Source organism: Anguilla rostrata, chromosome 3 (assembly GCF_018555375.3).
Source record: "Anguilla rostrata isolate EN2019 chromosome 3, ASM1855537v3, whole genome shotgun sequence".
Taxonomy (NCBI): domain Eukaryota; kingdom Metazoa; phylum Chordata; class Actinopteri; order Anguilliformes; family Anguillidae; genus Anguilla; species Anguilla rostrata.
In genome coordinates this window covers 52460678-52716091 of record NC_057935.1, presented here as the reverse complement: position 1 = coordinate 52716091, position 255414 = coordinate 52460678, and the positions used below count along the sequence as shown (strand labels likewise).

The 255414-nt window shown below is 43.2% G+C and overlaps 4 protein-coding genes and 1 long non-coding RNA gene across 12 annotated transcripts; 2 read left to right on the top strand and 3 right to left on the bottom strand.

Annotated features, from left to right (window-relative positions):
- Positions 1 to 1687: 1687 nt before the first annotated feature.
- Positions 1688 to 5978, bottom strand: pin4 (protein (peptidylprolyl cis/trans isomerase) NIMA-interacting, 4 (parvulin)). Its single transcript, XM_064328174.1, has 4 exons — positions 5823 to 5978; positions 5337 to 5407; positions 4490 to 4609; positions 1688 to 2259 (listed from the first exon to the last, which is right to left on the bottom strand). Exons 1-4 carry the CDS (start codon positions 5857 to 5859, stop codon positions 2101 to 2103), a joined length of 387 nt encoding a protein of 128 aa, XP_064184244.1. The 5' UTR covers positions 5860 to 5978; the 3' UTR covers positions 1688 to 2100.
- On the top strand, positions 2203 to 4488 carry LOC135251108 (uncharacterized). Its single transcript, XR_010329081.1, has 2 exons — positions 2203 to 2309; positions 4060 to 4488. It is a non-coding gene; the product is annotated as an uncharacterized LOC135251108 (long non-coding RNA).
- Positions 5979 to 7103: 1125 nt separating the features above from the next.
- nek12 (NIMA-related kinase 12) lies at positions 7104 to 10254 on the top strand. Its single transcript, XM_064328172.1, has 4 exons — positions 7104 to 7259; positions 7620 to 8826; positions 8951 to 9151; positions 9602 to 10254. The coding sequence occupies exons 2-4, from the start codon at positions 7650 to 7652 to the stop codon at positions 9754 to 9756; spliced, it is 1533 nt and encodes a 510-aa protein (XP_064184242.1). The 5' UTR covers positions 7104 to 7259; positions 7620 to 7649; the 3' UTR covers positions 9757 to 10254.
- Positions 10255 to 40956: 30702 nt separating this feature from the next.
- On the bottom strand, positions 40957 to 196655 carry mid2 (midline 2). 8 transcript variants are annotated; one of them, XM_064328160.1, is made up of 12 exons: positions 196329 to 196655; positions 148765 to 148831; positions 92958 to 93709; positions 75573 to 75641; positions 73842 to 73937; positions 67485 to 67592; positions 63068 to 63216; positions 62509 to 62636; positions 62025 to 62168; positions 52840 to 53001; positions 47515 to 47722; positions 40957 to 45672 (listed from the first exon to the last, which is right to left on the bottom strand). In XM_064328160.1, the coding sequence occupies exons 3-12, from the start codon at positions 93651 to 93653 to the stop codon at positions 45270 to 45272; spliced, it is 2163 nt and encodes a 720-aa protein (XP_064184230.1). In that variant the 5' UTR covers positions 93654 to 93709; positions 148765 to 148831; positions 196329 to 196655; the 3' UTR covers positions 40957 to 45269. The 8 variants fall into 8 exon arrangements, with proteins under 8 accessions (XP_064184230.1, XP_064184233.1, XP_064184236.1 ...); XM_064328163.1 differs by having other exon boundaries at positions 92958 to 93669; XM_064328166.1 differs by lacking the exon at positions 75573 to 75641.
- Positions 196656 to 236632: 39977 nt separating this feature from the next.
- Positions 236633 to 244463, bottom strand: ercc6l (excision repair cross-complementation group 6-like). Its single transcript, XM_064328159.1, has 3 exons — positions 244277 to 244463; positions 241990 to 242031; positions 236633 to 240583 (listed from the first exon to the last, which is right to left on the bottom strand). Exons 1-3 carry the CDS (start codon positions 244339 to 244341, stop codon positions 236848 to 236850), a joined length of 3843 nt encoding a protein of 1280 aa, XP_064184229.1. The 5' UTR covers positions 244342 to 244463; the 3' UTR covers positions 236633 to 236847.
- Positions 244464 to 255414: the final 10951 nt, after the last annotated feature.

The following is a 255414-nucleotide window of genomic DNA, read 5'->3' as shown; positions in this document are numbered from 1 at the left end:
AGTGTCTTAACGTGCAATCCTGGTCATGACGTATGTTTATTTTTTGCTAAATCCAACTACAACACTGAACCCACTGGTAGCCTAAAATATTTAGAGCTGGGGGGTTATGTCCCAAAAGCCAACCCGAGTTCCAATAACCGGGGACAACAACGGGCAGTAACACAAATGTCACAAACAAAACAAGTCAAAATCTACATACAATAAATGATATAAGATTTATTACAAACAATAAGACAAAAAAAAAAAAAAAAAAACAGAACACATTACCATGCGTAGGCTAATGCGATGATTCAGGCAGAAAACAGACCAGAGCTAGGCTACTCTTCATCTAAAAGAAAGCACAGTTCTAAACCTCACTACTGGTGCAGAGTAAAAGGAGTGAGTCTTCCAGCAAACGTCTTCTTGCTCTGGGCTAACCATCTAAAAATGTGCTAAAAAAAGGAAACTGCCTGACCACCCGCAACATACAACAGAAAAGTACCAACACAAAACATACAGAAAACAAAACGTGGCATCAACAAATTGTAACACATAAAAAGGAATCTCTTCCCAAAGGAATCTCTCAAAAGCCCCCTTGAACTGAGGTTTCTTCAGGCTTTATCCAGTTGACTAAGGTGGACACAGGTCATCGTCAAGCACTCAAGCCCTAATTAGCACCACCTACAGGATTGAGACATGCACGCAGACTCAGAGCCAGGGAATGTAACGGGATACACAGAGGTGAACAATGAGGGGCAAGCAATTGATCATTTGTGCAATTAAGAGATGGGCGAAACACTGTACTTTATTCAATTAAGCATCTGCGCTTCAAGGAAGATAAAACAGTGGTAAACAATGCTTAATAATGTTATACGCACACACAAAGGCAGGATAGTGCTAACTATGTTTATTTCAAATGTTAAATAAAAAATATCAATAGTGCAGTTGACAAGTAGAACCTTCCAGAGTCATACTTAAAAGCATGAAATTGATTCACAATCTGTAGTAAAGATATAAAACAGCAAACCCTGCAATCCAGAATAAGCATCGGAGTATGATTGGTCCTCTGCAGCAAAAAATATTCGTGTTACAATGCTGCAGACCTTTAAATTTGCAGGCCTTTAATCATCCATAAGAGAGCAGTGTTTATGTGTTACTAATAGAACTAAATAACAGCGTACAATAAGGACCCAGAGCCATGAATTTAACAACCCATTTAAATGAAGACTGATCAAAGGAGTGCAGTACTATTTTGAGCTTTTCTCCTTAAAATCTAGCTGATCTCAATTGTTGGCTTTCTTTTAGTCTGAAGACTATTTTTAGTATATGTATTGCATTTCAGTTTAATGTTTAATAACTTCTTGATTTTTTCATTTATACTTGTTAGTTTTCATAAATATCCCATGCATTGCAGACCACCAAGGATAAAAGGACCATTTGAATTAAAAAATGAGGTAGAATGGAAACTAGCACAATTCCATCTCAGAAGCATGAGAAGTTTCTTCTTGCAGTATCAAAATTTCACCAACTGTGTCTGCTAGCTGCAGCACTTAATAGCTTGCAGTGATTGCTAATGGGATAGATGAAGGGATTAAATCAAATACTAATCAGTGTTGCCTTCCCTGCCTGTACCGGTGCTCAACTGTGCCAGCATATAAGTGACTAAAAATATTTTATTTTAACCGTAGCAAAAACAAGTCAGAAACAGTCATCGTCCGTGTTTTTATTTTCACAGGTCCTGAATTTTTACTTGGTTTACCACAGAAGTGCACAAAGCAAGGAGGAGAAAAGAAAACCAATACAAATCGCTAGGACTAGCAAATATTTCATGTCTTCATGGTCCCACACTGTCAATATACTGTCAATATAAGTCAGATAAGGTCCAACTGTGTCTTACAGTGCTTCGGAAATAAAATTACCAAACTGTAAAGAGACACTATCAGTCATTTGGTTTACCAATGAAATCATCTTCCATCCGTTCATCAAGGGATTGACTAAAAATCTGCAGAAAAAAATGGCATAACCTTTAACACTCAAGTAAGACCATCTCATAATAAAATAAAACAAAAAATGGTACAACAATCCAATCAAAGAATTCTCTGGGGTTGTCAGAAGCTCTAATCATTTTTTGCCCTCCACCATGATAATGTGATAGCCAAACTTTGTTTTGACAGGAGGGTCTGTGTATACAGGTTTGTCCATTGAGCTGACCGGCAGGGCAAAGGCTGCGTCCTGGAATGGTCCAACCATGGACCCTCTTGTCATCCAGCCGAGGTCACCCTGTCACAGAAACAAACAGACAAAAGGACTAAATCCAACCAGCTTTAAAGGTACAAATTAAGTGAATTTGTCCTCGATATTTAACCCTCCTATTATGTCTGGGGTCAATCTGACCCCATTCAATGTTTACTGTCTCTAAAAATATGATTACCATACTTTTTCAGCTAGATATTTCATGACTTTTCCTAACTTTATAGGGAAAACATGGCAAACATGAAATTAACTGAAAAAATTATTTTCATTGTCCTGTACACATGTTGTACGCATCAGTGTTGTTGGGATCATTTTGACCCCAAGCTTTATTGTTATATAAAACCATCATTTTGATCTTGTTTTTGTTGTGTTGGCTGAGGGCACTTTCACATTAATTTGTGTGTGTGTGTGTGTGTGTTTGTGAGTGTGAGAGTGTGTGTGAGAGAGAGAGAGAGAGCATGCGTGTGTGTGTGAGGAGAAAACATAGTTCCCACAAGATCTCTGATCATTCTCGCAATCGGGGGGCAAACTTATAATAAGGGCAGCACACACAGCCCTCGAAACCATTTCTCTTTGCATTTGTGCCTCAACTAAAGATTTTGAAAATGACCACCAGACAGGGGTGTATATTTTATGCCACTGAGGTTCTGTCACAGATCTTGGAGGGTGAAAGTGATTTAGATGAGGATATGTCTGAGACTGAGGATAATGTTGAGGAAGACCCTGATTATGTGGCATCCTCCTCTGATGATGAGAATGAAGCCTTTGAGATACGACATTCTTACCCTCCTGTTGTTTCTCAACCACCAATAAACCGTCCTGTCATCTCTCAACCACCAATAAACCCTCCTGTCATCTCTCAACCCCCAAGAAACCCCCTGTCATCTCACCAAGAACAAACATGTTCACTTCCAAAAATTGAAAACTACTATGATCCAGATCCCCAGTTGAAAGACAGGGTAGACTTAGTGCTGCTAATATCATCAAAATGGTTCCAGGCCCCACCAGATATGCTAGCAGTCATGTACAAGACAAAGCCTGCATTTGAACTCTTCATAACACCATCAATGCAAAAGGATATTCTTGAGATGACAAACTTAGAGGGGAGGCGTGTGTATGGTGACAATTGGAAAGAGCTGGATGTGACCCACTAGCAATCCTATATTGGGGACAATATAGGATTGCTACTGGGAGACATTTCATGTTTTCTCCCACATTATATGCTCTGATGACAGGGAAACAAGGCAGGGTCCACAGGAGCGTGACAAACTTGCACCTATCTCGTCTGAATGAAGAATTGATACCCACGGGTACCTAGTTGAGCTGTTATGTTCAGTTTTTATCAAAACTCAATTCTGATGACTAATTTACTTTTTATTGGTGTTTCTTCATTATTGAATAACTGTCACAAAGTGAAAACACACAAAGGTGTGTTTCTTTCCAAATGTTAGTTCTTATTTAATGAGCACTTAATACCAACATAAGCCCTGCAAACACCAAAACATACTTTGTTTTCCATTTTAGGTCAACGAATGAGATTGTAGTCATTTGCATATTTCGCAATAGTCATATAAGGAGAGGATGGGGGGAGTCATGTTTTATTTACTGGGCTATAAAGATGGTCAGTAGAAAGGCCTAAAGTAGCTGAGAGAGAAACTTGGGTAACACATTCAGTTACAATTGTTTTCTGCAGGTTTATATTGCTGGGGTCAAATTGACCCCAAACATAAAACTTGTTAGTTAATTTGAACATAATAGGAGGGTTAATCAAGGTGCAATGCCACATTTTTACAAAAACTGAAACCATCATGCAACTTTTGATTGCAGGAAGTCCCTTGGACCCAGCACATTCTCACAGCAGAGCAACTAGCTCCATCTAGTGGAAAACAGTGGGTACCGGCAGCAGTTTTTGAGGTTTGAATGGAAGGGCTAACTGATCACAAGGACAATAAAAGTAAACGGTATAGGTGATGACTTCTAGCCACTGACGGGCAGGATAGCTATTAATTATAGAATATCAACTGGGAATTAATGATTGAGAACTGTTCCAACAAAGGGGACTTGATCAACAATAGACTGGGCCTCTGGAAACTAGGCCATCAAACCCCCAAACTGATAGTCAGACTAATTGATTTAGGGAAGCCAGATACTGTCAGCTAATGATACAAAGGGATATGCTCAGTATGAGTGCATTTACAGGTTAAACTAAGATCCAAGAAAACAGTCTTTTCATAAACTCCCAATTTTACAAACTTACTCCTTGTCTGGCTTTATCTTCACTGTACTGTGATGCCACCTCACTGAACCGGACACCTGACTTGACTTTCTCCATTGCCTCCATACATTTTCCATGTTTTTCACAAAGGATATGTCGAACCTGAAAACAGATTACATGACATTAAAACAAACAAATTTTAGGATTGAATCCAAAGGTCTGACTTCTGATATACCACAGATATCAACACAACCATATTGTTTATGCTTCTAATTAAAATTACAATTAAAAAATAATAATTTTGCTTGAACTTGGTAAATTACTTGCATGGTCTACCAAGATAATTTATACTAACACAAATGTAGAAAATTTCTAAAAGAAACTTTCATGACATACAATTTTCAAGACCATTGAGCTATAGAAGAATGTCAGTAATATCAAATAATATGTCATTTTAAATGAACTGAGCAGAGTGTGGGGGCAGAAAATATTTAGCCTTTCACGGGAAAAGTTACATGGATTTTCTCACAGGAGAAAGTCACACCACTTCCCACATATATAATACGATATTGACACTGAACTTATTGACAGCCATGGACTCCAAAATGATGAGCATACATGAAAGGGGAACCCAATCACTTTATGTTTGTACACTAGAGGACTGTGCCACTGCGTCGCGTAAATAAGGACATTTTTCACATCAAATTTCATCAGCGCTGAACATATGTTTTGGCTTTTCCCACTGACCAGATGGTCTCTGCCACCTGCTCTTGTTCAGGTAAATACGCAAGCTGACTGACCATAGTGAGCTGGTGTCAGTAGGCTGATGGATAATACTGACACAAAAAACGTTTCTCATTACTGGAAAATTGGATTTTAGTTAAAACACCTTTACAGCGGTTCCTCCTTTCTCTTTCTTCTCTTTCTTATCGGTGTCACCACTTCCTGAAGCACCTCCGCCTGAAAAATAAAAGGTTCGAATGAAGGTTCGAAGGTAGAAAGTGCCCCATTCTAGCTAAGTTAATATACGAGCTATCTAGCAATTAGCCATATATCACCCTGGAACAAAGAGCTCGTTCTTAACTTTCTGTTAAAAATAAAGGTATCGCTACAGATACAACTTGAAATTAAGCTACGTACACATATAACGTGATATTTTTTAGCCAGCGTAGATATTGTAATATGGATTGTGAGTTAACTACGTCAGCTAGCAAGGCACCAACATCACGGGAATTCTGCTGATTTAGCTAGATTAATTGTTTGAAAAAGATAAATTGCCCGCACACTAACATTTCATAACTCCTATGGTATCATACGATGATTTCTCGCTCTTTGTCTCAAAAACAGTTCACTGATTTAGTCAGGGCGTATCTACCTTTGCCAGCCTTACCACCTTTTCCTTTTGGTGGCATTTTTGTTTTCTTATAAGGCCCAAAATTCACGTTTCAGTTAGATTCGACTTCACTGGAAAGTGGACCCATGTCAAGGGGTTTATCGTGAAGCCTGTTAAAATAATTTCGTGTTTGTATTTATTTGGCAAAATAACGAATGAATACGAAAACCTGAAAGAAAAAGAAGGGAAAATGCGTACTTAATGCGAAACTATATGTAATACATCTGACATATTTTGTATTTTCAACCTAACTAATATTGCCTCGGTTAGCTATATTTAGGTGAAGTAATGACGTCATTGTAAGTGTATAAGGACCTTGGTTGTCACTACATTGCAGATGCTATTCCTTAATAATGGTGCTAGTAGTACTAAATTGGCACCGTTTCTAGCGGATCGTGCCGCTTAGCTGAACTTATATTTTGCTGTATCATCTAATCACACAGAAAACAGTAATTCGCTAATCATATTTTTAAGGGGACCACAGCCGGCGTTTCTGCTTTGTATAAATTCCACGTTGGTATAGATGCGCTGGTGGGGAACCTGGAATCCACCAACTAGCTGTCGAAAGCTAACCCGAATAAATAAACCTCGTATTCCAATCCTGACTGCCCTGTCATTTTTTTTTCGAGTAAAAGTGTCTAATACAAATTATATTGCAATTTGTTAAATCTAACTAACTAACGATAGGTGTCCAAATAAATGACTGATTTCAAGACTGTCTTTCTGTCATTGTTGTACTAGTGGCAATGTCCAAATTATTTTGGTAGAGCTGTACTGTAGCTCCAAATATTACGTATAAGAAAATTAGCCAGGGTCACATGGTAACGGTTGGAAAGGGCAGGTAGTTCACATAAATTGAATTCTTTTTCTGGCTCTACACGTCAGTGAAATGAGGATAAACCGCCTTGGTAGTCTAATGCGGAAAAAACACGAAAACTGGCGGAGCTAGAGAGAAGGCTAATACAGTGAACATGTGTTAACGCCCGGAGGTTTTTTCTACTGTTTCTTTGACGGGACATGAGCACGAAAACGACAGCCAGCTACCCTGCCAAGCTAAGAGATTATAGGCTAGCTGGGCTAATTAGACAGCCTATGCTACGGAGTCATAGGTCTAGAGCAGACAAATTTTCTAACGTAATTAAAAATTTGGCAGCATTAGATAAACTACGTGATACTGAAAATGTACTAAAGCACTTTATTATCAACAGTGGGTACATTAGTTAGACTAACTAAGTTAGAGTACCGTCGGACTTTTCAACACAATAAATAAGAAAACTGGGCGGGACTGGCGGGAGAAGCTCAGGAGGCTGAGTCAAGCTCTGTAACCATGGAGACAAGGAAACCAAAATACAGACAATGGAAACATGAGCGACTAACAGGTGGACAGAGATAACGTTACTCGTAATAACACTGCATATCGTAAGTAGAAATTTAATTGTACTTGGCTTTCTAGTTAACTAACTTTTAACTGCAGCGATGCAAATGCCAGCATTTACCAAGTGAACATAGAAAGTTTGCTTACTAGCATGACTCATTAGCTAAACAGGAATAATAAAGTCAATGCGTTTGTTTGATGGCTAGTAGTAGCCAAGCTTTCGCTGAACAGCTTAGCTAGCTAGGGTCGGATTCATTTTTGTTTGAAGTTGTAGCTTCAGCTAACAGCAACACTGGTAATCAGATGAGAAAGGGGCTGTTCTCCACGTAGTAACATAGCTATATTAATTGCGACAGTAATTTCCAATAATGCATGTTTAATCATAATGCATGTTACTTTTGCAGTGATTTACAACATTTCCTGAAAAGTATGCAATGGATAAGTACGAGAACGTTCTTTCGATTGGCCGGGGATCAAGTTCAGTGGTGTTTCTGATGAAACACAACATATCAAAGAAACTATATGCGGTTAAAAGGATAGAGATTGTAAACTCTCGGAAAAGTAGAACCAAAGAGGCTGTGCTGCAAGAAGCCGAAATACTGAGGAAACTCAGGCATCCCCATGTTGTTGCATGCAACAATAATTTCTTCGATTCGAACGATGAATTCATCTACATTGTGATGGATTACTGTGATGGCGGGACCTTAGATGATCGAGTCAAAGAGAGAAAAGAGGAAGAATATTTTGAAGAACATATTGTCATGGCTTGGTTTGTACAGCTTGCCATGGCAGTGAATTTTATACATTCAGCAAAAATCCTTCATCGGGATATCAAGACCTCCAATGTCTTCCTAACAAAGAGAGGCGTGGTGAAACTAGGTGATTTTGGAATATCAAAAGTGATGAAGAACACATTAGACATGGCCAGCACTTGTGTTGGAACACCAAGCTATATGAGCCCAGAACTTTGTCAGGATGTCCCTTATAGTTCCAAATCTGACATCTGGGCTCTTGGATGCTTGCTGTTTGAAATATGCACCCTCAAACCACCATTTAATGCTAAGAACCTCATTAGTTTGTTTTACAAGATTGTCAAAGGGGAGTACGGCAAGATTCCTGAGGTGTACTCTGAAAACCTCTTCACTATGATTAAAAAGATGCTTTGCTTAACTCCAGAGGACAGACCCAGTGCTAGCTGCATCCTGAACATAGACTATGTGCTGGAGCACCTTGGACAGTTCATTAAGCACCAAGAGACCCAGCTAACAAAGTGCAGTTCTGTTGCCAGACATGGTCAGAGAAGCGACTGTGTCAGTTGTGATTCCCCAGCTGTGGAACACAAGAGTAAAGCTACAACCCAACCCAATGAATTTGTGAGATATGGCAAGAGCAGAGTGCATTCAGCCCCACCAAAACTGCAGGAGGAAGTGGAGGAGGAGTCTATCCTGAGGAGTGATGGGAGAGGGGAAGAGGGGAGTGTGGGCGAGCCCTCCGACTACTCCGAAGACTTTGAGGAACAAGACAGCTTGTCTTCCATTGAGGAGAACATTGTAGGAGAATCCATGGCTGTGGTGGGTGGGCACAGTGGGGAGATATCAGAAGAACTGGAAGGTAAGGCACATACCTTAAATAATGACAATAAAAAATAATGTACTCTCAATGTTGATCAATGCAAGAAAAGAAGAAACTCGGTGCATTTGACATTTAACCCTTAACCCATGACCCTTGCATACAGCTGTTCGTGATGAGGTGGACCTCAGTGAGTACCCAGATGACTTTGAAGATGCTGATGATGAGGACCTGGTAGAGGTGGTCTGCAATGCCAGGTGTGCCATGGAGCTGACAGCAGAGAATGATGCTTTTGAGGAGGAGCTACAGCAAGGAGAAGGGGGCAGGTTGTCTGAAACCATAAAGACCCTGCGAGAAAAATGTGTGGGTAAGTGTACCACAGAACTGAAGGGAGTAGAATCACCATCACATGTTTTTTGGAATTACAAATACAATAGTTTTGTTTGGTATAAGCAACTAATCTGATTTTCACACAAGATGAATTATTTTTTCAAATAGCACTGACATTTTGAGAAGTACGTAGTAGCAAATATACATCCATAAGACTAATATATGACTTGGAAGGCTGGGGATATTCTCATTATTATGCGCATGTAATATACACCAATTATCTGCTGAAAAATATTATCTGTGGTTTGTGGTTCCAGATCTAGCAGGATTTTATTATAATAGAGATTTATACATTAAAAAGTAGTACAAGTATCCAAATACTGTATAAAATTGGCCATTACAGTGTTCTGCTGATTGATAGAAACAAAGCAGATGTCAGATTATTCTGAGCTGTTTGTAATCATTTTAAATGTTACTGTGTTTACAGAGGATGTTGGAACCATGCTGTACGAGGAGATTAGCTCACATTTCCTTAAAGGTCTGACCCCAGACGACCTGCAGCCACACTTTAAACACAGGTTAGGGCCGGACCACCTAGAAACCTGCTACATCATATTCAACATGGACCAAGAGACATCATAGACAATCTGCCTTGACTATTCAGAGAGAAAAAGGAAATATATCCCAATAAGTATCATGGGGATTAATGGTATGGGGTTGATTTCTAATGCGTATTAATTTGTCGTTTTCAGTTATTTTGAAAACAGTCATAAGGACAGCTTTAATATTTAGTTGATGATTTGGGATTTGTAAATTATTCAAATACACGATGAAAGTATTCCAAAGGGCTTATTTTAGCTGTGTATAACAGTCCCAAAATAGACAACTAGACTGTTGAATTAAATGGTGCATCATATATCGTAAGATTGGCTTATTTTTTTAAGCTCAACTTTTCCTTTGTACTGAGAGAACTTGGAATACTGAGAGATTCTGAGATGTAGAAACCTGTTATAGAAACTTTGTGAAGTAATACATTTTTGTTTGTTTATAGATTGTCAGTAATTTATTTATTAGGTACTGTATGTTGGTTTGTGCATAAATAAACAATTTCAAGTGTACATGACTGCTGCACAGAGTACATTGGTTTGTAGTTTGTGATCACTGGCATCAATGGGTCGAGATAAAAAAGGTTTTTAAACCAAATTATTTGATATCGGGTGGAAGTGTAGTATAATGGACACTGCCGTTGTACCCTTGAGCTAGGTACTTAACCTGCATTGCTTCAGTATATAGCCTGCTGTATGAATGGATGCAATATAAATGAAATGTAAAGTTGTGTAAGTCGTTCTGGATAAGAACTGCTAAATGCCTGTAATGTAATATCACTGTTACAGTGATATACACTACGTGGCTAAAAGTATGTGGACACCTGACATCCAATAACTTATCCAAAATTGTGGGCATTAATATGGAGTTTGTCCACCCTTTGCTGCTATAACAACCTCCACTCTTCTGGGAAGGCTTTATAGTAGTTGGATGTTGGAGCATTTGTTTCCATTCAGCCAGAAGAGCATTAGTGAGGCCGGGCACTGATTGGGCAAATATGCCAGGCTTGCAGCTGGTTTTCCTATTGATCCCAAAGGTGTTGGATGGGGTTGAGGTCAGGACTCTGTTGCAGGCCAATCAAGTTCTTCCAGACGTTCAAGTTCTGTTCTCGACAAAACTAGTTCCCTGTGGACCTTGCTATGTGTTTGGGGCATTGTCATGCTGAAACAGGAAAGGGCCTTAGCACAGAATTGTGTACAATGTGACTATATGCTGTAGCATTAAGATTTGCCTTCACTGGAACTAAGGGACATAGCATGAACCATGAAAAATAGCCCCAGTTACATTACATTACAGGCATTTAGCAGACGCTCTTATCCAGAGCGACTTACACAACTTTTACTTAGCACTTTACATTGTATCCATTTATACAGCTGGATATATACTGAAGCAATGCAGGTTAAGTACCTTGCTCAAGGGTACAACGGCAGTGTCCTTACCCGGGATTCGAACCTGCGACTTGTCGGTTACAAGCGCAGTTCCTTACCCACTGCGCCACACTCCGTCCGACCCCAGTTCAAGGGTCGTCCAGATACGTTTGGTCATATAGTATGCTGTAGCTTTGGTTTGTTTCAAAGCATACAGTATGCCAACATGCAAACAAAACAATGGACACAGTGAAAAGGGGAGTGCCATCAACAGTGGTGATGGTTGCAAAGTTCACTTTAATCTTGTAAATTAGTGTCAAATTTGACCTTGTGATACATTGTAGCCTCTGATACGGAACCTGTGATACTGAGTTCAATTTCAAAACTATGGGATGTGGGGGGGGGACTGAGGACTGACGCTCAATAAGAGGAGAATCTGAGCCAAGATATTCATGTGTAGTGCTTACTGAGATGACTCCAAGACACTTCAAAAACATAGAAATTAGCGGGTTTATGTTAATTGTTAAGGAGGCTCCTGTTTGATAGCTGTTTTAAATGCTGCTTAAATGCTTTTTAATGGTACTGATGATAATTTTGGGGAATTGATTGTGTAAGCAAAATAATTGCACATGTGTCCAGTAGGTGGCGGTAGACAGCCATACAAATGAAAAGGTACTCAGGGACTATGATGACAACAGAAAGAGCTTTCTTAGTTCTCAGTGCACTTCTTTTTTGATTAAATTTTCATTCTGCTGCAAAATATTAGACTTCAGATTTTCTTTCGCACTTCCGAAAGAACTGGTTTAATCCATGCTTTTATATAATAGCATACACTTATAGACATATAGTATAACCTTTAGTCTGTTTGAAACAACATTCTGTGACGCAACACAAAATAACTCACTCATATCTGATGTCTGCTGCTGACAGTGTATTATGGGTATAGTATGTCCTGTTTGTATTTAGTATTTAGTCATTTTGTGGAGGTATCAAAGGCAAATATAATCGCAGCAGAAAGACAGGGACTGAAATTGTGCTTGACACGAGACATGTAGGACAGTTTATGCCACAAGAGGACATTTAAGAAGTTTGCCAAAGACTAGGTTCACATTATAACTGGGAGTGACAGGACAGTGTGGGTGCATACTGTGCTCCTCACTTTGGATTTATACATAGTGCTGTCTGCTGCCATTATTTATTTGCCATATATTTGCATCTGGGACGTTTGTACTGATGATAATTTACTGAGGTAATTAAGGTTACCATGGCCTACCTTGGAATCGAATCAAAGACCGTCAAACTACCACCATCAAGTCCGCGGTCCTGTCCGAGACTTGGCTCACCGTGACCCTCTGATGGATGATGCTCTTTACTGGAAATCAATTGACTTCAATCACCAACTTCAACAATCAGCGGACTGACCGCAACTCCATAAGTGTGGGTCAGGACACAAGTCCATGGAAAATGGTTGGTAGTAGTTCTTCGTAACCCCCTGGTCATTATAAACCGTGTGAGAATGCCATGCAGGATATAGGGAAGGGACTCAGACCCAAGTAGTCCCAAGCATCCACTTCGGACAGGTTTTGCAACGGATCATAAATAAAGGTCAGCTGTACATGCACATCGATATCATGAAATAGCACTGCTTATTAAATATGGAATATGCAGTGATCCATCCGAAGATTAACCACAGGAGCGGCTTTTGGGTGCTCTTTGTTCTAAGGCGTTTCATCTGGTAGCCCCCTTCATTCATAGCATAGCGCGATGCTGGTGCAGAGACTGCGTCATGGCATTCAGTGTGTTGGCATGGCTGATAAAAAAACAGACCTCCCTGGTGCCCATTTCAGAGCCCAAAGCAGAGACAGCAATGCAGTCACATAGTCAGGGACAGAACTGTAATCCTCTCCTTTGAAATGGGCTGCAATTAGAACGAAAACAAATGCAAACATCAGAAGTGCGTGAGCGCCCCCCCCCAAAAAAAACACTCTCACACTGGCGAGTTGTACCCACCATGGGTGGACTTAATTGCTGTTCCTGTAAGAGCTCTCTCCCTGCTGGGGGTCTGCAAAGACAGCAACAGGCCCAGGACCAGCTGCACCAAGTTGGGGGAGACAGTGACAGACGACCTTGATAACCCATAATAGAGCCTTAGCCCGGAGCCAATTACTCGTTTCACAGAGGCTCTTATGAAATAAAAAAAAGCTAAAGACTGGGGCCAGAACCAACTGGTGAATTGATGAAATTGTTCAATAAATTAAAGAAAGTCCCTCAAGTCCTCCATGTGTTGTCTGTAAGCCTCATAAAATGCCAGAAAAAAAAGATTTGATTTTGGCTTCTTCCCTCGTTTTATGTTTAGTGGAACGTGCGAGTGTGTTTAATTGAATTGGTTGAATCAATAGATGCCAAGGAGACACGCAACCAAAGCAAATGAATGGTACATTGTGTCTAGGAGAAAGAAAATACAGCAATGCATTTTAGAGAGATGTCTGGAAAGCAGAATTATACACAATGGGCTTTGGGGGTAAGGCTGAGTGGTAGACTGTATAATGATGGGATGAGTGAAACTCTCTGAGGTAGAAAGAAAGTGTCGGTGAGTGATATTAGGCAAGTTGGGCACGTGCTGCAGAACTGTGGAGCAGCATGGGTGTGATGGAGCAGACCACGGTTCACCCGGTAAGTGAGAGGCCCAGCCACTTGGGCATTCATGTGAAATGAGTGGAGTGGATGAATGCTGCCTGAGGCACACACACAAAGCCCCACAGAGAAAATATAAAAAATTTGCACTGCACTTGAACTTGTGTATGGGTGGGGTCCCTGGCACCGAGGAGAAGGTCTCTCCATGAAAAATTCAAAACGAATCCCACTGAACACATCTCTGCTCCTCCAGGTTATGGTTCCCCAGGGGAAAGGGTGAAAACATTAGCTGAAGACCTGGACAGACGAAGCCCTTTTAAAAATCTCAGAAAGCTTGATGCATGGTCCGGGCCTCTTTGTTTATTTATTCACAATGCACATTTTGATAAGAGGCAGGAGAGCCTGTTGTGTCGAATCCAGATCCCGCGACGGAGCCTGAAACTTGCATTCCTGCTGTTGTGGCTCTGTGTGTTTCGCTCTGATGCTGATCAATATTTCATCTGGAGGCAGAAAAATCACTCTGAGAGCAAGCAACTTGTTACTGTTGTGCTGAAAAAGGCATGCTCTTACTTTTTATGTGTTATTAATTAATCTCACTCTCTCTCTGTCTCTCTCTGTCTCTCTCTCTCTCTCCCCCTCACCCCCCCTCTCTTTCTCAGTCCACACCTGCTATATTCAATTAGGAAATATAATGTATAAAAAGGATGTCACCTCACTGTACTGTGCCCATAGTCCTTGTGGTAAATGGGTTTGCAGCTATTGGGTACTCCAAGTGGACTCTCATTCACACAAACACAATTCAGCAAAGGCCCTGGTGTCATGGAGCATATACCTAATGCGCACATTAACCCAACAGTTGAGCACAACCTGACAAAGGCTACAGAGGCATATGAGGTAATATTCATTGTATTGCTGGGAATAAATATGAGATTGTGTAAAATAGGAACAATGTGTCTATTTATTGCTAAATGGCTCCTGATAGAATCATTAAATCCAGTAACAAAAAACACCCTTGTGTGGGATTACAATAAGAAATAAATCAAATTTACCCAGGCTGTCTTCCTGTGCCATATATTCACCTGTATATTTCACAAGAACTCTTGGGATAGAGTATTAGATTACTGCCATAGTAAACATAAGACGATGACTTATGATGTATTAATTAGAGTGATCTTGAGAATAATATCACCAAACCGGATATAAAGGGGTACAGCGTATCATAAAAATACATGGCTTCCTTTCAGAAAATAAGAATAGATAATTAGAAATGTTTCGCTGTTTTGTATTTTCTGGTTGTATATTAGAATAAGAGTGTTTCTTAATGAAAAGTAAAACAAAAATAAATGGTTCTGAGGCATTTTCTCCACTGTCTACATGAACAAGCGTGATCTATATGGTAATGTAGGACATTGAACACACATAATTAACACTCACTTAAAAAAATAAAATAATAATAATAATTCAGTGCCCTGTCTCACAAGGATCCATGACTGCCCATCATCCATCTATATCAGGAGTAGACAACTCAGTCCTGTAGTTATATGTTTGAATGGAAAAAAACCAGGAACATTTCGGACACTCAAGGACCAGGGTTCCCTTCCCCTAGTTGATATTGATTTAGTTTGTTTCATTTGTTTTCTTGATTTAATGATAGCCTTCATAACAACTGGCTATCCACAGACTATTCGATAAAGCTGAAAGCTTCAAAGATAACAAGGGAATAACAAGGTATTGGATGCCTTTGCTGGCCCTAACCCGTCCCCTCACATGCAGGAAAACTGTGGTACAACTTTACACCCCTGCCTTGAACTGAAGACACAGGATTGCATAGCAAATGAAAGCAACACCACTCCAGTTTTTTTCAGGAGAATTTTCTTCATACATTACTGCAAGGTGAACACTCTGTGTTTTCAATATTCTCGGCTGTTCTAGCTTGTTCACACGTGGTCCTACTGGCCCTGACTGGAATCCATGCACTGCACAATTTGTCTCTAAATTTCAAACGCTCAGTACAACCTGAGCCTTCATACTATGTCTTTCAGTCACTGCAGATTTGAGGGAAAGCTTGTGTGTTAGCAGTGCGGTGCGACGTGCTGGGTCCCTAAGCCAGACTACACACAGAGCCCTGACAGGAGACTATAAATGCACATTGCTGAATAAATCATTTGGGCTGCTTCAGCCCAGTAATTGCTCCTCATTCATCTTTCCTCCCAGGCCAGGGAGTATGCAGCAGCACTCAGGACAGGAGTGCTACCGTGTGACACATAATTAAGCTCATTGTTGCCTGACTGAACCCAGCCCATTTGGAAGTCAACAGGAAAAGGGTCTTCATCAGCAGTTGGAAGTGTGTTTCCATTTTGTGTGGTCATGATCTGTGATTAGCAACACTGCATTCTTACCGCACCGTAGCAACAAGATGAAGAATGAGCCTCAGAAGAAAGGCACATTTCTATAGCCACAAGCTTAGAAGATTCCATGATTTCACAAGCGGATTCCATTATCTTTGTCTCTTTTTTAAAATTTCCCATTCCTGTCTTTAGTGCTTTTCATGATTGTTTGCCAGTTCTAGATGGCAACTATAATGCAGCCTGCTGTCAGTTGTAATAAATTGTTTGACAGTCTCTGTCAACAATCGTGATGCTGCTCACTCCTTCTCCTGTAGCTACGGTAACATTTTTAAAAAACTTAAACAAATAAAAACAAACACACAGTAACTCAATTTTAAAAATTATTTTAGCAATGAAATTTGAGCATGCTCTGTTTCTAACAATGTTCTGTTAAAGGCAAAAAAGCATGCGCTTTCCGTGATGGACAAAAGTCATTAAATGTACCAGCCTATCAATGCATTTACTTGTATTACTATCAGAAACTACCACTGATTTTTGCACTTGTTGTTTTCTGTACAGTTGTGCATTTTGTTTCAATCATTTCCTGTCGCTGCATGTGAATGCTATCAGCTAATTTAATAAATACAATTTTAATTTCTACATCTTTTTCAGTTAAGTTTAACAGCTTTGGCAATGACTGCTCCGTGACTTTAACAAGTATGCGGCAAACACCCTGCCTTAATTATTGCATGGCTACGTAAACTGTAGCCTACCATTTCATGTTTTGCTGGGGGAGTTGTGCATAGTAAAATGTCCAGTGTTAATTCAACCCTAACAGAGTACTTGTGGTCGCACTCTGGACCAGAGCAAGACCATATGTATGCTGTAAGAGTTCATTTAACACAGGACATTTTACTGTGTGTAATCCTTGTTGCAAAGATTCTCGTCGAGGCCTATACCTGTATCTCCGTCTTGCTTGCATTTATGCCTTCTCTTTGAAGGCGCATAAATTTTACGCAAAAATTGACCCTTGTTAATTGCGAGACCTTTAGTGTATCCAACGGAATATGATCAGCTACACTTAAAATATCTCTGCCTGTCATTTGCGTAATCTTCGCTTAAATGCATATGCATTAAGGAGAGAAGCGCACCTTGTGATGACTCACATAGATGATATGCATACCACGCTTCCAGTCCCGTGCGCCTGTTTGCTAGATAAGACACGTTTCTGGGGCAAAATGCATCATACCTGTGCCTGAAACTAGTCGCAAAAGGTTTAGTAAATCCAGCCCTTAATTTTTAATGCTCTTGGAGCAACCAAATAGCCAGTCTTTTGTGAATGAAAATCTCGGGGGATTTTGAAGGATTAGGAGATCTCATAAATAAGCAGTCAGAAGCCATAAAACCCCTTATAGGTTAAAAGCAACAGCTTGGATTCAACATGTTATTTTAATGGTAGCCAGTGAACAGATGCACACACTGGTATAATGGGGTCAATCAGGAGCATACCAACAATATTTTGCTTGGGAGTTTAAACATTACAGTTATCTAGACAAAGCAAAAACAAAGTGGTTTGAGGTAAAAAAAAAAAATTAAAAAATTTGGAAATATGTTTTGATTTACTTTCAAAGGAGAGAACTATGTCAATTGTAAAAGAAAGAAAGAAAAGCTCTGTCTGAGCTCTTTTATGTGGGTGCCTGCAATGCATGCAATTCTCGACGTGTTAATTACCAATCTTACAACATGTTCCAGTGCTTTATTCCAAAAACAGCATTAGAGAGAGGGGAATCAGGTCTGATTGAATATCTGTGCTTTGAAAGCTGTAAGCCTCAGTGGTTTTCTTGTACAAGCACTGCTTTTTGCAATAGGAAATGTGTTCTAATCTTAAAAGACTATTCATCATGTTCCATCTGGGAAAGGGGAGGTATCGACAAGACGTGCTCTGTTAGGAATTAACTTGTTAAATCAGGGCTGCTCAGCTGTGGTCTACAGGTTCACCTCTCTTCTCTCACCTCTCGGCTCTCTTCAATTACCAGTCAAATAGCACTTAATGCAGGGCCTTAAAACACTCACTCAAAGTGCACAGAGCACTCAAGTGTGCCTTACAGAATGGCAATCCATACCTCAAGCCACAAGACGAATTCATAACTATGCTATGAAGATTAATTTTAGCACACTACATTACTTCCATTAAGCTATATATCTTCCGTGGCCTTCGTGTTGGTAAGCATCCTGAGTGTTATCTGGGGGAAGTGCATTTCTTTTTAATAAGCAATGCTTCAGCTGTATGCTACTATATCTAACAATGTAGATGGTATATCAACGGATAAACAGATTGCATTGCAGCATTATTTTTCTTCATTAAAATGCCAATACATTTTGTATGAATAAGTAAAGTACATGTCACAGGAATAACATGAATCAGAATACATAAAGTAACTTTTGCCCAAGTAGGCATCGTGCTGATTCAGTGTCCTTTCTAAATCTCATCATGCAGTCAGTTGCATCTGTGGGAGACGTGCTGAAAAAGTCAACTTTCTCCCATTTTAAGTCGAGACTTACCTGACCTGTGGGGTCCTCACGTCTGCCTCAGTTAGATGCTAAGTGATTGTACAAAGGTGTCCACCACTCCCCAGTTTACAGTTCAGGCAACATCATCAGCAATACCATTCATTAATCAACATTTTGGGTTTCTTCCTAGTTTGGCTGAGGCATTCTGGCAGCTATTAAGCTATTAACAGCTCTGGTGTTACAGAATTTTAATGATGAAAAATACAGTGGCATGGACAAAATTTCAGGTGAAATGTATTATTTCAGTTATTCCTTCAGAAACGTATATAGGCTCTGATATACTGTTGCTAGCTAGTATGTACTGGGTTATGATATCCTAGCATGCTCAGCACCCATCTCTTCTTCTCAGAATGTTTCTGTCTGGATTAGGAAGCAAATGGCTGGCAACATCCAGCTCTGAATGTCTTGCAATGAATCTCAATATAGAGATCAAGGATACATAAGCCTCAGGAATATCAGGTCATCAGTGCACCACAAACTAATATAAAAAGGTTGTAAAAAAAAAACACAGCCAGCTGCACCCTACTCATATCAAGTTTAAATATTATATAAACACAGATATCCGTGAGGTTTTTCTGTTATACAGAATGAATGCAATATGATAAACATGACTCTGGAGCCAAAGGCAGTCTGTTCTATTCTCTCATTGAGACTCCTCAATAATTTATAGGCTGTCTACAGCTTCTCTTCTGGTGAAAGCAGTCTGCGGCTAGCGTGGCATTAGCAGTGTGAAGGAGAAGATAGTGGCAGCAGTCTGTACTTCTGCTCTGTTGCAATCCCAAGTAATAGCACAGGTCACAAGCCAGTTGTTTCCTTTTTACAGCCTCAAACACAAAAAAGCATTCCCCGTGAAAGAAAAAAGAGGAGGTCTATCAATTTACTAAATTATTTCAAATAACAGGGAAGACATGAACAGAATGTCCACTTGCCTCAACTCAAAAACAAGCCATGAGAATATCAAGTGAAGTTTTTTACTTCACTTTTTTTGGCTTTTGACCTGGCTACAGGCATCTGTAAAATGTAATGTCATCCTCAATATTGCCTGAAAGGGACAATGCACAATATATTGAATATTCAGAGAAATAACCTTGCTGCTTTGCAACTGAGTTAACTATAAGCATGCATAATCAGGCATCCCCAGTGAGTCTTAGTTTGGGCTTTAACATCATATGAAATTCAGATTCAGTCCGAAGAAGCCAGAATGGGAGTGCTAGTTTCCCTATGTAAAAAACATAAAATTAGTTTTATGTTGTTAGAATTAAATTAAGTACAACAAAATCTTTGAGGGTTGAGGGGCCAAATGTAAACTGATTAAATAAATTAATCTTGAGTAGTAACTGAAATAATCTCAATGAAACATGTAGATAGGTATTGGTATATTTTAATGCCTATTGTTGTGAGACATGCATTTTTGTGTATGTGCAACATGTTTGGCACTCAAGAGGACTAATATGGTGAAATGAACAGTATTCTCACCCTCAATATTCAACAATGAATCTTTTCAGCAGTTCATGGACCATTTTTACTTGAAACAAGGTGAGCGTAGTTCCTTCTCACAATGAACTCACAGGCCTAAAAAGTTTGTAATTACAGGAGAGCATTTCCCCACGAAGGCCATTAGAAAGCACCTTGAGGCAGCGTTGGACATAAATCTATTTCCTTCAGACATGAAGGAGACCTTGAGGTACGGACAAACCACCTGTCTTGCTTATTAAAGGGGGTAATGAAAATCACTGTTCCCTGCTGATAGGTGACAAAGGAGCCAGGAGAAATGGCCCGTGCCAATGAAGGTCAGGACGGTGCAGGCAGAATGTGTGTGTGTGTGTGTGTGTGTGCATCACCTCATGTTCTGCATCTTGTACAGGAACTTAAAGGAAAGTACTACATGTCATTCCCCATCTTCTAATTTGTGTGGTGAGGCTGGGAAAGAGCAGAGTGAGGACATACTCAAACTCAGAGAACATTCTGCAGAACGACAGTCATTATTGTCTTGTGAGCCAACAAAAGAGGTTTGTTCCTTAGGCAGAGACCTTAGGTGAATGGGGAGGGAACAGCTCTACCAGTGAACTGATTTTTTCTGTTGAAATCCAGCTCTTTTATTCACAAGAACAAATCACTGCACAGAAATATATTTTGATTCACATCTGCAATTGCAAGCTGTTTTGCACCTCCATGGTGAAAAAGAAAATTGTGATGTTCAGAAAACTCTGACATCCAGGGCTTAAATGTCAAAAGAAATGGCTGACTGAACAGAAACATAGTACCTAAGAGCAGCATAGCCTCCGCTCAGCAGTAATAAAATGGCAACAACTTTCTCAGCACAACATAGGAACAACATATACAGTGTGATATTTTAAGGAATCACAACATTATTTCTTCTGCATCTATACATCTGACTGAGCTACTTTCAAACCTGCTTAAGTGCATACTTAGTGACAGGACTGCCAATTGCAGTGAGTTGAGAAGAGAAATGGTATGCTCTGTCACCACTTAAATTTATTCTGCTGAGTTTTTTGTAGGAGTGGATGGCTGCCCCCCTGAGTCGGGATCTAAGTTTTTTCCTATTTTATTGAAGAAGTTTTTCCTTGCCATTGTCACCCTTGACTTGCTCTTGGGAGCCTGTTCCCAGAATGTGTAAAAACTGCTTTGAGACATTGATCCTTTGTGAAAAGTGCTATACAAAGTAGACTCAAGTGAAATGAAATGCAACATGCACGAATGCAGACAGGAGAGAAAGAGAAACAAGGGTGAGATGCGGCATTTTTGCGTCGCTACTCTTGTTTTTTCAGCATGCCCTGGGTTCAGCGATCGTGAGGGCATTGTGAACTCTGTGGTATTTGCTGGCAACCTTTCTGATCCACTCTGAATTCTCTGCGGAGCTCCTCGTAGGAGCAGCCTGACATTTGAAAGCAGTTATGGAGCTTCTCCCCCTGAAGGCTGTTGCTTGGATGGCAACATTTCTCCACTCTTCTCTTGAGCTGCAGTAAAACATCTTATTAACGCTGCGGCTCTGTGAGCAGATGTTTGTCATATGAACACGCGGGTTCACCATAGGATTAATTTTTTATAGATTAATAGGTCTGCATAGGTCGAGTGTACTCGCCACAGTAAATCCACAGGGGGCGTGGAGCAGATGCACCATTTTGGAACAGCAATCTTATTATTACCAGTGGACAACAATGATGGCAAAGGTGACCTAAATCAGAGTTTTGACCACACTGGCTTCCATTATCCTACAGCAGCCTCTCAACATCCTTGCTTTAATCAGTAATGGGATAATGAAGCTCTGTGTATCCAACAGTGGCTGGATCTCCCGTATGCTACAAATCCCTGACCTTTTAATGCCAATCAAATGGCTGCTGTCAATAGCAAGAGTAAAAGGGCTCTGCCCTCTTTGGGGCTTGTGAATCCTCAATCTCCCATCTCAAACTGTAATTCTTAACCTTAGCAGGTACAAAAGGAGGGCTCTTGTGTTTTTTCCTGTCGAGCAGGATATAGTCTGCCTTTCAATATGTAAATGGTGGGGAATATACTATTTGGGTCTGTCTTACAGGGCTTCAAGTGCAAAGGGATGACAGAGGCGGAGGAGCGGTGGATTTAATCAGAGTCTACACAAATCTTAGCACTCTAAAGAGATTATATGGAGCTTGGTGGCTGTCCTCAAAAGACATCCCAGTGGAGGTTGACAGTGCAAATTAGTGCGCACCTTTTCCCCTTCACATTTCTCAAGAAAAGACAGAACCAAAATGCTGTTAATGCAACAAGACACATGTATCTTTCAACCGGTAACACATAATGGTAAACTAAATTTTGCTGTTAACAACCCAGATACTGAAAACAGTATTTAGTGTTTATTACAATTCATAGTGTGTTGTGGATGTTTTTGCTCTATAGCACACTATTCACATTGGTGAAAATGTGGTAATTATGATACAAATTAAGGGAATGCCATGTAAAAGTGATTAGGACAAATGCGGTTATGATAATATACAAATGATAAATGCAGATTATATGTGTGAAAATATTAAAGGGTCATTTTACCAGAAAACCAAATTCATGCTTATGAAAAATCAAGATATCACATCAGCAATTTACCAAATGCTGATGTGATAGCATTGTCGACATCAGGGGCGACACAGCTCAGGAGGTAAGACCGATTGTCTGGCAGTTGGAGGGTTGCCGGTTCAAACCCCGCCCTGGGCATGTCGAAGTGTCCTTGAGCAAGACACCTAACCCCTAACCCCTAACTGCTCTGGCGAATGAGAGGCATCAATTGTAAAGCGCTTTGGATAAAAGTGCTATATAAATGCAGTCCATTTACCATTGTGACAACATTGTCTCCACCCTTCACACCAGCAAAGAGACACAGATTTGAATAGGTATTCTTTACCCTGTTTGCAGTAAATTTAAAGAGTTCACTGTAAGTTGTCATTGAAATGTGTTCAAGAGTATCCTAGATGTAAAGTTAATTACATTGCAATGAGAAGCATTTTGTACACGTGACAGACAGTCATCCATGATTCTCTTTTCTCAACTACCTGGTCTTCACCAAAGAAATACATTGTGGGAGATTGCAGTGTGAGTAAATTGAACAGGAGGGTGATAAAAATGTCTCACGAGTAACTTTATATGCTAAATTCTCTTGTAACCAGAAATAACTAGACCCCATTCACCATCTTTTTCTTCTTTTCAGGTATCCACCAGCCAGACAGCACAAGTACATGGTAGACAAACTTTTACAATTATTATTTTGACTATACATTTTACATGTCAAATAAATTTTCAGACTGGGCCAGCACGAACATTCCTGCACGCTGTTCTTCTCTCGCCTTCACCCGGCTCCAACCCAACTGTTCAACCTCCCTATGGAGTCGGCCAGCAGGTAAGCAAACGCACCCAGCATGCAGATTCATACACCATTTGATCAGTTTCTCACTGAATGAAATGAAATGTGTGCTCGCACCCCTCAGCATACAGTTACCAGGACACAGCGATCTCCTCCACACTGTGGTATCCTTGCAGGCTGCCCTTCCGAAATGGAAACCGTTGGTCACTGCCAGGGTAGAGAATCAACTGGGAAGCGTAGCCCCCATGCACAAGAGGCACACAGACAGGAAAAAGTAAAAAAAAAATTACACTAAAAAAAATGGACCCAATGCTATTCTGCTGGGCCCAACTAGATTCCAACTTGCGTAGGCGCCTGTAATTTCCACCACAGATCTGCCTCCATTCCAGTCTCTATGGGGTTTCCTTTTTGCCAGCTGGGTACAGACTTCCAAGCAGACAGGGAAAACAATGCCAGCTCAGCAGCTGCTATTAGACACCCGCAGTCCCACAATCGACAGCACCGTGCACTTTTCTCTCGTCCTGGGAGCTCCATTCCCTTTGAAGACTCTCAGAATCCGGTCCAGGTTTTTGGGACTGCCGTCTACCGCAGCTCTGGTCCGCTGACTTTGGTCCTTTTCCCCTCCCTGGTGGAACCTTGCTCCTCACTGCCTGTCCCATCTGGCTCAGCTCCAGATAAGCCATGTCATATTCCCATAGGGACACTCAACTCAACGCACTCATGATAAAGCCCAACCAAACATTGCTCCCGCATGACTGCAGCCGGATACATAAATGAAATGAAATGAACCTGCTCAACATGAGGAAACTCCTTACCCTGGAGATCTTCCCAGCTGCCAGTGCCCCACCCTTTTTGTTTGCTCCCATTTGTCCCACTAACAGACTCACTGTAGTTGTGGCCTGTTGCTGCAGTTTCAGACCCCGCCCACTATAATGGCTGCCAATCTACTTTCCCACATGTTCTGCAGCCCTTCTCCCCTGACAGAATCACTTCATAACGTTGCACCAAAAGGGAGTGTTTACTTTGTGCACAACAAAATTATGTTTTCCAGCTGAGATCCTCTTTGGCGGCCCAGCCATTCATGAAGGCAGCTTGATGTAAACAGAGCACCTATTATCTCAGCTCTCTCTTTTTAAGAACTTCTCCAAACTGCAGCCGCTCCCTGTACATCAGAAATATAGATTGTTCAAAAACAAGTCTGACTCCATATTTAATAGCAGGCGTACCAGTCTATGCCTTTTAGCCTTTCTCCATGCAGCAAGAACTCAGCCTTAACTAGCCTCTTCAGAGAGAGGTGAGAGCAGTCTCCTCACAGACTTCAAAGAAGAAAAGCCAGACGCACTGAAGAGGAACCTTGTTTAAAACATGGGGGCAGTTCAGGTCACGCCGACAAGACCTTACAATGGGTCAGTATGGAGGGGATTGTCGGGATCTGGAGCAGATGCTAGATGTACGTATGCCCTCTCGTTCCAGTAAAAGAGTTGTTGGCCTGATGGTCAACCCACTGATCTCACACACACAGCTCTCTCACCTCCTAACTCTCACCCGTGCTCAGAGTTTTTGGGGAGATAAAGAGGTAGAGGTATGTCACTTTCTGTCAGGACCTTTTCAGTGGAGCAATAAGCAGAGGGCCCTTTAGGAAAGGAGAAGTTTCAGACCTGCAGTAGAAAGTGCAGACATGACACTCCGGTGACCGAGGCTGACAGGTAGGCTTTGAATTCAGCAATAACTGAGGGAATGAAGGGATGACCAGGACCATGTTTTTATTTCCCCTCAGAGCTCCTTTTCGGGTGATATTATCCTGTAAAGGTAAATTATGTGAGCTTTCCTATGACATAAAGGCCATTGACCTCCAGAAGGACTTCATTCCAACCATGATTTACTGTGGGGCACGCATTATTTTTTTACATTTTAGGAATATGCTGGTGCTCTTATCCAGAGCAACTTACAATGTGCGCACTCATATACACATACATTCAGTGATGAATACTGCCAATGCAGCACAAAAGAAACAGCCCAAACAATCAAACTATAGCCAATGTGTAAAATTTAAAGTTTTTTCTCCAATAACAAAGTGCTAAAACTCACTGACAAAAAATAACCCACATGATTCATTCTTGTAATGTAATTGTGCCAGCTAGCAGAACTGTGGGCTCAACAGCTTGTGCCCCAAGCTGAACATAAATTTTACAGCTAAGCATGTATGGGAGGCCCCAACACACACAACACCAAGAGACAGGCTGTTGTCAGCACAGCTCCAGGAGCACACAGACACATACACACACAAATCAGCATTTTTCAAGCAAAATGATTCCAAGCAGCACCATTATGACTTTGACAGTTGAGCAAGTTGAACAAGTCATCAAACTATTTGATTAACCAGAGATATACTGAATGTTACCATGCATCGTGCACTACAGTATCATCTGCTGGCAGGCCCATATTGAAAAATGACCCACTGCTTTATTCTTACTGAACTGATTTATTGTTACACAGATAGAAATACACCTTAATATACATTTGCACATCCTTATATTAGGGCTATTATACAGCATTGTTCGGAAAATTCTATTTATAATGCACTTTTTACTGAGATACTGTTACAGAGATGCTTCACAGAAAAACTGGAAATAGGACAAATCAGTCAAACCCAAGCCTGAAGCCCCCATACCCCCCCCCCCCCCCAAAAAAAAGAAACCCAGCAGGGAAAAAACATACCTCACTGAAAAATGACTTATTTTTTGGTTAGTTTAAATTTGGAAACAAATAAGCTTACATTGATTTGTGCTTCAGAAGTACATGCTTGAACATTTGTTGCCATCATTACAATTCACAGAGATTGTATTTGACTGCTTGGAAACCACCACTGTAGTGACATATATTTACAGATATTGTCTGAATCCTTGAAAATATGTTTATTGATGATTCATATCGATCCCCGCTGAAGCCAATGCTGGAGAGTGTAATTCAGACCCAAGGGTATGGTTCCATAACTCAGCAATAAAGCATTTTTTTTTTCACTCCAAAGGTTCAGCCGAAACTTCTGAGCTTATCGTGCGGGCAAATCAGTGAAATCAGAACTGTGACCTTCATGGACAAGAAGAGGTGTTCAGCACTTGTGCCTCAAGCTCCGTTCCTCCAGAGAAACTTATTAAAACCAAAGTCATGGCAGGGTCAACACTTTAAGATTTGAGTCAATTCCTATCCCCCCCACTGTCCTCTGCACCAGTGCTGTCGTAAAAGACCTGTCAGGGTTTGGAGCTGGGTTTGACTTGCTCTCATAATGGACCAGGACAGTTCAGAGCCAAGTAACAGGACAAGGAGACACTGCAGAGCTGCAACTGTAAAAGGTCATCACTGAACACAAGATATGCCATCAGTGAAAACCACAATGCAATGATGTCAGGTATTTTTAATATGTGAGGAGTTAAGCACAATAATGTTTTCCATATGGCGTCTCCTACAAGACTTTGTTCATTATGACCAGAGGCAGAAGAGAAACTCATTTGGTAAATTCTTGCACAGCAAGGTATGATCACTACTTGATACATTCCCATATTCTCAAAATGAAAGAGGATGTTGCAGGAACATGAGAAGAACTGCTTAATTATGATTAAGGCAAATGTAGTTTTACACATGGCATTTGTAAACTGAAATATAAACAGGTGTGAAAGGTGTTCAATTGTTTTTTAAAATATTTCTAGGAAATTGGGACAATTTTATTGTATTATAGCAACCAGCATATCATAGGATAGTGATTTATTTCTTTTTTTATCAAACAGTGTTTAATAAATCTACAACTTGCTCCGGTACATATCCATTGAATAAGTGTTCCATACATAAAAAATATAAAAAGAAGACACGATGAAGGCACTGTTTCAATTAAATTCAACATAAATGTCTCACAATTAAATTAAATGAAAACTCACAATTGAATGAAATATTTTTTTAATTTTTTTTTTTTTTTTTACTTCAAGTGGTCACCAGAATTAATGAAAAAAGGTCACAAGGACAAATATTTATTTCATCTAGATAATTTTATCTTGAGAAAAGCTACTAAGCAGACATTTAACAATGCTGGAAAACTCTGAGGACAATAGCAAGGAGATTGAGAGATGCAAAATTTAGTTTAGGATATTTTTCCCATTTTGTTTGATAAAAATAAATGAATAATGAATGTGAATAACGACAAAGTAAAATAACAGGATTCAAACATGGTTGTAGAAACATTCTTTAACCGTCTTTGCTTTGTCCAGAGGCTTATAAATCAGTGACAGGATAGTGGTTATAATGTCATTCTCTAGCGGTTCGACTGAAGCAGCGGGGAATCAAACAAGCCCGTGGACAGCATCCGGGCGAACACATCGGCTGAGCCGCAGAAGCATTCTCAAACCCTGGGAGGGAGCGAGACAAATCGGAAATACATTGTCCGTCGTCAGAAACAAACACCACTTTCTCTTTGTGACAGGCCTGCCAACAGACTGGCTCAAATGAATTTCAATAAATCTTTCAGCACTTTCAAGGGGAAAATAAAGAACTTAGCATCACATGCTCGTCCATGCACTGCAAGCGCATTTATCTGAGTCACATTTTCATTGACTGGTGTCGAGAGAGCCATTGTTGGCTGGGTCTGTGCACATTTTAACATACATAAATATGTTATTGCTCTCATTGATTTTATGTTATTCAGAAAGAAAATTATTTTTCTTCCCTAAGACTCGCTGACCCATTGCATTGTTTATTGTTTCTTCAATGTTTCAGTCATGCATTAGATAGCTTAAACCTCACAGAAGGCTATCCTCTGTGATAAATTGATATTCTTCAGTTCCGATATCAGTCGAGTTCCAGACTATAAAAACACTTTGCTGCAAAACTTGCTATAATTCACCTGTAACCATTATAATACTGTTTATTTTTTCCCTTATATGCACAAACAAGTGGACCAGACCACATTTCATATAAGGATACAAGAACAGTCCGCAGCTGTTAACAATGAGCATGTTAAAAGTACCTAAAATAGTTATGATAATTAAATAATTAAGCAATTCAATAGACAGTTATCCAGACACAAGGTTCTCCACCCGGCTGTAAGGGTAACCATTCGTTTAAAAACAGTTTTAATGTTTTTTTCCTCTTTCCTCCCAAGTTTGTTAAAGTCCAGCCTTAGCTCATCAATGCAACCTCCACTATCAATTTGGGAGAGCAGAGAAAAGCATGTGCTCTTCTCCATAGCCCGCCACGTCACCTGTAATTCCTTATCACCCCACAGGTCGCAAGCTGGGTTGCACAGACATGAGTCGGAGGAAGACGCTTCATGTGGAACTCTGGATCAGCCAGCGGGGGCAGGGTTGGGATCCAATACCACAGCGTGAGGCCCATCCACGCATTAGAAAAGTGCCTTAACAGGATAAGCCACCCAGTGGCCCAAAGGGAAGCCTTTCTACAGAAATGCATCCTATAAGAAAACAGATGCACACCCAGCATGGTACACTATGGAGACAGATGTGTTTACTGTGTGCAGCTTCGTTGATTATGTTCAGGTCAGAGGACTTACATACTCACAATCTCAGTCTATCACTCTCTGTGACTTAAAACTGGCACAGACTGGTTTAGAGTCTGAGGGAAGGGCTAAAGGCTGTAAATATGGGACCTCTAGCAAATCTGTTTTAAGAAATAACATATTTTTTTATCAGTGAAACAGCAGAGTACTTTATCTCACTTTATTGATGTTCATTGCCTTGTCAGCTCAGGAAGTTTAATGGATGATTTAATAGTGCATGGTTTGGGACTAATACAAATATTTATTTATTTATTTATTTATTTATTTCATCGCCTTTCACTGAGGGACTGCATATAGAGGGACGAGCTGAATAATAAGACTTAATGGTATTTTTTAAAGGAACCCAGTACACAACATTTAAAAAAATAGTAATTTATTATTTCAATTACAGTTAACTTCAATAACTTTAATATATTTAAATAGAATGTAGTAATGAAGAATGCTTTTCAGCTCTGGATATACCCAGAGAAAAAATCTGCTTCTTACAATAGTATTTTCTTTCTCTCTTGAGAAATAAAGCAGATTCTTATTTTGAGATTAGTGAACTGTTTCTTCGACAAAATTTAAATTCAACATCAACACTGATGAAACAACTCTGCAATAACATTTTAGCCTTGCTTCACTTTTTACCCTGGTTCGTAGAGTCTTTTGTGAATTCTGAATCTGCCTTTGTAAATGGTGGAGCACACGTATGTTAATTTTATGTCCTATATCTTTTTCCCAAAGACCTAGGAAAATGGAATCAATCTATTCTTCGGTAAGATAATACATGAGATAATTCAGTGTCTTCCGGGAGGAAATGCTAACTAGGTCATGTTCTATATGACCAGTGACAAGGTGTGTAGATACAGCTGGTCCGCATTCTGAATGCCTTGCTGATGACAATGGGTACATGTGGCAAAGCTTGGTCTCTCGGTGCATTCTGTGCATTATTCAGAAGGTATTGATGGCAGTGACGTGACCGTAATTACAACAAGATGTACTTTATTGAACCACTGCCAGTTCGCCCAACATGTAGTCCTCAAACTATTAACATTCACTCACACGTGCATGTGCCAGACGGCTGTCAAACTCAATAAATCAATCACAGTTCTAATTGATAGAGGCTTTCAAGGTACATAATCAAGTTGGTTTGAGCTTTATTAGAGAAATAACACAAATACATAAATGCAAATATGATACAGGTCAGTTTGGTCAATCTAAATCAAATGTGTAATAACTGCTTTACCTAAAGCTACTGTTACCTTTCTCTCTTTTTGATGATTGCTTATTAGGCCCCATTTATACTTATTACATGGCACATATCAGATTTATCAACTAATTCAATATGTTTTGCATTTAATAACAGTAGTCTATATACAATAAATTGCATGTGGATTGAATTAGTCTAAATCCAATTTTAGTTGCATCTGGAAGTAGTCTGGGTCAAATTCTGTTGAAATTGAGATTGGTATTTGTGGGTATTGGTATTCTACAGCCACATTACATCCCATAATAGGCATGTGGGAGTTGCGAGACATCCCACCGTAGAGCTGGTTATCAAGTCAGATGGAATACTGAGCGCAACAACTAGGAGGAATGTAATCTAAATGCACGGAATTGGATATGGAACAAATTAAAATTTAAGAGTGAACAGATGACCATTTACATTGGAAATATAAAAATCTGGGTGTAAACAAATATACAAAAAGTGAAAATTATGAGGGTAGAACCAACAGAATGGAATGTTTCCTGCTCTTAATTAAAAATGATTCCCTTTTCTAAAACACGGTTTCTCTACAAATTGAGCACTACACACACAAGGTTGCATATACATTAAAGAAAAGCTGTCTTTTGTTCTCAGGAAATTCAACACTGTTCACAAATAAAAGCAAACCTCTCGTACAAAGAATCTGAAGATTCAGTAGAAACGTGATCAGAGACAACACACCATTTGTAACAGATTAAACATGGCTCAAATAACCTGTGCAGGACTTTCTTACAGTCCCTCAAGAAGAACGGTCATATAAAGACTGCCAGCAGGCTGTTCAGAATACAGATAATCTCCTCTTAGTCAGCCGCAATGCTTCGGTTTAATTATGTCCCTTGCACCTCTGTAAAGATACCGAGCAAACACCACCCAGGGAATGATTTTTTAATTATGAGGTGATTAAGAAGTACTGAGTTTCCTGGAGGGGGCCAAGTAGTCCGACCCAACAACGTGAAACAGCTTTCAACTGTCAGTCATGAATCCTCAAGTGAAAGAAAAAGCCATGAGCTCTGGCTGGTCATGTTGATGATTCTTCATGTCCCTCAAACATGATCCTATTTGACACAAACAGTGGAGGATGACCTGCTATGATTATCTACAGATCATCTGCCAAAATGATGGATGATATAAAGAAAATAAGAATGTCTGCTTATAAGAGCACATTATCAAATCTAGCACGGCGTGAAGCCTAGTATTGAACATAGCAGGGGTCAGTGGGTTCATTCGATTGCTTATTTTATCTCCTTGGTCCTTGCGCGACCCGGAAATCGATCGAGGTCCGCTGTTAAATGCTCCTTAGTGGGGCGAGGAGCGGGGAGGCTTCTGGAGGAGACTTCAGTGAGGATACAGCCTTTATTAAAGTTTTTTTCAGAACACGTGACAAATAAATGATCCATCTGTGGATCCACTTCTCCACATCTTCCACGACTGTAATTGATGTTGCTGCAAACTGACCCTTGGCTGAGCTAGGACATTCTATTGGCCTAATAAATGTTTCCTCAATTCCTCCATCCTCTCATCCTTGCATCTCTTCCTTGCGTCCTCTGTTTGGTTGAGTGAAAGAGTGAGGAAAGGAGGCAAGAACAGTTACAAGGATTCAAAATAAGCTATTGGAATGAACCCTTTGCTTCTACTATGAGACCTAGCAAACTATTCCATACTTTAAGTCTCTGACTGATTAATTACCTTCAGATGGCAGTGCAATATTTTTATTGAACTGAATGGTTTACCTCAGCCCTTGACCACGGAGTTAACAAAGCACATTTTGTTTCGGCACATCCGTCTTCAGTTCTCTGAAAGGAACATAGATCAGTGGGATATGCCAGGTCAGGCAATATTAGAGGTCACTGTTCTGTTCCCTGAAGTGTAAGATAGAGCAGGACTCAACTTCCCATTGCCTCCCTGTGATTCCCTGCTAGGTGTAGCCAGTCATACTCGGTTCAGGAGCTTCACACAGAAATGAGTGTGCACTCTAATTCAGGGAAGCTCAAGGCTTTGTATTCTCACCCGCATACAGATTAAGCCTGACCAAAGAGCGGAAGCTGCCTGTCACGTGCTGCAGAATGCACCACTGTGCTCAACAAAGTGATCAGGAAGAGTCGAGGGGGCCAAATGTCAAACAATGAATGCCTGTTATGAGAAATGTATACCTGCCACCACGAGCACCCCACCCCAAGTGACAGGGGGACTTCATCATTGGGATTTTATTAAGTTAAAATTCATATTGGGCAGATATGGATATTACAGAGAAAATGGAACATTGCTCTCAGCAACAATTTCTTGTCAGTGTCCGTAACATGTAATGCTAATCTGGAACAAATGCTGCTTTCTGACCCGGGAGGCTGAACGTTAGCAATGTTCATGGCATCTGGAGTTATATTTGGGGAAAAAAACCAAACTATGTGGATGGTGAAAAAGTGATTTACGTGGGATGCCCAGCTCAAGTGGACAGCTAATCACATTTATTGCCAAGATGTGATTAGCTGTCCACTTTCTCAGAATGACTGAGCTGACCAATCGAAATATAAAAAATTATATTTAAAAGTATTTTACATCTACCACAAATGACTTTACTTTGTGAGAGGCAAGGAGCTGCTGGACAGCCTTTGACTTGCTATTTCCTTCATACAACATTATATTCATGAGAATTGTAAGGATTAACATTTTATATCATAGATATTTTATATAATGATAACTTTTCTCACCATAAGAAATAGTTTGCAGGTTGTTCCAACCCTTTAACCCAGGGGAACCCTAACTGTGGGTCAAGACCCCCTAAGGAAATTTGGAAAAAAAATGAATTGTATCACCAATATAGTCAATATCGCCAATATAAATTGTTTTGTTAGACATGAGGTTTGCATGTGGGTAGGGTTTTGGGGGCCACGTAAATTTGTTAACATTCATTTGGGGTCACATCAGAAAAAAGTTTGGGAGCCCCTGCTTTAACCTTTCTAAAGTCAGAGAAATCTTCTCTATGTTTGCCCTTTTCCTGTGGCCCTGAAGCTCGATCAAGGTAGTTTTTAACAATCCATTTTGAGGTACTGCCACTTTAAATTAGGTAGGTATTTTAAAACTGTGACGTCATTTTACCAGACATCATTCATTTTAAGGGGCCAGACAAATAAGTGTGTCAATGGACAACCTACAGGCTGTTCACACAGACACATGACTAGAGGCAGAAATGCATTCACATGCTGAGTTTTACTAAGTCACTTTATCCTCCAGCACACACTAAGAATGTTTGTGCAGTAAAATCTTTAGCCTTCATTTAACTCCAACAGAGTTTATAAGAGTCCAGGAAGGATCAAATGTACTGTATCACAGTCTATTTAACACTGAACATTTTACTGTGCATGAGACTCTATCTCGAGTCATGAACGCAGGAGTAAGAACTCAAAATCCATTAGTGCCAGTAATGAATACAGTTACCTTACAGAGCTGTCATATCTTGGCATGATGTCTATGATGCACAACACACACACAGACACACACACGACTACACTGAAGGATTCAGGGAGTTAACACAGCCTACTTTTCTCCCACCAGTCCTGATTGGCTTTAAAAAAGAATAAAAGAAACCACCACAAAATATTTAAAAACAGGTTCATTAATATAAATAGAGTTCCGCTCTAGAGTTAGAACTTCAAAGGTAGCCTCAGATGTTGACTTGACGAGACTCTGCCTTGAAGCCCAAGAAGTGCGGTAACAACTGCATTCTGGTGCCCTGCTGTTTCAGCATTGTCCTGGAAAGAAAATCTGTGTGTGTGTGTGTGTGTGTGTGTACCTGTGCAAGTGTGTGTTTGTGTGTGTGTGTGTGTGTGGGCATGCATATATATTTGCACTTAAAATATATGTATTCATGTGTGTGTGTAGGCGTGTGTGCGTATCCATGTGCATGTATATGTGTACATGTGTTTGTGTTCGTGTGTGTGTGTGTGTGTGCACGTGCAGTCATCTATGTTTGTTTGACAGCCTCTTACTACAGGGCGCGAGCATTACTACATTTTTTTTCCAACCAACACCTTCAGTTCATCAATAATTCATTATTATACAACTGCTTTTGCTTCTTCTTAGCCCGAGCTCTGACTAAGTACAAGGAAACTTTGACATTACACAGGCAGGATTAATTGCTTATCGAGTGTCAGCTTACCCGGGTGACAGTCAGTTGTGTCCTGAAAAGCATTAGCCTGAAAAGCATTATTGAAACCAAAAACAAAGCACTGTGTCAGCACGGAGGTTTCCATATTAAGGAGATGAGCTTATAACCAGGTTTTAGGGTCAACTTCAGGGCAGTGCTGTTGAACCCTTAAGCAAAGAACTACATTTCATGGATGTCAGATTCATGGAAGCCAAACTGAATAATGCACTGTAAAAGGCTTCATAAGCTACATAACAACACAATCTTTACATAACTGAATTTATTTGCTGTAAGGTAATTCCTTATTGCAACTATGGAGGCATGGTTTAAGATACTGTTTCCTAATGTAGCTGGATACACACTAAATCAGTGGTCTCCAACCCTGGTCCTGGAGAGCTACAGGGTCTGCTGGTTTTTGTTTTCACCTTAAAATCAGCACCCAATTGAGACCCAAGAGACCAGGTGAGTTGAGTTAACTGTGTAATCAACTGCTCTAATTAATTCATGAAGAGCAGAGTCACTATGAAAACCAGCAAACCCTGTAGCTCTCCAGGACCAGGGTTGGAGACCACTGCACTAAAGCAATGCTGGTTTAGGATATTTGTTCCAAAATACAACAGCTGCTTCTTACCTAAGACTGAAAACCTGCAATTTTGTGATTTCAAGTACATTTCCCACCCTTGCATGTGACTGAGCCATTGACCACCGAGTCTCTGCTTCAGTCACATAGTTCACAAATAGACAATGCCCAGGACTTCACCATGTACAGCAGAGCTAGGCTTTATAAATAAGGTGCTGTAAATGGGAAATAATCAAAATTGCTTTGCCCACCCCAGGGGAGTGGAGAAATGGGAAAAAACAAAGCAAGCGCTGTAGAAAAGTGTTCCCAGCCAGCACAGAAGATTATCCCCCGGTGACATTCAGTTCTGAGAAACCCCAGGTTTTGGTGGCTCCTTGGGAATACGTTTTTTAGAGCTGAAAAGGAACACAAAGACAAAGTCTGCAGTCTGCAGGACTGGATGGAGGCAGTTGGGATATTCTTTCATCATCGCCCTCGCCCTCATTCTCAACATGAAGGCACTTACACAGGAAACCTTCTCCTCTCCTTTCCTGTATTCAATAATTTAAGTGTCAACACTTTTTGCGCTCAAGCTAATTATGCTGTTAATTAGTTGTGTTTGTTTCTTAACTAAACAATGACTTGAAGTCAGTCAAGGATTCTGCAAAATTAAGGAAAGCAAAAACTCATTAGCTAATATTTTTGGGTGTGCAAATTTGTTTTTGATCTTTGTTTTCACATAATTAAATATCAATGGTTTATGCATTTCTTTGTTATAATGCATTGAATTCCTAGCCCGAAGCAGGTCCACGTGACTGTAAACTGCATTAAAATAACTGTTTACAAAGGCCGACTGCTCGGAGGTGAACAAGTTTGAGTGTCCCTTGTGGTAAATTAAGCACAGCTTTGACTTCAAGAACCCTCATTGTTTTTCTCAGAAGTGTATTGGTCTCTCAGACTTGATCATGTCCAAGCTCCACTTTGCTGGGGAGATAAACCACAACAACTACTTGCCCAGGAGCCACGTTTGAGACTCCTAGACTCCCTCTAGTACTAATGTAAGTACCCTCTCTATATATTTTCTCTGTGAAAGACAAGGCAGGAGAATGGTGTTTGAGCTGTCACACGGCAATAGCAGATATTGCGTTTGTTCTCTGTCAGCCTTGCTAGCACCACAGCCTCTGGGTGGCTTTGAGGAGCTTCTTTTCTGGACAGTTTTGCTTAAAGAGTCAGGCTTTAATCTGTCAGCTCCTTGCTAATCCAGAAAGTTTTCCTTTCCTTACAGTTTTTTTCTTCGCCTAGTTTTGTAGCTGTGTGGATACATACCAATATTTCACTATGTTTTATCCAATTTTATGCACTGCTACAGCCATGACTCCATATCATAACAGCTCAGATGCAGAGAACCTGCCACAGCCATGTTTGAAAAGATATTTGCAACCAAGAATGAGTAATACATGGTTTGGGGTTGTACAGTATATCATTCGTGAAAACATAAATATACGCTGGAAAGGAAATAATTAGCACTTAGTACTATGTTCACTCTTCAATAATTTATAGCCAGTTCCTTGAGACATGAGATGAAGACCTAAGTGAAACATGTAAAACAGCATCCACAGAATGTTCTAGCAATTTCCCTCCAGGACTTTGTGTGGAAATGGATTTGAATTGGCAGGCAGAATATTCGCTGTGACCTCCACTGAAATTCTCTACTAAGTTAATCATTTTACACACTTTGATGACTTGCACTAGATTGTAGGTCAGATCTTATGATCAAGCTGTCCACCTCCACCAGACCATGACTCAGTTCAGCAGAGCCTCAGATACAGGCCAGTAAAGGTACATCAGTACTGCAGGACTTGGTTAGGCCCAGCCCTTGTGATTGCCCTCAACGGTGAAATACATCAGCGTCCAGCCGACAGCTGTTTGTTCCCAAACTTTGCTCAGGGACCGTAAATCACGAGTCCCTGCGCTCCACTAACAGTGACCGCTAACCTTGAATAGTCATGAACAGGCCTATAAAATATTTTGGCTCTGAATGATTGGGTGCTAAAGTCATTTCGCACAATGCGATTAGAAAAGGACCCAATCCCATTCCTACTGCTCACAGTTATTCCTGTCCGGCAACATTTGAACTCTTTAGGGTTCGGTAATCAAGATGAGACCTAGAGTGAGACAGCCCATTAGTTGGAGGGTCTCCGCTTTAGCTAACTGCACCTAACATCATGCTGAGCTGTACACATGAACCAGGAACACTCCTTTACTCTGCCACGCCCCATTTTCCCTGGTGAAAACACAGCCACACGTCCCCCGTGTGTGTGTCTCCCAGAGCAGACCTGGCCCATGGACACCTGGGGCCATGACGATGAGGCAAAAGGACGCGCTGTCTCACCATCTGTAATATCAGGAGGTAGGAAATGTTGGTGGACGTGATTCGGCAGAAACTGTTAAAAGACTTAAGATGGAGGCAATGCTGTGAAGAGCAGAGGTGCTGACAGACGCAAGAAGCACGTTATTCCAGAAGCAAGACTGATCTCTGGAAAGCTGCAGAGCTGAAGGATCTGCCGACTTGTATTAACTGACGACTGTATAATTTATTCATGGAGGTGAAGCACGGCTAAGGCTTATTTAAAACACTGCAAAGCTGTGCCTGATGAAATGACATCATGCTGGATTTATTAAAAGAAAAACAAATTCTTTCAACATTCAGGGACAATGGGCAACGAGCAAAATAAAACAAACCACAGCAAGAACAGAGGAAACAGGAACATACATCAGCTGGATTTGGGCCTCTCAAGTGCCAGAGCGAGAGAGGGAAGCTTATGGTTTTTTAAAATCCTGTATCATGGCAACCCTGATATATATGACCTAATAAACCAACCCCTCGAACAGAGAAAGAGACGAGCCCCCGGGCTGACCGATATCTATAAGTTTACTCATGCGTGGCCACAAACACCACGTGCATCTCAATGAGCCGCAGTGACCAGGGGAGACTCTGCTGGGATCTCTCTAAAATAGGTAGCCATCCCTCTCTGTCGGGCGGGACCGCGAGGACCAGGGGCTCCTGCTGAGGCTGGTGGCCCGCGTGATTGATTTCCCCTGCTGAGATTAATCTCCATAGAAGCCCGATGGGAAAATGATCTACTGCCAGTTTAGATCCTCATTTCCCAGGACTGCGCGTTTCATTTCCCCTCAGCCTGTGGGGGCTGGGCGGCAGGACCCTGCTCCTAATTCCTGTCACTTAAGGAAGGAAAAGTACACTTCCAGCGCTCCCACTGTTCCAGGAACCCCCCTGTTAATAATCCCCATATCCTCCTGGATGATGGATTTAGCGGACATTATTTGCTGATCGCCGTATTTTCTTTTTTTTCAGGGGCAGGTGTGAATCTAGTGACCCAGGAGAGAGGTAAAATAACTTTAGTGGAAGCCAAAATGAAATTCAGATGAGTTATCTTTTTCTTTAAAAAAAAAAAAAAGGACAGAAAGAGGGAAATAATATAATGCTGTGATTAAGAACCGTGAAATTTGAATCCTAACTCGGTGTCATCAGGTTGGCCCAGCTGTTGCAGGTGATGGAAAGAACGTGTTTAACTGAACCGCAATTTGGTTTTCCACACACTCATTCTAGCAGCTTTTCCTCCTGAAAGGACTCTTCTCAAAAAAACACATATAGTATGTATTCACACGGCTGTCTTTTTTCAAAAAGGGACGGCTTGTTTTCTTGTTCAGTGGCACACACTCACAGTGGCACATAATTATTTACTCTAACTGTATGCCTCCTGTTTTTTTTTCAAATATTCATTTGTGTACCAGTACTCTTTCTTTTCATCAAGCACAATGCAAGTAATTATGTAAAGTGATATTACTGGAGATAAATTCATTTTCTCCTGAACCAAGTCAGGGATTTTATTTCATTAAAATAAATCTAATCATATTTGACAGAAATGTTAATGAGCACATCCACTACATCTGTAATTGAAACAAAAATACTCTTCAGGGCTGAAGCAAGGCTAAGCGCCTCAATGTCCATAGGTAACCTTTGATTTTTTTTTTGCTTGTTCCAAATCACAGATGAAGTAAGAAATCAAACCTACAATGTAAAAAGCTAATTAGTAATGATTTGTGGAAAAATGTACGACCCAAATCAATAATCCGCCTCTCAATAACTCTCGTAAGGCAATTATTTGATACAGAAGTGCTATTAATCATAAGTAGGAACATAATAAACACTGAAATATAAAAAAAAGGAATGTTTCACAATAACTCTCGAACCCAAAGCACTTCAGGACAGCAGCACAGATTATGAACTGTTTTGCGGCCCTTAAGATTTGGTTTGTGTGACACGAAAACTGAGAATACGAGCGAGCGTACTGACGGTAAAGCATTGAAAGAACTTTATGACACACATTAGTCACGCTCTGCCAACAGGTTCAGCTTCCTCTGTGAGCCGCGGTTCCCTCCAAATCTAATTAATTTGTTGTTGTACATCACATTTGCAGCTGGGGTGACAAATGATTTAACGAGCGGCTGTGGAGCCTCTAATTACTGCCGCAATTAGAAATGTAATTACGGGGTTCTCCGACTGCTCGCTGGGTGATATAACAAAGCTGTAAATGAACACTACATCTAGCTGGTGGGCAATCTGTCTCACATGTGAAGACATCCCATTATCACACAGAGAACAAATCTCCACATGCTGGACAAAGCTATCCTTTGATATAAGAAAAAAAGGGGGGAGTGTCCACAAATGCAATTATTAAAGATAAAACAATTCCTTGTTTCATACTTTCTAAGTCCAGCAGACAAACTGCGTTCATTCGTATTTAAACCAGTGATAAAACATGTTGTGATACAGCCACTAGTTACTACACAGAGACTCTGGATATACACCATGTAACATGGTCCATCAGTTTTTTTTTTGTAAAATATTTATCAGACAGAAACTGTGAAATCCATACTGTGTATTGCTGCTATGTACTTCCCCCCATACTGTGTCCTCCTGTTTAAGGTTCCTAAAGCCTGTAATATTGACATATTGCTCAGAACATGGCAATTTACTGTTCAGGACGGAAACTGAATTCTCCCAGCAGACTTGGCAACTTCAACTTTTTTCAGTGTTCAGTGTACCAAACTTTTTAATGTTGAGCAGTAATATTTTATGTTCAGCTGCCGTCTTCTCTGCTGGATGAAGTAAATCACACACTTCAGAGAGCAGAGGAGCAGAGGCCTGAGTGTATTTACGCACTGCAGAGATACAACGCGGTGCTTAAAACGAGGCACTGTTTCATTTGGAGAGCTCTGGAGCGTAGCACTGTCAAGGCTGAGGCGAGCCTCCCTCAACTGGTTGGAACTCAGGAAAAGGCTTTAGAAAATGGCCTAACGCACTAGACCTCACCTCTTCTTAAATTATTCTTACTTTTGTTCTCAACAATGTTCCCACAAAAAAAACAATATGACCTTCATATGACACGTGCTTTCTTTATGTGCACATCCCAGGTGAATTAGATGATGAATGCAGCCATGAAGAAAAAAATGAAGAAAGCCAAAATGTTCTTGGAAACATTCTTACATGCAGTTTATGACCAAATTTGACTGTACACATGTTTTGTGAATGACACCCCGAGTCTGTATTTATATTTATCTAACCATGTTTCATTGTCCTAATTTTGAGAACGTACATTTCGACACCACGTTAACATTATTGTAACCTGCATATGTATCTTAACATTGAAAAATAAGAATACAGTTCAGATTGAATCTAGACCATCTAGCATCTGTGGTTTGGAATCCCTCCAGACAGGCCTTCCAGAAGACTAGTCCTATCATATTTTCATTCAATGCACTCTTTATACAGACAAACCAGTCACTGCGTGTTCCTATCCCTGTTCCTTTCCTGTTTTTCATTCATTCTGAATGCTGACATAGCAATTTACTTTAAAAGTGAAACAATACATAAAAAACAATATATACACAGACACACAGTGAAGTCCAGGACAATGCTTTATTTAGCATTCTGTGGTAAATATTGATGACCTCTGCAGATTTATATACAATGTTATACAACTTCATGAGAATTCAAAATTCATCTTACAACATACCATAAGGTCCTTTTTTTACATTTCAGAACTTCCTGTAGTATTTTTTTATGTATATCATATCTCTTTAAATATAGCATAATTTCCCCTTCCTCCAACTCAAATGACATACTCCAAATATGGTGCCCTGTGGAGACACACAATGTTAACACATCAAGCAAAACTGATGAAGAAAAAGGCTATTAGTCCCCATCCCAAAAAATATAGGCTTAACGAACTGTTAAATTACACTGGGGATACATGTCCATTTTGACACCGTGTTAGCTGTGCACCGCTGCTTGTAAAATGGACCGCGCGACTGGACAACTTAAAAGACGTGACAGTATACTCTGATGCAAGAGGAGGAAATTGCACAAAATCTTTCCGTGTACAGCAACAACAAAAAAAAAAAAAAAACAGACTATAAGTGTTCAGATAAGCTCTGGCTGTAGAGCAGAGCTCAGCTCCTATTCACAACTCGAGTGTTCATGCACTCACGCGGCGTCTGAGATGAGGCCTTCGCAGAATTACATAATCATACTCAGCACTGTAATTGGACTTCGGGGGCAGCAGTAAAGTGAACATCTCCAATCTGACTCAATAAAAGGCATAGGTGGGAGAGGGAGAATTATAAATTCAGGGCAGCGAAACAGTGTCAGCATGCCGTTTTTGCCAAACGTGTTCAGAGAACATTACTGTGGAATGGTAAAAAACTTTTAACACATGCTTTCCCCCCCCCAAGGTTAACCCAAGGTTAAACCCAAACTCCAATTACCATGCATCTTGTGCATTAATCATCAGAAACAGTGCATTTTGCAAAAATAAAAACATATACATTTTTTAAGGGCTGTCAGAATTAATTTCACTGTTCAAACATAATTTGAATGACAAAAAAAATGTAGCTTCATTCAGAAGGAAAATGAGTCTAAAGTAAACGGCGGCATATTTTAATTAGCGCGTTTTAAAACTTTTGCGTCTGCTGGACACGTCCCTCGACTTTCTGGCGTAATCTCAGGCGCTCTGATAAATGTCTTCCTCTGAAAAAGCGATTTGTTCACAAATAAGCTAGCCAATGCTAAAGCTGCAGCATCACGGCTGAAAACTCTGACCAAAACCAGCCGTGATTGAGGAGATTATCTCCACTGAAAGTCTGAGAAGCAGTGTTTGGGTAGCATTCGGATTCCGTGCAGCTCATGTGAAGATTCGGCAGAAAGACCCGGTAGTCTGCAGAATTTGCAGAATGGAGCTCAGATATCACACTGCATCCAGCAGAATTCGCAATGGATACAGATTTGGAGGCAGCAGCCAGAAATGACTGTGTTTTCTCCCCCTTATGCGCACCACGCAATTACCCGCTTTGCACTTGGACTTCATCAGCCCCAGCCCTGATAAAGTACGCGGGGATGATGGACACATTGCCCCTAGCGGTGGCTGTGGCACCGGATGCTCTGCCGGTGGGCCAGGGTGGTGTACTGTGTCGGGTCCCCAGAGCAGGACAATGCAGGGCTTTACCCGGGCCTGGAAAAGCCAGACTCACAACCACCTCTCAGAACGTTCACACTGTCAGGCTGCAAGGCCATCGCACCAGCAGACAGCCAGAAACCCAACCGTGAGTAACAGCAAAGATCAAAGAAAAATATAATAATTCAAGTTATTTTTGGGATCAGAGTTTTAATTTGACTCAAGTTCACATAAATAACATTATTAGTTCATATATTATAGCATTTTATAGAATATATTTCACCCTCCCAGCCCTCTTGATGTACATTCTTACATGGCTAAAATTCACAAAACTACTGAAGCACAAGCACAGGAGGACACACACAGCGGTTTGAACTCCTTCAAGGAGTTGGAAGAGCCTTGAAGGAGAGGAGTGCATCGATTTCAACAGTCAGTCTGTTCGCATGGAGGTTCCAAGAGACAACACGCCGACTCAGGAGGTCAGTTATTTCCATGACTGTTTACTACAGACTTAAGGTTGCCATTTGAATATTCCTTTCCAGGAGTACAAAGCACAAAAGTATAATTCCGATATGCGAGAACACAGATGTTGCTGGACTATCTGTTAGAACTGGACATTTTTTTTAAAGAATATGTTGATACAAAACAAATCCCAGAAATATATAGTCTTCTTGGACCTGATATTGTCATGCAGCGACTCAGACAAGCATTTTTACTGTACATAAAATGAATGGTACCTGTCAGTCTAGCCATGTATTCAGAAGGATTTTGTTTAAAATATATGGCCATGATAAGCTTCTGATACTGACAGAAACCTAACAGTTACATTTAATTAACAGACTAAATAAACACCGTTCATGAAAACAGACTGCTGTTGTGTATTCATTTACTATATATATGGTTGAATGCTAATACACTCACATGAGCTGTGCCATTTTAGATTGATTATGAGAGTAATCAAGAACCTTTATGGTTCTATACTGAAGGCATAAAGTCCTGCTTGTTTGTATCGCGTCTACAGTCGCTACAATTTACTGTAAACTGATTGCTCTTTACTCGCTGCTTTAAAGCCAAAGGCCAGACTACAGGTTTGCAACATCTGATTTGCAATCCGCTGGGCAAGCGTGCCTGCAAACATGCTGTGCTTCTCCGGGGAAAATTAAAAGCTAAAAACAGAATAAGACCAGTTTGTGCTCAGCGTGAAATCCTAACCCGCTGATATGTGTAGAACCGTCTGAACGCGGAACAGTGGAATCAGTAGTAAATGCGGGTCCTGATACTTTGAAATGACTGAAACAGTGTTCAAACACAGGCGAGCACTATGTATCCTTTCATTCTGTGAAAGTGGCTAAGATTGCATGCATTTTCCTACTGAAGAAAACGATAAGTATCAACTGCCTCTCTCTGTGCTGCACGTGATTTTTCACTGCGCTTAAAAAAAAAACTGATTGTCTGAATTTGACCCCCTGCTGTAGCCCTGAATAGCATGTAGAAAATGATTTCCAAATCAAACTAAAACCAATTAACAAAGACATGCATGACACGACTTTCAAACATTTTCGAGGTTCAATATGAAAGGAGGGCAATGAGGCCTAAGACACCCCATGGCGACCGCTCAGTCACAGTTTCAGCGTTGGCCAGTTGAAAACGAGATGGCTCTGAAACAAGATGGGCACAAGGAGGAGGAGGAGGCTGGAGGACCTATAATGACTACTTATGTGAAGCAGTCCTTCATACGTGAGTCAAGAGATTACAAAACGACAGCTGAGGTGGGACACGGATAAGTCTGCCTCCTCAGTGGTCATCTGTAAATGGCGTCATAAATCCCAGAAACGGAGGAGATTTCAATGAAATCGCTAATGGAAAACTGACTGCCATTAGCGAGGCTAGTAACGTTCACGAATCAATTACATCTTGGGAGCCGGGAAAACGCTCTCTCACGAGAAAGATCTTACTGAGGAGCCAGAGATGTGGATTACTGATTATATAAAGACACTGAGCACTTAAAGAACAAAGAACCTGTAAAATATTTTAAAATGGTTGGCAGCCAAGTTGTCATACAGTGTTGTTCGTTCTCTCTCTCACACACACGCACACACACACGCGCAAACGCGCACACACACACGAAACATGTGCGCAGAAAAATAACAGACGAGCAGTGAATCATGCCATGAAGTCAAAATCAAATCCAAATAAAAAGCTTCACACTGAGGAGTTTCAGTTGGGTCTGTTAATAGCATGTACACTGATCAAAATGGCAGTAACACCAAATTCATATCCCTTTTACAAGTGAGATAAAGCCTCTATGTACTACCAAACTACAAAGAAATAAAACCCTTTCCCAACTTGTGTTCTTTTTACATGTTTGGGAAATAAATCTTAAAAGTGCATTATGAATATATTAAAATAGACGAAGAAGCAAACCAACTTATTATTCATAAATAATTTACAATTTGTCTTTTTTTTTTTTAAACCATTATTAGAATTTCTTATTGTACAAGACTAGTAGTCACATGATGCAAGTAAAACAGCTGTAATCTGAGCTACCCAAACACAATGACACGCGTCCTTATTAAAGTGGGAACCACGAGCCACGCTCACTCCTCACCGAGGGAGGGAAGAGAGGGATGAAACAAACCGAGGGAAGAGGAAAAAGCAGACGGAGTGATGGGCTGGTGGCGGAGGCACGTGGGGGCGGGGCGGGGCGAGGGTGTGGGCGGGGCAGAGGAGGGGTGGGGCGGCGTTCGGGGGGCGGCGTCCTCAGTGGCAGCCCTTCATGCCCGACACGTAGGGCGACTCCTGCTGCCGGCACAGGCCCTCCTGCTGCTCGAGGCAGTCCACGAAGTCCGGCACGGGCAGGCCCGACAGGATCATCACCGACTTGTTCCAGATCATGAAGGTGGGCGCCACGGGCAGGAGGAAGGAGATCTCGAAGGTGTGCAGGTGCTGGGAGTTCATGGCGTCGTAGAAGGACAGGCTGTTGTTGTCGTAGTCCAGCAGCACGCCCAGCCGCCGGAGCTGGGGACTGGCCTCCACCAGCATCTCCTTGCCGTTGTGCCGCACCATGAAGTTGTTGTTGCAGCGGGAGAACACCCAGGAGGAGGAGTTCTTGCCGCTCCACTCGTTCTTGGGGGCCGACTTGTAGGCCACGCCCACCGCATACCTGGGGAGAACACCAGACGGCTAAGGGGCAAAGCCAGCCGAAGCGCACCGGATTCATCCTGGCAAACCGCGTGCTTAGGCTTGACAAGGTTTCCGTTCGCCAACTGAATTTTAACTCAAAGATCATCAAACAGACAACAAACAGCCAGGTGCTGTCAGCTGACACTAATACGAAAGGAAATGTGGATTCATTAAAAATGGGAGGCTTTCAAGCAAGACGTTTCAGTTTTCAGCAACCTCTGGCATTTTGCTTCGTTTATAATATAATGTCATACCAGTCGAACTGAATACAATATTCGCTCACAGCTTTCTTATTTCTAAGAATAGCTGACCTAGTGCCTATATTGGTAGACTGCATACATCAAAGTATCAAACGGGAAACTTATGTAACATTATAAAGTAATAAAAAAAGGATCTTCAGACAGGAAATACTTTGAGAAATGAATTTCTACCCCATTGCCACTGTTAGTTTTGACAACATTTAAAATCAGCCCAACTATCCAGTGTTAACAGAGGTAGTTAAATTGAGGCAGGAACTTTTATCATAGAAGGTTTTGAGTTTTTTGTTGCTAGATATGTTCTATACAAATAGGTGAGGTCCTAGGATCCCATTGGCATTTTATAGACAATAATCACTAATATCAAATGAATTCAAGCCAAGCTTACACACAGTACATCTAGTATTCCACCCCGAGTACCTCTAACAGATATCTTTCTATGGAGCAGAAAGACAACCGTGGGAGGGAGATGGAAAAAGAAAAGAAAATAGGCCACTCAAGATAGAGAAAGACGGCATATGATAAAGACCGTGTAAGCGAGAGAGCGAGAGAGGGAGGAGGAAAAAAGGGAAATGACTTAATCCAGTGAGCTCAAGCTTTATCGCTACAGTAAGCCAAATCACACCGCTTTTTCAAAACACAATGCTGCTGTTTGCACACAGATTGAAGGTAGTTGTTTAACTCCCATTTTCTCAGGAACCAATCATTTCCATACCTCAGCTGCGCTCTGTACAGATGTCTTCAGTGTTTCAAGCAGATATGAGCAACAGTCACAATTTAACACCATAAATGTGCAACAATAAACACTGGGTATTATAGAGCACATTTTCCCCATGGTGTCTACTGAAAATACTGGATATTTGTAGCTACTATACAGACCAATGAGGATATGTGTTGCAGGGGAAATCTGAATATAGCACAAGCCCTCTTGTTTTAGTGGTGTTAAAACATACATAAAATATAAAATAACCTAAGGTGAAGGCAACTGGGGCCTGGGAGTAAAGATGCTATAATCAGTGTTTGCACAGGGCTTGACATTTGCGTTGGTAAGCAGCCAGCTACAGTGCTAATGCTCTATGTTTGTCATTAATACGTTTTAAAGCGAAACCTACAGGACCACTAAAGCCGGGACGCGTGCGGTGACTTTTTATTACTTAGGACAGGTGACTATAATTTCCTCTTCTTCCTGCTTTACATCAGTAATGCTGCTGTTATTAATATCACTACTCCTAATGATAAAGAAACCTAACAATTTCATCAGCTGACAGTTTTTTCTGGATTTGCGACCGCTCACTCATTTACTATTCCGCTTCATGTGAGAGGCTCACAGCTATAGGCTCTGGATGGTCCTCGGACCTTATTCCTGTAGCTGTTAAAGGGTCTGCCTTTGTCAAAATTTGATTCCCAAACATCCGAAAGTACCATCACCTTTTTTTTTGCCTACCTTTCTTCTCATTCATGGAATATCTGCAGTTTCTCATTAAAGGATTCAACTGCATGGCTAGGTGTTGTGGGTGTGTGCGGTGATCTCCTGCAACTGCCACTCCTGCAGTACCAGTACTCACCAGGTGGAGGCGCCCAGCAGCACTTCCCAGTAGTGGCAGCCGCTGTCGATGAAGACGTTGCCCGCGGCTCCGTAGGAGCCGGTGCCGCTGAACCTCTCCGGCGTGTGGCTCTTCTTCAGGGAGCTCTCGTCCTTCTCCATGGTCAGGCAGTCGTTGGACAGCCGCAGCTTTTTGTGGGCCGTTTTCGGGTCCAGCTTGAAAGGCTGACCTGGACAAAGAGGGGTGGAAAACTCAGCTTCACAGGCCCCCGGAAACAGCACCGCGACGCCCCGTCAGCACCTGCTCGCTTTGTACACAAACAGGAAAAGCATTTACAATTCAAATGTCCCATCCAACGGGCAGCGCTTCTGCGCTATGGCGAGGCCACAGCTGACGGCCTGTTGGCTGGGCAGACTGAGGAATGCCTGTGTGTGGAAGCTGGACTGAGTCAGGGGCCCTAGAGACACAGGAAACCAGAGAGAAACATCTTTCACACGCCTCTCCCCTGTCCCTTCCAGTCCTTCCTCCTTGCGGGGAGTGTGGGGGGGTTAAGGAATGCTGGCATGTGGATTAGCCTTACCCCCTCCCATGCCCGCCCCCATGTGAGACAGAATGGAAAGATAGATAGAGAAAGCTTCTCAGCATACAGCGACAGTCAGGGTTTAAACCTCTGAAGGGGACTAGGCTCCCCTTTCAGTTGGGGTGGGATCCAAAGTCTGCCCTTGGGCCCCCGGGAGCCGCCATTAAACTCCGGCGCCTCCAATCTCCCTCCCCAGCTCCAATAAGCACCAATACTAAAGCCTCCAGCCTCTGGCACCCAACTCCGCCCCCGCTCCCCCCCCCACCCCCTCCAATAATCTCCACTCGGAGTGCGTGTTACCGAGAGTGGATGTGAGACGCTCCGGCAGCGTGTGGCTGCCAGCCAATTACATTAGCACGCTCGCTTCTTTGAACTGCTTATCGCTGCGAGCGCAGCCCGCTCTCCAACGCCGTGCTGTAGTCAGGCCTTTCCAGAGAGGGGGGGGGGTGGCGGCGGCCGGGGCGTTGACTGGCGGGGGCCGACGCCGCGCGTCACGCACCCCGCGGGCCAGTCTTATCGACGCCCCCGAGCGGGGGAAACGCACAGGTGTCGCACGGCTGTGCGACGTCCAGCTCGGAACAAGCCCGTTCACTCCGTTGCAACGAGAATTCTGTACAGGCGCGCCGACACCACGCTTTCACCTGAGATGTCAAATTCCCCCCAAAAAAAACGCAAGATAAAGAAGTCTCTCTTGGAAAGTGCCGGACGAATTAATTTAGAATTCTGAAAAGACGTGGTCTGTTCAAAGAACCTGGGGAAAGCGCTCGTATTGTATGGTCAAATTAACTCAGGAATACTTGTACGGATTCGGCGTGACTCAATATAAACCTTATATCACTGGAGTTCATTTTTTAATATGACAAAACCATTGCAGTTAATAAAAGAAAATAAAATGCAATAAATTTAAAAAAGGACAAAAAACTAGGAGCACTGTAGGGATATAAAAGTAAAACGATGCAGAATGTAACCTGAGTTAATTAAAATGTGATTTCATTCAAAAGCAGATTAAAAATCTACTGGGACTTTAAATTGTGATTTTATTCAAAAACACTTCACAAATCCACCGGGACTTAAGGGTATTTGGCGGTTTGATTCAAAGCTATTTTGGCTCCGTTATGAGGCCGCTGTAATGTTCAATTAATACGTTTTAATGACTGGATGATTCTCAACAAATATTGACACAAAGAAGACAAAAGGGAACGAGTGAATGCATTCTGCCGCTCAGCCAAACAATTACAGCAGATTTTAAAACCGCAACATTCCTTCAGGCATTTACACACGTACTGCACGTCACACGCGTCACCAGCGTTAAAAACCCAAGGTCAGATTTGGAGATAGAAGGGGTTGAGCACAAATGTCCATTATTTCTACGATCATGAGAACTAAAAAAAAGAAGACAAAGCAGGATGGTCAAGTCTTTCTTTAGCATGACTGTTGGTAAAGAACTTGGCTAAAATGGATAGAGTATGAAATTAAATTATATCCCCCCGGTGCATGAATGAAAATTTTGGGGAAAAAAGAAAAAAATACCCTACCACCTCCTCCCTCCAAATACTGCTACTCTAACATTCAATCGCACCTCATGCGCTGAACTAGACTGATAGCAGAATTCTACTTGAATAACTAAATAGTGCACATTAATCTTTCAACCAACACATTTTCCACTTCATAGTCCGCTGAGCTGCGAGGCTTCCTGTCGAGAGAGAGAGAGAGCGAGAGTAAGAAAGAGAGAGAGGGGAGAGAGAGAGAAAGGGTGAGGGTGAGAGTAAGAAAGAGAGAGGGGATAGAGAGAGAAAGGGTGAGGGTGAGAGTAAGAGAGAGAGAGAGAGAGAGACAGAGAGAAAGGGTGAGAATAAGAGAAAAAGAGCGAAAGCGAGAGATGGGAGAGAAAGAGAGAGAGAAAGGGTGAGAATAAGAGAGAGAGAGAGAGAGACTGTGCACTGCACTGGGACTGAACATTGGACAGGTGCTCCATCCAGCTTTTTCTCTAGGGGGTCAGGGGGCAGCAGAGGGGATATGGAGAGAGTGCTGGATGAGCAAATATCTCCCCTAAACCCGGAGCCCAATATAAACAGCGGCCCTGTTGGCGAGCGCGCCGCGGGGCACTCCTCAGCCTTAATATGTGCGCGTGCAGAGAGAGCCTGGGCTCGGCCTGATTAAACAGCGCCCCAGCCTCCTATAGAAACGCAGCGTGCTTCCTCTCCCCTGTTTACTTTATACAGCGGCTGACCCGCCACCGGGAACCCCGCTGCCCCAGCCAGGCCTGTGGAGGCCAGGAAAGCAAGCTCACTGTGTGCTTAGGAACTGCACGCTGAGCAGCACACACACATACACACACCTGCACATGCACACACACACATACATGAACTCACTGATACTGATACACACACACACACACACATAGATTCACTGATACTGATACACACACACATACACACACACATAGATGGACTCAGACACACACACACACACACACACACACACACATACATACATAGACTCACTGATACTGATACATGCTCACACGCACATGGACACAGATACAGACACATACTCAGATACACATTGGCACGCACGTTGATACACACTCACATACACATGGACACACACACTGATACAGACTCACAAACACATGGACACACAGATACTGACACTCACACACACACACACACAGCCGCACTCAGGCATTACACACATGTATGCACACAATCATATTATAGTATGACTTTCCCCCTTTGCCTACATTATAAATTAGGCTGAGCACATTATCCCATTACAGAGCCCTGGAAGAAAGTGAGACCTCAACTGCAGAACCACACGTCTGCAAAGAGCCATTTGATGTCTGGTGCCCCCCTCCTCTGGCAAGGGCGGGCTTGAGCGAGGGTGAGAGGGTAAAATAAGGAGGAGCAGTGACAGGTAGGTCGCACACAATCCCACCTAAGCCCTCTGCTACCATATGATTCATGCATTTAGGTGGCAGCTGGCAAACATTAGCCCCCCCCCCCAACGTTTCCGCGGAGCCCGCTGCGCTTCCGCCAGCCGCTCCCACCTCACCCAACGACGTCGTGGGGTCGTTTGTGATTGGGTTTTGGAGGTTTGATGCGGCTGGTTAACATGAATGGGGGGCGGTTAAGGTTAAACATGCTGCATGGAGGACAGTGGTGCGAAGGGAAACGATGAGCTTGGCCTCTCTTTCTAAACAGAAGCGCGAGGTTCTTGCGCGGCAGCGAGTGGAACACTCCTCTCCCGGCTCGGCACCAGAGCGAAAGGGAACAGATGACTCCCTCGCCCCCGGGACAGACGGACAGATGGAGGGATGGGACGGCCAGGGGGGGGAGAGTGGGGCGTCATGGCGAGGTTATTTATCCCGCCCCCGAGGGTCACGCAGAGGATCATGGGAGCTGCGGTCCTGGGAACGGCTCCATCATGTACCTGCCAGCTCTGGGGACCCGGCCAACCATATGCTGGCCGCCCTGCCCTCTGCCCCCCAAAACCCCCTCACCCCCAGAGTCCCCGCTGTCATGTGACCCTTCCTGTCACCACCACAGAGTGAGAGCAGACCTATAGCAAGGGGATTCCACTTCAGAGAATACCATGTTTGTTTTTAGTTTTTTCGCGTTCTTTTTCTTTTCTTTTCATTGAAAACTTAAATGTATGTTTAGTCATTTTCAGGTTTCAAAAGTGCTACAGTGTTCTGTATGACTAATGACTAACTAATTCACAATGACTAATGCAAGAAACAGACATTTGAGTAGGTCCAGGTGATAACAAGGACTCCAGTTTTGCGCAGTGGTATTACAGCAGTCTGGGTGGAGGTGGCGCTAGCACTAGCACTAGCGGTAGCTAGCTCCCGGAGCTCTGCTGCTATGGAGACCAGTGAGAGCTGGAGAGCTGAGTGCGGGGTGATGGGTTGAAGGAGAGTGTGAGGGGTGTGGGAAGGGGTGGGGGGGTTGGCTCAGGACTGCGTCGGTCGTCACGGGTACGGGCGCCAGGGCGTCGTCGGACGCGCTGCTGGGCGCGCTGATAAAGCCGTGCCGAGGGGGGGGGGGGATGGGGGGCGCCGTTTGTCGCTACCCTCCGCCTCACCTCCAAAGCCCCCCCTCGGTGAGTCACACGCGACTGAGGCAGCAATCCAATTTAACGCTGTCTGCTGAGCGCTGAACTGAGCCTCGGCACGTCACAGCGCTGCACTCCGCTATCTATCCGCTTAGCAGACACACGCGGACACAGCCGCCAACGCCTCGCTTCTTTAAGGGTACGAGTGCAGAGACCCACCTGGGGCACGCACTGGAAACTTTCAGGCTTTGCAGATCACCGCTTCTCTGACCACAACATTTCTGCACTGAAGCTGAGCGATCTGATTTCCGTAAGAGTCCCTGTAATCGTTAGAATGCTATGGTGGCATGCATTGTTCCGCTGCCTATAAAGCCTAGTAGGTTTTTCTGGAATGTTCAGAGTCAGTGTTCTAGAACCCCACTGCTTTCATTCACGAGCAGTGATTGTTACATCAGCACTGGAATGTTCAGTTAAGAACATTCCAATTGAATATTTGTGACCTCACACCTTAAAGGGTCAAGTGTAGTGACACAATCCTCAGCAGGGTGTTTGTGAGTATCTTGAGAGCCATTAAGGTCATTAGCATAGTGACGTGTTCTCATGTGGCCAGTAATTTTTCCCCAAGCAGCAAAGCGAGCGATGGGGTGTTTGAGACAGGAGAGAGGTCGAGAAGCTTCCGGAAACGACGCGTGCTCTGAACAGCCACTCACTGTTGGTCTTGAGCCGCGCGGGCTCGCTGTTGCGGCTGCCTGCCTGGTTGATGGCCTTGACGAAGAAGACGTAGCGGGTGCCGCTCTGCAGGCCGTGGACCGTGTAGTGGTTCTGCTTGATGTTGGGCACGATCATCCAGCTGTCCACAGAGTTATACAGACCTGCAGGGGGAGACAGAGGGATTTTCCTCACTGCGCTTGTTCGGAATGAAGTTCGGTCTGCCTTTCCTGCAGGGTTCACTGCAGTTCCCTGTCAACAGCCCCGGACGCATTAGATTACCCTCATCATGACAAATAAAGCAAATGAAAATTTAATGTGAATAAGAGAGTTGCGGCACTGAGAAACAGAGAGAGAGAGAAAGAGAGAGAGTGTGACAGCGAGAGAGATGAATACCATAAGAGAGAGCGAGAGATAAAGACCATAAGAGAGAGAGAGAAAGAGAGTGAGAGAGAGCATGAGAGAGTGGGATGATTGGGGTTGGGGTGAAAGGTTATTGCTTAATGGAAAAAGGGGGCAAGAGAAAGGAGAAAGGAACTAAGGGGAAGTACGCCTCCCCTTCCCCCATAAACCCAAGTTTCAGAACTGGGACAGAAGCCCTACAGAAACCCTGCAAATAGAATTGAGCAAAAACATTCGGCAGGTCCACAGAAACGCTGCCAACAAGGCCTGCAGACCAATGCTGGGACTGCTTCCCCTTCACATAAAAACAAAAAAAAAAAAAAAAAAAAACCAAGCCAAGTTCTGGTAGCATTTAATCAAGGCAGACTAGGACATGTATAAATACAAAATACATTCTGAGTACACAGACCTCCCCAGACAACCATGTTCTGGTTTGGAAGAGGTCAGATCCAAGACTGGAACCGCTAAACCTCAAACCCAAACCATGAACACATTAAAGATTCCTAAACCAACCATAAAAAAAGATCAAACTTGCTTTATTTAAAAGCAATTTTGCCCTTTTCATTTTTCACCCTAATCTGGAATGGCTAATTTTGGCTCTTGTGTGCACATGCCAGCATGAGAAGGGTTTGTAATAATGAGCCCCCTTAACTGTAGTGAGCACACTTAGCTCTAGTGAGTGCCCTTAGGTGTAGTGAGAACCCTTAACTGTAGTGAGTGCCTTTAGCTGTAGTGAGTGCCCTTAGGTATAGTGAGCACCCTTACCTCTAGTGAATACCCTCAGCTATAGAGTGCCTTCAGCTGTAGTGAGTGCCCTTAGCAGTAGTGAGTGCCCTTAGCTGTAGTGAATGCCCTTAGCAGTAGTGAGTGCCCTTAGCTGTAGTGAATGCCCTTAGCGTAATGAGTGTCCATAGCTGTAGTGAGTGCCCTAGCTGAGTAGTGTCAGCTGTCATGCTTCAGCTGTAGTGAATGCCCTTAGCAGTAGTGAGTGTCCTTTGCTGTAGTGAGTGCCTTTAGCAGTAGTGAGTGCCCTTAGTTGTAGTGAATGCCCTTAGCTGTAGTGAGTGCCCTTAGCTGTAGTGAGTGTCCATAGCTGTAGCGAGTGTCCTTAGCTGTAGTGAATGCCCTTAGCAGTAGTGAGTGTCCTTTGCTGTAGTGAGTGCCTTTAGCAGTAGTGAGTGCCCTTAGCTGTAGTGAATGCCCTTAGCAGTAGTGAGTGCCCTTAGCTGTAGTGAATGCCCTTAGCAGTAGTGAGTGTCCTTAGCTGTAGTGAATGCCCTTAGCAGTAGTGAGTGCCCTTAGCTGTAGTGAATGCCCTTAGCAGTAGTCAATGCCCTTAGCTGTAGTGAGTGTCCATAGCAGTAGTGAATGCCCTTAGCAGTAGTGAGTGTCCTTAGCTGTAGTGAATGCCCTTAGCAGTAGTAGTGAGTGTCCTCAGCTGAATTGCGCACCCTTAGCAGTAGTGAGTGTCCTTAGCTGTAGTGAGCGCCTTTAGATGGATGCACAACTCAAGATGGAACTCAGAAGTTACTTTAAAAAATTAAAACCAGCACGAATGCTATTGGGTCCTAATCTGAAATATTAATGCGCCAGAATGCCAAAGGATAGAAAATCCAATAAAACACTCAGTAAACACTCAGAGATTGTGCAGTAGGCATGACAGAGAGCGATGCACACGCTCGTCTCCTCAAAACACAGAAATGAGTGAAAATTACTTACCAAAACGTGACTGTCCAACTACACTAAAACCAGAATTATTATTATTTTTATTTTTACCTGTCTTTCTCCTAATCACATTTCAATAACTTTATTATTACAAATGTACGTAAACATTGTTATTATTATCAGTACTATTTTTGAGGTTGTCATTGAGTGGACCCTGTGTTTTTCCACCTCCACACTGCAATGGATTTCTGATTCACCGCCTGGGCGGGAGAGTAATTGCACTTCAATTTATGGCTTTACCAGCAGGCCGCAAAAAAGACAACGCAGAGTCCAAAGACACTGTACCCAAGCTCGCTGTATAAAAACCGCACTGAAAACAGTAGCTACCGGCAACGGCAAAATATCTCCTGAGCTGCTGAACTGACATGTCTGACGCATACACGGATTTCCACCCAAATTCCGATTGGAAAAAAATCTGTGTAGGCTTCATCTTACTTGCAAGAGTGCACAAAAGAAAAACAACTGGAACATGCTTACCACTGATCATATTTTGTTAACGTCTTTAACTGAAACTGAGAGCCCAGGCCACAGACGCTGAGTGTGTGTGATCTGAGTAAACCTACATCGTGCACGCACACGGGGTGTGCAGACAGATCCGTCCCATCAGGAGTATGGCTCTCCATTAGCCCCCGGGGCAAACACATGTCCTTCCTGGCTGCGCATCCAACCTCTAATGGCAGAAGCCTTTGTCTAAATGTCCGCAGGAACATGCCAATGCAGGGATCTGGCTTGTGGCAAAATCACACTGAATGTCCTAGACATAGTGTCACGCAATCACGCAAGCCCAGACAGTCACACACAAAAACACAGACACACACACACAGGCAGGCACGCACACACACACACACTGCATGAGCACACTGCAAATAAAATGGATAATAATAATAACAACAATAATAATAATATTGGATTTCCTCCTGGATAATGTTATAGGTATAGCTGTGTAAGATAAGTTATCTGTCTAATGGCACCTTCTGTTACATTACAATTTTTTGTTTAAGTTAACACTGCACTTAGTGAATATAAATGGGCCTCTATGCCTTCCTGATGACACCACACTCTTTAATTCCTGACAGTAACACCGACGCTTTCCACTACTGTTCATCACTCTGGATTAGAGCGTCTGCCGTACGATTGCAAGGTAATGTTGTATAGAGCATTTTCCAAATAGACTGCACAAACCATTTCCCAAGAAAGAACAAATATGATATGATGAAAATCACATAAGCAACTAAAATAAAACCGATACAGACATGCAGAAGAAAAAAGTTAAATGATATTTATAGTTACGCATTCGAGTGGAGACACAAGTCTATATCTACAGGCCTGAAAAAAAAAAAAAACCAGGCTTGAGCTGCCAAGTGCTCCTGTGATTGAGTTTTTGAGGACCGCCCATGTTTGTGTGTGTGCGCGCGTGTGTGATTGTGAGTGCATGCTTGTGTTTGTGTGTGTGACGGTGAGAGAGCGAGTGTGTGATTATGTTTAAGAAATGGTCGTGGGAGAGGACTTGAGTGTCCCTTTTGGCAATGTCGGTGTCTGCATTATTGAGAGGAGTGACAGCAGAATGTGAGAGCCATAATGGAGAGCCTGTTACTAGACATAAATACTTAACGCAAGTACAGAATAATGGAGGAGGCCTAGAATCTCAGGTGCTGAAAAAAAACACTTATTATGCTCAGACCTTTTTTACATTTACCAGATCCTGTGGCTGCATAGTGCAGTATCAAATCTCTACATTTCAATAGCATATGTCTAATCACACTAGAGATGGTAGAGGAAAATAATGCAACTTCATATTTTACTTGGCAATATATTCCGTAGATTAAGAAAGTAAAAAGCTGCATTTTATCACAGAAAATATATGAGGTAGAATGTGTCTGTGTGTGTGCATGTGTGTGTGGGAGACAGAGAAATTATAATTATCATTATGACCGCTATAGTCCTCTCAAAATTAACAGTAATTTTGTATATCTATATAAACAGAATGCTATTTTATGAACCTATATACAGAATGATAAACTCTTAAGTTAATTGGTAAGGCTTTACAGGCTGAGGTAGACAGGCAGACAGAAATATAAGCCGTCTCTACTATGCTTCTAAAAACAGAAATACTGAATGGGTAAATAAAATTCCTACAAGTGCAAATGTGTGTTTTTTTTTCCTGTAAATAACACATCCATCTCTTTTCTATTTTTTACTAGCGATCATTACTCGGTGTTAGACTAATGTTTGCCAGCATACACAGCACAAGCATGCGATGCCAGGAAGGCATTCAGAAGTGATTTGACGGAGAGAGAAAAAGTGATTGGGGGTGTGGGGGTGGTGGTGGGGGGGAGCCACAGTCAGAAAGGGCTTACAGTGTGTTTCACAGTCTCAGCAGGCAGATGAAAGGGAGGGGAGGCATGTATGAGAGCAATGCTACAGCTCTCACACTGCCAGGGTGCGAGAGCCAAGCTTTGATGCTGGAAAAGATGGGTGAAGGCTTGTCTTGTGGCAGCTGATGCGTGTGTGTGTGTGTGTTTGAGAGAGAGAGAGAGAAGTGTGAGTGGGTGTGTGTATTTGTGTGTGTGAGAGAGAGAGAAAGCGTCAGGGAGAGGAAAATGCCATAGCTTCCCAGAATATGCCCTATATCTTCGTCCCAGGAGGAAACTGTCAAAGGGACAGGAAAGTCTAATGCATCACAACAGAACTGCTGTGCTGGCATGAGCTACCCAGTAGGGGTCACTGTTGGGACCCGAAGAAAGAGCAATATGAGTGCTGCAGCCCACCTTGCAGCAAGCAGTGAGAATGAGGTATATAAACAAGCTTAATTATATGAACACTGTCAACTAATTTTCTACTGACTGTTAGAAGATTGCATTATCATACAGTTTTCACTGATGGCGGAGAGTGGTTTGTGTATATATACAAACAAAAAGCATTTGAGCATAGCAAGCCTACAATACTGATCAACACTGTTAGAAAACGGGCAGGCAAACGAAGCTCAGAGGCTCAGGAGACTGACAGAGGCATGTAACCCACAAAAACTAACCATTACGCCACTGAATGTACCAATGCAATTCTAGGAAAAAGGCGACAGCAACCTCAAACATATATGACACCAAAAATAGTCATGGTACATTTCTAAATAAAATCAAAAGTAAATAAATCAAAAGCAGCCAAAATAATACTGCGGCTTGACTGCAAGGACGACTGTGGACTATATACATTTTTTGGTGTTCCCATTTTGCAGAAAAGGCCCACATTGTACATGCCCTATAAATACAGTGCTGAAAATGTGTTTGGTTGGAGATTTTACATTTTCCTTGAAATTATAGCTTCCAGAAGTCATTTGTTTTTTTTTTTATTTCCAAAATAAATATAAAAAAATGTACATTTTATGAGTTGTATGTGCATTTTATGAGCTATACATATTATCAATGCAGAAGAAACCTCTAAACTCCACCCAGCCACACCCCTAGTGCCTGAAAAAAGGAGGACTTTTCGAGGACATGTTGGTGACTTCTCTCCGAAGGCAATAGTTACAGCTAACAGTAAATGTGTACAGACAGGCGCCTCATGGTCTTACATACTCTTTGAGATTATTTATTAAATGAAGCCAGAGTTGAGGGCAAATCATTTGACTGACGGTTTTGGGGGTGACTCCACAGAGTGCAAAATCACAGCTATTGCTTTTGATATTCTACTCGTGGCTACATCGTTTTTGTTCAGAAATATTCAGAGGTTACATGTTTTCTCTTGCCATACAGTTCTTGAATTGATCTTAGAGTCATTAGGCTGTCAGAGTGTTCAAACATAGGTACGTAATGCGCTGCACATTTTAAAACCCACATAAGAAATATTTTTTTGAACGCAGTTCAAAGACCTCGCTTGAGTGCCTGCAGATTATATCTGGGAATGATTTCTCCCGTTGAATGAGGATGGTCTCATTTCATGTTTATACAAGGCCCATTTGAAGCTAAATGCAGCACGTAAACAGTGTTCTTTGAACTACTGGCTATATTTGGTCTTATGATACATCTGGCTTCTCTCAGAGAAATGCTTTACCCCCCCCCCAAGACTGCTGGGTGGCTCCAGACCTTTCAAGGCACTGTTCTAGCGAATGTATGAGCTCCAAAATCTCTGATCGAGTCCGGACCATGCCAGTGCCAACTGTGGCCCGCAGGAGAAACACACAACTGCCAATTGTGGTACCCAGGATTGGGAGGATCCAGTTAGCTAGGGATTCATGCTTAATTGTCCTCTAGTGACTCCTGCTGATTGATTGGGTGCCAGGGACCTACTTGCAAAATATGCAGATGAAGCATCTTTCTCTAAACTCAGGTTTGTGGAAGTTTTGCCCACAGAGTGCTGTGGAAACAGAAATGGCTTGCAACAGCAGGTATTTTGGAAGAGAAAATGGCTAAATAGACAAATTTATATGGATGCATATTTAGAAGGGAAATAGGCATGCCAAATTTATATATAAAAAAAAAAGAATTCATCCCCATTGAGAGCAGTTCATAGCAATTTTAGCGACAGTCGTGTTTAATCCACCGTTCCCTCGTCTCTGGATGAAAGAGGGTTTTCCTTTCTCCTCTTGGGATGCTGGGAAATGCAACCGATAAACAAGCGAGCGGCGAGCGTTTAAAAATCTCTCCGGTCCAGAGAACGACACTAAAAACATGGCAGTTGGAATAAATGCACTTTCCTCCACTGAGGTTGGGGATTCAGATCCTCTAATGCAATGCGGTCTGGAGGAGAGGTCTGGAGAGTGGGGAGGTCGGGGGAGGGGGTGCTGCAGCAGCTGAGGAGAGGTGGGTAGACCTTGTCACAGCTCTTGCCCAAATGGGGACTGCAACTTTGCCAATCCCTCTTAGTTCCTATCCCCCGTAATTCCAGATAATGCAGTTCCAAAGCCTGTGCTATTTAAATAGATGTCTGCATTTTTGTATTTTGATATTTTTCCAATACCAATGTAGTTCTGTATACTAATGTAGTCAATTGCCTTGCCTTTTTGTAATAAGGAAACCAACAGATATACAAGATATAATGTCGACTGTTTCCAGTATGAGAATTCTGTTTAACGCAATAGTAACAAATAGATACAGCCTAATTAATGGGACTGAAACTACTTTTCAGAAATCCAACAGAGCCATAAACATACAAATTGATCAGACTGTTAATCTTTTTAAGGGAAAGATAAGCAATTTTCTGCTTTTTCTTGCAGAGCAAAATAAGATTGTGTTTGCTGGGCAGGGACAAAGGGAAGGCCCAGAATGACTCAGCATGGACGTTTCACTGTGCAAACCGCCTTAGCCCAGCGGTCTCAAACTCCAGTCCTGGACGGCCGCAGTCTCTGCCGGTTTTGAAACAAGGTGCGCAGAACCTTTAGCCAATCAATGACTTAAATCAAGAACTTAAGTGCAAGAACACATCAAAAACCAGCAGACAGAGCAGCCCTCCTGGCGGGTGTGTATACAGATGTCGCACTGATGCATCTGTAAACACATTGGAACGTGCATTTGCCCTACTTTTTGTCATTTACTTCTCCTCTACAATTTAGTGAAGAACATTGGACTTGGTAATATAAGTCCCAGTGCTCTTAGCCTCAAAGCCAGCTCATTAGCTGACCTTTTCAGAGACAATCTTTCTGGAACATTCTTTCACACTTTCACCATTCATGTCTTCTACATGATGTGACGAGGCCTCCTTATTTACCCCTCCATCTCATTATATGCTATGCACATATATATGCAGTATGTCTTTCACAGACAGACAGAGACAGATTCATCTATGGTTTCATTTTGATTCAACCAACAAATGTAATACAGTATAATTAATCACAAATCCCTGAGCAACGCCACTCCCTTTCTTCATGTTCTATGTTCCAGTCTCTTTGTTGACTAAAAAACCTTAATTAATGTTCCTCCAATATTTAGAATAAATATTTAGGACAAATCCAACCCTCATACCTCTCGTTTTTTCAGCATGTAATCCGTACTTTCGCAAGAACTAATGCTCAGCATTAAAACTCATTTTCCATTCCATTTGATCTTGATGATAAGATGCATGTAGATAGAGGAACTCAATTATCTCACTGATATGCAATCGGTGCGATTACGAAAATGTTCGTTCTCGGAGCGTAATTGCTGGAATTGCACATAAAAAATACATTTTACGTCCAGCGATGCACTGCTGTCATCACATCCTAACATCCAGAAGCACTGACAGCAAACAGATGTTTTTAATCAATGTTGCTGTCAGGCACTTCAAAGGATTTCCGACGCACCGCGTCCCACGTCGTAAAGAACACAACGTAAAGAATGATGCCGCTCAGGCTGCAACTGTGAAATAGTTCATTTGTACTTTCATCACCAGCATAACAGCCTATATCGCAAGCCACGGCATCAATTTTAATGGCAAGCATTCTTTTCATGTTCAATATGCCACGCAGTGCTTTTACACTCACTCACTGCATCACTGCCGTTTCTAATGATGGTCTAGAGACGAGGTTATAATAGTAGCTCGCTTGCTAACCAGGGCATGTATAACCAACTGTGATAAAAAGCTGAATAGGTTTCGCAGCTTTAACAACTAGGAAAAAAAAAAGAAGAGAGGGAGGCCAGTCCCAGCTTATGAATCTGTAATTACTCATGAGCCTGGAAGTGATTCAACAACAGATACAAAGCAGTCCGAAGCCTCTGCTATATTTATACCTGATGACTTTGTACATTATCTATTTATCCTGGGAGTATTCTAGTATGCAAAATTCACAAGTGCACTAATTATGGCTCTTCTACGGCGAATCAAAACATCAGAGTCACCCTGTAATTTCCCCCCGCGGCGCGTAGCGGTAACGGCCCCTCTCTCATTCGTCTCCGACGGCGTCAGCGACCCCCCCCGCCGGTTACATCCGCCAATCCCAATCACGCCCCTGTTCGCGGTTCCCCTCCTCCCGTTACTGGAGATCCGTTACCTAAAAGAGCGGCATCTACAGAGCACGCCTGGATAAGGCCTGAGTGTGCGAGTCAAAGACCGCCAGTTGGCTCGGTGTGGCCTCGGGGGGCGGGACACTCACTGATGAAGTTGGCCTGGCCGGTGTAGATGGTGTACTGCAGCTCGTAGGAGGTGACGCTGAACTCGTCCTCCGAGGTCCAGTGGACGGTGATGGTGTCGTGAGAGGCAGTGCAGAGCTCTTCTCGTATGGAGGGCGGGTTTGGAGCTGCGTGCCAGAGGAGGGGGAGAGGGAGAAATTAGTCACGCACCAGTAGAGGACTGGAAAGAACAAGGGGGTTGTTATTTTATTTTTTTTTAATAGCGCACGCGAGTAATACGCTTTTGTCTGATTAAATTAACATTTTTGCGTGTAAAACAAATGGCGTGTCAACATCTAAACAAACTGACCCCCCAGAAAACGGAAATGCCATGCTCGCTTGAAATTAACCGTTCCTGTCATTTGCAGTGTGTTGTGTTGTAACGTTTCACACGTTTAATTGAATCTGTGTTCATTCATTCGTGTGCTGGAGATGTATAATTAGGAAGACTGGTCATTGCTCCCTCACCTGTGAGGTAATCCAGCCCCTCCAGAATTTTTTTCTCCCGCGAGAAATCCAGGGCGAAGGTGTCGAAGGCCTCATTCAGATTGACATCTGGGATCAAGACCTGTGAGGACGCCGTAGCCATGGCGACCCTGGGCAGTGCAGCAGACGGGAGAGTGGTGATGCGATTCAATGGGAAGCATGCATCAAAGCCCATAGGCCACACCCCTCACTGACTCTCTAGCCACACCCACCCACATCTCAAAAATCCACCAGTGTAGTCCTGCCGAGGGCACATACGTTTTTTCCCTCTCTTGTATGTATATGTGCATTCTTAAATGCGGTGTGCAGTGACATATGTAAAACTATTCAATTTATTATTATTATTACATACAGACCGAGGCATGAATAACAATTTCCCCCACTTAACAGGAAAAAATATATATTTGTTTCCATCCAACCCACAGAGCAGTGATGCAGAGCTAGAGAACGCCCACATAAAGTCTTTCCTTGACACTGTAGAAATATTTCCTAGAGCACCGCCCTGCAGTAAACGGTGAGGGACGCGCAGACCGGCCCTCACCTCTCCGCGACATTCCTGGCCGTCTGCAGGAAGCGGGCGTGGTCGTTCTCCTTCAGGCTGTGCTCGGCCTGTGTGATGAGGACGCTGGAGCGCTCCAGGCACTGTCGGCAGTTGGCGATCTGCTGGGCCAGTTTCCTTAGCTTCATCACCTGGGGGGGAGTTAGAGGAGGACAGTTCAGACAGGGCTTCTGCTGCACCACAGGACTCTTCACACATTATTATCGCTCTTCACCCTGCCACCCCTACAAAATACCACCCATTGGAAGAGTCCATATTCATTGGTTGTTTTCACCAAGGGCATAACCTTGTGACCGATAGAATGCTGTTACTTAATCTTTTTAAACAAGTGGGAAAAAAACAAATGTTTGACCCCTGCTGTGACTGAAAGCACTAGAATGTTATTTCACCATGTTACTCAGACACTATACAAAACAGCACAAAAATATCACATTGTTCCAATAAAGCTCTGTGTGGACCCATTGTATTGCCTTAAGAACAGGCCAGGCAGGCCCAAGTGTTTACGTGCATCTTTCCTAAACTTTCCCAAACAAAGAATGCAATTGACCCCACCCTTTCACTATGACCCCTGACCTTTGGCAGACAAACAGGAAGAGGATGAGCCCTTACAGTTGAGCGACTAGGGCACATAAACTCAAGCAAGGAAATGAACACATGCTTTAGCCCCTTAAGCAGCCTCCATAATTTATTCATCTCTACTGCAATCGCCAGGGTGACAACAGAAATTAAACTAACGATCACCACCTTCCCTGAAGGAGGGACGTTCGCGGGGCGAGTTTAGAAGATCATTAGAGGGAAGTGATTTCAGGAATTTCATTTCCCCCAAGAGTTACAGTCATTTCACAGACTGATATTAAGTGTCACGAAGGGCTATGATCCCGCTGATTAATACAATACTTGCAGATGAATCAATTAAACGGCAAAAGGAAGAGACTACAGAGCACATTTGTCTTGGAACTTCAAAAGAAGTTTACTGGTCGACATCCATGTGAGGATATTCAACGCATATTCCCGACAGAATGCAGCACAGGCTCAGAAATTATTTCATGAAAATTAGATGAAAATTGTTTCATTGTAAAAAAGAAAAAAGAAAAGCAAAAGCTAAAAAATAGGAACTGAAGAAGCCCTCATTGCTGAGGGAAATATGCGTTGAAAGATGAAGAACATGCTATGAATACTCAAACAGAATACAATTTGTCTGGGCTGACCATATACGCCTCTCCATCTGTGTACATAACAAATATGCCAGCACGTCATGTGAACTATTTATTTTCAATCACCTCGTGGCCCTCGCAGTCTAACAAGAGAGCTGACTGTGAGCTGCAGAAATCCCTTCACTATAGGTGCCAGAATTTCAACACCTTCGGCGCAGACATGTTTGTGACCTTCAGAAATTCGACCCCCTTGGCAGTTATTAAAATCAATGCCAATAATAACAAACGCACCACAACACCTCACTGAACGCGCGGAAGGGACGCCCATTTCGGCTAGCTTCTCCCAGTAATTCCAGCGCTGGCGGGTAATTCTTTTCGAAGCACTGCATTTCAAACTCGTGTTTGTTTAAGTTCACCCCTGTCCTCATACAAATTCGGTCCGCTCACAGGTGCAGTCTCATTGTTTACTGAATAGAAATTGGTTCATTAATTTAGAACGGACACGTAGCCAGCCGCGGATAAAACAACACCGCATTACGCAACGGACGGAGGGAAATCTGAGGCTGGGGACTGACGGGGAGATGGCAGCTCTCTCAGGTGAGCGCTTTGAGAGCGCTGAGGTGACCGACTCCCCTCAGATGGTGCGCGTTTAAGGCTCAGCTAAGCCGAGATCCGGCTGACGACAATGGAGCCAATCAAAGGGGCAGAGGGCGACCGTAAAACCAGACACCGCTGACAGACACGCACGAAACAAACGTCTGCAGCCTAGCAGTAATCCAGCAGCGCTGCTATTTTTATTTCGCATCTTTTGCCAAAGCCTTCATATCAAGCCATGGGATTCCACCAGATGATGGCTAGCCATTTTAGACACATTTTTCCCCCCTAGTGTTTTCAAACGCTGTGTTTCAAATGCTCGATCTGGCCAGGATAATCCCGCATATCCTTCTGTCTATGTTTTTACATGACATAAGCCACATTAATACTGACAGTTTGTACTTTTCTAATGCGGTTGTTTTGCTGTTTAAAATGTTTGCAAGCTGAGGTTTTTGCTCACGCTGTAATCCAGAGCCGTTTAAGCTGATGTGCAAGCCAGCCTCACAAAAAGCCTAACGGAGAGTGGATTAATGAACACACTGAAATATTTTTGTCTCTGACATTATATACTTTATTATATGCAGCCTGTACTAAAAATGACTGTAGTCTACAATGCAGTTTTATAAAAAGCTAAACATCTTGTTTGAGGTTTGAATTTGAATTTAATTTAAATTAAAATAAATTTCCAGGTCAGTATTCAAAAACAACCCCATGGAAAGCATTTGGACATACTGTGCATATGCCATGTAGATTGGCGGTTATGAAGGCTTGGTTGGTGTACTGAATTTAATTGTCATAGAGAACGACCTGTCCAATCGGACTTCCTGCACAAGACTGAACCGGTTTATCACTGTCTAATTTCCTTTGCTCGTTAATGAGTTTGCAAATAAGCATTCATTTGAAAGTGATGCCGGTTGCTAGGTGGCAGGGCGGACATGATCCCACAATCCCCTGCTGAGGACACAGCTACTGCGGAGGGGCAGCGTGGGCAGCGTTCCTCGGCCTCGGGCTGTGGAGTGGTGTCGCGGTCAACGAGCTGCTAAATGCATGTAGTCGTAGAGGAGCCATTTTGTGCTTCTCTATCTGGGTCATAGAGCAGTACAGCGGGGAGAGTTGTCCAGCACATAAGGTCAGTCAGGAGTGGCTGTAGGGCTCCCTATCCAGGGCCCTGGAGTAGCAGCGCGGTGGATGAGGACGAGGGGGGTGTAGCGTGTCTCAGGCTGAGGTGTGACAGCACAGCTCTCCTCTGTTTGTTTGTGTTGAAAGGGATTAAAGTCAGGAGGGACAGGCCTCACGAGTCTCCACGGACCCTGGCCAGCGTGTGAAGCTGAGCCACGTGGACTGGGCTGATTTCACAGCCTGTCTAGCTCCCCGAGGGCTGGCCTGTATAATCTCGTCGGTTCCGCTGCAAAGCCGTTCCTCTCCCACCCTCCACCGCCCTCTGCCCTCTGCCCTCCGCCCTCGGACCGGCCGAAAGGGCACGGCCGTACCACGCGAGCCCACGCTGGATGTCCTGCCAACCTCTGATAGCCCAGAGAGAATGCTGAGCGCCCACAGAGCATTTCGCCAAACTACAGACCCTGCGAAATGAAATATGGTTCTGGGCACAAAAACGTGCTACGAATTTGTTGCCTTTGTCTGAATTTCTCAGGGTTCGGTTCAGCACAACGGCTACTTCAAAAAGGGTGTCTACCGCCTGCTTCCTGGCACCCCTTGAAAGGATTGCTCAAAAGCTCTTAAAATTCTCCGCCTAATGCCTAGATATACTAATCCCCTGAGAAACAGAACTGTCGTCTGGCGTCAGACGACGCGTCAGCTACCCTCTCCCGTTTCTGACGCTGCGGAATGGCCGCGGTGACAGCTACAGACAAACGTCCCACCTCGGCCTGTCGCCGTCCGAATGACAATCTTTGGGGCGTGCGCGGTTTCGACTGCCATCGCGAATGCGGATTAGGGATCGTGATGGGCGCCCGTATTAAATTTCAGAGATTGGGGTTATATGAGCGCCGCCACCGTCTATGTCATAAACACCTCGTCTGTCATTGTACTGCGCCTCACCCACGCTCGTAGCTTTAAAGAGCAAATAATAATGCTGCTCCCTGAGAATAAAACAAACGCATCACTCACATCTCAGCCGTCACTTGGCATTCGTTGGACTGGATTCAGAAATTAATTTGATGAGTTCTAGAGAATTGTAAATATGCATTTCATTACAAGTTGTTGTTCTGCCTATAGGGACACACGCCCAATTATTTATCTGCAAAAACACAAGCGGTAATAAAGGTGATGAAATCTGTACAGCTTGAGGGAGGGAGGGAGGGGCAGACACTGTTGTGAACACTGTGTATCCAGCACTTAGGTGATCAATAAATGAGCCAATAATGTTGTGAAGATGCGTGTGGCAGACATGCAGCCCCCCTCATCGGATCTACACGTGGGTAACCCATTACAGAATATAAACGGGGAATTTTGCCGAAAGGCGGCAGGTCTGGAGGTGTGCCTACAAGTCAAATCTATCACCAAACACTACGGGTTCTGTTTTTATTTATTTTTACAGGGCAACCCTTAGAGCTTTTAAAAGGGCAGGTTCAGGCAGATCTAGGACAGGCATACCTGCACATCCTCAGAGAGATGAAGGCATCCGGCCCTACCTTAGACTCCTTGATCTTGACGGCGATGACTTGCTTCCTCTGGCGGATGATCTCCACGAGCTCGTCGCACTCCTCCACCAGCTTGGCTTCATGCATGGCCGTGTTCACCTAGGATGAATACAGCGGAGACCATGAACATTACATTTCATTACATTGCCGGCATTTAGTAGATGCTCTTACAAGCAACTTACACAACTTTTACATAGCATTTACATTGCATCCATTTATACAGCCGGATATATGCTGAAACAATGCAGGTTAAGTACCTTGCTCAAGGATACAACGGTAGCGTCTGATCTGAGAATCAAACCTGTGACCTTTAGGTTACAAGACCAGTTCTTTACCCGTTATACTACACACCGCCCACAGGTGGGACTGAGCTTGTTTCCAAGCTTTGCTAATGACCAGTGATTAAAGTGCGGTCTGACATACATAGCATTGTAGAGAATCTATTTTTAAAAAGCACAGTTGCCCCGGTCACATGTTTCACACCAAATGATTATTAAATCCGCTACCCTCATTACAATTCACAGCTTACATTGCTGGGACACTCTTTATGCAATGTGGCTATTTATGTTGCAAAAACAGCTAAATAATATACGACCATTTATCAATTTCGGCTATTTTATCGAGTTCAGGGAGGGCGTCATTTTTGGTTGTATGTACCAAATATCCATTTGATCAGGAACTGACGTTTCTAACCGTCTTAACCGTAAAAATGTAAATTGTCACGTATAATGGGTTAAAATACACAGATTCAAAGCATAATAATGTGATACTATGCAACTGACTGCACAAAACCCATCTCTCATGTCAAGACAAGCCAAGTTGCTGGTTTGCTGCCCGTTACCTGCTCGCCCAATCCGCTCACACACGCGGGAGCTGTAATACGCCTGACCTGTGGCCTGCTGGTGTCTTATGGGAGCCTCTGGGCTGAGCCCGCTAATCGCATGCTGGTGAGAGCGTGACGGAGGCGGTGGCTGGCGGTGCCGCGCTGATTAACGAGTCTGGCGCCATTAGGCAGTGAAAGCAGCGCGGTGGAGGCAGCTCCGAGCGTGAAACACGCTCCCTCCTGTCCTCCTTCCGTTACTGTGGCTTCCTATCAAGCCCAGTGGATCATTCCCTCTCTTGCCATTTTTTAAAATCTTTGTTTAAATTTTTTTTATAGAGTTCCTTTCACAAAGCTTCTTACAAAGGTTAGAGTTACTCAAGCTCTATTAATAGTGCGCGTAGACACACACACACAAGCACAAAAACACAGTGGATTAATTCCATTCCTGCCTTCCTGATTACACATCACACAATTAACAAGGAATAATGATGCAATCCACTATATCTGAGGATTATCGTTCTGGAACTTGGGTGGAGAAGATTTTCCTTATTTTCGTCTTCCTTCATTTATTATGAATACCTTTGCAAAGACGGCCACAGGTTTGAACCTTGCCCTCCCCTGCAACAATAACCCATGTCCCTTTTTTGACCATGGTGAAAGCGACAGCCTTATTCTCAACAGAGAACAGCCTCTCCCCCATGGCAAGGTGGTGACCTTAGCTTCTCCACGCCCACATTCCACGACTCCGCCTCTTCCCTATCTCGCGCCAGCCGTTCCGCCTCCTCGGAGGTTTGGGAAGCCAGAGCGAGACGAGCTCTCCCCCGCCCCCACCCCCGCCTGGAGCCACGAGTCGTCTCAGATAAGCCACTGCAGGCTGACCTCTCTGTACCCAGACATGATTTACACTGACATCTAAAACACATGCCGCCCGCGCCCGCCGCTTTGTCCTGGAAGTAGCGGCTTGCCGAGTAAATTAATTTTTCATTTTGGGTTTTGGAGCGATTTATCCTCGAACACATTGCGGATTAGGACAGGGGTGTCAAACTCAGTTCCCGGACAGCCAATTTATGTGCTAGTCCTTCCCCCAGCACAATCCAACCCATTCTTATTCCCAGGCTTAAACTGCTCCAATTAGTTCATTGTCAACATACGTTTACATCCAACCCCTTCCCAAAATACCACAGGTATGGTATTGAGCTGTGATATAGTTTGGAGATTGTTTTTTAAAGATAATATAAAATATTTTTTCATTAAACACACCTGTTAAGTTCCTAGAGGGGGAGGAGAAAGCGACAAAATACCAGTAAACAGAACATAGTCATTCCAGAGTTCTAACCATTCAGTACAGGAAACCAGGGCTCTTTTTCTAAAAGAATGGATGAGGTTTTCCCCTTAATGGACCAAAATAAAGAGCTGGAGGAGCGGGGCAAGGAAGTAAATCTCCAAAGGAGCGAGGAGTTCACTGAGCTGCCACTCCTCCAAAATTACCTTTGATGTTCTCAAAAGTAGCCGCAGTAAAAAGCTTTCCTGACCAACAACTTATGAGCTTGTTTGGGGAAAAACACCTTTACTAAGTTTTGAAAGACTTCAAATAACCCGTGAGGTGACATGGCACAAACAAAGTGAAAGAAAGAAGGAAAGAAAGAAAGAAAGGAGATGACTGGTGTGCACATGCTCAGTGATGTAGGCCAGCATTGTCCTGGAGTCGTGGCAGAAATGATTAAGGCCAGGCTGTGCTCCAGGCCGACAGCTTGAGGAAGACTTGGGCAGCGCGGGCGCGGGGCTGCAAGTCACTCTGCGGGGTGACGGATTCCGGCAGCCCTGCCAACGGGCGCCGCAGGCCGGGCGAATGCGGATGCCCCCGTGCCACGTGGGGCCGCCGCGGCGGGGTCGGCCTCCCGCCACGGCCGGCACTCGCGGTCAGTCAAAGGCCCCGCTCTTCCCAGGGGAGAGGAGAGACGAGCCTGCCGTCCGATTTGGCCGAGGCACCGTGTCGAAAGGCGCTGAGTCGGACCGAATTGTCATGGAAACAGGTTTTTAGATCGGCGTTTGAGGACAGGCCAAAATGTTCCCCGCGGGTCCTAGAACCTCAATCACATACTTAACGAAGGAATAGTCTTTTTGCAGTTTCTGCGAAGCCTTCTCCAAGACCAGCGATATCTGGGAATTATAGTGTAAATAAAAGGCTGTCTGTTCTGTGCTTTCTGGAACAGAATTCTAAATCACTGAGTTGTATTTGTGACGGGTATGCGCTATTTTGAATCCACTCCATCGCAATATTACATGAAAGCAAAGTTTACTTGGCGAAAAATCTGTATGCTTGGTTTACAAAATAACAGCACAAATCTACAGCACTCCATTACAAACAACCTGCCTATTTGGAAAAAGTATGCCAATGTCAGCTCCGCTGCCAGAGAAAGTAAATCTCATTTTCAGTACGGATTTTCTCCCTACTCAAGACAACATTATTACTAACCTGGTATTAAAGAGCGAGGCAGATACTTATCATCTAGATAATTCCGGGAAGAGTTGAAAGGACATCTCAAAACCAAACGGCATGCTAGGGTAATGCTAAGCCGTTCCCTTCTATTGTTAGCGGTCGGTATTTGTGAGTATGTAGGTTTATGTTGGAAGGGAGCCGGGAGAGATAAAGAGCTCCCATCCTCCTTTGGCAGAATGGCTTCCTGCATGTCCTATATCAGCGCTTTCCTCTGCTTACAGTTGCTGTGTGTATACTTCCTCCTCTGTCACCGCATACATTTTCATTAGCTCGTGCCGGCTCGTTTGCTTTATTTCAAAACTCATTAATAATTCACAGCGCGTACGATGCAGACGTAACGAACGACGATAGATGTGGCCGTCCAAATGTATTTTTTCCTTCCTCTTCTTTTTTTTTGCTAATCTGCTTAGCAGTTAGCGGAGTGCGCTCGCTTGGCGGCGTGGCCTAATTCTCTCTCGTCGTCAGCGGCGGAGGGGAGATATCGACGCTGGTGCTGCAGACTCGCGCGAGCTCGGCGAACGCTGCCCATCCACGCGCATGTCAGGTGGTGCCCCAATCAGCGCTGCTGCTGCCATGGTGATGCACACCTGCATCGTACTGCATCAGCTGGTCAGTTGTTTATTTACACATCTATCTACCCAGCCCCCCCCCCCCCCGCCCCCCACCCCCCCCCCCACTGCATCCCACCCCAACACAACAGCTTGGGATGAGTAATCGAACCAAAATCTCAGAGGGAGACTCGGTGAGGCTTCGTGAAAAGTAATTCTGGACGTGTCTTTAGAGAAACTCGCCAGCAGGAGAACAATGATTTCGGCGAAGTCCCACCAGGCCCGTCTGTGCTTTGACCCTCGGTTTGTGCTGACTGCGATAGTAGCTTTGTGATACGGGGAGCCGGCTTATCTGCTTCACTGTTTGCGAGGAAACGCAGGAGGCGGGGTCTCCCGAGAGCCAGGGTTTCTTTTCACCCCCACCGAAAAAAGAAAACAGAAAAAACAACAACTTCACTTGTGTATTATTCCGACTGACAAAGCCATCATTACCTTTACTTGACGGTCTGATCGTTATTCTGGCCAGCGGTTCTGACCACGAGTTTGATTACAGCGCTGATAGCTGCATTTTTTTTTTGGACATGCATATGCGGAGGATGATGCAATTTACAAAATGTTCTTGTAAATTACTTCAGCTAGTGGTGGAGTGAGGCTTCTTGGGCCATCAGGGACGCACTGATCTGAATGGATAACAGCCATTTGCTAAGGATAAGAGCCCCATTATAGTGGGAGCGTATGTTAAGTCCACCCACCTACTTGGTTTCGAGATAAACGGTCTTGAACATCGCTGTGATCCGCAGAAGGCTGGCAGAGCTTCTGCTGGATGCATTGATTCGAGATGACTGAGCGTGCATCTCGGTTCTTGATTAATGGTAGCTAAAATGGCCATTGTTTCATTTTACGGTGCTTTCATTTATTTTATCGAACCACTTTAAAGCTTAGGAGTGACATATCGCCATGCACTAGACACCTCAGCCAGTAACAAGAAATACAAGGAGACACAACAAATCCAGCAACCTCTCACATCCATTTTCTCAAATGTACTACATTCTCTAACTAGGCAGACAATCAATAATACAAAACACAGGCCTCAAAAAGGAACTGAAAGCGGTTCCAGTCAGACGAGCTAATCTATCAGTGACTGTACATGGATGAAGAGTCATATATTCTCATACTATGTTTCGCTCCTAACAGGAACATAGCCAATGTGCAGCAAGGTAGAACACTGGTATTCTATGCTTTTACTTTGTATCTTGGTTAATGTACTGGTGGTGTAATTTCCTCCAGTGTGACTGAAGATGAAGATGCTGGCCTCGTCCCGTATTGGATGCTTGTGTTTTGGTTACACTCTAAAGGATTAGTCACCATTTGCATTGGCTGCCCTGAGTCGGTCCGCTTCCATTCTCCAGTCAGACGCCAAAGTAACCAGAGATTTCTGCCACTAAATAAACAGCCTCATCCTCAGCCTTTCAGGAACAGGAAGTCGCATTTGATTACAATTATCTGGACTTGAGTACTGCTGAGACACAAGTGGGTCCCTCTCAAGTCAAGTATCAAAAACACATGGTCAATCAGAGCTGATCTGGAATGAACTGAGAATCAGAATTCACATAGGAAGGCAGTTTACTCTCGTGAAGCCATCCTAGCTTTCAGGCATTCCAACCGCTTTGCCAATATTTGCCATTCAAATGGTCCGTTTAAAATATTCATGGGCATTTAAAATTGTATTCGTGTACGTATCCCAGTAGAGCACCAGCTATTACGTCGATTGTTCAGATCAGAGGTTAAAATGGCATGGTTTTATTTCCTTAATGAAGTCCTTAATGCCTGTAAGCAGTGAGATTGAATGAGGATGGATTTTGACAGGCAAACAGTGATGAATCTTTAATTAGGTGGATGGGGGGCACTGGGTTCGATTAAAGGTCTGAGGCTCTTCGGTTTGGAGGAACAGAACCGTGAGTGGCCTGGTAGATCTCTTCTCAGTCAAAAGTGTCATCCTGTGCTGCTAATTACATCTCCAGAGCTGTTAGCCAGGAACCAGCCTGTAGCACACTCCAGTTTAAGTGTTATTAATTCTGTTAGTGAGGGCCAAAGACCATAGCTTGCACACAAACATACACACGAAAGCGCACACCCAAATTCACACGTACAGACACACAAACATCACAGCTCCTCAAGTCCACAGCATTCAAATCAGTGAGATTTACATATTTTTCCTGCCTCATGATTGATCAATGATTTTAATTCTCTTTGATACCTGGTGACCAGCACACAGACTGTCTTGGTACTGTGCCTGTGCCTTTAAAAGCACACACACAGCGGCAAGATAAAAACAACCGTACCTCTTAGCGGAGAGAGATAGAAAGGCTCATGTTCAATGATAACTTCATTTCCTGTTGTGAAAGGAAACACTGAAAAGCATTCCACGGGGGATGGACAGCAGAGAGAGCTTTGACAGGGTGCTGGGCAGCGCTCACCTCCACTTGCTGACAGATCTGGATGAGCTTGGCCATCTGGCTCTCCAGCTCGCTGTTCCTCTTCACCAGGTTGGTCAGGTTGTTCTCCAGGGTTTGCTGCAGGGGGAAAGAGGACACACGGTTGAGTCTGGGGAGACGGGAGAGAACGCGGATGCAGCTCAAATCAGTGATGTAATCTCAGACTAAACCTGAGCAATGGCTGCTGCCTCTCTGACAAAGACTCCAGTGGCAACATGTTTGAGGCAAGCGATTCCCAACTGTCATCTGAAGCGACAGAGGAAATATTTATTTTTAAATACTAACACCAACAAATAGACACTCAATAGTAAATGGAGGGAAAAAAACAGTCTGATAACACATTCCATTGACAGTACATAATTTCTAATTCTGAAACTTAAGACAAAGCACTGAAATGGGGTGACTTTGACAAATAATTGAACAGAAGTATGCGCGTGACAAGTTATTCTCCCCACCGAAAGGCTATTTTAAATGCTGGTCAAACAAAAAGACATTCCAATTTTTTATTAAATAATCTAAAAGCACATTATGTAATAAAACTACAAGATTACTGTGAAACATACTAGTAACTAATAATTATAACTTCTCCAGGGCAATTTGGGGTCTTCTGCGACACCATATTGGGCATGATTTGCATTGTTGTGTTAGGTTAACAAACATTCAAGCTACAGTGACGGCAAAAACCGCTTATCGCCAAGGGGTGGGGCGGGGCCAGAATTACCGGACTGACCTGTATTCCCCAGAACACTGGGATTGAGTTTCAGATTCTCAGTGAACATAAATCAACACACGGATTATAAAAACATCTGCCAGGGAAAACGTTGTCTTCCTGCTGAGGCTGACTTTGCACTGACAGTGCTAGTCAGCGTGAACAACATGAGAACACCGAGGAAAAATAAATCTCTAGAGTGACCAGTAATGCATTATAATTCACCCATAGAGAGGATAAGCAGCACTACTGTGCAATTGTACGAGTGAGATCTTTGATGAGTCAAGGTGAATTTGAGAGGTCTGTTGAATGATACGCCTCAAGTCATTTAAAAAAGTCACTTTCCTGAACTGTGGCTATGAGAGTGGGCAGAGAGGGTTTAATGCTTTGATCAAACCTGAATTATTTTCCTGATGCTGTTGCATGAGGCCACAGACTCCGTCCGTCTCTACTTCGATTATGCAAGCAGTTTGGCATCAGAATGAGGCAGCGAAGATTAGCGTAGCTTGAGAAGAAATTTATAAAACCTGGCTCATTTAATTAGGCACAATATAATCAGTATTACTTTACAATTACAATATCGGAACAGGTGAAACTCGATAATCCTCAGGTAGTCTGATTTACCTCATATAATAACGACGCACTTCACGATATGTTGAAGCTTCAATACTACCGGTATTGGCCACCACCTGAGACCCCGGATGAAACGCAAGCTAACTGGTCTCCACACGTACGGCAGAAAATATGAAAACAATGATCAGACGCAAGACAGGTGACATGGTGGGGAGGGGGAAAGAAAGTTTGTGTGAAACCATCGCACAGACGGCAGCGACGACCAAGACGGACAGCGGGACACGGAGCAAGGCCGACGTCGACAGAAGCTGGTCGCTCATGCATGCGAGACGCAGGCCGCGCTGCTCCACCTGGCCCCTCTACAGCTGGGGGGGGGTGTGTCCCCTCACGTCGCGGGCGCTGTGTGATTTAACAGGCTTTCGGTGACTCACCGCGGCGTTTGTCTTTGATGCCTCCATGATAACCGCTTCAGATAGTCTGCCGGGGCTCACTTGATAGGCCTACGGACACACACACACACACAGACAGCCTTAACTCGCCGGCGACGCAGAGACCCGTGACCACACCCGCTACCCACAATCCCCCTCTCTCCCTCTCCCGTGCGACTGGGTGGCCTCGAACCCGGGCTCAGGTGCGGGCGGGCGGTGTCTGACCGCCTGTGGGGAGACGGGCGGCTCTCTCGCTCTACAGCGTGCGAGTCGCCAGGTGTTGGCGTCACCTTGCTGAAAAGCGTAGCGCCGGGGGCAGATTGGTTAATCATTTTTTTTGGGGCGCTCGGCGGTGTGAGGGACGAGATCGTTTGCAGATCAGAGGCAGCCGGAGAGGCTGCTCCCCCCCCCCCTTCCCTGTGAGAATACAGATAAGGGGGCGTCGGGGGTTGGGGAGCTACAGAATAGAGGAACATGCAGACTACAAAGGCAAGGGCACAGTCATGCAGGCAGCACAGAAAGGGAAAGAGTAAATGAGAGAGACGGGAGGGGGCGAGTGAGGAAGAGACCGGCAGAGGGGAGAGAGAAAGAGATGGGAAGGGGGGGCGAGAGCAGGGGAGAAATTGGCAGGGAGACAGCGAGAGAGAGGGAGAGAGAGAGGGACACAGAGAAAGTGACAGATAAATGAAGGGACGGGAACAGCGAGAGTAAAAGACGGCGGGAGGGGGAGAGAGAGAGAGAGAGGACGAGGGAGAGTGAGTGCAGACGCAGAGCTGCTTGCTTGGCAGCCGCTGTGACGGAGGTGCTGCAGGCTTTGAGCTGAGGCGGAGGAGCAGTTGGAGCAGATGTATGCTGAGGCATTCTGGGACAGCCTGGGAACTGCAGACGGATTCAGCCATGAGAAAGGCACTGTGCCATGACATCACTGCGGCCCCTCCCAGGAACTCTCCCTATTACTTTTGACTTGCCAGAACAACACGGGACCTCGCTTATCTGGAAACAAACAGCCCTTATCTCAGCACAACCTAACCTGCCCTCGAAACATCACTTATCTTTTTCCAGTTCAAATCCCTACATGTGCAGCTAACACATTTAACTGTTCAAGGAGAAAAATATTTACAACAAAGATATCTTTTTGTCACCAGCACAAGCATCAGAATACATTCACAATTCCGTTCTGTTTAGTCTGTACACTGCAGTCACTTCTTTCAGTGGGATTCCATGTTTACCAGCAGCTACTGTTCTATCCCTTTTCGATGTATATTTAATATGATATCCCAAAAAAGAGGAAGTCCTAAGGCTGCAAACTCCACTTCAAAGTGGGAGGCTTAATTATTTCGAGATCCTTGCAGCTTCAGGAAAGAAAAAAAAAACCACCCCCTCATTTCATTAAAAAAAAACTTTAAAAAAAAGGATTTGCGGTTCGCCAAAGTGTCAGTTACTGAAGTCTGCGGGGAGATCTCATTTGCTGAGGATACTATTAAGTACAGCCCAGTTAACCAGGAGTGTTCTGTGCATAATGAGGAGTCTCCTCCAATTACGGTGAGTCTAACAAGCTTTACATTCCTTCTTTTTTTTTCCTCCTGCTCAAGTCCCATGTTCTGCCTCTCACCTTTACCTGTCCTTCCCGCCTTGTGAGGAAAGGAAGCGCTTTCCCCTCCGGCTGGGGGGACTTCTGAGCCCAATTAATCCTCATCATATGCTGAGATGGTGCAATATCGCGCCACTTTAGCGCCAGCTGGGTGATGAGCCATCTGACAGGGAGATGCCGGCGTGATGGGGGGGGGGGGGGTGCAGAGGGCTTTAAATCTCTGCCCAGCACTTCCTGGCACACGCGTAGCTGAAAGCGTCCCGAATGCTGCTCTCGCCGCACGCGTGGCGCTCGTAAAACGGACGACCTGTCAGAACGTGGAGCTTGGGAGTGGTGGGCAGGCTTTTTAATAACACCAACTAGCACTGGCTCTGGACCTGCGGTAGTTTCATCCATATATATGTGTGTGAGCGTGTGTGTGTACAGTGTGTGTGTGTGTGTGTCTGTGTGTCATGTGCGTATGTGTGGCTGATCACGTTACTGGCGTGTGTCCTTTTGTGTGCAGCCGCACAATGACGCGCTGGTCCAGGTTAGCCCGCGCGTTGGGGCCGGGGTCTTCCCGTCTCGTTATATTTTATTGGCGAGGCAATCAGCCCCAGGGACACGATCCACTCGGTCGCATCACCCCGTCTTCAAAGCGATGATGAAACGGCGTACATCCGCCAAACGATCGGCGGGCGCGGGGCCGGGGCGGGCGCGATAAATAACTCGATAAAAAACGGATTTCTGCGGCGCCTGAGACGCGTGGCGGCCGACACGCGTTCGACGGAGCGGGATGAAGGTTAAAAGGACAAGCGTCTGCAGCTTCGGTCTCTCTGTCTCTCTCTCTCTCTCTCTCTCTCTGGAGAAATCAGCCTTCCCGAACCCTCTGGGTAATTTGACTTTCATGCAAAACAGCTGATGCTGAGACAAGGGGGGGAGTGGGGAGGGTGGGGGGGTGGGAAATCAGGTAATTTTAATTATAGCCATACAGAAGACCCTGGGGAAAGGTGAAAATTTGAGATACAGTGTAGGTTGGAACAACGAGCTACCCGATATCAGACTGAAGTAAGCAGGAAATTCATACTGTGGTCTGCTTTGTACTCTTGGTGATAGGCACTTGTTCTCTGGACTCATCTGCTCGCTGTAGTCCATCTCTGGCTGCTGCAATATCACAGAGTTTTACCGCAGAAGCGCTTCCCTCTCACAGTTTGTTCCAGCAGTCCCCTGTGTCAGCAGCACGCATAGAGGGGGAAGCGCGAGTTTCCATTTCCGGATTTCACGCTGGCTTTCTGAGGAAAGTGGCTTTTTTTTGCGTGGGGGAGGGGGGTGCTGGCCTCAGTGCTCAACCAGCAGAAGTTCATCTCCGTTCCACCAAAGGCTTACTGAATTGCGGTCAAGGGGGTTTATGTACCGTGTGTTTTTTACTTTCTCAATTTCACCAGTCAGACCTCCTCTAAAATGGCGTACATAGAAAAGTTGCGGCTAGCAGCTAGCACTGCCGACACTCTCTCCTCTGTGGAGTTTCAAGGGGAAAGTGTAGCCTTCTAGAGGTTTGCAGGAAGAAGACAGACTAAGTCAACTTTCTCATTTTAATGATAATGACTTTCTCTTTTGTCATTTTTTAAGAAATAAAAAGAATGAAACAAATGTCTTTAAAAAAAAAAAAGGTCCCAAACTATTGGAATGGAAGGAAAAAGAGATAGTAAGGAGCATTTATTTCAATCTGAAAAGCCAAAAAAGTGAAAAGTGAAATGAAACTGTTGGGAAAGTAATTACAGATAAGGTAAATGGACACAAAGCAGAATGGCAATTGTGGGCTCCCGATTACGCCCTGTCACCTCGACGCACGCTCAGAGCAAATGACTCAACGGGAACACGTGCTTCTAGACACCGTTTCATTTAGAAAGGAGATTCACTTTTGAGTCTTTGTGTTCCATGGTCACTTCTGCACAAGGCTGAACAGTACAGAGACTCAGGAAACTAGGAAATCTGAAATCATAGCTGTATGGTAACATAGCATACATTGAGACAGGACAGAGCCCCCTGTGTCTTGTATTAAACTCGCAGGACTGCATTCATAGCCTCTAAGTGCAGCGTGATGTCATGTACTGTGGATGAAAAGTGTCCGACGCAACCCTTCGTGGGCGCCTATTTCTGTTCACTCCTCGCTTGCGGTGGACCGTGAACGGTTTCATTTTCCATGCGTCTGTCAGCTTAAATGAGCAAAGGATTCTGGGTGGACGGAGGCACCCTCTTGGCCTTCCGCTGACCTCCTGCCCTCTGCCTGTTCTGAGACAGCCGGAGATGTTGACAATGTCCCACAGTTTGCGGCAGACAATGTGAAACACTGTGTAATGCTCAACTTCATGCTGCACAATGAGACCGTTAAAACTGCCATTTCATTATTAGATTGCGCCACAATTGGCTGATTCAAAAAATTATTTCTGGAATCGAGCCGGCCAAAGAGATAAGTGGCATCAGCTCATAGGGCTGTGGGAAATTGGAAGGGTGATTCAAGTGGCTTGAGTGGGCCGTGTATTTTAATTACATTTCTCCTAACAAAGTTAGCTGAGGATATTGGGCAGATTCAAATATCACGGTTATAAAATTTCCACTGAGAAGACTGTGGAGGCCACGGCCTCTGATGAATGGAACAGTCTGTCACAAGGCAGGGGCGACTACGGCCTGTGCTCCTGCAGGAAAACGTTCCCAGAGCTGCCCTGTCGAGCCTGATCCGCCCGCTCCGGAAGCCTACGTTTCCCAGGTGCCTCGTACACCTCACTGCTCTGGAATGTTCTGTTGTTCCTACACGTCACCTCTAGTCTGAATCGCGTCTGTCTGTGTAGTGCCTCCAAACCCAAGAGTGGAGTGTGTGTTTGTGCGCGAGAGAGTACATGCGTGCCAGAGAAAAAAAGAAAGAGAGAGAGAGGACCAGAAAGTCGAAAGGAGGGCTGAACAAGAAAAACTGACGCTTGTCTCCAGAAAATACAGTATAATTGTAAGTTTTACAGTTTGTTGTTTGTAAGAATCAGCCAGTGCGTCTGAGGTGGAGGGGCTATATTAAAATATAACTTCTAATATGACGATGCCATAAATAATTGATGTCATGTCAAGTGTACATCAAACCCATTCCGTGCGTATTTGGCTGAGTTATTCTTTTTCTTTTCATCTAGTGCAGCACAACATCTTTGAGGTCATATTGTAACTTGAGCTGGCCATCCACTTCACCTACACAAAAAATTATTTAAATAAATAAATAAAAAACAAACAAACAAACAAAAAAAAAACACAATACTTACTCCAAATGAAATATATCAAAGACCCATGTACTGGGCTCTGAATGTAAATCTCACTATCTTGCATTCAGTTTTTTGTTTTGTACCTGATTACTACAGAGCTGGGTAGAGGCTAATATCACGCCATTAGCAGGAAGTGCCTCAGAGAAACTATTCTATGTGACGGGCAATTTCAAGGTTGGCTAGGTCTGCCAGTACCCCTGTTGTCACATGGTATATGAAGGAAAAAAACAAAAACAGCAATGACTCAGCTGACACCTTCACCTTAATTTATATATTAGGGACAGCTTAAAAAAATATATAAATAAAAAATAAAAACACATGCATATATATATATATATATATATATAGCCTACATATATAATATGTATTGAATTGTAGACGATGATCTCTTTTTTTGTCAATCGGAGAAATGTAAAACCCATCTGAATAATTTTACATCCTTACACATTAATCCAAGAGTCTTCTGCATTAATGTAATTACATTATCTGAGGGCATTGAGTGTCCTGTGAAAGTGGGACAGTTAATGCCTTCCTCTTGTTCCCGCCCTCTGTGACAATGGGAATAATTAAGGTGGAGCTGAGTGAAATTAGCTACAGACACATTGGGAAGGAGTGGCCTGCGTATACTGTGTGGGTGGAGCCTCCTTTTTTCGTGAGGGGGAGGATCAAACGGGCTGATGACTTGCGCGAGTCAGCCTGCTGTCCGGCACTAAACCCCACCCCTAATCCCCTCTCTCACCGTGAGCAAGACATTAGGAAGGGGCGAGGCAAGCCGGAGAGGGGAGGGGAGGTTGCCACAGCAACGTTCCTCTCTGTCAGAGTCAATCAGCGTCCCCCAGCTCCGGTCGTGGCCCCCCCTCCTCCACGTTCACAATCCATGAAAGGGCCCGCACGGGTCTATAATGCCCCTTAAACACAGAGCTGGCCCTCTGTCGAGATAAATCATTCATTGTCCTGATAATCCTGCCTCGGTCAAACCGATAATTCTTCCATTTCAGCTGTTTCCGTATTAGCCTTGTGTCACGAGCAGGAGGGCTTATCTTTCTTTCGCTGGTTTTCTGACACATTACTCCAATTGTGGGGTGACCTCCGAACGACTCATAGTTAGGAAACAATTCTCATTATCATCAAAATAAGTCCATTAGGGTTCCTCTGACCACTACCTATTTTCTCTATTGTAGAAACCTTGCTTTTTTTTGGCCAACAGGAGTGCAGCACTGCCCTAATTCACTATTGGTTTTCCAGTTTCATTAGCAGCTCAGAGTGAGGACACGGCCTAGTTGGGGAAAACACAGGAGACAGAGACCGGCTGGAGGTGCTCAGGTGAGCCGGTCTGCTGTGCCGAGGCGCGTTTCCAGGCCTGGACGCGGCACCGGAGGACTGAGCACCGTCACCACACTGGCGACGGCTCCAGTGGGGAAAGGCAAAACCCAGTCATCCATTTAAACAGATGGAGCTCGCTCAGTTGAGCTGAGGCTGGTGAATGCACACAGTGGGGTTGGCAGTTGCTTCCCATCATGCCTGAGGTGCCAGGCAGCTCCTTGGGAAACCGCCTCAGTGGAACTTGGGGGGGGGAAAGAAGAGTGACAAGCCAGCAGGACTGCCGTAGGCCCAGCTCCCTGCAACACTTTGAGCTATTCTGGCTGCGTGGGGCATGTAACAACTTGAACAACCTGTTCTAATCAGTCTGCTTCTCCCATATCGTGAAGTTACAGTTTTAAAGCTAGAGTTACAGTTTTGCATAACTGATGATTGAAAATTGTGATTTTGGCAGCTGCTCCTGTTCAACTGCAGGTTCATGGGGCAGTTGCTGGGATCTCTGATGGGCACAAAGACCCTCCACTTCAGTCAAAGGCTGCAGTCCACAATGGAGGGATTACTGGCTTCTGTTCTGCCTGACTGGGGAGTAATGGACACCTGGATACTGGGTCTAAGAGTGGGAGAGAGGCTGGAAACCAGACTGATCAGGTGACACGCTGATGGCAGGTGGTAGGGGGGAAGGGGCGGAGTCTACACTGGGGCCACAGGGCTTCCGGGGCGAAGTTGGACAGCCCCCCACCCCCGTGAGGCGAAGGCCACATACAAAATGGCACAATGACTAATTATCCTGATAGCAGACTGGACGCTGATGAATTGGACCCGGTATCAGAGAAGTGGGGGTAAAGTAGGTCTGCCTGGAGTCGTTTGGGGACGTCAGTATTTATAGGTCGGGCGGCGCCTGTGTTGGGGAGGCGACTGACAGCTGTTCACGCTTTCTGTCAGTACTGGGACAGATATTCGCACGTTTGGCACCGCGGGACCCCGCCATGCTCTTGGCGGGGTGTAACGGGGGCGACGAGATGGAGCGGGGGTGCGAACGTGTCGCGAAGGACCCCCCGGGTGAGGCCGTGTTGGCACCCGGGGTCACCAAACAAAAAAAAAAAAAAAACAGGAAGCAGAGACACACAGGAGCCAGAGTGGCGGCTATCAACCGGAACGGTTCGTGTTCCTGAGTCTTTGCCGCAAACCGCTCTGTCGATAAAACGGCAGGTCTGACTCACTCGATCGAGCCCCGCCTCCCCAGCAGTTACTGCATAGCGTGTGGAACAAAGCGAGCGTTCAACGTGTTCCAACGTCCGTAGCTGCACGTTACGGAATCTGACCACAAATATGCCACTGGCTAAATATAAACCCCAGCCTTTAGTCATCCCCACCCCCCCCCCCAAAAAAATAAAATACAGGGTGGATAGAAGGCACTAAGCCTGACAGAGCTCCGCGAATTGACTGGCAGGATCGAGACAATCCCGAGAACGGTAAATATTTGCGCCATTAACTGTACTGAGGGCGCAAAATACGGAATCATATTAGAACTGCAGCTGTGATTGCGGCACGGTTATTTTCGCCACCGAAGGCAGCCATCTTCCGTTGTAATTACCGGAGCTGGCGCACAGCTTGGCTCCGGGCCACGGCAAACAAGGGAGGCCCTATTAAAAGCAGACTGGTGAGGCATCCTTAGGAGGGGCACCGCGCTGTGACAGCCCCGCTGCCGCCGCGGATGTGCCAGTGTGACCGCGGAAAAAAAAAAAAAGCCCATGGAAGCAATAAAGCACGTTTGACTCGCCCCTGTCAGGATAAAAAAACTGACATCTCGCTGCACTGGAGGTAACTGCCATTTACCTCTGCCTGGCTGTGTCGGAAGAAAAACACAGGAGGGTTACAGCTTTTGTCTTTTTACAGATGAAAACAGAAACCACGTTCGTTGTTCCCATACCTTTACGTGAAAATGAGTCTGTGCAAAATATGTTGCTATTCAATGAACTGTATCTTTAAAACAGACCTCAACAGAATTGGTCGCAACATATGCTGTGTTTAATTTCATAAGGTGCCTGGCCTCCCCGCCTTTTTAAGCAACAGCACATGTAATCTAATTTTGTGCTGAGATGAAAGTCATTATTTAAAATTCAATTCTGGGCCCAGGTGAACACGGCGTTGCTCTGGAGAGACTCTCCTTGGATGTCACCTCTTTTGGAATCTGTGACAGGCTTAACAAACAAAAGCCGTATGTCGTGCGTACGGACGGGAGAAAACATCGTCACAGCTTTGGCTGGGCGATGCAGAGATGCAGCCATATCGAAAAGCCTTTGGCACACGATCAGCTGAGAGGGGAAAAGAAAGGAGAGAAACAACGACCCGATTATAATTGTACTTCACAGAATTCCGTCTCGCGGCGATAGACGCAAGGTTACAAAGCGAGTGCGTCTCCGATCGGCCAGAGAGAGAGAGCAGAGCGGAGTGGAGATTTTCTACGTCACGCAAAACCGGCGAGGGGCGGAGCGCAAGTTCTGCGCGGACGTGCTGGACGTGTTGCGGTTCGCCTCGAACGTGACCGGTAGGGGCGTTGTCCCCGGCAGCCGGGGCCCCCGGGTTGGGGACGGACAGGATGCAAGGGGGGGGGAGAGACAGGAAGGAGCGTCGATGACATTCCAGCCCGCCGGGCCGGAAACAGACGGCCCCGTCCCACCGCGTGGCGGCTGACCCCCCGTCCAGCGAGGCCTTCAACCGGCCGACCTTTCCAGGAACTGCGGTTAAAAATGAAAACGGATGTCATGGCCGCTTTGCAGGATGGAAAACAACTCAGGACCTGTTTTATTCCATGACTCTTCTGTACGGGAAAAGGTAAAGCAGCGCTTTGCCGTCCGCGGGTACTTTCCACCATCCCCTGTGCAACAGGGCTGTAACTCTTTGTGAAAGGCTCTGGGATGCTCCGGGGCGGCGGTGCAGCTGTGTGTAGCTGTGGCAGATTGTTTCCGAGCGTAATCCCTCTGAAAGTGTCGCGCTGTGACAACTTTCGCTTCTTCAGAGAATCTGAAGAGGCAGCGAGGAGTAATGAAACTCATCACTCGCCTGACTCATTCCACAGCTTAAATCTAGCTTTCGCTCGAGAAACAGAAAAAGGAAAACCTAAGAGGGACTACTTCGTCTTTGGTAATAGGACACAAGAGATAATTACGCTAGTGTTGGAAAATGGAAAAAATCACGCCACATTTAAATCAGGGAGGTCTAGCCTAGCGGGCTAGCAGGCAGGGATATTGCTTTGTTGGAATGAAAAAACCAGAAGAATGAAGTTTAGCGCTCAGATATTAGACACAGCAGCGGCTCCTCTCTCCTAAACGGACGACACCATTTGGGGAGGGTGGGCTGATTGGGGGAGTGTCCTGGCAAGCTTGGCGGGCGTGGCCAGGGGAAGTGGGTGCTGTATTCAGATGCCACTTTTCACAGCACAAACGTAAGTGTGGCCCTGAGCTCTTTAGGAGAACCCGTGCTGGGGGTCTAAGAGCTGCCTTAGCCGCTGCATTGTGCTGTCAGTCTCCATCGAGCCCCAGAGCTCTGAGACGAGCCGGGTCTCCTCACAGCTGACCCCGACTCTCAGCAGGCAATTTGCCTGCGCAAACAAGAGGGGGATAAACAAGAAGGGGACACCTGATGGAAATCAACCAATACCGCGGCGCTCAGTGATGACAGCCAGATGTAGCGAGGTGTCAGATGAGGACATTACGGTATGAAACACTGAACTGCAATGCCTTCATATATCAAACATTCCCTTTCCTATTCTTCTAAAGTGCTGGGCTTGGACTGATAATATGAAGTCTTCATCTCTGAGCTACTGAAGCACTATGCTGTTTCTTGCAAGGAGCAGCGGGTCCTGTTCAGGGTCATAAGCAGGCCGTGTTTACTGTGCAATGTTTTAAGATCATGAGATGGAGTAAATGCAGCCTATGACGATGATGATTAGGATCAGGGTTATGGTTATTGTTATTAATATTATCTGTAGCAATAGTAGTAATAGCAGCAGCAGCACTTAGAAGCAGCAGTAGCACTAGCAGTAGTAATCCCGCCTGAACAACACATCCGACAGGTTCAATTATCTGGACTCACAAAGGGCTTAAATGGGTAGAAGCCTTCCTGCAGCGCACATTAAGTGAACTTAGTCTCTGAACGTTGACAGACACTGTAGCAGAACAAGCAACGGTTTGGTCTACAGCACCATCTCTCAGGACAAACAGCAACCAGTCTAGTCCACATGCGATGATAATGATGGCGATTGTTGGTGTGGAAGACGAAAATGAAATAACTGTGATGATGACGATGGCAACGAAGGCACCTTGCACTGCTCTCCTCAGCAATATCAGTGTCCCCAGAGCTAACGCTACCTGCAAGCATCCCCAATTTTCACCCTAGCAACACACTGCAACTTCTCCAAAATTTCAAAGAGAAAATATCGATACTAAAAAGCAGGTATCCGAGCTGTAATAACCTGCTGGGCAGACCGGTTTGGATCTAATCGAGAGGACACGATTTGCAGCGATGCACTGAGGCGGCATCCTAAAGAACTGAACAGCTTCTACGGCCTCATCAATTTCACTGGCAGCGTGCAGAGCGGAGCTCTCGCCCTTTAAAAAAATATCCTGCGCGCTGGCTGCCCGGGCGCACTTTATCTTACTGTACTAAATGGACTCCCGTCCGGCTATCTTTCATAAGCACCTTGCTTATAAGGCGCCCGATCGTTCGGTCAGGTCTCTAATGAATAAATCAGGTCCGAGGCTGAGGAAGAGAAGCCAGGGCGTCTGAACTGCCGGGTCGGCAGTCTGGCGCTCTCGTCTTTGAAATAACGGTGGTGGTGTGGCGGACGTGGGCCCGGCCTGGCTTGGAATTCGGCCATAAGCGCTGGGTGCTGGTCGAGGCCTACCCCTGAGGCCTGAGAAGAGAAGCCTGCTGCCTTAAGCAGCTTAAAGAAAGAGGCAGAGATACTTAGAGCAGTCCGGAGGCATAATCACCATATTCTGCTGAGGCCAGTAACTTCAAAAATATGAATTAAACTTCCATTTTGCATTATTACTTCGACCATTCCCGTCCCCTCCGCACATTCCAAATTGTTATCACAGTGCGCGCAACGCATCTGCGAAAGCCATGTTAAATCATTTATCTATTTGCTTAGCCGCCAAGCACAACCAGAGAAACACGGCCTGATTTTTTGTTTTGCATATTATCCATTTATACAGCTGTGTATTTACATAAGCGTAAAAAGTACCTTGCCCTGAGGTGCAACCGGGGTGTCCCATCTGGGATTAAGATTTGCAGAATTCCGCTTAGCGGTCCCACGCACATTTCACACGCAACCGCCGACCGCTGTGTCGCCGTGCGGTCCCGTGGGTGGGCTCTGAACACAACAGAGCGCGCGGCGGCTGCCCGCGAATCGCTGCCCAGAACAGAAGATCAAGGATAGCGGCGCAAAGGCGTGCAGAATGCTAAAATAACGCTTGTGTGACTTGGCTTGCTTCTAGCGGCGCCGTGTCGGAAAAATAAATAAGGACGCGGCGAAGGCCTTAAAGAGACGTCAACTCATTAGCTGTCGAAGCGGCGCACACAAACGTGAACCGAGCTTCCTGACGTACCTGCCCCCCTCCGTCAATTAGCCACAACCGACAAAGCGACCATCTGGCGACGTCCAAACATTTGGGGGGGGGGAACACGCTCGGAATTCAGCAACTGTTGTGAGATCGGCTGCAGCTGGTAAAAATCAGGCTTGACGGCTCTTTTCTGCTTCTTATGGGAGCGTGTGGGCCAGACGCAGAACGCTCGGCGCTGGGTTTGAATCTCGAGACCAATCGGCCTGCCGTGCCACCCCGTCCAGAAGTCCTCACGGGGTCACGGACCCTCCAGCGCTCGCCCGGAGATCAGAGGTTAAACATTTAGATAAGATTTCATCTGACTCAAAACTGCTTTTTGCTAACGGGACATTCCAGGCAAATAGCCCTTGCTTGCAGGTTGGAGGTAATGAAAGTGCTTTTCAGCCAGACGCATATTTCCAGCCGGGTGAAAAATGATAGGATCTCACTGCTCTGATAATCTAGCTCTTTGGCGCTATGTTAGCCTTGAGATCTGAGAGCAGCTCTTTGGAACTGTGAATGAAAAGTGAGCTTTTCTGACTGAGGAGCGATGCAGCCAAGGGGGAGAAAAGAATGTGGTAGGTCTGAGGAAAAAGTCAGGTGAATTCAAACAACATAATCCAGAGAGCTACGGCAGAAGCAGAACAACACACCCTGTCACTCTCCAGAACTCATTTTCACAAATGTGTTTCTGAACAAAGTCAAACCTGCTGTTCAAACAATTTATCTGAATATGGGTGCCTGTCGTCCCCAAAACAGAGTGCCTTCAGACACAAGCGAACAACCACTAAGAATAAACACAAAGCAGTTACACAACAAACTTCCAGAAACAGATTACAAAAGGAAATCCCAGAACATGTGCACATGTAGCCGAGAACAGAAGGTGAGTAATAGGTGATGCAATATGAGACAGCAAACAGAAGCAAGCAAACCTACGGCAAGCCCTTCTAACATTTAATAGCTTCGCTTGACTATCCATAATTACATTTTAGATATCTACAAATGCATTTTGACTAGTCATAATTACAATGTGACCAGTCAGAATGATAATTACAAATATCTGCAATAATACTCTGGCTAGTAAGAATGATAATTCAAGTTATCTGTAAATACATCTTGACTAGTCAAAATACCTTTTAAGATATCTATAATGACATCACAGATATTGTTATTCGACTCGTCACACATACCAAATGATAATTAAAGCTATCTGTAATTCTGTTTTGACGAGAGAAAATGATTTTCACAGATGTGAGTTACAATTATTCCTAGTCAAATATGCTGTGCCTGACGTGACTCTGATGAAAGGCTTTGCAATGGATTATGAGTCTGTAGGCTGTATTTACTGTTTGAACTGGACTTGATGGTTGTTCATTAGGCTGTCGATTTCAGGAGTTAACATACTTGGTGAAGCCGGTGTAATAAGCAAACTGCATTGCATTCGTTAGCTAATTGGCTACCGAGGAAAAAGCAGAACATGCACTTGCGGACCCGAGTCTTGTGTGAACGGCGAGGACCCGGTACTTACCCATGGCCACAGTGCGCTTTGAATGGGTCAAATGTGAGCTGAACCTGTGTTCAGCATCCCATGTCGAACCCGAGTTTGGTGTGTGAAAGTGTGAAAGCCTGGAGATTGGAGGGGAATTTCAAATGCACCATCTTCTGCTGCCTTCAGTGTGTGTGCTTTTGGCTGAATTGTGATTCCTGAACCTGCCTTTGGAGCTGTCTTAACTAAGTCTTGGGGAATATATTGGGCATATATCCCTTGCAGAAATGAGGAACAAATGACCTCATAGCCTCACAAGCAAACAAAGCAGATGACTTTCAGAGTGCCAAAAGTTCCTGTAATGCCATGCAAACTGTAAGAAATGTGTACGGCACTGATCGGAAAGAATCTGCAACAATGTACATACACTTGATCAGTTTATAACAATCAGAATGGCTATGCCTGGCTCCTTTTATTGGATAAGTTCAGTACGAATAGAGCAGGCTATACTAACTACCGTGTGAGCAATGGTCCCAGACAAACACTTATCCAATATTGCAATATCATGTCCCAAGCAAATACAAAGAGCTTTTTACAAATGTGTTTATTTTATGATATGATCTCATCAGACCTACAATCTACACCTGTTTCCCAGTATCCTACAGAAGAGTATTAGAAATCACACAGCTTCATTACCATAATGCTTAACAGTATTTGTAATGCTAGAAGTCTTAATAACCAAAACAAACAAGGGAAATATACACAGCTGGTTCTTTCAGAATAATTTGCCCAACAAAACTAATGTACCAAGCACTCTGCAGTCTCCTGTAACGTGGGATGATTCTATTGCTACATCATCATTTATGATAAACAATCCTCATTTTGCCTGAAGCGACTGTACAGAACATCCTTGCAGGCCTCTAAGATTTTCCATTAAAGTAATTCATGACTTATTACATATAGCCTAGCTGCTTATAGAAATGATGCATTCTGGGGAGGCTTTTTCCTCTCAATGACAGCAAGTGCATATAAATCCCCCGGTAAATATTTTACTATCTCTGTTAACAATGTCTTTCGCGTACAGAGACTCAAGCCTTCAGTACTGAGAATAGCAAGCTACGGCTACCATTGTCTATGGCTCAACCACAAGCAGCGTTATTTCAAAACCGTGTGCCTCCTCGGAGTCTGTGAAAACGGTGATGCAGCTACAGCCTTTCACGCAGCTTGGCTCCATGTGGCATGATCAACATTACACCAAAGACGAGAGAAAGGACAATGATGTAGGTCTCGACAAACGACACATCTGGCAGTTATACTGTTATAGCATCTCAGATTTAAGCAGTGACAGTTGTTGCAGCCTTTGGTGTTTGGTTCCAGGGGTTAAAAGGCTAATTTAACAGCACAATAAAATTTTGCAAGCCAATGTAAATAAGTGCAATGACATCATTATCTATAACCTGTGAAATGTGAGTGGGTGTGTGTGGGGGGGAGGGGGGGCAGGCAGGGGAGAGGTCTTCATCCATAGCTTGAATATATTCCCCCCACCCTCACCCCTTACCCTCTGAGCTCTGTGCAGACATAAGGAGTCGTTCAGGCCTTTAAAGATGGAGGAAGATGAAAAGTATTCGGGAGCGGAGCCGGCCGCGGTCGTTCGCCTCCCCAGATCGCGGATTGGCAGTTCAAAGTGAGGGGAGTTCAAAGCTTTAACAGAGGAACATTCAAATGGGCTGCAGCAATGGAGGGATGCAGGCTGGGCTGCAGACGCTCTTTCATGCAGGCACAAAATAAAAAATAAAAAATAAACAAAATAAAAAACTGCTTAAAGTTTTCCTCCATCCACCATATTAGGTACTCAAAGCTAATGGTTTTAAGATGACTCGCGTTGATTTAAAGTGACAAACTACGCAGATCAAGTGATTACATGGAGATGAGTAAGGGGAAGGCCGGGTTTGCACGCGACATTTAAATCACAAATAATTCATAATTCAATACTGAACTGCAGACGCCCCGATCCGGTTGGAGTTACACAGCTTAAACGGCCTCACACATCACGGATTAAAAGGATTATGAAGAGTTTCCTTGAGGTGGTTCAGTTTGAACAGCTCAAAACAGCAAAAAAGTTGCACCACGCCCAGGAATCAAACACACAACCCTGTAGTTACGAATCCTGTGAACGAGCCACCGCACGCAACGCTGCGCGTTATGGAACTGCGATCTCTAGCGCGGACGAACGTCAGCACGGTCTCTGACATCCTCCTCTTTCTTCCGCGCAGCACCCCGTTTCTCTGGCGGGACCGTTCTCATCGCGCGGCGTTCTCCCCCGTGCTGGCACAATGGCTCTTTCTAATACGCGGTGATCAATGGCATTTCAGCACCGTTACATTCCTGCTCATCAAAGAGCTGGAGGTGGGCGGGAACCGGAGTCACGGATCTCCGCTTCCTTGGTGGGAATTTCTGAACAAAGACTCGACGGGAAATATAAGAAGGTATTCAGACACCGTCGTTATTTTTTTTATTCCTATTGAAAACGCACCGATGGGAGATTAAGTTCACCGGTCCCTGTTATTTTCACCGAGAAAAACCCTTTTGCCGACAGTCTTTCCCTGTCATTATTGTGCCGTTCTTTCACATAACACGCCATTGTCATTCCCTCTTTGAGAGCTTCTTCCAATGAGAGCACAAACAACTGTACTTAGCGCAAGTTTCTATGACCCGGTTTGGGAGAGTTAGTATTACACTCTACAGATTTAGTAACTTGACCTTCACGTGACCTTTAAGATAAAAGAAAAAGACGACAATTCCAGCTTTATTTAAATAAATGATTGTGCATGACTCACGCTTACGAAATACACTGCATTCCATTATAGCGCACAGAGCCTTTCACTATTCTGTACCACCGCCCTGCCCAGCGCCGTTTCTTTGACGCCGCTGGCTAATTTCCACCCGGCCACCGCACGATGTCGATTAACCGGCTTTGCGATTCGCCACACGGACGCACTCCTGCGTTGCGTGTGCCGCGCGACCCGGGCGCTGGGAACACGTGCAGAGCCCCGGCAATCCGTCCGGGGGGGATTTTTTCACCGCGCTCTGGACGCGGGTCCTTCTGCTGAGTCACGAGCGATCAACTCTCGAGGAGCTGAAAATAGACGGCGGGGCAGCTGAGCTGCAAAGCCCGAGCTCTGGCCATACGTGTTTGACTGGCTTTGGAGTCAGATGCGGTCATTAGTGTGAATTAGCTTTTTGGAAGCCACCTGATTCAGCAGTCCCTGTCTTTGTAGTGGGTCAGCACAGAGCTGAACAGGGAGGCTTTAGGGACTGCAAAGTCAACTACTATTACAATGACACCGGCCCTCGAAACAGCTCCAACGCTGCCAGCTGCGGGGTCGCGTACCGACCGCACGTTCACAGGGAAAGCACCAGCCACATGCAAATTCACAAAACATACAGGACAGCTGAAAGTTACTTGCCACTAAAAATATAAAGGAACTAAATCTCACTAAACGTACCCCCTACCAGCCACAGATTTCCAGCAAACACAGTGCTAGCTCAGCTCTGTAATATTAACAGGGCTTGTCCACAGGGACTCTTCATGATTCTATTGATCGTCTGTACTTCTGCTGGTACAGTCAACACCTTTAGGGTGTGAAAGTCTTTCCCCACCATGTCTTTTCTCATCATTTAAGGAGGGATGTATCAATATTTCTGAATCAATACAATGCAATAAAACATAAAGACGGACATTGATGCTAACAAGCCTGAAAGTCACCAGGTCTGAAGAGAACCTCTACTCAGGTTCTCAGTGAGCTCTTGCTACCTGATGTTCCCCTTCGGAGCATGCCAGAGCTATCTGGAAGTATTCGGAGAACACTGGTTACTTTCCCCATAAAAATATAGGCCTTGCAACCGATTCACTGAGGGAACGCATTATTAAACATTTAAAAACCCAGTCACAGCCTGTTCAACTGCCCTCAGACCCACTTCAATCAGTCCTACAGATAAAAACCTGAGTCACAGAGAGACGGCAGAGGCGTTTGTACGTGGGCGTGTGTGTTTGCGTGCGTGTGTGTGTGTGACTGCGTGCGTGCGTGCGTGTGGGAGTCTGACCTTGAGCTTGTCGAAGCGCTCGCTCAGCGAGGACACCTGGTGCTCCCGGTGGCGGCCCACCAGCTTGCAGAGGGCGCAGATGAGCTGGTCGTCCACCACGCAGTACATGTTCACCTTCTCGTTCTCGTGCTCCAGGCAGGTGAGCCCGCGCAGGTGGGCGTCGGGCACGGGCTCCACCAGCCGGTGCCCGGTGAAGGGCTTCTTGTTGGGGTGGGTGGCGCGCAGGCATCGGTCGCAGTACGACACCTCGCAGGTGACGCAGGTCTTGACCGCCTCCCGCGGCGGGTCCTGCTCGCAGAACTGGCAGCCCACGCGCTGCTCCAGCGACATGGCGTAGGCGGGGCTTCCTCGCGCGGTGGTACCTCCTCCGCTGCTGTGGGGGCGCTGCGGGCGCCGGCTCTCGCTCGGGGAGTTGGGGCCGCTCAGGGAGGCCTTCTGGAAACGGTCAATGATGTTCTGCAGCGTCACATTGCGCTTCAGCCCCTCCAGGCCGCGGTGGTTCAGCGTGATGACGTAGCGGCAGGTGGGGCACTGGAAGGCGGAGATGGACTCGATGGGCTCGTTGGTGGAGCAGTGGGACACCAGGATGCGGTGGGCGCAGTTGAAGCACAGGCTGTGGGCGCAGGGCAAGAGCAGAGGGTCTTCAAACAATTCCAGGCAGATTGGGCAGGTCAGCTCCGACTCCAGTGTGTCCATCTTCAGTTGAACCGAACTAGAGACGACATCAAATCCCACAGAAGCTGGTAAAATACCTGCAGAGCAACACAGGCCAGCCAGTGAGAATGACAGCCAAAAGCATGTATAAACCTCACTCACATTAAATAACACAACTTCCTTTAAGGGAAATTACACCATGAGTGTATTAACAACACTCCCCCTTTGATCAGCATAGCTCCCCCAAAAAGTGTATTCCTAACATGATTAAGATTTAGCATTGCTGCCGCGAGTTTTCAGGGCAGTGAATTTGCATAATCTTCCATTACGATTGGAACAAATTACATTCCAGCGTGGGAAAAGTGCTCCACAAATGACTTGTACCGCTATTATTGTATTATCAAGACATCCACAAAACTCCCAGCCAATGATACAGAATAAAGCCAAATCTTCTGATAGCGAACCGATAGCAGAGATGCAGAAAAAGCAACTCTGACGTGCTTATGCAGCGGTTTCAGGGCCCGAATTAGCAGTCACGATTTCCCCTGTAAGTGCAAAACAGCGGGAAGGCACGGGGCTGAGACAGGACAAGTGATCTCCTGCAGCTGGCTGCTGTTATGACTTCAGAGAGCATATTGATATTTTCAGAAGACAAATTCGAGATCAGAGGCAGCAGAGATTTTCTCAGTCTGCCAGACCTGCTCCGGCGTCTCCAAAGTCAGAAAGCGGGTCTATTCTCTGCCCACGTAGCGGAGAGCGAGGCGCTGAAGAACTCGGAGAAGCATCACGGGGCACGTTTGAGACACGGCCGGTTTATGTAATGTGCGGGCGTGTGTGCTTTCTTTTACTGGAGGCTGGTATGGACTGGGGCAATCAGACACGGGCTGCTTTAGACAGTGCAGGCACACAGACTGGTCACAAACAGGCTGAAGTAGCCTGAGGCAGCCAGACACGGAAGGAGTGATTAAAAGCAGACTGTTTTAGTCGACGCAGGCAGATGCGCTGGTTTAGTTTTACATACTAGCCGGCACAGGCAGACAGGCACAGATGCACATCTGCACACACTAGCTTCATCTAGGACAGTCCAGTTCAGACAGGGACTATCAGGAATGAGTGATTAAAAAAGCAGATGGTTTAAGCCGACACAGGCAGACAGGCTGGTATAGATGGCACATACACGCATACGCACACACTAGTTGCATCTAGGACAGTCCAGTCTAGACTGGGACAGCCCGACAGGCTGATTCAGACTGAGGCAGCCAGGCACAGAACAGGCTGGTTCAGATGACAGAGGCACGCGCGCGCGCACACACACACACACTCACACACACAGTAGTTTCAACTCTGACAGTCCAGTTTAGACTGGGACAGCCCGACAGGCAGATTCAGACTGGGACAGCCAACAGACCGGTGTAGACCACAGGAGTCAGACACAGACTAGGCGAGACAGACACAGTTTGGATTACATGTCCCAGGCTGTCTGCTTTAAACGGGACAGACAGTGTTGGGCTGCAGTAGATGACGTGTGAGAAGCAGGGGGCCCTGGCTGGTCTCCAGCTCCATGCCTCGGGGGAGGGGGGGGGGGGGGGCATGTCTTACGCGTCCTTTCAAGAGCAAGAGAGGTTTTCCCTTAACAGGGAAAAAGGAAAACACTCAATTTCCGTCCCTGCTTAATTATTTTAACTAGTTAACTGCAATGCACCAAAGCCCTCTGTTTATAAGAATCAATTCCTCAAGATTTTGAAGCTACTCCGATCACAGGTCAGAATCATGTCTGACTGCTAAAGACCCAAATCACATATGGTGCCAGTACGGAAAAACACTCCCCTCATGAAGTTACGGCCAGTAAATAATGAGCAGCCGTGCGATGCGGTGGCCTCCAAAACAAAATCCCATCAACCGATGCAAACTGCCATTTTGAGTTTCATTTACCCATTCCTTTTAGCAAACAAAGTTACCAGCACGAAACAAGGGCATTAAAATTGATGACCCCGATTAATGCGATTCCATTAAGATTTCTCATCCTTGCGTGAAAAGTGCATTTCTCCTTCGGCTCTTCGGCGCACCCGCATGTATCTTTTTATCGATCTAGCCGAGCATCGCTTGACATTTAAAGGGCTTCTTGGCTTGGGAGCCACACATAGCAATCATGGCTCAGTGATACCACCTGAGACATCGCCTTCCATAAACAGGCTCTGGTCAAATTACGATGTCTTTAATCCGGCGTACTGCTCTCTATGTAACGATCGGCGTAAAAGCAAAACCCTATTCATCTACAATCAGAATACGCTGGAACTAAATCTATATTCTTCTGTTGTTACTTAACCTTAATTAACTGTTGGTAGCAGAATGAAAACCTCTGAGTACCGGTATTTTACTTTACTAAATCAAAAAACTTTATACGGTCTACTCGCTTAAATACACCAGGTCCAAAACGTTAGCTTCCAAGAAGGACGCCGCCCTGACCTTGAAGCCGTATCATTAGAGTTCCAAATATGTACTCTGCAGGTGAAAGTAGGTTCAGCAGATTATTGGAAAAATAAATGACCGTATCGTGAATAGATTAAACTATATAGATTTATTTTATCAGCTCAAAAAGTCAAGTGGTTTCCGGACTCAATTCTGATTCCCGTAGCTGAGAGGGCATTATCACCGAGGCCTGTGGCATCGAGAGCAGAGACTGTTATCTTAAAGCCGATGGGAACATAAGGAGGTGAGACCGTGTGCCGGCGCCCGGTCTGTGCAGCGTCTGCGTCTGCGACTGAGACTGTGTCTGCGTCTGCGTCTGCATCTGCGGCTGAGACTGTGTCTGTGTCTGTGACTGTGTCTGCGTTTGAGACTGAATCTGAGAATGAGACTGTGTCTGTATCTGCATCTGAGACTGTGTTGACGACTGAGACTGCGTCTGAGACTGTGTCTGCATCTGAGACTGCATCTAAGACTGAATCTGCATCTCTGAGACTGCGTCTGCATCTGCGTCTGAGACTGAATCTGTGTCTCTGAGACTGTGTCTGTATCTGCGTCTGAGACCGCGTCTGAGACTAAATCTGTGTCTCTGCGACTGAGACTGCATCTGAGAGTGAGACTGTGTCTGAGACTCAGCCGCCCAGGTGAGGAGGCAAAAGGCCAACTATTCAGCACAAGGGCCACTTCCATCCAATCAATAATTTAGTGGCGCAGCAAACCCTGCCTGGCTCAGTGGGCTGCACACTAGCTAATGGGGCCGGAAAATAAACTCACATAAATCATCTGGAGGAAAGGTGTTCTGAAAGGTTGTTTAAAACGGTGTTTAGCCTTCCCCCACAGCCGCTGGAGATGCGCATGACGGTTTCCGAAATCAGTCGGCGGGGAAACTAAATTTGGAGGTGGCTGCTTCAAATGTTTCACGGTTGAGCGTTAATGGACCTTTTAGGTCCGTCCGTCAGATTGGCAGGCCTGCGATAATTAGCACAAAAAGGGCAACTCGGGGGGGGGGGGGGAGCAGACACACCTCTCCGAAACCTGTGACAAAAAGCAGTGCCAAAACGTATTAGGCTAATTGGTCCCAATCTTTCCATATTGACTTTACAGGCGCTGTGTTAGGTGCCAATCTGTAGGGCAAACCAATCCCGGCGAGAGAGTGAAAAAAAAGAAAAAAAAGGCCGCGGTTCTGAAACAATAGGCAATGTTGTTCGGTTTGGTTTCTTTATTTAAACACAAAGTAAATCCCCGAGGGATTAGCGCTCACCACGCCGCCGCCGCTGGGCTTAAACAGAAACGTGCGTCACGACATCATGTGGCATTTCTGAAACAATGACAATTAGCCTCGTCCAAACAATGGCAGGGAAAAGTGGCAGTCCGTAGAACAGTCATTTTTAGACCAGTTACAGAAGGACCCCGTTCCATGTCGCGCTGGCGAAAGCACACGCAGACATTTGAGGTTAAATCTGGGTCTTGGATTCCCTCTCAGAGACAAGGATGGCTTCCAGATCAGAAATGCGCAAAAGCTCAGCTTAGCCACCTCTAAACCCCAATTATAGCAAATCAGAGTAAGGCGTTTCTGTACGCCAATGAGAAATAGTTCCTGCTTGACACCCTTGAAGACGTTAATCTGTTTTTTAATTCCAAATGTTTCTATGCCAAGCTCTTACAATCACGCCAAAGACATTCTCTTTGCAGTTAAATCAAATTAGAATAATGATGTTGAATGACACTGGTACTAATGGTGGTGAGAGAAAGAAATTAATAAAAATTGCACCACCCAAAACATCAAGTCAACAGGAAAGGGTTCTGATGACCGAAGCATCGGCCTGCTGTGAGCGGTTCGCTCCTGGGTCTCTGCTGAAAGCCTTCGCCCGATTCACACAGACCAGAGCCTGGCATCTGCAGGACTCGGTATCTCCCTCTCCCACACTCAGCTGTTCAGATTACTCTGTGGCAGGTTTCAAAGCGCACTCGGCCGCAGCTATTAGCGTCTCTCCCACAGCGGCGGGCCCCGGCGCTTCAGCCGAGACGTTTATACACTGTCAGCAGGCTGTGAACGGGGAAGGAGGGGAGTCCAGTTTGCCCTTTCACAGGTAGCAGTGGGAGAGAGAGCGGCTTTCAGGACCTCAGACAGAAGGGAGATCGCAGCTCCCGCTGCCCCTAACCGAGCCCTGCCCGCTTATGTTCGGTGCCTGTTTACTCAGAGTCAGCTGTCGCACTGCAAACTCCCTCTCTAACATTCTGCAACGTTAAATTCAGAATTAGATGAGACGCATATTGCATTAGGTCACATTCAATTATGTCAAAGAGCCAAGCCAGTGATATTATTTCTCCTGAGTCAGAGTACGCTCTAAAAAAAAAAACACTGTTTCGAAAATTTGCCTTTGGGGCAGCTGAGTGACTTGGGCATGTGGGTGCTATAGGCGACAGTTCAGGTGAAGCCTGGGTTTTGTCATTAGCTCACCATGGGTAGAAGTCCACAGGGAAGGGACACATCCAGACCTATCCCATCAGGAGTAGGGTGGGCCTGAGTCAGCCACAGTTTCTCTGGCTAATGCTTCATTAGATCCTCTCAAAAACATGCCAGCTGCCAAAGGCTACCACCAGTTGTCAACGAGAGATATGCCTCTTTTTCAGCAGCTGTTAGCTGTCCTGTAGTACTGTGTGGACTCTAGAATGGAAAATAACCAATGGCGTGCATGCAAGTGCATTGGAGGGGTATTGAGTTCCAGTACTTTTTGCATGTGGTGTAAGCGGCCCAGCTGCAACACAAGAAGCACGTGGCAATCTAAACTGGGGTGGATGTTTTCTTTTAAAATGCCTGCAGGTCATAAGAAAACATGCTACAGGGACATTTGAATCCCAGCTGTCCTTAACAGCCTTTGCTTTTAAATGTGAATGCAGCGGTTTCCAAAGTTATCCTATTCACATGCCAATGTTACAACCTGAAAAAACATCTGACATCACAGTTGCACTGTAACGGCTGTGGGAACAAATATTTTCTTATAAGGACGGTAATCTAATCTGCAGTGAAGGTCACTGGAGGTTCAAGGGTCGCTGGCTTTTTTTCCCAACTCAAGTCTTAAATCTGTAAATGGAGCTGTGGATTCAATGCGAACTCAGCTGCTGTTCCAGGTGTCAGTCAAAGGTGTGTCAGTCAAAGGCTATGGAGGGATCATCAAAGCCCTCAGGATTGTGGCTATCCAAGAATAGGAGCGGACGTCAATGTCAACAGCAAATAAACAGGAAAAAACGATAAGGCACAGGTCAACCTGTAGCTGTCGAGGAAGGTTCTTCATGTCTGGATGAATCCTTTCCCTCATTGCCCGAGACAGCTAAGGGCCTGTGGCCCATGTGCGAGCCCATGTGCGCTAATTTGTGGTGGTTCAGAGGATGTGACCCTGGCGCTAGGAGAAACCAGGACCAGATGTGTTACGGGAGGGAGGGCAGCCACGGCAGACGATGCAAACACACAGAGACAACATGACCTGACCTTCGTAAAAACGCTACCTTCACCTGAAGAACTCCCTGGTGCTCTCTCTCTCTATATAGAAGTAATATAGGCTACATAATGTTCGATCCCATCTCTGTTCAGCCTGTCCACAATTCTTGTTTGTCCTCTCTTTGCCTTTGATAAACTCAATGACAACAGGGACGTAAAGATGGCCAATACGAAGGCCACTATATGAAGAAGAGGATGGTCACGGACAATGATCGAATAATGGGGGTTTTCAGCCGATACCAATAAAATAATAACCGAAGTGGCCGATAACTAGTTAATATTTTGTACAGTGAATTGTTTTTATTCCCAATGACAAAATGACAACAGAAAGCAAAATCAATGTGCAAAAATCATAACATTTATTTTCTTTTTATGGGCCCACATGTTTGTGGTGTTATTTGACTTTGCTGTTTTAGATACCATGCTTATTACCACATTGCAGTTGTCACAGTGCCACCCCCGACACTGCTTGTTTAGCTCGAGTCCACCCTGCACTTAGATATTGTTCAGTCAAAGTAATCATTGGGTTATGTCTATACTTAGAATATAAATTTCTAATTTCTCTAAATACATAATAGGACTGCTACTTAACTTAAACAGAGGAAATAATCGAGTAATACAGCCCAAGTAATTGTTACAAGTGACCATTATGTAAATAGCACCACCACAACGTATGCTTTCATTTCTCTCTCTCCTTTTGAGTGTGTGTTTGTGTGTGCGTGTGTCAGTGTGTGCGCCGAAACTGCTAAAAGATGTTTTCATTACCAATGGGACTTCGCATGATGTGAATGTGTTGCTAACAATACTGGTAAGCAAAGCTCTTCTAAATTCAGTGTGCTTCGCCACAATACTGAGCCAACACAAGTCCTTTTCGCTGTAAGCATTTATGGCTCGTTTAATTACTGTACATGATACAGTATTTTATTCCTTACAGCGCAAAGCTCGGTCTCGGTGATTTCAACCCGTGTGAAATTTGCAAGCAGTAACTGCAGCAGTCAGGGAAGGGGAGGGGTGTGTACCCACACAGAGAGGCTCGGGCTCCTTTGTAGTGCAGTGAGTCATCTTTAGCGCTGCTGCACTTTGTGACCAGTAGCGAGTTCAGTTTGGTTTGCAGTGGTGAATGTGGTTATATGGGCACATTCTGGCTTACTTTTACACTGGGACGCATTTTGGTTTACTTTTACACAGGTATATCAGTGGCACTGATATTAAGCAGCCGATACCCGATACGTGAAAAAGGCTGGACATCGGCCAATATATCGGTTAACTGAAAATCTGTCAATCACTAGCCACTGAGGCTATAGACCTGCGTGTACCAAAATCGGGTTTGGCATATGGCTTCAATTTAAGGTCACCTAAATGCTTCTTTCCATTTCCTTTCCAAAGGTATTCTTAAAAAAACAAAAAAACAAATAAAGGTAATACACACTTATTTATACACAAGCAACACAAGTTCAGCTTAGGGGGGATGGCCTTATCTTCAGCCATGAATTAGAAAGGTGAACATTTGTAATGAATTAGACCCTTCCTGTGTTTGGACATAGATTCTATGGATTCAGACCGAATCGGTAGTTTCATTATGTGGCTTACACAGTCAGGAAAACCTTTAAAGGTCGTTTATAAGCTTTCTAGGTATCCAAAACGTAGCTGCTCTCCTACGACATGTTTAACAGAAGGCCAATCTTTGTCACGGGAGGAAGTTCATGTTGCAGTAGGCACAATCACAGGGTGAGATTGCTGGCAGGATGTCACATTTTCCATTAACATAATCAACAAAAAGTTCAGAGTCGTCCATTCCACTTCCTAATGTATGAGTCTAGGTGAACTGCTCAAAGCCTTGTACAAAGGCTACATTTATAAATTCTACCATACATAAGCAAAAGGTACCTTCCTTAAATGATGAACAAGCACTTTTTTATTTTTCCATGGTCAAAAAGAAAAAAAGGAAAAGGGGGAAAAAACTATAAATTTGTATGGCTCTTTTCTGTTACCATAACTGTCATTTCCTCCAGGATTTATTTTCAAGATCATGAGATTTCCTGTTAAGAACAGCTTTAGACGGATAAATTCTCAGTGTTCACCATTAATAATCCAATATAAACAGACCATTCTGCAGAAAAGGTCTAGGCCAATCTGAAGAAACTGCTAGAATAAATATCTGTGTGGTGTGTAAATGCAGCAAATTCTGGGGCTGTTCCTTCATGAGGAAACACTGGGCAGCAAGCAGTTTTCCATCAACCAAAATTATCCAAGCAATTTTAAAGAATATGGGCTATTTTGAGACATGACATTTTATGACATAATATAACATATATATATACACCCACACACACACACTTGTATATAGCTCCATAATAATTGGGACAAAGATTTTCTTGATATGGCTCTGTACACCACAAGCTCTGCTTTCTACATGGTGACACCAAAGTGTATAAAAATGCCCTTAAATAAATGGTGATAATGTAAACTTTACCCACATTTGTACTGTTTGACTGCAAATCAAAAACTGCGGAGTACAGAGCCAAATCAATAAAAAAAATGGGCCAAATATTATGGAGCTCATTGTGTGTGTGTGTGTCTGTACAGTATATATATGTGTGTGAAATCAGAAGCTACAGTTCAGAGACCTCACAGTGGATGACTTCTTTGGTGGTCTCTCTTTTCAAAGGTCTCTCAGTTTCTCTATAGGTGCTCTGTGACAGAATGAAAATGCAAAGGCTCATATTACATTTAACTGCAATGCAGCTCACGCTTTTAAACAAGCATGAGTTTTTAAGGCTCGTTTTTATATTTGCAGTTCAGTCCAGTGACCACTTAGCTCCTTGTTGCGTGATACATTAAGAAACAAACAAAGAAAAAGTTCGATTCTGCAAAAAATGTGACAGACCATAATCCGCAAAACATGAACACTTCGACCATCTCATAAAACATCCTCAATTTACCCCAGTGCACTACACACCAAATGTACACCTAATCATTTATTTATTGGGCAGATTGATGAATCAAGCTGAAACACTTAAAGTTTTAAGTTTTTTGTGGCTTGCTCGGTTAAAATCTAGACGGTCAAAGAAAGTTGGCCAATAATCTCTGTGGCCTCCTGAGATTACACAGGGTGGGTAACAAAGGGGGTGCCAGAAAGAATGCAAAATTCAACAGCCTAAATGAAGATGAATTTCTGCATTTTTCCCCCATACATAACTGATTAAAAAAAACTACAGAGAAAAAAAAAAAGCTTTGAGGTAAGAACACGTTTTTTTGTCTGTCGAATTTTAATTCTTCTCTGGGAGTACCATTCGGCTATTTGAACCCTGTAGGCTATTCTAAATGTTTGCTTCATCCAACCACAAACTTCCACAAGGTTTGATACTTTTTTTCTTGCATGCTCTCGGCAAAAAGTATGTGTGCTTTGAAAAAGGTGATGCAGTGACGTTTTTGTCGCTTGTTTTAATTCATTCCCTTTTAGATGCGAATACAGACTTTTTATGTTCAAAATTAAGCATTAACGAAAGGCTGACTCCAGTTTCGGGGAAAAGACAGGCTTGTAGCACAGCATTAGGTGTGCCAGTGTGCATTCTTCAAATATCTGACAGGAACACAGGGAGGGGGAACTTTAATTGCAACCTGATGTATTAATCCACTGGATACTTCAAGTGGAAAATGCACCTTTCCATATTGCCACATTAAATAACTTCATAAAGAAAATAAATAAAGAAAAACAATGTGTGAATGAAGCCAAAGTGAGAATCTGCATCAGAGGAAAATTGGAGCAAAAATCATGATGCGTGTAGGCATAACTATTAAAGATGGAAGTTTGTTAGATCTCTCAAAGCAGATCCAATTACCACACAGGTATGGACTGCTTTCATTTATATCTTTGCTGCGGCATCTAAGAGAGAGTGGATTAAATTTTCCATGCTGGCTAGCGTCCGCCACATCCAATCACGTGATCATCAGAAATGGGCTCAGTGGGAACGTGAACATCGTCACCAACTCATCAAGAGCGACGTGAGGACCTCCCATAGCTACCCTCCAAACAAAGACAACAAATTCATTAAAACGCCACTGGCAAACTAATCAGTCTCAACACGAAGGCAGCAGGTGACTTCTAATACCTGTGAGGCTATTTCGATGTTTAGCTTTTATTAAACACTATGCCAAAACTGGGCTAGTCTTTTCCTGTGACCAGAAGATTGCATGCTTGAATCCCACATGGGGCACAGCAATGTTCTCAACCTGACTTGCATAGCAAACATCCAGTTCCATAAGTGAATAACATATGAGCTAAACAAGTGCACTACGAAAAACAAAAACAAAAAAACATGCATCAAGTCATAGTTTGTTGACAATACATATTGTCAGTATACTGAAATTACATTTTAGGAAGGACATATTAGAGGCACCAGCAGTGTGCTCTTGACTGTCTCTGTCTCCAGTCTAAGACCTGCTGTAGCCCAGACCAACCGAATTTCTCCTGACATTTGTTATGACCTGACTAGTCAGTGCAAAAGCTTTGGTGGGAATGAGGAATTTCCGGATCCTATATGTGCCATAGAGAAGACTAAGCCGGAACCTCTATTTGGAGATGTCATGTACTCATAAGGCTCCACTTAAGTATATATATCGGGTGCGGGGTGTACCGTTGCAAATTCAGTAAGAAACAAATCCTTTTAGTTTGTGCAGAAGAAAGATAATAAAAACATAAGACACGGCAGTGCCCTATTTTGCCATATATTTCAAGTATTTCAAGTGTTTTGTGTGAGTCTATTTTTTGATGAGGCATTAAAAAATGCAAATAAAATGAAGGTCACGAATACAAATGCTAGCTTCAATTTTTCTCTTTTGTATTTTTTTCCCCAGAACTGTTCAGACAGTGTGTGTAGATGCACAGTGCTGTACTGGCACTAAAGCAACCATTTTGCCCGATGGAAGATTCCGGAATAATTGGCTTGGTGCACGGTCGGCATTACACAGATCGGAGGGTGTAGAGAGGGTTTCAAGCTTTTGACCCACCTGAGTGCATTGACTGAGACAGAATCGGTCAAGTGAGGTCAGGACTCTTACAAAACACTTGAGACATAAAACTAATTGTAAAGACTCAATTTGCAATCCATCATCATGTGCTGGTGAGAATAGCTTAAACAAAACAGAAGCCATGCGTTTCTATGACATTTCACAAAGGTATTATGGAAGGTCACAAAATAAATTAAAAAGGAATTTAGTGAAGTAAAACAGCTGGAAAAAACCAACTGTTAGACTCCAACACAAGCAAAATCTCAAAATGGATGGCAGCTATCAAAAACAGTCATATCATATGGCACACATTTAGGAGGAGCCAAGTTTGTAATTACTGTAGCCTAAACAAAAAGTAACCCAAAACCTGCTCTGTGTGCATGTGCGTGCATGTGTGTGTGTGCGCGCGCGCGTGTGCGTGCTTGTGTAAAACATGTGACCGCCAGCTACAACTAATTTTCCACATCCCTTCTTGACCGCTTTCTGGCTTAATCAAACATGCAATTTCCAAGCATAGAACGGAAACAGACAGTCAGCCAGGCTTTTCCATTTCAGATTGAAACAATTCACGACATTGAGGGTATGCAACACAGGGATAACCCTTTACAGGCTGCTTGGAATCACATGATATGTTAACCTGTGCTACTTTATGTCTCAGGTACGGTAAGGTAACCTTTGGAGTGCAGTGAATAAGACCACACTCTCTATGTAGGATTTGCCAAACTGCCCATCAGATGATAGAGTTGGAATTTAGCATTACATGAAGCTCCCTTAGGAGCAGCTTGCCCTGGAATAAGATGCGGGAGTAAATATAGAAAGGCTGGATATCATTTGACTTCATGCTTTTTGTTTTTGGATCATCAACTGCAAAACAGGCATTGAGTGCTGAATTTCTTTATCATTTGATGTGTAGTGTATCGAGTCTGGAATACACTACACACGAAAGAATGGAAAGCATAATCTCTCTCTCTCTCTCTCTCTCTCACGCACACACACACACACTCACACACACACTCGTTTTCTCCAACTTTGCTCAGCTCCTCTGGAATGTCGTTCCGAGGACACTCCACGCCGCGTGACTTCCTCCTACGAACACCACAAATACATCCTTTCCGGTTTTACACATCGCTGTAACAAAGCACCTTTCCTCGTCTCGGGACTGGTGCCGTGCGCGCTGAAATAGCGCAAAGTTAATACCTTCAAACGCCTTTTCATTTCCTTAATGCTCTTAGCGAGTGCAGTGTCTTATCGTGCTTCGCCACAACACGCCGCAGCCTTGTTCCCCCCCGTCACCCCGCAGCACGTCCATTATTGATGCGCGTTTGCTCTGGTGAGAACAAAACCGGGATGAAATTCGGCGCGAGAGCTCTTAAGATATTTAGCGGGGCTAACAGAACAGCGTGCGCGCGGTAAGTGTGTGCGCGTGCGTGCGTGTGAGCGTGCGTCGGCGCGTGCGGGTGAGCCGCAGGGCAGGTGTCCCTAACGAGGACAGCTGAGCTGGGCGCAGTATGACACTCATACCGGCCCACAGCCCGAGGGTGTAAAAAACCAAACCCGCCGCCGAACGTACCGCTACGAAATTGCTGCCAAAATCACTGCGATGCGAGGGCAGCATTTAGCAGAGGTTAATGGGACGAATGCAGAAATGCTCACAGGATCGTTCAACACATGAGCACTGCATGCTTTTCCAGTGTCCTCTGGTGTCGCTGGTTAATTATTTTAAATAAAACTGCACTTTGATTTTGGTTGTCCTCGCAGGGGATGGCCTAGCGTACAGATCCTGTTTTCTCATCATTACATTTAAACTCTGCCTTCGCCCACATCCCCCTATTTAAAAGTCAAACTGCAATTCTGCACATTCTGTTGACTTACAAAAACATCTCTAGCTTAATCCTCACAAGACAAGCAATAATTGGCAAATCAACAAATGAAAAAAATATACAGTATATGCTCAAACAGCAAATCTGACTATGTAAACATTCATATTTTTATGCTGACGCAAACCAATTTCTAGCCTTTCATTTATTTCAATTCCGACTCTCAAAAACGAGTCAAACATGAAAGTCTGTACGGTTGCATTGATAACAAATACCGGATGCGATTTTATGATGGAATTCCGAGCGGTATGCTAATTTTGCTCATTCTGACGTGTTGAAAACCGGGGTTTGTGCGTGGCGAATACCACGTTCTAGAGCAAGTTTCGAAGCCGGGGCACGCAAGCGTCGGCGGTCTTGAGCGTCCCACGGCCACGTCTGCTTGTGTGGCCTTCACAGCACCGAACGCCAATGAATATGCTAATTCAGAAGAGCCAGGGCCCTCTCTGGCTCTCCACGGTGGGAAAAAAAAAACCACCTTGGAATTAGTTTTGCCCTGGAGACAGAATTCTATTAAATTCCAATGCCCCATAACACAATAACCACCGATCTTTTCCCCGCTGCTATTAAACACCGGCATTCGAAACGGAAAAGGCGCAACATTAGAACCCCGAGCACGTTGCGTGGCGCTTTAACAGCCAGCTCCTAATTGATGCATTAAATGCGGGAACGTGGACGTCCGCGCTCCGTCGCTGGAAGCAGCGAAATCGGCAGCGCGGGATTGGACGCCCGAGGGACAGACCGTCACCTGGAATCTAATATCTGGCCTTCAATTGCAGCAAGAAGTTTTTTTTATTACAATCCATTATCCACCATTTATGTTTTTAATGACCCAGAAAACTGCTCAGAACCCACGCAGACCCCGCGCTTACCGGCAAACCTTTAAGGCTCCCCTTACGAAACGTCAGTTCCGTCACTGTTACCGCGCCTCGGTTGGACAATGGTAGATAAACAGACTTTAAGGCATGTTCATGCTTCTCTCGTGGGAACGGGGGGCAGAGGAAACGGTGCCTGACTTGAGTCACCCAGCCCTTATGGAGCACCAGTGGCGCACAGACTAGGGGGGGTCAACCCGTCCCAGGATCGGTTCAAACAGCTCAAACCCCTTCAAAGCGCCACGCGCGCCCCACCACCCGCAGGAACGCGGAACAGCCTGACAGGCCCCGCAGCCTTTCAAGTGCAGATGTCGGAATTCAGAAAAGGAGGGAGATCAGGGTGATGCCACGAGATGAAGAGATTTCCGGACTTTTCTGCTGAGAAGATTCAGCAATTAAAACTGTGCTGCACGTGGCTGTGAACCCGGGGTTATCCTCCCGAGTCAGATGTCTGCTGCTGTACTTTTTACCTTAAACCGCCAAAGAGCGTGGGTCTGCCTGAGGTCAGCACGGATTACTGTCATGTTCAGAGATGCCTACTAAACAGGGGTGGGGGGGGGGGGGGGGTGTGGAAAAGAAAAGGAGAAAGCGGTTGAAAATGAAAAGGACTACGATTCCCATGCTGCTGGAATGAAAAGATGCTTGGCCTGCATCTCGCCCTCTCCTCGGCGTGCTGCAGCCAATGCTAATGCCTGCCGTTACAGACTTCAGGGCCAGCGACGACATGCACAGCCCCGCCCGCCCACCCCCCACTGACCCTCGCTGAATGCACAATCTTGGACAGTCATCAAGGAAAGCCCAGTCTATTAATATGTGAACAGCTGTTTTGTGGAGTGTTACAAGGTTGCTGGCTAAGTGACTGGACTGGACCGTCAGGAACGTGGAAGGATGCAGGCTAGGGGAGAGAGAAAGAAAGAGGAGGAAGAACAGCAGAAATGAGAGGAAAAAAGGAGGAAAAAAAGAAGAATATGAAAGAAAGACAGACGAGGGCTTTCTCCTGATCGCTAGAATGCGGTTCCCATCCTGAAACGCATTCCGTGAAATCAGGAGGGTCTATTTTTAGGCAAATGTAACGTATGGCATTTCCTTTTAGCTGCAAACCATTGTTTCTCTTGGAAGCCTTCGCATTTCCTGGTGGCTTTTGCTACGTTGAGAAAAAATCCAACATCTGCAGTTATACTTCCATATACTGCCTGAGCTGGAAGCCTACGCAATCAGACTCATTTTGAAAGGATCTACGGCAAAGTATAGACTAAAATACAGATCTCCGGCAGCAGTGTGGACTATGACTGCGAGTTGATCTAAAATGTGGGACAAAGAATAGATTTGTTTCACCTTCAAGAACCTAGGGAGAATTCAGGGCAATGACTTTGCTCTAAATATAGGAAGTGGGTTCCACTGATTACACACAGTTCTTTTCGGAAATACTTTTTCTTTGACAGTTTGATATTTAACCAGACTTAACGTTACCTTAAAGTACTGATGCAGCGTTCTGTTGTAAAAATCCTTTAAAAGGAAAACCTTTCTAGTGGGAATAATTTGCATTGTGCAGCTGTAGAGGCTCTTAGAAGGACATTTTCAAGGCACCAGGCACATTTAAATAGTCTAACAGTTAATAAATGCAACGTTTCAAAATCTTAGCTGCTCTGCCCTCTGCGCTGTTCCATAGTGCTATACATTCCCACAGATACTGTAGGCCTAACTCCTCTGGATACAACCTGTATATTGTTGCTGTTATTGTTGCTGTTGTGTGCCCTTAAAATGACAACACTGAATCAAAACACTTTCCGAGAGGCCTCTCACACAACAGGAATAAACAGGGTGGGGCACAGCCCACATTGAATCAAGTCTGCTTTATTATTCAGGGTGTGGTAAAATTTTAATATTATGCGGAGCAGATCAAAAGAAGCCTCCGCGAACAAACTCCTTCATCATCTCTGGCTGACGCGAGACAATCGGCTCCCACCGATTCCACCCGACTACGGATCCGTCGTCGCGGGGAACGACCGTTAGTGCGAAACGCGATTTACTGAGGAAGGAGGAAGAGCGGGGGGGTGTCCGCGGCAACCGCAGAGCCGCAGAATGCCTGCAGAGGGGTTTCGAAAGGCAGGCAGGGGGACTCGCCAGACCTGCTCTCCCGGACACTGAGATCCACCTACCCAAACCAGCAGGGCCGCTTCCAGCCGAGCACGGGCTGCTTCCCACCACTGACTTACGAGAGACGCAGGGAGAGGGAGCGAAAGAGAGAGAGAGTGAAAAATAACACGAGAGAAGTAAAGAGAAAGTGATAGAAACAAAGCAGAGTTCAGACAAGGATAAAATAACGAGAAAAAAGCTGAAATGGAGAAAATGAGAAAGAGTATGAGACAGAAAAAGTCACATGGGGACAGAACGTTGTGCGTTTCCAAATTATATCGCTCTGTCCCAGAATCACAGGCTTTATTCACACAACGTTCAACAAATTGCAAAGTAACGGAATGGTGCTTTTTGCTTGTACACAAGTACACAGCTTCAATGTGGTCACTACTCCTCTGTAAAATTAGCAGAACAACCATAACATTCCAGACAGCCATAAACAATCGGCCACAGCACATTTCACTGTGCCTATGATTTTGTTTTATATCCTGTCTTGAATGCTCTCAGGGCCTTCCACATATGCTCACATTGATAAATTGTTTGCACTTCCACTTGCGAAATTTCAGTTAAATCCTGCGCCACTGCTTCCGTTAGCTTGTCTTCTAAGGCATGTTTATGTGCACTCCCTTCTAATCTCTGTGACTGTTCATAAACTGTTTTTCAGCCCATAAACTGAAATATTGTGATCAGCAGCAGAGCAAGTGCATTTCAAATTTACAGTGGCACAGCCAGGAGCTCCAAATCAGTTTTATAGGGCACTTGTGCAGTTGTTCTCTATTACATTACGTGTGAAACTGGCCATATTAATGAGCAGCAAGGGATGGGGAATGAGAAGATTATTCAAAAATTTAAGATGTAAAATGTGTCCACTTATCAAACCGTGGCAAAAAAAAAGAAACAAGCTCACACAGTCACATTTAAATACATTAACAAACGAGAAAACTAAACACATTTTGCCAACAGCGCTGTTCGTGTTCACCTCAGCCACTGAATGTCATTATTAAAATGCCATTTCACCCATTTTAGAACCAGACATACTGTATATCTGTCAGTTGGGGAAGAACCATGGACAAAATGCAAATCAAATTAGACCATTTCGAAAGGCTAGACACAATTAGTCGAGGGGACTCTTATCTGTGTACCATACTGATTAGCCCGCAAATAAGCACCAACACTTGCGATCAATATTCGTTTATACACTACCGCAGTCTGTACACAGGAGAACCACTGTGTTCTGTGTGAAAAAAACAAGTCAATTAATCAATAAATGAGTGCCTGACTCACTAATTAACATGAGCTGGGGCTTTTCTTGTCCATGTCTCAAGCTGGTGGGCGATTCTATTCACCATGTGTGTCTCCGTCCCACTCCTAAGGCAAACTGAACGGAAAGGAATCACGTTATGAATGATCGCAAATAGAAATCTGTCTTTCCTGGTTCAAATCAGTTAGGTTAGCTAAATACCCTTATCTGCACATTTAAGTGTGGTGCAGCTTGTCTTCAAGTTAAGCTCTTTGTGGGGGGAAGTGCTTAAGGATTTACTGAACATAAACTGAGCCAACTCGTCACACGCCAGTCATGTTAATTGACTGCAGAAACTCCTTAATCAGCACCTCATAAGGACTGAAAAGTTATTACAAACAAATGTCTGACACATTAAATCTCAAGGCTTCAATGACTCATCAAAACAGATACCAGGAGTCAACTTCAACTTTTCAATTTTCAAGAGTCACATCATGAGTATCATGGGCCATACATTTAGCCTTCTTTTCTTGTTCAATTTGAATTGGAATGATAGTAACAAAAGACAGCCGTCTATGAGTCAAAAAAGTCAAACTCAGGGGTCTCCAGTCTTAGCCAAAAAGGGCTGAAGTGGGTGGAGGTTTTTGCTTTAGCACAGCATTGAGAAAACCGATTCAAGTAATTGACTAATCATGATCTGCAATCAAGACTTTGATAAGAAGAATCAGGTGTCTTACTGCTGGGCCAGTGAGTGGCACCAGTACTCACATACATGCTCAAACACGGTGTTTGCTCAGTCCGTATCACCCTTGTTGTGACTGTGCGTCCTTAGCTGAAAGATTACACTTGTTTGATGTTTTCCCTCTTACATTACAGAGAGCACAGAGCCGATGCTGTCAACTTAATGTTGTGCATTTCTTCCTAAAAAGGATGATAACTTGAGCAATATTTCAAAACACCGTCTCCATCCCGGTTCCAAAGCATGCGGAAAAAATATTTCCCAGAACACTTTATTCACAGCATTGACATGATGAGACTAGTCAGTTTGAGCTTAACATACACAACTGCTAAGCTGAACAGACCTCAGCATTTTAAAACAGGCAGTTTGCTAGATAACTAGCGAGCTTCAAATGGAGAGAAGTACCTCACAAGTTGCTAAATGTGATTATATGGATGCTCCTGTGTGCTGTCTCTACTGCATGGCTAATGGTACCATTCACCGGCTTTGTCAATTTTGTTCAATTACATCCAATGAATTTGAATAATTTCCTCTCATTACCAATAAATACAGTGGCAATGGTATTCAAACATTATTCAAAACAGCTGCTGTGAAAATTGCAAGCGACAGAAACTCCACAAACGTGAAATCAAGACTCTGCTAAAAAGATGAATGACAAACACATGACTGTCATATTCAACACATTCAGCAAATTTGTGAGGGAGAATGTGAACTGGGTCATTAGACACGCCTCTCCTCTCAGTTACATACATCAGTGCACATGCTCAGCAGCAGAACTACATGACTGAGGCGCTTTGAATCGCAAGCAGTGACTGCATTCCTGTACTTAAGCCTTGTTATTTGCACATGTGGTTGTTTGCCAGTGTCTGCCGGGACACTGATTTGTACAAACTCTTCAGCCATATGACTAAATGCAAAGCAAATACACTACATGGCCAAACGTATGTGGATATCTGACATCTAACCTCTCAAACCAAAATTATGGGCATTAATATGGAGTTGGTGTATAACAACCTTGCGGCTATAACAACCTCCACTCTTCTGGGAAGGCTTTATACTAAATGTTGGAACATTGCTGCAAAGATTTGCTTGCATTCAGCCAAAAGAGAATTAGTGTGGTTGGGCACTGATTGGGCGATTAGGCCTGGCTCGCAGTTGGCTCTCCAATTGATCCCAAAAGTGTTGGATGGAGCTGAGGTCAATCAAGGCCTGACCAATCAAGTCCTTCCATACGATTCTGGACAAAACCATTTCTATATGAACCTCGCTGTGTGCTGGGGGCATTGTCATGCTGAAACAGGAAAGGGCCTTCTCAAAACTGCTGGTGAAGCACGGAATCATCTAGAATGTGATTGTACGCGGTAGAATTAAGATTTGCCTTCACTGGAACTATGGTGCCCAAACCATGAAAAACAGCTCCAGACCAAAGGGTGTCCAGATACTTTTGGTCATATAGCATATAAAAAGACATGATGTCTCTAACATTTAATGTTGTAATTAAATGTTAGAGGATCACAAACCCTTTCCATTCCTTGCATGGAACCAGAGTATTTTACTGTTCTGGGCCTAAAGCACCTCTCATTCACTCTACTGGCACTACTGAGCATATTCCCGGAAAAAAAACATGACGCATGACAACTGGCAATGACATGGCCCAGTGGTGTTAACTGGGGAAAAAAAGGACCAGCTGGCAAATAGGCCATTCATTTCCAGAAAGCAAACACAGATCATTCTCAGCGCAGTGCCAAAAATAACACCGGCCAGATATGACCGGAGAGGTGATCCTTTTCCCAAACTGCGCCGCATAATTAATCACAGTCACATGACGGTGCGGGCCGAGCGGGCCAGGGAGATTATGCGGTTTGGGAAATTTTGATTCATTTTTTTTTAAACGGACACGGTGCATCATATCTCCAGAGCCAGCCAAACGTGAACCAAAAGGCTGCGTCCGAGCACAGCGAAGCGCAAAGAGCCGAACGGGCGGACCGCGGCTGGAGCGCGGCTGTGTGAAAAGGGCCCGAGCGCTCGACGCGTTCTGAGAGCGCCGCTCCGGCTCCTTTATCTCGCCGACAGGAAGCAGATCTCTCCTCCGCCAGCGGAGCAGGGCGAACGGAAAAAAATAAATAAATAAACGGTTGGCGACGCTGCGAAGAAGAGATACGGCGGGTTTGTCGCGCCGGCTCTGATGGCGGGGAGCGGTTGAAGGTCACCGGCGCGGCTGAGAGTGACATCGCGCCGCGTCCGCGCCGCATTCCGACACTAATCCCCTGTAAGATGGCAGCCGGCGGTCGAGCCTCTTCAGAACCTGCCGCGCGGAGCCCGGGATCCCCGCCGCCGCCGGTGATGCGCTGTTATCAGGACCGGTCGTGTGACATCCGAAACCTACACTTTAATGCCCATGAATGACAAGCTGGAGAGAAATAATGATAGCTTCCCATTGGGTCTAAGTGTTGGCTTTCACGGTGCGTTACTCTGTGAGTGTGTGCGCATGTGTGTGTGCACGTGCGTGAGAGAGAGTAAGCGCGTGTGTTTCTGAGTGTGTGTGAAAGTGTGTGTGTTTGTTTGCGTCTGTGCTTGTTTGTGTCTGTGTGTGAGTGTGTTTGCCCGCGAGTATGTGAATGTGTGTGTGTGTTTGTGTCTGTGCTTGTTTGTGTGTGTGTGTGTGTGTTCGCGTCAGTGCTTGTTTGTGTGTGTGTGTGTGTGTGTGTGTGTGTGTGTGTTCGAGTCAGTGCTTGTTTGTCTGTGTGTGTTGTGTCTGTACTTGTTTGTTGTCTGTACTGTTGTGTGTGTTGTGTCTGTACTTGTTTGTGTGTGTATGTGTTGTGTCTGTACTTGTTTGTGTGTGTTGTGTCTGTACTTGTTTGTGTGTGTGTGTGTCTGTACTTGTCTGTGTGTGTGTGTATGTGTGTTTGTGGCTGTGCTTGTTTGTGTGAGTGCATGTGTATGTATGATCTCACACACCGCTGCAGCGGTCTCTGCCCCTCCCACGCTGCTCCCCTGCAGGTGCGGGGTGGGGGTGGTCCCCCCGGCTTTGGCGTACGAAGCGCCTGCGAGACGGCCCGAGGCACGGCGCCGACGGGCCCCGGTGCCCAGCGGGATGATGGGAAACGCGCAGGCCGCGGCGCAGCTGCCTCGGCGCGGACACGCCGGGACCCTGCGGAGAGCCGTCTCAGCTCTGCGCCCGCGAGCCAAACCGTACAGGCTGAGCGAGCTGCAGGGAGACAGTGTGACGCCTCACATTATCCATTCATCACCGCTGACTGCAAACATTCAGCTGTGACTTATGAGCTGTCCTCACAATGCACAGGTGGCCAATAACTTACACCGCAGAGAATTAGAGAACAGAGAGAAACAGTATTTGCGATAGCCGATGGAGCCAGGGCTACATTCACAGCGATTCTAATCTGGATTATTTTCAGGAGAAAATAAAAAAAGGTCTTTTTTTATTTTTTAGAAATGACAAAGGGCTATTTGCTATTCCAGTGTACAAACAACCTGATCTCTTTATTAGCATTTGGCTCTCCTTATTAGCATGAAGTCAATATGTCGGATACTCCACAGTGTAGGCTGGGGATTTCAAACTCAAATCCGGCGAGGCCGCAGTGTCCGCTGCTTTTCGAAGCGTTTCGGGGCTTAAGCGCTTAACTTGAGCCATTGATTGGTTAAAGAGACCATGCATCTTGTTCCCGGGGCCTAAATTGGCCGCTGATTGAAAGGAAATTGCAGAAAGCTGCAGACGCTGCAGCTGGCCGGGGCCGGGGTTCGAGACGGCCGCGGCGGGCCGTGAGAGAGGACGTGCTCCTGTCTCCGAGCCAGGCTCCGCGCCGCAGAAGAGCTGGGATGAGCCGGAGCTCCCGGGCGGTGCTGCAGAGAGGGAGGAGGCAGCCTGAACGGCCGGGCCCTCCCACCGAGGTCAGCCCTGCTGAGGGGAGCGGCGCAGCTCTCCCACGAGCCCTGGAGAGTCCTGGAGAGCAGGTTGCCTGGAGGACCCGCACGTGCACTGACGCTAGGCTAGGCTAGACTAGGCGTCCCGAGGTCGGCAGCCGTTGACGTGTACGGTATCGGTCTGGGCTATACCGTACACCAGGGAGGGAGGGGGGGGGGGGTCGCGCTTATCTGGAACAGTTGACAGGTAAAAACGGGTGAGGGAGAAAATCCGGTCAGACCGCTCTGCTAGCGACTGGGAAACGTTCGTGGCGTGATTTGTCGCGAGTGAGAATTCACCCGCTGGCCGTTGAAGCCTGTGCTCGGGGGGCCGGGGGGTGTAGTGAATGGGGCACGGCAGCATTTCTGAAGGATGAAACTCGCATTCCGGTCATTCTGGTCAACGGCTGAATCGCTGCAGCGCACAGCAGAAACGGCTCCGCCCGCAACGTCCGCCAGGCACATCTGACTCACCCTCCTCCTCGAGTCATCCACTGCTGCCACTGCCATCAGCGGCATTAATGCGGCCGAAACGCTGAACTTCAGACTGCAGTCTACACTCGCTTCGCGAGATGACAAAAATAACTTGGCTAACCGATCTCTTGTCGAATTAATGGCCCTGACCCCCCAGACTGACACAAATTCTTTTTTTTTTTAAGGTATAAAAGATTAGCAGTGCATAATGCAGACATGTACTGTGTACATACGTTCTACAGAGGGACCTTGCCACTGTGATTACAAAGCAAAGTCACAGACTGTGATTCATTGTGACTGGCGGGAGAGCGAGAGGGGGAGTGAGGATGAGAGTGAGGACACTACTCACATTTACCATGAGTGTTTGTGTGTGTGTGTGCTATTGAAATTAACAGTTCAGAGAGGCAAACGCGTTCATAATGTAAAGCACTAACTTGTTCCTGTGAAAACAGGATGAGGACCGCTTGAAGCCCTCAGGGAGGAGCCATGTCAGTGTCGTGGAAAATGATTGGCTCGAGAGTGACGGCTTGTTTACACCTCAGCTATAGGAGGAAGTCTTTCTCCTGCTTTAAGGCCTGACCTGAATTAAGCACATGAATGACATTCATCACAACAACAAATACTCTAAATTTTCCACATAATTAAGCACTACTTCCTTACTGTTGTCAACCCCACATCCTGTCTGAGAAGAGATATGAAGCATGAGCTTTTGTGACCCGGCGACCCTTCAGAACGCGACGTTCAATAATTCAGCCGAGCAATCGGTGTGAAAATGAAAGAGAACTTGTGAAAGCGCGTAATAGTTTAACTCGCGACAGTAAATGGCTCATTATGAAGTCTGCAGGCAAACTCTCTTGTTCATAATTGACATTTAATTATGCATCATCTGATGACATCCATTTAGGCAGCCATAACAGAATGATAATGTCACATTGGAATTGTATTAATGCAAATAGGCTGGGCGTGGGGGGGGTGGGGGGGTGGGGGGGGGGGAAGTCTACCGTGGTAGCTCTGGGATCATTGCATCATTTCTACATTTTCAGCAGTGTTTTCAGACTGGTGTTTGTTTTCCCTTGTGCCAACATTGGCTAAGACTAATTAATTCAGGGGAACACTGCCGTTCAATGTCATGTCACCCTGCAAAGTGGACGGACAAGAGCAGCGTTATATAAAAATTCCATCAGTATGAAGATGCCCCTAAATATTAACTCAACAAACCAAAGGGCTCCGTTGAGTAAACATTATTACTTTGTATGGGATGCGCTGTAGCACGAAATGCAGTTTTCTGAGGGCACATTATCTCCACTCAAGCTGACACTCTCCAGGAAAGAAGCTCACCTTCGCTGTGCTTCCACCCCAATGGCTGATTTCCACTGGGTTATATAAAAGATGAAGTCGCATGACATAGCGTGCGATGTTCTCTCACAACGCCGCTTCCGCCCCCTATACGCAATTTCCCAGCTCGTTGAACCACTCGAGGATTTCAGCACCTACGTGGACCATGTCCCCGATCAAATTTGCTTGCCTTATGCGATTCTTGAACGTATGTGCGGCGATTGTGGAACGATGATCATAAACCGTTCGTCATAGGCAAACTTTACTTTGGTACTCAGCCGAGGCCTTGCAGCGGGCATCAGTAACTAGCAGGCAGGATAACCAGTGTTTTGTTTTAAAAGGTCGGCTATAACGAAAAAAAGAATACACTTGAATATTTTAAAGCCCCTGAGCTCTGATACAACTGGTCCCAATCCCCCAGATTGCATCTTTTAAGTGATGCTTTTTAAGCAGAGTTAGCAGAAACAAAACGTTCCTAATGGCTGTGGAACGGGGTACGACAGCTCTCTCCGAGAGGCAGAATGGAGACTACAGACAGAGAAATGCAGATACACTATTTGTTTGCAGGTCCAATTATACCCCCCCCCCCTTCTGTACCCACTGGGCTTTGATGAAAGCTGACGGGCCTAAGTCAAAAGCGGGAACAGAGATACCAAACCCTCCCCGTCCATGACACGGTAGCTAATCATACCATTATTTTGATGAGTATTCCGGCTCTTTCCGAGGCGAAACTGAGCTGAGGGGGACCGCTGTGTACCGCAGGGCTCCACAGTAGCTTGTTATGGTTGGCCTCTGACATAGTTTGTGCCGAGCACTTCTGCTGCTCGCTCCGCTCTGAGGTTGCATAGGCACGCAATGACAAAGTCAGTCTAAATACAAACCCTGCCAGTTCAAACTGGAGTGTGTGCCCGAGAGGCACTCGAATCAAAGATGTATGTAAAAAGAAGGGGAGGCGGGGGAATTGGTGTGCAGTCAGAGATGATGAGAGTTGATGAAACAGGAAATGGGCCTACATCTGTCTTTTGCCTGTAATGTCATTTATAAAAGTCTTGCCCGTTGATACTGTGAGAGATTACACCCAGAATGTCCTGGCCGCGAATTCCATTTCACACCGTTAGGCATTCCGAAGAGACATGCATCCGACTGAAGGCAGAGGCACAGTTCAGACGAGAGCAACTGGACAATGACTGCCCTGTGACCTTCCCATTACAGTCAAGAGAAATTCTACACTGCCATCAAAATTACACAATCCCAAGCTATTAGCTGTTTTAAAGAACAGATCTCTGAGAAGCTGAAATTGACAACTTGTCGAGATGTTATAATACAGGAGCAAGGATGAAACAGATGTAGCAACACGGACTGGCAGGATTTCAAGGTCTATATTGAGTCATTACTGCGTCCATTAGTGACCTGTAGTTAAATATCAAGTAAGGCTTGTTTAAGGATGCGGTTAGCGGACACTTCAAGAAAGTTACAGGAAACAAGAGTACAGAGTATATTATTTAAAGATCAGAGAATTTATCAAACTAATAGACTAATCAGACCAATCTTAAAAGAAGGAGTTTTGTAAACCTGCCAGTCAAAAGGCAAACGCCTTGGCTGGGGAAACGGTTAGATCAAAGGCAGGTCCTAATGTATCAGATTCACTCACTCCAGGCAAGCAAACAAAATACGGCTAAAGGGTCGTACAATGCCTTGTTTTGTTACACAGGAAACCTGAATTATTTGGTCCGCTAGAGCAACGCTAAGGATTGCCATTCATCTCTCCCATCATGTTTGAATATCCTCACCCTCTCTGGACGGGATCAACACACGTTCTCACAAATTTTATCAACAATCAAGCACATGTTCTTCATTGCATCCAGGAGTTAACCCGGGGGCAACCCCATCAAAATCATCAACAAAGCACCTAACCGCAGCCCTAAACACAACACAGTTGACAACGAAACACTGGCACTCGTAGCAGCAGCTGAAATCGGAAAAAGCAAGCAAGTTATGCATGTTCTGTTTCAAGAGTTTTTATCATTACGCTTGCATTTAATGGGCCTAATGGAATCAGCACTCGTTTGATATCTGTTTACTCCAAGAACTAGCCCAGTTATTCACCTAACCGCGAATTTAAAAGCAAATAATAACAACAGCAAAAATAATAAACAAATAACTAAAGTTAAGGTTATTTGTAACAATGTCCATACTATTCGGTAACATATGTGCTGACAGCTGCTGTCTGTTTGAGGCTCTACAGAAAACGCAGTTGGCAGTTTTACAGACGCAGGTCTGTAATTCATATTGTTAGAAATACAGAAATAATATTTAAGCGACAGTAGCCTAGTACTACTTCCACTAAAACGCGTCTTAAGATCGAAAACTACAGCCTACATGCTAATAACGCATACAGAAAAGCGCAAATGTTAGCTATTAACAATGTGATTCGCATCTTAAAATATAGCCTATATTCAAATAAATACCAAATTAAAAATAAAAAAATCACGGCGCGGTATTACATAAATTGATTTGGAACATTTTGTTTCCAGAAATAGCGCCCGAAACCTCAGCATACGAATGTCATAACGTTTTACATATCAGGAGAGGAATAAAGAACATGATGCCGATGGGATACGGCGTTTCATTCTTGCTTTAGCCAAATCAAACAATTGCTTTGAGAATGAGCAAGGCTACACTGTATCGAAACCACTGGCAACATAAATCTGATGGGGTCCGCACGTTAAAGAGAAAAATAAGATTATACTCCACTGTTACCATCGTCAGAATCCAGCAGTCACACCGACTTGCAAAATGATCGTTGTATTACATGTATCAAACAAAGTTCAACGCTTTCCAAACTCAAGACGCCGCCATCAGGTAGGTTAATTTGACATCGTTTTCAACGGTTCCATGCCTGCTCCGAAGAAACCGTATATCCACATTGTTCGGGAGGAACTGAATTCCCACATTAAGGAGTACAGTGCTGGGTAACGCTGTTATTTAAACGTCTCGGGGTTTGCTTGCTAAATCCTCGGACTCGCTTTTTCACCCCTGAAAAGTGTTGACATACTGCAATGAACCAGAGACCCAAAAACCGAGACACTGAGGGGAGGGGTTAGAGTTACCTACCAGCTTTATTTGCCGAACATTCTTTTCTTCTGTCATCTTGAAAGCACGCAAGAAAAACGAAGTGAAGAAGAAAACACCGAACCCAGACCCGAAAGAAACGGGAAACCTAAATTGCGCTGTCGTGAGCAGGTAGCCCGACCAACTGGCAGCGCTAACCTCGGCGGCGACACAGCAAAGGCTGGGAGCTTGAATATGCAACTTGGAAAAAATGAGCGAGAGAGAAGGCAGACAATCGCAGGAAGCCGGCTCCTCCCACCCATACAAAGCGAAAAGCACAGCCGACAGATTCGCATGCACATAACCTGCCTATGCAAGAGACAGTAAGGACACAAACCGCGCTTACCTCCTTCGCCTCCCCATCAAGGAAAATGTCAAGAGTTTGAGTTGACAGTCATTACTAAGCACATATACCCCCTTGCGTATTTTGGTACAGTTGCTTTAAAAAAAAACAAAAAAAAAAACAACAAAACAAAACACGCACATAGAGAGACAGAGTGCGCGAGAGAGAGAGATTATTGAAGTGAAATACTATATTAGACAATATGATTAAAGGCATACATATTCCAATAATCGATTGAATGCTTCATAGGATATTAAGAGTTTATGAATAGCATTATCTGCTATGCTTGAGACTTCCACATTTAAGGTGCTGAATCACATTGGTCAGGACCAATAACCCTTGGCTGAGAGCATGAACTGAGACACACATTACAGTGCACAGACCTGTCAGACTTTAAATGATAGGGTCGGCAGACGGAGCCCTTAGAGGTCACAATGATGCCATTCCCATGATGTGTAATTATGTACAGGGCTGCCGGGTGAAATTCCTGGCCTGTGACAATAACATGTACAAGTTCATGGACCTATATATATATATATGACCATGTCAAGAAGGTTTCACTTAAACAACTTACTACTTCTTGGACTATCTAAAAGATAGGTGTCAGAATTATGTCAAAATGATCATCCCCCCCAAATTTATAATGAATATTATACTATTGTTTTCCCACAAAAAAATTATAGCCATTTTTCCTCATCTTTATCAAAGGTGCCAATAGGTTTAGAGGTGACTATGTATACACACAGGTGACAAATTAAAGGAAAAACCTGAATAAATGAGTGGAAAAGCATAAAAAATGCAGATGCTTTCATACAGGTGATACAATTAAACAATTAACATCCTATCATGCTCTGCGGCTTGTATAAAAGTGCTGAGCAGACCCAGTTGACCTCGATTTTGGATCAAGATGGCAAGAGGAAAAGATCCAAATGACTTTATAAGAGGGTTCATGATTGGGGCACGGATGGCAGGAGCTTCAGTCACAAAGACTGTTCAACTGGCTAGTGTTTCAATAGGAACAGTGACTTGAAGTGACATCTGCATGTAGATCTATGGCAAAGACATCAGTAAACAGGAGCGGAAATTGTGGTTGAAAGTGCACATTCGATGACCATGATGCTTGTGCATTAGTGCGATATGTAAGAAATAACAGAAGAGGAACTCATCTTCAGGTGACTGAGAATGTCAATGCAGGACTTGATCAGATTGTGTCAGCAACAACAGTCCATCGACAACTACAGAGAGATAGTATAGTAGGGTTGCAGTGCATAAACCTCTTATTACAAAGATGAATGCACATTTGAGAGTTCAGTGGTGCAAAAAGCAAAGGCACTGGTCTACAGAGATGTGGGGAAAAAGTGGTATGGTCAGATGAGTCATCTTCACCATATTCTTGACAAGTAGGAACAGAGGAACAAAGGGAACAGTACAGGCCTGAATGCTTGACCCAACAGTGGGGAGGGGGGGCATTTTTATGCTGTGGGGGAATTTTCCTGGCATGATTTCAGTCAACTTGTCCCATTAGAGGAAAGGTCACTGCAAATCAATACAAAGTTATTTTATCCTATGATGAAACATTTCTATCTTGATGGGAGTGGTCTCTTTCAGGATGACAATACCTCCATCAACAGGGCATGAGGGGTCACTGGATGGTTTGATGAGTATGCAAATGATGTGAATCATATGCTATGGCCTTCGTAGTGACCCGATCGCAACCAAATTGAACACCTATGGGAGATTTTAGACTGACGTGTTAGAAAGCATTCTCCACCACCATCGTCAAAACACCAAATGAGGGAATATCTTTTGAAAGAATGGTGTTCCATCCCTCCAACAGAGTTCCAGAGACTTTAAGAATCTATGCCAATGCACATTGGAGCTGTTCTGGCAGCCCGTGGTGCCCCAACACACCATATGTATATATATATACCTGAATGAATTGTTTAAGCAGAAGAAGGGGCAGAAGAGTGGGGAAATGGACTTTATTAGTAGACAGAATGCATCCCTGGGGACAGCCAGCTGGGCGGGAACGGCTTCTGCCCTCATTATGCAAGCGATGATCGATTCATATCTAGATTGTTTCTGGACCGCCTTCAGCGAAGATCAAATGAGAATTAAAACAGTAGGGGAAAATGTGAATATTAATATACCTGAGTGAAGCCTGGAATTCATAATCTAAAAAGGGGTGCGACTAATCTAAATATTGTGAGTCATTAAGGCACATCATCAAAAACTCAGGCTCAAGCTGCTTCAGTCAAATTGATTATAATTCCAATAATATATTCATCTAAAAAGAGTAATTATGTAAAACAACTGTCTCGTCAGTTTACTAATGGAATTTATACTGTATGATACCCATTTGTGAAGGTTACATGGGAAAGCTCACTATGCTGAAGGTGACCATGAAAAGACAAGATTTTTAAGAAAAAGCCAAATTCACTCTTCGCTAAGAAGGAACTTCAAAACATATCTTTCTGCTAATTCAAAGGCACACGGAAAAGGTACTGAACATTACAACTTTATCACAACTTATCCAGAATGCTGCTGCCCGACTAGGTCTTCAACCTACCTCACATGTCACTCCCCTGCTGAGGTCATTCCACAGACCCTGGCCTACACTGCAGCTGACAGGACAACCCCTACCTACCTACAGGACATTATTGAGCCCTCCATGCCAGTTTGTCCACTCCGCTCTGCTGCAGCGTGGCGACTTGCACTCCCCGCCATCCGGGTGAATGGTTCTAACTCATCCCTACCACGGAGCTTCTCCACCCTAGCTCCCCAGTGGTGGAACAAACTCCCCATTTCTCTACGAACCATTTCTCTTCCCATATTCCGTCGTGGTCTGAAGACGCATCTCAGATTGTGCCTGGACAAACTAGCACTACTCTGCAGGGCACTCTCAATCTAGGATCACTGCCATCACTTGTATCCTTCTATCTTGTTCCTCTAGCACTTTCATGTTACTCTTGTATCTCCATCCAGCACTTATATTGTACTTGTGTCGTTATCATGATAGTTTGACTTGCCATAACTTTCTTACCAAGCCTATGCTTACTGTGTGAACTGGACTTGATGTCTATGGCTATGGACAGCTGTTGCACAATCAGTATTGTACTTTATTAGACCTGTGTTATGTAGTTATTCCAGTGACCTTCAGTATGCACTTATTGTACGTCACTTTGGATAAAAGCATCTGCCAAATAAATGTAATGCAACGTAATGTAATAAACATTACGCCTTGACGTCCATCAATAAATGACAACATTACAAGCGGCATGATGTAATTGGAAATGAAGCAACAAGCCACTAAAATGAACTGCCCAAACGGTTCACTTTTGAAGTGAATTAAACAATTACCATTCAAAGTAGAACTGAATCAGTACTAAGATAATAGAAAATATTATTAAACATTACAACAAAAAATACAATAATTCATGCATAGACATCATGAATAGAGTTATTTATACACTGTATGGATACTGAAATTTTAAAATATTAACGTAATATAATTACAAAGGATTAACATATATTTCTGAATTCTAAAGATTGGAGTTCTCTATCATTTGCCCTCTGAAAAATACAATTTTATTATTACTAATAAATAATGAATTGTTAATTAATATTATTATTTCATTACAATGTGAGCATTTGTCAGAGGGCACGTTTACAAGATAACTACAATTGCCTGTGTGATTATTCCAATACATTTGAAATGGGGACAAACCACAGCACCATGTATATGACTTGAGAGTACAAAGTCAAATGTAATGCTTGCATCATGAAGGTTGACTATTCTACAGGAGTACACTGACAATATACTTCCTCTGAGATTTTCAATGCCCACCAACAAAAGAATACACAAGGCATTATACACGACTTATTTCTGCTATTGAAATCCCACTGAGCCATGAACATAAGACTTGATTAGATGTGAATCTTTATAATGGAAACATAAGCTATTTTCCGCTTTGCTTGAAGATAGAAATGAGATTTGATCTATGTGTTTTGCTGCGGAGGGTCAAATAAAAGACTCATCCATTGAGGTGAGTAGATGCTGAGGACCCAGGTGGATGGTTCATTTGCAGCGGCATCTGCACAAATTTTATTTTTACCGTGGTTATGCCTCGGAACATCCATTCATTAGCTTTTTAATTCAGTATAAAAACTTTTTAATTAGAACGTTTCTGCGCTTGTTTCCAACTTTCTTCTCTTGCGCACTTTGGCAAAGGTTGTTTGACTTGACGATAAATGCCAGCTTTTTAGCTTAAAATGGATCTCATCAGCAAATCTTTCATGAGCCCGACCATCTTTCTGGAGTGTTCTCTTCCTGCTTTTTAGGTCTTCTGTTTGGTGATAAGGGGTTTCCTTACACAACTTTCCCCCTCATCATATTCTATATACATTTTATTGTTTCTTGCCATTCAGATGTGCAAAACATATTTGTCAAATGGCTAATAGCTAGGGGTTTTAAATTATTTGATAACCCTGTAGAGTTTCCAACAACAGTTATATGGCAATTTGGTACATAATCACAAACTATTAGAAATAAAAGCACACTGGAAATGTTCCACAAGTGCTCCACATTTAATATAATGCATTCTAATGTATTTTTTTTTTATTCATAAGGACACACATTTATTGTGTTTTACTAAAGATTCATGCAATGGAAAACAGTTTATTCCAGTGAAATACACATCTTGGAAAATAACAGTGTAAAAGTGTATTCCATTTCACTTTTATAGCTTTACCATAATGAGTAGGAACACCAGTTTATCTAGGCCAGTCTTCTCACCCGCAATTCAGTCATCCCACAGCAAGAGGTCAACAGAGCCTCCTTGTCAGTCAAACATCAAATTACCCCTTCACAGTAATGAAGGGCAATAATTAAGCACAGATAATGACTGACAGAAATGTTCCCACACTGTCATCTGCTGCTCAACTGCAGATGTATAGATGACATTTTTATTCATATCTTCCCCTTCATAATAAATGTAGTAGACAAGTAGGTCTACACATAAAAGTGCAACTGTCAACTATGTCTTTGAATGTTTTTTTTTTTATGCAATGGGTATTTCTTAATTCGACTGTGTCGAACTGTTGCGGCAGTTTTTTTCTGCTATTTGAAGTTATTGTATATTTTATGCATTCTTAAACCCATAGTTCATGAAAGCTTTGCGAGTCATTCTTTATACAGAAAATGTTTCTGCCTATCACTTACGTACGCCAAAATGTACCAAATACAGCCGCCATTTGAGTTTCCATTCTGGGAGCTAGATTCCAGCGAGATCTCACTCGGTTAATTATTTTGTTATATTACCATAATGCTCTTCTAATGTTTTCCGTATCAAATTCAAGGGCTTACAACAACCATGAGAAGATATTCCCTTTTGAAGACATTTCAAAGCAGTCAGTTGTTGCTTTTTTTAGACTCAGGTACTTTGCCAGGGCCGTGGGAACCCTGACAGACACTGAAAAGAAGCATTTAAACAAATCAGCAAAACATGTTTCTTGATGAGCTGAGCCTATTCATAACTTAGACAGAATCTCCATTACAGTGACAAATAAAATTTGAAAACATTACAGTGTTCAATGAGGTTTCTTAAATGAGCTGCCCTTTCATTTTCACCCAGTTGTGCGGAAAATACAAAAGAGATTTAATATGTTAAGCAAGTTTTCTATTTTTATGATTAATGACATTTTCATAATTTATTTACTGCAAGTGGTCATTTCTTGCTATATCTCCTGGTTTATCAGTTGCATACCTAGGCCCTACAAATGCCCTACAAGACTGTGTATACGAACCCACTACTGAACACATCCCTTTAAACATGCAGACTAGAACCTACATCCAATTTTTATTTAATTGTTCTTGGAATGAGCTTTTCAAGAACATTTTAAAGCTGGCGAATCGACAGTAGATTGCATTTTCTTCCAAATATGAATCAACAGAGGACCCCCTTCAGTAGCAACCGTACCATATGCAGCGAAACAACAGAAAGCTTTGCACATCAAAGGTTTAACCAGATAATTATAATGCACTACCAAGCCCCTTTACTTAAAATAATTACAAAACAATCAATTCAATTTCACGCAAGCTGTTAGTATATTCATGAAACAATGTATAACATCAGAATTGAGAGAAGTGACTTGAATGCTAATGGTTAATATAATTTTGAGTTGGCCAATTCAAGGAATCACATGACCTGGCAAGATCAGTACACAGACTTAAGCTTCAATATATTATTATGGCCCAACGCGTCTGTTTACTCCTGTTCACTAACAACCCAGTGCATCATTCTTTATCAAATAATAGAAAATGCTTGATCACACACTCATCAGATTTGATTTATGAGCTACAAATATTAAAGATGTGAAAAGGATTATTTTATCAACCTCCATTATGTGGAAAAATAACCTCAACTTTAATTTAAAATTAACCTTGTGTGAGATGCTGAATGCTGTATTTAAAGGTCATCTATTCTTCCTGGTTGGGAAGAGTGCTCCCCCATGTGACTCTGAGAACACAGCACTTTGCTACAGCGCATTCCAGTCACAAGCCCTATGACATCACACTTAGGCCCCTTGGTGCTAGTGGGATTTGAAATACGGGAATTTCCACGCATGGGCCGGTGATGTCACCCTAAGCATCAATTCAGCACTGCCCTGTTATTTGAGGGAATGGAGGCGAGCCCTTTAAGTTCAAGGCTGGGAAACTCCAGAGCCAGAGGGGCAGAAACACGCGGGTCTCGCCCTACAATTAGCTACCGACGAACACCTGGAGCTCCGAGCGACTCTGAATTTTACTCCTTGTAAACACTTCCATTGAACAACATAAAAGAGGAGGAATGTGAAGCCGAAGACCTTTGCGGCCCATGGGGATGAATGCGACGCTGCCCCTGGTGGTACGGGGAAGGAAAGCCAGAAACCTCCATGGCAGTTTATGCCTATGGTTCTCACACTGGTGGTTGAGGCCACTGGTGGGTTGTGGGATTGGTTCAAGTGGTTCAACAAGACAATTTTAATGTGGCAAAATATTCACTATATAAAATATACTTTAGACTTCAGAGGTTGTACCAAATCAAATGAACCTGCCTATCATGCATACCTGCTACATGTGGACATGAAGTTGTTCGACATGTAAACTCTGAAATATGTAACTACATTTACAAGGTGGATCCCAGAAAATGAATTCACTCGGTAAAGAGTCAGTCGTGGGTTTGGACAGCTTGGGAACCATTGTGCCTGATCCTGGCACTCTACCCTGTAACACCTGGTTCATAAACTGCGTTTCTATAAGGGGGTGGAGGAATCAGCGCCGCGTGCGTCCTGTGATCTTCCTCACATATGGATAGGCTGTCCTGTGCGTCCTGTGATCTTGCTCACATGTGGACAGGCTGTCCTGTGCGTTGTGATCTTCCTCACATGTGGACAGGCTGTCCTGTGCGTCCTGTGATCTTCCTCTCATGTGGACAGGCTGTCCTGTGCGTCCTGTGATCTTCCTCACATGTGGATAGGCTGTCCTGTGCGTCCTGTGATCTTGCTCACATGTGGATAGGCTGTCCTGTGCGTCCTGTGATCCTGCTCTCATGTGGATAGGCTGTCCTGTGCGTCCTGTGATCTTGCTCTCATGTGGATAGGCTGCTGCAGTGGGCGCAGCTTAGCGAGCGGGAGACGTCCACGGGATTAATGAACGCGAGCGGGTCTGCGCCGAGCCTGCGCGGCGCTGATTAAGAAAGGGAAAAAAAAATCCCCGGGTCGTCAGCGGAGGCGTGAGATGCGGGGAGCCGCCAGCGCCTCCTTCCTGGGCCCCTCCCCTCCCCTCCCCTTCCCTTCTCTTCTGCGCACAGCTGCGCGGGACCCCGCTGGGAGCCCTTTTTAAAGAGTGCACCTGGGAGGGCGGGTACCTGGGGCAGCGCGACACGAAGCGCCCGCCGATGAAAGAGCCCGTATCTCTCCCCCCCCCGCTCCATCACCCTGCCTGCATTGTGCTGTCATGTCAAAAACAAACAGCTCTATCCCACATAAAAGCAGCGCTCTGATCTATTCAGAGCCTGTGTGTGTGTGTGTGTGTATGTGAGAGAGAGCCTGTGTGTGTGTGTGTGCCTGAGTGAGTGTGTGTGCATGCACGTGTGTATGCATGTGTGTGTGCGTGAGTGTGTGTGTATGACAGCGCGCATGCACATTGGCACTGGTGTGGAAATGCAGAAACATCTCTTAAAGGATTATTTCTGCTGCGTCCAGCTGGCTGCCTGGGGCGAATGACACGTGGGCGAGACCCTGCCGTGCTCTCAACGCCGCCGAGAATGTTCTAGCGCGTCTCCGAGCGCGGGGCGTGTCACAGGGGCCGCCGTCGCCGCGTTCCGGGAGCCCACAACGGACACGCTCGTTCACTTCCAGTCAAAAGCCCCCGCGTCCTCCGACACGCCCGAGCGTTAAGCACGCCTGGTGCTCAGAGCGCCTGGATCACTCGCGGAGACCGAGCTCTCCCCGCGCGTTGACAGCTTCCGATTAGCGCTTCGCTAGACAAAAGCGCGGTGACAGAATGGGGGTACGTTTCGGGGACGGCGGGGAAAACGACTTTTTCCCGTCTCCTCGGGGACGGCCGCGAGCCTCGACGCGAGAGGCGCTCGCGCAGAAGGGTCTCCGTCGACGCCTCGGCCCGGAGACACTCTGAAACGCCGCGGCTCCCCCGTCGCTCGGACCACCCGGAATTTGGGACAGGCAGCAGATGTGGCGGGGCGGTGTAATCACACACCCAATAGGATTTCTGTGGTAATCGCATTAAAGCAAGGGGACCCGATCCGAGGCGGAGTAAACATGGGAGCGGCGGTTTATGAAAGTTTCAGCTGTTTATCCTTAGAGGTCAATACATTACTCTGGTGCAATATATGAGTTGGGGAGACTTAGAAATTTCATTACAACATTTAGTTCCTTAGCAGTAGTCCTTTTCACGGTGAAATTAAATGGCTTATATTTTGTAAAACATCCATATGCACGTACACTCTAGGCTAGGTTCAAAGACCTAAGGTATAATGGGGGTGGCCATTCAGGGAACTGAACTGAAGAACCAGTGGTTATTAGCCCAGCTGCACAGTCACTAGGCCACCCTGCCACCCAGAACTCAGGCTGCACTTCTCCCCCAGCCTAAGCTGAGATCAATAGCTTGACGTATTAGCATTTCAGAAAAGTTTCTGTCCCTGTAAGTTAGCTCTTGTGAACTGAGACGGCGGCCATTCTCTAGTTCTCCCTCCCCACATGAACACACAGAAGAGTTCAACAGAGGGAAATATCTTTTGGGTTCAGGCAGCCAGTTTAGCTGAAACACAAACCCAAGCACCGGGACATAATCGGGCCTTTTCTGCACCCCCCCCGTCACATTAATCACGTAGTAATTAGCTGTCAATCGCATGTGAGCTAAGCATTTGTCCCTTGGCCTATCGATGTGTCGAGGCTCTGAGCTGTCAAAGGGCAACTCCTAATTCAGTGTTAAGAGTTGCTGGTCTCCCCCCCAAGTACTTACTAAGACAGGAAGCCGTCTGAACTGATAGCAAATCGATCCTGCTAATAGCTTACTCATCTGCAAAGATGGCACTCGTGCATGTAATGAGACTGCCCTGCAGTCAAAATGGAAAGTTATCAGATTACTACGGTGGAGGTTTTAGGTTATAGTGGACGTATAGTCAATGTGCAATGATGGTAAAGCAAATACACATATGTGAATAAAGTAAATCTCTTTATTTCACAAATCCAGTATGTCCTCTGCACAGGAGATATACACAGAAGTTTAATGAGCAACCTTCTAATTAGGCATAAAACAATTTTCAAATATTTAATGATGTTATGAATTACTGTTGATGTAATGTTAGATTATAAAGATCAATAGTAATCATTATGTCATGATGTCTATCTATTTAAAGAAATGATATGCCTGCAGGAAGGATTGGTATTTTGAATAACATCTCTGCCCAGAGCTGTGGACATCATCTTAGCTCACCACAGCAGTCTTTTCAAAGAGATTTGTGTAATGCTGCAGAAAAGTTTTAGACTTTGTCAGCATAAAGCCAGCATACTACAACATACACTCAGCACTCAAAACATACTATTATAACACCGGATAATTTTTCTTTACGTTAGATATTAACACAAAAAAATGATTTATTTGGACAGTTTCAGAGTCTGAAGGTGTAAAGCACAGACATTATTGACCTGAAGGATACTTCAATACTGCCTGTATTTCCACCGGGTAAAATCATTTTATCCAGTTTGACCGCCACACAAAAGAAGAAATACCTATTTCTGTCTCAGAGTGCTCCTAGCACTTTCTGAAATGGATGAGCCTTCTGAACAAAATAATGGATTCTGTCATCGTGCACCACGCATATGGAGTGCAATTTGAAGCACAAATATTAAACTACACTGATATGACAAATTTAAACAGAAAATGTCAGCTTACTTATTGTGGCCTGCATTCATACCCCACGCATAGTTAGATTGTAAATATTGTTTAAGTACCACGTACGAAGGCCTGAAGCTAAATGTTTTTTTTTAAAGCCCAGCTGATCATACTTTCTTTCACAATGACTCCCCTGTAAGCGAGGCTCCGCTCCATATTTTTGAGCTTTAATCCCCTTTTTAAAGAGGTGCTGTGATCAAATATACAGAGAGGTAATTACCTCCTGCTTCTCAGCTGGTGCAGCTCTCTGGGGGCCACTAAAAGATGTTCCATTGACCTTGGATGCGCGCCGCTCCTCTTTAGCTCAACTCCACCGATATCACACGGCGAGTGTGTGCGCGTGAAAGAATGAGGCCAACGCTTCTCCGCTGAAAATCGCCAGCATTATTTTGCATGCGGAGATGAAAATCTGCATGCCTACAACTGAACCTTGAATTGCACATGAATTTGCATAACATTATACATATGTATGCATATATAATTGCTGGCATCTGAAATGTATTGGTTTGGTGGTCTTGCAGTGGGGCCTGGAAAAGTTATGGATACAGATATCGGCATCGCCAAGGTCTTTTGTGCAACGACATTACCTGTGTGCCTGATACGGTTTAAAAATGATGGATTGTGGGTAATAGCCTTGTGATAGGCTGATGTCCAGACCAGGAGTTGTACTCATACATCAAGCTGTCTCACACCATAAAACCTAGAGAATCACCACCTCCAAGTGCTTTTACTCCTTACAGTGTGAAGCTGGCCTGGCCGTTATCCCACAATCCCTCCCACCTCCCACAGTGCACTGGGGACCTAGCAGGTGGTCAGACCCGAGAGCTCCTCTCCACAAACCCCCCCCCCCACCTCCCCTCCCCAAATGTCAGCTAATGTCAAGTCAGTCTGAGAGAGCCCGTTGTTAGCCGGGGCATTGTCTGCTCCCGAGAAGCACCTGAAAGTGGATTTTCATTCCCAGGCAATCCCAGAGTGCCGCCGTTTTCCACTTCACTTGAGCTGCCGTTAAAAGGGACCCTGAGGAAGCGCGGGCCCCCGGGCTCGCCGCTCGTCCTCACGCCTCCGTGGCCACTTTAATCTTGAAGGTCAGCCCCGGATCCGGCCTCGGAGAGCCACTCGTTCAACACGTCCGCTCCGCCAGGAAATACAAACATTCGCCAGCTCGCCGTGACGGCTGCTTTTAACGTCTCGCTGCACATCGCGGTTGTTGTGGAGGTTCGCATGCTCGTCGAAAGGCGGAAACCGAAATAGCGCCGCGTCTGAACGGCTGCTCCTGACTGCTGTTTGAAGACAGAGGTGAGCACATGGGAGCAGGGAACTCTTGCGAGGTACTACAATAAACATTGGGATCCGCCCCAGTGAAAAAAGCCATTTTTCAGCCGAGATGCAATATACCTTAGGAACCATGAAAACCACAGAAATGCATAAAATGTGGGCCTATACTACACATGAGGCGTACGTGGCCTATTCCACGCCTGCACCACCATACTTATGCTTTCATATAAATATGAGAAAACAAAAAAATAGGGCAGCTCCTCCACTGAAGTGGGTATTTAAAAATGACTGATCCAATAAATACACTGGATGACATCATTCCCCAGATACAGCATGTACAGTATCCCACTGGACAATAACCGCCACTACAAACCTAAATCTGGAATAAAGTATTTTTTTTCCTCCTTCATAGAAACACATCTTAACCAGAAACACAACTGCCTTAGACAGTCACAAAGAAACTGTGAAGAACTCCAGAAGAAACAGCTGTTTGAAAAAAACGATGAAACGCTCTGAAAGCGGATAACATCTTCTGTGGACATCAACTAGCAACAGATCAAATTAGTAAAGGAAGACACGCGGACTATTATTTATTTTTCTTATTTCTTTTCCAATGACAATGACAAAGGCAAGAATATGATCTGAATGAGCTTGTAACAGACAGTACGTACATTAAAAAAAAAAAAAAAACTGCAAAGCCTCCCACGTCTGGGCAAGAACTCCATTTGCAGCTACTCTATTTATAGCTGTGTCAAGAAGAACAGTGCAAAGTGTACATTACCTGCAAATTACCTGCCTTTTTTTGCTCTTCTGTCAGTGATGACCAGTGGGAAACACGCGTGTCTGCAGTATATTTTCAGATGTCTTTTGGACTGAAAGGGGCACATTAAGTCGAAAGCCTCTACTTGGGCGCATATGTTGTTTTCCCTTAGATGCTAGGCTGGAGGAATAACATATTTTAGACCCCCCCCCCCCCCCCCCCCCCTCCTCCTTTGAAGTATTGGCTCACTCCTGCAAGCTCTTCCAGGATCACAGGCTCGTCGCATACGGTAATACGGCTTCGCCGGCCTAAATTATTCAGCTGGCGCTGGCGGCGCCAGGATCTCCCGGTTCCGTGACCCGAGGAAGCGTTTGATTTTTCCGCGCGCGTCACCGCGAGGGCCGGAGCCCGTGACCTACGCGCGGGGGGGGAGCTGGGGCCGTGCTCCGGCCGTGCTCCGGCCGTGCTCCACCCGTGCTCTACGGCACAGGCTCCCTGACTCATCTCTCACGCCCCGCCATTTAGGCGGCTACTGTCTGGGGCCCCGTAAGCTGAATAAGTGCTACGAATTTCAGATCTCGGAGGGAGACGTGGAATTAATCAAATAAAAATTTAAGACCATGACAGGTGTTCATGTTCTCTGGCTCCCGCCTCTCTTGTAAACCCTCCCCCCCCACCCACCCCCACCCACACAAATACACACCAACCTCAGCCCCACAGACTCGAGTTCAAGGACAGGCTGCTGAATTTGTGTTCAAAAGCCGTGCTTAAACAGATATTAATCTGGAATGTACGGCTTTAAGCCATACATTTCATTATGCTGTATGCTTAGAGACTGCAAACTAATCTACACGTAGCTAAATGGAACATACCAAAGATGATGATAGGGGTTTTCGAAGGGCGCCATTCTGTGGCATGGCATTAAGTTGCTCAGAGGTTCAATTGTCGAGCGTTAAGAAAAACACCCCGTCGTGCGTAAACTATATTGACAAATCATGCTTCACAGTGGCTGCGGAGGTTCAATTCCCACGCGAATATCAGCGCCTTGAATTGGTGCAGCTTGCCACCATGCGCTAGATTAGATCAAACAATATGAGCAGATGTTTCAAATAAAGAATCACGCAGCCAAGACAAACTTGGAGCTAGGCTGAAAACAAGATTTTTAAAGTATTCATCTGTTCTAGTGCTCCAACCGAGTGTCAAGTTGCCAGGTAAACATTCATTGCTTCCTTCCTTTGGTGCAACATGCGATTGCTACCTGTTGCTTATAAAAAGTGTGGTGCTGATTTCACTTCAATTTATATTTACTTCATATTGTAGACATGAGGGGGGAAAAAAACAGCCACGGAATGCACCGTTCGCAATCAGTCCCTCTGAGGACCGAAAACCGAGGAAGCAATCCGTTATAAGTGTGGATTAGAAATTAATTACACAAAGCGTGTAAACGAATGAAATCTGATTCACCGTTTAGTCATTTCTCTGAAACGAGGCTGAAGCCCTCTGCATTCCCGTGCAAACAGAAAGAGTGTGATGGCCTACAGTGATTTGTCTTTCGGTACCATGTACAGCTGTTCCGCTTGACTAGACTGCTGCATGTGGGTGAGGCCAAGTGTCCTTCCTTAGCTGTCAGGAAGGATAAGATCAGGGCTACCTTTTTTTAACGATGCAACAAGTCCTATTATGGGCACAATCAGCAGCAGAGCTCCGGTGCCTGAGAGGAGATTAAAAAGGCAGAGATCTGGATTTGCGCGGAGGGGAAAGGGGCCATTTGTGTGATGAGACGCGCCAGTGGCATTAAACTTTAACGACTGGCCCTCAAAAAAACTGGCGGTCCAGCTAGGAAAGGATTTAAAAAAAAATATATATATATATATATATCTGTTTGTCCACTTTCAAATTGCAGGAGTCACTTGTGCTAGACCTACACACTCCCCTGCCCTTTTCATTTGGGGAAACGCTGAGCGTAAACACACATAAATAATTGGATAGATTGTGGTCGTTATGTGAAATGCTCCCGCTGCACTGAATTCATGTAGGGTTTCCAAGCCAATTTGTGAAAGAATAATGCGGATCGTATAATTTAGAACCGAACCCTATCTACATCAGTGAGCATGCCTTATCTTCCGCAGACTGGATCGATAGAGCCTAATTTTCTGCAATTATATATTTTTCTTTTATATTTTATATGCACGTGGTTAGGCTTCGTAAAGCCTGAGAGATAGTCTAATTAGAGTGTGTCACAGCAGCTTTCAGAGGTAAGAACACAACGGGGCAATGCTTCTCCGGTTTAAAGCGGCCATAAAACAAAGGTGGGAGGATTTGGCCAGAGCAAATAAACAAGATGTTAAAGCACTCTGTCACTTCCTGGTGCAATCTCAATCCAAAGTGAGGCTGCACGTCAGGGTATTGCTCTGCTTTCAGACTAGATACACTTTGTTATCAGGAGATTTAATCATGCCTTTGCCCCTTCAGCGGTGCACAAGCACTCAAAAGGCCGGGAACCACAAGCCTGCATACACGCATGCACATGCGAACAAAACTGCGCGAGTACATGCACACACACACACACACGCACGTGCACACATGGACAGGTGCACACGCACAAGCTCACACACACACAAGCGTGCACATGCACAAACGCACAAAGAAAAGGCGAGCACACAGACGTGCACGCCCGCACGCACATACACATACACTCTGTAGTACCAAACAATATGGCCGTGTGGATGCTTCAGCCAGAGGGTGCAGCATGGCAGATGATGAACAACACGGACCGCAGCACCGCTCCGGCCGTATTGATTAATCAGCTCCATTCCTGCATCTAAAAAATAATTGAGTGTGCACTGGGGCTAACAGCAAGAAAACAGCTAATAAACACATCAGTTTGTTATACCGATGCTCTCTGGCTGCCGTCATGCAATCAGTCATTATTACTTATCTCAGGGACAACCCAATCCAGAGCATTTTAAATAATTCTTAAATAAAATACATATACAGTACAGGCCATAAGTATGAGGCCACCTGTAGTTTAACAAAAAAAAATTAGGTATCCAGTTAATACATGCACATTTATTGAATAACAAACCAAAGTACAATAATGAAAAATATATATATATAATAACAATTTCTACAACAATCATTTTAGACCAGAAAATTATGGTTGCTGTTTCACTGTAGTCAGGGGAACCGGTTTCTCTCTAGCTGCATTGAGTTCTTTCTGTAGTGGTTGTACAATTTTATAATGATTTATTTGGCTAGACACAAGATATTTCCTCTATTGCCTATTGCCTCTTGATCTTCCTGATCTTCTACTGTTAACATTACTGCCCATCAGCTGGACCCTTCTGAACGTGCACTTTACACGGCACCAGGAAATCTTAAGTTTCTTCGCAATTTCTCAAGGGGAATAACCTTGCCACAATATATCTACAGGACCCTGCATATCTAAGCCTAACGCCTTCTTCTTTGACATATTTCATGCAGCTATAATGCCTATTTGACTTACACTACAAGCCAATGGTATTAGACTACCTATGGTTTTAAAAATTGTGCTATGTGATTGGATAGACTTCTAATAATTTGCTTAATTGTAATTAAAGCCAAAGGAGGCTATTTTGAGGAAAGCTGCATCTAAGATTATTAAGTAAAACTCATCTTTTTGTGTTATTGTAGCTGGAAATTGGAAAAATCCTTATACTTTGGTTTGTTATTCAATAAATGTGAATATATTACACTAACTGAATTCTTCTGTACATACGGTTAAAAAAAGTGGCTAGGTCTGGGTCTAAAGAAGTTACATGTCATATCATTACCCTCTATGTCAGCAAAGAGACAGATTTGAATAGTTCTAATTACTTCCTCAGCAGTATGACCAGTGCCATGGGCTCCCTCAGGGCACAATATGGGCATGCAGTTGCCCTGGACATGCAAAGCCAATTACATTGCCACGATCATGTATTTGTTTTCAACGTTTCACAAGATGGACAGAAAACCATTCTTTTCATTTTCTCCACTGCCCCAGTCATCCTCCGACAGCAGCTGTGTCCCATTTGAATTTAGACATGGAGACCTTTGGTAACACGCCCAGTTCCTCGCCCAGCTATCACACACTATACATATTAATACTGTCTGAGTGACAGATGAGTCACCTCTGTGTGAGTTTTCATCATGCATCCTAACTGGCTGAAATAGACAGGATAGCATAAGTGCAAACGATTAAAGGATTACAGCCAGGTTTTTTTATCGTTTTAGCGCACATTTTGGGGTTGCTACAATGTTTGTTGATTGAAAAAAAAAAAAAAGGGAAGATAAAGATGTTGGGGTGTTATTAGATCAAAGCTACTGGCTGGGATTGGGCAGGAGGCGGAGGGGGGCGTGTCTGCATGATATTAATCAGAATGCGAAAGCGCCTTTCAGTCCGATCTGGTTACCTCTCCCGCCGTCCGGGTCTCCTCCTCTCTGATGATTAACAGACGAGACAGACGCAGCAGCCGGACAAGGTCGCGGGTACACAGCAGTCAGCCCAGCCGTTTATTTCTCATCTGCTTGTGGGCCTGAACGAGTCCATAGCTGGACTCTTAACAAGACCACATCAATCTTGTTCCATGTTCATTTGTGAAATCCCGTTGGTCGGCTACTGTTGCCCTTGGCAACAGAAACCAGATCACGTGCTACGAGTCAGACTTTTTGACATCATTCTGTAAAAAGTAAACACTGCATGATTTTGCTTACATAGGTTATTTATTGTTTGTTTTGTTCATTTCCACATCTGTTATTGGTGTTGCTGTTCAGACATCCAATCTGGGCCTGTGACATTGCCAGCCAGAACCCATATCACACTGTAGCCTCTTGGCAGACGGCTGATGACATGCAAAACTGGGCTTCATTAATAATTGTGCATTATCAAAGTGTTTCATCTTCAGTAGTGTGTGAGCTGCATTTGTCACTGTTGAAGGTGCTTAGTGTCTGTTCTTTAATCACAGTCAGTGTTTTAGTTGACCTACATATTTGTGTTGTCTGCTAAGCTGCTAAGGCTAACTTTTGCCACGCTAGAATGGAGAATTCATCTTCTAACCCAAGAAAAGCGTGTTCCCAATTTCTCCTCACCCTGCAGCTCATCCAGGATTCTTCTGTTCATCTGATCTACGGCTTTCACAGGCTTTTCACTCCCCTTCTCATCTCCCTCCACTGGCTACTTGTATTGGCTCTCATCCAATCCGACACCTTGGTGTTAGCCTATTGGACCGCTAGGACTGCTCCACTTAAAAAAAAAAAAAATTACCAGGACCTACATACCAGGCAGACCTCTTCACTCTGCGCCCCTCTGGGTGCACGGCCCCTCCTTAACCGTGTCTGTATTTCCAGGTCACGTCTTCAGTCTTCTCTGGCCCCCCCAGTAAAGGAATGAGCTTCCTACTGTGATCAGGACAACAGAAACTCCGCCCATTTTCCAACCTTATCCGAAGACCTATCTCTTCAAACTGTGCCATGGCTGCCCTGACCCGCTTTAGCTGCCCTCTCTCTTCCTTTTTGTATTTGCTTTTGGGGGAAATCTTCTAGGTACAGCTGTGTAAGTTTAGGTTAGCTGTAAATTGGCATTTACTTTTGATTACAATAACAATTGTTAGTTTCTTTGGCCTTCAGCACCTTACTGGTGCACTTTCCTATTCCTGACACTAAAGGTTTTCCACTTTTGTAAGTTACTCTAGAAAGTTTCTCATTTTCTAAGTGACTGTAATGTAATGTAATTGGTTGGGAGACCTTTGAGACAAAACCAGGCTGTTTCTGAATGCAGTGTGAGAGCACTAGCAGAAAACCAATACCTCAGTGCACTGATAGGGAACACTGTACTGTAGGAGATGAAGTCTTTCAGTTCAGTTAAATTGTTATCCCAAGGTTTAGTATTGATCAGGTAGCACTTATTGTACAGCACTCTCTCAAATCAGGCCTAAAACCCCAACTCTTCAGACCGGTCTAGTCCTTGTACACCCTTGTTTTACAATGCGATTCCTAAAAAGTATTACTACAGTTGCTACTGGTGTTGTGACTTACTACTATTTTCACTATTTTCATTATTATTTTTTTTTAACCAGAGTAGTCACTATGTCTTTGGATTATGGGAGGAAACCGGAGTACCCAGAGGAAACCCACACAGAGAACATGTAAAACTGCACACAGATAGGATACGGCCAGCCACGACTTGAATCAGGAACCTCCATTTTGCAGGGAATGCTCCATAATAATAATAATAACAACATTAATAATAATAATAATAATAATACGATATGGTAGGGATAATCTCCCCCACCCAAATGTCCATCATCTATATGTAAAACCATTTGCTAATTCATTCACTGGTTCAAAAGTCAAACTAAGACACCATACACAGCTGTCAGTAATAATGAAATATGAACAAAATTTAGAGCATTTATCTTAGCTGAATTTAACAAAATCAAATCAACCTTTTTGGGGTCAAAAGATACCAAATAATTTAAGCAAATCAACCTCTTTGGGTCCAGGGATGCCATATCATGAAATCAAATCAACTTAGACTTGAATATTATGACAGATTCCGTTCAACGGTGACCCAGTTAAGATTGCCAAGAAACTCCTCAAGACTTCATACTCCAAAAAGAAACTCCAAGTCACTGTTCAGAGGAGATTCAATTCCGGATTACATAATCACATAATTCATTCTGTATCACCGGGACATTTCTTTATGAAATATTAAACTGGGAAACTGGATACAACTTGTTGAGATTCTGCTTCAAGATCAAAGAGTCATCCTTTTATTTGGAAACTTGCACCATGAGGTAGAGCAATACAACATAAAATGTGATTTACAATCAATGTTGCAGGTTTGCGGATGAAATACAGCTCCGCACTCCAAAATAAAGTTTGAAATTCGCTGAGTCGTCAGGTTTGAACGACATATTTACAGTGTTACAAAATACTCTGCAGCAGTTTTACATTATCCAGGGCATTTGGAGTTGGTGCTGTTTGCTGAGGTTATGGAGGGTTAATCACCCAGACAATAAAAAGATGTGCTACACCTGTAAGCAGATGGCTGAGAGTTTGCATGCTGGGCAATGCATAACAATTTATGTTCTCCTGTTTTTGTCCCCTCAATTGCCAAGAGGATGTATGGTTATGACTGTCTGTGGGCAGGATAATGGGAAGAAATTATGGATGGATTTAAATGAAAATTGGTGAAAGGACTGACTTTAGGATGATGATTCAATTTTATAGTTGCTATGACGACCGTTAAGGGTGTTGGAGGTACCCAGTCAACTGGGCAGCACTGTGGCTCTGATTGGTTCTTGGTTGGATCTTCTTGACCCCTTAGTTTTGGGCTCAGCCACAAAACACTCATCTGACGTTCAGTGCCAGGTGTGATGCCTCATAATACACAGCCAGCCCATCTGTTTTAGACTGCCAGCCAGAGGACCATTTGCAGCCATTTGCACAATGAAAACTTTCCATTATAAATTAACAATCAAATGTGCATGGAAGCTTTGATCCAGCTATGCGACTAACGTAAAATCTTCGAGCTTGACAGTTACTGCTTGTAGCACAAAGTTGTTCTGATGTTCTAACCAAGCATCAGGGTATTATTGATACCGTAGTTACTGCAAGAAGCTGATCTACTGTAGCTTGGGTGCATGCCTTTTCAAACTATGAACTTTTTTTATACAGCACTGAAACTTATGCAGTTCCTAAATTAAAGTTCACTTGAGACAATTAGTTTGTGATGGGCATGATTTTTGCATTGTATTTTCACAATAGAATCACGCAGTGCAAGCCATTTTTATTTAATGAGCACCGGTGTATTCAACATACGACGCCCCATCAGTCAAACAAAACTGCGTGATCGCATAGCAGCTATGACTCTTACCATCGGGGAAAAAAAACGAATCGCCCTTCAGCGCGGAAGCTCCATTACTGCAGCAGTTCCACATGACGTCTTATAGACAGCTTTTGCCGGATCATTTATTGAGCGCACAATTGAATAAAACATTTCTGCTCGAGTGCTACTGCATACAATAGTAATAAAAAGTGAAGGCTATTAGTTCCCACAGAGCTCTCCAGAAGATGCAATGCAACGCATTCTTCTGACTAAGAAGAGTGGCTCAGGAGGAAATGGAGCGGGGGGTGCTTACCTTCCCTACAGACACCAGTACAAAGCGATACGAGCAGCACCAACCACCATCAGATGACACTGAGAAGCGTCTGCTCAACTATCTTTACCACTGAGCAGGGGAACTGAGTAAAGTCTTAAGTGAATCTTAATGTCTGGTATGGGCTACTACGGGATGTTCTCGTGCGCAGATGGAAGAGAAAATGAGGCCAAGTATATGTTTGATTCATATCAGAGGGCCACCTCCCAGGCTCTCTGTGATTACAGCACACAGAAGATTCTAGGTCATTCCAGTCACTCATTCACCCACCACATACCCAAAGGGAGTGCTTCAAGTGGAACACGTGAGTGTTACAACAGCCTTTTTCTTCTTTTAATGTTGTAATGATGGGCTGCCCCAAGACTCTATTATTCTCAGGAACAGAAAATGTGACCTGTTCCCATGACAAGTTACAATGGGCCAGTAACTGGAGAAGTGGAGCTGCAGCACCACACAACCTTTTTTTATCTCCTTGCAAACTAAGCAGATACACACTGTATATATGTATGTCAGAGGCATGGGGGACCAATCGCTGTGCTTCCCGAAGGTGGTGTGAGGGTCTGCCCTTAAGGGGTTATGGGTCAAACCAAAGACTGTCCTCTCTCCTTTGTGCGAGTTAAACACCTGAAATTGTGGCACATGCCCCGACAACAGATTGGCTGAAAAGCTGCACGTCACATCAGGGGTTCAGAAAGTAGCTCTAAAATGACCACACTGTCGCTGAGGACCCAAACGTTTTCTAGTCCTTATTCTGGAACCTTCATCCTGCTCCTGCGACAAGCTGTGAAGCTGTGACTTTTTAACGTGCTGGTGCATGGAAACAAGTTCACCTGCACTGTCAGTACTAGGGTGTCAACTGAGTAAAATACAACCTACAAAATTATCACATATGTATACACCACAAATCTATTTTACACAAAATTCTAAAATATGTTATTTGTGAGACACTTACAGTAATTGTAATGTTTTCCTCATATTGCAGAGTATCCCAAGGACCCAATGCTATTCCTGCACCCCAGTTTCAGAGCCCCTGGTGCATGCTGTGGCGCAGTGATATGATAAGTTAATTTGGTCTAAGCTCCGCCCCTACGACCCGCCCGTGCTCAGACCGAATGGCACTGAGGAAACGCCGCGCTTGGTCAGAGGGCGAACGAGTAAACGCCGCGCGACAAAATGATGCAGCAGCCGGAGAGAGGCTTGAGCCGCTGCTTGAATTGCAGATACCCCTGTCGGCTGTCGTCTGATAGGCCCAACAGAGACCGCTTTGATCTGCCGTTTCATCCGGGCCTGGTGAATTTACTGCAGTGCCACTGCTTACGCCGAAGCTTTTTCAATTTGGATTTTATTTTCCTGAATGCTACCTTCAATAACATATTTTCTCTGGGTTAGTACGCTCAATGAACACCTGATGGGACCAACCCTTTTCTCTACCTTTTATACACAGTAATTCTTCCCACATCCGACGACACTTTCTATGATAATATTTTCTATGGAAAGCGTTACATAATAACTACACCATGGCTCCTAATGCACAAAATGACTGACCTTAATACAACTGTGCTTTGAATCAGGTCTCATGAGACGCTCAGTAAAGTGCGCATCCTACTCAAACGAGATGGAGCGTTTTGGAGCCCTGGTACTGCGAGCAGGAGGCGCACGCACCTACGGCGAGCCTGCCATGTTATTCACACTCCGCCGGCTCGTCGGCATCGCCGTTAGCCGAGCATATGGCCACGGCTCCCCTCACATTACCCGTCAACCCATCATCAGCCGCTAATTCGGCCAGTTCAAACAAACCGTCTCCCCGCTTTTTTTCACACTTTCCTGTGTGAACCGCACAGCTGCGCCTTTCCCCAGCATAATCGGCTGTAATCCCTCAGACATGCTTAAAACGCAAACAGAACCGACGCAAATTAAAATGGAAGACGGGAAACAAAAGAAAACAAAAAAACGTAGCGGTTCCCCTCGCGCCAGATGCAAATCCCGCCGCTCAGCTGCGCAGCACCGCTGGTTAATTAACCGGGCTTAACTAGCGGGGCTCCAGCTGCAGAGCGATGAGAGACAAGACAGCCGCTCTCAGGCCCGGAGCTCGGAGAAAACCGCGCCTTTTTCCCCCTGAAGACGGAGAGCAGGAAAGCAGTCGTCCCTGCAGACAAACTGATTTCTGGGCCAGCCGGTTACGCCTGGATTTTCAAAAGCGGACCGTGAGGAGCAACATCTGCACGGGGCTAATAAAGACGGATTTGATTGGGCAGGGAGAGGGGCTGCAGCTGGGGAAGACCCGGCTCCCAGTAATTACCGCACGCACACGCGCCGCACTTCTTCCACAGATTTTTTCTTTTTTTTTTCTGTGCGCCGTGGCAGATGTTTTAGATGCGAGACCTGGGTAAATTATTTCCGGGAGTTAACGAATTACCAACAGGGATGGCATTTTTAAAGGAAACATCGTTAGAGAGCACTCTATTGCCTGTCAAATCAAGTTCACTTGGAGAAAAGAGGGAGGAAGAAAAAGAGGAAAATCTGGGGAATTGACAAATGTGTAATGAATTTTCTAAGGAGCAACGGTCACATGGTGCAGCGCTGAGGAAAAACAAGACCCTTGCTATACAGAGCTCGATGCACAGTGCAGCTGCGCCGCTTTTGTTGCAGACGTCGGCCGAACGACTGGAGTCCTGGAGTAACACACGGAGCCAGACAGACGGCGATGATCGAAAGCGAGAGATATTGAACTCAGATGTGCCTGAAAACGGCCGACTCCATTACTGACGCGCGGGAACAAAGGAGCCCGTGTCTTCCTGGGGGATGAATGGTAATGGATGGGGAGATGGGATATCAGGGCAGGAGGGCAGGAGGAACCACAGACAGCAGCGGGGCTGTTTGAGGGAGGGATGAAGCGCGGCTGGAACCTGAAGCAGACGCGTGACTCCGGCCTACGAGGCCGACGCCACGCAAAAGCGCCACCGCTCGGGGAGGAGGGAAGACGCGGGGGTTTGCGTGAGAAGGCCAACGTCGAGCTGACGTTGTGAGAAAGAGAGAGAAACGGCTAGATCCCTAGGAAGCGGAGACCAGAAATTCTGGTTTCCTTTACCGCAGAAGCCAGATAGCACGCGAGCGAGCTTCGATCAACAATAGATTTACATCTATCAGTGCGGCGCTGCGTGACTTTGATTAGATCATTCAGCCTGAGGTGGAATTCAAATGAAAGGCTCCTAAATCCCCAGAACCAGATTCCCCCTCCACGCCCCCCATCCCTGCTATAGAGTTTCATTTAAAGGATTTGTTTGTGGGAAGTAATATTTCGCAATGGTGTACACTGTATGGAATTCATAGAGAACTATAAAACAGTGAACAGCTGTTATGGGCCCACAGTGCACTGCGGAAAGGGTTCTTAAAGGTAAGAGGAGTCAGGCTTCATTTCAGTTTCCAACTGGGGCAGCACACTGAGTTTCACATCCTGCACATGCTGTATTCTGAGCCAGCTGTCCGTCCAATGCATCCATGTGCAGATAACTGCGTGGCACGTTTCCAACATAAACCTTAAGGCGCAAGAGCTGAGCCTGCATGAGCCGAGTTGGATGCATCCTTGCAGGAAAGTGCTCAGTGAACCCATCGATGTTCAGTTCTTCCATCGCCCATCAGATTAAATTAAAACATATGCCATTTTCCCTCATTTCCTGTCAGCAGGAGACGGTGAGCGAGAGGAAGTGACACGTAAGACCAGTGAGGTTAAAGGCGAGACGGGCCAGGGGGGTGTGTCCACCCTTTCCTGAAGCTAACTGGACTCGCGCACATAGCCCGGTGTCATTTCAGCCCGCGTCAATTAAATCCTACGGCCGCTTGCCAAGCGTGTTCTCAGCGGACGTAGCCGCAACAGCCTGTGTACGAGGCGTGTCCTTTGCCAGGGCGGCAGCCCTCAAAATCAAAAGAGCGATTTGATCCTGGCGCCAGGACAGATGCCAGATTTCTCTTTCCCACAGTCCTCGAGCTTGGGAGACTCCGCGCGTACAGTCTCAGCTCCGATTTTCCGCTCGCTTACACCGCTCGGCACTCCGCGCGAGCGCGAATGGGGTGCGAGCGTAGACACCCTGCGGCTGCAGCTGCTTCCGAAGCGGGGGGAGGGACAGACGCTGGGTACGGATCTCGCCGAGGCACACAAACCTGCTCTTTTCATATTTGGGGAACCCTTTTAACTAACCCTTCACCCCCCCGGGTCTCCTCTCAGATGAAGACAAAAGCGGCGCGCAGGATGTGCGGGGTCGCACGCTGAGCCGCGCGGATGTGGGGCTGTGATCAAACGTGAGGCTCGAGAGCCACCCCTCCGAACTTCCTCTTCGGGCGCGTCTCTCGCCCTCGCGGAGACGGCAGGTGACGGAGCTCTCTCTCTCTCTCTCCTGTCCCGGGACGCCGCCCCCCTCCAAACCCCGGGCGTCGGCACGCGTCGCGGCCTGGCGAGCGGCTCTCGCGTACGGTCGGCCGGACAGGCCGCGTCTGCGACATGCTTCCCGCCGCGTACCTTCTCCCGCGGCTGTCGTCGCGATTAATCACGGGGGGAGTCGACGACGCGCTCTCCGCATGAATTACACACGACGGGATGGCCCATTGGTCACGGCGGCAGCCTTCGAAGATAAGCTTGTAAAAAGTACATTGGCCATTCTTCATGTTATTGTTGACAAAGCAAGATACTGCCAGCGTAATATAATTCCGGCTCAGTAAATGATATTCCAAAAACAAAAGTGACAGAAAAATGCTAAATATTTTCAGATCCGGGCTATAATTCTCTTACGAAAATGTATAAAAATGAGAAATATACTGACAGACCCCACCCACGCATGCACACACAATCTGAAATGAAAGCAAACATGAAGAGGGCTGAGAGACAATAGATTAGGTTCATATCAGACAGCGCAGCTCCAGTGACAGACAGCATATAGGTGGTGCTGGTGGCAGTGTTGGTCACCCCGGTTCGTGGTGCTGTGATTGTATTGCTCTGAAGTTATCCCCTTGATTCAATCAAATCCACTAAAGCCGTCTCATCAGAAAGTAGCATTTCATTAAATAAAGTCCACATATAGCACAGTGACCTTTGCCCTTATATGGCATGGCGGTGATGATTGAATGCAGTGGTTTATTGTAATACGGTGCTGGATTAAATTTGTTTTCCTTGACTAAAAAGCAGTCCCTGAAGAGGATTTGGCTGTTCTGTCTGCTTCCAGGGCAATGCCCCTGAGGTATGAACACATCAACGTTCTACGGCCTGTGACCAACTGAACTCCAGCTGCACGGAGGCGGGAACTCATCGCTGGAACTTCATCAGAGCATCAATCAATCAGAAATCTGCCCTAAGCCCCATGCCATAAATAATAGACGGGAGGAAATCTGTGAGAGAGAGTGCACTGGTGATGGGCAGATATCTGACAGGCCCGTTTTGTATTGCTGAAAAAATCATCCGTGGTCTCTTCGCATTTTTTTCCGATTTACTTTTTTATTTACATTATTTATCTGACGCGGTACCGGACAAAGACTTGCAGTGCAGCGAGGGCCGTTTCTCAGGCAACGGCAGCTTCAAAAGCTTCCGGAAAGATAAAAAAACAACAGTAATGACAGACAACAAAACACCCCGGGCCCCGTCAGAAGAAGACAGGAGCCGCTGCGCACGCACAGCGGAGCGCTCGGGGAGCGAGCTGCCGAAACGCTCGGCGGCGGGCGCGCTCGGCTGAAAGAGGGGCGACACCACGAGGGGGGCCTGACACGGACTCGCCGCATCGCCGCTGCGGAGAATCCCCCGAAGCACTTTTTAAATCACCGCGCACGGTCCCTGCAATTTACCGCTGAGAGGCGATCGTTGCTTTTAGTAATGTCCGTTAAGGTGGAAGACGCCGGAACAAATTCGCCGCGGTTTTTCTCTCCTGCACCCTAAAAAAAAGCCTCAAAGATTTCACACGAAATCACCCTCACCTCCCTCCGCAACATTAATCAGAACATCTCCAATTCGACTATAATGATTTACATTGTACAAGACAGGAAGCACAAGGGGCCTACTGTGCATCACTGCATGCGCCAGGGAAAAATGAACTACTGCACTGATAACCATCAGCCTTGACTCCCAGATAATGGCCACATCCAATGCGCTTCTCATGGGAAAAGCATCTGCAGTCAGAGAGAGCCTTAGAACGCACAAGCGGGTAGTCAGGAATGTTCTAGAGCCCACGGTTTCCTGCCAGAGCTAAAATGTCACCGCTAATGCCCCCTGACCCGGGTGAGACGGAAGAGAGGGCGGCTCAGACGTACAGTACAGCGCCGTGAACGCACGACCCTCGCCGCCGGGACCGCGTTCTTCACGCCGCGACAGCCGTGGCCGGGAACAGGGGCCTCCTTGTCTCTCCGATCGGTTCCCGTTCCGGCAAATCCGCCCGCGGCTAGAGCCGCTGCCGTCTTATTACGCGGCAAAATGGCGTCTTCTTTAGAGACGGCCCTCAGTCGGGGCACGATCAGCGCCACATCTCTCCCTGGGTGTGAGGATCGAGGGGGCTCTCCGGTGTTATTGGGAGATGGATAGCAATCTAATGAAACTGAGCCGCGGCGTGGCATGCTCTCGGACAGGCCGGAGCAGGGGCGGGGCGAGGCGAGGCGGGGTCCAGTCGGGAGGGCGGGGCAAGGCGAGGCGAGGCGGGGTCCAGTCGGAGGCCTCGAGCGGGGAGAGCACAGAAAGCACTGTTTATCTCCGGCTCCTCGGGAGGGATGAGCGACGGAGGCGATGGTAGCAGAGCTCAGATGCATCGTGGGAAAAGGCAATATAACGACACCACGCTGTGTATCATTTCAACCAACGCACTCACGTTGGTTGAAATGATAACGTATCACAGTACAGCGGATAAAAAACAAAGACCTAAAATTCAAGGTGACCTGCCACATTGCATTAATCGTCGAACACACCTTTTAAAAATACTTTTACAAAACCCATAAAAAAAAATCACAGGTCATTACTCTACCTGTTTACATGGACAATGGATAATGCATTGATCCACTTTTATATTAGCCAAAACACTATTAGTTTACTCTCCACATGAACAGTTACGATTTTAATGGTTCACTGACAAGATTTGTCCCCAGTAACCAGTCAGCAAACATGAACCAAAAGCACATGGAAAATACACATTGTTCAAAGCTCCTTATTTGGTAGGTGAAGCACAAACTGTCTGTCTGGAAAGCTGTCTGAACCCCATTGAACACAAGCCATCAAAATATGCCCACGAGGGGAAATCAAATATTGAAAGGGTTTAAGGAGTTACGCCATGGTACAAAGCCTATGCAGGTCAAATCATAATCAGTGCATGGAAGATCAGGCTAACTGCAATCTACATCAAGATGAGCGCATGGAAGATGAAGCTAACTGCAATCTACATCAGGAAAGGTGAGCGTAAAAGCAGCTAGGCAGAAACCGTGCTGGCTTGAGACTTACCTGTGGACTCCGGTCTGATTTGCACTGATCAAAAAATGGGTGGATGCACAGCAAGGGGGCCCGAGAACTGGAGAAAGAGAGAAAAGAGAAAGAAAGAGAGAGATATCACCATGGAGACATGGGTATGATGAGGCAAAGTACCCAATCAGTGCGCAGGCCAGCTACAAATGAGAGCAATCAATAGCGCAACACCTGCTGTGGAGACATGCTTCCTGCTTCTCAGCAGCCTGTCTGGACGCTAGGCCTGATGGCACAGTTCAGGACTAGAACAAAATGACTAGGGCAGTAATTGGGCCTATGTCTCTGCCTTTAGTCAGACCTCAAAAGATGTGTTGTGTGGTTTCACTGGCTGTATTCTCCAGCAGTGTGTTGTACCTTAACTGAACTGTTTTGGATAAATATCCTCCCGTATAAATGATTCAAATGTAAAGTACCGTAGTCACCTTGGATAAGAGCTTCTTCCAAGAATACAGATACTGCAGAGCAAAACACACTCCAGTGGTCCTTTCAGGGATTTGGAGCTACACTCGAGTGATATTAACTAATGGTCAAGGTTCCATGAAAGTACACAAAATAAAAAATACGGCTCAATACTAGCCGAGTTTCCACTTTGTGACACACGCCCACACACACAGAATTACAAACATGGCTTATACTTTCAGAAAGACACATTATGATGATAATCTCTCAATCCCTTTTGATGGTTCAGGTTTGAAGCAGGACTCCTGTAAGCCAGGTGGAACCTGTGCGTTACGGTTTATTATTGCACACATGCAACACTCAAATGCAATCACACAAAATGCAGTCCTCAATATGACTCCACTCTATATAAATGGCTAATATCCTGAAAGGTAATTAGTGGGCAACCTGAGTAATGTTCAACAGAGCTAGCCCGGACAGTAGAGAGAGACCTACAATGTAACCTAAATATTTCTCATAATTGAAAACTATTCATTAAACACTTACAGAACTGGCATTGAATTTAAAATGGACTATAAACTGACAGCACATCAGTAAAATTTCTCAATTACCTCGGATTCTCAAGGGTATGCTGAACAACAGAAACACTGATAACTTTCTGCAAGGCTGCCAGAAGACAATACACTCACCTGACACTTAGTTTTATAGCCAATTACAGTTACTGGAGAGTCAGAGCATTACTTACAGAAAATGAACTCATAAATTACATAAAACCCAATCTGTGAAAACAAGAATTAACCATAAAATGAAATGCAATGATTAAAATTTAGTGCCTTGTGACTTTTTTAAATTATTTATTTATTTAGTATTTGCTTCTTGTAATGGCAATGCTCAGAAGCCTACAGGAAGCCTACAAGACCAAACTGACATGAAATCAAAGACGTGTGTCCTAGCCACTGTCTGGGGTCACTTTGGAAATGGTGGTCGATTCATTGGAACTTTGTGTCTGTTAGTCCCGTGCAAACGGGAAGCCGCGGATATACAAAATATCATCATTTTGTCTATAACTGTTACGGACTTCATTAACAGGAGGAAGAACTCTTCCGGTAACGGGGACGATCGTTTGCAGCAAGACTGGTCTTTCCGCGGTTGCACTGTAGCATGCGAGACCTTCGGGGAAAGCGTGCCACCCTGTACGAGACCCCGAGCAACCTCGCTCTGCCACGGAGCATCGGATCTCCCGTCCGTCACGAGCACTTCCTGCGTGTCGGCTCCCAGGACCTCAAACCCTCCGGGCGGGGTCAGAGAAGGCCTCCTAAACCGGCAGGCAACTTTCCCGTTTTTCATTTATTTTTTTCTCAGGTCGCGTTCCATCATGCTAGGGCAGGCATGCAAAAGGCAATCTGATTAACCTTGCTCGCGTAAACACGTCGTCACGCGTGATCTTAGGCTGAGGGGGGCCGTGGAGTCAGTGAGAGGACTGGGAATGCGTCAGACTGTGCTCGCTGGAGGGGGGGGGGGTTGGCGGAGGTGACGCTGTGTGGTGGCGGAGGGAGTTGAGAAGCTCATATGTCTGATAACAGCAGTGTAAATTTGCTGAATCCATGTCATGCAGGGAGAGTGTCTGTGTGTTGCCAACATGACGGTATGTTTGTTTGATGTGGCATGTCGCTTGAGTGACTGACAACTGACAACCCCCCCTTCAGGCAGACCGATCAAATGATTTATTTATTCATGTTTATTAATATGGGTTACATTCAAATTTATGTATTATTATTTGACATCTGACACGTGGTTCATTTTCATCCATTCCGTCATCACCGTTTATTAGTAGATACTTCTTATCTGAAGTAACCCTAACCCTAGCTGTAACCGTAATCGAAACCCTAACCTTAGCTGTAACCCTAACCCTAACCCTAACCCAAACCCTAGATATAACCCTAACCCTAGCTGAAACCCTAACCCTAACTGTTACCCTAACGCTAAACCTAACCGTTGCTCTAACCTAAACCCTAGCTGTAACCATAACCTTAACCCTAGCTGTAAATCTAACCCTAACCGTAACCCTAACCCTAGCTGTAACCCTAACTCTAGCTGTGAACGTAATCCTAACCCTAGCTGTAACCCTAACCCTAGCTGTAACCCTAACCTTAACCCTAGCTCTAACCCTAAACCTAAACCTAGCTGTAACCCTAAACTCCTAGAACATCCTAGCAACCGCATACAACACATGTATGAAGCCGATTGGCCATAAGGTGGCACTATCATGAGCTAATAGGTGTGGTTTTTGGACAATTTTGAACAAGCATATCTCCTGCCCCATTTGAGCTACAGTCATGAAATTTTGGACATATGTGCAACTCGTCAAACGTAACGCGTTTCCCATAAGGACCCATAAGCTCCCCCCATTAGATCTTCCACAAATTAGACTTTTTTGAAAAATGATTCAAATGCTCCTAATCCTATATGATTTGATAACACGTAACTGATTTGATACGTAACTGCCTGTTCTGGTGTCACAAAACTTTGCATAATGATTGAAGGTCACTGAGTGACCACATGGTAGCTCAAATGTTGCAATGGCATGTTGTTCTTGCTGCTTGGTCCCTGTAATCGCTGCTTGCAGCTATATTTATTATTATTATTATTATTATTATTATTATTATTATTATTAATACCTTTAGGTAAGAGAACAGATTTAAAGATTAAATATAAGTACTGCAACTGTTATAGGTGTCACATGAGAGACTTCTGTAATTATCTTAATTACCTAGTTTCATTTAAACTAGCTATAGTTTGAGTGGGTGCAAATATAAAGCCGTCTACTCATCGATCTTTCAAGGGGGCATCATTTGCAGCTTTGGCTCTCAATAGTAATTCTGTTCCCCATCCCAAATATTAGTGGGAATGCAAAGTGCATTTAAATGAACTGTTGACTGTTGGGGGGAAAATACTGAATGAGATGTAAAAAAGGATAAAACATGCTGGGAGAAGGATATTTGTTTTTGAATTGAGATTTGTAGGTTAGGAGTGAAATCTGAATGTTATCGGGAGGAAGCTTTCAGCGCGGGGGAAAAAAATGAGTCAATTTCCGAGATACGGCTTTACCGTGACAGAGCAATAGCGATGAGAAATGCAGGTTGTGTTTGGCCTGATATGGAAGACTCTGAGAGGTAATTCTGGCAGCATCCTGTCAGCGATGTCACGTCTATGTGAAAACCCCCGATTATATAGTCAAAGGAAAAGATGACTGCTTGTGTAAGTGAGCGTGAGTGCATGTATATATATGTATGTGTATGTATGACAGACCTGGGTAAAATACGTATTTGTTTTGGATTCAAACACTTTCCTACGCTTTACTGATCTTGTCAAGTGTATTGGAACCAATGAAATACTCTCAAAAAGTGCAAACCCCAACTTCTGGTCATACTGGCAGGCTGAATTACACCAGGCAAGATCACAGAAAAGAAAGTATTTGAATCCAACCAAATACGTATTTGACCCAGGTCTTATGTATGTATGTATGTACGTATGCATGTAAGTATGTATGTATGAAATGTAGAGTGAAGATCACAATATTTTAAACACAATTATTGAGCCTGACCCAAAAACTGAAACAGGCCATTACTGCCTACATTCTGAACGGCATGACACCAGCCTGTGTCTCAGGAAAGCCACCATAGATGTCATGTTAACACAGATCACTGTGGGATGCCCCAACACCAGAGCCGATGTGTTGTGGTGTCGTGTCGAATGGTTTGGCTTTCAGACAGAATCACTGCCAGCGGGGAGGAGTGGGGTCAGCTGTGGAGAATTCTAGGAACAGCAGCATGGTGCACGGACTTCATGTGCCGCTACAGATGCGCGGTTACAGCTTGCCGATGCTGACAGTTTGCCCACCGATCTGCGGCCCAGCCACGCCCGGCTGAGAGACTGCAAGCTCCCAACACCTGAATGGAATGCAAACCAACCAGGCACAGCTACACAGCGTGACAGAGAGACTCCACCACTGCTGGGGCTTTGGGTGTGACTATACCTACAACAACAAACATTTTGGGAAGGTGGGATGAAGAGAGAGAGAGAGAGAGAGACAGAGAGAAAAAGAGAAAGAGAATATGTATACCTCATCTTCTGGGCTTCTGCCAGGCAAATACAGTAGTCTGAGTAATCAAAATTACACTAAGTAATTATACATCCCTCTGGAAAATTTCCAGCTAAAATATGTGTTCTTGAAACAGCAAAACCTATTGATTTTATAAGAGTACATTCATCAAAAGTACTTTTTTCAAAAAAATAAAGAATTGGGATGGGACCTGTATTTGTGAACAGTGATTTGAGTGCATAACATGACCTCAGCTAAAAGAAATGGCCATACCAATTTTAAAACAAAGGTCAACAGTTTTCAGTACCTGAATATCAAGAGCTAATCACCAGCACTGTCCTCTAAAATAATCCAGTAATTAAAAACAATGTAATTAATACAGCTTAGTAATTCCTAAAGTATACTTATCACTAATTTATTAAAAAATGTAATCAAATAAAACATGACAGGTTGAATGGCAGAGGGATGAAAGGGTTTAAAGTGTTCTGTCTAATCATGCAGTAACACCTTTAAATACCGTGCCTATTTTTATACCTCTTCACGGGGAGGATTTATGTTATGAGAGCGCTGATGAACGCGCTCTGGGGATTTCACTCCGGGAAGAACAATCCTCTCATTGCAGCTGGGCGTCCTCTTTATTAAAAGGGGTGAAATACTGAGATTGGGCCTACTGAAAGCACTGATCTCGCCCTGCTAAGCCTTCGGGGCCTGGGCCTCGGTGTTAGGAGGAGGGCCGGACTGCTCTCTAGCTGTGGCCGAGTCTTCGTTCGTCAAAGACCCTGACTGCCGGTCTCGAACCTACGATTTGGGACGCATGCTGAATTTTTCACGGTCTGACACGTTTCACCAATACTGGAGCGGTTTAGTCTGGTCAAACTGTGTGGAGCTCAAAGCATGTGCTTTTTTAACGGTTTCCAAATATTGGAGTAAAATACACCCGGCGTATCATATTTCAAGTGGCCACCCCTTGCTTAAATTCCGCTGTTTTGGAATGCTAATTCTCAGCTACAGAGCTGAAACAGCAGCAAGCACAAGGTAGGGCTCAGCGGGGTTACAGAACGAACCGTAGCTACCGCGGCGCCGCCGTGCTGGCCGGCTAGCGCACAATGCCATTACGGCGAAGCCTGTCACCGCCGCTGATTAATAATAAGATCTCAATCCGCGTCTGCACACGTGACACAAAATCGATGCCGAGAAACATTACAGAGCATTTATGCAGCAGGCGAGGATGAATCATCGCCCTGCAAACGCAAAGTGAAAGTGATGTTTGGGCTGATAGATTAGGAACATTGCAGTAATAGCGCTGGTGATCAGAAGGTGCACTTCTTATGTGCGAGTGTGCTGTGCACAGCCAGGTTAACATTGCTTTTTTTTTACATGTGTAATGGTTTGCAGTATTACCTCTATGGCTTTCTGTACCGGCGATGATTACGCCATAATTGCCGCCCTTTTACTTCTGCCCTGTGGAGACTAACAACTTTAGGGAGCCGCAAAACGGAACCGAAGCCTTGTCCGCTCCTTCCTGCCGAAATCCTTCTCTCCTGACGTTAATGACCGAGCCGAGCGCTCTTCAGCAGCGAGGGCCGATTACCTCCAATCCATAAGGGCGAATGGACAAATAGGCTGACAGCAGGTAAACCGCGCGGCAACGAGAAAAAGATTTAGCGCGACGTTGGCTTTCTCCAATACCCCCCATACATCAGACTCCGCTCGAAACGTTCCCGTATCTGGGCCATCGTCTGCGTTTTGCAAGGCTTATGGCGGAATTGCTTCAAGTTTAAAAACCATTTGAAAAATGTGAAGATGACACCATTCTTCATACGATGCAGGAGACAGCAGGGAAACCATTTTAGTAGGTAGGACAAATCTTCTCATTGCTCAGTGCGATCACGTATATTACTTATGGGATGTGGCGTGCCAGCACATTACAGTGGATATACAGGAAGCGACTCTCAGAATGCAAATATGATACCTGTAAATTCACAGGTGCATTGCCCCAATGCACATCCCCAGAGGAAGCTCACATTTCACAAATAAAAATTTTTACAAATAAAAACTCCTCCCAGTCAAACCAAGGCAACGTTAATCCTCAGTTTAGGATTAAAAAGTTCCCGGTGTGCCCAATGCTAATCTATAGATGGTCACAATCATGACAATAATCAAGCAGAAAAGATTGTTCTGGCTAAAACCTTTATCTGTGATGCCAAAAATAGATTGAGAATGTAGTTATTTAAGTATCAAACTCATTATCTCCCTCCTGCACTAACTATGGCACTTAACTATCTTTATAAATTGTGACACTGATGACTTAACATCAGCTTTGCTCACTGTATAAACTTTTATGTGTGCATTTTTAGGTTCTCTGCTAAATGCCTAAATGTAAAGCAATAATCGAAATTATCCTATTATAAAATCATTGATGACCCAGTTGAAATGGTATGCATTGCATCAAGGCAGTAGCCATTAAACAGCGGTAAATCCTCATCTAATAGTTTGATGGCGAAAATTACTGATTGGCCAAGTAGGCTAAGTGTTCGCTAAGCCGTGATTTTGAGGAACAGTGACATGATAATTGAGTGTGGGAAGAGCACGAGGGACAGTAGGACCAGCGAAGCTAAAGGGTAACTTGCTGTGAGATTGCATTCCACGAATAAAAAAAACACCAAAAGGTCATATTTCTGGTCTGTCCACATAAGCCATCAAATTTCCCATCCCAATTCTCACATTTCCACTCCACTGCATTTCATGCTAACCTGTTGGCTATTTTTATGGCAGCAGACGAGGGACGCTAAACCATGCAAATGTTTGCCTTTGCATATATTCATGAGGCAAGGACTGCGAATCGGACCTGGAACTCAGATAAGGCTTTCCATAACGAGAGAGGCCACACTTTCAGCAGACGGTGGTCCGGCAGCCAAACTGCACAATCTCACGGTTACTGAGCTACACGCCTGCACTCCCGCAAACATCGATTAACACTGCGCAAGTGACAACACTGTTCCTCTGTGACTCTCAGTTTGCTGCAGTTCTCACTCACTGCACATCTATGAAGGGCAGCCAAAGCTGTTCACTTGACAGTTATCATATCTAGCTGGAAGTCTGAATGACTCAGAACTAAAGCAAGTGCCTTGAGAAAGCCTCGCCAGACATATCCGAAATGAACGGAGCGGACATCCCACACATGGGCGTTCCATCTGGCCGAGTGGACACTTTCCCATGGTTTTGTTTTCCCACGCCCCGGCCCGGGCGCCTTATAAGGAGACGGCCGCTGGCGGGCAGTGCCACTGTTCTCTGATGTCTTGATGCAGGGAGCGGCGGAGCGGAACACCCGGCACTCGGCCCCAGCCCCCCACCCCCCCACACCCCCCGCCATGCCGCCCAGCGCGGACACAAAGGCCCGCCCCGGGCCAGTGCCTCAGGAAGAGCGGGGGAGGAAACTGTATCGCGGTGAGGTTCGGTCCCGCGGGGACGCGGCACGCCTCCTCTTACCGCTCTGCCCGGCCGAGCGTGACCGAGAAGTGTGCGGGGTGACCGTCCTCTCCCTCGAGCGCGCGCGTGCGCGGGGTTAGCGAAAGGGAGAGGAGCCGTGCGGTCTGCCCGTGGGCTAGAACCTGGGGCGGTGGGAATCTTGAAGAAGGTGCGTGTGAACCCAGTAAGAGCACAGAGCCGCTGTCTGAGGAGGTTCTTGCTGCCCCTGACTCACCCAGCCCACAAAAATGACCACCCCCCCCCCCAAAAAAAAATATGTATGTACTCCTGCACCATTCTCTGCTTGGCTGTGATGAACCCTGAGAGACGCTACAGCACTGCTCTTTGTAAGCCAACCAGCTTCTCTACTGCCACTGCAGGACTTCCTCACCTGCTAATATGAATTTATCCAGGCACAGGACAGCATGAGCAGGATGATTAATCACGGTCTTTTTAAATATGGTTTGGGGTGGAAAACTGTTCATTTTAAAATGCTACACCACAGTTAATTATTTAATGATTCAGTACAGTGCAGCTGTGAATCTAACAGTGTGCAGTTAATCTGTAATTTTCAAAATGCACTGTGGTTTTTTACATGATAAGGGTGGATAAACAGTCACTTTAACAGTTGACAGGTGATTTTTCACAGAGACATGGACATTTATGCTGTTTTCTACCTCAACAGAGAGGAGGGACGCTGTAACACGGAGACACTGGGACACGGGGAGACCTTCACAGATACACTCTACGTGGAATGTAATTGCGAAAAATTTCAAGACTTCAATCCCTGAAATCGTGCCTCCACTTTTTTCCAATTCCCTTTCATGAAGAGCACCTCAGGCTTCTCAGCAGGAGCCCTTTCAAATTCCCTTTAAATTCTTCCTGTCACGAAAGCAGGTATATTTACATCATAAAAAACAGGTATATTTACCTCCAAACACAGTAGCAGGTGCAGGCAGTCTTGTTCTGCTTTTCATTCCAGCATGAAAGGTGGACAAGAACACACATAACAAACATGACGCACTGCTACACATGTCCAAGGTACTGAGAGAGAAAGAAGGTTCAGGAAAGGTGCCATGAAACCGGCCTTGAATACAATTCAAATTCAAGTAAGGTATGATTGCGCCAAACTCAAGGTACATTATTTTCTCTCCCGTTCCATCAAGGCCGGGAGCAAAATTGCAGATCGGGCGTCGTATTTCATCACCGCCAGCCAAACTCATTTTTCGATGACACGATTGAAAGGAAGCCGAAAATCTCTTTTCCCCCCGCGTAGATCTATTCACGCAAGATGGAGCGAAATCCGCGCGCGGGCCCTTCCCTCAGATTTATATCGCGTTTTCTCCTCCCCTCCCTCTGTTTACTTATGCAGAACACCGCTCTTAGCTTAATGGTTACGTAATGGGAGGCAATAAGAAAAGAGATGGGCTTGTCAACAGAGATGGAGATTGCAGAATAACCGCGGCTCCTCCGCGCTGAATACTGAGCGATCCCTGGCTTTATTTAGCATTCTGCGCGGGAGCGGGAGGCTCTCGCGTTTAAAAAAACACTTCAGGAAGGAGGTATGTTGCCGCTGGCTGCTCCTGGAAAGCTGTGCCTATATGCGGAGCAGCTTAGCGAAGAGGAGGCGTCGCTCCCCAGGGACCGGCCTGGGCCTCGGCAGACTTTACTGGGCCTTTCTGTTTTAGGACGCTACCGCGCGAGACCGGCGAAGGGGCGCCGTCCAGGGCCTGCGCTTTCGCTAGCGGCTGAAAGGAGGGGTGTTGGGCGCTGCTGAGCGGAGAATGCCGTCATCTCAATTTCTGTCAATTTCCTCCCGTCGGTCCGGGAGCCTGGGCACTTGGGAGAGGAGATGGATGGAGCAGGTACTTAGGCTGACCCGTTTAATGAGGTCCAATTGCATTACACCAATTACACCAATCTCCCCCATTTTACTCAAATGACTCATTTTCCTCTTCAGTTTCATGCACCCCAACCAACATTTCCAAACAAAAGCTTTAAAATTCTAAAACGTAATAAATACATAACAGAAATGTGTATTTCATGAGACAGAGGTTTCAGAGATAAAGGCAATGCGAAAAATGGAGAGCTTTGATACGCTTTACAAGATTCTCTTCAACTTGGCTTTGGGTGAACTTGGAACACTTCTGAACAATAAAAAATGTAAAATTGCTTCTATTCCCCCAAATCTACAAAGAAGAGATTTAACTAGTCAGTTTCAAGTTGTCGCTGCTACTGTTCTAGTGGGAACATTCATATATGTACAAGAATTCATACTAAAGCAGCCAATAAATAGGGAAAACTTCCATTCCTTTAAGTATCTACATTGCACAAAAAACTACACACACACACAGACAGATAGACAGTCAGACACAGAGCAAGGAGGCTTTGGTATGAGCTATTTGATTGAGTGTGGGGGCTTCCATCATACACGGCTATATTACTCAACACTCATTCCCCTTCATACACAAACACTGTAATTCATTCAGAACATAAAGTACCCATTGTAGGAACTTCAAATGCCTGACATCGCACTGAATGTGTCCCTTGTTGACAGCTGGGATGAACACAGGCATCAAGGCCTGCCTTCATTCAGTGACATGTTTGGATAGGAATTTCAAAAAGACTAACCAAAACGGTTTTAATCAGCTTTTACTTTCAAATAGACTGTAAGGTGAACTACATAATGGAGTTAAGCAGAATTTAAAACTCGCCCTGGGTTGTTTTGGGCGATTAAGTACCACTAAAATAACTCTTGAACTTGTTTTTCTTTTATTAACTTTTTTGCAGGTATTGAGCTTTTGTATCTAAGCAACTAATGAGATCCATGGTTACATGCATATTTTTAAAGAACAAATACAATTAAATCAAAAATAAACACACAGGACTGGACATACACAAAAGCTTTCATGTTATGCCACACCACTTTCACTTTCCCTGGAGTTAATTTTCAAGAATTTACTGAAAGTTTTTTCCAGATTTTTAAAATTAATTTCAAGTCACAATCAGACATATGTCAAACTAAATGCTAGATAAATTTGAATACTTTTTTTCCAGAACAAGCCCGGGAGCCCTGTTTAGTTTATATTGAAGCAATCCAGTTGCAGGGCCACAGCACAGACACAACAGCAGCCTGCAGACAAAATGATAATCCATTATAAACTAATGGATTAAATGTTGTTTAAAAAGCACCGTGGCACATTTCCCAGAGCTAGCTCTCTTTCCAATTAGGTGGGGATAAGGGAGGTGGCCGTGGCTAATCGATAGCAGTTAATGACCTGTGGGGGTGGTGTTAATGTGGAGACGGAGGGTATCGGACTGCGGCGCACGGCTGCACCGCGAGCTTCCAGCCCCGGGCCCACCAAACACGCCTCAGAGCTGCCGAACGAACCGGCTCCTAATTCCTTTCGGGCTCTGTTCGGCCCGCGAGAAGCTCTGAATAAATATCACGCCGCCCGTCTGGAGAGCGCGGAAAGCCCGCTTTCTCCTGCCAGCGTCCGCTCACGGGGACGAAGGAGCCGCCCGACGCTGCTGGTTATTAGCAGGCGCAGGTGTGGCTAAGCGAGAGATCGGCTTGTGCGGGAGAAGAGGACGCGGGAGCCTGTAGCCCCTCCGCCGGGAAGCGAGGCACGCTGGGAGCAACGGGATTGGCCAGCGCTGGCTTCCTTTCCCATCTTTCCTCCAGGGCTCTACAGCGGAGGACGAATCCACGCCAATTAGTGGACGGAAGCCACCTCCTGTCGACACCTGCGGGGTTCGTGATAACAAAAGCTCCCTAAATGAGTTAGAAAAGCCCCGTACAGCATTCACATTTCCATCCAATCCCTGCGGCAAAAGGGCTCTTTCATTGGTGGGTCTTAAGCTCACCATGCTCACGCTATTCTTTCCATTCCGCACAGCAGATAACAGCACATAAAGCACCACACACAGAGGGTGGAGAGGAAGTAAGGGAAGGTCAAGGGTGAGGGCAAGTGAGTGAGCAAGAGAAAGAGAGAGAGTTTGCTTGACTATTTTATAATAAAAAAAGATTCTTTTTTAACATAAAATGTGTCATCAATATTTGATGTAAAAAAAAAAGTATGTATTCTAAGCTGCTTTTTACTGCTAGTAAACATACAATTCTGAATATTACAGGATTAGTTTACACAACTGATCTCCCTTTAATAAGAAACAGGGATAATTTGCTGTTTGAATTATGATTTCCTGTTCCAATCTGCATGGGTAACCCTGCCTAATGGCGTGCCAGTAAAATGCGCAGCAGGTTTTTGGAGAGCGAGGCAGGCAGAGATACAGGAACGTGATGAGATACCGCTTGATGAAGGCGCTGGGCCTCGGCTGGTAACGGCGGCCACCTTGACTCCTGTTCCGCCACATTTCACCGCGACGAATAAACTCGAGAAGGGCGGGAAAGGTCATCGTACCCCAAGCGGGCGAATTTCCCAAGTGCAGACAGTGAGAGATGAAGGGGAGGAGAAACGCTCCAAAGCTGCATCAATCATAGGAACGCTCTCACAAGCAATCGAGTCAATAAGACAGCATCGCATACAGCCCCCGCTTCTTTGATTTCCTCATCTCTTACGGACACGCCGGGTGGGATTTGATAGAGCAGAGACCTCCTGGAGGGATGAAGTATCTGTCTGGTTTGCGTCTTACTGAAGATACTGAACGTGCTCGGTCACGGGAAGAGATGGGCTGACCCTGCCTGAACTCAACCAAGCGCGGTCTACGGAACCTTGCTGGTGCGCTGGCTGCGAACGGACATAAAAACAGTTTCGCACCCACACAGAATGCACCGGGGTTTGGAAACTAGAGGAAGCCGTGGACGCTGTGTGGATATTTCAGTACACAAACTGTTGAGTAAATCGCAGAAAACAGAACAGATAAAGACCATGACAACCATACCGGGGCTTCATGGTGCGCACATGGCACCCAAGGGCGTCCACGTGCCAGAATACGGATGGCTGGCTGTGTGTGCGGTTTAATTTTTATTAGCTAACAATGTGTGTGTACCTTGAGGCAGCAAAGCAGTTCAGTGCAAGTCAAACTCAGATAAGTGGCAGATCATATGTAATGCATTGTGAGTGCTGTCTGTCGCTACGGGGCAGGGGGGGGGGGGAGGAGGGCGGGGAGGACTGCACTGCTAAACATGGGAGCGCAAAGGGGGCGGGGGGGGGTACCACCTGTCGCTTTTGCCCCAAGTGCCCGATGTGCCCTTTTTATCTGATTTAAAAAAAAAAAAACATTTGTATTATTAATGTCGCCGTCATTAATTTTCATGAATCCATTCTGATTAAATATATTCTGTACAATACCTGGGTGTTGTAAAACAGTTGGTTGGTGTGCTTTTTCTCCCCCACTTTGAGCACCTGCCGCTCAAAAGGTCTCTGCACAGCCCTGCTGCTGAATAGCAGCGAGGCCTGCATGCGATTACACTCCGATGTTATCGGCTGAGCCCTTCCTGCAGGCTGTGTGATGTTCTTCAGCAGGGCGGAAGAGAATTAGCCAGCAGGATATTACAGTTGTAAATAAATGAATTGTTTGCCTTCAGTAATGCTCAGTTCAAATCTGCTTAATTATTTTTTTCTAAATCTTTCCTCAGGTGGTAAGATCTTACCCTGGCCACTCATTGGAGACAAAAGCCATACGGTGAGAAGAGTTAATTTATTTTATGGCCTTTAGTTCAGGTAACCCTGTTTTTCTCGATTTTTCTTCCTGTTACATGCCCAGGCTTGTTTTCAATTTTGTTATACGGTGGCTGAAACCACATTTTCAATTCCAAGCGAAAGTATGCGGCTGCTTGAATATGTTATGGACCCGGGCGCTTGACGTAGAAAAGCAAAGTGTGATCGATTGTGAGAAAATCAGTTTCTATTTACACTCCCCCAGAGCTTTGAATTCATCTGTTCGGGGGAAAAAAGTGAAATGTTCCTGACTTAAAGTCCAATTGAATTTAGCTTGGGAAAAAATGGATAACTTTTCTGTAAATATTGCTTAAAATTTTCCCTGCATTTCCCAGTAATAACTGCCGAAACAAAATAAAGACTTACGCCACATGTGTACCACTGTAAGACTGAGAGGTACTGAAGCATACAGTGCAGTAGGCCTACTACTCAGGCAAATGAATGCACCTTATCTTCAGGGACTCCAACGTGGCCCAGAGCAAATATGGGCCATGACTCATGCTTGCAGGTGAGCAGGGTGGGGGGGGGGGGGTGGCAGTAGTCATTTATTACTTCCTTTAAGTCGACTATATTTGCAAGGCAGCGTCACAAAACACTAACCTGAATTTGGTAAGCTACTCTCAAGAGCACCACACAGGTGTTGGGTTTTCAGTCAGCTGTTTTCTCATAGCAATTAACTGATGGTAGTTAAAATCCGCAAGACAGAGGGGAATATGGAGCAAAGGGCACTCTGTATGAGGGAAACAAAAAAACATATTTGATTGGAATGCAGGTTGCCTTCGACAAATACAGGACTGTTGGCATCGCTTCTGGCATGCTAACTGGTTTCTATGTGTGTTGTGCTGCAGTGGACCACTTCCATTTTTCCATCCTGAGTTCAAACAGCAGGGCTGCCCAACAGCAGTATTCACTCGCACATTTTTAGGAAATGATGAGTGCACATTAAGTCAATCTGTGTATAATATTTCAAACTGTGTGCCATGTGTCATACCTGTTAAATTTGCATATACTGTGGAAAGAGCTTTTTGGTGACTCAAAACAAATTCACAGAATAATTAAGTCACTGAATATATATCCCAAACAGCTCTTCCCTCTCCCTCTCCCTCTCCCCCTCCACTCTGCCCACCTACACCTTCCACAGCTGGGACGTCCTCATGGGGGTCTTCCCAAATGCACCTGCCATGTGGCCCCCCTCCAGCAGCCCAGCTGCCGCAGGACCCGTGGACCCTCAGATCTTCCAGCTGCCTAAGTGTTTCCTGAGAGACCACCCCTGCGAAACAAACTCCACTGTGTGCAGCCGAAAGCCAATCGCACAACAGCACAGAGGCCTTCTCTACAGCTGACAGCCAATTAAAAGTCTGCAACTATGGGACAATCATAGCACAGGGCTCACTTTCCACTCCTCGTGCCCACTCTAAACTGAATAGCCAGCTCATCGACAGTCAACTACCAACCAGTTTTATAAATGCTCCAATTGAAAATGAATGTACAAATTAAACTTGTAAGTGCACTAATTTATACAACAAGCATGAAAAACCTGCACTAGCATTCACTGTAGAGTCTTCATAGAGAATTTTTAAATTATTTGCTTTACCAGACAGCCTTTTGCAAGGCTACTTAAATAGCTTGTTATCCATGCATACAGCCAGAGATTTACAGAGGAAAGGCAGGTTAAGTACAATTCTCAAGAGTAGCACAGTAATGCTTCATCCTCACCAACTGAAACTGCAAACCTTTGCATTCCAGGCCCAGTTCCTAAATTCCTACCCAAGTATGAAACACATTTTCCACTATTTGTGATGACTGAAAACTATAAAAGGGGTACACACACACACACACACACACACCTTTTCATTTACATACACAGATTGTACATTCACACATGTGCATGCCAAAATACGCCATGGATGAGCAAAAGAGAACAGTCTCCCTCACTCCCCTTCCCCCTCTCCTCCACTGCAAACAGCAGCAGGCAATGCTTTTCATTAGTAGTTCATTTCTGTGCACAAGCAGGTGATTAAAAAGTATTTAAAAAAACAAATAAACCGTTCAGCTCTTTCCAAGTCTTAGGTCAATATCGGCATGTTATTGTTGCTCATTAATAAGGGATTTGTCTGCTGCAGACCAGACTCCCGAGACACTGTTGAACTGCTGGAACTCCATAAAGCTTCATTCCTTCGTACCTCAGTAACAGACTTCCTGCAATGATCTCACTCCCAGCCAATGAGAGGACGGTTCCACACGGAGAGCCATTTTCCTAGCACAACGTGTGCCTTTGTGTTTTAACGAGTGTTAGCTAGGACTGTGGCATTTATGACGTCTGAATCATTAGAAGATGGATATTATGAGGCAGCCTGACAAAAAGGCTGCACACTGATGTGCTGTAAACGCACCGTAAACAACACACTCTCAGACTCTGACACTACATAACCACCAGTCAGCAGAATGGACTACTGAGAGTTTCAAAGAAGGCGCGCCGTTCAAGGCCACAGACTGAGTGTGAACGAGCGCACGTGCGTCTCTCAGAGGGAGCGTGGGAGTGTTTGTCGGTGGGTGAGCGTCACAACGACACTGCACGTGCTTGTGTGTACACGAGTGTGCGCACATGTCTAAGCGTGCGCACGTGTGCATGTGTGGGCTAGTCCCTTCCTGCGGGGTTGTGAGCAGATCCGGGTGGAATCGCGTCCGGAATTCTATCTGCGAGAGACAAATCTGCAGCTGTAAAAAAACCTGGTTTAATGAGGAACAGACTGGACTATTTTTTGCCCAATGTGACTTTTAAATTAGCAACCCGGAGGATGTATGAGACATGTCCATGGAAAGCACAAAAAAAGGCCTCATTTCTTTTTCCATGACTTCTTCATCTCCCTGTTCCCTGTGTTTCTATGCATTTTTTGCATGTGTGTATGTGTTTTCTGTATGTGTGTGTGTTTTCTGTGTGTGTGTGTGTGTGTGTATGTGTGTGTTGTGTGTATGTGTGTGTGTGTGTATGTGTGTGTGTGTGTGTGTGTTGTATGTGTGTGTGTGTGTATGTGTGCGTGTGTGTGTGTGTATGTGTGTGTTTTCTGTATGTGTGTGTATGTGTGTGTGTGCGTGCGCATGTGTGTATGTGTTTTCTGTATGTGTGCGTGTGTGTGTGCGTGCGTGTGTGTGTGTATGTGTGTGTGTGTGCGCGCGTGTGCAGTGTGTGTGTGTGCGCGTGCGCGCATGTGTGTATGTGTTTTCTGTATGTGTGCGTGTGTGTGTGTGTGTGTGTATGTGTGTGTTGTGTGTATGTGTGTGTGTGTGTGTGCGCGTGTGTGTGCGTGTGTGTGTGTGTATGTGTGCGTGTGTGTGTGCGTGTGTATGTGTGCGTGTGTGTGTGTGTGTATTGCTGTGTGTGTGCGTGTGTATGTGTGCGTGTGTGCGTGTGTGTGTATGTGTGCATGTGTGTGTGCGTGTGTGGCCCATATATCGCACCTCTCCACCGTTTCTCTCCCCCTCGTAATGAAGTTCCACCTCACTGGATCCAATCTCCCTCATCTGCCTCGAGAATCTATTAACTCTGATGGAAACAAATTCCTCCCTTCACTTATTGTATATTTTTTCCTCTCAAAATGACAAAAGACCTGGATTTAAGGCCCTATATGTATGTATGTATGTAATATGTATGTTGTGAGATTGTATACAGTTCTTTCCTATTCAACAACATTAAGTAAAACATTTACAAAGAGCTGGCAAAACATAAGACAAGGCATGTGACAAGGCAACTTATAACAGAATGAACACAGTAAGCAGTGTGTACTGTACGTCCAAGCCCCTTAGCCGGCTCATTGACACACAGATAGGTGCACTGCTCAGGGTAAACAGAAAGAGAAGTAAGGTATCCACAGCTGCCTGTTCAGCTGTCCATTGCAATTCATCAGTGACCTTCACCAATGTCCTGTGGTCAGGTTTAGCACAATGTCCGACTCAATTAGGCACAAACACCAACACAGGAGTGTTATTTCTTCCCCAGCTCATTTTCCGACCGACTAACAAAGACATTTATAAATGGCTCTTTCGAAAACATCCCTGAATCAAACACTCTCTCTCAAACAGGTCAAGGGGATTTGCTTAAAATGTACAAAAATTACAGATTTTTAAAAAAAGGATTCGTCAGCAGTTTATGTTCATTCTAGGATGTAACGACTGTACTGCCACAATCCAGCACTTTATTGAGGGTTGTTGGGTGGCGGCTCATGTTAAGTCACTGTTGCAGCATGCGGATGGGCCCCATGGGCTGGTACTGAACCCGGACCACAGCAAGGCTAAGGTCAACATAATTGGCCCAGCTGTTGCCAAGGGAGGGAGGGACGTCAGTCGGGTAGAAGTTTGTCAGCTTTGGTCGATTGTTGGGCCCACAGTCTGCCCACACAACCTACACATTAAGCGTATTTCCTCAATTTTGTGTCTGTGTGAGCTTAACATGTGGATCGTGGAGTGAAAGAGTAGCAGTGGTGTGTTTCATGCTTCTCGATGCTCTTCCAAATTTACACTGTAGGTTGCACCAATGACCATAAACACAACTGCCAACTCCAAACTGGGATAAAATATGGTTAACATTTTTTTAAAGCACACTACTATGTCCAGTACTATGCTTTCACTGACCAGTCTCAATAAACCCAAGATACATGTTACCTGGAGCGTATGTAAGGGTGATAATTGCTTATCCACTCTGATCAGTTGCTGAATTCTGGCATCTTGCTTCTAGGTTAAATGCTTTAAATATCTCCTTGAACTGCAGCTCCTTGAATTTGTGAGGTTCATAATAAATTATGGCTCGCTGGTAAAAACATTTAAAAACTATTAATTACATTATTACTATAAAAGCACATTTAAGCATTCACAGCATGAAATAACATTTAACATAACCATTCACCCAAACATACAAATTGATGAATGAAAAACAATCTATATTAGTTTTAGTGTGTTCACTTAAGCTACACTTCAGAACCAAGACATAAACACGTCAACAATATTTTTTGTACACTACAGAAATTGGAAGAATGGCTCAGAAGCCGAGCATAGAAATTCTGCTGGTGGTAATACAGTCCTTATTAATGACGCTCCCTCCAAAGATAAAAGCATTGCCTGAATGCACGATGCAACACATCCCTTTACATAATTAATATGTTTATTTTTAGCCAGCCAGCACTGGCGAAAAACTCATAGGCTCATTTCTTTTTGATAATGAAGGCACGAGTTGTGCATTTAGTGTAAATTTATTTATTTATTTATTTAAGTCTGAAAAAGGTGATTGCTCACTGGCCAGTGCTGTGATGTGCAGCAAATTAGAGAAATACTGCATTAGCCACACAGTAAGAGGCTGGATGTACTTTGATAAGTATACAGCAGGGGTCTTCTGTAAAAGCCAATGTTTTAAATTGGCTTACTGTCATAGTAAAACCACCATGTACTGAACATTTTTAACCCTGTTTTTCTTCTTCAACAAAGCCATTTTCATTTGGTATAAATGTTGCCACACATAGTTTCAAGTCATAGAGGACAGAGTTTAAGATTTACAGAAGTGAATTGCTACAGCACGTCCCTATAACGGCTACTTATGCTGTTTCATGGATAAACCTCCGAGAGCCATGTGATTAGTCATGCTGATCCCATCTAGGCCGGACAGCATTAGGACTCTGAAAGCTCAGCTCATTCTGTTGCTGGATACTTCTCCAAGAGGCATTAAGCAGCAGGATGCAGATACGCTCCCTCTAAAGGAGGACCATTACCCACAATCCCACACTTCTGCTCATTGCAGGAATTCCATATGCGTTTAACAGTCTTCGAGGGTTCATGATTGAGCTGTGTCATACCAGTCTTGCTGGGCCAGAGTTTCGTAAATAAAACTCGAGGAACGGGCAGCGGCGTATGACGACCACCGCAAGAGGCTTCTGAGGTAAACGCACGCAAAGCCACAGGGAGGAAGCTGCCACGAACGCTGAACGAAAATAGACGCAGGTGAAAAGCCGAAGCCGATACGAGACGAGTGTCTCCTCTCGCTGACTTCCTGTAACGGGCCTTGCGCCGCTATCTCTAGCAGGCGGTGCCTCAGCTCTGCGGCCACGGCCCTGCTTTTCCACAGCCGGGCGTCCCGCATGCAGTCTTCCACGCTTCCCTCCCACACGGCTTGTAATTGATTTGCTGCTACAAACGAGAGGACGGAGCGCTGACAGTTTCGTCTGGGAAGGTCTGATGCAACAGGACAGTGGAACAAACAAACGCCCGAGACCATTCGTCCGCGCATAATTAATACTGCAGCGCTTCCCCATCACGGTCTCGGCCTGCCCTGTATCCCTCACACATACGGGTCTCGCCACACACACACACGGCATTTTGCACATGTACACACACTGCATTTCACTGATGATGGCAATATGCTGAAGAATTTTTATCTTTTAGACTCATTTAACTATAAAGGCTGAGTGCAGGTCTGTCCTAAATGTAGTTTAAGATCATACAATTAGAAATAGCCTAGTTATCCTTTGATCCAGTAGTCATTTAATAATCAAGTTATTTTCATCATTTACTGATGAGTATATATTATTATATATTAATTTGTTGTGCATTTTTTATCCATGCCATATTACAAGGCTGTTTAGGACTAGCTGACATTAAAAATTCAGGTGTAATATTGGGATCCATCTGGAACTAGAACAAACATCCATCTGTTCAGAAAGTCCAGTATCTTCACATTCACAACACTGTGCTCCTGGATGGCCTTCATGACCACACAAGCAGAGAGGATAGACTGCACAGACTTTCCAAACCACCACAAACCAAAATCTGTGGGGGTGAATATGGTGTTGACATGCTGGATCTGACTGTGTGGCGGTGAGGAAGCTGTGAGCATTCCATTAGCAGCACAGATATTACTGAGAAGGATAGAAAGCAAATATTTCCCTCTATTTACAGCAAAGCCCTGCTGATTTGACAACTTTCACAGGCACCGTCACCCAGATTTCAGGCAAAAACCGTTTGAAGTCATTTGCCCATTCTGTCTGCATCAAATGCGTATTGAAGTGACCTGGGGGGAACTGGGGGGTGTCCAACAAAAGCCCATCTGTGTTTTTGCAGTTCTGGTCACAGAAATGAAAGATGTGCTTCACAAAGACCAAAAAAAAAAAAAGATTGGCTTTGTTAACGTTAGAAGGATACTTCACTTTGTGGTGTATTTTAACAATTCAGTTTTGGTGCATGTTTTTCGGCCCTGACAATTTCTTTTGTGCAATATTTCAGATGTTTACAGAAGTTTCTGATGACCTGTTGGCTTTGCAATTCATGGCGTGGGGGCATTATGGGGTTCTTGGTGTAAAACTCTAACCCTAACACTGTAAGAAACGTGAAAGCAGCAATGTACAGCAATGTTATGTTTATAGAGACTGTACATCAGGACAGATAAGTTTCACAGTATTTACTCAAATATAACAGAAATGTAAGTTTTAAAATTGTGCCGGTACGTCTTTCTTTGAGCGTAGTGGTCTCAGACGAAGAAGAAAAATAAAAAAAACCCAGAAAGTGAACTGTCACTTTAATGGCATGTCAGTGGTACAAGTCGCCAGTGAATCTGACGTACAAGTGGAAGGTTGTACAGTATGCTCAAGTCCTGACTGGGACACAGTGGTTGTGAACTTGGGCGAATAGCTTCACTTCGCTAAGTATCATATAAGAGTACAACATGCAAAAGTCTCACTGTTGTACGCATGTTACCATTTCACTGTTACACACAGAAATATTCACATACGAGCATATCTGCAGAGCCGTATAATATTACAGGAAACTGTGTGTCCTTTTGCACACCAAGGAGAAGCTGGGACTTTGAACAGTCTAAAAAGTCCCTATTTAAAGAGCCGAGGGGCACTGCAGAGGCCTAAACCACAGGGTAATCTTTTACACTCATTCACCATGCTGGAATCATAATATGAAATGTCCTTGAAACACTCCGATTTCCTAACATTATGACTATTAGAAAAGTCCACAGAGATGAATCAAACTCTGCAGAAGACTCTTTTAAGAGATCCCCAAACACTACACGGAGTGGCTATTAATCATTCATATGCTCTCACCAGGCCAACGACCGATCTGAAAGAAGAGACCAGGAATTCACCTCAGAAGGTTGATGCGATTCGCTTTCATACCCAGGCGGGCAAAGAAGAAAAAAACAACAACATCCAAAAAAAAAAAAACAAAAAAAAAAAGTTCACAGAAGGCAGAGGTTCTTTGTAGGACTGCTGTACGACCGTCTGCTTAATTCCAGCACAGCTTCGCCTCTTTATCCAGGAACACAGAACTGCTTTGGCCCCAGATGGAGAAGCTGAGAGCACAGAGGCCAGTGGGCCCTCGCTGGAAGACTCGCGGCATTCTGTGACTGCATTAATCCCCAGCTCACAGACACAGGAAACGGGTCACTCACACTTCGTAAGAGACAAACTTGCAGGCAAACGCGTAAACACGCTCACAATGCTAGGTATAGCCTAAGCAATCTGGGCGTGTACAGTACTCGAGTAATACACTACAGCATAAAACATTTTTTGAGGACTTGAGAGAGAGGGGAGTTTAAATGAATGTCCAAAAAATTACTAATTAATTAATTCACACATCATGCATCTCATACCAAAGTCATTGAAACATGACTGAATAAAATTAAAGTTTCTTGTAAGCTCAACATAAGATATCAGAGGGATCTTGAACCATTCCTCCATGCAGAACTATTCAAGATGCTTAAAATTGGGCTTACATTTAGACCATAGTTTTTATTATATATAGGGCCTACAATATTATCCTGAAAGTTATTAAAAGTATATACCTTAAACGTATAATTCAAATAAAATCAATGTTATGGCCTATTTAATAAATGTATTTTGAGCAAGCAAATGATTTTTTTTATTGCCTTTTCAAGTGAGGCTCCAGCATTTGATCTGTTCCAGGGACTCGTGTCCAACCTTTCTCCATAGCCTTCCCTTCAAAGCACTTCCCCCGCTTTGAAGAAGGACAAAATCTTTAGAGCGCCATTACATTCAGCGCCTAATACTATGACTGTTTGAAAATGTAAGACACTGTCGGGGGTGTTACTGTTTGGCTACATGTGATCTGGCTGATGCTTCCTGAAAAGGAAACCATTTCCATGGTTTATTTCTGGAAATTAAGGCGGCACTACAGATAAAATTACCTTCGTAAGAGGCACAATATCATTCCTAACAGTTCAACATCAAGCTTTGAACAGTAGAGCTATTATTTCTATGATTGTTCCTGCAGAAACTAACAGCACCGGATGCTTTGTTTCCTACTTTAAGTGCTGTTAAAATGTGTCACTTGAAATTCAATATCATAGGCCTCGCTTTTAAAATGAAAAATATTGGCCTCTCACATTTTCCTCAATTCAAATTAATAAAAAAGTTGAAAAATGAACAGACTACTTTTATGAGCTACTCTATTTAAATATTTTCACAACCGCAATATTTTTTCCATTAACTGTAGGTGAGCTTTAGACGATTCAGCAATTAAAGCTGAAAGGTTTCCATAATGTCAACAGCAATGCCACTAAATAGAACAGCAACCTCAAATTGATGTTCACTTGACAGCTAAGGAAAGGCAAAGCGCATATTAATAGCATATACAATGCAGTCTAAAACAAGCACGTAACCGTCCAGACCCACGGCGCAACTCACTTCAGCAGACACATTTTAGCAGGCACCACCTGCGCATGCGGCCCACAAAACATCCCTCAAAGGTCATCCATGAGTGAGTGCGTGAGTGACCATAATTTGCCATGCATAGCCCGTGGGAAAAAATAGAACAAGATTCAGTAAGACACCAAAAGAGCATTTCGTAAAGATAAGGGATACAACTTTAACTTATAAACGGCCAGAAAATGAAGGATCTCTATTTTTAAGCACTGTCCCATTTCTTTAACAGCATTAACGCCGGTAAGCCGGAGTGAATCTTGCTTACAGTCCCGTGAATTTTACACCCTGACGAAATGGCGATGCGCGCTGAAGAGCTGTCCCTCTTGCCAGTGCAGTGAGATACAGCCGAGAGTAATTTTACTCAGCACGAGTAGTGGGGCTCCTTTGTAACCGGGAACATTACGTTGCATCACACACGCTGGCGCTGGCACCGGCCCTCCATTCTCAGGCTTCAGCGACACACAGCACCATGGGAGCGTAGCGTCTTTACAAAAAACCACCGAGGGTCTTTAACGCATTAGCAGCCTGACGTGGCCCACAGCGTAAAAGGGCCGCTGGAGATTTAACAGAGCGTCGTGACAGAACAGATCTGTGTCTGAAACGGGAGATCCTGGGACGATTCACGAAAAGCAAATGCCCGATATGCTTCCCCATAATAACCGAGAAGGGGGAAACTGGACGCTCGCTGGCATTTGTGCCGAGTATAATTTAATTCCATCTGGAATCTGGAACAATGGCCAGAACTGGCTGAAGCCATCCAGAGCCTGACTGCTCAGTGTTTTGTTGTTCTTTTTTTTTTTTGTTAAAACAAGGCAGCTGTCCTAAACTTTGGAAAATTCTTAAATAATCATCTGGTTCATTGATACAAAAAAGCCTGCTCTTTGAGTGTAAAGGAAGGACTCTTCTGAGGAATTACGAGTAGTTTTCAACAACTACAACTTTTCAGCAAACGGGGAAACATCCATACTGCACTTCGTGCCCAGTTCTTCATTGTATATGAAGAAAACTGCTCCGGAATGTTTATTAAGCAGAAACTCTAGTTTTCCTCATTACCTAGGTTACTCATTGTTATACTTTTAAGGATTATAATCACATAAGGTATCACATAGGGAGAGGCAATCCACTGGCAGATATGACTGATCCAAATGAAAACTTTTAAATGAATTATATAAATTTTGAGAAACTAATATTTTAAAGGTTAATTCAACAGCTGAGACGCTACCAACATGACTCCAAAATGTATTTGTTAGGATTCTGACAGTGCACAAAGTTGATGGTTCTGGAGGATGAAAAGCTTCTGCAGGAAGACATACTGTATCTACTTGACTTGAGCCTGTGGAGAGCTCCAGCCTCTGAAACAGCAGACCAATCCCTGCAAATCTAGCTACTCTCACCCATGCTCATCTTCCCCCAACGTTAATGCCTTCGTGGATAAAAAGCCTCACGCAGGACAGACCAGCCAACGACCACAACTACCAGCTGTTCATGGGCAAACAGATCGTCCTTGATCTGACTGTTTGGAGACAGAATGGACCTTTCCGTAAAACTGAAACAGTGTTTGAATAGTCAGTGCAGTGGAGCACATTTCCACTGCTCTACTGCTTTTTACTTTAGGCCACTTAATGTATTAATAACTCTGAACTTCTCGAAGAATTCACCCTTCGCTTGCCACAGCTCCACACAAACTCAAACACGGAATAACACTTTATTTTATTAGCCAGACGTTAGCCTTGGAGAGAAAAGCTTCTGAAAGCTACGCCGTTCTTTGCCCGCCAACCTATTGGCTCGCTGTACAAGAAAGTGACACGCGATCAATAAAATATGGAAGGGGATTATACTCAACCTCAAAACCTTCTGCACACAGACATGCTATCTCCAGTTAGCCGGTGCATTAAAAAAATAACTATTTCAAATTCATAAAAGCGAAGGCCTGTCTACATGGTTCAAGTAACCACACACACTGGCTGTTATAGTGCAGCGATTTTTGCCGAAATTGGTTCTTCTCAGTTCCAATTCAACAGTGTTTTATCATGGACGTTTACAAAATAAGAGGTTTTAAAAACAAAGCTTTTTTTCTGGAGGCGTCTCTGATATATATATTTAGAATCCCCCACTAATGCACTCTCTTAATGCAGGTCATAAAAAGGTATATTACTAGTCATACATTACCCGTCGCCTTACTCACAGAAAGGGAACATAAGCTGAAAAAGGGAAGTGTATTTTATTGTGATACATTAAATGAAAGGGTTCCTATTGGAATGCAAATCATGAAGAACATTCACCCATGAGCTAGCGAGCTTACTATTAAACCAATTTAATATGTTATTCACACAATGAGAAGCACAAAAGGTGGAAAACTGATTACTTGCGGCAGGTCCTTATTAAGAGCTGAGCACAATCGACAAATCTGGCAAGAGCAGTTTGGATACAGTACTGTAGGTGGCTACGGAAATCAACCTACACGTTGAACCAGGGGGACTAAACCATCCAGGTCAAAAATGACAGGATCACAGGTGCAGTGAACTCTATCAGTGAAAGTATTGTATCAGTGGTGTATTGATCCCACCATCTCAGCCCTGACACAATTACATCTACTTCCCCGACAGCCTCTGGCCTTCTCAGTGTCCAAAACAGAAAAAGGGCAAATGCGCTAAAAAAAAAGCAATTTCATACGCTACTGTCAGTTGCACTTTTGAGCATTTCACCTTTTCATTACTTATATGTCAAGCATTTCCCCAGCCTCCCACTTGATGCAAATTTGTTATATAAACTGGAACTGAGCATGAGCCACTTAACCAATGCATATTAAGTCCAATAATGCACAAGAGCTTTTGCCACATTTGTCTCAAGAATATGACCAACCCACCCACCAGCACACACACACACACACACACACACAGACTACTGGTATAGTAAGCTAAGGGTGTGTAACATGGTTGATGTAATGTAGTCTGGTAACGTTAAAGTTGTCACTGGATTGTAGCTAGTTCACCATCCATACTGCTGTTGTTTCCACGAGCACATCCGGATTGTGCAGTTAATAAAATATGAAAAATGTAAAGGGGTGTCTGCAAAGCAAATAAACAGCACTTATTAAACTTGCATTAGGTGTTTAATAACCCATTTCAGTCAATAAAGTTCTGCGGCATTTCACACTGTTTGGGGAGCCTGAAATGAAATGACCATATCTGCAGAAGTGTAAATGGAGCAACGGGGCCTTCCAGTGACCCTGCGGTTCTGTAATTATGCCTCTTCATTTTGCCCAGGGCCACAATAAGTAATTGGGAAGAGGCCGGGTTCTGTCTAATGAGGGATTGAGTTGACAAACAGATGCAGCGACGCTTTTGTTTCTGGCGCTCTCCAGAGCTCAGGCGGCCTCGCGCGACCAAGATTCGCCGGGCCACAATTTCTTTGCAAATTGCCAACTGTTTAAAGACAACGAATGGAGAAATTATGAATGAACCGACTGAATTAGCTTAATTGTGCACTTCAGAGGGACCTCTGTGCATTTAAAGCTCATTATGTCAATTACATTTCATCAGTGAATCCATCAGTGAGGCCGTAATTGCCAGGCAGAAATGGGGCAACACACAAAGGCAGGAAGTGCCGAAACAAACACGGGATGGTGAAAGAAGCCATGTGTTTCTACAACAGAATGACCACACAGCTGTGAGGCATGCTGGGAAAAAAACCCTAAGATATCCTAGCTGGAGTCAGAGTAGATCAATAGTGATGTCTGGTAGGTTTTGAAGAAGCAAAGATAGCTCTGAATACAGAATGTTTGGGTTACTTTCAAACAGGCAAACTGTCCATCTCCCACCACACACTAAACAGAACATGTAAACAAACAGGATGGCATGCTTACCGCGAATGAGTTTGTGAACGATGGTTTGGTGCGAATGAGAGCTACCGCACATTAGCTAGGGTAACTAGCTAAGTTGTGGGTTGTTCGCATCACCTGACAGAAGTTCACGAGCAGGCATGAATTTGAATACTGAATAATCTGGAAATGGACTTCCACAGCCTCTCTGGATAAAATTACAAGAAGAAGCCACAACCATAAACCCAAGGCAGTCACATTTATAATCAGTACAACTTACAAACTCGCTTTCTTTAATCATGTTCCATTTAAAGTGGCTTGGTCAAGGTGCCCGGAAAAATTGTGCACAGGCCTGGTGGTGAAATCTACTCCATAAGGATGGTCTCAAGAGGTCCGTGATAAGGGCCATGCCTGTGCAGTAAGCAGTAATCTTTAACAGAGACCTGGCCAGCTATACCGTGAGAACAGAGACACCTGGGAAACTTCCTCGTACAGGATACAATCTGCTTAAAGTATATCTGCACTAATAAGATTCACTACAGGGAGGATTGGCATGTTGTTTTTAAAAGGCTATGCTCCTTCACACAAAAATCCTCAAACAATGTTTCACAAACGTGAGTGGGGGCTCAAAAGAGAGGAAGGGTGGAGCTTGAACATTATTGGGAAAAAGTCATCTCAAAACATAAGGAAAATTAAGCGGATTTATATTTCAAACTCACAAGTGCTTCAGGATGATTTATAACCCTACCGGTTTTGAAGTTAGAGTTATTTTATTATCTTTTTTTTCCGTTAGCCATGTTTTTAAATAAACAAAAGGTGTTCTGCGCAGTCAATTTAATCTGTGATATGAAGTGTTTCATAAAAACAAAAGGAAAATAGCTACTCTTTCAACACTGTTGCCTATGGGAAATGCCATTCTTGGGCAGGAATAACTGGAGCAATCACCTTGCCTCCAAGTTAAACAAATTGGGAAATAACCTGTTTGTCCATGGTAAACAAGTTGGGAAATGCTCTATTTGTCCATGGTAATGCCATAAAGGTTCAAAAAAAGAGAGGCTCGCTGCAGTCTGTACTTTTCATTGTACTCTCCTTTTTAGCTTCCTTAGTGTCACCTCGATAAATGTTCACCCGGATTAACTGTCTTCAGTGTACTTAATAGAAGCCACTAGATCACATAAAAACGTAAAAGACAATCTTTGCACTTCGGTAAGGGAGATATGTGGCCGGTGGTAAAGCGTTATGCTAATTTCCACATTCCACTAATTTACCGCAGCAGAGTTTCAACCGCATCGAAGCAGCGTGCAGTTGGAAGATTATACATCCACACTGCCATCTAGTGGGGAGGGGGAAAATTCCTCAGCAGAAATCAAGAGCACAGAAAGAATATGATGTATTGAGCAGGAATAATATCCTTTGTTGTCTCACTAGTGTATTATAGATCTGTTTGTATAATGCGTATTAACACGGTTTCTGTTGGCTGAATCGATTCACCATGACATTAATAATAAATAGGATTGGGAAGGGGGGGAGTTTAGTTGGACAGTAAAAGGATCATGACAATTATAACTACATTTTAAAACTGTATTACTTAAGACGACCACACAAACTGTAAGTCTGTTTCCAAACAAAATATGCTCATGGCAGTATTAAGTGTGTTCAATGAACCTGAACTTGTTTTACGGTCTCTCAGACTAAAGAGTTGAACTTGTAATAGCATGAGTTAAAACAGTAATATCCCACCCGTACTGGACTTGAGGTAGACTTCAAATGATCTGACATTTTTATATTTTATGGTCCAAAATACTGAATACTTAAATTACCCCCCGCCTCCACTCCCCCAGTGAATCACTGCGTGAGACGGCTTTTATTTTTGTCAAAGTAATGACTCCCTGCAAATATATGTGCGCTCACGGCCGTTTCAGGCACATCCCAGCGAATGATCATATATTATGCAGGATTCTTGGGCTGCCCCTCTCGAATACCCATGAGCTGGAAAACAGTCTTTCTGTAGTTAAGCACAAGTATTCCTATAAAGTTTCCTTGTAATTAATTAGCAATGCCGTGATTAAATATTCAAAACTAAACTGAGACCATACTCCCTACACTTATTCAAAACCTCAATCTTTTTATGCATTTGGATTGCAGTATACAGTACATTACAATCTGGTGTAAACATCTACAACATTCATTCTATCAAAAACATAACAGAAAATGCCAAAATGTTCTTTGATCCTTAAAAAGTAGTAGAATTAGCAGACAGAAAACATCTGGTATATACAATACGGGACATACAGGTCATGTACCCCAACAGAAACTCTATATGCTCTATTAACTGTGGTAGGCTCTATGTGAACTTAAAATGCATTATTTTGGCTACTGGGTGGCTTGTTGTACTAAGGCACTGTGCTAGTGTGTGGATATCACCCAAAGCAGTGGGCCACACAATTCAGAGGAGTGTGTGTGAGTGTGTGTGTGTGTGTGTGCACTTCTGTACTTTCCAAAATAAAGGAGGTTACCAAGATGAGCATGAGCGCATTTAATTGGGTGTTCCAGGCTACAAGAAAATAAGCAGAATTTTTATTTTGTATTTTGCAACATTACCTTGCAGGATAAGATTAAAAACAGTCACCATTCCTGAAATACAACCACAAAAGAGAGGGAAAGCCTCTTTTCATAAAAAAATTAACCAACTCAAACACAATTTGATTGATATGGAAGAGATGGTTACAAAAAAAAGTCATTCGAGAAAGACAAAATTTCCGACATTTGAGAAAAGGAAAAATATGCAGCATCATATTAAGGAAAGGTAATTGGTCTCCCCTAGGGGAGAACTATGGAGACTGTGGGATAAACATCGATTCACGGACATGTAGAAAGCAAACCCTGTCTTTAAAAAAGGTAATTATTGTAAAATATGGGATAAACAGATTGCCAGCCACTATTCTTTTAAACAAGCCTGAGGGAACAGCTATATGCATCGCTGATCTTCAAACTGACCTCTGCCAAGCCTGAAACCACAGTGGTGAGGAACACAGCCTGCAGGCCTGGAGCCCTATTGGAGCTGGGGTCGGAGGGACGGACGGACCCTAGGGACTGCGCCCCACAGGAAGCTGTCATTAATCTCGTAGCGGGGGGCAAGTGGTGCTCTCGAGGCTGGTGAAACCGGCCCAAGCCGCTGGCGCCAACCATCAAGGCAGGAGGACGCAGCCACATGCCGTCTCCCCGGCTAGCCCTGATGCGCGGTGTACAGGGCGCTATGACGTTCAGGTGGCTGAGGTAGGTGGAGCCTTTCCAGAAGACCAGACCCTTTACACCCCCCCCCCCCCAATCAACCACAGGAAGTGCACACGCCCAGGTGGCAAAAGTCATCGGGCCTTGGCTGCGCCTCTTCGGCGCTGGTGGCCGCTCGGCGGTACGGGGCCCGGTTCAGAACCCCATCTCGGTGCCTGGGCCCCTCCTGCGTTGAACGCCGTGCAGAGGAGAGGCCGAAAACACCCTTCTGCTGGCAGAGAAATGTGCTGGAACGCTGTGACTCACAGAAAGGCACGACAGACCAGAGCGCCTCCTCTGCGGCGGCACGGCGAGGCGGGTGAAGCGCTAAGCCTCCGCTCCTTATCGCGGCGTTTCAGAGAGGGGCCAACCTCAGCCTGGCACGGGCAGCTTCCTCACTTCCCCCTCCTCCTCCTCCTCCTCCTCATCACGGCACTCATCACATTCCGCTCGGTCAAATATTTGAACGCGCCGCTCTCGGTCACGCTTGTGTGTACACAGACAGCTACGCCTACTCACCTTCCAGGCAATTACTCCCCGTACTACAGAGCAGCTCCGAGTGACACAACCGCACGTGCGCGGCTTCTGAGGCGCTAAAAATAGAGCCTGCGCGTTTCGCATCGACGGAGAATTACAGACCGACAAACTCCTCTCCCAGCTCGCGTTACATACGCTCACAACAAGAGGAATTAGGCGACAGCGCATTCCTAATGTTGCTGTTGATAATGAATGGTTTGGTTTAATCGGTGATCAGGAAGGTGCGCTCTGCTCCTTGGCTATGTCTGTGTGTGTGTGTGTGTGAGGCAGGGAATCTGAGACTCGGGCTCCGCCGCCTTCCCTTCAGCTAACCGCGGGCTTCTGCCAGGCTCCCTGCATCACGCGGGCGTGTGGTGAGAGGCAGCAACAATATGCTCCCCGCAGAGCAGAGCTCAGGCGCTATTTAAAGGCCTGCTCAGAGACAGCCGCTTCCTTCCAGCGGCGGGGCTGGGCGAGGAGCAGCGACGCCGAGCAGATTCGGCAAATCTCCCTCCGCAATACAGGGGATCAGCCGCGTGCGTGCTCCCTGATCTGCAACCCCTCGGATACAGCACATCGTTCCGACTCCGGCCTGCCGGTCGATCGGGCCGGCACTCTGGGCTTTCTGTGAACTGTGGGGACTGCACTACGTACCCTACCTGCGTTTTGACACACTAAAACTCCACGTCATATTCTTGTTTACAGTACATTACCTTAAATTACATTTATTTGACAGATGCTTTTATCCAAAGCGATGTACAAAAAGTGCATACTGAAGGTCATTGGAACACAACTAAAACGCACAGGTCTGATAAGGTACAATACTCATTATGCAACAGCTATCCATAGCCATGAACATCAAGTCTAGTTCACACAGTAAGCGTAGGCTAGGTCAGAACGTTATGGTAAGTCAAACTAGACGACCCTCCTTGTCCAAAGCATCAAAAATGACCCTATCCTGAGTTTAACAAATTTAGTTTTTCAGCATGAAATTTGATGACTTTTCATGGAGTGACCCATTCATTAGAATAAGATCAACATCGCCCCCTTTTAAAAAATTTTTTTAAATGAAAGCGGTACACCATGAAGGAACAATGATTGTCTTATGACTCTATTTAACTCTGCAGTTGTGAAATCAGACTCCATAATTGCAGTTAAGAGCCACACAACTATTATAGCAAATTATACAACATCTATTACAGCAATTATGACGTGTTTTGCAAAAGAACAAGTGGTGTAGACTGAGGAAATACAGTACTCTCTGAACTGTGAAGAAGGTATACAGCTATTCACTGATTTACTGATTTAATGACAGGTCGTTTCTATATGAAAAATATTGATTAAGGGTTTAGAAATTCACCAAAAAGGCTTTACCATAGGAGATCGAGTGAGGGTAGGTCATTTTTGACCCTGTAGACACAGGGTGCATGCATAATATGAAGACAACAGGAAAGTTAAATTTAAAAGCATGGCTGCAGTGCCCAGAATTACACTGACTTTTTAATTCTGCACACTAGGCAAAAGATCAGAGAGCGTGTGTAGTCTACAGGAAAACTAGTGCTAGGACACATGATGAAATTGTCATAGCTATATACAGTACAGGGTAGGTAGATAAGGTATGTATATGCTATTTCAATGCTAATGTAAGTCTAAGTGCAGCCATTTCTGGCATGGAAAAGAGAAGCGCTATCACCATCAGCTGTGCCTCCAGAGGCCAGTATAATGCCTGTGCTATTAGTCTGTCTGATGGCCTGTCATGATTGGACAGCAGCTGCAGTCCCCTCAACCATACAGCCCCCTCTAGTGAATACTAAACCCTAACCTTCTAAAACAGTGGGATTAACTTGACATTTGCTAAATGAAAATAAAAGCTTCCATGACAAACACCCGCGGTGCACAGCTTCTCGCTCTATTTCTGAAGTGAATGATTGTAGGCCAGCGCGAGAAAGAGAAAGAGAAAATTAAAAACACAGTCCCTGGCCTGTCAGGGCGCAGGAATGAACGGGTGCCTCAGTTCACCGGCGACTGGGGAAACGAGCGTGCCTGTAGTTTACACGTGCGGCCATGTTGAATTATGAGAGTGCGCTGATGTTGACTGAAAAAACAGTGATGGCCCACAATGCTTGTCGGTTGGGGGCAGGGGGCCAAAGTTTGAGTCAATTCGGTTGTTTCTGAAACTGCATGGGGATGAAGTGCTCTCGTAATGGGATTTACCATGCGGACAGCCCGTAATGAATATGCCCATTATTGAACTCTGTCCAAGCTGGAGAGGCCTTCTCGAACCCACTTATCTGGGCTTCACCATTTCAAGTGCCGTGAAACTCCAGCACGTGAGGGATGGAAAATACGAACAAACAGCAGGGAAATCCCAAAACGGCCGCTCTGCACACTGACTTAATGCCCAGAAGACTTCGATCTCTCGACAATGACCATCTCTATAACCGCCAATGCCTCACAAGGCACTAACTCAGCCTGATAATTGATCCTGATGAATGTCTGAGTCAGGACCGATCCATGAAAGCTCTTTTTTTCTTGTTCCCAAATTTGAACCAAATTTCAGTGGAAATTTGTGCGCTACAATGGCATACTGACAAATAGCGATTTAGAGACACACAATGAAAACTGCAAATGGAAAATTGGACCAATCTGGTTTAAAAATAAAGATGTATGTGTTCCTTCCAAAGTTAAAGGAAGCTTGAAAGGATGCAGGCACCAAAAAAGCGGCTTGATATTTAATGGAGCTCGCTCAATAGCGATCTTTCTAGGAGTCAAACATCACTGAAAATCCTGTTGAAGCACAGTGAGGATTCAAGAGGCCAGAAGGACCCCTAAGCACAGAGACAATAAACTAGGCTGTTTTATATTTATTATTAAATATTATTCAATATTTATGGAGACCATCATCTTAATGTGCTATACAATAATTTTTTATACCAATTTCATAGCTCGCAAGAGATTTTGCCGAGCATATATTTTAATGCTCGGCCATCAGTTCAGCTCTACACAGCCCAGAGCGCCCTGCAAAAGTAGTCTATTGTTTCAGCCTCTGCCTTTGGGCCACAGGTCCCAGGTGTGAATCCAGCACAGGCATACATTTCACCTCATGCTCCAAAATACAGGATATATTTAATGGTCCACTTTCACAGTCGGGGTCTGAATATCACTTTTCCTTTTCAGGAGCTCAGGACTACGGCCTCATTGTCCACAGTGGCGAATAAGCTGTGGGAAAGAGCGGAAAACACAGCAGACGATATTTTGCTGTGCGGAGCTGCCCACGAATGGCATGCTCACAGAGCCGAGGTCTGTTATGAGTGCGGCTTCCATCTTACATCACGTTCCCTTCCAGATTGAGCAGCACCGACGCAAAACTTTCCCAGGGTCCCTGCCCGACTTCCATGGAGGTATGCGCTACTGCTTTTGTTAGCGTGGTGGATGGATTTCCTCCGGGGGCTGGAGGAATTCAGCCGTAGAAGCTAGCGGTCATAATAAAAGTCTTTAGTTGTTTCTGAAGGCTCAGTGAGGGACTCCCACATGACCCGCGAGCTGGACGCATGAGTCATCGACCGGGAACCTTGACCGTGCCATTCAAGCCGCGGCAACGCCAGCCAACCCTCACTCTCCACCAGCAAGCCATGGCTCCTCACGCATCAGCGTGGATCCACCACACTTCATAGGAAGTGAGACCAATTATTTACCCGCCCAACTGTTCCGAACACATAAATCAAAGTCACAACGATGCGCGCTAACAAAAGATCAGAAGGCTGAATTATTAGAAGGACCGGCCTCATTGTCTCATTGAAAAAGGTACCGTGGTTTCAACAGAGGTGGAAAAACAAGGATTGAGCCATCACGCTAATGCAATTCAATGAGACAGATCTACTTGCATATGCAGATGCAAATTAGGGAGAACATGAGAGAGACGAGGTGAATTAATGGCCCTGATGTGAAATTGATGTGACGGCGCTTTCATGCTTTATAACCCTTTCCCACAAAAGGGAAGAGCAGCATTATCAATCAGCTACTTCCAGGCAGGACAAAAACATATTAGAAGGATGCAAATTAAAAGCTGGGTGATCCGCAGAGTGCAGTAATTACCCCCTTTCTCCAAACAGGCAGTTTACTCTTCCTGAATTTGTCACGGTGCTGAGAACGGGGTGAAGCAATTAACTACGGATGTTATTATGAGACGGGGACACTCCAAAATAGGAGGGCAGACCTTCTTTCTCAAGCCATATGCCAACTGCAAACTTTTCAACCCGGATCAACGTAATTAGCATTCTCTTTGGAGCTGGAAGAGGCACTCGTTATTTCTGTGACACTTGAAACATAAAACTTCATTAAATATGAATGACCAAAGGGGGAGGCGGAGCTGAATTACATAACCCGGCTTATTGTTAAACTTGAACCGCGGGTTCCCCCCCTGGTAAACAACCCAAATGAGCCGGTGAAGTCCGAAAAGACAAAGGAGCAGCATCTGCTGTGAAATACCAGACGAAGTCAACATCGGTTATGCTCAACTGCAACTGCAAATACATTGAAGGACATACACTCACCCACCACTCTATTAGGTACACCTGCTCGTTAACGCAAATAGTCTGCTCCTCCAAATCATGAATCATGTGGCTGCAACTGAATATATAGGATAGAGCATACAGATATGGGTAAGAAGTTTCATTTTTTGTTCAACCAAACATTAGAATGGGCAAGATGTGCGATCTAGGTGACTTTGACCGTGGTATGATTGTTGGCACCAGACTTGGTGGTTCCAGCTTATCAGAAACAGTCGCCCTCCTAAGATTTTCATGCAATACAACCTCAGAGTTTACGGAGAATAGTGCGACATGCAGATGGCAGGGTCAGATTTCAGAGTTCACAGCATGAATCCACGGATCCATCCTGCCTTGTGTCAATGGCTCAGGCTGCTGGTGGTGGTGGTGTAATGGTGTGGGGATGTTTTCTTGGCACACATGAGGCTCCTTAATACCAACTGAGCATCATTTGAATAGCACATCATGCCCAAGTACTGACCATGTGCATCCATTTATGACCAGACTACCCTTTTTCAAATGTATAGTTCCAGCAAGATAATGCGCTATATCAAAGAGCATACACCAACTCACGATTGTTCTACTAACATTACAGTGATTTCAGTTTACTCTAAAGCTCTGCACAGTCCCCAAATCTCAATCCAATATAGAGCACCTTTGGGATGAATTGGACCTGGGAGCTCGCGGTACAAAATATGCGGCCCGAAAAATCAGCAGGAACTGTGTGATGCTATCAAAATCACTGAGCAATGTTTCCAGCACCTTGTTGAATCCATGCTGTGAAGAATTCAGGCTGTTGTGGAGGCAAAACGGGGTCCTACCCAGTATTATTAGATAGGTGTACCTAAAAAAGTGGTTGGTGAGTGTATATTGAACAATACATACTACATGCTCGTGCGCACACACAGACACACACACACTCACAGTGCCCCATTGGCACTGCATCTGTATTCTGCTCCACAGAATGCACCAACAATGAGCCATTTGTTTGGAATAAAATCCACTGGCTGAACTTAATGTATGACATCTCTTTAACAAGCAGGGAACAAGGCCCCTTTGACAGGGCCGATGTTATGACCTGTGTGGATGAGTGACACGCCATCCAAGTCCCTGTTTTCTTGGACACAACCACTTTACAAACCTGAATGCAAATCAATTGAGGTGCTGACCGCAAGCTTAGAGATACTGATTGCCTGGGGATGTGGGGAGCTGTTTGCAGGAAAATGAGAGGTCATTTCTACTCATGGTCCTGCTTTTAGACAACAATCAGGCTGAACAGGCCTACCTAAATCACCCAAATCCTCATAGTTAGATGAGCCTCTGTGTCACAGTTACCATCTCACTAGGGGCACTGCCAGACTGCTTGCCCAGACTTCTTTCCAGAGATATTACCTGACTGTCCAAAAAACCAAAAATAGTTATACGCACATCACATTTTAAGTACCAAGTCAAAAATCCAATGTGAATAGAGAAACTTGGAACTGCAACACTGCTTCAGCTATACCTCTTTATTAGAAAATGTTTAAGACATAAAAACACAAATTTTCGCCACCACACACGCATGCACACACGTGCGCACACAAAATCACTAAAATCAATGGAAATACTTCAGAAACCATTTTCATTGCAGACAAAACAAAGCAAAACCAGCACTGCCTTAAAAGTTATGTTTACTGCCTTTAAGTCACTTTGTTGCCATAAGAATTTTCCATGTTCTGTATACGAAATCAAACTAAAAAGATAATAACAATATTAGTTTCTCCAAGGACAAGTAAATAGTCTTCCCTTTACTTCCTGATGTTTATGACCCCTGTTATGATTTTGGCTGAGCCAGAAGGAACATGAAATGTACCAGTCAAAAAAGTTACATAAAACAGGCATGAAAAGATTTTTTTTTTATGTTTCTAAGATTTAAAAATAACATTCTCTGGCAGGGTTAAAGTGAATCTGTGTCCAAACACAACACCCTCTGTTCAAAACCTTTGTCACTGGCCCACGGTTCAGTTAAAGTGGGCGTTGTAGCTCATGCCGATCGGCTGACACTGCCTCACTGTCGGTGGAAGAGCATCCTGCACCGCAGTTTCCATGGCAACAGTGAGCCACTGAGGGTTTAGGACAGGCCCGCGATCGTGTGCGACAATCTGCGTTTCTGAAAGGATGGGGGTGCGGCATTTTTGGGTGGCGGGGCTGGTGTCCCCCTGGGCTTACCACACGGCCTGCCCTGACTGTGCTCCTCCCTGGTTAATTGTTAACCTGCTGGCAAAGACGGGCGGACAGAGTGGAAAAGTTCATGAAAAGGAAATTGGCATTGTGTTTCGCTAGTAATGGAGGTGACAGTACCCTCATCTCCAGCAACCGCCACACAAGACCCCTACCCCCCCCCACCCATGACCGGCCTGTCTCACAAACCTCCACATCCATCTTTCTGACAGCAGTGTACCCCTGCGTCTGACGGGTTGAAGGTCGGACTGATTAGCTGGCGGATGAATTATGGCCCGAATCGCAGACGCATTTTCATATTTATCAGGAGGTGTACTCTGCGCTCAGTCCTTCCCCCCTTCATCACTGAGAGGTGAGAACACAATCACACTCTGGACTTTGAATGATTGCACAAAGTTATTTGTCTGTGCTCTGCAAGGGCACAAGCAAATATCGAAACCCCTTGTGAGAACCGTTTAACTGCATTAAATCCCTTGATGAACATTCACATGCATTTATGATCATCAGCTTCAGGTGACATTCTGAAATTCTTGAAGCATTCAGAATTTGCTAAATGTAAATTCATTGTTCCAAAACTAATCAAGAAGATGGTGATCGTGCCTGAATCCAATTAAAGCAAATGGCTCATTACATTACAGGCTCCTTACTGCAGAGGTAATATGATGAGGGTGTCATGATAGTTTGCTTGTCAAATGAGTCAGTCTCTGTAGCTGATATGGATCACCTCTTTTGAATGACTCCGTCCTCCTGGTCTGCGATCAGAGATATAGCCAAAACATTGCGTGTGTCAAAATAAACTTTGGTACATTGTTAAGAAGCAAGACTGCACTGGTGAGCTAAGCAATAGCAAACAACTTCTAAGACCATGGAAGACCACAGTAGTGGATGATCAAAGAATACAGTCAATCGTGAAGAAAACCTATTTTCAACAATCAAACAGATGAAGAACATGCTCCAGGATGTAGGCATAGATGTGTCAAAGACTACCATAAAGAAAAGACTACACCAGCTTATCCTCAAAGGGTTCTCTGCAAGATGCAGCCCACTGGTAAGCTTCAAGAACAGAGCAGCCAGGTTAGAGTTTGCTTTAAAAAAAAAATTTTTTTTTTAAAGTACATTTAAAAAACTGCAAAATTCTTAAACTCTTATGGACCGATGAGTATTAAACTATACCAAAGTAATGGAAAGAGAAAAATGGGGAGAATGAAAGGAACTACTCATGATCCAAAGCACCCCCCTCAACTTTGAAACATGGTGATGACAGTATTATGGCTTGGACATAAGTCAATCACCAGTCCAGAATCCAAGTGAACATGCATTTCACTATTCACTAACTGAAGACAAGACTATTGGCAAAAATTCACCAAAACAAACCAGTACTTAAGATGGCTGCATTACAGACCTAGTCGAGCATCACCAGGGAAGATACCCAATGTCTGGTCATGTCCATGGGCTGCAGACCTCAGACAGCCATTAAATGCAAAGGATTTGCATCCAACAACTAAATATAGATTATGCTAATTTGTCCTATTAATTTTGGTCTCCTAAAATGGAGGAAATCAAGCCACAACAACAAAAACGATGTCACAGTTCACCATGCTGTTGCCCTGCCACTGCATGTGTACACTCAGGTTGTTCTTGGCCATGCTGGGGTAGTATCAGTCCAGGGTCACTCTCATGGTTGTGTCCACCCCTTCGTCACATCCTTTAGATAAGCAGCCACTGCATAGTGCCCGGGAGCTTTCCATATTATACACCATATTGCACAACATATTACGGCCTTTGCACTTTTCTCTCTCATAATTTATTTTCTGCCTAACCTTCTTCTGGCTTTCCCTCAGCCTGAGTTTGCAGACCGCTCCAGGCAGGTCCCTCGCCCTTACTTTGCAGCCTTGATGCAACCTGGAGCCCCAGACGCATCACCCGGCTCCTCTGAACTGCATATTATAGGCTACATCACATCATTTGAACTTTCTACTTTACCAGCACGTTTAATTCCTCAAGAGTAACCTGCTCAACCCATGTGATTATTTGCTGTTATAGATCCCTTAGGCCTATAATTTTTATGTTATCATCTATTCTGTCTCTAGTTTACACCGAGCCGGCCAGCAAAGAAAGGGCTCCCACTCTATAGCCCGGTTCCTCCCGAGATTTCTTCCCATCAGGGAGTCTTTTTTCACACTCAAAACTTTTTTCTTTAAGTGTTTTCCTTCCCACTGGGGATTTATTTATTTTTTTTTTTGCTTGGGGGGGGCCCAGGCCTGGTTTTTGACCGATTTTCCTTCTGTTTCTCTGTAAAGCACCTTTGTGGCAGTTTTCTGTAAAAAGAGCAATAAAAAAATCTAACTGATTTCATCTGACCTTTTTCATAACCCTAGCCATAACTCTAGCCTAATTTTGTGAACCTTAAAACCTCATCACTGCCCTAGAAAATATCCTCTTAAATATCCAAATTTTCAATTAAAATAGATGAAAAACAACTCATCATCAATCAATATATCATCAATTCAATAAAATAAGTATGAAGTCATGTGTTTGAAGTCATTGATTTTGTAAAAAGTACAAAAGGCCAATATATATAGGCTACTAATAAGGCAATAATGTTTCACATCTAAATAGTGAAAGAATTTGGATCATCCAAAAATCAAAGCCTAACCCTAACCCTTTCCCTAGCTCCTAAACATAACCCTGATCTGCCTCAACCTTGACACTAACCATTCTCCTAATCCAAAACCTAACTCTGCTTTAAACCTAACTCTAGCCGTAGGAGATAAATAGCTTACTATTCAATTAAAATTGAAATTAAAATTGAATACCCTGCACATCACCAATAGCTTGCAGCACACATTTATTCTTTGTAGGCCAAATTGCAGATTCAGGTGTAGCTTACGAAGTTAAGATCACATTATAGTGTTAATTGTCAATCTCTCTCTTTTTTGTTTCGGTTAAGAACCACAGTCAAGTATAAAAGATGGTTAACATTAATTAGAACATTTATTTCCCACAATGCCTCACATTTCATCATCGCTGTCTTCCATCCCCTAGAGTACAGTGCACAAAACTACAGGCTGAAGGCTAAATGTTTTGCTAAAGGCTAAATCTTAGGCAATAATTTCTAAGATATAGCCTAGGTTTGTCTATTTTTACATGTTTATTTCCAGAAGAGATAAATAAAACCTTTACCAAACAATGCCTGTACCCTAGCAGTCTACTAAAGCCTGATATTTATTGGAAAGGAGAGGGATAGCTGCCGGGTTTTCATTTACTTATTCCTGTTCCATGTGAAGTAAAGGTGGAGAAAATCCTCTGCAACGCCTTTAAGCAGGTCTGCTGATGTAAAACAAGCATCCCCACCCCAAAAAGTGTGCTCAAATAATTGCAAGGACAAATAAGCTTGACATAATGCAGAGGGCATTGTAAAAAGTCCCACCCTTAAGGTAAATAAGTTAAATAAGGAAAATCAACCTGTCTAAGAAAATCAACCAGTCTGCCAAGAAGATGCATTAATGTAAGAAAGGACAAATCGAGCTTCTGTAATATTGTTATTTCATCAGGGAACCATGTTTCTTTGAGTTAATGAATATAATCAGGTGAAAAGCAATGATGCAGTTACGGATGGGTACTTCTAATTAGAAAGCCCTCCAAGTCCATTCAGCACTGGTTCTGAATTGCCCATTTCTCTGGGCGGTGGGAATTAACCTTCCATGGCTGCTACAGGAACATATGCGTGCAGGTTTCATTATACCTGCAGCAAAACAAACACCCAATAAGCTCACTATAACAAAATCTCCGAAGAGAACACATTGTCATGGTAGCCATGACAACAATAACCAGAGAAAAAATAAGGTAACCTCACCACATTGTGAGGAAATACACATGGAATAAGTGAATTTAGGATGGAAGTGGACTGTAGACGAGTCCGTCAAGACAATATTAAACCTGTTTTTCCTGGCTATGGGCCAATGAGAGCCCATAATGTCCTCCTAGCACAGAAGAGTCAAGGCAGATATACTGTACTGTACCTCAGTTCTAAACTTTCAAGGAGTGCAAGTGACACTTGATTAACTAATACCATGACTAATCGATTCTCTCAAAACTGATTTTAGAGCACAGGCAATTCTGTGAAAATCTTGTGTGTTCAAGCAGTGTTCACATGAGGATCTGTAATTTGAATATACTGTATGGCTAACCTCCTGACTTTGATACAAAAATACCTGACTGTGGTTGGAAAAGCCAGAATTCGCACCAACCATGTCTTCCCATCAAATGCAGCAAAAACTAAAAAATTGACATTCAAAGCACTGCAGAAGCATATTCAAAGCGCTCCAGAAGCTTGTCTCCTCCCATCTCACTGAACTTCACTCCTACCAGCCCACTCACACACTGAGAGCCCTCCTGCCTGTCATCTTGCTACCCCCTTATCTACCCTCAAGAGTTGTGTGACAGAGCATTCTCAAGAGTTGTGCCCAGGCCCTGGAACTTCCTCCCCTCATCTGTAATGCAGAATACATCACCCTCTTTCAGTCCCAACACAAAACGCACCTCTTTACCCTGGAGTTTAATTCCCTTTCACAGAGCAATGCATGCTGTACCCAACTTCAGTATCCCAACCTAATGCAGCTACTGCACCTGTATGTGTCCACTGAGGCCTGTTTTTTCCTGATATGCTCTCTGTGCAGTCAACTGTTAGTTTATCTATATCTTGGGCATTTCCAGCTTAGCTTAAGATCAGAGACTTAGCCCCTGTACGGGGTTTCGGGGGCAACTTCCACCGGGAGAAATTTTTTGAATGTCATGTGGTAAATCACGAAAAGGGGTGGGGGGTGAGATATTGATAGCTAACCAGGGGGAGGGGGGGGTGTTTGTGATTGTCACAGCAGATGTTCAGTGGGATTGCAGGGGCCGCTGCAGTATCTTTGTTATTTTAGTCCGTCCCCCACCCCAACCAGCATGAGCCTTTATTGCTTTCAGGGGAACTCAGGTCTCTTTCAGGGGAGCTAAGGTCTCTTCCAGGGGAACGCTTTTTTGAGGGAGCTCCCTGTGGCTCCCCCGCACTTTAAACAGTAAACAAATTGATATTCAAAACCATTTAGGGCTGAACGGAAAGGGATACATATCATTATTTACAGTAATGGGTTTTTTAGAAGACACTGCAGTGTCTTTGGTTCCTTGGGAAAAGTGGTATATAAACAAAAAAAGCCTTTATTATTAACAGTGTGATGAACTTGTGGAAAGTAACTTTGATGCAATTTCCCTTTAGATTCCAGGCTCCGCTCCCCCTTTAATTAGTATGAAATCAATAACTGCATATATAGAGTGCTTGAGAGAGGACTGACCATGGACATCAACTCAGGAGTTGATTCTCTGTAAATCCCAAATTATTTATATGGAGGCATACATCTAATGCCTGCCCCTATTATTAGAAAAGATAAGCAAAGAATGAGCACCTGAAAAATTTTCAAGGATAAGCACGTTCCCGTGGGAGCAGGTCTTCGTGTTTTTACTCTTCCGTGATTGTGATGTGTCCATGAAGACAACAACAGATTTTAAGATGAAAGAACAGCTCAAGAACAACCGTTTAATCACAAGGAGGATTAGCATACAATCAGCAAAAGTAAAATGAATATAAATGTAAATTCGCCAGAAAATGTAAAAAAAAAATTTTTTTTTAATGTAACTGCTGCACCAGAAAAATGATTCAGCATGGCTCGCAATGATCCACTCTGATTGCAGCAGATTAAAGCATTTTCCAGCGTGCTGGCGAAGAGCAATTTCTAAGCGCATACAAACAGCAAACGAGAAAAAATGCGGGGGATGGAAAAGGGAATGTTTTACCGAACAACAAATAAAATGGCAAAAACATCTACGTGACTCCTGCCTTGTTGATCAGCATACTTGCTGGGTTTTTACAATCGCTTTCTTTCAAAAGAGATGACATTCTAAAGTTTCAGTTTCTACTGCGGCGTCGTATGACGGCATAAGGGTACAGTGAGAAATTCTCACGGATCATTACTTCAACGCTGAGGAGGGAACAGGCATCTCTCTTGATGGGTACACTTTCACAGCTCATAAAATAAAACGGTATTTCTGAGCTATATTACGTGGCGCTCTTACAATCCAACCAAAACACTTCAGGAACACTGCAGAAACAAGAACTCCTCAGCAGCCGGGGGTGGGGGGAGGGGGGGAAAGCAGTTCTATTTTTCTCCCTAATTAAAGGGCTTATTTTGTGGCAGGCAGTTTGAATAGTGAACATTCGGAGAAAAACAATGATTAATCAGTCTCAGAATTACACATTCATTACTCACTCATAGTGCCAAGAGGAGCTCCGTAATTGAATATTAGACTGCGACAAGCACCCTGGGGTGGCAGGAGCCCAAAAAACACACTTCCTTTCCTTTGCCTACACCCCTGCAGCTGATACTGACATCATGGCTGGAAGCTTGCCCTGCATGCAGCCACTCAAGTGGCCAATACCCAACTCGTACCTTCTGGTGACACCTGCGTGTGTGTGTGTGTGTGTGTGTGTGTGTGGCCGAGTGCCTCATGGCTAATAATAGCGCCCACACAGCCAGCTGGAAATGTATCTGGCTCAAAGGGTGACCTGCAATGTGACCTTCTGCACTGTCCACTCCACCATGAGTGACTGTAAAGCCTACTTCTCTCATCTGTGTAGGTCTCTTCATATACATACCCAAATCCCTGTCTACAAATTGCCACTCACTGAGCTCTGCACAGCAAAGAATTCAGGCACATTCCCACTTATAACTAGCATCTCTTTCCTGTGAGTTATTCCAATATAATGTTGCTGGATTCATAACATCTCAAAAAACAAATGTCACTATAAAATCGGGAGGCAAAGGCTGCATTATAAGCACACAAAATGTATCCATTAACTAATATAAAAATGATTCGATACACAATTTAAAATGAGTATTTGTGAAATTACTGCAGATATCTCATTCCATGGTCCTCTTTGTGGTGTGGACAGAGCCAGCCCTGTAGGTGTGCACCATAGGCTCACATTGATGTTCTGCAAGCCATAGTTATGCTGGGAAAAACACCTGTAGCCTTGCGCAGTCTAAAGGTCAGCGCACACTTGAGCCTGAGCTCCAGAGTCTAACGAAATGCACGGACGGTGGGGTAGGAGCGTGTCACGGCACGCACTGTCATTATCCCGTTCCAGAGGAAACGGTGCACTGCAGACAGGAAGCTGACATCCTCAACCATCAACCCTGGCCCAAGCTGAAACAACACCAAGGAACGCCGGCTGCTTTTAAGAGGCTCCCCGTCTGAATGGCACACAGAGACATTTTAAAGGCAGCCCCCCCCACCCCTTCATGATGCAGACCACATCAGCTGTTGACTGACTTGTGCGAGGGGCTTCCGGCATCCAAGCCGGGCCACTAATCTTAGTTCAGATGGATACTCCCTCAGTAAACAAAGGATAATGCAGACAATGCAGAGGATAAATACTTAACCACACAATTCTGCCATTAGTCAAGCTGGAGAGTCAATGCAGTGGCTGAGACGGCTTTCAGAGTTCTCATCATCCCCACAATGAGAATCATTATGTCCTTCCAATTCACTGAGGGCATGGAACTGGGAGTAACTGCTGTTTCACATTCAAACAGTGGATCTATTTCATATGTCAGGACTCATGGCCTTTCCACTTCCTTTATTCTCAATACCATTATTAATAGCAACACTGCTGGACACACTGAGAAGTTTTTCAGTGAAAATTACAGTTACTGGCACATTTACAGGTTACATCTCTAAGGACACATGTTGCCTTAACTCAAATGGCTGTGAAACAGCGTATTTAACAATAGGAACACAAGTGATGACCAGCCCCACCCTTTCCGCCTTTTGCACATCTTTGCTAGATCCCAGATACTGCTGCACAAATGCCATCTCAAAGACTGCAAACACATATTTGGCACTTCAAATTTCTGATAACATTTCTAACACTTTCTTTGTATGCACCATTTACATGGCAGGCGTCTTAGCAACACAGTTGTTTTCACACTTATTACCCCTCTGCAAACAATATGCTGTAACTTCGCAACAGAGTTATATGCATCACATGCACTTGTCACAGAATCCAGAATAGCTTAATAATTACCGGTGCAGCCAGAGGCGACAGCACTCTGCAGGCTAAATGATGGATTACAGTGTCAGCTCTAATCTTACAGCTAGCAATATCAGAGAAGCAATTGATAGGCCTGTCACATTGTTCTTCTGTGAGTACTGTCAGTCTCATTAAATGAAATGCCATGTGTTTCGGAGGCAAAATCAGACAGCTGCATCTCATTACAGAGACAAATAAAGCGCATTTCTGCCTGGAATGTTTGCGTCGCAACAACCGAGTCGTGAAAAACACTTACTGTACACCATGGTGTCTGAGTTCAGAAATTGGAAATGAGAACTGTAGGCAAAATGTTATCTGGTCAATTACACGTTTTTCCCCCACAGTAATGTACTCCTTAAAGTTGGCACAGAGCTGTGTCCAGTTTCTGGCAAAGAGTGCAGCTTTCAGCTGTATCTATAGTAAAAACGTGAGTCCATCCTCTCTCCTTCTCTCACTGCCATTTCAAAGTTACCCTATTATGGCTATCTTATAACCATTATACCCAATCATACCCATCTCTTGCCTCAATATACAGAGTGGGATCTCATTCTTTTCTACGTACTTTCATGCAAAATTCACAGAGTAAATTCATATCACCATCTTACAAGACCGGCTACAGCACAACCTGGCAAAAAAGTACACACCTCGGCCGAGCCACATGGCAGCTGAGCGGCTGTGGAACCCATGTCTGCAGGCCTTTTCGAGACTAAGGGGCAGGGACAGCTGTGAGGAAATGATTAACGAGCTTTGTGGCACGAACTTGCATGCCTTACCAATGCCGATGGCTGATAGGTTCTTGGTGGAGTCCCCCCTTTGAGCCTCCAAGTGTCTGCTCTTACACTTGCAAGTGTTGTGAAGAGGTCAATATACCGGAGCACTCACACGCCACTGTGACTTCTCAAACTTTCAAGGCGTGACGTGTACAGCCTTGAGGATAAATGTCATTTTACACTGCTGTTCTGATGATCAGCTGCAAGTCACATGCACTTGTAATGCAATGTTGGTTACTGTGAACCATCCTTAAAACAATTACATTTATCAACCCTATTCAGTCTCCTGAAATATTTTCCTTTCTGATGCACACAGAACTTGTACTCATTTTCACTACAGAAAACATACATTGTTAAATCAAATGTATGCTCACAATTGAACTTGTATAGGCTATTACAAATAAAAGTAGTTATGCACTTTCAAGTATGACTGCTCTAGCAATGATATTGCTTGACAACTTAACTTAAGTCACAAAGAGGATCTGTTGTACACTCAGTACAAATTCTGTTAAAAATGTGAAGCCTCCATCTTCATGCTGCTATTCAGTCACGAGACATGTAACGAACAAACTTGCTTTAACTCCTAAGATTTAAGCCTGCAATCACGTGCTGTTTGTTGTTAGACAACACAGTACCAGCTAACAGTACCAGCTTCGTAGCTGACAACTAACGCAGTACAATCTGCGGTTGTCGCCAAATTAAAGAAAACATACGTAAACATAAGCTTAATTTTAAAACATAAACAATACATTTCCCCCTTATATACAATGCAAAAAATACGAGCATGCAAATAAGGCGATAACTAATGGTTTGAAATACAGCAGCAATATTACACTACAAACACTCGCTTTCGGTTACTGGTTCAGTAGAGCATTCATTTCGCATCCTTTAGTACAGAGAAATACATACCTCACAATGATGTTCCTGGGTTGAGATCCTACCAGCTACCGTAACGTTACAAACCTTGGCTACGTTATTTTACAGCTATTTCTGCCTGACGCACTAAGATTAGCCAGAAGTTTGCTGAAGCACGCTTCCTCGAAGTCGACAATTCAGCAGTAGGCTGAGAAAGTCGGCAGTACTATCAAATGCACGAGGCTGCTGAAAATAGATTTCTGCCAGTGCTTTGTTATTTGTGTAAAGCTATGACCGAAGAGGCGTTTCAAATGCCAACTAGCTACGCTGCGCTGTTCCCACTCGCAGTGTCCCAAAACTAAGCGCTCCCTCGAGGACACGTGACTAACCCATGGGGATTGCTTTCATCTTTTCAGCAGCAGCTGGGATCGATTAAACCGCTGCTTTGCTGAAGCAAGTTCCGCTACGGACATCCTTGCTCGTCTTTTTCGTATTTCCATTGCGTCCCCTCCACACTGAGCCGAAGGAGATAAATGCCTACCTTCTTTTGCATTCAGTACAGAGTCGAGTTGTTGAGGTGTGTTTCACACAGTAACATACATTTGTGTGCCAAAGCATTCCGACATTGAGTATTGGTGAAGTAGCCTAATTTAGCCTAGATAATAATATTAATAAGAGTAAAAAAGAAAAACATATAGTACTTTAAAGATCAGTGTTTGGCTCACAGGAGGTAGTTAGCTAGAATATAATATTATGCTAATCCCATGACATCACAATAAAAGAAAGAACGACATTCGCACATGGATTCGTTTTTTAATTTACATACATCTACTCCATATCTCGCCATCGTTGCCATTGCCAACTCGATATATTTTTGACGCATTGGATATATATATTGACTTTGGTAAATATAAACAAACCTGTGAACTATTAATAATTGTTGTTGTTTAATTGTTGTTGTTTTTAAAAAAAACTATCCTACATGCAGCAAACTTTTCTCTGTCGAGGAAATTGCTGTATATTTGAAACCATAACACGTCTTCAGTTGGAACTAGCTTCAAACAGTATCTCCCGCCTTCTTCCTCAGATTTAGTCATCGTCAGGCGCGATATTGTGCGTGATGTAATTCATGTGAATTTTTTTTTTACTCGGCAAATAAATTAATAATTAAAATTGGAGATGACGACTAATATAAATGCAAGCCCATCAGTGTCTCTTGCATTGATGTGCACATAGTTGTTCAGATGTGTAATAAGTTCCATTATCCCTCTCACCATTTAAAAACTATCTGTTAATGAAATTAAGCTATAGGAGTGAGCACCTGCCATCACTGAGTTTTAAAAACATGCAGATTGCACACATTTGCTAACACAGTTATTTATGTATTGTGCTGACTGGTTTGAGTACCTTTGTGTTATGCCTCAGTAGCCTGCAATCTACTCTGTTTATTTGTAAAAACAAATATGGAGTCGTTGCTCACCAGATAAAAGGCGCAAATGCAGTGCATAGACTGCAGTGGAGTACAAGACAAAAAAATAAATAAATAACTACAATAAAAAGCATAGCCAACCACCAGAGACAGTTTCATTTTCCCTAGACATTATAGTTGAATGTATGTTGAGAATTTTTCAGGGCAGACAACATTTGATCATTTCTGGAAAGGGTAAGAAATAATAAAAAAAGCTTAATATTGCCATTTCGGTTACTAAAGCACAGACAAGAACAAACCTTTTTCATGGGATTGTGTATTTGCGGTGAAAACAACCCACAAAAATAGCAAGATAATGATTGCACTCCCACAGGAAATGTACTGGGAAAAGAATGAATAGCAAAGTCTCCCAAGGGGCCAATTATTTGATTTTCCTTTTTTCAGAATTAGTCTGCATTATTTCAGAAGAAATTCCCTCTGACCTTCTTATGTTTATCCTCCAAATGTAAGTCAATCTGGACTGTCCTGAGAAAAGTATTTGAAAAGTAGGGTAAGAAGAACTCATTGAAAATGGAAAGTGAGAATGTACCTCATTGCAGTACAATTACAAGAAAACACAGCATGAATCCATTTGTCACTTGCACAAAAGCTGTTTTCGTTCTGATCTTAGTACAACTAGTCACTGGTCTCTGACAAGAACAGGTTTGGTATACCTGCAGCAAAAAAAAACATGCTGTTTTTTTATTCTTTATTTCTTGTGGTGGGATCAGATCTTCAGTTCTGCAGGACCCTGAAGATGAAAGCTACTAAGGTTGATCGGTCAAAGTATGCACTGAATCAGCATAGTTTTCATTATTAAAATAATGGCCTCCATTGTTGTTGCAGCTTTTAAGTGCTATGGGATTGAACTTAGAAGAAGCAAGCTAGCTTCGAACATAAAAATACAATTAAATTTTACTTCCAGAAACATGATCAAATAAATGCACAATAAAATTAGGTGGAATAAATACAGGTTTGAATGGATTCATCACCACTCCCTGCAGGCTGTATTTCATTTGGAGGAAAGCACAAAGCACGGCGAAAATGAGAAAGTCAATTATAGCCCGACATGAGAGCTAGGATTTAGTTTCAGCAAAAGACTCGCTACATGATCCGTGTAACAAATTAAAGATAATGCCTTGGGTAACTGTACCGCTTAGATCTTTGAGTGACTTGACTGTTATTACCTTTCCTCTATTTACCCGATGTGTTGCGAGGTGCCTCAACTCTGGCGTCAGCAGTTCTGTTCGGTAAATCTATTGGTATAATGCAAATCAGTTCCCGCAAAATCACATTACACTTGATGAAATTCACGATGCAAATTGTTCAGATGTGGATGAAAAGGCCCTCGTGAGCTCAGCCATTGGATGTGGTGTTGCCGTGCAGTTGGAAAATGGGGGAGCGGGGAAAATATTTTAAATGAAGAGGTGAACTGAGCTTTCAGCTTGTGGGGCGAACCCTGTCTCCCCCATGGGAACCGTAGGGAGGATGTCTTCAAGTTGTCAATTCATGGCCCATCCTTGATCCACCTCCAAGTAGACAAGATTCCCCAGAATGGGAAATCTGGCAACTTGCATGGCAAATTAACACGCCTCTTCACTTTGGACTCAAAAGATTTGGCAGACTATTAAAGGGCTGCTGTGTTTCATGGTAGCAACACTGGGTACACAGAATAAAAGGGTTTTTTTCTATGTTCTTCTCATTTGCATATGCATAGTTTCATGCCAAAGAATCCCTCTCCTTCAGGGTTATAAAACTATGAGACAGAGGCAGTTAAGATGTGTCCATCTTCATCACCATCAAAGAGATTGTTCCTAATTTTTAAGTATAGATATGTTTGATGTGAGATGGTGCACTTTTGACGTAGAAATAAACATTACATTTTGATACAATAAAATGGAATGCTTTTAGCTGTTTTATGGCTTCTGACAGGCTGTATTTTGGTCTGTCTTTCTTTCTTTTGTCTCTTTTTTTCTTTTTCTCAGTGTTTGTATATTTGCTTACCAGTCATTTGATAATGAGGGAAAACAAAGTGACACTTATCGGAGAGAACCTCAGCTGGCCAATGCACTGCTCTTACATATGTGACAAGATTCTCTGAATACAGTGATTTATGGGAAAATTACCAGGCACCAGTGGTCCTGGGAAGCTGCCTGAAAAAGATAAACAGCAGCCTCCATTGTGTTCTCTGTGCCAGCGACACCCAGATGGTCAGGTAGCATGGAGTAAAAATTAAGCGCATCAGGAGATCTGTGTCTCACGTCACCCTACAGGGTATATTTCTGCCTGGTCTCAGAGTCCTCTCTAAATCTAAAGTGCAGCTTGTGCACCAGGATTCGTTTAGGTGGAGGACTAAGAGGTGTATGTTTGTGCTAGTTTGCTAGTTTTTCTTGCTTGTCTCTTGCAGTTAGCAAGGATCTGGGCCATTTTCAGACCATAAGGACCATTGTCTTTTCACTTCTAGATAGGGTTTCAATGCTGGCTTTTCATGTGAATGGGAAAACATTCTCAGAAAATATTATTAGTTTGCCTTAATTACAGTCATTTTGAATTTTAGGAGTTGCTTTTTTAAGTTTTGCTTGCAAGACATTTATAATGAATGTTAAGACATGTATTAACTAGCAGGTAAAATATATACCTGCTATAAAGACAGTGATTTATAAACTCTGAGCACTTCCACACAGACATTTACTTTGACAGTTATGTTTTCAGAGGAAAAACCTAGATGTCCTGTATCTGGATGTCTCATCTTGTGGGCTGTTTGAAGTGAAGACAGGACTGTAAACTGAGTACACTTTGATGCCTGAACAAGTTAAAATGTGACACAGGGACTAACAAAATGCCAAGTACAACATGACTTCAACTCTTCTGGCTATCAAAAGTTCAGTCATTTGAGGACTGTCTGCCTTGAACCTTTGGCAAAAAAACAACCAGCAATTTCATTTTATAAGTGAAGGGCCCTGTATCACAAACTGCAAATGCATCTGACTGAAGGGAAACACAGACTGTGTAGCTCAAATCCTTGTTCGCACAGGCAGCTGATTAAGCCTGACCTGGGGCTGAGAGATGCTGTTGGACAGAATGTCAGACTTGGGCGATTTACCCAGCTGCAGCAGTGAATGCTAAAAATATCGCCCCCGGGACATAGATTCCCTCAACACATGCACCTTTGCAGGACTGCTCAGTTCCTACTTGCAATGCACACAATGAATTGCAGCCCTGTCCAGCTTTTATTTTTAGAAATATAATGCTATTGCCTGCAAAATATATGTAGGCATATTTCACAGTGAGGCTTTTATTTGACTCTTCCATGCAAACTGGACTTAAAAAAAGGTATATTTCTGTTGATGTGATTTTGGTATGGATTCCTTCCTTGTGTGCATCCATTAACAATACTGGGGACATGGGACTACCTGCTCTGTTTGGGTCCAGACCAGGAATGATTTCCCCGGACACTCATTATCGAGAACAGCTGACAAAAGTCTAGGAAGGACAGGAAGCTCAGCAAAACTCAAGCACAAATATAATGATTTCCCTCTTGATTTTGCACTCGACTGGGGCTGGGGGAGGAGGGTGGGGATGATGAGCTACACTTGGGAATATCAAGACAGTGTGATAATGACAGAAATAAAACCTTTTTAAAATAAAACTTAATAACTGTACTTCACTTCAAATCACTTGAGGGCCAACTGTGTCTCAAAGTTGATATTGGGCATTATTATTTTTTTCTTAAAAAGATTATTTCTCCACTCCAACTTTATTGCAGGTTAAAAAAAAACACATGTAATTTGAAAATACTGGATTACATTGCTATTACCATAAAATATCAGGTCAATTCAAAAATTAATATCTAAAGTCCATATTCATTCAGGAATCTGCAGATGTAGGGGATTGGTGATCTCCTATATCTCTGTCCGACATCTTGTGATGGACAACTTTTTTGAAATCCGTTTCTGTTGACCTGTAAAAAATGAATAAATGAAATAAATCAGTAGTTAACATGTTTTATTAGCTCGGCAGGTGCCTTCATGTAGAGGAATTGAAAAAAAACTTCTTATTTTTATTTTTAAGTTTCACCAGGGGTGGATATAGAGGGGTGTGGGGTTGTGCGTCATCCACCCTATCCTCTGTCTTGCACAGCTAGTTGGAAAATGAGAAAAATAAAGTTTAAGTAAAAAAAAGAAATAAAGCTGAGTCATAAAAACCTGTAGTTATTCATAGCTAGCTTACTTGCCTTGGGGTATATATAGATTTACTAGGGAGGGCAAAATGGAGCTTTATAACTTAGACAGCAATACATGTACATGAGCGAGGTGGTACAATTCTCACAGAGAACCGAAGGTTATTTTTTATTTGACTTCAATGTAACTTCAAAAATAAATAAAATAAATCTGTCACTCCTTAAAGCTACATGCTTGATCTTAATCTTGAAATGAAATTATATATTTGATTCATTTCGTTATTGATGTGTAAGGTGTGCTCGTTACATTTGAAATGGAGACCCAACTCATATTTCTAGAACCATCCATCATTAAAAAGGTGAAATTGAAAAACCTCATAGTGACATTATTGGGTACATTCTTTGGAGAAATGGACCAGTTCCTTGAATCTCAAAACACCTGCAAGGTGAAGCAGGCCATAAAAAGAAATTCTGTGAGATTCAGATTGAGCATGTAGCTTTTGAGGAGTGGCGTGATTGTGTGCATGTGTGCATTCCCTGCATGTGTGCACCCATGTGTGTGAGTGGCTGAGTGTGTAGCCAGCCCTAATGCATGTGACCAGGTGAGTGGAGTGTCCCTGAGGGTTGCCAATCAAAGGAACATCATACCCAAGTGCATTCTATGGATTCTATGCAAGTACACAAAAATACCGAAGCAGTATTATAAATATTAGTTTTATAATTAGTGTAGTAGTAGCTTAGTTTTTTAATTAGTGTAGTAGTAGCATTAATGTAGTGGGAGTGGTAGTATTGCCAGTAATGTATAGACCCAGGAGAAATATACGGGTTGTTACTTTGCATGTATTTATGCCCTCTGCCACCAAGGGTTCAATAGCACCTCCATTTCAAGCCGTGAGTCAAATTATCATTCTGTTAATTGTAGCAGTCATCTCTGTTAGTTATTTAATTAGCACTTAATTAGGCGCAAGAGCAGAATGACAGTGCAATGATTTTGTTCATTGATGCTTATCACATGACTCAGTGTCCTGCCTTGTAATTTTAAAGCAAATTAGTAAATAACACGCAAATTAAATCAGGGACAGTTGTGAATGTTTCATGCACTCTTTCCATGTACTGTAAGTAAAGGAAAAGGCCCAGTGCTCTAAACCTTGTAGTAAATCACTGTCACATACTATAGTCTCTCTTTTTCCATGGATATGTACAGTGCATGCCTATATAAAATGGCCTCCTTGGTAATCTTATTTTATTAAGATCCATATCCCTAACTCAGTAATTAACTCAGTAACTCGGTATATGATAGCATAACTAACTCTCAACTGACCAGTACAACTGCAATAAAAACAAAACAAAAAACATAAGAGACAAGTAGAAGTGCTTCAGACTCTTCTAAGGCTTAGTGCTGGAAGAATATTTCTGTAGCTTTTCATTTTTCCCCTTCATTTTTATTTTATTATTTAAGCAGGTAGGTAAATTTAGAACTCTGTTCTCAGGGGAATGTTGTGATGACAACAAATGTTGCACAAAATCCACTTATTTGATTCACACTCTTGCATGATTGACTCACAACATTACAAATAAATCCATATCTATTTTACATAAAGCCATTTACAATCAGGTTGTTACACAGCACTTGAACCCACTGCTGCTCTTCATCAGCTGGCAGCTATTTGGATGGTATAAATTATCCAGGGGCATACATTTCCTGAAGACATTTGGAAATTTGATGACTAAACCCTCGGTCATGCCTCATTAGTGGCTTAATCACTAAAGATGGCCTACCCATGTCCTTTCGATGAGCCACATTTACTTAAAAATGGGTTTTCCACAAGTTTTTAATTTTTAAAGGTTTATAAATTGATAATTAGAAAGGGGTAAGTGATGCCCGAGCAAAGCAATAATTAATGAAGCTGACTACAGATGGGACTTGATGCTTAATTAATTACTGTAACTGATAAGCTCTGTTTTTTCTATCTCCAGACTTCTCGTAAGAGTCTAACAGACACAGGAGATGAAGTTCAAAATGCCGTGAGGATTTAAACAGTTATATCACTGCATTTGCATGTCATCTTTTAAAATAAAATATAGCGCCTTTCTTGTAAAAGATCATTTTGTTTTGTGAGAACCTTTTTCGGTGCCCCTTTAAATTTGTGTTTGAGCAGAGTTTAACATCATTTTTCAACTTGAACTGATACTGGAGATACTCACATTGGGTAAAAATAAAATATTTCTGCAGGGCTATCACTATAACCTGCACCGCACTCCAACAGAGAATCCAGTTATAAGTGTGGAAATGTGTTGAGTTCAAAGCAGTGGCCTGGTGTCTCGTAATGAGAGGAAAATAATCTAGAAATAAGCTCAGGAAATTTCCTCCAGGGGAAAGTGATTTTTCTCCCCAGCTGTGTACCCTATGCCTGGCATGGCTGAACTCACAAGTAAAGATGTGCTCCAAGCAATTAATTACAAGTCAAATGTTTTACTTAGCAACATGCTCAAAATGTCGCCATCTCAGTTACACCTCACTTATGCTGATAAATATGGACTGAAATTAATTATTTATGTTGGCACCGCATAAGGATTGCATGTGGATTAGGAGAAAGTTTGAAGAAAGATTTCTCGTAAAATTAAGTAAAGTGGCATTATTAACATTACATACAGTACGGTGAAAGAGAAAGTGAAAATCTGCTGCGGATGGTGACAGATGGTGTCTCCACGGCCAAAATAACGATGTGTTTTCAGTAGTTCCAGCAACAACTGTTCTAGTTCATAAATTGCAAATTCAGCTTGCATGTTTTATACCAGCACGCAAAATGGAATACTGTCACTTACGTTATCACAACTATGGATGTTCATTTTTGGCCTAACAATGATTAGATTTGAATCACATCATGATTCCTGGTTGGAAATTTGATTCAAGAATGATTTTGGTTCCTGTGGAATGTATTGTAATTCAATAGCTTCTTTGGACAGTTTGAATAAATTCTGTGTTTTATAGGGCATTTGGAATTCATACTTACACATAGAAAGCTCTCTCGACCATCGTCATTTTTGATGTGCAAGGCAAGATAAAGAAGAAAACAATGCTTTTCGCAGCATTCTCCCACAACACCCAGGAGTGAAGCTCTGATGAAATTGAACTTGAATGCTAGGCTAGTAGGCTAAATCACCTGCCCTGGAAAGTGCTCAATACTGGCAAGTGAGTATGCTTGGTTTCCAGCCCTGATTACGATGTTTATGTTCCAGAGTACACAAAATGCATATTGAATGCCAACATGTCAGAATAAAAAGGCAGTTTTTTAGTATCAGGAGCAGATTGTCAGCATTTTAAAATTCTGAGAGCAGAAATGTGTGCAAGGCAGAGTGTTAAGCTGATGAAGGACTGAGAGAGGGACTCTGAAAGGCACATTGATTGGACAGTTGTTAAACTGGTAGTGGGTCTCTCTCTTGCTCTCTCCCTGTTCCTCTCTCTCTCCCTCCCTTCCTCTCTCTTTTTCACTGATCCTCTTCCTGATCCTCGCTCTGATCTGCCCACTGAACGCCTGGCATCAGAAAGTGCTTTCGTGCCGTTTCCTGTTCCTCTGAATTGAGAGATTTGTAGGTACCCCCACATCGTACAGTACCAGCGTGATCCGGTGGAGCGGATGTGTCAGACATCCCTTTTGATTGCTGGGTCTCTGCCTGGCCTTTAAAGCCCCTGTACAGTTTGAGAAGAGTGGGGAGGGAGCAAAGGCACATCGTGAGACTCTCAGAGGTAAGTAAGGTGAGGAAAATCCCCCTTTGTGCCTGAGAAATCTCTCCTGCCCTTTTGCGAGGAGCAAGGGCAAACTTTCACTTGCTTAAGTTTACGTGAACTCTCAGTAACTTAACTGAGCTGCTATTCCAAGCATTCAATAATGTTCAGTGTTCTTACAAGCAAATCAATATCATTTTTTTAATGTTCCCATTGTTAATCATTAATTGGAAAAAGTAACAATTTCTGGGATTCACTATTCAAAACAGTTCACACTGCAAGTGCATAAAGCCTCAAGAGTGAGCGAATGGATCAGGGACACCACTCCTGTCATCCTTAAAGAGTTATGGATTTGTGGATCATGTACTGATATCATATTTTATTCATTGCTGATAAACAATGCATGGAAACAGGATACTCCCTGTCCAGGAAATCCACAACCTGTGAATCCATTCCCAATCCAATGTTTGTGTCAAATTGGAATCCCGGACATGTACCAAGGCTGTCATACCTCTTTGGACTTGATCACATTGAATAGCTGATGTCAGCCTCAATCTCATTCCCATTTCCATATCCGCCGTATTCCACGCCGTTTCCAATTTCCAGTGCACGGGCAAGGCTTTTAGCTTAAGGCAATAAAGTCGTCTGATGCAGGGAAATATCTCAGATACAATCTTACACCTGGGGTTTTTGCTCTGAAGGAAAGTAATGAGAAATGTTGGAGATGAAGACCATCAGCCCCCACCTCTCTCTCGTCAGCACGCAGCTTTACAGCCCGGCCAGACAACCTGTTTCAGCACCAGCGGCCCACAGGAGTGGGGGGTTGGGGTGGGGAGAAAGAGAGAAAAGAAAGGTAAAGCTAACAATTGCATGCCATGGCTTTCCAGAAAGTTCAGAACTGCAGGAAGATATCGAATACAATAACTTTATTAACTTCGTCTCACAGGTCAGAGGGGCACTGAATCCCTCAGATAACCTACACTTCAAAGCACTTCTTCTTGGAAATATGCCACAGTAGTTCAATTTGAGGATTTTATGCAAAGTGCAAGCGAAAGAACTCTCTGGATTTCTTTTACTCTGCATTAAAAATACAGTGAGCAGAAATGTCTCACACTTAGAATATAGGAGACAGGAAAGGACAAGGTAAAATAGTTCAAAAGATAGAAGATAAAAGGTAGAATCATCATAGGGAATAAGCGAGCGTGTGTGCATGCGCACGTTGTGTATGCGGGTGGGAGAAGTGCTAATCTCTTTGTTAGGAAGTGTTCAGGGGAAAGAAGAGGACAGTTGTGCTGCTCCATACCTTGAAGTGTGGGGAGACCACAGCACACTGGCTACATTAATTAGGCGAGCTCAGAAAATCTGATCACTCGAAGCTCTGCGGATGAGAGATGGGGCCGCTTAATTATAAGCCAGAACTGAAGTCAGGACAGGTGCAGATCCAGGCGTTGTGGGGTGAAGTAAGCCCATCTTTATAGAGGCAGATAACTGTGCAGGTGGTGGACTTAGCTGAGGCCTTCTTTCAGCAGTGCCCTGTTCATCTGTCTGCGAGTCAGGGACCAGCTCTGGAGAAGTTTGGAGAACTAATGATGCGCTGACTTCCATAAAGTTTATAATGGAAGTTTATAAGAAAATTGATGGAATGCTCCCAGAGGGCAAATCATCATAATCACCTAATGTAATTTGAATTGTGTTTCAGCTCATAATCTGACAGTCCTTCACAGTGAAGGGGAAGAAACACGCCTTAAACACTAACAAATGACAGTGACTCACCTTGCCAATGCACAGCAGCTATTTTGAAACACCAGGACAAACTAAACATTACCTGAGGAATCATTTAGTAATTAATTTAAATTGTAAGATTAGATAATGACATTGAGAGCAAGAGTGGAAAATTGGTCAGGACACTGGAGAACCTATACTGTTTGCCCTAAGGTAAAATCTGTAATGATCACAGTGAATCAAACCCATAGTTTAGGATGTCATCAGAAAGACACCCCCACTCCTGTCAATGTTCAGAGGCATTAGCTAACTGCTTGGTCCTACTGACCCACCAACACAACTTCTAGCATGAACCTGGTTTCCCCAGAAGGTGTCTCATCCATGTACTAACCAATTGCAATTAGTCTAAGTCACCAGACAAGAGAAAGTCATAGGCTAGTATGGCTGCTACAGGACAGAATCAACAGTGATCAAGGAAAGTAATCTGAATGCACAGTATTGGTGACTGAAACGGACACCCTAGGGCACTGGTTCAGGTGACAAATAAACTATGCCTGGTAGTGACAATCAGGGGTTCCCTCTCTTCTGTTAATGCCTCTCATTTTGGCATCAACACCTTTTTGCCAGGGAAACTGTCCTTTTAAATGAATTGCCACATACTTTGAGCGTGCCCAGAATTAGAATGTAAACGACCTTTTGCCTTCATTCCATTCAGCTTTGCAATCATAGATTATAAAGATTATACATCAATATGAATGGTGATCTCAGATAAGATGATGCTCATAAGAAGAAATTATAAGATATAATGAAAAAGTAAGCCAGTCACAAATGTTATTATTTTCATACTTTATTGTCATTCTACATACAGGCATTTTCTTATATTTTGACCCAGATCCCCAAGTGTATCTCCAGCATAAATCCTAACAATCTGTCAACTGTAATAACTTAATAATAAAGAATAAAGCTGCCAAGGACAACTTTTCATAGCGCCCTCCTCTTTTATTGTGTTTTAGCTTTGCAATGGTTCAAAAATGTCTCTGGTGCATGCAGTGAGTATCAGAACGTGTTATTAAAAAGAAGTCTTATGCAAGACAAGAGTATGAGAAACACCACAGATAACGATTCCCACCTCAATGTCATAAAAGCAAGGAGGGAAAAAAAAAAAAACCTAACAATCCTGTTGTCTTGCAGGAAAGTGAGTGAAGCATTGAAACGGGAGAAAGGCTTGCTGATTGAGGTGGAGATTGCCTGTAACTTCTTTGACACTGAGGCAGTCTGGCAGGCTGGCGAGATTCTTTAATCGCTGCCATTTTCTCAGCAGGAGTGGAGGGCAGAGATCACTGGCAAGCACCCATTTTGCATAGAGAGCTAGGGGGCAGTGCAAATATTACACAACCGATAAACGGCAGAGTATCTGTCTGCTGTCGGTCCGGTCACTGTGCCGTGGGCCCGAATAACCAAGCGGCTGCTTGCACTCCAGTCTGGGGGAAGGGGGCATTCGTAAGATTAACAGTCCCAGCAAAGGTCGCTCATAATCTGCACTGCTCGTAAATAGAGGCCGTGGCATACAGGGGCCTTTGAAGGCAGCAGCACTTTTTGAAATTGAATCAAAAACTGTTTAATGGTGCCAGGGCACCTGATGCGTGATTGAATCAGACTGATTTGAAAATAAAAGGGCTGAGATTTCGGTCCAGGTTTACAGTCTTTATAGTCTTACACTGAATGGCTTGAGCCAATGAATTTGTTTTCCTCACAAAATTCCAAATAGCCAACCACATTTGATCAATATGTGCTTACAAACTATTGATAGGTCTCTCATAAACAAAAATGACAAAAAATAGCATCAAATATTTGGCGTATTTTATTAAATATTTGTGTATTTGGGACATTTTAAACTGCGAAAACAGACAGACTTTTGATTGGACATGAACAGCAGGATTTACACGATTGTCAGAATAATTTTAAGTGATCTCTTACTCATTCTAACTCAGATCAATGTATGCATGCAGAACCTTGACATAAAGCTTAACTTTTAAAATCAGGTGTTTAAATATAAACTTTTCTACATTAGGGTCTTTGCAAGAGTGCTAGGAATTTAACAGGTATTCATTATTACTACTCTCATGTTTTTATTTGATTAATTTCAGTAGGAATGGACCAAGGTACACAAGGTATAACCACAAGTATCTGGACACTGATTGGTCTGGGGCTGTTTTTCATGATTTGGGCTTGGCCCCTTAGTTCCATTGAAGACTAATCATAATGCTACAGCATGCAAGCACATTTTAGATCAGAGGTGGGCAACAAGGGCCATATCTGTTTCTGGTTTTCATGCCAACGTCTGGCCTTAATTATGCAATTAGCGCTAACATTTACACCATCTAAAATTATTGCTATATTCCTTGATAAGCATGTGAATGACAGCCAAAGACCGTTCTTGTGTCCCTGTATAAAAAATGTTTCTGTAATCTAATCTACAAGTGAGCCAGTGTTGGTTTATACAATCAATCAGCTCATTTACCCAGGGCAATTGGTGGAAACAAAAACCTGCATACACACCGGCCCTCCAGGACTGGAATTGGCCACCCCTTTTCTAGATAATGCTGTGCTTCCCCTACAGTCTGGGGAAGGCCCTTTCCTGTTTCAGCCCACGGGCACACAGTAAGGTCCATATCAAAATGGTTTTGTCAGGAACTTAACTGTCCTGCATAGAGCCCTAACCTCAATCTGATCCAACACCTTTGGGATCAACTGGAAATGCCAGGCCTAATCGCTCAATCAGTGCTCAACCTCAGCAATGCTCTTCTGACTGAATGGAAGCAAATCCCTGCAGCAATGCTCCAACGTTTAGTATACAGCCTTCTCAGAAGAGTGGAGGTTGTTATAGCAGCAAACGGTGGACCAACTCCATATTAATGCCCAAATTTTTGAATGCGATGTTGGATGTCAGGTGTCTACATACCTTTGGCCATATAATGTATTTAATGAGAAATTATGAGCATTGATTACAAAAATATGTTGCGTCGCAATCCTTTGGCACCAGGTAATTCATTCCAAGATTTTCATTTCTATAAATAACAACCTATGCATCAGGAGCAAAATAATACTATGTCCCATAGTCAATCAAATGTAATTGAATGATGTTGATTAAGCTGTTCTGGGTGTGCTCCATTACACTTGTTTAGAAGCTCCAGGGCATTCTTAATGCTCAGATGTAAAACCAGCTAACTTAATTACCCAACAATAATGGCTGTCCATGAAGGAAGCAACAGTCTAATTTTATAAAGCAATTCACTGAGACAAATTCGCCATGCTCTGCAGCAGTTTCAGATTGCTAATGCTTGTCAATTGCAGGGTAACTGAAATAATATTGAATTCAACCACAATATGAAAAATCTAAATGATGGCATATTTGTGAAATGATGATGTTGGCAACACTGCAACAAAGTAAAGCTTGATTGATGCATTTTCTGTATATTTGAAGGAAAATAAAAAGATCTATTTGTCTTGGAGATTTATTGCATTCTAAGTGGAAACCCTGGCTAGGATTCAGGCACTTGTGATACTAACTAATTACTTAGCATCTTGGACTGGCAGCCTATTTTGTCAATATGACAAGAGCTGTTTATCTAGGTTCAGCAGTTTCAGATGATGATCTCCAAATTGCGACATCTCCCTGCTCTGTCATAAATATTCAGGGAAAATGGCAAAAAAGAGAAAAAATAAATGAACATGTGTTTCATTGATTTAACACAAAGTAGACAGCAAGTGGGTGTAACGTAGTAATTCATCATACATTTCCCAAACATGCAGTCACATAGTCTACTATCTGGGCATATCTGACAACCAGATTTTGTTTTCAGTAGTTTGGCAGAATATGTATTTGTAAATTGAAATACAAAGAAACTTTATTTCACAAGTATACCATAAAAATATGCAGATTCAAATTCTAAATGATGGTAATAATTGTACTTTTATTAGTTTTAACAACCCTTTCACTGTGAGACTGTGTGTGTGTATGAGCTAGGGACCTGACCACTTCACTGCAAATGGCAAACTGCATGGCAAAAATAATGTAATAACTGGGGAAACTATCAACCACCAACAATGTGTTAGCAATGCCAGAATGTTGTCCACACATCAGATAGGTCGGAGGGAGAGAGTTAATAGCAACTGACAAAATGGCAGAAAAATAATAACCTGGCACAAGGATAATGTGACATTTAAAATTCAGTTCTAGTTAAATTAACTGAAAAGATAAAATCAATTCAGTGAACATAAAGAATGATTCAAAAAGTTTCTGAATCTTTCTGTTATGTCAATCAGACTTGGAGGAACTTGTGGAAACTTGCCAGATTCCCAATTCCTCAAAAAAATAAATAAAAATAAAATAAAATAAATTTAATACCACTCAGGATAGACATATACCATTTCAGTCTCAGTGGATACCCCCACTGTATCTGAATGAGAACAGTACAAAAACTCCTAAAAAAGATAGATTTTTAAAATTGGTTCATAGTTGCTTCTTTTCATTTTTGAATAATAGACAACAGAAAATGTTATTATCAGTACCTCCACGATGTTCTTCAGTCTCTGAAGCATTTTTATTTTACAATTCTCACTGCAAATAACTATTTTTGGGTTCTTCTGTATAACACAACATGTGCCAATGTTGTTTTCCTCAGTCAGTTCCACCACCTCCTCCTTCCTTAAGATTGAAATGTCTGCCATGTTTTGCAAAATCAAAGCAGAGCTGGACAAAGAACGGGTGAAACAAATGCCACAGTGCCACAGCCGTGAAACTACAGAAATGTTATGTGCTCTGCTTCGCACCCCAGATATACCAGTATTTGGTACTTTACATATCCCTGGGGCTTTTGCTTTGCTTAGGGATGCAGGGTGAGTATCTAAGATTCCATTTATATCGCAGCAAAACATGTGTGGTTGTCTCCGGTACACTTCCAGTATTTACATTGACCTGCTTGGCTGGATGTAGTAAACCCATGAGAAGACAGTTTGGATTTCTGTAGCATGACAGAAAACTAGTGGTACGAGGCTGATACGCTCCGTTTACAGTAGCTGTATAATTTGTCTTGGATTAATCCTATTTTAAGCATGCAGTGCAAGTCAGCAGCAAAAGCTCTTCCAGAAAGAAACCTAATATCCCCACTGAGCAAAAAAAGAGGAAATACGGGTGAAACCTAGGAAGAAACTCAGGGGGAATCAGACGCAGTGCGGCACATGCAGTTCCCTTGCACTGACCGAGGGCAGGAATAGTAGAAATGCTGATGTTGTCCGATTCTTAATATCTCCTCACCATATTGTTTTGTTGATAAGGTTGTCAATTATTGATGCATTATTTGGTTTACTTTACACAGCTTACATAAGGAAGGTCATGAAAAAAACACATCTTTAATTAAATATATATTTGGTTATTTATCATTTATTTTTTGAAGATTTAAAGTAAGTCCCTTCCAGCACCAGTGGTATATACTGTACTTTTGTCCTCCATCTGCTGCTGTGCTGGAACTATAAAACTTAAAAGCTTGATACAACATGTTGTTGAGTTTATAAACAGGAATAACCCAAAGCTTCCTTTTGATGTAATTTTAATAATATTATATAATTTAATTAGGACAAGGAAATATTATATTCCACTATTCAGCATGTTTCTGAAAAGAATTTTAATTCCACATCCTGCCTGTATCACATCCCTGTTTAACCTTTTCCTTCTGCCTCCCCCTTCCTACAATTACCTCCCTGGTGCCCACAGGAAATGAAGGGGATGCATCATGTGGAAACAGGAAGTGCTACCTTAAAGGGAGCATCACAGCAGCAATGATAGCTTCCCCTGTCTCCAGGACAGAGAGACGGACTCTGGCCCAGTGTCTGTTAAGGAGATCCCCCCACCCCTGACTTTAACTTTGAGGTTTTCCTTTTCTCAATTGCCTCATTCATAAAGACTGACCGTTTCTCACACACAGCTTTTACATCCAGCCCTCAATCATTTTGACCATGAGTAGAAAACTTGGCCTGAGACCACTTCCATTTGCACCAGAAAAGCGATCATTGCTGCGAGTCTTTTTAAGGGAGTTCAATTCTCTCAATAAAAGGGGTTTCAACTTGCGATGGAATTTTGGCTGAGAAACTTATAGTCCCTGGATCACAAACATTCTTTGGAGGGAGAAGCTTAAAGTAACAACCACAATACAAAATATATAAATAAGCAATCAAATGCTATTTGTTTTACGATTTAAGATGACTAAACACATGGCAAAACATATGTTGCCAGATTTACTAGAGGGTTGCAACTGCTTTTCAAATGCAAAGTTATATGCAAGTTAGCAAAATCTGCCTTGGATTTGCTAAATGGTGACACTGTCACCAAATCCTATTCAAAATTACTATTTGGATGTGATTTGCGGGTAACTTTTTTTATTCATAGGCAAATCACTCATGTATGTTTAGGGGAATGGTGAATTGGTTGTTTTCCACAAGAAACAAGTGCTGGCAATCATCAAGCATCTCCTGTACAGAGTCTCTTATATATATATTCTCAAGTTAGCAGGAACCAACAAACCACAGCCAAGAGGATGGGATTAACTCTGCCTCAAGATAAGTACACAAAAAGTAGTTGCTTGAAACAGTAAAGTGTAGGCTACATTAAATGTGCAATGAAAAGTTCTGAGTCAAGCAATGTTTTTCCCTGATGATGTACTCTTATGGGGTCATTTAGCAGATTCTTTTAGCCAATGTGACTTACAAACAAGCATAAAGATAGCCTACTCATGGAAAAAGTATACTTAGACCTACTTGGTAGAACTAATGATAAATGAGTAAAACAACTCTCTGAAAATGGAAGTAAACTGAGATCAGATCAAACAGGATGATGACAAACAATTGAACAGTTGCCAGGACTATGAAACCAGAGACAACGGTATTTTAAATAAAACTGTCTTCTTGGATTTTGTACAAACCCATTTTTATCAATGCAGATTGTAGAAAACGTATAACCTCTCTGAACACATAAAATTAATTTCAAAGCTGACAAATTAAGAGCTTCTGAAAAGAGACAATAATTTGCTGAGAAATGATATAGCCTAGCTCATGTTCTATAAAAGGTATGTTAATAAGGATCTGCCTCCAAGGCAAAGACAGAATAAGGAGGGTGCTTTGCCCTAGAATGACCCTTTACTTTTAACTTAACTGTAGATAGTGAAACAATACAGCTAGGTTGCACAGCCAAACAATAATTGCAGTGCTGTAGGACATTAAAGAGGAACTTAGACATCCATCCAAAAGTCAAATTCCCTGCCAACTGCGATGAAGTAGCTCTCAACTTTCCAGTTCTTTGTTTCTGGATCCATTTGGTCTGCAGTTACTGGAATTTCACTTCCATGATTTGTATATGATAGGGTATAGAATGAATCATCAACAGGCCTACATTTACCTATAGATTTTTGGTCTTCGCCTGTCTCCATGCAGCCATGTCTGTTCCTTCCAATATTCCTTCAATCTGTTGTTCTATTGGTGTTAATAGTCTTTCCTTGGCTGGACTGCCACCTGTGTATTTTGCCCATATTATGTTGTAATATGTAATATGTAATTATATATATTTTGCACTAGCAAATACCAAATACAGTTTGTTTTGTTATGCCGAATGAATTTTGTTTGTGATGGTACTCCAAATTTTAATCCCTTCTGCAATACAACAGTGTGATCTGTAAATTTGAGGTATCTTTTTCTTGTGGTTGCCTCATTACTTCTGCCTACTTGTACCATATCAATTTCTTGGTTCTTTGTAAGTAGAACTGTTAAACATACCGTATTAAGAATGTCTCCTACTGAAAAATTACGAATGAGGGCATTTAGATTATGTTAATTAAGCTCAGTCAGAGCTGCAACAGCGCAAAATAACTTTTTTTTGCATTTTTTTCTTATGTAATCCTGGCCCTAGGACTTTTTATTCAGTCGTGGTTAGTCAGGGGGTTCTTTCTATCCTGAAGTGGTGTTACAGTAAACACGAGTGTTCATGGCTCATGCGAGACCAAACTCATTTCTCAGGAGGTCACATGCATATTAGTAAGTGTGTGATGTAGCTGTGGCCAAATGATGTTAAAAATAGGTGAGTGACCCAGTTTGCAAGCCTGTTAAATGTGCACTGTGCCTATGCCTTAGATGTCAAATTAAATAAGTGATACCCCCACCCATCCACCTACCCCTCCATGGACACACACAGGCACACACACACACACAAAGACACACAAGTTCTGTACTCGTAAATTAAATATTTCCTTGTGTCATGCTTATAATGCCTGGGCATCAGTTGAAAACATAAGCATGGTTATATGATCATAAATCTGACTAAAGTAACGGTTTCATTGCACCACTTAACAATCCATCTCCATTCCAGTCACTTTTTTGACTAGAGGGCAATAAAACGTCCATTTTTACTGCCTCTGTTCGTGTGGTGTTGTCGTACAGTGACAGCAGCAGGGTCACAAGGTCTGTCGAGTTCTTTTGAAGAGTGGCCTTGTTCACACACTGGAACAATGGAAGGAGGTGCACCACTGTTGCTCAGGGGGTGGAGGGGTGCGTTCCTGAGTGTAGTCTAAGTTAGACCTATAAAAAGAGATGGGGTGGGGGCAGGGGGGGGGGGGGGCAGTGTGCCAAATATACCCGTTGGTTCTGAGAAGCCATTTCCGATGACTGGCTGAGGACTGAGTCGGAGAGTGGGCAAATTAATTTCACTGTCAGATACAGACGGGTCCTAAGGGTACGCGAGTCTCTTCCTGAAAGTTTCTCTTTCACAGCAACTGTCTATCCCTCTACCTCTCCCCATATTGACTGATGAAAAAAAGTTTTAATGAACTTAGTGCCAGGTGAGTGCTTTTGCCACCGTGGGGGTTAAACCTGCAGCGCTATCTTGCTCCTCACCCCTGTCACAACCTTGTCACCTAGCAAGGCTGCAAAGTCTTCTCAGGAATCGGGCCTTCATTCACCTTCATAACAGCAGTGCTCCAGCCTCCTGGCAAGGAAGGACACCTACCCAGCAAACAATTTTTACCTTCCACAACTAGAAAGTTTCAACATTTCAAAATACCTAAATTATTTTTCTGGTTTTCTGGATGTTTGCCTTATTTGCCTTATTATTATTATTGCCTTATATTTGCCTTTATTTGCCTTATTTGGTCACAAGTAACACTGCAGATGTGGTCTTAGAATGCTATTCCATTTTGTTATTCCAGTTAAAAAAGAATTTGAATTGTCAATGGTCATTTGGATAGGCTCCAGCCCCTCCCACAACCCTGCCCAGGATAAGTGGGTATAGATAATGGATGGATGAACAACCTTCCATTGGATGGATGGTCATTTGGGTTAATTGTGCCAGGAAAGTTAGGAATGTTCTATGTGTCTGAAAATTTCAGTGTTTATGTCTAGAACATTCAAAAATGTTTCCATGATATCTGTTAATGACTAAATTATCATGAAGAAATTATCAGTATTTTTGTATGGGACATTTCAGAGATTAAAAAAATAAATAAATGAACAACACTTATTTGGAATCATAAGGTTATCTCACAACCAATGGGAATCTAACTAGGAAAAGGCAAAGCTGCTCCTCCCTCCAATGACCAATGACCTCCAATGTGAAGACAAAGACCCAACGGGGATTCCATGCTTATATAAACCACAGCAGATGCTCTGACTTGACAGTTGGGTTTCTGACCCACTTCATAGTAGCCTTGTGATTCTATATCTGTTTAGGCTTGGCTTGAGGAGCCCCATAGTAGTGAAAAGGTCATTGTGACAGCAGACACATGGAAAATGAAACACCTTATGACTATGAAAACACCTCGGAGCTCACCTCCAGGTGACAAGTAGTTTAACCCAGTCACATTATTCATGTTTCACAGAGTGGGTAGCTTGTAGAGTACCATAATCTGCAATGGTGTACATTAATTCTGACACATATAAGTCTTAAATTAACTAAATGGGGAAGAAGTATGGAATCATTTTAAAGCCTGAAATCATCTGGGATGGAGATCATTGCTAAACATTGTTGTGGTCTGTTGGTACAGTAGTTTGCAGTAGTTTAATTTAGACATTTAGACCCATGTTTTGTTCTTACCTGCTATAATCTGGATTTGGGTAAAACTGCATGTTGCATTCATTATGTAGCCAGGCACTCCCATTCGAAGGGCATGTTTTGGTATTATGATATCTGGAAGCATTTTTTGGGAGTCCAGGTTTGAATATGTTTAATATGCAACACTGAGGAATGAATTTGATGATTTATATCATTCTGATTTGTTTGTTTGTGCTACTTTACATGTTATGTATATCTGAATACAACACTGATACTAGAATCTGAAAATTTGGAGACACATTCACCAATGTTCCATAGAAGAAACTGTGCTTTGTTTCCTTTCTTTTGGCTCTGGGACAATAGTGTTCAGACACATATAGGTTTTGTTTTTATACTGTATTTTTGTCCATCCACAAAACTAAATGAAGCCCTCCTACGACGGTAATTTTACTGGGCTGGCCTGGACATGAGAACATTTTCCTATTGGAGTAGCTCTGTATTTTCGTTATTTAAATTTTTTTAAGTTTTTTTTTTACACACTCTATACACCCACCACCTAAACTTAAGTTATTACCTCTTAGGTAGCTGTACCAGTCCCTCCATAATTTGATTTATCTATATACACATTGCATGAATAAAGGGGTTAATTATGTCAGTTTTCGTACCATTTCACTGGGCATTGGCGAACCTGCATTTTTTTTGACCTAGCACTTTTATAGAGGGTGGAGATGGAGGTTGTGGAGGTTTCACTTTTGGACTGAGATAAACCCAGATTAATTTCACTGTGGCAAACTCAATGGCCTTCTAGTCTGTTCATGATGGCTATCTTGTTACTATTAGTTGCCCACAAAATGCTGAAGTCGGCCCAGTATCTCACAGTAGGAAGACCGTAGCCCCTGTACGCTGTTGGAGGTGCTACCATACATGTAGCACTGTGGAGTGACCTCATCTCAGCTGCTTCTTTCATCAGAACCCCCCTGAGGTGTTCTACATTTCCCAGTTTCTCAGTGGTGCCGAAGGAAGGGGGTTGGCTGGGCCCCCCAGCAGGCAGCCCATGAGGTTGCCGCAGCCCTGACCCTAGGTCACGCTCATTACACGCCCGAGGGAGACCTGTGGGAAGTGCTAAAGTTAGCCGGTGGATAAACCGTTCAGAGGGCTCTAGATTCCTTCTTGGCCTTGCCGTCACTGCAGGGGGGTCGGCTGAGAGAGAGGGTGGAAGCTGAGGGGGTGGAGGGGCTTGTGTCGACTCCTGAATGCCTGAACCCACAGTGTCACTCTGGAGGATAGCTGATTAAGACTGAACTGAGGAACCCCAGGGCAACAGATTCAGACAGCTGTGTAAACAACATGGGATGCTATAATTGAATGTTTCTATTTGTCAACAGTGTTGTGTTGACTTAAATTTCAAATTTCAGACTATTTTCCATAATAAAAGTGATGTGCGGTCAGATGGAAGTAAATATAAGGGAAGCATGTTCTGAAGTGAGTTGTAAAGTAAGAAGATGTCTCTCTTTACATGTACCAGCAGCCCTCAGCAGCTTGGCCTCTTGTTTGTAAACAGATTACTTTGGCACAATGACTAATTAAAACTCCAAGGAGTGGCATCAAAATACAACAAAGGACATAGCATTCCTCTGACTTACAGTTTATATGCATGTTACCATGCGAGTTATGCTCTTCTATCCTGGAGGAATTCTTCTAGAAAGCAAACATCTGGACCTGGGACATATTCACTGCCCCTGTTGCGTGCAAATGCCAGAGGAGAGTATTTTAACCAAGCAAATCATCATGGAGACCCCTGAATCTCACTCAAGGGATCTAGGGCATTCCATTCACTCAAGCCCTCTTGGACAGGATACGCCAGAAACACAAGTGGCGATACAAGTGCAGGATGGATTCTGTGATACAGTGTGAGTGCTTCCTTTCACAAAGCATTGTGGAAAAACTGACAGCGCTGGAGGGATGAGTTTATAATTACAGCTCTAGCCAACAGCCAAAAAGAAAACCCCGCAACATTTTAAATCAATCAGTCAATCAATGAAGCAATCAATGAAAAAAAAACATATTGCGAAATACTAAAGCATTTATATTCAAGTCAGCTAGAAAAACATTTGAGGAAGAAAAAAACAAGAAAAATGTTTTTAATGGGGGCATCACATGCAGTAGTGACTAAGGGAAAACAATTCGTTTTAGGTGGTCTTATTCAATGATGCCCAGTACTTTTTGTGCAGTGGCACATGGAAAATATTGTCCATAGTGACCTCTTTGCTTGGCTGTTCTTCTGATAGCATGAGACAGATATATGTCAAACGAGGATGACAGAACAATTGATCACGGGTCGTGGTTAATGTAAGGCATATTAGCCTCATCATGGGAAAGACTATGTATGTCCAAATAAAAGAATAGGCTCAAAAGAGTTAAGAAACAAGGCCAAAATGTATGGCCATGAGAGCAATTTGAGGCCACCTGAAATCGTAATTTGGTAATATGTTGTAACCTCAGAAAAATAATTATTCATATTATTCATGTCACAAGCACATATTTAAGAGATAACTCCAAGTTAAGAGTCTTGCTGTGATTTCATTTGAACTGCAACCTCCACTAAATTTTCGAAAGCCAATGTACAGACAAAGAAAATGAGGCATCAGACTTGGATGCATCATTGTTTGGGGTGGAGTTCTATACATTGTCTTTTTTATGGGCTAAAGTATTGAGCTTATCAGTAATAGTGATTCATATAGAAATTAGATGAGATGAATTTTTAACGGTGAGGAGCAACATACAGTATTACAGTAAATATTGATTTTTGGCTGGAATTCCTTCTTAAGAGCTTACATCTATGATGTGTTTGTTCTGGGTGGTTGTTCAGAATATCAGATATTACCAGTTCATAATGAATTGCCAAACCACCTGTGAAATGAAATCTATATGTGTTTGTTTTGATGCAGGTGCATATGCATGTATTCAATTCACAAGAGAACACAAATGTGCCTATGAAGGAAAGCATTGTATATTTTATAGAGGTTTTATAAAACAGTACATGTACAGTATTTTGTTGTGTGTTGGATGTAGAAAGATACATACTCACCACAACATAAGAAAACATATGTGCTTATGAATAACCGTGTTTCCTATTAAGTGTTTTACATGCATAATGCAATGTTATTCATGACAATCTTGTGTCTTATTTAGTTCAAAATCGGGATATTTTGTTGACTAATAGATTGCCAGACCAGAGAAATGAAAGCATGTAAATATATAGAAACCTGAGAAGAGCAAATGGAAAAAAAGGCTGGTCTATACTGCCATACCTGCAGTATGTGCATGCTACCCATATTAACATACATGTTTTTATATGTAAAAGATGAGTCATGGTTCTTGGGAAACTGGCTTTTAAAATAATAGATAACACACTTGCAGAGTCCACCCTTTTTCAGGCCTTTCAAAGCTTCTATAAAAAATAAACAAGGAAAGTGGGCAACAGTAAATAAACATGTTTGTGGACATAATGGCTGCTTCAGTGCTGCTATTATTAGCAGCCAGAGAATCTGCTCTTAAAAGCCAGGAAGACAATCAATGCCCATTCCTAAAAAAATAACACCAGAAAGCTCTTATAGAACCGGACTGGTCCCCGTTGTCCTAGAATATAACCAACCGGGGAAATGACTTCAGCAAATCGCACTAAAAATGGAGATCTGGGAGGAAAGGCAGACAGAAAAAGAAAAGCCGGGGTGGCAGGAAGTGGTGGGGCCCCAGAGAATTCTGAGATATGAGCTAAGAGGACCAAGTGAGCAGTATGTTCAGTTCCCATCTGTATGCCGATAGCAAGTAAATCTTTGTTCCTCAGGTGGAATGCAGCTTGAGTCTCTGAACATGGAGAGAGAAACTGGCTAGGAGTGATGCCAAGATCCATCAGTGTGCAGAATCTCTGGAATTCTCTGAAATCTGAGTTCCTTTAGTCACCCACAGTGACAAAGCAACACACAGTGTCTCATCCTTCATATCTGCACTAAAGACAAGTGTGGAAGAGAGATGTGACATGTGACACATGAATGCAACAACAGACATGAAATTACGATTCCCACTGAGCGGGTGCACATCACTTGACATTATAGACAGCACAGTGAACACCATAGTGTGAGAGAACATAACTCATATAAATGTATGTATATATGATGGAGCATTGAATGAATGAGAGTTATTTTTAACTGAAAGGATTTACCGTACCGTAATTTATCCACAATTATCCAAATACTTCCAACTGCTACAACCAAAAGATTTTGGTTCGAAGAGTGTAAGGGGACAAAAAACCCCAAAGGGATAGTAAGTAAGTTCATTTCCATTTGGTAATGATATATGCCACTATGGCCATTAAAAAGTAGTTTCACTTAAAGTACTGTGATTCCAATTGCTAAAGCAGTCTGAATGATAATGCTTATGAAAAGACAGTACAAAAAGCAGTTGAGTTCACCTTGACAACCATTCAATACAGTCTGCAGAGGATGATGGGGTGTCCTAGGGTCTGTATGATGAAGCAGGATTACTGAGTTAGCTGGATAACTGCACTGAGTAAAACCCAAACCCAGAACCCTCCCATATCTGGAACTTGAACCACAGTAAAAAGAGGCATTCCAGGTTTTATTCAGTGCATTTATCCAGCTCACACAGTAATCTTGCTTTGTGAAATACCCCCTGTTTTGTGATACAGGTCCCTAATTTTGACTTCATAGCTGAGGCTAACTTGGGTCTCTGATTACCAGAAGCAAACCTTGATCAATGAGCAGGCTTAATAAAGTCCTGAAAATACATCTTATTTGTAAACACCTGTAACTCTAACTTGCTAATAAATTCAAGTACAACAACAACAACAACAACAATAATAATAATAATAGTAATAATAATAATAATAATAATTTCTTTATGAATTGTTTATGTGACATGTTATCTGCTATGTCAAAATTATTTTTAAAAACACTTCACAGCATATATTTTTGGCCTATGCTTATTGGTGTGGAATTTTCTATGAGGGGTGCATTCAATCGAATTGTTCAGGTAACAGAAATATTTCCATTTTCAGGGACTTGATTCACCCATTTTACTTCAACAAAGGAAACGCTGGCCAAAACAAAAGCTCTGCTGGATTCCCCCCTGTGTGCGCTATGCTGTGAGGAAGGCTAAGCCTGTTTCCGGGATGGAAATAAGACCAAAGTCTGAGGTCGGCGATGGCAGCAGTGTAATGCCTTCTGTGAAGTGTGAAATGAAAAAGGCCACGCCCTCTCTCCTGCCAAGTCTGTCAGCAGCTGCTTAGTTCAGCTTAACTGGCGCTTAAAATGTCCCTGCACTCTTCTGACATGATAAATGTTCTGAAGATAAGCAAGCCACCCTGAGAGATAATGGCAGCCTTTTGACGAAAACGCCAAGCTTCAAAGTGAAAGAGCTGCCAAAGCATCCTTTATGAACTATCTCTTTCACTTGACTTGGGTCTGGAAAAATCTGACATTTATGAGCATACAATGGAATAGCACTAATCAGCTGAGAGTGCTCTCAACTTGAACACTGCTCATTCATTTTATGACAGACGAGATATTCTTCCAGGAATTAAGTTTTTCCCACAAATGCCATAATTTGGAATGGAGTCTTATTTGGGTGTGGCTATCTTAGATGTGTTAAACACTTTACATTGCTACAGGAACATCAAAACTCAGTTCCCCAGACTGCAATGTGTAGTTTTTGCATTATTGTGAGCAAAAATAAATGCTTTATGGGAGTGCCAGTGAGATGAACATCAGTTTTCTTAGAGAATATATTTTTGTTCATTTTAGCCAGTTATGTGTTTATTGTTAATGTAGTACAATGTAAGAAAACTCATAACAGTTTATCAGTTTTTATCATTAATATTATTTCAGGTTTTGTGTGAAAATGTCTGACAGTTTTTTTTTAACCTTATTGTTTTTTCTGTAAATACAACTGAAATGTCTGCTGAAATGCATAGTTAGGGAAATGGCAATTATACACTTTCAGTGAGCACAGCTGAACAAAAGCACCTTTAAAAAACGCAAAGTGGGATAATTAGCAAAACATCTTGACAGAAATTAAGATAGATAGATATAATCTCAGAAAAAAAACAAAACAGATATACTGGACAAGACAAAGTGATCGCAATTCCTTTAGTCCAACATTACAACATATGATCCCAGCAGGAGTGTCCTTGTCAGTGTTCCCCACTTGAGCATGTCCTTCATTTGAACTGAAATTGCTGGACATTGAGGCATTAGCAAGCCAGGACCACAGGCTGGCTTTGTTCTCTAATCTGTATTTAGAACTGTCACAAGGAATCGGCAGACAGTCTACACAAGCCAAAGGGACAGAGATTGTTTAATTGCTTTAGGCAAAAGAGTAAGAATAAGGAAAAACATCAAGTGTGACACCCATTAAAGCTGCAATTTCACTGACTTTTCTGCGCCTTGACTTTCAAATGACATGACCATCGCCCCAACAATATCCCAACAATATGTTAAAAATTGTTTGAGTCTCTCCCTGACATCAAAGGCCTGGTTTCAGGAGCTGCAGCCATACCCATTTTCAAGCTTCAAACATGTCAGTCTTGTGTGAGTATCGGCTGCTTGAAACGGGTAAAACAATTGTATGCTACTATGACAACAACAAGAGCACAAAAGACAGTTGACTGCTTCACAGGCAGTGCATTAGCTGAGAGAGTTACTTGTTTGCTTTCTTCCAGTCGTGAGTAATGCCAAGTCACTCCATGATTTGAACCCATACTTTCAATTGGTCTTTGATCACATCTCACACTGACAAATGATATGCAGACCCTGAAAAAATACTATCTGTGCTGTTATTATGATAAAATGGCACATTAAAGGAGATCTACTGCAGGACTCAAAAATGATCAGCAGCTCACCTTCAGTTATCATTTAGCATGTATTGCTAACTGAAGCGTGAACTAAATGTAATCTTTCCCCCACTCGATAAATATTAAATAACACACTGGGAGCTGTTTTTACAAGACAGATTTATAAATGCTTGCCGGTATTTTCTCTTTTCAAGGGATGCTACATATGTCTAGTGAAGATTATGTTGAATGTTGGAAAAATTGAATCATGAGCCTCTTCTATGTCATAATGTAAGCCAGGCACATCAACATTTCAACATCAACTGTAATGCTGTTTTCGTATGTATGCATTCCAAATGCCATGAAACACATTGTTGCACTATGATTTGTTGACAGGCATAAATTGACCAATTGGTCTAATTTGAAATATTTAGTTCACTCGATACCTTACTCATGGAAATGAAACTCAGTAACTGCAGGAAAGGCAGATGCAAGTCTCAATCAATTGGGCACATCTACTGTGTACATCTCACAATTAAATTTCAATATCTATCACCCATCTCTTCCATTCATTTGGATCATGAGCACATTTTTGGATGGAAACTTAACTAGAAAACATTTAAAGACTGCAGAATCATTTCCCAGGAGGGGCACTGCCAAAATATAGAATAGTTATGGATGTGGATATGAATGAACACGCACAAATATAATCTGTATAATGCAATGCAATGCAACATACATATACACCCCAACAAACACACGCACACATACACACACGCATGCACACACACGCATGTACATACAGTATATGCATTGGGAAACCACTAAAAATAGACTTCCGTTTCAGTTACGTGCTGGAAGTTACATCACACAATGATTGAACAGTTAACAATAAATGATTGTCCAGCACCGCTGCAGAAAAAAAAGAAAAGAAAAAAAAAACTTGCTGGGACAAAAACGAAATCTTTCACTACCCTACTGTGCCCAATTCGCATGCCTGCACAATTAAGCCTGCACTCAGGAGGAAAGTATGGTTCAGCTGGGAAAAACATCATAGGTTTCCTTTTGCATACACACAATCTGAGTGACTCTGAAGATCTCATTGGCACTAAGCTCCAATCTTTTGGAGAATATGTCTTTTTGGTTTATTATACCATGAACAAGTACAGCAAACATAAAACTAAGCTTTGAAAGATTATCATGAAAAATCAATTTGAATAATAATGATTATAATATTAATGAAAAGAAGAAGACATTTCAATAAATAATTGAACTACTGTAGAATATGAGATGTAATATCACACATCTGATCAGAATAACAGTGAAGTTTCACATCAAGATGACATGATTTGAAAAACTTCAGAAGAACCTTTGGTGTTAGTGACTCTCTGTGCGCTCAAGATACTCTGTGTTGTCGACTAAAAATGATGTCAGACAGCTTGAATGGCCAGGTACCTTGTTTGATGATTTTACACTGTCCACAAGTATGTCATCTTCCTCTGGCGAATCTGCCCTGTTAGGCAGAAAAAGCTTTTCACAGAGTGGAAATATCGAATGAAACCCCAGCCCTTGCCTCACGACACAGACACAACCAGAAATATGTTTTATTGGTGGCTTGGGAATTTCCACCAGTGTCCAGATGATCGGGGAAGTGAGAATTCTGTTAGCCTGGTTTCTGCTCAGCCTGCTGCACGTGACTGTAGACATGAAGCTCCTGTGGGAGCTGAGAGAGGGTTTGGAGAGATGGGTAACTGAGCCACGTGATGTAAAAACGGTCCAGTGTTAGCTCTCTGGAACATGCAACGGTTCCCTTTCTTCACAGCAGACAAGAAGTCTGCAGGCAACAGACACTAAGAAAATGCAAGGCTTCTGTACTGTACTAAGGATTCAGAAGAACACAACACCCTCTAGTGTTGTTTTCTGTATGCAGTTTCTAGGTGCAGGTCGGTCTATCTAAAACATGATATTTTCAAAGACAACAGGTAAAATGAATCAATAATAAATTCCTCATTCATAAATAATTAATCAATGACAACATTTGAGAACAAAACAGTAGTTTCTAATTTGCCAAAGGCCAGCTGTTAGTTAGTGATATAATTTATGTAATTTATTATGTATTAAACATGCTGGATGTCACTAAATTTTGGTTTTAGCTTGAGGTTGTCATAAGTTAATTTACTGTTAGTGCTTCAACTGATGTGGCACTTATGCTCACTAGACTGGGAATGTTAGAATTCAGGTGTGGCACTTGTTCATGTAATTCTGGCAGATACGCTGTCATTGCACATTGCTCTGGTCCAGATAATCTGACAAAATTAATGTAATGTATATATAATGAATTTCATTTTGGGCTTCAGTCATATATTGAGATTTCTTTTCCTGCTTTTGCAGAGTCAAGACCTGTTGAATATTAATGTTACACTTAGAGGTAAATAAATCACTCTAACAACTGGAAATGAAAGTATGTTTGAACTTAACTGGTGGACTGTGGACTGAAAATAAGCAGATATATGTATTAGATGATAGTGCATGATTATCAGCATTTTTCATAAATGACCAACATAACTGACCAATGAGGCTGTGGTAATGTGAAATACAACAGTGCAGCACAACAACTGAGCATTCAAAGCTGGGAAAAAATGAGCAAAGAAAAAATGCATTTGTGGGGGTGGCCACAAGATCCAGCAGAGGAACCTCACAATATGGATAAAACCCATACCATTCCAGTACTGGCTGTGACTGAGACACCTGCATTGTTGGTCATAGTATTGAGCAGGGAGGAAGGGTTTCAGTACTAAGGCTATTCCATTGCCTAGTTGATCGGAAACTTATTTCTGCCTGCACCAGTTGTACAACTGTACAGTCCTAACATTTAGGTGGATAAAATGGAGAGTGATGGTGCAGAGTTAAAAGGACTAGCAGCCAAAGGCTCACATTTAGAAGGATGTTAGTTGGCATACCAAATGGACAAAGGACGTTGTTCCTGTGATGGGATGGGCTACAATTATGATTGCACACTCCGATATGTAGCTATGCAAGTGTCATTTTTGAATGGGAGAGAATCTGCCTCTGAAACAATTCTGTTGACATAGATATTCGAGAATGTTGCGGTATTGGCACATGCTACAAAGACTGGACATATCAATAGCACAATGTCCATTAGGCCCCTGAATGAGCCAGAATGAATATGAGCGAACTGTTTGAGGACAAGACTGCAGAGAAAACATTTTAATATATAAAGAAAAAAAGACTTAATCAGACTGGCTGAGCATTGCCATTTCTGTTCCTAGAGAAAACATTTTGGCAGATTATATATTTTTTTCCACACCAGTTTGCTGAGGGCGGAAACAAATAACCGGATTTGATGAATCTTATCTAAAACAGCCCACAAGTTGGGCTCTCCCTTTTGTTTCGCTCCTGAATTCCCTGAGATTTCCACAGAAAAAGAAAAACGGCTACAATAACAGGACCCTGGTGCCCGTCCGTCTGCCCAGGCAGAGCCGGGTCAAGCGAGGCCCTGTGTCGCCCGCTTTATCTGCGGCCCACGAAGCCCATCTCTCATCTCCTCACAATAAGCAGGGCTCCGCTTCAGTCCGCCGCGCGGTGCCTGCAGCTCGACATCTGTTACCCAAAGCATGAATCTCACATGAAAGGACGCGAGCGCCGTTGGCGCAAACCGCTCCAGGCGAGCCGACTTGTCAAGAGTTAGGGGGACAGTCTTAGCGCGCCCCCGAAGTGATTCTGCTCCTGATAAAGTCTCTCTTCATCTGAGGCAATAAGAACCAGCCCCCGAGCATGCTGACTAGACACAGCAAGATGCCCCTGTGGGCTGTGTGCTGGAATGCAGTTTATAATGCTTTGTCTTTAAATTGGATGCTCAAATTTTTATACGGCAATACACATTTTATTCTATCCTATAGCCAAAAATCATATCCAATTTATTAACATGGAGAAGACATGACAACATGGCCAAGTGTACATGGTGCAAGGAGGAAATAAATATAGTATTGATTAGACTGTTCAGTGTCTAATGCTAAATACTTCCCCTTTATATTTGATATAGCGACAAGTCATGTTTCCACTTTACATAAAACACCAGTGTATATACTAAGGGTCAAGGAAAGCCTGGCTGCAGTGTCACTTGAGCACCAGACCTTACCCCTCAACACACCCAAAACAACTATCGAGCTATCAAAACAACTAACAATACAACCAACCAATGGGTTTAGATCTGAAATTGTCTTCCTGTTCCAGCTGAGCCAATTAGAACAATTTGGTACAGCTGATAAATCTAATATATTTAAGAAGAAAGGAACACTTGTTTCCTGGCTTCTGAAAAGCACAAGAAAGAATGCAGCCCCAGCAGGTTGGGTTAAAGATTCCAGCAAATAATACCCATTTTCCAATAACAATCATTTGAATGAGAAATTAGTCATTCTATTACACTATTTGTTATCTGCAAATAAATGTCAATAAATATTGCCTAATAATAGCGTCTCCTTTTTCTATTCTAATAAATTGGGCTCTTACAGATTGGTCTCCCCCAAAATCACTATTGATTGTTACTGTTAATTATGTATCAGTAGCACCATAGCTCGGAGGCCTCATTGTACCCTGAGATTGTACTTCTGACATAGATCATTCAGAAGGACATAGTTATATGCAACAGCACTCGGCCAGTAACAGAATACATGCCATTCAACACTGATACACATATATTTTAAATGTTCACGTTTTTCAACACTGGGATCTGCTGGGCTATAATATATGATTACTATGCCTGGGTGTTTGACGCGAGGTCCCGGATTTTGTCTTTTTTTTCAATCAGTTTTATGACTTTCCTCATTTTTATCTATTTCCAGGATTTCCTAGTGCTTTCTGTGAAAATCCGACAGTACACAGATTCTAGAATGCGCTGGGATCAAGATTCCCTTCGTGTCAGTTGTTCATACCCAGCGTTCCTTCTCCCATTACGGTAACATTCAGTGAGAATAGGAGCTCCATCAAAAATGAAACCTAGTAATGTAATCTTCTAGAATATGTAGCCAACCAAAACGAACTTAAAAGAAATAAAAATGAACACACGGCAACTGTGTTTTATTATAATAATGCAATTTGAGCATGCTCTTTTTCTAATAATGTTTTGTTAAATTAAAGGCAAAACGGCATGCTCTTTCAGTGATTGACCAAATTATGTGATTAAACGCACCAATCAATGTATTTTACTCGTAAGCTATTTATTCCGAGCAGCTGGTTACTGCCCGTTTATTTTCTGAAACCTCAATCGCTTGTTACTGTTGCTATAGTTGCACATGTTATTTCAGTAATTTCCCACTGCTGGGCATGAGATCTATTCATTTAATAGATAAATGTTTTTTTGATTTTTTTTTAACTTTGATTTCTTCATCTATTTTCAATTTTCTGTTGTTATGACTCCACAAAACATCCACAATAGCAGTTTAAAAAGAAAAATAACATCCAACAAAATAGCCTTCAGAGAAGAGATGAGCGAGCGTCCAAGACATGAGCTTCATGACAGGGATTCCAGGACTGGAGATCCAGGCCACTGCTGCAGCATAACTTATTTTGCAATGAAATCATTAATCCCCTCCCATCTGCACATTCCCTCACCTTCACATGATCATCATGTGACAACTGGATTCAGGGAGACCAGATGGCAAGATGGCAGGTGGATGGTGTGTGCTAGCTAATCAGAAACACACTTTTCTGTTCTGTAAATTCATTAAAAATGCAAGAGCTCAGCAGCAGCAACTTCATTACTGAAGGACCGTCTGTTTTTGGCAGAAACTAATCGTTTCAGTGCAAAAAATAAAAACACACACGGCAGAATCATTCGGCACTATGAATGTGCATTTGTCACAATTTTGCCCTCCTGCTTTTAAAATATATATTCCTGTTTGATGTGGGATTAATAGTGACAGTACATACTTGTCCTATTCTTGTTCTACCATTCCCCTTTGATGTAAATATGTCAGACAGTTCAGTAAGATACCTCTGAGTAAGTGAGTAATATTCAATTAGCATGGTGCCCCAGGAAACAGGGAAAGGATCCAAATGAATCTTATTCATCCTTGAATTCAAAAAAATTTCAAAAAAAGAAATTGATAAAGCAACAGCTGAACAATGACTAACTTTCTTCAATGCAGCACAGATATGAAAGCAATACTCTCATTCAAAGTAAATTTTACTGTGAGATACAATGCACTTTTGAACAGCTGAATGTTTCTTTTGTTCCATCGCAGGCCAGTTCAGCTGCATTATTTTTTCTCTCACTCAAAAGCAAAGTTATCCAGCAATTCAGCCAAAGGGAATGAAATGTGATACACACTATAAACAAAGACCTGAAAAAACTGATAGTATCTGCTCCTGGACTGTTTTAAAGGCATATATACATATATTTTTAAACAAAACAACAGCAAAAAAAATAATAAAAAGAATTAAATATTGACATGGCAATTGTCAACCGGCAATGGAAATCAACTATACATATTGTTTGTGGGTGTGTCTGTGATATACTGTTCCAAAATTCCCAAAGAGTACCGAACAATGCGTTTTTGTTTTGGAAAAACCTTGCCACCGTGAAACTGGACCGTCAAAGATTGCCTGCGCATTCAAGTTTCATCCTGTTGAGAGAACACTTCCCTGATGTCGTTAAAAATAACCTGTTCGTTAAAACTCGCCTGGGAACAGAAACATGACTGTTTACAGTCATTGTGAGGCTGTGAGAACTTTGCCATAATGATGGAATGCCAACAATCCCACTCAGAGACCGCTCCCTCAGTCCTGCTCAGTCATATAGTTACAAACTCATAACACAATCAGGACCGACCACCAGTGTTGGACATAAGCAGCACTAACGTAACAGTTTCACTGAATTTTGTATTCTACTCACGCAAGTGAGGGCTAACGTCTTGGAGCACGTTTTATAAAGAAAAATGCTCCCTTAGATTGCATTCGTGTGAATTGTTGTCATGGGGGTAATGATTACATGAAAAGCAGATGAAGCAAGGGAATGAACAACAAATACAGGAACCAGACAGCTGAAAAGCAATCTGGAGAATCTAGTACTGCTGTTTTTTTTCTCCAGTTTTGCCATTTAATCAAGATACCATGTCCCACTGGCAGACTCCGTGTCCTATTAACGAATGTCCTCTTTGCTGCCTTTTATAATTCCTTTCCATTGTTTTAAACTAAACAAGGAAGGAGGTTCCAGGTTCCAGGTTCAATCCATGTGTTTATTGTATGTTTGCATTCCTCTTTCTGTAGGCCTTGCTGAAATCTAACATCTGTCAGGACTTGACCTCGGCTGCATATGAAGGAGTCTGTTCCATTTGTTTAATATGATGCCGTTAATGAGAACTCAGGGGAGTTGCAGGGAGAGAGAGAAAGAGAGAGAGAGTGAGAGCGAGAGAGAGAGAGACTCCACTACACTGCTACAGCTACTTAGAGGTAAAACTCACAAACAGACGATATATTTGCACTGTATTTCTGTATAAAAATCTGACAAGTATATACACTTTGTTACATTCCTAGTAGTACGCAAAATGGCCCAAACACTGCTTGGCAGCTGTGCAAAGTTGCTAAAACAAGGCTCCCCTTCTCAGTCCTGGGGACCAAGGATTTTGTTTCAGCCAATCACAGAATTAAAGGCAATGCATTCAAACACAACTCAAAAATCTTGATTTGGGTTAAGCTATTGGCTTTCTCTGAGAGAGGTTGAGCTTCAATAAACAGGTGGCCACACTCTCAGAATTTAGGACTACTCTGTGTGCTTGCCTGTGTCCTCCCAAGTGTGCCTGCATTTACAACCAAGACCCATATGATGCACTGAGCCTTGATGGATTAGGCAAATAATTTTAGCATCAGGGAAGCACCTGACTTGTGGATGAGATTGCAAGTGGTGACGGTAAACTGTGGTAAATCTGCAGCACAGCCAAGCCGACCAAAGCTGACCCATTTTTGCTCTGTGATATACATTTGAGGAAAATACAAAAAAAAAAAACCCACAAATCTTGCTGCCAGGAAATAAGCTGACGATGGGCTGATGGGTTACTAAGAACCACAAAATCCCTGTGAAGGAGACAGGGGGTTATTTAAATGTGAAACTGACATTTACACCCATTGTATTAGTCGCTGCATCTCCAAATCCCCTCTAATCCTAAAAAGGGGTTTAGGGACAGGCCAAATGAGGCCTTTCATGTTGGCACTTGTAGCATCCTGTAGCACAAAATTACCTCTGATCGGTCTGGGCCTTTGGGATGGCGTTATGACATAACTGGCTATGGACAGAGTAGACGCAAGTTGAGGGAAAAGACACTTTTCATCATAAACCACTCAAAGAACATACTATGTAGAGTGAACATAGTCACGCTCAAATCCTATTAAGTCAGTGCATACGCTTTGGTTTGTATGATCTACTTAATTATTCCTTACATTTACAACTGAGCATTTCATAAATTATCTGCAATATGGCAGCAAAATGTCTTATGTACAGTGCAAAGGTGTAATCCTATGTTAATATATAATTAACAGAAAAGTTTTTTTTAAACACTTCCGATAACAGGGCTAATTAATTGATTAAGAGTACGGATTGGTTCAAAGACCAGCATTCACAAAGGCCCACAGAGGATCAAAATTTGACACCCTGATATAGCAGAATACTTCCAAGGGATGACATCCACCGATCAATATTCAATTAACAACTAAAAACGAATCGATGGAGGAGCCCAGCTGGAATGAAAGCCAGCACACACAGTGGTTCATCAAGGCCAGGGCTGAGAAACTGCTGTCAATGGAAGCACGTTGCACTGGGAGGTTCTGTAGTTCCTTCTTCTTTGGCAATGCCATATTCTGGTTAACAAGGGGGGAAAAACAGCCTTAGAAAACATAAAGGAAATCGTGAATGTAAATTCTTAGCCATGGCAACATCAGAAGGTTGCCATTAAATTCTGCCTTGATGCGATTCCTTTGTAGCCTCCCCATTTTTTCCAAGTGTCCCTGGTAGGACTTTGCAGTGCATGAAATAAATAAGCAAGGCTACTTGTACTAATTGAGCTCTAGAGGAATCTAAATATTCCTTCAGTGTGCCTGAGACCAAGAATCAAGCAAAGGACATTCATTAAAAAAAAAAAAAAAAAAAAACCTTTCTTTAGACAGGAATCCCAAAATCTTCTGTATGCTTAAAATGAATGAATTAATGAATGAATGGATAAATGCATATTTTATGAATATAAGCTCAAGCAATAAGACAAAGTAACAAAGTCTACTGGCTTAAAAAGATTTTGTTAAGATTTTGCCTGCCTTAGTCATAGTTTTCATATTAAAACATTTTGAAATTGTGCTTCTTTCCATTGCCCAGGAATCTACTAGGAAAACAGTGAGCCACCCATTACCTCACACAAATACCATTTAATTTTGTGTCACCAGATGGTTAAGTACAGTGTTTTATAGCATGCCCTAAAGGGACAGAAACTTTCAGCCAGACAATGCTGGTAAACTAAATCTTGATTATTAGTAGCAAGGATATAAAACCTTGACGTACTGTATGAGCAGGCATCGCTTTAAAATCATAATGGCACGGAACAGCTGCACATTGAGATGGTAGACTGAAGTATTAAGTAGGTTTATGGCAATATTGAGACAGGAATGTCTTCAGAATTTGCAGAAAACCTATTGCACACTGTGGACTCTATTAATCATTGTGTACACCTTAATGAGAGCCAATTTATTTCTGCTGATAAGGAGAGTACTATATGAATTAAATCCAGAGCCCATGATGGCCAATTAGCTTTAACGATTTCCTCAGCTAATGTGCATGTGTCTCCTCAAGTTATGATAATCTTCACTAATTTATATTGGCTGTGAGAAGGGTGCAGGAAGTAGGAGGATTCTAATGTGGTAGGTAAATAACATTTGTACAGGTATCTGAACTCATAGCAACATGAGTGTAACAGAGTCCGAGGAGCATATCACAAGAAAAAAAAGTTAAGGACTTCAAAGAGATCCTCACAATATTAATTCTATGTAATGTTAGATATCAAAAACAAGCATGACCATATTTGGATATTGTGTGTAGAGGGAAGATCCAATTAAAGGATGGAATGGAACTGCCATATCACAATGTACAGTATAATCATAGGAAGTGATTACACATGGTTTTCTTCATTGGAAGTGAAAAAGGGAAAAACTTTTATCCAAAAATTTTAATGCACAATTTAAATTTAACCACAATTATATATATATATTATATTTAACCACAAAATATATATATAATAAAAATATTTTTTGCACATTTTGAGAAATGCTGCATTTTAGTTCGCAATAATCACAACAACAAAAAAAATCTGTGAAATCCTGGAGGGACTGACTGTATATTTTCACATTCAGTCCAGTTGGTTTCACACTGCAACAATTCAAGGGCCTCAGTTTGTAAATATAGTGATTTGTGTGTACATGTGGGTGTTTGTTGATTAGTCAGAAATTTGGCAGGGATTTGAGTTTTCAGCCATGCGTTCGCCTAATGTAACAGGAAAAATGATTGGAGTATCGACTGCATTGTGTCACTATTTTATTGCTTTTAATCTGGCATAATTACCAGCAGCTCGAACCTGTATTATTAGAACACCACAATATGAGCGTCTGTTCAGACTTTGCGATTTGAACAGTCATATGTGCTGCTTTAAATACATTACTAAAAAGGCAGCAAGCTCTGATGTTGCCTTTGATCTGAATCGTGACTCTGGATTTGTTACAAAGATGATCAGTCCGGTAAATGACCTCAGTTTATCGGTCTTGATATGCACTAAAAGCCCAGAAGTGATACACTAATAAATTTAATTAAATCCTGTTTTAATGCGCCATTGTTTGCCAGTTCTATTGAATCCCCTCTCGCTGAGCTTATAACTAAATACCATAAATGTAGCCTGTATTTTTATGGGTTTTTTCTCTTGTGTAATCGTCAGCCCATATTTCTAGAAGGCACTTAATCACCCCTTTGCTCCAAGTAGGCCTGTGAGCATGGCTCATTGTTAGTTTGCCACAGAAAAAACAGAGCTTTTTAAGTTTTCCTTCCGTTCATAATATTCACTTCAGCTATAATTCAGTCTATATTTTCTGAAAATCAATAGAACTAATCAAAACAGAAAAAACATGCATAAGTTCAGGCTATGCACATTGCTTTAGTGATGTCCACACAACGTATATTGCCAGGCATGCATTGTAACTATGCACAGCAATATAATGATATTGAGCTAGCCCTAGTTAGCTGACTTCCTAACTACTGTAGCTAAATATCTGAAATATCTGTGTATCTGCAACTGTGGTTTGCTATCGTTGCTAAGCCGTCACGTCAGATTTGACAAAAGTTGGGTCCCATCTATCCATGAATGCGGACTCCCCTGCTAAATAAATCATTTTCACGATCCATTCTTTGCGTCCAATGTGAACACTATGTTGTAAAAAGTACCACCAGTCATCAAAGTGGATTGCATATTTGAAGGCATATGAAAACTGTATTTAAGACATTTTAATACCTTTCAATGTCTTTAATTTCAGTAATTGAATTTAAGGACATTTAAGGACCTGTGGGAACCCTGTATAAACGGGCTTTGAGCCTGGACTCAGGATGGGAATACTACTGTGAATAGCAGCACAAATATCATGGGTTACTGGACAAGTTCCTGTCTTCTCACATCACTTTGATTCACATTACAAGAGATTGAAAGAGTGGCTTGCCACATGATCACTCTCATGTAATGAATCCAATCTGTAGGTGACCTATTTGCTTACAACCCAATTGGACATACAGAGATAGCAGGCAATGTAGTGGACTTCAACACAACAGAAACATTTTCATGAATTCCATTACATTTATGCAAAGGCTAGAATGGTCCATTTAACCTATTTTCATACTCGTCAGCTCCTAAATATTTGTAATTTCACTGGTTAAGAAGTCACTGTATTACAATTCCAGATGCACATACTACCCCAACATATAGGGCATAGGATGTCCAGGCTTATTTTTGTGATGTCTTGAGCATTTTTACAACACAACTTGAGCACCATCGTGTGGCCATAAAACAGATCATCCATCTCAACAGTCTGAAATGCAACATGAATAAGAAAACTTCCTGGTTGAAGTTAATATGCATAATGTGTTTTGCAAACAAAACCAATGTAGGAAAACTTGTAGAAAAGTGATTTTTTACCATTTCTCATATGGCTTACAGTATGAATTTCTGGCACACATTTAGACAAATTCAGTCATCAGCAAATTGACAATTTAAAAAGATGTGACTGAAATCATTTAACACATGCATTTAATTGTACGATTGAAGGGAAAAATAAACTTAAAGCAAAGAAATACTGGAACTGACTATATATTGTATGAATACATCACAGACTTGCAGCAAATAGAATATATTTCAATAAGCTTGATCATCTTTGCATTTACTTCAAGAAAGAAAAAAAAACCAGCAAATATACATACTTTTCTAATGGTGCAATTTCTCATTATCTTAGAGCTGGCTAAGCTGGCGATAAAGCTGTATGGTCAATAACTGAATTTCAGGATCTCCACTTCTGATATCAATAGCTTTGAGAAATAAATCCAAAGCCTCTTTGAGTTTCCCTGCGGAATAGCATTCTTTCCCTGTTCTCAAAAGATGTTCATACTCATCATCTGGGACATGTGCGGATTTGCTGATGATGGTGGCCACGCTGTTCCCCTGCTTTTGCCCCTGGGTGCACTGTTCCATAGATTCACCTGACGCTAGTTCATAGTCACCTGTTGATTCTTCCAGAGGGCTATCCCCATCTGTCATTTCAGGTTCACCTGTGTGAACAAATGAACTCTGGCTTTCCTTTTCCTCACTCTCTGTGTTCAGAGTTTCACCGCTGGGCTCTTCTTCCTCCATGACAGACTCACTCACAGAGCCTGTGCTCTGTGGTGCATCACCAGACTGCTCGGCTTCTTCTGTATCCATGTCCTCAAGGAGGTCTTCCACATCATCAAGCATGGATTCCACTAAAGACCTCCTGGATGCCACAGATGCATTTAGGCCAATACTCTTCCTGTGTGGCGTGGAAGACAGCAGAAAGCTTGCGGTCTTGACAGGCTTTGGAGTGGAGCACTCTACCCCCTTTAAGGGTTCATTGAAAGAACTTTTTACATGGAGATTCCCATGACCATCATTGTAGTTTTCCTCCTCATCTTCACTGTCATAAATTACTCGCATGGTTTTCTTCTTTTTCATACTATACATGAAGGAAGGCTCGTCTGTAGGGTCTTCACTAATGCAGTCAGCACTTTCATTTTCTGTTGAAGACTGTTCTCTCTCTGTGCACAGGCTTGCCTCCATCTGTAACTTGAGCCCTGGGTTCTCCTCCACAAGGGAACCATTCACCTTTTCTGGAAATGTTTCTTCAGCACTGTCTTCCAACTGCAAATTGAAGTTACCCTGGAAGGACTCAAGTTCAGAATTAGCTTTCCAGGATTCCTCAATATAGCCTTCATTGTCAATGTCTGACTCTTGAAGGACTGACCATTTAGAATTAGTTTGACATCGAACTGCAGGGTCACATTCGTCCACTTTGGAATCCAGATCAACTGATAAATTTTGGATTGTAGGAAGCACTTCAGCATTTTGCAGATCAACAGATATGCAGGACTGCTCTCCATGGTCAGAAATGGCAAGTTCTTCCACATCAACACTATCGTGCACTGACAAAACACTATCATTATCCCCAAGAGCTGATGTCATTCTTTTGTCATCTTCCTGATCTGAAGAGTCTGCCACTTCAAATTCTGTGTGCACTTCTGTGAAGGACTTGACGACAGAGGGTGACTTTCTTGAATACATTTCATCCTTCATTTTGTCTTTTTCAGGGGACTTCTTATTTTCAGTGCTGCAATCAAGAACAAATTCGCTTAATTTATTACTTAGATTGTGCACATGCTCGTCTGAGTCCGGCGAAGACTGAGTGAGGTCCACCACTGCAGGGGAAACGTCATTGTAGTCACTGACACTGACAGGACTGTTGTCTGGTTGTACTTTGACTGGCTTGCTTTCAGTAGACCTCTTTCCCAAACCTGGATTTCGAAGGTATGCAGGCTCTGTGCTGGAGGCAATGTTTTCCATGAACTGCCTCTGCAGTTCTGACTCTGCTTTCATCAGCTCTTGTGCTTTTAGCACACGGTTCTCAATGTAGCATTGAGATTCTTGATCCTCCGGGTGGTCCTCATGTACTGCTGCATCATGGGAGAACATAAGGTCATGGTCCGAGATTCCAAACATTTCCATAGAGTGCAGGTAAGCAATATGTTCATCTAGCTCAGAATCAGTACGTCTCTGCCTGGAATGCAGTGATTGCAGCTGGAGTTGAGTTGAAGATGACCGGGTGTCTTCAAGTTTGAAGAGTTCCTTCAGCTGCTGTTGACTAAAATATCGGAATGGATTCTTTTTATCTCCTGTGGTCTGTCTGATCAAGGAATCCTTGAAGACCTGACGTCTGTAAATCTTCTCCTCCACAGTCCCACAGGTGATTAGCCGGTATATCACAACATTCTCTGTTTGACCAATTCGATATGCTCGGTCAACAGCCTGAGCGTCTGTTGCTGGATTCCAGCTTGGGTCAAAAATGACTACTCTGTTGGCTGCTGTCAGTGTTATGCCCACGCCTCCTACTTGGGTAGTTAGAAGAAACACTGTGTACTGTTTGTTAGTCTGGAAAAGTTCAATACGTCGCTCTCTCTCTGGCAGATGAATTACAGTGCCATCAATTCTCATGAGCTTGAATCCTTTGTTGGTTAAGACACGGTCGATTATGTCTAACATCTTCCTTGACTGAGAGAACACAAGTGTACGATGACCTTCTTCCCGCAACCTTCCCAGAAGTGCTACAAGAAAAGTCAACTTGCCAGACTCAGACACCAGGGTCTCATCGGGTATGTGGTCAATTTGGCAGGCGGCAGACTCATTTTCATCATGATGGTCGCTGGGGTTGATACCCTCTTCAAGACCCAACTGAGCGACAGCTCTGGCTGACAACAGCCTTGGGTGGTCACAGAGCTTTTTCAGGATAGTTAATTCTGCCAGAGGTGAGCGAGTGGTCATGAGCAGTTCCTTAATGTGCTCCAATGAAATGAACTGTCGGTATATGTCTTCTTGGACTTGACTCAAGTACGTCCATACAATCAGGTCATTCTTTCTTGTGAGTGTTGGCATTGCTGATCCAGCAGCACTGGGATTTTTGTTCTCGTTTTCAATGTTCATGGCGCTTTTCTGGCCATCTGTGTCATTTTTCTTTTTCTTCTGAACTTCCTGCTTTGTTCTCCTCAAGAAGTAGGGATTAATAATTGCCATCAGATTTTCAGAAATCTTCAGTCCAAGAGCCTTCTCACCTGGGGTTGCATCCCTCTCTCTGGCACGGGTGATTGGGTTTTCATACTCAGACTTGAACGTTTTTGCTGTACCAAGGAGAGCACCTTGAAATGCAAAGTTAAACAGTGCCCATAGTTCACTTAGGTTGTTTTGCACAGGTGTACCGGTGAGAAGGATGCGGTGTTTAGCTGGTATGGCATGAGCACTTTTGGCAGTTTTTGTGGAGGATGTTTTAATCTTGTGCGCTTCATCCAAAATGACATAATCCCATCGAAACTCACGACCATTGTAGGAGGACAGGAGCTCCCAGTTGCTAAGCAACATGTGGTACGTGGTAATGATGACACCGCCTTTCCTTTGGACTCTCTGCAAATTTCGGTCACGTTCCGCCTTGCTTCCATGAAACTCTTTGACTCTCATTCCTGGTGTCCACTTGGCAAACTCCTTTGTCCAGTTGCTGAGTAGTGTGGTTGGCATGATGAGGAGAGTATGCTTAACCAACTCACTATCATACATTCCAGAAAGAAATGCAATGATCTGAATGGTTTTCCCCAATCCCATGTCATCAGCTAAAATGCACCCCTTTTTGCCATCTCTATGCAAACCATAGAGAAAAGCTACACCTTCTTTCTGATGATCATACAGTTTGTCGTGCAGTTCTTTGAAGAGGATTAAGCCACAGTTGTTGACATTAACAAAGTCTTCCTCAGTATCTGATTCTTCATTTGCCATTTCCGTCAAAGCCTCCTCAATCTTCATAATTCTGCTTTTAAGTTTCTCAGAGGAATGCATCTTGTAGGCTGACTTGAACAACTCCAGGGCTTCTGACAAATTTCCTTGCCTGGCTGCATCCTTGCCATCTTTAATATACCTGTAAAAATATAAATATTACACTTAGAGAGAACTTGTATCCCTTATTGATAGGAATCTTCACGTACATCACTGTTGCCTTATATTTTAAATAGGCTACAATCATTTTACCATACCAGTTACCATAAAACCATTTTAATTTCCCCTTCTTGTGCACAAAGTCAACAGTATTAGAAATGGCCTACATCACAGCCCCACAGTTCAGTAAATTAAAAATTCCATGATCTCACAGATTTCCACACAATGAACAGAAACTAGGAAGAGCATAAACCTATTATTTTTACAATAAGGATATGAAGCAATCTATATTACAACATTATTGTGTTGTATAGGGCCTAAAAGTTTCTAGCTTTTGTTTGCATTTAATCTATAGTAAGCTAAATAACAGCAACTAGTCCAAGTAATTTCTTCTTTGCTGTAGCCTCGGTTGCCTGGGTGCCCAGGATGACCAACCAAAATGTGTCAAAGGGTTGTCCAGTGGGAAATCAGAAATTATTAGCCATTTATTTTCCCCCACCTGCGAGCCCTCCCTCACTGTCTTCCCTTCCTAGAGCTCTGTCAAATATTGCTACATAGCATTTACATTGAATCCATTCATACAGCAGGATTTATACTGACGTAATGCAGGTTAAGTACCTTGCTCAAGGGTAAAACGGCAGTGTGCAACCTGGGAATTGAACCTATGACTGTTAGGCTACAAGACCAGGTCCTTACCCATTATACAACACAGTTTTTCACTGATTATGATTTTGATCCATTCCCATTACTTTATTCCAAAAAAAGAGCTTAGTAACAAATCTTTTCTTCCAAACTTTTTCAGCAGACATCAGCTTCCTTGGAAAACAGTTGCCAACGCTGCTTGGTGGGTTTGCAGTCTTTCCCACACTCACTATTGCTCTACAACTCACATAACAATGACTGGTTAGGGAGTGCATAGAGAAGCAACAGTCGACTGTCTACCAGCGAGACACTCATTTGCATATGAAAACGTGTAGGTGATTACATCATAAATGTTTCACCAAAGCACTGAGTTGAGTGTGTGTTCTATATCCTTATACTGACCTCTACTTAAAGTGCATTAACTAATTTAAATTGAAATTCTTTGTTGCACTATTCCTGCTTTATCAGTTACTTGCATGTGCTGTGACTAAATAGAAAATGTGATGGTAAACGGAAAAGGGCAGAATTAAATTCCCTGTTGTGTGGAGTTGAGGAAAACTTTGGGTGAGGACAAATTTTGCGCTGGTGCCAGTAACCGAAAAAGTTCCCGGTGCCAGTGCCACCAAAGTAAAAACTTAGCCCTGCATTACAAAAATAATTATATATAATTTCATTATATTGAAAATGGTAGCAGTTTTAAACAGTACAAGTCAGTTATTATAGGTAATTACTGAGCTAGTTACATACATGTGATAGGTCTCCATGTCCTCCTCGTCAATTGAAAATGACCTGACAAGCAAAGGGAAAAGAGAAAAGCATTAACACCTCTACTAACACAGGTCACAATTCATACAAGACCAGCCAGCATCAACGTAGCCTCAATATTAATCTGGCTGAGTGTCTGGAAAACATATTTAACTTTTGTGGCATAGGCTTGCTATAATCTTAATAGTGGAAGCAGATATTTGGTTAGTTGGCTGAAGGTGTTTATCATTTCGACACCACCCCAGGCCCAGACCTAGAGGCTTTGTATCCACTGGTCCACCTGACCTGTACTTCCTTTTTTTGTCTGCATTGTTAATCATCCAGCAATCTTAGCACAACTTGCTTTGTTTCAATTAAAATGGAATACTTGCAATACAGACTTTCGCATTTTGCAAAAAACTAACTAGGGTTAGTTCTGGTCAGCACTTCATTCAAAATGCAATTGTTTTGTGTACTTAAGAAGAGCCACCTGTGCTTTTTTAAGTGATTGATATATTTCATGATCTAGGCTATATGATTTAGCCTTTAAAAATAAAATTTATGAAAACATTTGCTCAACATAATATTCTGTTTGTTTAATGATTTGTAATTTTTGCTTTTTTACAGGTGTATGTATTCTAAGCAACATTCAAGTAAACGCCCAGACACCAACCCTGCTAAGGAAATCAAAGCCAAAACACACATGCACCAAAATGCAGGTGGACTGTTACTATTCATATAGCCTACTTATTACTTGATAACTATGAATTAAATGACTACATGTCATTTATTTTGACACCAAGCACTTTAAATGACAATACAATTAGACCAGAGGTGGGAAACCAGAGCTTTATCCGTTTCTGGTTTTCATACCACCTTCCAGTCTTAATTATTTAATTAGCCCTAACATTTACATCACCTGCCATTTAAGCTACACTTCTTGATATGCGCATACATGACAACCTACGTCTTTGCTTATGTCTCCATATAGCCGATATTTCACAGGAAATGAGTTACAGTATAATTTTTCGTAGCCTATTGAGTATTCTTGATGTACTCGATGTTGTGAAGAAGTTCAAGTATCAGCATAAGTAGGCCTACATTTTCCTGAAGTGGATAATGGTTCAAAAGTGAACCAAGCACCCTCGTTTTAAGTATACTATATAAATGACATTAATAATGTGCTTATAAAACATAGGGGGCGACATAGCTCAGGAGGTAAGACCGATTGTCTGGCAGTCGGAGGGTTGCCGGTTCAAACCCCGCCCTGGGCGTGTCGAAGTGTCCTTGAGCAAGACACCTAACCCCTAACTGCTCTGGCGAATGAGAGGCATCAATTGTAAAGCGCTTTGGATAAAAGCGCTATATAAATGCAGTCTATTTACCATTTTACCATTTACATAGCATGGTCCGCCTTGTCAAAGTTTGCTTCAAACTAATATTGGTTACTCAAGTAGTACAGCAATCATGTGATATCATGAAAGACATCAGAGCGCCACTCCATCATACAATTCAGGAAAGACTCCGTAGTACATAAGAAAACTGATGTCTCAGCCATGTTTTGGGTTAATGAAATTGACCGCACAAGCAAAGATGTGTTTATTGAGAAATCATTGGAAATGCATGATAATAGGACAGAAATAGGACAGGTCTGATCAAAACGCAGTTACAGCAGCATACAGCCCTTTCCCCCAAAGACGATAACGTTATTGATCGATATAATTGTGTCGCCGTAGTAACACATTTCTATGCTTGCGGCACTCTTCACGTTAGGAAGAAACTTGAGGACAGCGCTTCCGGCAGTATTTGTGTCAAAAATGCTGCAAGGGTAACAGCGAAACATTCCGCTTGCATTCATTCTATCCAGAATGTAAACAAGCAAGCGGTTCTTCACGGTACCTTCCATTATACGACAGCAAACTTCCTCCAAAAAAAAAAACTCGCGGTGCACGCTTTTTTTAAAGACTGATGCTGTACTCATTCAATCATCTGATTGCAATCTACTGAGCATACCTGTTAGTAGGTAGAGTACCTACTGCACGGTTTGAATGGGGTGATTTTTTTTTTTTGAACTGGCAAGTATAGCTAGCTTGTTTAAATACTTCTTGTTTAAACACAACATACGACATACTAGACAAGCTAGTTGGTACTTAATATACACTGACAACTAGCCAGAAGAACTAGTTAACTAGCGACTTACTAGTGACAAGCAGCTTCCGTTTTTAACTTTGTAGCTAGTGTCATAAGTTTAAAATCAGCATCGGTTATGAGCAGGAAAAAATCAACTTACTTCTGTATTTTCTCGGTGATCTCCTCAATTGGAGCCGCATACTTTCCCTTATGCGATAAATCCATTGTGAAATGTCAACGTTTGCAATCAGTGCATAATACTCATAGATACGTTAGTATATCAGAAAAAGCAAGAAAGTCAAACACAACTAGCCCGCCACAGTTCCATCCAATGAAAACAAAGTTCATGCACATGCGCATGATGCAACATTCTTCTTCTGATGTTTAATGGCGGTTGTAAACAACTTATGGTGCATTCTCGCCACCTTCTGACGTGGAGTATGAGTCGAAATATATGGATAAACTACTTGTACAGTACACCTACTACCATAGCACGTGAGTTTTATAGTTAGATTATTTTAGATAGTCCTGTATTATACAACACATTTAAGTATTTCTCTAAAGCACTGATCATCTGAATTTCGTTGGAGAATATCTATGCCATCTAACCTGATTATTTTTTCCTCTAGAAGTATTTGTATCTCTTGAGTGTACTTTGCACATTCTGTGAATATATGTTCTACTGTTTCCTGCTGATTGCAGTAATCACAGCTACCACTATTATGCTTCTTCGTTAAAAACAGTGTACTATTTAAACCTGTATGACCACATCTTGATATAATGACTCAGTCTTGATATAATAACTTCCTCCCTCCTATTCCTTCCAGAACTTTAACTCCATCCCATTCTTCTTTGAATTTTGTATAAATGACGCCCTGCCTTTCCTTCATCCCATTGGTTTTGCTATTTTCCCCTAATTTAAGATTTATTCAGGCACTTAATCTCTGTTTTACTATAAAATATTAGCATGCCCACATCCTCTCTATCTGTAGATTTTCTGGCATATTAATCCGCTAGTTCATTTCCTTCTACCCAAATATGCGCTGGAATCAAAATAAAACACATACTTATTCCCATCCTTTCAATACTATATAATATTTTTATCATTTCTATCTCTATGTCTCTTCTGCTCTGTAAATAGATGTTATTCGGAGTCATTAAAGCTGAACTGGAGTCAAAGCACAGAATCACTCTTAATGATCTCACTTCCTTAACCTAATACAAAGCCAATAAGACTGCGCCATTTCTCCTGTGTATACAGATAGGTTATCATTAATCCTTTTTGAATATGGTTATTACACTCTGAGCTCTTCTTATTTAATCCTCTACACATAGTGTTGGATCTGCAATTCACCAATGTCTTCTTCTAAACCAATGTTGAAAATGTTGTATATATCCATTAGTTTCCAAATAAAAGGTTCGTTTTTCATTTATCACTTGCTCCATATTCTTGCGCATATGAGAGGTAAACAAGATCAGCCTGTAATTTCCTGGATGGCTGTGATCTTTCCCTGGTTTACAGTTAGGAATAATCGCTGCTTCCTTCCATTCTCTAGATAGCTTTCCTTTCTCCCAAACTCGATTGAACAGTTCGACCAACACCTCTTTCCCTTTCTCACTTAGATGTGCCAACAACAAATAACAAATATAATAATTTCCTGGTGTTGTTCTCCATGACTTCCTTTGGGCCTGATTAAGTTCAGTTATTGTGAATAATATATTAAGTAAACCATCCTCATTATCATGTCGTGCCTCCCTATTTTCTCTCCCTCCTCCTTGTGCCTCCTCTACTCAAATTGTCTGAGCTGTGCACTTTGACAAATGTCTGTGCAAACATTTCTGCTTTCTCTTCATTAGATACTGCTATATCTTCACCATTAACTAGCACTGGGTACCCATATTGCCTGGTAATCCCATTCATTCTCTTTATCGTCCCCCATACTTGCTCCACTGGAATATTCCTGCCAACTGTATCGCAAAATTTCTCTTTTTGCTCTCTACAGTTTTCTTGACTATTGTTTGAATCCTCTCATATTCAATTAAAGTTATGTGTTCTTTTCAGAATCCTAAAAGCCCTATTTCGATTCTTTATTGCTTTTATAAATTCTTCTGTCCACCACGGTACAATTTCCCTCTGACTTTTACTACATTTCCTTGGAATAGTTTCCATGGCTGCTCCTAATATTGCCTTATCCATCTCATGACTTGGGGTATCCTCATATTTATTGATATAAATGTTTAACAGTTTGTTAACATGTAGTTCCCTGAACTTATTTCACTCTGCTTTTTCAAATGCCCGGCTTTCAGCTCAGTCCCCCTGTTCTCTCTTCTTTTTACAGGATTTTGGGAGAATGGACCCAGATGCAGAGTGGGGAAAAAAAAAAAACTCAGGAGCCGTCAAAAGGAAAATTCAAACAAAAACATACAGGTAACTGAAAACAGGAACAAAAACAAGGCCACGCAGGGCACTTAAAAAAACAAAAACAAAAAAAACATAAGAGGTTCTTCAAAAACCAAAAACAGGAGAATTTCCAAAAACAAAAAAACAAAAAAAAACTAGCGGAAAAACAGAACACAGGCTGGGCAGAACTCATAGAACAGATATTCACAGGGAGAACCACGCAGGCAGAGACGCAGAGTCAGAAACACAAGGAACCAGTACCCGAGTCAGGCAAACCAAGAACTTAAATAGACAGGGGATAGCAAGACACAGGAGGACACAATGCACAATTAATCCAGAGAGGGAAGGGATAACGAGACACAGGTGGGAACAATGATTAAATAACGAGACAGCAATAAATTGAATAACGACACATACACAGGCAGATCAAACTAAGGGACGCGAGACAGGACAAGAACTACGGGGAGACTGGAACCGAGGAGGCACAGGCAGGAACAGAGGGGGCACAACCGTGACATCTTTTTCAGGATTGGGTAACGGTCACTACCTACAGTGCTTTCCTTCATTACCTCCCAGGAACATCCCCCCGCCAGAGACTTTGTGATTAAAGTGAGATCAATTGCCAAATCAGTGCCTATGGCAATATTCACTCTTGCACCAGTTCTGTCATTTAAACACACTAAACCTCTAGGCTCCATTAGTTCCTCTATCACAGCACCATTAGCATCATCACAATCCCCCCGTTTTGTGCCGTGGGCATTAAAATCTGCACACCAGACCTCTTTCCCCCAAATGCAAGGATTTCTTTGCAGTTACTTTATTTCTAACTGTCTACAGAGATTATAAAAGATCATTATTTTAACATTCCCTTCCTTTTCCCAGATTTGTACTACATTATATTCTAAATCCATTCATTTCTTTCATTCCCTTTCTTACAAAACTTGCACATCCCCCTCCACTCTTCTTCATTTTGTCACTCCTTATACTGTCATATCATCTTATTACAAAATACAAAGAAGCAGTGTTTCCTGTACAGATTTGGTGGAATATTCTGCCACAACGAATTGTAACCCACAACTTTTATCAAAGATGTTGGAGGATTAAGAAAGATACACACGTTGTAATGGACGTCAATGTTGAATGGTGTCTGAAAACAGTAGTCAGGTTGAAGCACAGTTATGTGCGGTATACGCCATCCAATTTAATCAACATGCGTTAGATAGAACATTATTAATATCTGAATATTTGTACTTATATTCAAGGAGAAAGCGGCATTAATAGATTACAGCCTTTTTTCCTTTTTTAGTAGGCCCATCCCCTCTTCATCATTCTACTCAAACACTTTACCTAACCACTGTTTATTTTCTATTTCTTCTACCTCAACCTAATCAGGTAATGTTGACAAATAAATAAATCAATAAATAAATAACTAAATAAATAAAACTAGTAGCAGCGAAATTCGGCTAAACTTGCTTCTGACCACATTGAAACAGGAAATGAATCCCAATATATCACATCACACTTCCTTCTCTCAAAAAAAGATACTCAGTAGAGGGCAGCAAAGCACAGATATTCAACTATAACAACGCATGCTCACTAAAGAAGCATTAGATTTGGTCAAAAATAACAGTGTTTTGGTGTGAGGCTTTTCATAAGGCAATTTGTCTACACCTTTGTTTAATCATGAAAGCCTCATCGAAAAGGTTAGGCTATGCATAATGGATAGTCTGTACCTCTCATTGTACTTCTACAATGCTTTGCTGAAACTACATGCCTAATTACTTAATGATTGCATGGCCAAGAGAAAGTTGACAAGCTACAGTTGTCTCTTGTTCCCAGTAAAGTCATATAGCCTATCTACAGGTTGTGGTAGAACAATGAAATTACCAGTTTGACACCAGGCATGGCTCTGCTGTTGTACCTTCGAGGAAGGTTAAGTGTATGTAAATGCTTGGTGGACTCAATAGCAGCCATATTCTGTTAGTGCCTAGCTTCAAGATGAATCAAAAGTCGTCTCAGCAAAAATAAATAAGTAAGTCCAGATTTGCTTAATAAAGTAATAGGTTTACTGTACCTATTTTGGCATTCACAAGAACTCATTCTGCCATCACTAATAACAGGCTGTTAATTATATGTATACTTGTATATGTATATGTAAAACAGCCTTTGCTGTAAGGGAATGCATGCTTGTAAATCTATGTAAACATGTGTTTTTAAATACATTTTATGGTTTTATTACCTGTTTATGAACAGTGACGTCTCTAGCCTATTAACCCATTAATCCAACCAAAATCAATATAATCTAAAGTGTTGTGGAAACTTTTATTCCACGGCTTATGGGTAATGTGATCAGAGAAAATGTGTCAAATCAATTATCTTTCCCCTGAGGCAAACCAATTGCAACAAGACCATTAATGAATTAATATCAGAGTCCTTATACTTCATCAACCACACCTCAGTATTTCAATGATTTATATTGTGTGACTAGGGCCACCATTGGAGCATGTGCCCACAGGGATTACACAAGTTTTTACCAAGCATCGTCAAGCAATGACCAAGGATATTGTTTTAAAACTGACCATGATTAAATTCAATTATGAATAGCCTTCTATTTATAATTCTTCTCTAGGTTAGGCTATATAACTGCATCACAGAAATTTAACAGGTCATATCTTCCAGAATGCAAATGAAGTGATGTGACATGCAATGATCATTAGAGTTTGGTGGGGGGGTTGGGGGGGGGGGGATTTTTTACGCTTAATGCCCAATTCACATAAGATGTATTTGATTGGATGAATTGTGCTAATATCCAAAGAACCATCACACAATTCACCCAGCTGCTGAAGGTCACCTGTGACTATGTCAAACTGAAAAGATAAGGGAAGTGGTGGGAGGGAGATGTGGAATTTAAATATAGAGGTAGCCATTCATTGGTATGGAAAGCGTGTAATCATACCTCTTCTGTGATAGCCACTGAGCTTGGGGGAGGGAGGGAGGGAGAGAGAGAGAGAGAGAGAGAGAGAGGGGGAGAGACTGCTACTGCTCTCTTGACACCTCACACAATTCACATTCAGATCTTGCAGCCAGTGCCTCCGCAAGAGCATGCACCTCCACTGGCATCCAGTCATGGCCCTAGGCTGTATTTGAGCTCCAGCAATACTGCCTTTCAGAACACCTCTTCAGCATATTAATGCTCAGATGAGCATAAGAACACAGCATGTTCTGCCAATCCCAAGATACTACACGAGGCTGGAGCATCATGTAATGCACTGACTCACAGAGTTTTTGCTTCCAGTAGGGGAAGTACGCAAGAAGAGTGTACAATACATTTTTACCTTTAGCAGGATGGCAGGCGAACTATGTGGTTTGCTAACCTATTGACAACTGGAGTGGAAAGTAATTAATCTACAGCTGAATGTATAGCTCCCTTCAAACTGCAGTTATCACACAGAATTTCTGCAGCCAGCAGCAATGTGAATTGATTGCCCCTCAGTAAATATTTTCCTTGTAATTATTGACATGAGATAACAGGCTAACTAAGTATTGTCAAAGGTCAAAACAGCTATTGTGTTGTAGTCTGTATTAGTGACTGGATACAAGTGTCAACCATCCATTTTCTTGAAAGTGGCATCCTCAGCTTCAAGGTAATCCAATTTGGTAGACTGTATATGAGAGAGCCCTGTTATCAGAGATCAGTGAAGAAGATCTGGTGACATTTTACCTACATAAATCTACCTACTGCAGCAAAGCACCCCCTGGAGTCTGGAAGGGAATGCTACAAAATGCTTTGTCACAGATTGGCTGACCTGCTTTGGATCTCCGGTGTTCCCAATTCTTAGTCTCGCCACAGTGTTCCCCTAGGGGCCAAGACGGTGATGGGTGATCCTGAATACTTCTCACTGTAGTCCCAAGAGATGCTAGATATATTCTACAGCTGAGTACACATTAGGTAACCTTCAAAGGCGCCACTTGCATTTGCCATTATCCTATGCAGCTCAATCCCTTGAGAGCGTAGTGAGAACAACATCATTTTTGCATTGGTGTCCTTCACTGAAGCTTGATTGGTGGTTTGGTAGCTTATATCATGATGTGAAACGTTTATAAAATGTTTGTCCATTTAGAATGGATATAACACATGATGGGTTTCCTGTGGCTTCTGCATGGTCCATAATTCTCTCTTTGTGTCTTTATGTCTGGGGATTTTCCTGGAAGTACTATCTAAACATAATAATCTACCTGAATGAACACGAACAGCACGTCCAGTCAGTTGCTTACATGGTCAAAGGTCAAACATGACTGATATTAATAGCGCAACACAGCTGTGGGCAAATTTCAAAATAGGGCTGAATAATCTTAAATATTTCAACTTTACAGTGAAATCTAGTGCTGCCTATTTCTGCTTTTCCCACAAGACGCTAAAGAAAGGGTTACAAATCAGTGTAGAGATTATATGAAGAAATCACCATTATTACTGGCTACTCTTAAGTAACATGAATAAGTGTAATTAAGTTCATTCTGTAAATGTTGGAGGGCTACTTGCATTGTGTTCAAAAACAAAATGAATTTGACTTTTAAGTATGAATATTTTCTGCATTGTAACAGCACATCCAGCAGTAGCTGTGCTGAGGACGATGAAGGCTCGATGTAAGTGGGCATGCTGCCTATGCATTAGCAGTGATGGAAAGCTTTGCCAAAGGAGGCCTTGTGGCTATACTCAAACTATATGAGCGCTGCTTACACAGTAGCATGACATACTATACTTACAACCTTTTCTCGTCCCTGACAATTTGTGTATGCAGGCGGGACGCTATGCAGACAGGATGGGGAAGCTTATGAAGATCAAATGAATGGAAAAGGATTCTCAGGGACAATTTTATTGTTCACAGTCACATAAGCTGACTGTGCGTAAAGAGCATAAAGCCTTGAAAATAATTTCCAGGGCTCATCCACTTGTGCCAAGAATGTAATACAGGTTTAATGTGAACATCAAGGGAAGTGCTCAAAACATCCAAAGGCAGGGAAGAGATAGCCTATGGGATGGAAGATACATCTTTCCGTTGATTGGTTCTTGTTCTCTTAGGAAGCACAGGTTTTATATTATGATATTAGCTTAAATATCTAAATGAAGTTAAGAAAAACAACCGTTTTAGGAGTTTTTGCGGTTACAACTGCACAGACGGTCACGGTTGTGAATGTGCACAGATGGTCACAGTTGGGAATGCATGCAAAAGGTCGCAGTTGTGAAAAAAGCACAGATGGTTGCTGTTGGGTATAACGCAGACGGTCATGGTTCTGACAGCACTCAGATGGTCATGGTTGTGTGTTTTGAATGCCGTCCGACGGTTGCCATTACGAATGCTTTCGGAAGGTTGTGCCCTCAGAAGACCGTGGTTGTGATTGCACTGAGATAGGCAGCGATAGTACATGCTGAAGCTGGGTGAGATGGTGCTCTGCATATGGTGCAGGAGAGAGGACACTATGTTGGCATGAATATCCCGCAGTACATTGAGATGGTTCACGACCCAAGTGGCCAGACATCAATTATCAAGTAATAATGATGGAGGGCTGTTCAAGCCAAAGTGGCAAAAGAGTTGAACAATTTAAATGTATTGCCTGTCACTATGCTTTGCAGAAAGTCGTTTAAACCAGTGGTCATATGTATGTTTTAAATCTTTGTTTGTGTACCTTAAAAAAACTTGCACCAACTAGCTAGTTTTTATTGACATATAGCCCACACAGCAAAATTACTGGCAATGCATCATGGAACAATATAACTGGGGCATGACAGTGGTAGTTTCTGGTGCCAAGGCCAGTTTAGGGTCCTCGGTGGTAAATGGTAAATGGACTGCATTTATATAGCGCTTTTATCCAAAGTGCTTTACAATGGATGCCTCTCATTCACGAGAGCATTTAGGGATTAGGTGTCTTGCTCAGGGACACTTCAACACGCCCAGGGCGGGGCTCGAACCGGCAACCCTCCGACTGCCAGACAACCGGTGGCCTGACTGCCTAGTGAAGTGGGTGGAAAAAGCGTAAGACTTGAATGTGGAAGGGGGTCTACCTCAAACAGACCTGGTTCTCCGCCTGCAGTTTGGAATGGATTCGGCAGATTGTTGATCCCTTTGCTGGGGGAAAGGAGAGATTAATTAACAGCAACAGATATTTCTGACCGGAGCCTAGGACGACAGAGAGTTTGAGAGTTCTGACTTTGAAAGTCTGACTTGACTTTCAGCGATGTTTCTTGGATTAATGTAGACAGGAGGAAGTTCTTGTTTGACCGGGATGGCTTCAGCATTGAACGAAGGATTTTGATCGTGGGCTTGGTAGACTGTATTGAAAAAATCAGCTGATGGGTGGGATAGGCTCTGCATCTTGAAAAGTTCAGTGGAGACGGTGTGTAAGAAGGTTTATTAATTAGATAGGTCTGAGTTTGTAGGTAGCCAGTGAATTTTTGGAAATTTTATTAAAAAAATAATTGCAGGCAAAACATTTTAAATATTTAAAATTTAAATATATCCCAATGATTATGATGGTCTTACTGAAATACAGATTCTCCCGCTGACACATCCCATGTGACCTCTCAGGTGATAGTTCATAGGGATATATAAAAAATAAGATTAGGTACGCTGTAGTGTTAACTAGAATCTGTCCACTATAACAATTATGAGAGCATATTTTTATTTATTTTATGGTGCCACTCTTTTCTGTTCTTTCTGCTTCAGAATCACTATCACTGAGCATTAATGAACCAAATCACCATTTTGGATCCATGTGGGATGATGGTCTTTGTGTGAATCATTGGCCATATCCCAGCACTAATAATGTCAAAGGATAGTTTTTCTGCAGCATTCAAAGAATTGACAGCCTCATTATTAAAAATACCATGCAGAGTTGGACATTATATGATTTTAATTGCCCATTTTCTAAATTTCTTCAAAAAACTATAAGGGATAGGAATGGTCTAAGCAATAAAAATTGGAAAAGTTGTTGAAAGTACAGTGTATAGTCCTGCAACTGAACACACATATAAAATGTTGCCTTGAGGCACAACAAACCCAAATTATACCTCTTTCTCTCTACCACTCATTTTGTGGTGAGCAAAAGTTAAACTAATGCTGAGAAAGCATGTGATTTTTTTGCGTTGTTATTGTTTTAGCTGATGCATCACAGACTCTTACATAAGCTAATTGCCCAGTTTTGGACCTTGTGAAAAACAGCTCACTCTAAATATACCTGGGAATATTTCAGTGTCCCATTAAGTCATCTTTGGCAATATATTTGGTAACAATTTGACATGGGAAAATGTCGCGGTTTTATAAAGAATAACGGCTTTTCAAATGATGTTGTGAGCTGGCTGCACCTCAAATGCTTTTTCGGACTCTGCTCTTGTTATGTCTGTGTTGCATTAACCAACATGGTGGGCACATCCAAGTGCGGGCATGCCAAGTTCTGATTAGCTCACAGCCTCAGTTTGAATGCTGTGGTCAGAGATGGGTCTTGGCACATGAGCTGGGCTAGCCTCAGTCTTGAACCTTGACAGCTACAGTGTTTCTTCAAACAAGAACTTGCTGTTCTTTCTGGGTAAAAACAAACTGGTGCATACCACAATATTGAACATTTTTGCACGTATATATTTCAACGGTGGCTTTTCTCCAAAAATTACAATATTACAGATTTCAGCCAGTAGGTGGCAGTGTTCATTTAATTTCACATTAATATGCATGGTTGTGCATATTATTATTTGTACTGAACAACAGAAAGAACAGGAAGGACAAACCTGGACACCCTTGAAAAGATATATGGGATTCTGTGTTCTCTAGCTCTGAAAGGGTACTGTTCTCCGTGTGACCTACTATTTCTGAGGTATTGTGGGTAAGATATCTGTTAGCTTTATTAGCTCAGAAACAAAAGCTAATTTCACACCCAGGAGTTTCTCACGGGGACAGATATTAGTGTTCATGGCTTCAGTTGGGTACATTCCTTTTACCACGGACAGTCCTGCAATCAAGGCATTATTGCACTTAAACAGAGAGGAGTAGCCCCTTCAACATTGCCTGCATTGTCCAGAGAGGAATATATTTTCTCATCATTTGAAAATGTACACAGGCAGTTAGGAAAGTGCCATGTACTACAGATACACAACGCTTTTTCCTCCCCAGTTTATTTTGACGGAAAGTTAGCAGTTATTTAGCTGCAGCAATTGGGTCATGTTGCTGTCTGTGACCATACATTTCTAAATCTTTCCACAGCTTAAGCAACAGATTTCTATCTTGCAGAGTATCTCAGCAAACCCTTCAGTATATTTCCAGCATCTGAAAAGGGGAAAAAGCAAAGTTCCTTGGACCATGTTCTTACATAATCAGCGTAAGGGAGTCAGATATAAAACCGCAGTTAGCACAATATAGAGGTCAGCCTGATGTGATCAGATTAAAATATTTACGCAGGCTATCTTGAGCTAAGCACTTAGTAATGGTCTTTTATCTTACTTTGTAAACAGCAGTTCTTTAAGGGCACACACAACTGTCAATACATGACTGTGGAGCTGGTGCACATAGATTTCAGAATGTTCTTCTTAGGAATGCCCTCGACATCATTTGCTTTCATAATACTTTAATTTTATCTGCATGGCACAAGCAAACAGAAGGGGCATCTGCAAAACAGAGCTACGACTGCAGCAAATGTCGGCCGTTAAAAGAATCACTTTCTGAGCTTCCAGCAGTTTTACTGGGAGAGAAAGGCTGGCCGTGAGCGTGCGTTCGCATGTGTGTTTGTGGGCGTGAGTTTTATTCTCTTCCACTGTCGTTCCTATTGGCTGTTCCTTGCAGGAGTGGCAGCAACAGTGCACGGCACATGTCGGCCTCATGCTCTGAGATTTTTTTCCCTCTCTCTTTGTATCT

What these genes read in the sequence shown, in the direction of transcription:
- pin4 (XM_064328174.1), bottom strand. Translation starts at nt 5,859, where the DNA reads ATGCCACCAAAAGGAAAAGGTGGTAAGGCTGGCAAAG. An exon ending in AGGTGGTAAGGCTGGCAAAG is followed by an intron (nt 5,408 to 5,822) that starts GTAGATACGCCC and finishes TTTATTTTTCAG; the next exon opens with GCGGAGGTGCTTCAGGAAGT. An exon ending in AAGGAGGAACCGCTGTAAAG is followed by an intron (nt 4,610 to 5,336) that starts GTGTTTTAACTA and finishes ATCTGTTTTCAG; the next exon opens with GTTCGACATATCCTTTGTGA.
- nek12 (XM_064328172.1), top strand. Translation starts at nt 7,650, where the DNA reads ATGGATAAGTACGAGAACGTTCTTTCGATTGGCCGGGGATCAAGTTCA. An exon ending in GATATCAGAAGAACTGGAAG is followed by an intron (nt 8,827 to 8,950) that starts GTAAGGCACATA and finishes CCTTGCATACAG; the next exon opens with CTGTTCGTGATGAGGTGGAC. An exon ending in CCTGCGAGAAAAATGTGTGG is followed by an intron (nt 9,152 to 9,601) that starts GTAAGTGTACCA and finishes CTGTGTTTACAG; the next exon opens with AGGATGTTGGAACCATGCTG.
- mid2 (XM_064328160.1), bottom strand. Translation starts at nt 93,653, where the DNA reads ATGGACACACTGGAGTCGGAGCTGACCTGCCCAATCTGCCTGGAATTG. An exon ending in GCCAGGAATGTCGCGGAGAG is followed by an intron (nt 62,637 to 63,067) that starts GTGAGGGCCGGT and finishes TGCACTGCCCAG; the next exon opens with GGTCGCCATGGCTACGGCGT. An exon ending in GGGGCTGGATTACCTCACAG is followed by an intron (nt 62,169 to 62,508) that starts GTGAGGGAGCAA and finishes TCTGGCACGCAG; the next exon opens with CTCCAAACCCGCCCTCCATA.
- ercc6l (XM_064328159.1), bottom strand. Translation starts at nt 244,341, where the DNA reads ATGGATTTATCGCATAAGGGAAAGTATGCGGCTCCAATTGAGGAGATC. An exon ending in ATCACCGAGAAAATACAGAA is followed by an intron (nt 242,032 to 244,276) that starts GTAAGTTGATTT and finishes TTTGCTTGTCAG; the next exon opens with GTCATTTTCAATTGACGAGG. An exon ending in GACATGGAGACCTATCACAT is followed by an intron (nt 240,584 to 241,989) that starts GTATGTAACTAG and finishes ATATTTTTACAG; the next exon opens with GTATATTAAAGATGGCAAGG.